The sequence below is a fragment of the Hermetia illucens genome, chromosome 4 (assembly GCF_905115235.1).
Source record: "Hermetia illucens chromosome 4, iHerIll2.2.curated.20191125, whole genome shotgun sequence".
NCBI classification, from domain to species: Eukaryota; Metazoa; Arthropoda; class Insecta; order Diptera; family Stratiomyidae; genus Hermetia; species Hermetia illucens.
The window spans coordinates 26,480,070-26,768,427 of record NC_051852.1 but is presented as its reverse complement, the minus strand read 5'-3'; the positions used below and the strand labels follow the sequence as shown (position 1 = coordinate 26,768,427).

The 288,358-nt window shown below is 42.6% G+C and overlaps 2 protein-coding genes across 2 annotated transcripts; one reads left to right on the top strand and one right to left on the bottom strand.

Moving 5' to 3' along the window:
• The first annotated feature begins 61,489 nt into the window (after positions 1–61,489).
• Positions 61,490–278,700, top strand: LOC119655718 (LIM/homeobox protein Lhx1). The gene is made up of 7 exons (XM_038061750.1): positions 61,490–62,251; positions 141,061–141,256; positions 150,846–151,066; positions 208,586–208,770; positions 212,368–212,589; positions 277,169–277,436; positions 277,578–278,700. Exons 1-7 carry the CDS (start codon positions 62,209–62,211, stop codon positions 277,808–277,810), a joined length of 1,368 nt encoding a protein of 455 aa, XP_037917678.1. The 5' UTR covers positions 61,490–62,208; the 3' UTR covers positions 277,811–278,700.
• LOC119655716 (cytochrome P450 6a9-like) lies at positions 244,248–246,177 on the bottom strand. Its single transcript, XM_038061749.1, has 2 exons — positions 245,040–246,177; positions 244,248–244,884 (listed from the first exon to the last, which is right to left on the bottom strand). Exons 1-2 carry the CDS (start codon positions 246,127–246,129, stop codon positions 244,469–244,471), a joined length of 1,506 nt encoding a protein of 501 aa, XP_037917677.1. The 5' UTR covers positions 246,130–246,177; the 3' UTR covers positions 244,248–244,468.
• Positions 278,701–288,358: the final 9,658 nt, after the last annotated feature.

Here is a 288,358-nt window from a genome sequence, read left to right as displayed (position 1 = left end):
TATAATACCATGGTGGAACTGGCAAAACCGAGGGGAACGACAAGGATGATCCTCAATCGTGCTCTGAAATGTGATTCAGACGCTACCTGGAATCGCTAAAAAAGCACAGAAGGCTCTAAAGAAGAGCATAAGATCAGCTAAACGATCATTATGGAGACGCTTTTGCGAAAAGACTAACTCTCTTAAGGCAACCTCAAAACTGGATTCTGGTTAAAGAACGTGGCCGGAAACTGGGTTATTTATGTTTACAGAACGGAAGGTACACAGAAAGCGATGAAGAAACGGCGAACCATTTGCTTGAAGGGCACTTCCCAGGCATGATCCAAAATCTAACCTCGGGGCCAACAGGTGCATACAGCCCTCAACCGAAAGACTGGAATGCAAAGTAGTATCACTGGAGCGAGTAAAATGGTCATTTATACTCGATTGGGCCATTTCCGACAGTCGGGCGGTATTATCAGCACTAAACAGCAACAACATACCAAGCCAGTTGGTGTGGAGTTGTCACCAGGTGCTACTGAAACTTGGCCGACTGAACGAAACATTCCTGATGTGGATTCCGGGCACTCTAACATCGCTGGTAATGAGAAGGCTGACAGACTGGCTCGCTGAGGGTCTGGATCCACAATGATGCGGTCAAGTCTACTCTGAAAGTAGTGGAGAAATTTGGACTCTTGCCGGCAGGTGGAAATTCTTGTGAAAGAGCCTAGGGTCACTAAAGCGGTATTTTTGTTGTCCCTTAAGAAGTGGGACATGAAAATCCTAGTAAGGCTTTTAACGGAACACTGCCCCTTAAATTACCATATGGAAAAGATTGGGGTTGTGGTTAGTGAGGAGGAGGAGGCCCTGCACTTTTTATGCAGCTGCTCGGCCTCCTCAGATCTTAGACGAAGACACTTTGGCAAGGTTTTCTTCAATGAAGAATCTGCTAAAGCCTGCGAACGCCGTAGGCGGGAAGCGGGATAGTACAATGGGCCTAACAGTGGCCTGAGTGCTCGGAGCTGCGGGTCCCCCCAGTAAACTAAACTAGCTAACTAACTAAAAGGTTGGCTTATTTTTAAGAACGGCACCAAAAGTTAATCGAGCTGTGGAAGCTGTTCGAACAAGGCGATAGCAAAATACGGAAGCAGTACGGGGAAGACCAAACCCATTCGCACTTTACCCAGCGATACTACCACTTTATGAGGGAGGGCTTTCAGAAATATTCAGCAGAGTTTACAGAAAACATTCAAAAGCTTGAGTGTCAGCCGGAGTTGAACAGCAGTCAACGGGAATCCCTCGCGAGGAAACTGGGCTGCAAAAACAGTTTAGACGACAACAGTCAGTGATTGGTGCATTAAAGTAGTACTTCGAAATGCTCTTCGGCAGGAGCAATCCCGGCAATATTACGAATTGCAGGGCGCAACCAACCATTCAGTGCTATTCGAATCAGGTCGAAGATATCCATAACAACATCTGGGAGGCAGCAGAGGATCCAGCAGGAACTGGATACGATTTTGAGGGCTATATTCAACTAGCTCGAATAACAATACCACCTAGAATCCCCTCGGATAATCAGGTGAGAGTAAACACTGAAGCCATCCACAACACAACCCTCCGCGACACCTATAAGAGGGAAATGGATGCCGCAATAGCCACACTCAATAAAGGACCTGGAGATGAAGCATCAACAAATGATCTTCACAATCACCTGAAGAACGTTATCATAAATACGGCCACAAACATACTTGGCCCCAGCCGCAAAAAAGAGTCGGGCCGGCTGGTTTGACGATGAATGTAAGCTAGCTACGGAACGGAAGAATGCTGTATACCGAGTAATGCTGCATTCTCAAAGTACGTGGGCACGCGCGGAGACTTGTCACGAACTCCGGCAAGCGGAGAAGCGACTTCACAGATGGAAAAAGGAGGACTGGGAGAACCAACAAGTCTGTGAACTCGTAAAATACAGGGAGCCAGTTTTACCAACAAGTCAGCAGGATGAAGCGTTATACACCTCGATATTCATCTTGCCGAGACAAAGAGGGAAACCTGATTTCCGACAGAATACTTTGATGAACTACTGAACAACCAGAGCATCGGCGAATTTGAGGTCCCGCCAACTGAAGGCGACGGACAAATACTGCCACCACCAAGTATAGAAGAAACAGTCCGTGCATTTCATCGGTTTGAAAACCATAAGTCGCCAGGAGCCGATGGAATTACAGCCGAATTGGTTAAATACAGAGGCGACCAATTACACCAAGTGGTTCATCAACTTGTGCTCAAGGTGTGGGATAGCGAATCAATGCCGAACGATTGGCAAAGAGACATTGTCTGTCTCATACATAAAAAGAGAGTTATCACGCAGGGCAGCAATTACAGAGAAATCAGGCTGAGGCTGAGTACCATCTATAAGATATTCACCTCTATCTTGCTAGACCGGATAGCCCCATACGCCCAGAACATCATTGATCCATACCGAAGAGGCTTCACTCTAGGCAAATCAGCAACAGATCAGATTTTCTCTCTGCGGCAAGCGATGGAAAAACTGTTGGAAAATGGGCATCAGTTGCACCATCATCATCATCGACTTAAAAGCTGCCTATGATAGCATAGCCAGGGTAAAACTGTACAAGGGCCATAAGAGAATTCGGTATCCCGACGAAATTGATAGTACTGACTAGGCTGACCCTGACCAATGTGCCAGGCCAGATAAAAGCAGCAGGATCATTCTGAAGACTTACGACAAGGGGATGCCCTATCATGCGTCCTCTTCAACCTGGCCCTGGAGAAAGTTATCCGTGATGCTGAGGTAAATGCAAGAGGAACGATCCTCTTTGAGCCCACCCAACTACTGGCCTATGCTGACGATATCGACATCCAGATCGAGCAGGCGGCGCAAGATCTTGGGCTGCACATCAATGAAGGCAAGTCAAAGTATATGGTGGCAACGTCGGCACCAAAGACCAACCAACGAACAACATTAAACCGCACTGGTCAAACGGAAAGAATAAAGACAGAAGACTACAATTTTGAACCGTGCTAAGTACCTCATCATACTTTCAAAGTAGAGTTAAAGAGTTATCGACAAAGCTGAGAAAGTGAGGAAACCACCCTATCTACACTTTCGCAGTTTCTATAGCACAGAAGGATTCTGGCTAAGGACCATAAGCATGTCTGCAAAATTCTGGTCCAGGTTAAAAAGCATTACAATTGTAGAGTGCTATGCATATAATAAGGAAGCGTGCTTTTTATGAGCAAATGCACACAGTTCAGGAGTCTTTCTGAAGGTGATGGATGATCTGAATGCCAAGGTGAACTCGGACATCTGATTGGGAGGCATGAATTTGGTGATCATAAAACCAACAATGAATGACTTGTAGACTTCCCATCATTGGCGGCACACTGTTCGAGTACAGTGCCAGCAATAAGGTCAGTTGAATTTCGACTGACCTGCCTAATTAAAGCGACCGTGCCTTTGTCGCTGACGCAGATGATGTTGCCGGTCACTTCCCAAAAGTACGCAACCATCTTGAGTGTGAAGAAGGGCAACAGATTTGAGTGACGTGCTTCTTTCTATCTTATAGATATTAGATAAAATTATCCTCGAATACATCAAGGAACACCTCGAAAGCTTGACTGACGGAGAACAGCTTGGTTTCTGTCCTGGATTGTCATCTACTGACCGCATTAACAGCCTCCGAATCATTATGGAACATTGTAGAGTTTAGATCGCCACCTGTTCTTCAGCGATTTCAAGAAAATATTCGATAGCGTAAAGAAGGAGTGTATCTGAAAGACCTTAGGCAGGAAGTGTCTTCTGGAGAAATTGATACTCATTATCAGAACGACATTTGGGCGCAAAATGCCACGTGCTGCATCGTAGTAAAACCTCAGAGGAACACCGATGCTTTTCCTTTTCGGTAGTGATCTTCACGTTGTCTTGGCTAGAAGACGTGGAGAGGTTCAATGTCTTTCCTCAAAAACTTTAACTATGCTGATGACATCTGCTTCTTTTTTTACCGCTTTGAATTTGGAAAAACAGGTAAGCAGTCAGCACGAACAAGACCAAGGCTTTTAGTCTGACTGGTCTGGCGCTCTTCCTATTTACCGCAGAGCATCAAATAGTTCAATAATATCTATACCTGTCGACAGGAGCATTGATATCGTATTAACAGCGCTAAATTCGCCTTCGCTATTTTCTCCAAAATCTGAAAATAAAACTACCTCAACATAAACACAATGTTGAGGCCTGTCACGTGCTAATGTTCTCTCTGTGCTGCTATATGAGAGCAGTATATGGTAAGTGACTTTCACTGGTACTCGGCAACTTCAGGCTTTTCTCAGTTCATATCCGCGTCGTAAAAGCTAGGTATTCTGCCCTGAGACATTCACAAATATGGAGCTTTGACGGGGTACAGGCCAGATGCTCATAGACGTGTTGATGATCCGCAAGAAGTGCTAGCAAATTGGTCACAGATTTAGAAAGGGTGACAGGCACCTTGCGAGTTATAAAGTGTGTTAAAGCACTTCATTTAGGACCGTAACGATACACTACAAAAACATTGTAGGAGGCAATGTGGTCAGCATTGCGTTCGCCCGAGATTATTACCCTGATTTGACTCAGGTACTCATTTACAGCTGATTCGACTGGTATCCAACGTTAAATCACGATACAAATCCCACTGCCCCCAGTGAGGTTTGAACCGCGACCTTCCGTACGACCGCCTTGTGCTCTAACCACTCAGCTATCCGGACACGAAAGACTGCGCATGGGGCATGGAGTAATCTAATCTACACATTTTTGCGCCGAGAGGATTTCCAAAAATATGATGAACAAATTCAGACAGTTAAACCAAGTATATCGTAAAGTCGGAGCTAAATTTGTCAAAAGACTAGAAATGCACAACTCTAGATAGTGTTGGCAGTTCAAAATGCAACTTTTCCCCATTGAGAAGGGCTAAATATAGCCGAGACCACCATTCCGATTTTCACTTTGTATTATTTTTTTAAAGAAGTGTCTGGCTAAAAGTTTAAAAGGTTTTCATACGTCCCTCCTTAAAGGGCATTAAAAATATTGATTTAGTAACCTCCGGATCACTGACAAAGATTTTTAGCTGTCAAAACGAATCTAAATTTTTTCTTTCCACTTTGAAAACCTTTTCGAATCTAGCCTTCAGAGCAGTGTTTCAGAGGACGCGTTAACGCCGAAAGCCTGTGGCGCAGCAGGGTTAACAACATTCGAAATTTATTTCGAACCCCCTCAGCAGGTGCAATTACCTACTGGTGCGGAGGTTTCGGTTTTTCCTGTATTCCGGCACCATCGGCAATTTCCTCAACCATTGAAACTTGCGGCAGCAAATTCCTCCCGAATTAACACCTACGGATACAGGCAAGTGGACGTGAGTCTTGGCTTGCGTAGGACGTTTTCGTGGCGATTCATCCTGGCGGATGTCAGCTTCCCCATACTAGGCGCAGACTTCTTGTGCCACTGTGGGTTGCTGGTGGACTTGCGAAACAAGTCACTTATAGATCCCACGACCAACCTTAATTCGCCGGGCCAAATCGCATCTCACCCAAATAACAATCACTCCTCCAAAAGTTCAGTCAGATTACTACCGAATGTATTCTCTCAAAACCAGTGAAGCACAATGTGCAGCATCATATTAACATTACCGGTTCCTCGATTTTCTCGAAGGTGCGTCCTCCACCACTCTAGAAGCTGGCTATTGCGCGGAAAGAATTTGAGCAAGTTGTTCAATAGGGTATCTGCAGACCTTCAAACAGCTGTTGGTCTTCCCCACTAGATATGGTCTCTAAGTCAAACAGCGAATGGCGCCCCTGTGGGGATTATAGGAGGCTAAATGCACAGACTGTTCCAGACCGATATCCAATTCCGCTCATCCACGACTTTGCGCATCATCTCGCAAACTGTCGCAATCCCTGTAGCTCCAGAAGACATTCCAAAGACGGCAATATGCACACCCTTGGACTCTTCGAGTTCACCCGAATGACTTTCGGGTTGTGCAACGTGGCGCAAACCTTTCAAAGGTTCATTCACTCGGTCCTGCGAAAACTCGACTTCTATTTCGTGTATTTGGACGATGTTCTGGTCGCTTCTTCCACTGAGTCTGACCACCTAGCCCACCTAGAGTGCATTTTTTGAAGTTTCCTTCAGGCCGGCTTAATACCAAACGTTGAGAAATTGCAGTTTTCTTCAAAAACAGGTGAGATTCCTCGGCGTCAGAACACCGTGAGGAGGTTCTTGGGTATGCTAAACTTTTATCGTCGTTTCCTGCCCAAGGCCGTCCAACATCAGTCTGTTTTGAACGCGAACTTGTCTGGCCTCAAAATAAAGGACACACGAGAGATCATGTGGTCTGAAGAGGATGTCCGCGCTTTTGATAAATCCCGACAGCAACTGGCTGATGCTATACTCTTGGCATTTCCTCGACAAGATGCACCCCTAGCCGTTTTTGTTGATGGCTCTGACATCGCAGTAGGTGCTGCTCTTCACCAAAAGGTGAATCAAGTCTGGCAGCCGTTGAGCTTCTTCTCTAAACAGTTGAACCCCGCTCAACGGAACTACAGCACTTACGATCGAGAACTGCTCGCCGCGTTCTTGAGCATTAAATACTTATGCTTCTCCTATAAGGCAGGGCCGTTCACAGTATTCACGGACTATAAGCGTCTCACGTATAAACAAAAGCCCGTCAAAGCGTCCCGTCGTCAGCTTCGATACCTGAGCTTTATAAGCCAGTTCACGTCCGACATACAGCCCGTGTCCGGCAAGGACAACATAGTTGCTGACGCTTTGTTACGTGTCTTCGAGGTAAATATCCCCGTCTCACTCGACTTCTTGGCTATCGCCAAGGCGCAGGAGGATCACGCAGTGCTTCAGAGCCTCAAATCCAACCCCAAATACAAATTTCGGGAGTTGCCCATGTTCGGCTCGAACCTCTCTCTCTCTGCGAAGACTCGGAAAAGGGACCCCGGGCATACATTCTGGGCAAGGAAGTGTTCCACGCGGTTCACGACTTAGTGCATCCAGGCATCAGGATGACAAATCGGTTAGTCACTGAAAAATACTTCTGGCCCTCCATGAATAAGGATGTCAACTCCTGGGCCAGAGAGTGCATCGCATGCCAGAAGTGCAAAGTCACCAGGCATGTAAGGGAAGAAGTGGGCTCATTCCCCCGCACTACCAAGCGGTTCCACACCATACACCTCGACATAGTAGGACCTTTGCGAGACTCGCACGGTTACAATTATTGCCTTACAATCATCGACAGGTTTACGCGGTGGCCTGAGGCAATACCTCTGAAGGACACTACGGCGCAATCTCTGTCGAGAATGGATCCTTCGCTTTGCTGTCCCTGCAGGGAATGCAATTTGAGTCCACCCTTTCCTCGGAGTTAGGCAAACTCCTTGGATTCAATCGCCAGCGGACTACTGTATACCATCCGCAATCGAATGGGATGGTAAAGTGTTGGGACCGGACATTGAAAGTCGCCATTATGGCTCGCGATGATCCGTCCTGGACTAAAGTCTTGCCTCTCGTCCTACTTGGCCTCCGAACAACCCGCCGAGAGGAATTTGCTGCCAGCCCCACGGATGTAGTATACGGGGAGAACTCAAGACTCCTAAGTGATCCGGCCTTCCACAAGAGATCGGGTCTCACAGGTTTGGGATTGTTGCGCCTGCTGAGAGACAATCTCCACCTCCCACCCGACACACATCCGCTACTGCCTGCGCTCCCAAGGAGCTGGACACGTGCACGCACGTCCTCGTCAGGATGGATGCTGTCGGGAAGCCGCTGCAGCCTCCATACGAAGGCCCGTACACACGGTACGAGCAGGGAGAACATTTCTTCCAGCTTGAGATCGGGGGATACAAAAAGGCTGTCTCCTTATCCAGGCTGAAGCCCGATTGCGTCCCAAAACAACGTCGCGTTCGCTTCGCCGAATGAATGAAAACACAGTTCCGGGTTCAATCGCTGAAGCCCCTAGGTTTCATCTAGGGGCGGAATGATGTGGCGCAACAGAGTTAACAACAGCAAAACGGATGTATCCTCATGCTGCTGATGCTAAATGACACTGTTAGCTGTAATGGACAAACCCTGGCAATAGTCATGATTAGGTTTCTAAGCAAATAATAATCCTATTGAAGGTTCGATCAACGTGAACTTGGAATGAGGTTTGGCTTACTAGCCTTTCCATTCCTTCGACATAGATCAATCTAGAACTTCTGCTTGCTTGCTAACTAGCACTAGTCGCAGGAACTTACCATTCCAGCTCCTGTTTTTATTCAGAACTTTTATAAAATTGCGTAATATCGAGGCACATATACATGTTCAAATATTCTAGCTGTGCCTTCGGAAAAATCTACAGCTCCTAGATAATATTTGGTGGACAAATAGGAAGCTTCTAGTCAACAAGCAACACATCACGGCCGAAAGGATAAATCCCTGCCAATACACTTGTCGTCAACTAGTAGAATATCAAATCCATCCCTTATCATTTCACATGAGACCATCATCGCAACCAACCAGAACCCCATGTTATAGTAGTCCCGAATGAACACTTACGTGTATGTCGGATGTGGATATGTAATGTTTCGTGTTTGCATTAATCCTACGGCTTTATCACATCGTCGGAATTGCCGGGTGAACTAATCGACTCAACGACGAACCATCAAAATACTTGATGTTTTTGGGTTCGCAGCAGGCAAGAGTCAAACAAGTGGAAATGACAACCAACATTCATCCATCCCTGATCCTTTATTCCTGCACAGTACGTGCTGAAGTTTCAAATGCCAGTTGTAACGAAGGTGAAGGCGAAGTTCATGAAAATAAATGCGAGAAATTGGAGTTGCCACATGAGTTTGTACATCAAGAGTTGACGTGGGACTCAAATTCTCCGAGATGTCTTTTCTTTTCACAATTTCATGTAGGTAGGCATGTACATGGCACACTTTTGAGCGACTCCTTATAGTGTCGTAAATGCTGGTTATGAAAAGTCTTAGACTTTCGACAGGTCTAACAGAAGGAGGTCCTAGAGTTAAGAAGACTGCAACCTATTTACAGTGAGTATCGGTATACGTTGTTCAAGTAAACCTAGATCACGGGAAGGAGTTAGTAGTTCCGTAAAGTCCCTTTCCTTTCGATGAATTCAAGTAGATCGAGCGTTCTTTGCAGAATAAAATTGGCAGCCCAGCTTCCTCAAGCCACGAAAAAACAAGCATTTTTCGCAACCTGTTATGTTTTAGTGCATCCAGTTGAAATCACGAGTGAAGAAACTTCATCTGGGAAAAGTTTTGATCTAGAGCCTACATTACTTGTCGTTAGGTGAAAATTTATGTCCTTACGTTAGTGCGTTGCGAGCTTACCATGGAAGGGAAGAGGCTCAAGGGAACATTTCCACTCGTCATAAATGTCGTCATAAACACGGAACATTACTAGCTACTCGCTGCCTCATTTAAGTGTACTGTACTGGAGTCATCCAGGGGGTTAGTCTTTCCATCTTATGAATTGCTCTTGGTGTTCTTCTTGCAAATAAAGGACTACAGCTAACTTATAAATTCTTTTAACTTCACGTTAGAGGTATCCATGGAGTATGGAAACAGGTGAGATCACTACCACATTCGGGGAGATTTATGGAGACCCTCCATCATCGTACGTACAAAATTGGTTACATTCTGTACACATTTCCATATTAGAAAAGTGGATCTGCTTCTTTGATGAAAATTATTGAATAAGATAAAATTTTCAGAACAGTCCGTACAAGGATACGACGTCTAATACGAAAAACTTCGCGATTCTCAGCATGAAGTTCAGGGTAGGCAAATGAGAGGAATGCATTTAACTCAAGACATATTTTCAAGGAATTGAAAGCCCTTGTGCTACTATTGACTGCTTCAATGACCTGTCCCACGTCTAGCAGCCTCACAAGACGACTCGAAAATAAAGGTTTGGAATTCCCCAAAGGAAGCTAGGATTGGGGCTGAGGATGGCTGGGTTTTGAAAATTGGGATGAGGAGTAGTTACCGGTGTAAAAGATTACCGTAGGGGTCGAAAAGGAAATTTCGGGTCTAGAGAGATAGGAAGATTTGAGGGAATAGATGAGTTCGTAGACGATCTCAATCTGGGATGGGATCAACATTTAGTGAGGAATTTAAGGACATGATGAACTCGGACGGCGTCGACGCGAGGCGTTTGACCGAAGTCGTAGAGGATCTGGTTGGAGATGTATTTGGAGCGATCTTCGTTTTTGTAGGTGTTGGAAAAGTGACGTAGGATTCTGCGTTCTTTGAGACGGAGTCGTTTGATTTGGTTAGGGGAACTGTCGGACCACAAGATGAAACCGAAAATGAGGAGGGGACGGATAAGCTGCTTGTAGCAAAACAGCTTGACTTTCGGAGGTGTTGAGCTGCTGTATTTCAGGATTGGGTAAAGGGATTTGAAAGCACCAGTTGCCTGACTTAGTGCCTTCGTGATATGTGACAGGTGGAATAATCGGGAATTCATAGTCATCCCAAGGTAGGTGACTTCCTTTACGGGTGGGATTCCGGCGTAGTACATTTTCAAGGATAGGCTTGATATGTCGCTCCGTATTTTCGGCATCATCTTTGCGCTGCCGCAGAATACGATAGTCTCGCATTTCTGCGGAGTCAAGAATAGTTCCCAGCGAGTGAAGTACTGGTAGAGCTCTCTCTCTAGTCTAAATAGGCATTCAGGCGGGCTTCACTGGCCGGGATGTTTCTGTTGGAGGTGTAGAGGTGTATTGGAGAATTCGGATTGAATTTGAATATGAGGTTAGTTTGGGTAGGTCTGTGGTGAACAGGAAGAAGAAAGGAGGGGAGAGAACTGATCCCTGAGGGATGCCAGCCGGACTTGAATAGGGGGAAGAGAGGTGATCTTGCAATTGGACTTGCAATCAACGCTCGTCGAGAAAGCTAATAATTAGCTTGCAGAGGTGCGGATGGAAATGGAGGACTTCGGAAAATTTATAAGCGAGTCCGCGTTGCCATACGGAGTCGAAAGTCTTCTTTATGTCAAAGCGACATTTTATAGTCGGTGTGTTCCCGTTGAGGACATCCGATTTGAACACGAGAAGTACAAGGTCAACCGAGCGTTTGGGTCGCTTTCTGAGGATTCTGATTCTTTTTTGAAATAGGAACTATTCGAGCACTCTTCCAATCTGTTGTTCTGTTTAATATATTTGTGCATTCCTTTGTGTCCAGTTTCAGACTGAGCATGAAGACTAATACTAAATCGAATGGTTTGATTTGGCTAATAGTTAGTTGGTGACATCTAGCATTCGTTTTAATCCATTAAAATCGTTTTGAGAGCATTTCTGAATGTTCCAGAAACGCTGTCAATTTTCCAGAGATGATGCAGTGATTGTCGTAGCACACGCTGGCTCGTAGTTCACCTCTATTATGCTAAGGTGATTAATAAGCTGCTCTGTTTCGTCACACACTGATTTCCGGGCATACTGAATTTTTTTAACTGGGTTGAGGCTAGTGTTCTCATGGACCATGCTTTTGAAGAGATCCCAAAAGGCAAACCAAGGGATGTAGGTCGCATTAAATGACGGAATCATAATTCTCTCCAGCTTTAATGACTCCTTTGAACTGCTAGCGCCTCTCAAAACTGCTTCTGACCGGAGGATGTTCATCTTTTCACGGAATATCGTAGAATAGTCGACCACCATACTTTTCAATGTCTCATACTCCTCCATATACTTCATGAGCGATTGCGTGCTTTTGCCAATCCCTTATGTGTTGTAGGATGTTGGTCTTCGCACTTGACCCAAACTTCCTTCAATTTCTCAAACCTAGTCTCGGAGTACGTCAAGCTATGGTGTGACTCGCTGTCCTTCCTGTAATTTGTTAGGATGCGTTGTACCGCCTTGAAGTTGAGTTCTTGTAGTTCCAACATTATCCTTCCTACTTAAAGAAGAGGAATTAGTACTTGTTCTCTTGTATCTAATTGCCTATCCGACTCGAAGGATCAATATTCCGACGTGAAAATGGGAACATCTTGCAGCCTCACAAGACAGCACGAAAATAAAGGCTTGAAATGTTGCTTATAACGCTAACTACATTTTCTAAAAGTTTCACGTCCGCCCCAGCTCTGCTACCCAACCGCCAGAGCTATAGCAGGCGAGTGTGGAATTCGCACCCACTAAAAGCACCTCCGTTCTCTCCAGCCCCAGTCCCTCGTGACCACCATTAAGGTATTATTTCGCGGGGTAGGTTTGCCCTTAGGCACTTGTCCTTCTTCTGCTTGCGCCTTTCCTCCTTCTCTGCTCCTTCAGCAACTCCTCCTGCATTTGCATGACTGCGGAGCAAACCGTAAGCCATTTCTCCTCGGACTCCAGCATCTCCGCAACGAAGCTCTCCGGAGTCACGCTTCTGCCTAGCCCCTCGTCTCCATTGCAAATCTCGGGCAATGAAACATCACATGTTCAGGATCATGCGGTATGCCATCGCATCTGGGACAATTCGGAGAATCATTCAATTCAAAGCGTCCCATCTGCATTGCCAGAGATCATGCGACTCTGACCTTCCCGCATTTATTCACTGCGCTTGCCCCTCCATATGTTTTGCATGGTACAGCAGACTCATTTTTTTAGTCAGAATGTCAACAGGGATCATGCCTCCTACCACCAATACTGCCACACCTGATGTGGTTCAAAAAGCGCTACAAACCCTCAAAGCCATCAGCCGGTAAACCGAGTTCACTTGCTTCCAAGCACCTCTGCCCACCCAGGTGACGAATAGAGCAGGATGGAACGCTCTGAACCACTCCGGCTACCACCAACCTCCGGCAGTGTTTGGGCCCACCAATATTTGGCAACATTTTTGCAAGTGCCGTGGTGGCACTGGCTGCCTTTTGGCATGCATACTCTAGGTGTTTCCTAAAACTCAATTTGGTGCCGATCTTTTTAGGTCGAACATGCGAACTCTGTGTTCTTCGAATCCTGACAGTTCCGCTCAAATTTTTTGAGTATCTTCGCGCACGACAGTTGGCTTTCGTGGAGGTAACAATCATCTGTGAGCGTGGGATTTCGCTTTCTTGTTGGTAACCTTGCCCCATCTATTGTCTTCGCTCCACTTGGGTTTCACTAGACTAGCCGACGTTTGCACTTTTAGGCATATGTGGGGCCCCTTTTGAATTTTTAGTTGTTTTTTTCTCTCTTTCTTCCTTCTGCAATCTTTTAGAGAGGACTCTAATAGCTCTTGCCATATTCTTTTTGGCTTGTTGCAAGTTACTATATGCAACTGTGGCTAAGTTATGCACCACCGAGGTACTGCAGTCGAGGGGTATCGGCCACCAGGAGCTCGCTTGTTCACTCGCAAAAGCCACCGGTATTAAAGTCCGAGACGTTGCGCCGTAAATTTCCTCCTTTTCTCGTTTTCCATTTGTGGGTATCTTCCCTCCCCTCCCACGCACCAGAGATGATTAAACAATTGAAAATGTATGAAAGCACATCAGTAGGCAGTAGCCCCTGTCCACGAAACCTTTGATATTTAAAGCGGTTAGCTTCCTGTTTCCCGACTTTATTATCTATGGAACAGATAATGCCTTATTGCCAGTCATTAGGCATTGATGCTCTCCTCAAAACCTTCAGCAAAATTAATAAACCACTTGGTGTAGTTGCCCGCCTCCATATTTAGCCATGTAATTCCATTGGGCTCGGGCGACTTAAGACTCTTAAGCCGATCATTTCGCCCATGCTTAATGTTTACGCGTGCCGGGGTTCTTTCAGATTTCTGAATTGCCAGTATGCAGCATTTCCCTGTTCTGTTGCCAGCGTTTGAGAGATTTTATAAGGACGCATATTAATATGTGGTATACGGAAACCAAGCGCATGCGGAAATTATTATGGTGTATAAACGCATAATACTTCCACGGTATTGTCTACATCCCCTAAACCACGGATCATTTCAACCATGTTTGTCTAAGGAGAGATCACTAAATCCCGCCAGCTGGATTTCCAGTCTACCTCGACATCCGGACCTGGTTGAGATGAACCAGGCAAGAAAAACACTTTTCAGAACTAAGTCTGCGCACCCTACGCGATTCGATAGTCCCAATCCGTAATTTCATGACGACAGGTGGCAGCCATCCGATGGGATCATATAGAGAAGCCGCTATGACGCCCTTTATGTAATTCCCTAGGGATTAAAATGTACCCGTGGGAACCGTCATGCGTCCTTCTTTTGTATACTTGGGTGCAATGCCGCAAACGAGGGGACCGTAGACCAAAAAACGTGAGAGTAAGTTGCTCTCCATTTGATCTGATCAAACATAAAGTAGATGTGGACCTAAGATCCCTCATATCCTAAACAGAAATCTAGCTTTGGCCCAGCTTATGCTCGAACTATTGTCGGTTTAAACTTGGATATATTTCGCACCCTTGTCGTGTTTTTCGATTATATAAAAAGGAACGTTTCAACCTGTTGCCACTTTCAGTGACGATACTACCAGGGCAGAGATAAGGCAGCATCTGATGGGTTGCCTCTGCCCTGGACAAACCCGTTAGTTGTCTTTCTTTTGTTATATCCCAAAAGAGGGGTCCATGGACCATAGAACGTGAGAGTAAGTTCCTCTTCATTTGGTCGGGTCCAACATCAAATAGATGTGGACTTCAGATCCCTCATATCCCGAACAAAAAAAAATGTCGACTCAAGACCTTTAAGTCTTCCCCCACGTTCTCCAGGTGAATGAATTCATTCCGCTTTTGCGCATTGTCCACGTCTTTCAGTACCTCTTTACGATTGGCAGTCCATTCCGTCAAGGGCGGCTTGTCGTTTTGTAAAGTTTCAGATACCGTTTTAATAACTTCTTGGGTGTCTTTCGCAGCGGAAACACCATACCAAAGATCGTCAATATAGGATACATTCTTAAAATCCATTAGTCTCTTCGTCGGGTCGGTTGTCTGCAGCCACCTAATTAAGTGTCCTAATCGCCTGCCAAGGGGCACAGTCCACCCCACAGGTGATGCTCTTTAGAAAGTATTCTGTTATTGACTCCATGGGGCTGCTCCTCCACAAAATACGATCCTCCGGAAGCAACAACATTTGCAGAAACATCTTGATTATGCCACGAGAAGAATCATACTTAAACTTTTGAATGCGGGTGACAATCACGAAGATGTAAGATTGGAGTTTCAGACTGGAAAGGATGATCTGGTTACGGAGCTTAAACTCGAGGCATTAAAGACATTTCTGAGTTTCGTTGTAGTTGCATCCTTACGAATGAGGTAAAGGATACAGAACACTTTTCCACCAGTATCCTCTCTAAGCATTCTTGGAACTTCTTCCATATGGTCAACATCGTGACATTTCTTCATGAACTTGTCAGATTTTTTTTTTGAGCTCGAGGTTTTAAAGCTACTGTCTCTACTGCTTATGAAAATGTTGAACCCCATTATGGAAAGAGTTCTCCATTTCAATTTTTTCCGAATGCCAAGGATTAGGCATGAAATAGCGTCCATCCTGTTCCCAGTCATGCTTGGCCTGAAATAATTTCTCGCATCCTTCCTCGTCCAGGTCATTTTCATCTTCCTTGCTGATCGGCAGGTCCCAGAAATTCATTCACTTCTGTTCAAATTCCTCTGGCGCTAAGTGAGTGCTAGTCATCTTAGAGGTGGATAACTCTGAAAGCACGAACACTATCCATCCAAGGCGGGTATTTTGGGCAAGGAAGTGTTTCTTTCCTGCAAATCCTCCTAGGAGCAGTTGCGGCAAAATATTCGATCCTAACAACCCTGGAACGTGTGAGCAATTGACAGACTCTTTACCGCAAGCAAGGAAGTCCCCCTTTGTAACACGTTTTACGATAAGCGCCTCAATGTTGATTTCTGCATCGTCCTTTAATTGCAGCATGAGGTCAACAACTGAGGACACTTTTCCAGCTGAAACTCCTGCCACCCGCAAATTTCCAAACCAGTACTCTTCTTGCGAAGCCGTAACTTCTGAACCAGGTATTCTGCTCAAAACCGCAACAAGCCCAACAGAGTTTGCTCTCAGAAACAAAAGATTCTTTCAAAAAGATTTGGCTTACGCGAATTAGTTACGCTTTATAATGCAACCACTATGAAAAATAAAAGGGCCTCGAAAACCGTCCTGTATTCGCCTTCTTGACTAGCTGCCACACAGAATAAACTCCTCCAAATTTTGCATATAACACGTGCTTACATAACTTGCTTCTTCTCGAACATTTTCACTACACCAAAAGTACAGTCTAGTGCAGAAATCAATAAAGTCAGCTAATCACAAAGTTGATCGTTACGTACATGCACTCGCTTTTAAGGAAACTTTTCATTGCACCCTTTTATTACAACGAGAAAACCACGCGACTGTCTGAGGTGAAGCCTGGAGCAGAAGAGACCGGTTGTTCTCTATGCGGTTCCTCTGCCTCCAGCCAACGACACTTTTTCACCGCTGGCTCTCCACTCCTGTGGCGAGTTCTAAAATGCGTGGACAGCGCCAGTGGCGTCATCTAACCGCTCGCATTCGCACCATTCGAAATAAATTTCGAATGCTGCCAATCCTGCTACGCCTCATCTCTCCGCCCCCAGATGAAACCTAGGGTTTTCAACGACCGAATCCAGAACTGCGTTTCCCATTAATCTGTGAAGCGAACGCGACGTTGTTTTGGGGCGCACACGGGCTTAAGCCTGGACAGGGAGCCCTCCTTTTTGTGTCCACTGATCTCGAGCTAGAAGAAATGTTCGCCCCGCTCGAGAACACGGTACGGGCCTTCATAAGGAGGCTGCAGCGGCTTCCGGACTGCATCCGTCCTAACCAGGACGTGCGTACACGTGTTCAGTTCGCTGGGCGCACAAACAGGTAAGGACGAGTACCGGGTGAGAGGTGTGGCTTTGATGCGTCGGAAATTGTCCCTCAGCAGACGCACCAACCCCGACTCTGTGAGACCCGATCTCTTGTCGAAGATCGGATCACTTGGGAGTCTTGGGCTCTCCCCATATTCCAGCTCCGCGGGGCTGACAGCAAACTCCTCTCGGCCACCTGGAATGCGGGTGGTATGCAGTAGTCCGCTGACGTTAAAATCCCAGGAGTTTGCCTAATTCCGAGAAAAGGGTGGACTCAAATTGCATTCCCTGGTCAGTGATGACCACTGCAGGGACGCCAAAGCGAGGGATCTACTCTCGACACAGGGCTTCGGCACAAGATTGCGCCGTAATGTCTTTCAGAGGTATTGTCTCAGGCCATCGCGTAAACCTGTCGATGATTGTGAGGCAATACTTGTAACCGTACGAGTCTCGCAAAGGTCCTACGATGTCGAGGTGTATTGTGTGGAACCGCTTGGTAGTGCGGGGGCTGAGCCCACTTGTTTCCTTACATGCCTGGCGACTTTACACCTATAGCATGCGATGCACTCTCTGGCCCAGGAGTTGACATCTCTATTGATGGAGGGCCAGAAGTATTTCTCGGTGACTAACCGATTTGTTGCCCTGATGCCTCGATGTGCTAAGTCGTGAACCGCGTAGAACACTTCCTTGCGAAAGGTGGCCGGAATGTATGGCCGAGATCCCTTTTCCGAGTTTTCGAGGCAGAGAGAGAGATTTGAGCCGAAATTTGTATTTGGGGTTGGATTTGAAGCTCTGAAGTACTGCGTCATTCTCCTGCGCCTTGGCAATAGCCGAGAAGTCGAGGGAGGCGGGGATGTTAGCCTCTGAGACACGCGACAAAGCGTCAGCAACTATGTTGCCCTTGCCGGACACGTGCTGTATGTCGGACGTGAACTGGTTTATAAAGCTCAGGTTTCGAAGGTGACGAAGGAAGCTTTGTCGGGCTTTTGTTTCAAAGCATGCGTGAAAGGTTTATGGTCCGTGAACACTGTGAACGGCCTGCCTTTAAGGGAGAAGCGGAAGTACTTAATGCTCAAGTACGCGGCGAGCAGCTCTCGATCGTACGTGCTGTACTTCCGTTGAGCGGGGTTTAACTGTCTCGAGAAGAAACTCAACGGCTGCCAGACTTGGTTCACCTTTTGGTGAAGAGCAGCACCTACTGCGATGTCAGAGGCATCTACAAAAACATCTTGTCGAGGGAATGCCAAGAGTGTAGCGTCACCCAGTTGCTGTCGGGATTTATCGGACGCGCGGACAGCCTCTTCAGAGCACACAATCTCTCGTGTGTCCTTTGTTTTGGGGCCAGATAAGTACGCGTTCAAATTGCGCTGGTGTTGGGCGGCCTTGGGCAGGAAACAACGATAGAACTTTAACATGCCCAAGAAACTCCTCAACTCCTTCACTGTCAAGTCATCTGGGTGAACTCGAAGAGTCTAAAGGGCGCGCATATTGCCGTCTTTGGTATGCTTTCTGGAGCTACAGGGATTTGATGATAAGCCTTGGCTAAGTCCAAGGTCGAAAAGATGCGACAATTCTCGAGGTGATGTGCAAAGTCGTGGATGAGTGGAATTGGATAGGTTAGGAACAGTCTGTGCATTTAGCCTTCTGTAATCTCCACGTTTGAGTTAGGGACCATATGCAGTAGGGAAGACCAACAGCTGTTTGAAGGTCTACAGATACCCTGTTGAACAATTTGTTCAAATTCTTTCCACGCAATAGCCAGTTTCTGGGGTGGTAGGGGCCACAGCTTCGAGAAGATAGGGGAACCAGTAGTGTTAATTTGGTGCTGCACATTGTGCTTCACTGGTTTTGAGAGACTATACTCGGTAGTAATTTGGCTGAACTTTTGGAGAAGTGCCCGAACACGAGAGTCGGTAATGTCTTCTAAAAGTACGGAAAGATTGTTACTTGGGTGAGATGTCATTTGGCCTGACGAATTAAGGTTGGTCGTGGGATCTATAGGAGACTTGTTCTGCAAGTCCACCAGCAACCCATAGTGACACAAGAAGTGCGCGCCTAGTATGGGGAAGCTAACATTCGTAAGGATGAAACGCCACGAAAACGTCCTAAGCAAGCCAAGACTCACGTCCACTTGCCTACAACCGTAGGTGTTGATACGGGAGGAATTTGCTGCCGCCAGTTTTAGTGGTTGTGGAAATAGTCGATGGTACCGGGTAACGGGAAGAACCGAAACCTCCGCACCAGTATCCACGAGGTAGTTGCACCTGCTGAGAGTGCCAAAAATCGTTAGGCAACGTGGCGTTGCGTTCTGGGGGGCCGTCGCCAGGACCCCCCGCGGACCTAGTTTTTTGCGGTAGGGGCGAATTTACGCGGGAACGTACATCTGGTCGCTTTATTGCCGAATCTACGATGATACACGCAAATGCCTCGGTCAGTAGGCTGTCCTGATGACCTTCTACCCGATCGCCTCTTTCGAGCGGCAGACCGCGAGCGAGCTCGTGACCTGGTGCCCGAACGCTGAACGTCCAGCGTCGCCCGCATTTCGGTCACACTGGCTGTTAAGGCAGCTATCTCGCGCCTTAAGTCACCCACCTCGTCCGACGACTGTTGAACGGCCCGTGCACCTTGTCGGCCGCAGCTGCCAGTGCCTCCAACGCGAGGACCGCCTGGGTGCCCTCCGGGGTCATCGTCGATCTGGCTCCCACCCAATTTCCTCATTTCGCGCAGCAATTGGCTGGGAGTTCGATCACTCAATGTTAAACCCGCCAGTAGGTGATTCCCTATTTTCATGACACCAAGTAACCACCAATTAGGCTTCAAAATTTAGACCATTTCAAAGTGCTGAAATAGGTATAGGTGTCAATTAAATGTTTTAGTGAAATCAACCTAATATACGCGAAAAAGATTCAACATTTTTTAAACCACTTGATTAAAGAAAATGGAAAAAACTTGTTTTCCCTTTATCACTTGAACAAATGTCTTCCCCATTCCTTCAAGCTATCGTCATTATCTTTTACAAGTACCAGCGCTTGATAAAAACATAAATCGTTATGGCAAAACGATATGATAGCAAGATGCAATCCTATGAAGATGAAATCCGACCAAGATAAAACCTCGTAGAAAATGAAGAGCCCAGGTAGATGATGATGAAGAGAAATTGTAATTTTCCTTTTGTGCCAATCTAAATATAAATACAATTTTCTTCGGTGGATATTATCACGAAAACCATTCAACAAATAATCTCGAAAAAATATCTATTTTGGTCGTAAATAATGAATCCAATTTCTCGCAAACTCACATTAAGACTACCGAGACTATTTTGCTGCCACTGTGACTCTATGGCCTGGTTGGAGTTTCAAATCCACGTAGTATCTTTTGCATGCATTGGTGAATGGTTGGGACAGAATATCTTTGAGTCGATACTGTCTTGTGCTGGGAGTTCGGAGGTATTGCAGTGCTAGATAGCTGACTCTGGTAACAAGTAGCTTCCTTAAATTCTAGCTATCCTTTCCTCGTGTTACAGAAGCTCTAATGGCATATTTATAGCTTCAGATGGGTGTATCTGCAGGAGATCATGATGAACTAAGGAGAGTTGGAGGGGTCTTATTTAGTGGTTAAAATTCACTGAACTGCAATGCCTCAGCACGCTCTGCGGTTACTCCAAAACATCGAAAGCTCGATATTTTGGAGCCTCCAGCGTATTCCTTCACTCATTTCCATACGACGTGCTTACTATCTGCTACTGATACCTTTGCCTTGTTGGCTAATACCTGAACGAATTGTTCGTACTCGCTATACAGCATAGCGACGCTCCGAGTTAGTATATTGGACACTTGAAATTTTCTCTTGTAATATTCTCAATGGAGCCTTTTTTCATTCGTTTCACTTCAATTTTTCCCCTTCTCGAATTACCCAATCCGCCACGTTACATCGTCATGTGTATGGCGAAAAATATCTCGGCCCCGAGAAGGAATCAGTCGGGCCATGAAGAAATGAAAAAAGTTCACTACTCCCAGCACTCGAGAGTGTTATTATTATGATTATTATGATTACACTTTGGTTCCTTTGCCCTTCTTCATCTCGGGACTAGAGTGGGTCCAGCATCGGCATTGGCTTCCACTTCCATTTTCATGGTATCCTCTGAGATTCTAACATTTTCATGTAGACTTGGACTATAGGACGCCTCTGAATTGGCGGCGACGATGGAAAAGCCTGGACCTGAGGAACAAATCCACGACGAGGATAAAACGTGTAGTGGAGTTACCTTGGCTTAGCTGGCTCGCTGGCTGGCTGGGTGGATGGACTGACACAATCATATCAATCCGGCCTTTGGTGTTCACGTATCACGTACCGTACAATTTGCCGAGGAGCTTGATGCTATCTACCAGGAGCAGTGGATACAAGACCGAAAGTATCTCTTTGGGAGCTTCATCGTCATTACCTTGTCGTATAATTTTCCATCGCGTTTTATCCCGATCTTTCGCTATCTTGTTCCAACGAAGCCTTTTGTATCCACTTCTGTTCGGTAAATACGTGAACAGCGAATACGTAGTTCGGCGAGCATCATGTAGAATTATGGAAAATGAAGAGCAGTTGGGAAAATATCATATTTGTTCCCGGGCGGAACTAGCGAGGTTGAGTCCTCAATGCTTCAGAATAAATGCAATCCCTTTTCTAGGAAATATTCGTGTGTTTACCATTTTTTAATGAGAAATTTTGGAACTGATTATTCGCTGAATTCAAGAATGCTTTCTGATAGAGAGGTTCGCATCTTTTCATGATATATTGGATTGAAATTCAAGGTTCCTATTATTCTCTCAGCTTTCAACCAAAAAGCATTGCCTGACTTTCAATGTATTTACCAAGCATCAGCTTTGATCTTATATCTGACATTAAGCCGTTGGCTTCGACCTGAACAAATTTTTGGAAACGGTGGCATATACGCTTTGAAAATATAATTTGAATCAATCGAAATTTGAAATTCAGAAAATGGTCTATCAGGTTCCGCCAGTCCTGCTATTGGCTATGTATTCAGTAACGACATCCTCCAACTGGTGGGAGACGCACTGAACAGTCTGCGCATCACCGTCACGGTTACCCCCCTCAGGGGTCGTCAGAAACCTTTAAAGGGTTGCTTACGATACGGGGTGTGACGTCCCCTAGGTGCCCGAGTTAGTAGTTCTGATCCCCTAGCTGGCAGTATACCTGCGTCCTAGGTAGTAGCCTCGAGATGAAGACTGAACCGCGAATGACCGGTACACGTCCCCGGAGCCGTCGACAGCTCTCTGTCGACGTCGATGGGATGATGTGAACCTAGTTCTGTCCAAGTGGTAGTTGTGACGTGTATCAGGAGCCAGCTCCTTTGGGACCCTGGTCGGGTAGTGTGGATTGAACCGGTGTTAGTAGACCGCGTTGCCCCGAGCGAGCGCTGATTCCTCCGTGAATTCTGGGATCAGCTAAGCGTAGGTCAGGTCACAGGGAACTGGGATAGGGGCTGTGCCCCGAGGGTATACCCGTTGCTGACTATTGCGACTCCCTTGCACACGATACGCGGGTGAGTTTTCCATGGAGAATACCCATAAACCAATAAAAAATTCGACGAAACAACAGGGAAGGAGGAAAAGCTGAGTGCGTTTGGGAGTAGCACAAAAAAGCGTTGTTCAGCGCAGCGATCAGGGAAAGAGGCAGCGAGAGCTGAAATACCCGATGTGACACCGGGGCTCCCAAATAAAGAGGAAACCTTATCAAGTGACGCGACTAACCGTGCGGAGATAGCAATTCCAATACCTTGTAGTGCCTCTGCTCCGAAAAAAAAGTCCAGTCAGAATCGCTAGGCTTGAGCAGATCGATTCGGACACAAACCGAGTGGAAGTGCAGGCGACCGTCTTAGCTAGAGCCGAAGAGGAAAGGCTCATCAGGAAATGCGCGGCAGTGCTGGGCGGAAGACGGTTGGAGACCAGAAACAGCCGCACTCCCCGCGGAGAACCCTGCTTGCGTCAAATTGAGTTCCGATAGCCCACTATAAAGCAAACTGGGGAAAAGGTGGAAAGAGGACGACATTCCTGAAGAAGAATTTATCAAAGTCCAGGGTCCAAAAAAGAAGGCGAAGAAGGAAAAAAGGAAACAACTGACTACGCCGCCAGAGGCCCGTCTGTTAAAAGAGGTTGCAAACCAAAAGCGAGAAGCAAAAGAGAGGCTCATTAAGCCGACCGAAGCCGCAAATATCTTGCGGAAGTCCTTAGTGAAATCCACTACAGGATGAAACCCCAAGACAACGAAGCAGAGGTGTCTTCTATACGGAAAACGAGGAGTTGCGGGGTCCTCGTCGAACTAGGCCCGAGGACGACTAGCAAGAGTACGTTCTGCCAAGCGGTCGAGGGGTTATTGGTTATTGGAAATCCGGGATCTTGCCTGCCTTACAGAAAAGGTCGAAGTGTAGGAGGCGATGAAGCGTGAGTGTCGACAGGTAACCAATGTCCGGACAGGTATGACCTCTGTAAATGCTCGAGGCCAAAAACTCGCCGTGGTGGAACTCCCCGAGGAATATGTGAGGAAACTCCTTAGCAACGACAGAATCAAAATTAGATGGGTAATATGCAGGGTACGAATGCGAACTGTCCCCACCAAGTGCTACAGATATCTGGACTATGTACACACGTCATCAGCTTGCAAGAGACCGGATAGTAGGTCAGCATGCCAGAGATGCGGTCAAGTAGGTCATCAAGCGGAGACCTGCAATGAAGGCGAAACTTACGTTCTCTGCAGGGATCGTGCCGTGTCTGGTAAGAGCGTCACACACACTGCAGGTTCGGGATGGTGCCCAATGATCAGGGTGGAATTGGAAAGGGCTAGGGTGCGAATGGCATGGTCTGCATTTTACAAATTAACATACACCCGAGTCCAACCGCTCACCAGTTGCTAGCACAGTTCGCTGCCGAAGTAAATGCTAATCTAGTGCTAATTAGCGAGCAATACAAAAACAGGGACCCGGCCTCATGGCATCTCGACTTATCGGGCGTCACTGCCATCTGGGTTCGGGACAACGTTCGACTTCGTGTTCTTGCCGAAGGCCGAGGAAACAGGTTTGTCTGGATCCGGTGTTTAGGGATAACTTTTTTTAGCGTGTAACTGATACCGGACTTTCGTCGCCGGCTTGATTCTCTCGAGGACGCCGTTTCGAGCACGAAGGGACGAATCCTGGTAGGGGGTGATTTTAATGCTAAGCCCCTTGAATGGAGCATGCCTCAGTCAGACTCCAGAGAGAAACGAATTCTAGAAATGGCGGCGAGAACCAGACTCGTAGTTTTAAACACAGGATCTCCGCCGACGTTTTAGCGCCCAGGTTGTGAAGGAAGTATTCTTGATATCACTTTTCCGTCGGAATCAGGCATCATCGGTGGACGGGGGACGAGTCCTAGAAGATTTCTCGGCAAGTGACCACTAGTACATCGCGTTAGAAATGGTTGACGCTACTTGCCGGCGCGCACCAACGCGACGCTCCCGCTGCCTGTGGAATGTTGTGAACATCGGTGAACATCGGGAAGTTCGTCGAAGCTATTGAAGCAGACAGGCCCCCCCTGGAGGATGCTCCGAGGGTGGTAGCGTTACAGCTGACACCGTCGTAAATTCAGTGATAAACCTGATAACAACGGCGTGCGAGGCTTCCATGCCCGGAAGGGGCCCCAGCCGTGACAAGTCTTCTATGTACTGGTGGATGGCAGAAATTGCCAGCCTACGGAGGGAGTGTCATAAGCTCCGCCGTTTGGCACAACGTTTGCACGCCAACGAGGAGGGATGTGCCATAAATCCACAGTATAGATCGGCAAAAAGGGGGCTCTATAAATAAAAGCAGCAATAAAACCTCGCGGCTAGCAGAACCTTGTCAACGAGGAGAATGAGGACCTGTGGGGACTGGTCCTGATGGCATCCCGGCGGAAGCTTACAAACTGGTGTTCCGCCAACGGCCAGACTTGCTGCTTGAGGCGTTCAACGCTTAGCGGGCATTTTCCTTGTCGTTGGAAAAGGAGACCCGGAGCTCCCGTCTGCATATCGACCGCTGTGTATACTTGACATGGCCGGGAAAGTGCTCGAGAAGTTCATCAGGAGTAGACTTGCTGAAGAGACTTATCCCCAAGGCAGTTCGGATTCAGAACAGGGAGATCCACAGTGGCTATTATGTAGGCCACAGGCACACAGCCGCCGATCTCGACGCATAGTGCTCCTCATAACGCTTGATGTCAGAAATGCCTTCAATTCTGGAACGGTTCCTATGATAGTCTGCTGAGACTCGACATGCACGAAGAGTCGCGCCTGATCAGTTATGCAGACTGTGGAACAGGCGCCTCATATCTACTAGGAGACGATTCCTTATGGGAGCAACGCAGTCGTTTCTGCTCTATGGCGCGGAGACATGGGCTGATGCCCTTGACAAGGAGGTGCATTGTAAGCGCCTTGCTCAAGTACAGAGACGAGGAGCTTTGCGAGTGGCGTCTGTTTATCGCACTGTCTCCGTACCGGCCATGATGGTGATCGCGGGAGTGATCCCCGTTGCCTTTCTTGCCAAGGAGCGCAAAACTATCTACCCCCGTAAGAGCGAACATTTAAGAGAACCACCTCTCTTTCTCCGTGAAGAACGTCAACGCACCCTTACCGAGTGGCAACTCTTTCAACAAAATAAGCCAAGGGGCAGATGAACTGGGCGGCTCATCGCCATATCACATCCGCTGAATCTCCTACTCTTGTGGCTGAACTGGCTAGTCACCGTAATACACTGGTAGGGACTATTCTTCCAAGCGGAGTCCGCAGGGTAGTATCGTGTCACCGATATTATTTCTTCTTCTTATCGGTGATGAGCATCGTAATGCGTGTGCAGAGGCATGGAGGAATTCAATGGACCATGATGTCTTTCTTCAAACACCTCAACTACCCGTTTATTCTCTCACAAGGTCATGGAACTTGGCCGAATGGCTCAGGATTTGGAAAAAGGAAGACGGAATCGCGGATTCAAAGCGAAAAAAACGGGCTTAAAGAGTTCCCTAGAAAGATGCCACGCCTGGTATCTCCTGGTGCCTCTTCTGATGTTTGTGAGGATACCGATAGCTCCATGCTTCCTCACTGTTCTCAGAAGAGGAGCAAAATTCGAGTCGATTTTGTACAAGCGTGATACTTATAGTAACCATGAATGTGATATTGACTCAAAGGCTGATTTATAATTGATGTGGGCTGTCGAAATATTGCGTTTTTGGTGGATAGCGTACTATACAGCTATGGTATCAATTATAAGCTGTTCTTTCCAGCCACGGGAGCCTTTTGCACATGCTCCTCAGCTATCAACTTATGAACATCAAAATGTTTTCAGATGTTCGCGCGGAACCTTGCAGGAAGACAAGTAACTTACACTGACATAATCGACATTTTGAAGGGCAAGAGGCACCCTGTTCCTTGGGGATGAGAAAAGTTAAATGAAAAATTGTGGAACTAATGCCAAATCGAACATCATCTGATTAAAATGGTTTGTTGACACCCTGTGAATGTTCTCCAACCGCTTTAACCAGAATCTGTGTATCTTATCACCTCCTGGCCCCTTCCAATTACCTTCCTTTTCAAGTGCTGTTTCAATGTAAACTTCAGTTATATCAGGCATGGTCATTTCGGGGAGGGCCTCACATGAGCCCATATAGTGTAGAAACTTCGCTGCCCAGAAGTTTTCTGCCTAATCCAGATCGAGATTACTTTTATAAAATACAAAAACTTTTTATAAAATATAGTTCTGGAAGAACAAGGTCTTTCCTTCACTGAAAATTCTTTTGATAAAAAAAGGCAAAAAGTTGACTGACGGTTTCGTCCAGGGCAGAGGCAACTCATCAGACACTGCCTCACCTCTGCCCTGGGAGCAGCGTGACCGAAAGTGACGATCGATGGAAAATGCTCCACTTAAATATAATCGCAAACAAGTAATGAGCAGCGTCTGATGAGTTGCCTCTGCCCTGGACGAAACCGTCAGTCAACTTTTTGTCTCTTTTGTAAACTTGGGTTTTACTCAAAAAAGAGAAGTCCGAGAACTACAAAAGAGGGAGTAAGTTGCTCCTCAAGTGGTTCGGTCCGTCATTAAGTGGGTGCGGACTTAGGACTCCCAGCATCCTCAACAAAAAATATTATTTCTTTTGATACCTACGGATGCGATTGGAACATACCGAAAGTTTCAGCACCTCGGGAATTTCTTCGACTGGCATGTTATATATATATAGAGAAGTGATAGTTTCCAATGATGTGCACAACGCATCTGTGCACTCTTGAAGTGCTTGCGTAACACGGTCAATCTCCTTTCTCAACTTTTCGAATCTGTTGTTGAATCGAAACAACCAGAACGGTAAAGTCCTCCTGCGTATACCTCCGCTATTCGCTCCAAGATGTTGTTTGTGAAGACGAATAATCGTGGCAGCCGCAAAGTAGACCAGGTTATGAACCTCTGTAGCAGTAATCTCGCTAGCCAAACGATCAACCCAAATTCTGTCAATGACATCAATGATGTTGGTATTTGTCGAAGTAAACTTTAGTTTTAAGATATTTGGCCCAACGTCTGGGAGAATTTCAGCATATTCGGTGAATGCGGCCTTGAAGGCGCCTGATTATAAATTGTGTCGATATCTCCAGTTACTCAGCTTCTCCTGACCACTGGGTCTATGGAATGCCGTATAGGAGTACTTGAGTTGCTCCTTTAACTAGTCCTATAAATTGCGAACTCTTGGCCGCGTTCGAGAGAAGAATCCTCCGAAGAAATTTTGGCCCCCTATATGAGGATGGACGATTCCGTAGCCTACACAATGACGAAATCTATGAGCGATACCATGACCGTCCGGTTGTGTATAAAATTCGGCTCAATAGGATACGGTGGGTGGGTCACTTAATCCGTATGGATGAAGATAACCCAGCCCGGAAAGTCTATAAGGACAATATCTATGCTAGAAAAAGAAGACGAGGCAGACCCTGCCTAAGATGGAGCGATGGTGTAGGCCAGGACGCCAGACAGCTTTTAGGGATATCGAATTGGTGGACCACGGCGCAAAACCGGGATGTCTGGAGTTCCTTATTAAGGCAGGCCTAGACCGGATACCGGTTGTTGCCGTTGATGATGATAAGTAATAGGCGAGGACAATAAATTCATTAAAGTGGTTCGTGCAAACCATACGACGCCTAGGTCTCCCGTTTCTGGTGGTTGACGCCATACCCGCCAAAACGTCCAACGACCAACAGCCGCTGTGATGTTGTCGAGCGACTCTCAACCGTGTTGGGTACTGCCCTCATGTCCTTGGGGTCTTATTTATAGAATTCAAATTAATATCCTCCATTAGATCCCATGAGTATTGGGGAAACAGTCAACCCTCCAACAGAGCCCCAATAAGGTAGGGAAGACATTTGGAGGTACTGAAATACCCTCCGATTTTGGGATTTTTTAAAGAGGTTTAGTCCCCCAGAAAGAAGCAAAGGGTTTAGGAAAACGAACACAAATGCAAGCGTTGCAACTTAGGTCGGGATTAACCTGGAACAATAGGGGTATATAATGTACAAATCCAGGATGCGTTTCAAGATTTGCAATATAAACGAGGTGAGGCTTTTAGGTTTGAAGTCCTTGGCAGTTAAAGAGGGAAGACGTCCAATCAAATATGAAGTTTGGTATTGCCTTTAGCTACGAGACTGCTCTCCGCATTTACCAGGCAATATCTTGTCAAAATTACGCGATTTGTATAGCGAGAATCTGTTGATAACCCACTTTATCCCTTCTTTCATAAGAACTGATCCAATATTTAAGTAGAATCATCTTGGTCAGCATTGCTCCTCCTGATAAGGGGCTTAGACTAGAGAGAAAATGGGGAAAGAATATCGGCAGACAGCTACGTCCAAGCCCCACCCGATCTTCCCCGAAAAGACCACATTCTACTAATTATCCAGATTCACAATCGTAACTGCAGCCCCAACCACTTTTTGATCTGTAACACCATTTGAATATGGCGGAAATTTTGGTGCCACCTCGGATCACCTACTCTTTGAGAACATGTTATTAATAGACAGCATTAGAATCGGAACATACTATATTCCTTTTGAACCAGGTGCTATCTGCACTGAGGATGTATCCACAACCTTTTTATCTGCACAACCGCTGAGTATTGGATCTTGGTTATTTCATCTTCCATTCATAGCCAACTGAGCTGTATCATCGAATTGGCGAATGGATATAGTCGGCTGTATACCTTGGCTATTGTTTTGAGGGTTAATTGACTTCAATTTTATTGAAGTTTCATTGCCACCCTCATTCAATTACCCAAGCTTCGAAAAAACCAAATTGCTGCATTACGATGCAGTCGATAATGCAAGTTGTTAACTTCTTCATCCATGCATTGTGGTAGACAAACGGATTACTATTTGCAGTACTGGCTTCCACGACGAATGCACTTTATTTGCAGCGCGACCTACTGCTTTACGATAGTCATAACTCAAAATGTTTATACTTTTTTCCATAAATAAATCATTTCACCCCCTCCCTGCCCTTCCCGACGATGGTTAAATGTGGCGATTCCCATCGATGATAGTAATTTGCTACACGCGAATGAGCGAATGAGTGCAGTTGATTTACGATTAGGCGAAATGGCGAACAATATCCATAATGGCTTTGAATGACAAGAGGAGTTGACGACAAATGGCCAGCCAGCTAGCGGCATCGCACCGGGGGCTAGAGTGCATGGAAGACGGGCAACAGTCGGCCTGAAGAGCCACTGAACTGCGAAGTGAGTTGTCGAAACAAAGTATAACTGCCAACGGTATGAAAGATAATCATCATTATTGCAGGCAAATCTACAACTGTGGTGCTGGCGTACGGTACTGGTATTCGTGGTGAGTGGTAAGTCGACGGGTACCTTGGACAAGACGGATGGCAAGAAACTGCCCATTGTATCCACCTACTGCTCGCCGATCACCATTAAAACGTGTTGCAGATAGCATTGACAGAAGCCATTCAAGTAAGGTAGCCATTTTTGAGGTTCGCTTTGGCTCTGGGTATCTATCCACGGATATCTGCTTACTGTTCGCTACGGAATGCATAACATTTACCATTGGAGCGGATAAGAACTTCGTTTTTGAATAATGTTAGGTAATGGTCTCGGAAAGTGGATGGGATGTTCTTATACTTCTTTAACACTATCGAACTATTGATCCATTTGCGCAAACATGTTAGATGGAGGTAGCAACTTTGTTAATTTTACGCCCATTGGAATACTGTCGTCTTTAAAATAACTTCCCAGAAAATGCGGGGCTATAGCCAATGGAACTATTAGAATATAATATAAAGATCAAAGAAGCAGCCCAAAAGAGTAATTCCCTGAACGGGAACAGCGCAAACTGGATATGATATGACGGATGGTGTCATAGGTCCTCAATTTAATCCAAACCGATATTAATTTCAACCATTGTCGCAAAAGTACTTTCTTCGTTTTTGAACGTGCACAAAAGTCTTTAGAATAATAATGATAATATGCATTAAAGCCCTTCTTTCTCAATAGTTCGACAAACCCAATCCACCCTTGGCTTCAAGTATTCATCTATATAGAAGCAAAATTGATGTTATAATGGACAGGCTGAGACCAAGGCGACCCCTTCAACTTCGTCAGGAGGAGGAAACAATTTTTTTTGGAGTGGGCTAGGTGAATGCATTTACGCACAGAGTGTTGGACTCCCACAACGGTACGTCATTGGACTGCCAACTAAAACCCTCCCGATCGTCAGAGAGCTAGCCTGCAACCGTTTGTCATATTACTTGGGGCTAGTTCCCGAGCTCTCTCGCCTTGTAAAGCCTTCAAACCAGGGAATTCCTTTCAACAACGGGAATAGAGAGGAGGAAGGGACATATCAGTTCAAGAAACCTCCTGCCATCCGGCTCTTCCACCGGTCTAGCTCTATCTTCTTAGCAACGAGAAGGACCCGAACGTAATGGGCGACACTGCTCCAGCTGTCAGCGCTCCTCAGCATCTCCTCGACAATGATGAGAGATCCCCTGTGTTTAAGTAGAGCTGTGACGAATCCCATCTCACCTTCCACAAGAAAAAAAGGTGTAATGGGCGTCGTCAACAACTCCATTACAAAACACACAATCCGAAGATCGTGCCTTGCCAATCTTGTACATGTAAGACTGAAAATTTCCATGGCCACTTAACAACTGGGCAAGGAAATAGTCAGTTGCACCATGCTTCCCATTTAGCCAGGCACCTAAGCCGCGCAGTTCATCTGCCTCTATATAGCTTCACGCTCTTTAGCAAGAAGGACAACGGGGATCACTTTAGCGGTCACCGTTTCAGAGATATTGCGGTACACAGACGCCACCCGCAAAGCTACCCGTTTCTGTACTTGGGCGAGACGCTTTCGATATACCTCCTTCTCAAGAGCATCAGCCCATATCTCTGTACCGCACAGCAGGACAGACTGCATTGAACTCACGTCGCATGTTAGACGTAGGACCTCCAATATTTGCCATTAGCCTACTTAACGTCAAAACTCCAGTTGCAGCCTTCTTCGCTGCTGCTTTGATTTGCTCATCTTTGAGTCAAGAGTCAGCCCAAGGTACTTCACCCCTGCTTTTCACTCAATTATCGACTCCTCGAAAGATATGGGACGCAGGGTTGGAATTATCTTTTTAGTCAGAATGACTACTTCGGTTTTCTGCAGTTCTAGGTTGAAACTATGAACAGTCCATTTGTCCATCCATTCGCTTACCCGTCGCATCAATATACCGTCTGCTTTGCGCCGGTTCGACAGTACGTCCAGCAGCAAATGCCGCGACATCATCTGCGTAACTGATCGCAACTTTTCTGGCATGTCGACTTTCAGTAGACTATTATAGGTACCGTTCCAGAGGTCCGGCCCTAGGATGGATTCCTGCGCTATCCCCGACGAGACCTTCATCTCCCTCTGACCCTCTAACGTTTCATAGAGTAGGGAGCGGTTCCTCAGATAGTCCCTCAATATCCATAAGAGATAGTTCGGCACATGGTAAGTATTGTCCACTGTGCTTAGAATGTCTTTCCATCTTACCGAATTAAAGGCGTTTCTGACGTTAAGCGTTACGAGGAGCACTACACGTTGAGTTCGGCGGCTAAGTGCCTCCGCCCGTGGAACGACATCCACGACTTGCATGACATCATCAATTGTGGATCTCCCTGGTCCAAAACCGAACTGCCGTGGAGATAAGCCTCCGGCAGCGCGTATCACTTCAGCGACTCTACTTTTGATGAGCTTTTCGAGCACTTTTCCAGCAGTGTCAAGCACACAAGTGGGCGATATGAAGACGGTAACTCAGGGACACCTTTCCCTTTACTGATCAGCGCAAACCCGCACCTTCCAACGAGAAGGGAGAATGCTCTCTTTCAGTCAAGCGTTGAATGTGCCGAGCAGTAGGTCTGGCTGATGTTGGTATACCAGTTTGTATACCTCCGCTAGAGTACTACCTGGTCCAAGCACCTTCTTGCTTTTCATAGAGAGGACTGCTTTTTTTCAACTCTTTTATAGAGAAAACTGGACAGTTCTCGACGCTCTCTTCGCCGACGTTATCATCCCATACGGGGTCCGCAGGGAATAGTGCCATACAATACGTCTTAAGTAAACCGGGTTTCGGCAGAGCCCCAATTTTTCGGGTTACCACTTTGTAACCGAGTCCCCACGAGTCCCTATTCACCTCGTCGACCAGATGCTGCCAGCAACGAGCTTTGCTCCTGTTTATTGCGCTATGAAGGCTCCTTTTGCCTGATCTGTACTCTGTAATTATGATACATGCCCCCCCCCCCCCGCCCCCCCCAGGTCGTTTAGACGTTGTGTTAAGCGGCGGAGTCTGTGACACTCCTTCCCGAGCTCTACAATTTCCGCTCTCCACCAATACATACGAAGAGTTCACTTTCGCAACGTTCTATTCACAGAAAGAGCGTCGAGAATTCGTGTCCACCACTTCGAAGGCAATGTATTGATGGTCGTTTGCTGAGAAGTCTTCCGGAACTCACAACCCGTCCATCAGCGACACCAATTACATCTGGAATGCTTCCCCCACAGATCCGCGCAATAACTGGGTACAATTTGAACGTACCAAACATTTTAAAAATGATAATGACCAAGGGACTAAAAGCGTCCCTTAAAAACATACTGATGGATAGGACCTTCATATTCACGAAGACAACGGAAAAACGCGTCAAGGTATTTGGGCTCATGAAGAGCAACTGAAAACGGTTCCGAATCTGATCACGCGCAGATATAAAGCTCTGCACTGTGAAACTCCAACCCTTCCGATGAAATCGCAATCCGGACTATTCATAGCCACTTTCGAACCACCCCAAGATATCAGTGGGGTGATGAAGGTAATATATCCTTCATTAAAATGTAGCGAACCCGACAACGACAACGGATTAACGATTTGAGAATTTTCTCATGGAACGTGTACAGACCGAACGCTGTTCAGCAGCTAGCCGATAGCCTGTCCCAATATAAGGCTGATATAACAGCGTTGCAAGAGACGCGATGGACAGGGATCCGTTTCCTGGAGAAGAGCCACTACACCATATATTATAGCGGCATCCAGTAAACCATGTTCTCCGAGTCAGTTTCTTAGTCAGCCAAGAAATGAAACCTGCTCTTATCAGCTTTGAAAATATAAACGAAAGGCTACGCACTCTGCGTTTGCGAGGCAAGTTTAGAAATACAACCCTCATCAACGTTCACGCCCATACAGAGGAGACTGCAGAGTCGGAGAAGAATACCTTCTACCAGGCAGTTGAGCGGACTCTCGAAGCCTGTCCCAAGTATGATATCAAAATCATACTTGGAGATTTCAACAGTCAAGTAGGGACGGAGCCCGTATTCAGACGATACGTCGGCTCCCATAACTTATATAGGGATACCAATGATAATGGATTGTAGATTAATCAGTTAGCAGTATCGCACGAAATAGTTGCTGGAAGTACCTGGTTTGCCCGGAAAGCGGTCCGCAAACATACGTGGACCTTTCCAGACGGGACCACTTTCAACCAAATTGACCACGTGTTGATCGAGCGCCGCCACCTCCGCTTTAATGAATATAAGAACTTTTAGGGAGGCCAATATAGACTCGGACCACTATCTCGTTGGCATAGTGGTCCGAGCTCGAATTACGACACCACTTACAATCCCCTCTGACAATCAGGTGAGAGTGAATACTGAAGGCATCCACAACACAGCCCTCCGCAAAACCTATAATAGGGAAATGAATGCCGCAATAACCGCAGTCAACAGAGATCCTGGAGATGAAGCATTAACAGATGATCTGCACAACCACCTAAAGAACGTTATGATTGATATGGCCACAAAGATACTTGGCCCTAGCCGCAAGAAAAGTCGTAACGGCTGGTTTGAAGATGAATATAAGCTAGCTACGGAACGAAAGAATGCTGCATACCGAGTAATGTTGCATTCCCAAAGGACGCTGGCACGCACAGAGACTTATCTCGAGCTCTGTCGAGCGGAGAAGGGACTTCACAGACGAAAAAAGGAAGCCTAGGAGAACCAACAAGTCTGTCAACTCGAAAAGTACAGGGAGAAACCGCACCAGGGGCGGAAATTTTACCAACAAGTCAGCAGGGTGAAACCTTATACACCTCGATGCTCATCCTGCCGAGACAAAGAGGGAAATCTGATTTCCGACAAAATGGACATATTGGAGCGATGGGTTGAGTATTTTGATGAACTACTGAACAACCAGATCGGCGAGTAGGGGGTTCCGCCAACTGAAGACGGCGGACAAATGCTCCTATCACCAAGCATAGAAGACACAGTCCGTCCAATTCATCGACTTAAAAACCATAAGTCGCCAGGAGCCGATGGAATTATAGGTGAAATGGTTAGATATGGAGGCGACCAATTACACCAAGTGGTTCATCAACTGATGCTCAAAGTTTGGGGCAGCGAATCAATGCCTGACGACTGGCAACGAGGCATTATTTGTCTCATACATAAAAAGGGGGTTATCACGCAGTACAGCAATTATAGAAGTATCACGTTGCTGAGTACCATCTATAAGATATTCTCCGCTATCTTGCTAGATTGGATAGCCCCATATGCTCAGAACATCATGGGCCCATGCCAAAGAAGCTTCGCTCCAGGCAAATTAGCAACAGATCAGATTTTCTCTCTACGGCAAGTGATGGAAAAACTGTTGAAATATGGACACCAGTTGGACCATCTTTTCATCGCCGCGTATGATAGCATAGCCAGGGTAAAATTGTACACGGCCATTAGAGAATTCGGTATCTCGACGAAACTTGTAAGACTGATTTGGCTAAAGGGAGGAGGCGATGCGGAGGTAAATGGAAGGTACGATCCTCTTTAAGTCCACCCAACTACTGGCCTATGCTGACGATATTAACATCATAGGAAGAATGACTCGAGACGTACAAACTGGCTTCATCCAGATCGAGCAGGCGGCAATCGGCGCGAGATCTTGGGCTGCACATCAATGAAGGCAAGACAAAATATATGGTGACAACGTCAGCACTAAAAACTAACCAACAACATCAAACTGCACTGGTCAAACGAGAAGAATAAAGATAGGAGACTACAACTTTGAGACCGTTGATAATTTCTCCTATCTAGGGTCAAAAATCAGAACCGATAACAGATTGTTGACAGCCAACAGAGCTTTTTTCAGCTTACAAAAACTGTTCCGCTCAAAACGTCTCACCGTAGGGTCAAAGCTCTTACTGTACAAGACACTGATCCTGCCAGTCCTTATGTATTCCTCGGAAACGAACTCTTGGCCGTATTCGAAAGAAGAATCCTCCGAAGGATTTTTGGCCCCCTACATGAGGATGGACGATTCCGTAGCCTACATAACGACGAAATCTATGAGTGATACCATGACCGTCAAGTTGCTGATAAAATCCGACTCAATAGTTTAAGGTAGGCGGGTCACCTACTCCGAATGAATGAGGATGATCCAGCTCGGAAAGTCTATAAGGGCAATATCTATGGTAGAAAAAGAAGGCGAGGCCTGAGAGGAAGCGATGGCGTAGGTCGGCGTCCTGACAGCTTTTAGGGATATCGAATTGGTGGACCTCGGTGGAAAACCGGGGTGTCTGGAGTTCCTTATTAAGGCAGGCCTGGACCGGATGCCGGTTGATGATGAATACCCTTAAATACCCCTATTTGCAATTCAGTAGATATTTTATTATCTAAAATAAGAAATTATCACAAAATTGCCAAGCAAGGCAATTTAAAAGACCATGTCCAATGACAAAATCACATTTATTACTAATTCCAATAATTATTCAAACTCAACGAGCCAAAATAAAGCTCCAAGTCAGCTTTATAAATATTTGTAAACAACTCAACGGATTCAGGTTTGATTAAATTACATTTCCATTAACTACCAAATCGTTTTGAATGAACTTTTGCACTTGTTGGCTCCAATGAAAAGGTGGAAGCCGGTTCATATTCGCATATGCTTGGAACCTACATAGAAATGTTGTCCTAGTACGAAACGTCGATAGCATTTGAATAACCAGAACTAATTCTCTGTTGAAGTGTGGAATTATAGCAGGTATTATTAAAAAATCAATGGTTAATTGGAAAAAGTGTTGCACGTATTATTTATAGTAATAACATAATGCTTTATTTATTTTTATCTTCAACCCGTGGTTTGTCATTCTCCCATGGCATGGTTTGCACTAATTAGCCAATCTAGCTACCAAATTGACAGTCCCCTAATGCCAGGCGGGCCACAACCCTGTTTTGTTTTTCATAAAATCAGGAATAACGTGTGAAAAACCCTTAATGAAAAACTTTGATAAATTTGACAGGGTTTTCCTAGTTTGGGAATGAATATCACATCACTCTAGACAAAAGAATATAAGGATGTGTATTTCGAATAACTAGACCCAGTGCATGCCCCTATTACTGGAGTAAGGGTGATGTCTCCTGGGATCACAGGAAGTGACAATATTTTGTATGCCAAAGTCCAGCCCCAGAGTTGAGGGCTACAGGTGGCTATCAGCCCTAAGCTGGGATTTTGGGTGCTGCCTGATTTTAAGCTGCTGCTACATTCACTGACAGGGACCTACTTCAACCTCGAAGTCATCTCAAGCGAGTTAGACTCTTCCCAAAATTGTCTCCATGATGAGGGTTTAGTCGACCTTATACACTTCTTCAGAGTTTTCTTAGCCTGTGAACTGAAATCGTGATCCCCGGCAATGGTCGCCATGCCAGAGGATGCTACTTTTTTTAACATCCAGTTTGGGAACTGCTATTGGCTCTATTACTTATTTTGTTGCCTAGCTACATCCAGGTGATGCTGTTGAAGCTATCCTGGAGATCCAGTTGTTCTAGAACTTCAGCGGCATCACAATCTCGTACTGATAATTACAGATCAATTCATGTCATAATCATGTTTCGCGTGTCACATTTTTCTTCCCGACAACCATGATCCATGCTTCCCCGGTTTCTTTTTGGAGCTTTACTTCCCTTGACTTTATTGAAGTACACGTCGCCATTTCCACAATTTTGGTTATTTTGTTGGACTTTCTCTTCTCTGATGAGGAGCCTTTTTGCCTTTTAGAGTCTTGCGATTGTCCAAGAGAATGGTTAGCACCCGCTCTGCTCCTCTTTTCGAGCTAACCGCCCTTTGCTTTCTTCGTGGTTCTTCTGGAGTGACCCAGAATTTCCTCTCTAACACGATTTAGGGGGAAAATATCAATGTGGCGCCTAGGTGAGACACCAAATAAGTCATGCAACAGCATGGACGTGCGGTGAAAAGGCCATTCACGAGGCAATGGAGCACTCTGAAGCTAAATTGAAAAGGGAAAATACTAGGAATACATATTTATTGCTATTTTTTCCTTCTAAAATTCCACTCCCTGAATATGCGGGGGAGGGGGAGACTGGTCATAAAAAATAGGGCCAAAAATTATAGTCGGCGTTTTTGAATGCAGCAACCAAACGGGAATGAGTCCTATTTAAAATATTTACGGAGCTCGACATGATACTTGAGAATATCGGGAACATGACTGCTTTACCAGGATATCATGTAAGGTCAATAAGGTGTCTCAAAATCGTGACACTTAGCCTGTTAGCGACCCAAGCAATCTATAAGCAGATCGCAAGCCAGTCAAGGTATTTAACAAGTGCTTGAACACACGTTTTCCGAGGATAGAACTGGCTATTAAATTATGCGATGCCATCATACCCAGAACGTGAGTGCTTCTCTATAAACGACAAAACAACCGGTGGAATTGTGATACTGTTCCATTACGGGATGCATGCCAACAAGCAAGGCGACAATATCTTCAATTCAGATCCCATTACTGAACAAGAGGACGCTTAGGAACGCCTGTGAGATAACCTCAAAGAAGCTATTTGGAAGAGTAATGGTTTATTGAAAAGTCTGTGAATGTAAAAACTGCTAAGAAAAATACGTTTGAAGATTGGCAACAATGAAGCTGTAGGTTGAAGTGGTTTCACAGAGTCGTGAAGTGAAATCTAGGCTCACATGAAAACTTTAGTAAAGTAAAAACGAAATGTTCTTCGCTCAAGGAATTTGGCACTGTTACCCTAGCATCGTATCACCTTGTCTGTCTACTAGGCACAGTGGGAAGATAATAGAAAGGGTTCTGCACAATGAAAACGACAATGACCTGTTGGTAATGTCGTTTTCGGTGCACCCACTCAAAGGTAAAAGCTGTAGGTACGATAGGGAACTAAAGAGGGATAAGTAATGTATATCATATCACCGTCAACGAATGCGATACAAACATCACCAAATATTACAACATCACTTAAAATTGCAATATCACCTAAAATTACAACATCACAACATCACCACACAGTACAGAATTGATGATTTCACTCTTGTTATAAGTGTTGTTTTGTAATATCCCTGCCAAGGTGATATTCCAGGGGTCGTCAACCATTCTTAACGGGTGGCTAACTATACGGGGAGTGGCGTTCTCGAGGTGCGCGAGCAAGTAGTTCTGACCCCCTAGCTGGCATAATACCTACGTCGTAGGTAATGGCCTCGAGAAAGTTTCTTAATGAAGAGCGAACTGCTAATGACCGATACACGCCGGGACACACTGAGAGTCCCCGGAGCCGTCGACGACGGGGTGATGTAAGCCTAGCTCTGCCAAGGAGGATATACCTGGGCTGAAATAACCGAAGAGACATCGGGATATGCAAAATGATGCGTCACCCGCAACGGAGACGGCAACCCAGACAATCACGCAGTGCTATAGTTGTCGAAAAAGGCACAGTGGAAACTGCTGAAACTAACCAAATGGTTTCGAATATAAGCCGAGTGGGAACGCTGGTGACTACACTGGCAAAAGCGGAAAAGGAAAGGCTTATTAAGAAATGCGCGGCAGTTGTGAAGCGCATGCGATCTGCGACGTTCCTTCAGAAAAACGTAAGCAAAGGGGTGAAAAACGGGCTGATAGAGCTGGAGGAGCTCCTGGACAGAATTTCGTATTATAGGCGGACATAGAGAGTAAGAGAAAATCCGCAGAAAGCAAAAACAACCGCGCCTCCCGATGAGAATACCGTAAGCACTAAACGGATCATAAACGGCCCGTTGCAGAGCGTACTGGAGAAAAAACGAAAGGAGGAATTGGCGTCTGGAAAAGACTTCCCTGAGGTACTCTCCAGGGCTCAAAGGAAGAAGGCGAAGAGGAACAAGAGACAAAAACACGCCTCATCATCAGAGAAACCTCTGCTTAAAATTAAGACGGACAGAAAGGATGGAACACCAAAACGAAGGAGGACTAGATTCCAGGTCTGCTTATGAAGTCGACAGAAAGCCAGTGCAAGGAACCTTCTAAATAGCTGGAAAATCGGTATTGGTTGGGGAGTGTGTAGGATACGGATCCAACCAAATGTTACAGATGTTTTAATTATGGCCACACGTTTGCAACCTGTCGGGGACCTGACAGAAGCACAACATGCCGTAAATGCAGTCAGGCAGGCGATAAAGTGAACACCTCCAACGAAAAGGAGAGCTGCGTCCTATGTAGGAAACGTAGCGCGTCTGATGCGAACGTTGTGCACACTACAGGCTCGGTGGGTGTCCTGTCTTCAGAGTAGAACTGAAAAGAGCTAGGACGCGATCACCATGATTCGCATCGAACAAATCAATGTACACCGGAGTACAACCGCTCACGAATTGCTAGTGCAGTTCGCTGCGGAGACGCCAGCTGATTTAGTATTTATCAGTGAGTAGTACCGAAACAAGAACCAACTTTATGGCAATTTGAAATATCAGATACCGCTGCTATCTGGGTTCGGGACGGCACCCTTCTTAGGGTTCTTGCCCAAGGTCGAGGGGACGACTTTGTCTGTCGGTGTTTAGGGATAACATTTTTCAGTGTCTAGCTAACGCTGAATAAGACGATGCCCGACTTTCCACGCAGGCTTGATGTCTGGGGCACAGTAGGGCGGATCGTGGTCGAGGGTGATTTGAGTGCCAGGACTCTTGAATGGGGCATGCCTCACCAAGATTCCAGAGGAAACGAAAACGAATTCTGGATATGGCGGCGAGAATAGGATTGGTAGTTTTAAATACCGGATCCAACCCAACGTTCCGATGCCTGGGCTGCGAGATAAGCATTCCAGATGTAACTTTCGCGTCGGAGTAAGTGGTGTCGCTGTTGAGGCCGCGCTGAAAGGTATTCCTGGGGATAATGGCGCTGCAGCTGACGTTGTCGTAAATTCAGTTATGAACCTGATACCGACAACCTGCGAACGGTGAGTAAGCTCGGATGCCACCTTCTCCAGATCTTCTAGTAAAGACCACTTCATCGCGGGACAGCATACAGATATGCTCTACACAAGAGAGGCATCTCGCATAAACTAATAGTCACGACGTATGTCATATTAGAAGAATTCTGGACGTTGTATTCGGTTACACAAACTTTTTTAGGAGACGTTCGTCATGCTACCTTGGCCAGAGGCCGTGGAGAAGTTGCCCTAACATCTACTTAGACTTTCACCTAGTTAGAAGATAAATGCTAGCAAAACCGCGTCTCTCCTATATCCGTTAGGTAAAAAAAAACATCGTTGTGACCATAATTAGTGAGCCATATTGAAAGCACGGTGGTGCCATTTAGGTCACAAACCATACGGACCAAACAGTGCTATGGGCTTGCAGAGACCAGGCCTTCCCGGAATTTATAGAGCACCTGGAATATGGATTCGTCAGTGAAAGGAATCCACATATGTAGTTATGCACCACTCAGCGCTATATTTGCCAAGTACAAGCAAATGCTGCAAATCCCGGAATTTATAGAGCACCTGGAATATGGATTCGTCAGTGAAAGGAATCCACATATGTAGTTATGCATCACTCAGCGCTATATTTACCAAGTACAAGAAATGCTGAGCACTCTGGTTCTGAATGCAAGAGGACGTTGGCCGAAAATCATAGTGAGGAAGATAAATGCTAGTAAAACCGCGTCACTCCTATATCCGTTAATGGGCGGAACATAGTAGACGTTCATCTTCCATTCTCACAAGCAAATGAGTGCCACTGAAGTTAAAGAGACAATAAAAGGCATGAAATCAGGGAAAGCAATAGGACCCGACTATCTGAGTTCTAGAAAGCGAAAATCTGGGACCCAACACTGCGGCTCGGTGAGTTCTTCAACTGGGTTATTCAAGAAGGTATAACACCATCTGACCGGCAAGGAAACACTACGGTTCCAAAATGGAAAAAGAAAAGTAATCCAGCAGAGTGTCTAAATTACGATCCGATCCGGTTCCTGTCCCATTCCATGAAGATTTATGAACGCACTCTTGACAATCGTATTCGCAACATCGTTCAAATAACCGCGAATCAAGCCGAGTCTGTTAAGAACTGAGGAACTGCGGAACTACTGACGCAATACACGCTGCACGGATACTCAGGGAGAAACACCGTGAGAAGCATTGCTCTCTTTACATTGCATTTCAGAATCTAGAGAAGCCATTTGACTGTATGCCACTCGAATTGATCTTGTATGCTCTACGACAACACCTAGTACCAGAAGAATTCGATGGGTTAAATTGCTCTACCACGATCCGAAAAGTAAAGTTCGAAATGTGGTGGAGATATCAAAAACGCTTCGTCTCTCTGTCAGTGTTCATCAATGAAGCGCCTTCTTCCTGTCCCACTTTGTTCTTGTTATGGACATTGTCATACGGGACATCCAACATCCAACGCCTTATACGTTGATTTATGCAGATGATGATTTCCTTGCGCCTCATAGCAAAGCTGTGTATGGCCCTCAATAGATCTGAATGTTGGCCGACTACAAAAACACTGAACGACGCTTCACAATAATGGAGACGAAGATTTTGCAGCCTGCCTCTGCGCACTTATACCTTAGTGGTCTATTGTACTCGGTGCCCCTGTTTAATGGAATATCCCCGATTCATACACCAGATTATAAAAGGATTCTAAGGTATTTATTCTGAAATGTATTTTACTCGATTTCAATTCGACGGTTAATCCCCATTTTTACGATCAACAGACGACCTACATTTTATTTCGCTATATTTTTCCAAGAATGACAGAATTTGACACATATCTAAAATATTTCAAAACCGAATGCATCTCTGCGATATACGCTTGCATCTACACTAGCAACAGCAAAGAATATTGAATTATTCGAAGCGTAACATTTCTTGAAAAAAGCTTCTCCGAACCATTCTTTTCTCGCAACTGGTACATGTGTAATGTCAGTCAAACTGTCTACCCTGAAGGCTCAAACTGAATTTGATATCAGAGCAACGAGCATACCAGAACGAGCCACCAAACGAAACGATTTTTCGTATTTCACATTTCATTTTCGAATTGGATAAATGTTGGCCTGAGGGTGAGCAATTGTGGTTTCCAGGATCACAACGACAACGATGACAGAGAAAATCTATTTTGTGTTCTGATTTGCATGGTATGTCTCTGGGTTGCTCGGTTTGCGTTTTATATTTAATCCTTTTTTTTGTTGTTTTTTATCCGGGCCAAGGAAGAGAAGGAAACGACATTGCAATTGGATGTGCAAGCTTTTAATTCAATGTCAAATAAATTTTTGCAGAGAAAATAGAAATAATAAATTATGGGGGTGGAAGATACGTTACTGCATGTGTACAATGCACGTACGGGCTCTGTATGAACACTTGGAAATTTTAGTTACCAATCGTAAAATTTTCCCAGTTGTGTAAGCAATATTATGTACATAGTAGTATATGGTTATAGATTTTAGGAATACTTACAGATGTGCTCTTGCCGCTTTTTTAACCTATCTAGGGGTTACGTGGTCCTCCCCTTAATTGTGCTGGCAACATTTATGAGTTTAGCGCTCAATTAGAGGCTTAATCTGCGGTCCATACATATTCGGTTAATGCATATGAGGCATTCGAAACACTGTCAAAGAGATTCGGAAGATTCCAAACTAGATATTTTCCTTTGGGGGATGAACCACTTGAAGTTCCCCAAAATCATTCACAGATGAATCTAACCTGCCCCAATTAAAGCTAAAATAGACCAAAGTCCGAGATTATCTAATGAAATGACTGCTAATGTACTGGGGTTGAATGCGATGGCTGTGCCACAAATATTTAATAATCATCTGGCATACACCCAAAATTCCCGAGAGCATTTTTAAATCGCGCTAAGAAAGAGTCACCAAGATATTCATCCAGACTCCTCCTGATCTAGGACCCTTTGATTACTGCTTATTACCCGAATAAAAAGAAAAACTAAAGAAGACTCTAATGAGGAGATTATAAATGCAACGCAATCTCACCCTCTATGTCACTGCGTGTTGGCCGACTATAAAACACAATAAGCGGTGCCTCGCGATAAAGGAAACGAAGATGTTATTTAGGACCAGTCACGTCACACGCTATGATCACATCTGAAATGAGGACATCCGGGATCGATATGAAGTTGCACGAGTTGTGGAAATGGCATCTTCGATGGTATGGGCATGTACTTTGCACTGACGATAACTTACTTGGCAAGATTGGTCTGAACATGGAAGTCGATGGGTAACAAACAAAAGATCGGTTAACATAACGACGGCATAATAGATGAATGGTGATTTAAGAGCCCAGCTACTCCGGCCAGATCAGGTATTTGATCGACGAAAATGGTGCAGCCGATCAAGACGAGCCGACCCCGCTTATAAATGGGGCAAAGGATGAAGAGGAACAATAAAAAATTTGTAATAACGCTATAAAAGAAACGTCTACTAAATTATTCTGCTCTTTCTCATGAAAAGTTATCAAGGAAATGAGAAGTGTTACATTAGAAGCAATCAAACAGTAGTACATGTCCTAGGACAATACCGTAGATAGGTGCCCACCAAGCAAAAAACCTGGGGAACGCCTCCTGTACGAACTCAAACAGTTCTACTACCAGACCTTCCCTGCATCGTAGTAATCGTGGGAGTTATTTCTTTTGAAACTCTAGAAAGAGAAGAGTGAAGGCCAATCTCCTGCGCCTTAAAACGAGACAAACTTCCAAAAGGGTTCTCCAAGTGGAATACTGGATACTGGATTGACTTTATAACGACGAAGCCAGGAAATAAAAGGGACAAACAATCTGCGCAGTTTTTCATGTAACTTGCATTCCACGTAAACCTCGAAAGCTACTCAGCAGTAGCCAAACCGCCTTTTTTCCTTAAATTGAGAAAACACGTATATTTTAAAAAAATTGTTGAATTCGAATGGAGTGTTGGACATCGCTGGCTACACAATTTCGCCATTTTTTTGCCAATTTATGGGTGCCTTGTCGTAGAAACGTTGGTCTTTTGAAACGAACCATGTACCGAGAAATTTTTGACTTCTTAAGAACCGAACTGCTGCTCAGCAAGCGCGTGCCCAATTGATGCAAACAAGTGGTAGTCAAAAGGCACCAAGTCTAGTGAGTAGGGCGGATGAGATAGAACATTCCAGCAAAGTGCAGCAATTGTGATTTCTAGCGTTGAACTTTTTGGTTGTCCAGTGTTTCAACTAGAAGAAAAGATTTTTTTTTGACTGAAACAACCCTATTGTTTTTATTAGCGGAAGCTCCTGAATGGAGCAGCCGAAGGAGATTATGTGTTTTCGTCGAAGTATTCGCGGAGCTAGACGCGAATGTCGGGACCTCATACACTCCTAGGAGAAAGGACTTGGGGTCTATAGTGGACCTGACATATATTAGCATCGCTTTAGCCAGTAGAATCGCTTGGCCTGTCAGTGACAGCTATACTCACAGTGACCACCAGGCTATCTGTATGGAAATGAAGAACGAATCGATTTTGAAAAAGAGCTTTCGTAAAATGGCCGGGGTTTGTTCGACTAGACGGAGCAAGCTTTTGAGGGGACACGTTTTACACGGCGATCAAGCCTATCATATCTCTGGATGGTACGATCAGAGCAAAAGTCACCGAAATTACTCATTCGATGATGTAAGCAGATGATGCTACCATGTCCAAGAGGCGGGAACCTACAGGGCGATAAGGAAAAAACTGCGAAGATAGCCACAGGTGACTTGCCCGCGCCTCCTGGAAGAGATTGTTTCTATTAAGTTTTCGCACCACGAAAACCACGGAAGGCAAACGGTGATCCAGGTCAACGAATGCAGTATGCTCTAGTAACTGAGAAGGAGCTGCGGCAATGTGTGGTAGGGTCGATGACAACAAAGCCCCAGGTTTGAATGATATCCTTTACAGAGCCTTGAAGTGGGCAGTGAAGACTAGGCCGGGCTTTTCGCTAATACCCTCAAGACGTGCTTAACAGAAGGAATATCCCTTCTCTGTGGAAAAACCAAAAATTGATGTTGCTTCTCGAACCCAACAAACCAGCTGGAAATCCATTGGCCTGTTGAATACAATACCGGATATGATGGGGAGAGTTGCCTACAACAAACTCCTAGCCATTGTCGATGTAATAAGCATGGGGGCGAATTTGGTGGAAGGTACGCTCGTTTCTGGTGGCTGCTGTGCCGTATTGGCGTTGGGTGTCAAAAACACAGTCAACTCCACCAACTGGAACCGAATTAAAGGGTCGCTAGCTGACAAAAGTATTATCGGATATTAAGCGAGTCTGGTCGAAAATTACCTCTCAGAGGGGACCCTCTAGCAGCAATGCGGCAAAATCAGAGTCGAATGATCTCTGACAGAGATGGAACGAGTCTAGGAAAGGTTGCTGGACGCATAGACTCATTTGTTAGAGTGTTGCTTGAGCGGAAACATGAGGCGAATAAGTACCACATTATTCATTTCCTCACGAGACGCAGTGGTGGTTACAGGCACTGTGTGCATCGCTCTGGGTTAGACGATTCACCAAATTGTCCTAGATGCACAAGGAAGGATGCAGAGCCTGTGATATTTCACTACACAAGGTTCGCAATGGAGAGAAGGAATCTCAGTCAAAGGCTGTGTATGAGCGTGAGCCGGAGAAATAATTGCGGAAATGTAAAGATCGAAGGAGAACTCAAATCATAAAAATTTTGTAGGAGATGCCGAGAAATGAAGGAAGGGGAAAAGCAGATAGGATCAGAAGAAAGAATGCCAAAAAGAAACCCAACCCTCGAAATAATATCTAAATGGTGCTCCCGCCGGGCTAGACCTGGAAAGACCTTGGATTGTTTTTACTGGGTGTGAATCGCAAACACGCCCGCTGTAGCTCAACAGTTCCACGCAGGTAACCAGGAGGCCGTCTCCAGCTTGAGAAGATACTGCAGTATTTCCTCGTTGCTCGAGTTCCTGTCACCTGCCGCAATTTTACTATCGTTTTCCTCATCAAAAGGTGGAGATACCGATATACCCGAATAAACCTCTATTAGAATTTCTTCCGATCTGTTTGTTAAAAGTTTAGCCTGTGGATGCCGCTGTCCATCGGCAGAAGGCGGACTCTTCGTCCATCAAACAGAACCTAGTTGTGTTCTGTGTAGTTTCCGTTGAAGATTTCTAAAATTAAAGTTTAGGCGCGCGTTAGCAATGCACAGATCCAGATAGTATTTTTTCTTGGACCAGGTTGGACTATCTGACCCGTATAATTCACATTTATTTATATCTGGTATTGCTGCATCCAAGATTTGAAAAATACCACTCTGAGATTGTTTGTGCCGTTATAGGTATGCTTAGCATTCAAAAGGCCGGCTATAATATAATAATTAGCCTGTTTAGTTCGAGTATCGTAAACAGAGAATGGAATTCCTCGACTCAATTGTTTCCCACTGCATAGACTGACAGAATTTATAAATTGTCTCCTTTAGGCAGTGAAAGTAGAATACAAGAGACTTCCATACATTCAAAGATTTCAAATCCAGGCCATTAATATGCCAGGAATGATAGTTGCGACCTACAAGTATTCCGGTACCACCACCCCCCTCACAATTTCGTCTATCATTCCTCACGAATTCAAAATGCTTCAATGTTATCGAATGCCTCGGACTGAGGTTTGTTTTGAAGTCAAGGCAATGTCAGGCTGTTGCGTGACAGTGAAATCAGGGAGTTCCGCTCTTCGGTGGATTCCTACGATGGAATCCACATTAATCGCGATGATCCGGAGACCATCCAGTGGTACCGCTGTGACTGCAAACCTAGCGGCAGGCATGTTGTTTGTGTGAATATTCTGTTATACTGTTTATTTTTGTATTGTATACGTGTACCGTATGCTGCATGTTTTCACACATGGTTAATATTTTATTGAGGATGGTGGTCATCCCGCCACTTGCATCTTGTTGGGGCTACTTAGTTCTCCCTTGTTGGACTACCTCTACAAACGGGATCCCCGACACAATTGGTGCCGAAGAGACGGTACCGTTCAACGCGGCTGACACCTTCTGCCTTTGGGCTGATCTTGGCACCTACTTGGTTGTGACCTTAACATTGAGGATGCCCTCCGCTCCTGCATTTGACACAGAAGGTTTTTCCCTTGCCATCTGTTTCAGGCAGCGAACATTGGGCTGCGACATGGCCTTTCCCGCACTTTACACATCACAAGGTCATTTGGCAGTTCACTGCCGAGTGACCATAGCGCTTACATCTTCGGAAATCCTCTTAATAAAACGCGACACTGAAAGGAACTTGACCTCAGTTGCCGTTTCCCAGAGAATGTTTAGCAACTTATCGGGCTCTTCCTCCGCATCCAACCCTTTCAGAAGCAAAGTTTGCACCTTCTCTTCATTTGGGGTGAAGGTAAAGTGAGGAGTCTTCACTCGCTCGAGGACCTCCCGTGCTTTCTTGTAATCCGCTATTTTTAAGGTTTTGTCTAAAACAAAACCTTATTAAAATCGGTTTACTGTAAAACAAAACCTTATTAAAATCGGTTTACTGTCTGTCTGTCCGTCACACGCATTTTCCTCGGAAATGGTCGTAGCGATTCACAACCAAATTTGGTGGAAAGGTGGGGAGTATGAACTGAACTGTGAAGTGAGGTGTACATTTTTTTCCACCAAATATAGTTATGTGGGGTACCAAATGAAAGATCCTAATTAGTACTTTCTGAAGCCGGTCCTGGTTTTGACATTTGTTGGAAAGGTAGTGAGTACGGGGGCTCGAAAGTGGTAATTTCTTTAACGGAGCCATTCTCGGAAACTATTCAACTATTCAAAAATCACGAGGCTGCCACTATATGGTGCCTAGGCTCAGAAATATCCTAGATGGAATTACGAATTTCATCTTAAAAAATTTTCCAGTTCCTGCTTGCTCTTTTTAATAACTGTATTAATAATGGCTACTTCCCATCCACCTGGAAAATAGCCAAAATTATAGCCATTCGGAAAGGAGGTGTCTCCAGTGGACCTGGTAACTTCAGATCCGTTTCACTTCAATCTAACCTGAGGCAGCTTTTTGAGAGAGCATGGACCGTAGGGCTGGTCCAACTCTGCAATCTTAACAACATTATTCCAGACCATCAGTTCAGTTTCCGTGCTAAACATGGAACACAGCACGCCCTGAGCTACCTCCAGATTTGACGTCAATAATAAACCCACGGTAGCTTGCGCTCTGGAATTAGAAAAAGCCTTTGATTCCGTCTGGATAAACAGGCTAATTTATAAACTGATCAAATACGAATTCCCAATCCCGACGATCAGACTTGCCATCAGTTTCTGCGAGGATAGACATTTTTACGGCAGTGTCGAAAATGAGATTTCCAATCTCTTGCCCGTTACTTCTGGGGTACCGCAGGGATCCATTTCTGGTCCTACTTTATACAACACTTTCACTGGTGATGTCTCCTCCCCTGAGGTCGGTACAGAACTTATGCAGTATGCCGACGACACACTCGTCTACTCCCCCAATTTTCGGCCAGACAAGGCAGTTAGGGATATAGAGGATTACTTGGTTGATCTTTGCTACTACTACCAGAGCTGGGGTATTAAAATTAACTCAACCAAGACACAAGTCTGCATCTTCAGGAGGAGATCTAGATACTTGGGATCTAGACCCATCCACAGGAAGGCTAAACACCTGAAACTGGAAATCGGGAATACAATAGTAAGAGGGTCGAAATCGATCAAATATCTAGGAATCAATTTCAACGAAATCCTAAGATTTAACGATCATGTTAAACTCGCCATTGCAAAGCAAATGGTGCATTGCGCAAGATCTACTTTCTTCTTCGAAGTGGGTCCAAGCACCAAAACTAAGCTGATCCTATATAAGACTCTCATCAGGCCCATCATATGGTAGGGAGCCCCTTCGTGGATCACTTGCTCTTCAAAAGCCATGGATGAATGCATGTCTTTCGAACGCCGTATATTAAGACATTGCACTGGATTGTCTTACAATTAGAGGACTAAGAAGTGCGGCAGGAACGCCATAGTATACCGGCGAACAAATATAGACCCCATTAGAGAATATATTCTCAACATTACGGAGCGGTTTTTCAATAAACTTGAAAACCATCCAAACCCAAAAATTAGAAGACTGCATGAGCTGTGCAAAACAATCCCACTAGCGACTTTCCTTAGACCGTGCCAGATACTGAACCCTGACCTAAAATCAATAATCCTGTCCCTCTTCGACGCACCTTGCCTGGTAGGAGTGCAAAAAGGTTAGGCCACCGTTGTCACTGTTTCTCGTACAGTCAGCTTGATGGTTTTCTATGCCCTCCATACGGACAGATTCGCCCTCAAGGCTGCCCAGCTTCTCCATTACTGCAGAAGTATTCGAACAAAACTTCAATTTTTTCCTGGTTAGCTTTGGAGACAGCGGGCCGCCTCCCCAGTCATTAACTGCTCCGTAAACTTTCCATTTTTCTTTACCCATATTGACATTTAATTTTTAAGGTCTTCAAGTGTCTTCGCCAGCTCGCCATTTCTTCTGTCAGGGTTGACTATCTTTACTTTGGCTCTTTTGAGGTCTGAATACCCCTCTGGGATTGTTTATGGCGTTAGTTATTCAAAAATCAAGTCCTTCCTATGTAGACTTAATCTACCGTCATTTGTATTAGTTTCCACATTGCAGTTTGAGCTTTTTTGAACTTCTTATGACCAGTGTGAAGTCAAATGACCTACCATTAACCCTTCTATATTTGTTTGCCGATTTCACTCTCAATCTAATTTGGCGTGCTTACTTGCTAATAGTTAAATACACATAGAGTCTAAAGTCTGCCACATCCTTGGAACTAAGCGCTAATATCCTAGACTAAACTACTTCCTCCACAGTCATTATTCTCATTTGGATTAGAAACAATGCAAAATTGATAAATTGGCGACCCCTTTACACACACTTTCCCTGTACAACTAATGCAGCAACCAGAATACTCCATGAATCGAGAACACCCAAATCTGGGTGTTCAGAATGCGGTCATAATTCCTGAATTCCTACTCCTGATAGTTCCACGACGAATGTCTCCCAAAACATACGCACGAACTAATTATGTATCTCAAAAACAACAAAAATTCAAGATGAGCACCATTTCACCAACATCTACTTTCTCACTTGATAGCCTAAGGTATGTACTTTCCAAAATTGCATTTTCTCCCGCAAACGGCTAAAAAGCGTCAAAAAACCTGAAAAACTTTCTCCCCCTTCCCTCCTTCCTCATATTTTAATCGACGACAAAGATATCGTCGTATCTTCTTCTGCCATCTTTTCCGACGCACAAGAAACCCCTTCTTCGCTTCTGGCCTTCCTCAAAGACCAACTCATCCCCTTCAGTTCAGAGAAAACTTTCTCATAAAGACAAAACTTCTTCACACGCAAAAACACCCCAAAAAACTTTTTGCTACCTATCAAAAGTTGGCGTGTTTTTGTATATATATGTATGTGGGATACAGATGGCAAAATTCGGGACCTAGAACTCATCCGTTCTTATTAAATGCCTTAAAGCATCCTTCCTAGGTAATCGATATCTTTACGTGTACAAAGTACAAACGCATATACATAGTCGGAGTCAAAGCGGGCAGACTAGGAGTGCGGAAAGAGCCAGGCACCGAAAAGGACTAAAGATGTGAATTGAAGTCGTCCTCAAACCCGGCGACAGTTTGGGTCGATCTTTTCAAGATATTTTTTGACACCTCCTCTTTACGACCGGTGGGAGAGATACATTATGAGTGGAGGGACTGGGAAGTCCCACTCTGCTCCTCCCCGTCCCACACTCAAACCAAATTCCAAACCAAACAACTTTTTTTGGTTGTCGGCGCTCAGTTTGTTATTTTTTTTCACTGCTCGTTTGCATCTATCGTTTGACACGGACCACAATGATACAAACATGATGCCCCTCCCTCGTTGCGTCTGATGAGAATGGTACTATCGGTGGGAGTTTTGTTGGGGTTGGGTGGCAGCTGATTACAGAGCCGACTTTGGGACGCATTTGTGGGGAATGATTTCTGTTGAATGAATTGCTTTTGAAAAGATACTTTAATTAATTACATGTGGACAAACGATTTTAGGTAGCAATTTTAATTGGCGAGTTATCTTTAAAATAGGAAAATTTATTGATATTGGAGATATAATTAAATGTTAACGAGTCAAGGACTCACCTCATTCATGAATAATATTTTATTAAATTATGCCTTCTTAGACTAAAGATGACAATTTAAACGTTAATATGGAAGTTTATTATTTTAAGTATAAAGAGAACTACGGAAAAGAGCTCTTCCCGCGGCTTGATAAATTGGAACCTGAGAATGTTTAACCCAATTATTTGAATAGATAATAAACATAACAGATTACATATGAGCATAAACACTATCAATAAAAGAGGTTTTAAAAAATATCACTGGTCGAGTTGGAAATTACGCCTAGGGTTTTGTTTTGAGAAATGCCATAGGAAATACAGTTTTCTGTTATTACCCAAAGTAGTAGACTCATCGTGAAACTACAATCATTCGCGCACTAGGGCCTACCTCCGCGCATCGCGCGATTAAGACCGGTGTGCGGGGAGGTGATCAAATCAGCGAGAGAAATCTCAACGAAGCTGGTCCCCCCATAGGAATACGAACACGAATGCGTGAAGGAAGAGGTCGAATGCGCAAGCTGCAGCCTCATTTCTCACTGGTGCTTTGAGAATTTCCTCCAAGGATAGCGAAATGTCAGAAGGATAATTTACCATCCTCCGGGAATGACTGCGGGAAAAAATGCTGGAGGCTGGAACGAAACCAAGATTTAATCAAATTTGCACTGATGAGGCTGCCTTAAAGTGGCTCCAGCAGGTAATCCCGATTTTGAGTTCTGGCGGTCCGCCCAAGTTCAATATTGTGAACACTGAGCTCCGTAGGAGAGAACATGTCGGATGTTGGTTACCGGGCCTTCGCAGGAAGGCAGGGAACATCACCTGCATTTTGGGTGAACAGAAACCGGGCGTGGACTTCGGACACAGGTGGGCAAAGTTCATGAATGCCACAAAAATGCAAAGTTTCAGCTTGGTATTCGAACTTCTCAGTCTTGATAAATGTCAGAACATATAGGGGGGCCAATATAGATTCGGATCACTATCTCGTTGTCATGGTGCTCCGAGCTTGAATAACAACACCACCTACAATCCCCTCTGACAATCAGGTGAGAGTTAACACTGAAGCCATCCATGACACAGCCCTCCGCAACACCTATAAGAGGGAAATGGATGCCGCAGTAACAGGAGTCAACAGAGATCCCGGAGATCAAGCATCAACAAATGATCTTCACAATCACCTGAAGAGCGTTATCATAAATACGGCCACAAACATACTTGACCCCAGCCGTAAAAAGAGTCGGAACGGCTGGTTTGACGATGAATGTAAGCTAGCAACGGAACGGAAGAAAGCTGCATACTCAAAGAACGCGGGCACGCGTGGAGACCTATCACGAACTCTGGCGAGGGGAGAAGCGACTTCACAGACAGAAAAAGGAAGCCTGGGAGAACCAAGAGGTCTGTGAACTAGAAAAGTACAGGGAGCAATCGCACCAGGCGCGGAGGATTTACCAACAAGTCAGCAGGATGAAGCCTTATACACCTTGATGTCCATCCTGCCGAGACAAAGAGGGGCATCTGATTTTCAACAGAATGGGCATATTAGAGCGATGGGTTGAGTACTTTGATGAGCTACGGAACAACCAGAATATCGGCGAGTTGAGGGTCCCGCCAACTGAAGACGACGGACAAATACTGCCACCACTATGCATAGGAGAAACGGTCCGTATAGTTCGTCGGCTTAAAAATCACAAGTCGCCAAGAGCCGATGGAATTACAGCCGAATTGGTTAAATATGGAGGCGACCAATTACACCAAGTGGTTCATCAACTGGTGCTCAAGCTATGGGATAACGAATCAATGCCTGACAACTGGCAAAGAGGCATTATTTGCCTCATACATAAAAAAGGAGATGTCACACAGTGCAGCAATTATAGAGGTATCACGTTGCTGAGTACCATCTAGGCTTGTTAGGCCGGATAGCCCCATACGCTCAGAACATCATTGACTCATACGAAAAAGAGGCTTCACTCCAGGCAAATCAGCAACATCAGATTTTCTCTCTGCGGCAAGCGATGGAAAAACTGTTGGAATATGGACAACAGTTGCACCATCTATTTATCGATTTTAAAGCCGCCTATAGCATAGCTAGGGTAAAACTGTACACGGCTATGAGATAATTTGGTATCCCGACGAAATTGATAAAACTGACTAGGCTGACCCTGACCAATGTGCGAGGCCATATAAAAGCAGCAGGATCACTCTCAAGACCATTCGACATCAACAAAGGTTTACGACAAGGGGATGCCCTATCATGCGGCCTCTTTAACCTGGCCCTGGTACGATCCTGTTTAAGTCCACCCAACTACTGGCCTATGCTGACGATATCGACATCATACGAAGAACGACCCGAAACGTACAAACTGCCTTCATCCAAATCGAGCAGGCGGCGCGAGATCTTGGGCTGCACATCAATGAAGGCAAGACAAAGTATACGGCGGCAACGTCAGCACCAAAAACCAACCAACCAACAACATCAAACCGCACTGGTCAAACGCGAAAAATAAAGATAGGAGACTACAACTTTGAGACCGTTGACAATTTCTCCTATCTAGGGTCGAAAATCACAACCGATAACAACTACGATGTTGCTACGGTTGTTGGCAGCCAACAGAGCCTATTTCAACTGTTCCGCTCGAAACGTCTCACCATAGGGTCAAAGCTCTTACTGTACAAGACTATGATCTTGCCAGTCCTCATGTATTCCTCGAAGACTAGGGTTCTTAGCAAGAAGAATTGCGAACTCTTGGCCGCGTTCGAGAGAAGAATCCTCCGAAGACTTTTTGGCCCCCTACATGAGGATGGACGATTCTGTAGCCTACATAACGACGAAATCTATGAGCGATACCATGACCGTCAGGTTGTGGATAAAATCCGGCTCAATAGGTTACGGTGGGCGGGTCACTTAATCCGTATGGATGAGGATGATCCAGCCCGGAAACTTTATAAGGGCAATATCTATGGTAGAAAAAGAAGACGAAGCAGACCCTGCCTGAGATGGAACGATGGCGTAGGTCAGGACGCCAGACAGCTTTTAGGGATATCGAATTGGTGGACCTCGGCGCAAAACCGGGATGCCTGGAGTTCCTTATTAAGGCAGGCCTAGACCGGATACCGGTTGTTGCGCCGTTAATGATGATGATTCGAACAGGACCAAAAGAGTATGAATGTTCTTAGGGAAAGCCACGATGTGGTGCTCCACTTTTCCTGCACAGACTGAAATTCAATAATATGAGGAAATTTTAGAGAATCATCTCCATTTTGAGAACAACGATGGTCTTCGACTCACATAATATAGAGCAAATTGCAGCATCTTCGGTGCGCTTTCCCACAATGGAGCTGCCCGCGGACGATAGTGCAAACAGTGGTGGAAACCCTGTATGGGGGTTCTTACTTCCCCTACAGTATTTAAGCAACAGGCGGAAGAAAAGAGAGCCAGAGACGTGAACGCAACTGACTGATGCCAGTTCGAACGATCAAATCTATGAAAACCGATCGCTGGAAACCAGTGAAGATGTTAAGTGGAAAACAGAGGAAAACTCTGCGGGATGAGATAAGACCTTTCATGGATGAGGACATAGGAACTTTAGTACCTTCAAGGGCAACTATTTTCAGAGAAATCAAACACGAGGGAATCGAGGCTCTGGTGGTACGGTGTGGGGGAAACTGCGTCACACGCCGACCGCGGCATACGCTTCTAACAGTTTTCCATTACACATTAGAATAAGTTTATTTCGAAAAACATAAGGATTGCTCAAATTAACCTGCAGCATGCCAAAGCCCTCTCCTATCTGCTGGCAGCGAGGCTGACAAAGCTACCGGGCTGTCCCTACATTTTTCTGGTGCAAGAGCCATGGGTTCGATTTAATAGAATCTGTGGCATTGGATCAGTAAAGGGGGCTAGGATCTTTTACGATGAAAAATCCATAACACCAAGAGCTATGTCCTGATGTCAAGACAGTTAGAGGCAACTACGCTGAGTTAGTTCTGTTCCCAGGACTTAGTTACGATCATCGTACAATACCAGATTAATGGCGAGAGGAAATACGTCATAGTTGCCTCCGCCTATTTACCCTATAATTTTTTGTATCCTTCACCGATGCAAGAACTAAGGGACCTGGTACCGTATGCAAAATCAAGTGGTCGCGAATTCCTAATAGGTTGCGATCCGAACGTTTCCTTGGTGCTTTATTATCGCGGACGTCTCTCCTCTTATGATGTATGACCCATCTTAGACGCGGATTTCCTGTGCCACTATGGTCTGCTAGCGGATATACATAATAGGTCCCTCATTGACCCCACCGCTTCCCTTAGGTCATCAGGAAAAATCTCATCCTCCTCATCCACCACTCTTTCCACCGTTTTTGAAGACGTTGTACGATGCACGTATTCGAGCATTTCCTCAAAAATTGTGCAACATCACTACCGTACGTAGTCTCTCTCAGCCTGTTAAGCATGATGTTCAGCACCACATCAACACTACTGGCGCCCCGATCTTTTCTAAGGTGCATCTTTTCTGTCACTGCATTATTTCAGTTTATATTTGTATTAACATTATTTGTATTTTTATCACAATCGCCTTAAAAAAGTTATTAGCAAAAGTAACTAAAAATTTTCTAACTTGTAACGAATTAAATGAATCAGTCCTTCTTAGTGACGTCACGTGTGTATCCCGCCGCGGTTTGGAACATAAGAGACCGACTTATTTCCATGCGGTCCTTACTGTCCCAAACAACGGCATTTTTCCGCCGCTAATTCTCCACTCCCCGGGTGCGTTCCGAAAATGAGCGAGTGGAGAGTTTCGCACCATCTACCCGTCCGCATCCGCAACATTCGAAATAAATTTCGAATGCTGCAGATCCTGCCGCGCCACACATCCATTACCATCGCAGAAGCTCGCAGTTGTGCGAAAAGAGTTCGCAGACCTTTAGAGAGTTGTTGATCTTCGCTATTTTACATATTTCTTAAATTCATTGGCAAATGAAGACCTTGTGGCGACTACAGACGTTCAGATGCTCAGACGATTCCGACTGTTACCCCATTCCACCCTTCCACGATTTTCCGCACTCTACTGCAAACTACCATATTTTCTCGACCTTGGACTTAGTTAAGGTATATCATCAGATCCCTGTAGTTCACGATGACATTCCGAAAACCTTTCGGATTCTTCGACGAGGTCCTCGAAGCTGTGGAAAAAATAGTTGGAAATAAAGCACCTGGCTTGGATAGTATTCGCAATAAAGCCTTCAAGTTAGCAGTGAACATAGTTCTAAGCCAAACAAACCTTTAGGGGAAACTTCGTCCTATAAGCCGATATGCCTTCCAAATAATACTGGCAAACTATTCGAACGAGTAATATATAACAGATTACTTCCAATTGGCGGTTTCTCTGGAAATCCGTTCGGTTTTCGAAAGGGGAGGTCGACAATTGATGCAGTTGTCCTAGTAGCTAACAGAGCTAAGACCGCACTTGACAAGGACAAATATTGTGCAGTAGTCACACTCGATGTGAAGAATGCCTTCAATTCCGCTAGATGGACCAAGATATTTGATTCCCTAATCAACTTAGGCGTGGCAAAGTACCTGGTGCGTATCGTTGACGACTTTCTAATCGATTGGCTTCTGTGCTGCGAATCAGATGAAGGAATAAAATTATACCAAACGACATGCGGAGTTACACAAGGGTCCATCCTAGGGCCACTCTTGTGGATTATTATGTATGACAGAGTTCTGACGCTAGACCTTCCTACTGGTGTGGCTTCCATTGGTTTCGCAGACGATATTGGTGTGACGGTTGTTTCACGCCTTCTCAAAGAAGTCGAGCTTTATGCAAATGGAGCAGTCTATGAGATTAAATCCTGGTTAGAGGATGCTGGTCTACAGCTCGCAGAACATAAGACGGAAATAGTACTTATTACCAAGCGGAGAAAGTGCACTTCCATGAAAATCAAAGTTGGGGCGCAAACTGAATTGTTTGCCTGCGCTTAAGTACTTAGGCATATTGACTGACCAGAGGTTAAACTTCAGATTGCATGTGGAGGGTGCAGCAACCAAGGCATATAACATCGGAGCGTTGGTTGCGAGAATGCTACCAATTATAGGTGGCCCAAGGCCGAGCCGTCGACTCCTTATTTCGAAGATGGCCAGTTCGATCCTACTGTATGCAGCCCCATTATGGGCAGATGTACTGAAAAATACAGCAAATAAGAGGGAGATTGGAGCTGCGTATCGCATAAGTGTACTCCGAACATGTTGTACTTACAGAACAATATCCAATGAAGCAGCCTGCGTGATAGCAGGAATGGTCCCGATCGAGATTCTGGCGAAAGAAAGACAACGACTTTACGATCGAGCGTATCCCACTGGAGAATCTCCTGCCCGTCGGCAAAAGATCGCATGAACTGAAACTGTCGCGGAATGGAAGAAGAAGTGGGACGAGTCAGAAAAAAGCCACTGGACCCACAGAATCATATGAGATATCCGGAAATGGATCGAGCGACCCCACGGCGAGGTAGGTTTCGACCTAACTTAATTCTTGAGCGGACACGGAGGCTATCGAGCATATTTGTATCGATTTGGGTGTGATTATTTGCCATATTGCCCAAAAATTGCGGAGAACGCAGAACACGTTTTTTTTTTTCATTTCCCGAGATTCGCATTGGAGATTGCGTTGGAAGCTACAACCGGAGAGTACTTTACACCCGGAAATATAATGGTACATATGCGGAAAGCAAAGGGGATATGGATCGAAGTCGAAGAAGCGATTGCAGCCATCGGTAAGAAGCTTAGGCAGGAAGAAGTCAGCTGAAAGAATGAATGCGAGAGAAACATGATGTTAACACGAGCGCATAATAATTTCTGATCAAGCCCCGCGACCTAATACCAAACGGGAGTCCCGCGGGAAGAGTGAAAGGAGAAGGAGGTGGTTTTGGTGGGTAAGACTCCCACATAACCGTCTGGCAGGAGCCTGCGGTAGCTTTTGAGGCTTCCCACCTTCCATCGAAAAAAAAAAGACAGACTGACAGATAGAAAACCAATTTGAATAAGGTTTTCTTTTACACAAAGCCTTAGAAAACGGATAAGAAAAGATTCGAATACTATTCTTTTATAGGCACTTGATTTCATATCAGTCGGCAGTTTCCATTTTGTACCACTAATACATCCATAACCACCAGGAATTTGACCCCGGGGCGACGAGATTGAGAACTTTACGCTCAATCAACTTGACTATTGGATCGACGCTCCTTTTATGATGTATAACAATTCGATTTCGTACAGAACTTATTCCTAAAGCCCTATTTCACCGTTTGGAAATATTCAACGTCACTTTTCAACTGATCTCAATGTTTTTACTTCTAAAGGGCCATGCATGAAAGGTAAAGAAGGGTGGTTGTGCTGGATCACTAGTGTTCATTAATAACGAAATAATTTGCTACTGGGACCGACCTGGGACCTAAGTGCATATCTATGCACTGAAATCCACCGTGGAAATGGACCCCGGGCTACAGCTTCACGAAGCCGGGCACATTGATCACACCGGATGTCTGCTTCAAGTAACTAGGCGAAATGATACGGAATTTTGAATTTAAACAACCGAGATTGATCAATCGATCACCTCCTCATCCTCTTGCATAATGACACCTGTCCATATTCCGTCAAAGTGATAGTGGTAAAGCTACAGGAATTGGGAGTAGGACATTTTTCGTCATCATTCGACGGACCCTGCACTCACTGGTCTCCACTTTTCCAAGACTTTTTCACGGCGTAAATAATTCGATTTCGCAGATTCTTTTAAAATTGTCCTTTAGCAGTCTATCTTCTCCGGAAGCCATGCTTCTACGACAAAGGGATAAATGAACTACGAATAAGATTGATAACCATTTTTGTTTATAGGAAATAACCTAATATGTGCAATATTAGTGTTTAGACCACCATAAATAAAAATTAAGACGAATTAACTCCAAATACGCACTTTCCAGGCTTATTTAAAATGGCGCCCAATGTGGGCCAAAACCCGAATGTGCCAGACTTGAAAAATTTTACTTTTGTTAATGATTGATTAACGATATGAGAACAGCTGAAGTACCAATTATTCGTCCCACCTTTCAGAATTGGTTAACAGAGCGACCACAAGGCACGTTTGCAGTTTTGAACGGGAAAAATTTACATTCGAGTTGAATATGATGCGAGGAGCCAAAACCATATTCCAATAATTTGCCTTCGTGCTGCTCTAAGGACAGAGGTGAGATAGCACCTGATGAGTTTGTCCTGGACGAAACCATCAGCCACTTTTTTTAATACAGAAAAGGCCCCAGGCCCGGGAAAATAGCAACTATTTCCCCTTTGTTTCCAGATCTCTAATAGAAAAACGGACAATTCTTAGCAATAAGTCTTTGTGAAAAAGCTGCAAATATGAATATCGTAGTTCATATTTTTTCCAGTTAAAAATTACGGAAATTTAGCGCCATTTCATGAAAAAAACCCAGGAAATCAGAAATCGTACGTAACTTATATAACTCAAGTAAAATAAGATAAAGACTTGACCTTAACTTCCAACCGGCCCTGTTCGAATTTATTCTCTAACTTCCTAAGGCAAAAGTATCCCCGATATCAGTACGAGGACAAACGAAGAGCAAAACACACACAACCCATGCAAAGTCTCCGTATCCATTTTTCGCAATGCTCTATTATTACTTTGCCTGTGAATCCAGTTCGGCTGGCACGTATCAGTCCCATTTCCACCAAATTATTCGCAGAAGGCTCACTATTTCCCCCATCTCTTCTTCCGCTTCCAACTAACCCACAATCGACTCACTCATCCCACCGTCGACACACCTACGAAAGATATTGATATCCTGGGCAAATTCATCCACCGAACGACGGACGGGTGGAATTTAACTCCCAACACCGCACTGACCACCCGCTACTCGCTCCAAGCACGACTATATCTTCCTCGTGGTGAAATCGCATGGGACCCGGTTCAAGCCCAAGCGGAAACAAAAACAAAAACATAACACAAGCTGCCACTCCGGTGGAGCCTGTGGAGCTCCAAGCCTGAAATCAAAGTGGAACTGTCTCGTGCATTCGACAAACACGCTCGAATGGAGGACGAAGAACAAAACATGAAAAAACCACTTGACAGAGCTGAGAACAGGAAAAACACGACATCGATGACCCTATTGCCGGTCCCTCTGCAATTCAGCAACGGCAGCAGCTTTTTCGGCTCCGAATCAAGCTTCCGCGGGGGCAGCCGGGAGGCGGTAGTCATTTCACAGAGTCACACCTCGCAGTGACGTAGCCCCACACACACCAAACATTCTCGGGGCGGGCATGTTTACAAATCAACGAGCTGCGCGATTGGCTGCAGAACCGGCACAACCAGTTGCACGTTGCCAGGCAACGCCTCCCTCAATACTAGTGTCTACTCTTTCAGACGAGAAATGGCAGCCGCACGACCAACAGCAATACATGCGTCGAGGGTGACCGAAATCCGGAAAAACGAGCCCACACACGGGTAGGGGAAACCATTCCTACTCGTCTGTATGAAGAATGGTTGCGACGAGGAGGGCGGGTCTTGCGTAGTTTTAGAGCAATGGAAGGAACCAGGGCGGTCGGTGTGAGGTCGGGAGGAGTGTTGCATTGTCGGGGACAGTGGCGGTCGAGGATTGAGCCAGTCGGTGTTCGGCAGTTGTTTAGATTTGTTGGTGTCGTTCGTGATTCGCGGTGTATCCAGTGTGTGTCACGTGTCAGTGTTACCAACCATTAAGCTACGAGAGCCACTTGTTCGTCGTTATCGCAATTGGAGTTGTTTTCCCTTATCATCGGAATCACAAAAAAGGAGCTTACAGATCGCGAACTATCGTGCGGGAAATAGTTTGTTCTGATTTTTCTGCGGCCAATAGATGGTATCTCCGCAGAAGTTTCCCTATGTAAATTTTTTGTTCTCCGTAAGAAAAAGATAATGCACTGATAACAGCCTCTTATCCTTGTGCTTAGGCTGGCCAAGTGCTAATTGTTCTGTTTATAGCTAGCCTGGAGACGACCTGTTGGATTAAAATAAATTTTTGTGAGCGCGCAGTGATAATTAATCAAGTGACCCCCGGTTTAAATCATCGTATTCAAAGCGTACATAGTACAGAGTGCATTTGATTTCTTCCAGGAAAGAAAGTCTTATCAGTTCGCGAAGATTTTTCGACAGTTAGGCCCCGTCGCGAGAGAGAGAGAGTTGTCTGCGGTGATTGAAATTTTCCAATTGTACAAAATTCAGGAAGAAAATTACAATAGTGTCCTTTGATTACTCAAAATTTTGACCGAAGGTTCAAAAGCGCCCGCTAGGGCTGTCGCACTGGCGTCCTATCTGGGGGACGGGTTTTCCGCCCTCGGTGCACGGGCACCACCGGCCAAGGATCTTATGGCTTTTGGTTCCGTATTGCAACATAATCAACACAACATAGGTAGGTGATCACTGAATTATTTTTTTCCTTTTTCCGGGAAATCAAGCAAGGATTCTTGTTTCGAATAATATTTCAGGAGAGCAAGGACTCTCCTTTTTGAACAACATAAAAATAAGGTGGCAAAAAATGTATCTTTTTATGGTTATTGTTACTATCTGGAAGTTACTCACGTATCAGCAATATTCTGGCTTACAAAATTGGTCATTTCACCACTATTTTAGCAATAGATACATAGATTGTTTACACAGATTGAAAACATCGTAATTATCTTTTGGTAATTTTCATTCCCATTAATGTTCACACAGGTGGATGGTTATTTCACTCATCAATTGTTTGCCAATTATTAAGTTCAATGTGTTGTGAAGACCATTTGTTAATGTTTCGCTCTGGATTAAGATATAATTGAAGTGAATAAAAGGATTAGGCAAAAATTTGCTTACTGGCGCATATTCCACGGGTAATTTGAAGCAGTTAAGTCTCTATTCTCGCAAAAATGTGGGGCTACATTCCTCTATGTATTTCTGAAGTATGTGCGGTGATGCAAAATGAAGAATCCGAATTTGACAACACACATGTGTGTTGAAAAACTATCTTTTTTTTTCTGTATGAAGATTATAAAAATTCATCCTGGGGAGGGAAAAACTGATTCCCGAAATGTGGTAGTCTGATATTAATATAAAAATGAATTCCGTTTTCTCTCCACCGCAAAAGTGAAGGGTGAGGATACACATAGTTTCAAGGTTTCCAGTATGGTCCCCTTCCTGCTGCTTCCTGAAGTAACCAACTGTAGTGGTAAATAACTTTTAAAGTAGTTTTCGGCAGTAGGACTGCGAATCCTTTGCCAAACATGCAAATCTCTGATAAGTTAGTTTGGAGTAAACTTTTTGTCAAAATGCATATCTAAATACCTTACTTCAGTTGCATACGGAACTGTCATAATGTTGGCTACCTTGCATATCTTCTATCTGGCTTCATCCAGCTTAATTTTCTATTTTCATCTGCCTTTTGATCAATAATAAATGTAGTATTTACAAATGGCGCCCAACGTGGGCTGCTGAGAATAAAGCAAAGGCTCAAATCCACAGTTCTGAGAAATGCTTAAAAGCTAACACCGTTTTATTTGACAGTATCTACGATTTGCATGGGAAGCTCCTGTTTGGCACATCCCTGTGGATACCCACTAATTATTCCTGGGGCATAGCGCGCCAACCACGCCAAACTCAGATATCAGGAAATTATGGTCAGCTACAATTTTGAACCTTTTCATAGCCGATGACGTTTCTGCAAAGGTGGACAAGCATTCTTCCTATTTTTTCATCTGGATTCGAGGTAGAAGCAATTATTTCGTGAATCTGTAACATCGAATTAGACTCATGACGGATTGGTTCGCTACCACCGGATTCTCGTGTCGTAATGACAAACACCTCTAACTACGTATTATTGACTAACTAGGGGCAGTTTTTGAAAAAAAATGATCCGATGAGATACATCTAGTCACCGCAAATCTAGCTCTAACTCCTCCAATAAGTGGTTACATTTGATCCTCAATAATTATTCGTGAATTTTCTGAGCTCCATTCGACAATTTTCAGGCTTAAAGGAGCCACCAAGATGAAAATAAGCCTCCGTTGAAAATGGCTTTATTTAAAAAATCAGTACCCATTTGTTGCTATGCCGTAATCCCTTCTTAGAGCTCTTTTCACTGTGCTCGATTAGTAAGCTTCAAAACTTCAATCCACAGCATTTCGCATATATATACGGCGCTGAAATCCTTCGTTAAGAGAGGTTCACCAAGTGTCCAGTTCTTGACCACAATGATAAATCGATATTTCTGGACTCTGAACAATGCTCATCTAAACTGCAGTGATGTTTCGTGTTGAACAATTTATTAAAAAACATATAGAGTGTCTAAGATCACTACTCAGTCGAGTCTCCCCAATTTTTTTAAGTTATTCTTTGACAATTGACAGAGTTACATCATTATTTCGACCACGAAAAAATATTACGAACTAGGCTTCGCAAAAAATCTAATTTTTTTGAAAATATTTCCCAACAATGAAAATACATTGTTCATTATCTCCATTTTTTAAAAACCCTGAATTGTCAACTGTCAACCTGTCTTTTTTTGGCAACACTTTACCATACACATGCCTCCAAATTGAAATTTTGAATCAATTTCATCACACTATTGACTATTTTTCAAAATGATGTCTTCTAAGTAAAAAAAACTACTCTTCACTTGTAAGTTTCCTATCAGAGCTTGAATATTTGCTAATCAATCTACCAGATACAGGATATCGGTTGATTTTTTTGAATTATAGTAGTTTTTATAAAGAAATACATCAACCTTTAATAGGATTCACTCACACTTGCATCCTCAGGAAATAAATTGCAGGAAATTGATATTGGAAATCAAGATGACCTGATGTTAATACCGAACTAGATTGCTACCAGCAGAGGCTCTGGATTCTTTTTTTGAAAATCAGTTAAGTTGCTCAGGGATCGACGGAGGTTATGCCTGCATTTCAATTTTTCAACCTGAACTTCTCTACTTACTACAATATGCAGAAGAATCCAAGTGTTTAGTCACTATCCGTAGAAACTCACTTTAGATTATACTCCAGCTAGTAGTTGAGTTTCTTCTGTCAAACGCACTTCTCAGAAACTGCCTGTAGTAATGAATTTAAGGAGCCTTCCACACCGATGGCTCAAAGACAAAAGAAGGTTCTATAACAGGCTCTCTCGAGAAGTGGACTTCTCCTTTGAACAATATACAACACTTTCTCAGGCTGAAGTAGACGTGACCCTAAAAGCGATAAACCGGGTGATTGGGGCGAGCGATTGAAGGACAAGCGCAGGCGTGATCTGCAACGACAGCCAAACGACTCTGAGGGAGTGAAGTATTAGCTTTAGCGCCTCAAAAATCCTTCAGGCTATATTGTAGATGAAGTTTGGAAGAGATTTGTTAACCAGAGTTAATTTAGTTCTTGGTTCAATCTCCGTCTCCGAGAAGAGAACACACTGAGGAAGGAGATAGTTGGTTCCCGACGTAGGGATTAACTTACAAAAAAAAGGAAATTTAACCAAGATCAGAAATTTGTCCATTTTTTCCTCATTTGGTTAAATAATGTTAGTGATTTCTCGTATTTAATTCATATTGTGGCTTTTCCAGGTGAGGCTTATTCAAGCCAATACGATACGCGATAATATTAATGTTTCCTAATATTGGCCTGGGTCCTGAAAGCACAAGGCTGTCGTACGGGAGGTCGTGGCTGAAATCTCACTGGAATTTGTATCGTGTTTTGACGTCGGATACCAGTCAACTCAGCTGTGAATGAGTGCTTGAGTCAAAGCAGGGTAATAATCTCGAGCGAGCGTAATGCTGACCACATTGCCTCCTATAGGGTACTGAATCCTGTAGTGTACGGTTGCGGTGTTGAATGAAGTGCTCTAACACACTTCAAGACCCTGATCCAATTGGACTGTTACGCCAACAATTATTATTATTATTAATATTTGCCGTAAAACGCCATCTCTACCTGACAAGCAAATAGGCCAAAAATCCTGTGACATCAAAGCCCTAACAAATCGTCGTCAAAAATGTCTGCAGAGTTTGAAATTATTTATGACTGATTCACATAAAGGTACCTTGATATGATCCCGAAAGAAAAATTTCCAAAGTTGTCAAATACTACGAACCTGTTGGTCGCTGTAAAGCCTTGCTGTTATTAACAGTTATCTTAGAAGTTCGTTCTGTATTAGTAGTAGCTGTTGGGCTATCCTCACTTTCAAAGAATTATGCCTAATGATGACCATCGCCAACCCATAAACTACCACCAAACGCAACGTTTTGTAGATGCATTAGAATCAGCAAAATTAGATGCTCGGTGGCGAATGAATCTCAGATAACTCTTAGAGCAGTCACATTTTTGGCCAATCATGCTAAACGAGGTCGTCTAAGCTTTGACAAGTCATGAACAGTCTAGATTGATATCATCATCATCATCAACGGCGCAACAACTGGTATCCGTTCGAGACCTGATTGGTATCCACGTCGTTTATCAAATTTTTTAAAGCAGTATTCTTTGAAACGACTGTCAATTTCCCTAATTTCTTTTAAAAATTCCTTTAATTTTTTGAATCGCTGCCCTAACACTCTTTGAACTTTGAATATAACATTCAATAATTCGGGTACATTTCTGCACCATTCAAATTCCCATGATTAAAGTCTATAACCTTTTCTTGACTTATCTCAGACTTTGACAGATATCCGTCGGTAACTGCAGAACTGCAGATCCTCTTTCCAAAGAATGTAATTTTGGAACACCCAATATTATAGATCCCTGAGAGTAAATGTGTGAAGCATGAAAAATAATGCATAAACTATGTTGGTGTGCCCTGCGTAATTATTTAAAAAACAGAAAAAAGGTGATACCATGTATTTTGAAATCCTGAAATTGTTGGATTAACTAATTCGAGAAGTGATGCCAGAGGAATGAAGGTTTTGGTTGTTTAACGTGAGTACCTGCCGGGTAGGCATAATCCCACTGCTCTCTTAGAAAATGGATTGATTTGGGGACCACAATGAGAGCTCCGCCGCGACTGAGTGAGGCCCAGCATTCATACCAGTAAATCCTAGGCCTATCTAGCACCACTGCCTCCATTAAGAGGTATCAACTTCACGATTGAGCCCAGAAGAAGCTCTGCTCGCGTTATGTGCGCAGTCGCAACCACAATGAAACCTCCCACAGGGGACAAATAAAAAAAACGAGGCGAGAACACATCCCCCAGGAATCACCTGGAGCATATGCTCTCATAGGACAATCTCGGTTCTTGTGGTACCAGATAACCTCCGGTGAGATTTCATGGCAAGAATCACTTATGATGAGTCGCACTGCAGACTCGGGTCTTATCACCCTCCTCCAGTACGTGGAGATAATACCGTCCAACAGGTTGACTGGCGACATCAGAGGGATAGTCCATGTAATTTTTTAGGTTACCAGTTGGATCAACTTTTTCGAGAATTCAAGTCTAAAGTTGGCCCCTAAAGGACAAAGGGCCATATTGGTTTGGAAGTTCCCATTTACGTCGGATATGGAACGATACTGCGATAAATTGTTGCTGATGTGGTTGCAGCTAATTTCTTAGTGTGTAGCCGATCATTGTCACTTTATCCTACCCTTCCTTCAAAGTTGAGGCAACTGATTAATTCATTTTTAACTTTTTTCTTGCATAATCGTCCTTAATGTCCTTTAAAAACTAGGCTAGTTGCAATGAGATCGCTCCATGAGTGGCTGGCAGCACTAGTTGCTTCCCTTTCATTTTGAACAGAATGGAACAAAGAAAAGAAATTGGAACCGCCAGTGAAAGAAGCATCACCATCTCCTTCCATGCCAAGGTAAAAATCTTAGCCTAAAAGACATTATGTTACTCAGAAGAGGAATTAATAATAATGGAGGAATCTTTTAGGCGAAAAAGGACGAAGGTGTGGAAATACATCATATTAGCGAATGTTTTATGAATGGAAACTATTACGCCACTAGAAGGATATATATTATGAGAATATATCAGAGGCGGCTAAGAGAAACGTTCTTTTATGAGGTGATTATGTCCGGATTGAAATGCTATTTGAAGAAAAAGACACCTCCCAAAATTGATGCGTTATATATATGGAGTTCTCTCTGGAGATATTGTGGTTAAAACATAAAAGGACAACGTTCACCTTGAAAGGAAATCGTGATAAAAAGCTCCGAGTCGTAAATCTTCATATTCAATAGGGAAGTGTCTTTAGAATTTGACATATAGAAAACCTATACACTCCAGGAAAACTATCTTAAATGACACTATCTGTAGCTTCGCTTACAAATTGGCAACATACCACTCTATATTAAGGAGAATGCTTTCTATTCCACCAAAGTAACGATATGACCAGGACCTTCGATGATCAATTTTAAGAAGGAAATTGAAGGGTGTACAAATAGCTGGTAGCCCTACTTTGTATTACTGAAACAGAAATTCAGTAACTCTACACTACGCAAAAACAATACATAACAAAGGAATTTAAGTTCTCCTAAGCAACTCCAAAACAAATAGGCTTGATCAATAGACAAGGAGGATTTTTGACAGAAACGCGGTATTTATCTTATATCCCGCCCAATATGCAAATTGTCAAATGTAGAACAAACAAAGAGCCCTATAGGTATGAAGTTGAAAGGATGTCAAAGGAAAGCAGGTGTAGCATATAAGAAAAGGAAAAACGGAAACAGCGCAGATCCGCAAGAGTAAAACACTTTGTGAACGAAAGCGACAGCATCGCCAAAGATGACTAAAGAGATGCTTAAAGCAGTAAGAAACTACACAAGTCCCTCCCCAATTGGGCGCATATGGCAACCTAGAAATTTCCAAAGTAGCCACAAGCAAAAAGATATATGCAGTCCCTGGCAACGGATTCAGTAGCCTTTTAAGGTTGTTATGATTTGTACCGTTGTTTCTTTTCCCAATGTAAAAAAATTGAAAAATCCCCTTAAATACTGCTAGAAAGGCTTATCAAGGTAAACCCAAATTATTTCCCAACTAACTACAGTTGTCGCACGTTAAACAAGTCGGGAAACCGGAAGCTGTACGCTTCAGGTATGAAAGGTTTTGTGTATTTCTTTTATAAAGACATTTGAGTGTGCATTTGTTCCATTTATACGTAGCACATAATATATGCGGATATTATGTGCGAAGATCCACATTTAGTATTGAATTGACCAAGAAGCAACAACTTTGACCTATTATAACTTTGTTAGTAATGGTTTGATTTGCACCAAATTTGCTAGGATCATGCTCTATGTTATACTCTACATTGTTCCATTGTTTTTCGTGGTCTCCTGGAATGAGCTTAAGGGGGGTTTTAAAGCCAATTACTAAAAATTATAGTAATATACTATTATTAACTCTATTTGAATAGATATCTGTATGGAGGGTATTTCGGAGCCTAGGCACCATATAGTGGCAGCCTCTTTATTTTTTCGGTTTGGTAATGATTACTTTCGACCCCCGCACTTCCCACCTTTCCAACAAATGTCAAAACTAAGACCGGCTTCGGAAAGTACTAATTAAAACCTTTCATTTCTTAGCCCACATGACTACTACTGTGATCAAAAAGGTGAAATTGTCATTTATAACTCCCGGGAATAAGGAGGCAAGTAATTTTTTTTTTCTTAGGTTGGCAGGACTGTCTATAACCTTTGCCAGGCGTTTGTTTGTAAAAAGGTTTAGTTATCTCCGAGTTACACGTGTTTTTGTAAACAACCAAAAGTGATTTTTTCGACTTTTACAATGGGTGATTTTGCTGAGCAAAGATCTTGCATCAAATTTTGTTTGCGGAACGAATATTCTTGTGCGGCTCCATCCGACTTCTGGCTATTCAGCAAAGTCAAAGACCAATGCAGGGACGCCGTTTTGACACGATTGAGGAGATAGAAAACCAATCGAAGAAGGCCTTTACCGAAAAAACACTATTCCCAATGTTTCCAGGACTGGAAAAAGCGTTGGCAAAAGTGCGTTTCATCGGGCGGGCATTACTTTGAAGGGGATGAAATTGATTTGGAAGAATAGAGAAAGAATTTTTTTTTATAAACAAATTCACCTTACTTTTTGATCACAGTAGTATATTTGATGAAAAAACATTACTCACCCTTTCCATGTATGGGGGGGGGGTGTTGATTTAGAATTATATAACTCACTGTATGCGTGAGCGTTCACAGTTCCCACCTTTCCACCAAATTTGGTGTGAATCGCTATAACCATCTCCGAAGAAAATGCGTGTGACAGACAGACAGACAGATAACAAACCGATTTTAATAAGGTTTTGTTTTATACAAAACCTTAAAAAGAGGCTTGGGATAAACTGCGGTCTTAAAAAAATTCACGTGAAAAAAATACTTCTCCCATGAATTTTTTTTTAAAAAAAAGGTAAAATTCCAGCAATGCCGAAATATCCAACTGAGTTGGAAGAAATCGTAGGTACGTGGCGTGAAGATAAAGTTCGACACGGACTTATACACTTAGCATAACATAAGCAGCGTATAAGTGACAGCTGTCACTTATACAAGTATATTGAACCGACGTAACCCTGAGCCGATTTCTACTTCAATTCATGGATAATATTTGTACTAAACTTTACTGGTAATTATAGTGGGATTCTGACCAAACTTTTAATATCATTGCTTATGTATTTTATGGCTTATGTTCCTAAAACTACTCCTTTATGCCAAGATGGTTCCAACAGAAGAATAGAAAGATTTTTATAGAAACAAAAATCTGTCTAGCTATTCGGTTGACCTTTCAGGCCTCCAAGGAATGTAGAATATAGGATTACTCTTAAAAGTTGTCTTTGAAGCATTCACAGTCTGGTAATATTCTACGTCATTCCTTTCAACTGCAACCATCTTGACATTACTTCTTCCTCAAGCTGCAAAATTTTTCTTATTAACTTCACTTTAAATTTCCAGCCCCTTTATTCCACATTCACATTCTAATTTAGTAAAAATATGAGCAACATTTTCTCCTAAATGTAATTGGTAGTGTTGATCCCCGTGACTATTCCCATAAACTCCTTACTACTCCACTGACCAAGAAAATATTTCATCTCACTTTTGATTACTTGACATTATTGTGAGCTATTGCCATCATGAAGATCAGCTGAAGGTATAGTTCCGGAATTGCAAGTAAAAATGTAATTTTGAAAAAGAACAGTCTATTATCCAAGTGGACTCATTATTGCAGTAGTGCTTCAAAAGTATTCTCTTTTGAGAGGTTCATATCACCTTGAAAGGTGCCTAATTTTGCTGGAATGCATTCATACAGTGGGAGAGGGGTTTACATTTCCGGTAAATCCTTGAAATGATCGGCGTTAGATCACAATCAAAGGAAATATTGTAGTTACAAGAGGATTGACGATGTTCTCCCAATTTAATGTTAAAGGATACCTTAGTCGGCACCGACTTGTGCCAGATAGAGTCAAAATTTACAAATTATTGGTTGCTTCGACCATTTTAGGGAGGTTTGTTCAGTCCATATTTTTCATACATCCTAACCGCGAAGTTCGGATCAAAATAGTTTTATCTGGTTTGGTATTCATTCACTAAGCTTCCATTTTTACAAAAAGCCAAAAAAAACGTAAATTCAAGTAGAGTACCCTTGTTCACATACTCGTAGTTTGCCAAAAAAAAAATCCCCGTCAACTTTCCATTCACACAATATTCCACCTATCAAACTTATCGATAAAGGAACAAGTTTGAATCTAGTGAATCCATAGCATGGACTTCAACTAGCCACAAGAATACACTTCGAATATCTGAGTCTAGACGATGAATAGTTTTATGAGGCCGTTGTTGCGCTCGATGAATATATGTTTTATTGCAAGATTAAAGGTTGCTTATGTGATCATAAATTATTTATTGCTATTACTTTATTATATAACAAAAATCTCTTGTTCATATTCAATAGTTTGAATGCTATAAAGACTTTGAAGTGATTTCATGGTGACTCAAGTGGATGCCATTAGGCTTAGAAAATTATTATTTTGGTTAGGTCAAAAGCGTGAAAATGAGGGATAATTTTTTGCGAGAAAAAAGCTGGAAGCGGGTGTTTAGATAGATGTTTTTAGTTCTAGCAGTTACTAATGTGCATCGAACCGAATCCGGTCTTGAATAAGCAAAAGGCTAAAAGAAGAAAAAAATAGCCATGTGCGCTACGAATGTCTTTCCAACACTTTAGCTTAACTAGGCACCTTGGACTAAACCGAGATTTCAAGTTCGTTCTTCTATTGAATTTATGTAACACCAAAGATAAAACTAGCGTCAGACAAGTAAAGTAATTTACGTGAGATTAAACTAACACTTGACTTTCAGGTTGAGTTTCTAGATGCTCCAGCATAACACTAGTCGTAGTCAGCCATGCAGTTCAGTTGCATCCAAATGCAGCTTCATAACAAAAATAAGGAGTAAAATACTAAGCCACTCCCGTTGCCTTAGGTTCGAATTCTGCTTACGTCACGGATGTTTCTGTTCGTTTTTGTGCTCGCCCCGCTGCTATTGGCTTCTCATTTCCATAGCATTAATTGTGTTGATAAAGAAGATAAAGGACAAGGAAAAATAACCTGAGGAGAAATTAGATGGAAATGCACTACAACAGGGTGAACTGGAGACATACTACACATAAGCCTTAAGGAAGGCCAGACAGCCCTTGGCCATCCACTACCATCATCATCATTAGCAGCCTAATAACCGGTATCCGGTATAGGTCTGCCTTAATAAGGAACTCCAGGCATCCCGGTTTTGCGCCGAGGTCCATCAATTCGATATCTCTAAAAGCTGTCTGGCGTCCTGACCTACGCCATCGCTCCATCTCAGGCAGGGTCTCCTTCATCTTCTTTTTCTTTTTCTACCATAATCCTCATCGATACGGATTAAGTGACCCGCCCACCGTAAACTATTGAGCCGAATTTTATCCACAACCTGACGATCATGGTATGGCTTATAGATTTCGTCGTTATGTAGGCTACGGAATTGTCCATCCTCAAGTACGGGGCTTAAAATTCTTCGGAGGATTCTCTCGAACGCAGCCAAGAGTTCGCAATTCTTCTTGCTAAGAACCCAAGTCTCCGAGGAATACATGAGGACTGGCAAGATCGTTGTTTTGTACAGTAAGAGCTTTGACCCTATGGTGAGACGTTTCGAGCGGAACAGTTTTTGTAAGCTGAAACAGGCTCTGTTGGCTGACAACAACCGTGCGCGGATTTCATCATCGTAGCTGTTATCGGTTGTGATTTTCGACCCTAGATAGGAGAGAGGCCATCCACTATAGATACCCGAAAAAGTGATGTGAATCGGTTGGAAGAAGGTTTTGCCAGTACAAATCTGCTTTAAGGAGTGCTTAACTGTGACTTAGATTTCATTAGTTTACTTTTATATGCTTTTCCTCCATTCGCCTCCAGTTCTGCGGTCTACCATAATAAGAACAAACACGTCATTTTGAATCATATGAGAATGAACCCTATCTACTTTTTGAGGTGGCTAGCATAGCGTAGTGCGTTTTGATAGTATACATATAATGGAATGATCGCCTCATGCAACACGGTCACAGATTGAATCTGAATAAAACTGAATTTTTGACGACCGATCCCATGAAACAGGTACAATCACTGACAGCGGCAGTGACCTGCCCACAACTGAGCGATTCAAATGCCTCGGGTTAATGCTATCATTTCAAACGTCTAATTCTTCTCTAAACCAATGATCACGAATAAAGCTTCTTTTCTCGAAATTCTCAATATTAACAAAGCCATGAGAAAGATTTTTCCACTTTCCCGCCATTTTCCCGGCACCCAGACCCCTCAATCTAAATACCATTTGAAAGGTCTTATTCTGCTTCAAATTAGTGATCACGAATTAGAAACTGTGAGCCATTGATCCGTGAATATCATCAATAAAACTATAGATGAGTATGTTACGATGGAAATAAGGCGTCATCACCTTGGCACCACACAGTCACCAAGCCCAACCAAACTTCCTTAACAGGTCTGCCAGTCGTGAACACCGACTGCACGAGATAATATATGGAAGCGGACAGCATAAGCTAACCTGAATGCTTGCAGTTCGACGAGATAACTGCCGGGGATCTTGGTTCACAAATGTTATCTCTCCCCCTCTCCAAAACAAAACCACTAAACCCACCTATGGTAAATTACTCTAATAAAGACGTGTAATCTCACGACGGGTTGATACTACCGACAATTTTTTCACAAAAGGAACTTAACTGCCAAACGGCTTAATAAGGGAGGGGACAAAATCACAAAGAAAACTAAAGAGCGGGATGCACGGGGAAGGACTAGCAATGAGCTGAGTCTGGCACCTACACGCGACGAGTAGCCCCCGTCTTCCTTCCCTCCTCATGGAGAGCCAGACGATATAGTGTTCCCAAGCTAAACGTTTACCCCCTGCCGCTTCAAACAAGGGACAAAATCACAAAGAAAACTAAAGAGCGGGATGCACGGGGAAGGTCTAGCCTTGAGCTAAGTCTGGCACCTGCACGCGACGAATGGCCCCCGTCTTTCTTTCCTCCTCATGGAGAGCCAGATGATATAGTGGTCCCAAGCTAAACGTTTACCCCCTGCCGCTTCAAACATAATTGAGGGAGCCCTGAAACCTGGAAGGACTGACTCCTTCCTGGGGAAGGCTAGAGCAAAAACAACATCGATTTAACGCATAACTACTACTTATATATTTTCTTTGAATTATTCTGACCGACGGGTGGGTCGCCTCAAAAGCATTTGACGCAGAACAGTAGAGAAAGAGTGTAAGCATCTCAAGGGATCGTGGGGAAAACTGAAGTGCATTTCAGGTAACCGCGAACGATGGCATGTACGTTTTGTTGTTGCGCTCTGCCCCCAAAATGTGAAAATGGCAACCATTGTTGCTAGGGAAACTTTTTAAAAGAGTATATTTTTCTCGACTAGAATTGTTAGTTCAACTTGCTTCCTAATTCATCACAATCATGCAATAATCGATACCAGATTACCATGCACTGATTGAAATCGTTCATGGTTTACCGAAAAAAGGGCAGCATTCGAAATGTCAATATACTACCTAATTTTGACCATCGTCTAATATGACTAAATACAATGCTATCAGACAATGCAGAATTGCGTTATGAAATTATTTCACACATTAACGTCCCACAACTGGTGTTCTTTGTGATCGACGTTTTGAGTGTTAGCCGACTATAAAAGACAACGAACGGCGTCTTGCGGTAATGGGGACGAAGATATTGCGTTGGGCTAGTGGCGTGACACGTTTTCATCACATCTGAATTGAGGATATCCGCGACCAATGTGGAGTTGCACCAATGGTAGTGGTGTGGTCACGTAATTCGCGCTAAGAGAATTCACTTGCCAAGATTGGTCTGAACATCGAAGTCGAAGGTAACCGACCAACAGGTCGGCCGAAATAACGGTGACTTGATATGCTGGATCAGGATTTAAAAACTTCGAGATTGCATCCAGGTCAGGCATTTGATAAGGCCCAATGGCGAATTCGATTAAGACGAGTCGACCCCGCTTGTGAACGGCACAAAGGCTGAAGGAAAAGAAGAAGACCGGCCTGTTCTTAGATACCGATTTGAACTACATAGTCATATAGATATATGCCATCCCCTAATTCATTTTAAACATCCAATTGCATGCTCGTGGACAGTAGCAATGAGAAACATTGATCCTTAAGGCTATATTCATTACTTCTACCAAACTGCATTGATTTGTTGTAAAGAGCAAATGAGTACTTTAAGTGCCGACTATACACAAATTGAGTAAAAGATAAATTCTTTCCCGAGGGATTTGTACAAGTTTGTAACAGTTCGTACAGCCCGACACTGATTGGAAGCCTACATTGTAACGTTTGCCTATAATCACATTAATCGTACTACTAAAGAGGACAATTAAGACTAATTCAAACTAAAGATACTCAAACAATTTCAAGTTTAAAGATCGATAGAAATTAAACTACGTCTATTCCAGATTCTAAGCATTTTCTTCAAGTGCCATATTCAAGAATTAATAATACCCTTTCCCAACCACTCTACAGCCTGTCATTTATGAAGTAATTGCTACCTTTAGCTATCATCATCTTGACCACTGGAGATTCATATATACTCGTGTACAATCAACAAATTTCCATTGCGTTAGATAAATGATTTCTTCTAGATCTTCAATGGTTGGTAATTAATTTAACTGTTTTTGCCTTTTATTCTTTTTTATGAGTTCTTTGTGGATGGACCAGCGGGTTATTATGGATAAGTATTCGAAACATAAGGGTGTTGGAATGTGGCAGAAAAAAACCTTTTTTTTGCAAATGTAAAATGCGTAATTGATTAGTTTTTCTTAGGTTGATTAATAAGTGTAAAAAAATTTTGGATGTAGATTATGTACGAAAAAAAATTTTAGATTAGACTGGAAAACAAAACGAAAAGATTTAGATTTGTTTACTAAAGGTAGGAGGGGTTTTCTTCGTAATTAGACCATGATAGCTTCAAAGGAAAATCTGAAGATTCTTTTTGTTGAAGAAATGTCTATAAAGGAAAAATGTACTCTAAATGCATAGGTTAAGGGTTTATCACTGGAATCATTAAAAGAAGGTTAAGATAAAAATTATTTGATTTTTCCTAAACAAATATTGATTTCTATTCGTGATCTTAAGGTACACAAAGTATGGATTGTGTTTTTCTTAAATGTGAAATGGTTAAAACGATAAATTGGGGGCAGTTTTCCCTCATCAATGATACCCTATGAAAAAATTTCCGATGTTTGCAGATGTACCCGGCCTAAAATAATATTCGGACGGTTGACTGGTTAAAGCGCTAACCTTTCACAGTGACTGAACGGAGTTTAAATCTAACTGATTGATAACAAATTTGCATGTTAAGCTGGATGTCAGGTGCCAGTCGATCCAGCTGTAATTGAGTACCTGAGTGAAATCAATTTAATAATCCCAAGCGGGCAGAACGCTAACAATATTACATAAGCGTACCTTTACGGCAAGAAGAGTAGTAGTCACATAGGGAATTCACCTCCCGGCGCATTATTTGAAATTGTATGGTGGAAACAAATCATTGCGCATGTTCGACCTTCCACGGTATGTGCGCGAGAAAAAAATCCGTCCATTTGATTTGGTGCTAGTACCTTCTATGTAAAGCCGTGCATTGTGGTCGCAACCACGTGGCCGCACATCAATGCACTGCTGCGAACATGCGGCATTGGCTCGTCACATGGGATGGGGAAACACAAGAAAACCATCTAGGCACCATCAACACACCAATATGCCAATTCATGAACAACAAGGTCCATAGGCTAGTTAGCTACCTCTCCCTACCCCACGAATACGCAATGACATTCATTTCCTCCTCCTGTGTTTAGTGTTCTTGCCTTATGGCCTCAAAATCAAGTGCTCTAACATCCTTCAAAGCTTACGCTGAAGTTAGACTGCTGCCTCAGTGATTATTATTACAAAAAGACGGGAAAATCCCTAAATGATCATATGTGTTTAACTAAAACAAAATTTTAAGGAAACCTTTGAAGGCAAACCTTCTCTAAAATGGAAATTTACTCCTTCTCTTTGACCCTACCAAACTAAGGTGCTGCCGGGAAGTTTGATTAAGCCATTCAAGGATTTTCAGAGAATGGAGCGAATGTTTTACTTAACCGGGAACTAATAATCTTACTCGTACTTTAAGTGGTCAAAATTTCTTAAGGTCAAAATTCAATTCAATTTTAATTTTGACATAGCCCCTCTTAAGCTGCTTTAGCCACTGCAACTAGAACAATGAATACAATTGAGAGAACATAGGGTATGATAAGGTTTCAAAGTAACAAAAACTCACCTAACTACCTTAAGTTGTCAAGCTTGTCAAAAACATGTCGATAATAAAAAAATATTTTGAGGTCAAACGTTACGTCAGAGAGCTAGTAAGTTTAAACGGTATTTCAGATGAGATCACTAAAGAACAGATTTTTGGTGGATGTGCGTTCACCATATTTTGAAAAAAAATGAGTTTTCGAGTCAGCTAATATAGTAGATGACGGCGCGATAATTGAGACGGTAGAGCCTTAACCTCTCAATCTCATTGCTCTAGGTTCGAATCTCAGTCATCATGGGTATCTGTATTTGTCTAGCTACTGTGAGCAACGTTAAGTGCAATGATAATGAAATTTAAGCACAACCTCATTGGAAATTGAAGGGAAAACAATAATTGCAACCAAAAGACTATGTGGATGCCCTATACCCCACGAAGAAGTGAGCAGGAAACGCTACACTAAGGTGGTTGATATCGGTGTAATCTTACGTGCCCGTAGTGGCAGTAAATCTCACACCAGCAAACCAATTTCGACATTTCTTGGATAATGATTCCCATGAAGAATATCAGTTGGACCACTAGACGGTTTGAGTTAGGAAACAAAAACCTTGAAAAAAATTCCCCAAGATTGCAGTGAAGATAAAAACCTTCGAACTTCACATTTTCGTATTTCTTCGTAAAACTTGTGTGAGAACTCATTCAGTAAGGTTTTACGAAATTTTCATGGACAAGTTTGCAAACTAGAGCCAAAAATCGATCAGCCCTATTTATGCCTTCTACCCTTTGTTTTCGAGGCAACATATGAGTCAAACACCACTAGAAAAACATCAGGACAAGTGACTTAGCAGGACCTTTTGAACGATATCGACTGTTATGGTTTCATGTTTGGAAAGTGTTCCAAAGAGCACCCGAGATGTACAGGCTACCTTCATCCAGATCGAGCAAGCAGCATGAGAGCTTGGGTTGAATGTTAATAAAGGCATGCCAAGTTGCATTGTAGCAATACCTGGACTAAAAACCAAAGAATTAACAGCATCAAATGGCACTGGTGCAATGAAAACAATAAAGATAGGGGAAGAAAGCTTTGAGACTGTTGATAATTTCTCCTGTCTGTTGCCCTTGATATTGCATTGAAAATGGGACTACGGCGGTAGACCCAGTCATTGCTTTTATCAGCATGTAGAAAATAGACAACTACGCTCAAATACCAAAGATTATGGCCAAGGTGAGAAACTGTCAAAGCAAACCCCGAAGTTTCAACCCTACCAATCCGTCACTGTTCTCGGCTTCTGTCTTCGCAGCAAAAAAACAAATGGTATCAACAAGATAGCACGCATTGCAAGCATTGTCAAATGATTAAAATCGGACTGTAGTAGGCAATACTATACCATGACCTTTGGAAACACCCTCTCGCTTGCAGGAAAGAAGGCTCTAGTTGCGACTCAATGGAAGTAGAAGTGAAGATAGGCTTCAATTCTAATAGAAATGATCCGGAAAATGCCTTTTCCAAGCAAAAGGAAAACTTCGGTAAATTCCTACCTAACGGACTAAACTTCATTGCTCATGAAAGGACCAAAAACAGAAAAACAGCCCTTGCCACTTCAAGATGAAAGCACCCGTCTATTCCAAGTGCATCTCTGACATCCATTCCCATGGTCGAGAGGCTTATTTGACATGAAAAATGGAAATTCCATACCAAACACGAAACCCACACAAGGAAGTCAACTGCAAAGAACGAAAAAGCAGGAGTTTCGAAAAATTCGCTTTGATAGAGCTATCTAGGTCTCCCAAGCCTATCGGATCAAACCCCTTCCAATGGAGTAGTGATTGACCCTAAGCGATTCGTTACTGGGGACCAGCTATTGGGTAAACTTTTCAGACGGTGACAACTTACAGAACAGAACACCCATAGAGGGTATGGGAAACCTATTATTATTTCTACGATGTAAGCACCCCCGCAAATGACAAGTTTGACCTATTGTAACTTTGTTAGTAATAGGTGATTTTTACCAAACTTGGTAGAATCATGCCCTATATTATAGCTAATCGCTATAACCGTCTCTGAGAAAAATACGTGTGACAGACAGACAGACAGAGAGAAATACAGCCAGTTTTACACAAAAACCTTAAAAAGGTGTAGGAGGCAATGTCCTGAAGGCAAAATAAAGGTTTCTCTCCCACAAAAGTCATGAACATGCATTGAATCATGAACGGGAGTACTATAAGGTTGCAGTTTTGGCAAGTAACTTTACCACAGTTCTAAGGGTACCCGTTGAACTGCTTTACGCAAATAGTACGTAACTTTCATCAGTATTCTTTACTGAGAGTATGACCAAAAGGCAGGCACTCATGATACAGGATGGTATTGCAATTGAGAAAAAACACTGAAAGTTCTAGCGTTCACTTTTGATAAAGCTTGTTCATTTCTCTTGACTTTCTGTTCTTCAGGCAACGTCATAACAGAGTTTGATGAAGGGGGCTTCATTGTTTTGTTCAAAATCTAGAAATGTAGATACCTTAGCGTTACCAACGGCCAATATCCATCCTGCTATATGAAGGCAGCACATGCGAAGTGAGGACCACTGTTACACTCAACCACTCCAAAACGTCATCAACACTTTTCTCAGTCATGTTAATTAGGTACTATGGTCCGACTTAGTCACGAATGAATTATCATTGCAGCGCACTTGCCAGTTATCTGTAGACGTATCGATTAGAAGGCAGTAGTGGTATTCGTTGGGTTACATAGGAAAGGACTGTGTCACACAGTGGAATCCACTCTCTCAGGATGGAAACAAATGGACGCCCTGGAGAACAGTAGAGTTCAGACGAAAGCTAATTATCTTGCACCATAATGCTTCATCATCATTTAGTCCATTTTGCGACGGGTCCAACTGAGCAGCCGAAAGACCATTATGAACCTTGCTGCATCCATCAAAAACTCCATCACGGCAACCAATACCCTTGCTATGTGAGTAAACTCGAAACCGCCGTCCTCGAGGCAACTCCTTAAAACAAACCAACATTAGGAAGTCGCTGAGGATCGGGTCTAGAGACCGCGAAAAATGCTGGAGCAGTTCAAAGCCAAGTTGGCAAATAATATTCAACAAAATGTCGACTTAGCGGGCACGTTCATTATCCTGGTGAAAAAGGATCCCAACTTGTAGTTTAACTTGGCTTCTAATAATTTTCTTATTCCCTCTGCGTAGTAAGTGTAAATTGTAGTAGGACCTTTTCTAGATAATAAAAAGCATGACGATTCCTTGAACACCCCGGAAATGCATGCCCAGGTCCAGTCATCGATGTTCGATCGATCGAGTCGGGGGGTGGTGGATGGTATTCACATAGAAAATGTTCTGTGGATTCCGCTTCCTCTTCACAGGATGGACACGTAGGATCGTATACACTTCAGCCCGAAAGACCATTGTGTATTGCCCCTAAGGAAAAGCCACTTCTCGTTTTTATTCGAGAGGTAGACTCCTGCTCCAGAACCATTTTCAGTCTTTGAGCCATCGGTGTAGAAGACGTGAGTGTATCCTGACACGCATTCTTCTGGTTCGTCCCAGTTTCTCTCCGTTTCAAGGTAACATCATATTTTCTACCTAACAGATGAATGGGGATCTGAGAATCGGAAGACATTGTGAAAACTAGATTCACTTCTCCCAATGACTCTTCCATACTCCACAGAAGTGGCGATAGCACACATCCTTGAGGGCAGCCTTTCGTCGCTTCCGTTGTTAAGTAGCGATCAACACCCACTTCAGCACACAACAATCTCTGCGTTAGCATAGCGCAGATCCACTTTATTAGAGTTTCGTCAACACCATGCTCTCTGGCAGTATCACAGAGCTTTTGGAAGAGCCCCCAGTTAAAAACCCCTTCAATGTCCACGAACACCTCCATCGCGTACTGATCTTCAAATTTGCATCCTCTATCTTTGAGACCAAAGAATGAAGAGCAGACTCACAGAACTTTCCACGTTGGTAAGCATGTCGGTTTTCATTTAGGGGGTGCGACTTTAGCACCTTCTCGCGAATGTGACGCTCAACCAGTCTCTCCAGATATTTCAGCGAAAATGATGTTAGGCTGATTTGCCTGAAGTTTTTTTGGATTAGAAAGCTTTGGTATGAAGACTATCTTCACGTTCTGCCAAGAGGAAGGCACGTAGCCCAGAGCAAGACATCCTCGAAAAATTTTTCTTAGAAGTTGCTTTAAGTTCTCTATACCCTCCTTTAGTATCGCTGGGTAGATGCCATCCATACCAGCTGCTTTGAAGTGTTCAAATGATAGCATAGCAACTCTCGCTTTTTCATTGGTAACAATTCCCCTTGCAAAACCTTCGTGTTGAAAGGTCTGCAGAAACTTCCAATTCTCTTCCTCCCACTTCTGGGACCTGTTCTCCCGGGTGGTGTACTTCCAGGAGAGTCTGTATAGACTCAACTCTGAAGTTCGTAACAGTACCATCCGGTTTTCTAAGAAAGTCCAACTTGGCCGACTCATCCTTATTAAGGACTCTGTACAACTTGGAAGTCTCCCTTTCACCTTCCAGTTCCTCACAGTATGCTCTGAAAGAGTCTCGTTTCGAACGTTTTACGAGCATCTTATATTCACGCTGTGAGTTCCGGAAGTTTAGCCAGTCTTCATCTTTATTGCTTTTGCAAGCACGATTTAGAAGTCATTTGGTTGATTTCCTGAGTCTCTGCATTTCTCGATTCGACCACGGAACCGTTTTACCACGTTGACCTCGGGAAGTAGGACAAACCTCTTCAAAGCACTCTAAACGTGTGCGATTCAGAGAGAGTTTTCAATTGATTATCTATCGCTAAAAGAGTCCTTAGTCGCCTAAGGAGCTCAACTTTGTTGCCAAGAAGTTCATTGAACTTTATCCAATCCGTTTTCCTAGAATTCCGTTTGTGTATTACAGGCTGCTCGCCGGCAACAGTTAGACTGAATTCTAAGTAACGGTGATCTGAAAGTGGGACTTCATCTAGCACCCGCCAGTTTCAAATCAACTCTAACAACTTTGAAGTGCAGATTGTTAGGTCAATTACTTCACTTCTGAAGGCAAACCTGTAGTCCCTTCTCCTTTGCGTCCGAATTTTCCTTCTGACGGTCCTTCCACCCCCGTATTTTAGAAGAGTTAGGCAACAGTGTCACCGACCGACCGGCTGCAGTCAGATTTCCAGTTCCTCTCATGAAAGGAGTTGCTGTACTATCTGTTTTGGCTGACCACGCCGCGGGTGTAGGTTTTCCACTGAAATAGAGAGTCTGCCTTCCACAGATTTCTCGGCGGAGGAACATGAATTGGGCGAGACCTCCAAAATCTGTACCTCGGCCACGATCTGATTTCTCAGAGTCGCGGGTGGATTCGAAATCTGTGACTTTTTACCACTTGGAGAATTACAATCCTTTGTTTCCATATTCATGTGTTTTTGGACACTCTTAGTGTAGTAGTAAACTACCAAAAGTTCCCCCACCACGACAAGGTGGAGCCTATTACTAGACTGTACAATGAACGTCTCTCACGACATGAAGAGGATCGCTACCTCTTCGTACACCATGCTCCCTAACAATGATCCTGTTGTGAAACTTAAGGAAAATCCAACCTATTCAATGCGAATTTCAGCCTCTGGTTTATTTCACACCAAAGACGCTCTTCTACAAAAAGGTTTTGCTCCGACAATTTATCAAAAACACCAAGGATTTTCCATTTTCAATATTATTACCTACCAGAACGGATTCAGGCAAATCCATCTTGTAATCCTTGAAAAATTAAAAATCACAGCTCCTTTTCTGCTGCTTTTTCCCAAGCCAATATCTATCGATTCGCTCTCATCGGGGACAAATTCTGTCAAGTTCCTCAAGAGCTATGGATAATACTTTTCTAAAAGCATCAAATTCCTAATTGATACATTGTTCCCGCTAATTTGATTGTCTACTGGATATCAACCTTAAGAATCCGACTGTGTTGTCATGCAAATATTGAAATCAATTTTCCTGATACCAACGCGACTTTTGACTCGTCCAGCAAAGCATCTTGAAGAAAGCGTCCGTGACTCGTTGAGTCAAACCGTATCATAATTATCATTCGCTTGACTCCACACTCATGCACATATGTAAATATATTAGCATCCAATCAATCACTTATTAATTTGCCTTTCAAATTAATTTAAGCTCCGCTCAGTGCTAATTAGCATCATTATTCTGCAGACAGCTAGACGTATGGGAGTAGTAGATTACAAATGGCGGTAAAGCAAATACACAATGGACTCATTCTAAATTATTATATAATAAATTAAGGGAAAAGAGGGCAAAAACATATTTATTCAGGCATTTGTAGCACCAACGCGACAAATAGTAATTTAGCTTTAAATCCATGGGTTTGTTGACACATCCGCCACCATTGAATTTATTGTTTGCCAAGAGAGAAAAAAGGATTCGGTGATTCGGTCGCCGATTTCCCATGTTCACAGCTTATGTATGGCTAATCAAATTAATGCAAACATATATTTCGGAATCTGAATCCACATCCAAAATCAACTGGATATCAATTTTTCAGTATTTTCTCCACCGCGTGACAAGTTGAATTGTTCTCTTGGACTCCCAACTGTCTCCGTGTTCATTGTTCGCCAGGACTTTAAGATTCACCATAATTATCGATTGGTTGAACACTTGAAATTGACTAATATCCACATGATTGGTGTTTCGCTACCATTGAAACATTTATATGCTTGATGAGAACTTTATTTCCGATTTTTCACACACACACTTGGCAATTTTTCACCCCATTGTGATCCGATATCGTTTTCATTTATTAGATGAATTCAAAATGTTGGGATTGTTAAATAGAAACTTTTTTCATTGCTAAACGTGTGAATAATGTCATTGTCAAGGCTAATAAAATGAATGTGTGTATTTTATTGCCTTGCAAAACCAATTTCAAATAATTTCTCTGCATTAGATGTGACATGAATTTCAATTAGATTTACATAGTGGAACTATGTCGTTTCGAAATTGATTTCTATGCATATCAGTTGGAACAAATTGTTTATTGAAACAATATTTGTTGATCAGACTGTGAAAATGTTCAATGTAAGCATTGGAATTAGAATGGCGGGAAAACAAGGCTATTTTACTTTATGCGCAGGTTCTTCTTCGCAGATACTACAGGATAGGCCATTTAATGTTGACCCATCTGGCAACCCTGAAACTTTTGACAGGAATGTCAGATTGACTAATGACATACCGCGTTTGAAGCGTCAGTCCGAGACACTTATAGCCTGCAGAGATACACTCCAAAAGAACGCGCTGAAATAATTCAGCTTTACATTCAAAATAAGCTCTCAATTGCGTCAACTCAACGTGCATTTCGTAAAAAAAACTAAAGTGAAAAGTGCTCCATCTAAAAGCACTTTGCAGCGTTTATACGCAAAATTTATTAATCACGGTAGTCTCAGCAATACCAGTCACGCATCCAGACAACTTACAAGACGTTCTGATGAAAATATTAAAGCCGTATGTGCCAGTATTGAGGAGACTCTGTGAACATCGAGTTATCGCCGTTCACAGGAGATAGGCATTCCAAGAATCAAACTCAGGCGCATATTTCGTATCGATTTAAGCATGTTTCGGTACAAAATTCAATTGGCACAAAAATTAAACCTAGCTGATTATCCGAAACGCCTTGATTATGCCAAATGAGCCGTCGAAATTGTTCGCAATGAACCAATGACTTTTGGCGAAAAATCATCATGTCAGACGAAGCCCATTTTCAGTTAAATGGAGGCGTAAATAAACAAAACTGTCGCTTCAACGCTACTGAAAATCCTCAATTAATTGAAGAACAGCCTCTCTTCGTTTAAAAGTGACTGTGTGGTGCGGTGATTATGCGGAAAAGGTCATCGTATCGTTCTTTTTCGAAAATGACGAAGGAGCCTCTGTTATCATCAATGGCGAGCGTTATCGGGCCATGATTCGTAATTTTGTCATGCCAATCATCGAAGAAAATGACATGAAAGGCTTCTGGTTTCAGCAGGACGGAGCAACTTGCCACACTTCACGCGCTACAATCGATTTGTTGAAACCATTGTTCCCCCGAAAGGTTGATATCCAAAAATGGTGATTTTCCATGGCCATGGTGATCACCAGACCACCGCCATCAGACTTTTTTCTGTGGAGCTACCTCAAATCTAAGGTATACATTAACAACCCAAGGACTCTAGCTCAACTCAAAAGCACATTCGATGCGAAATAGCCGACATATCGGCCGAAATATTGGCCAAAACGATAGAAGACGCTAAAAAAAGAGCACATTTGGCCATCAAGGCCAAAGGCAAACATTTGAAAGATATCATTTTCAAAAAATAGCTGGAACAAATCTTCATAAGCTAAGATAAATGATTTCTAATATGAACAACAAAAAAAGATGTTTTTTTTCATGTTTTTGCTAGAAACGAATGGGCCCACATTAAATAGCGTACCCTGTACCTCCTCCTTTTAGCATTAGCCCCCCAAACTTGCTGCTCTCAACATACATTTATTTCTCTGCTCTACGTTCCAATGTTGGGTATGGTATGGTGGATCCCTCTTCCCCGCTATGCCATTTTCTTCCACAGTTCTTTTGAAAATGTCCCCGCTTCCCTTTAGCAATCCCTGTCATTTAATTTTTAGACGGACTGACCCCCTCCTCTTAGTGTAACTGGAAAGTAAGTTCCATGGCACAACATAGTCCTCAACAGAATAATTATTACTTCCTTTTTGGAAATTAACCAGTGAGTCTGCAATCCCACTCTTAACACAACACGCCTACAAACATTAAATTTGATTTCTTTGTTAGGTACAAAACTGGTGCTTCGACCTTACCATTCTGTCAGGTGGAAAGAGTTAGATGATTCAGCAGATTTGGATGTCGTTAATCTATGTTTTCAGCCCTTCGTTCGGCCATATGGTTAGGACCGGCGACCGATAAATAGAAGCGGATATTTTGCGTGTATCGAAAGGATTGCCGGCATACAACTGCCAGGTGATGCATGAGAGGGGCATGTATCATACCGTCTTACAACATGTAAATGCAGAGGTACTATTTTTTCATAAGCTGGGTTAAAGGAGAATTATCTTTACTTTCGATGCAGACATCGAGAAACGTATGCCCTTTTCATAGGCTATTTTTAGTGCTTATATAAAGATTAGAAAGAACAATGTGACTGTAATCCTCGACGGAAGCATAACTGCCGTTGCATTACCAATCAAGTTTCATAGACTTATAAATTATTCACCCCCAAATGTCTAGTCGCTTTAAATAATTTTATCCACAGGCCTGACATACACACATCCATAACTTCATACTCTACAACTCGCAGGAAGTCATTACCTAAAAGCGGAACCCTTAAAAATGCTTAGATATTACTTAGCAATAGAGGGGAGGGTACCACGGCCGATTTGGTTGAACGTCTGAGTCTCGATCTTGTTCCCGGGGTTCGAATCCAGGTTAATCTTTGTGGTGTCCCGGTGTTGCAAGCTTGTCACTTGCTGTTTTTTGTTACTTCCATCTTCCTTCCCAAGGAAACTTGAAAACATTTTTGATTCGCATGTCATTTTGTCAAATTGTGACATTTTGGTCGTTCGGTCCTATTTTTTTCAGAACTATGCGGTAGCGTTACATTATCCTACTATAATGACTGAAGGATCCTTCTAAGAGTATTCCTCTGAAAAATGCTTAGTACTTTTTAGGGGCCCTAGTTTTTCTCCTTTTTAAGTGTTTTACCATTCGGTAACAGGGCCAGTTCGAATGGATTCGATTGGCGACTTCTCTCGGTCATAGGTTTAATGTGATAGGTGTTCAAAAGCTTCTGGGCCAGACAGTGCATCGCGTGCCAGAATTGTAAAGTCACCAAGCACACTCAGAAAGAGGTAGGTTCATTTCTTCGGTCTATAAAGCGTTTTCACATGATCCACATCGACATTATTGGCCTCTTGCGAGATTCGCATGGCTTCAAGTATTGCCTTATAATCATCGATAGGTTCACGTGATGGCCTCAAGAACCTCTGGCCGACATTTCCGCAGAATCGTGCGGTGACGCGCTTTGTCGTGAATGGATCCCACGCTATGCAGTTCCGGCCGAAGTTATTACTGCAGTTCCAGTCTACCCTGTTCTCGGAGTTGGGCAAACTCCTGGGCTTAAAACGTTACTGAACGCATTCCAATGGGAACGCTGGCATAGGAAACTGAAGGCCGCTATAATTGCACACGATGACTCCTTTACTCTTTTACTTCACCTGCGTACTGCTCATCACAAGGAGTTTGCCACAGTTGCGCCGAGTTGGTATATGGGGAGAATTTGATCTCCACCACTGGGTTTTTTGTTTGCTCCGGGACACCGTTGCAAGATTAAAATCACTCCCGCCATCCCGTCATTCTTCAACGACTGCTGAAATCCCTAGGGACCTAGATGTCTGCACACACGTCTTGTTTCGCATGGATGCTTCCCGGAAGCCCTTGCAGCCACCATATGTGGGCCCTTATGAAGTGCTGAACAGAGGGGAACACTTCTTTAGGCTTGACGTCGGCAGCAGGGCCAAGAACATCTACGTCTCCAGGTTAAAGCTTTTTGTCTACGGAGCTGAGTTTTCGGCGAGAAGGGGTGCACGACGCGTGAGATTTGATCTTGCCCCTACGGTTGGCGGGTCAGAAGTCGAGTTTGTCGCTGAAGCACAGTATCAGCTGGGGGTGGGGTAGTGTTAAGGCACAGGCCAATTGACACGGATCCGTCCGGGCTGCACACAGGAACGATGTAATTCACCACGAAGTGAAAATCACCCGCTTCATTGGCACGCCTACCTAGGTAATCCTATTTTCTTACAATCAGCTTGTTAAGGAGCTAATATTTAGTCTTGATGTATCATTATGAAGTAAAATTGAGGCTCTAGGCGAACGAAAATTTATTGCCTTTTCCCACAACTATTTTTTATATTCAACCCATTTTGAAAAAAACGTTTAGTGAAATAGTGAGAGCGGTGAATAATACCTTGATAAGCGATAAGGGTCAAAATATTATTTATCTGTTTTTCTAGTAGAATGTCGGTGATATAATCCTGGGGGGTTGGAGGGCTCTGAACCTTCACGTGTCATTATACAAAATTCATGTGTCTATACCAGTGCGTGGGTCTGCACCGGATCTTGAAAATAACGCGCAAACAGAGGGATTCGCGTAAGCCTAACGAGTTAAACGAAAACGCGAGCTAAAACCTGAAAAATGAAAATGAATAATAAGGTTTTGTTTAACATAAAGCCTTAAAAAAACGACGGCTCCACGGCGCGCGTGGAGCCGTAAATCTCCAAACTCGATTGTCGCGATCGAGGGAGGGAAGAGCCACGACGAATAACAGTCTCGATCCCTGTTCCTTCTGCCTCAGATTTTTGTTGAGGCTCGGCCTCTGAAGTTCCCTCCCTTCCATGACATTTTCAGGGCATTATTGTGGAGAATGTCCACAAGCTAAAGTTTTGCGGGGTTCAGGAGAAGGAGAAAAGAAGGAAGTCCTCAAACTGACAACAGAGTTAATTCATTAATTTATTGCGAGGGACCTCCTCCGGGAACGAGTGATCAACTATGACGTAAATCTGTCCCTTATGAGAAAGTACCTATAAACATATCAACTGGTTATCTTTGGACAATTGTGAACTGAGGCCCACATTGGGCGCCGTTTGGGAAGTGGGGTTGAAACACTCAGGAATTACTGTGGTGACGCGCTGCAAGGAGTGACTACCAAAGCGCCATATAAGCACCTAATGGTGGACACTCCTAAAAAGTTGCATATAATTTCTAGAAACTCTACATAATCAATAATTCAATAATCATCATTGGTGAAGTATATTTTTGAATAAACACTCAATTTCTTTGGTGTCTACAATTCACAAATCTTATCCAAAAAATTCAAGAACACCACCAAAGTTGTTTTCCAAATTTTCCAAATTTTCCCACAAGGGAGGGTAGGTTGCCTCGATTTACATTTATTGTCTATCCTTTGACAAAGTCCTGGCGCGAGTCCTTTCTTGTCAAAAGTAGCATCTTCCAAAAGTGAGCTCCCTAATGTACATATTTCATTACCACCGTGGAATCAATTTCATAAAATAATCGGAAAAAATTCCTTATCAAACATATACAGTATTTCGGGAATGAATTTTCCCTTGAGCAGTGTTTTATCCCTTCTTTTTCTTGTCACGTAAAACACTGGTTGCCAAACTCACTCCAAAAATGGCTAATATGATGATAAAATATTTTACACTAAGCGGAACACAATTCCAATGTAACCAAAGATAACATGAATAAAGGGGAATCTGAAATGAAATCCTTCGAACTTCGGGACTTCTGGGGCCCTGCCGACTATTATTTTCGGTTTAGGGGAGAGCAGACACTAACTTTTCATATTTCGACTGATCGGAAAATTTACTATGATTTTCCCTAACGCTTCCATTGCTGGTCTGCTTGGGGAAATCATGGTCGGGGATCATTTCCGTTATTGTATTTACACTTTTTTTGAAGGTATGGCCGGCAATAAAGGGAGGCATCAAGGACAAACCAATATCGCTGAACGACAAAACAGAAGCAGATATGTCATCAGTGAATTTAACCAGGCCCAATTTGGTATAAACCAATGATATCTCGAAGGATGATGACTGGAAAGCCAATAAAACCTAGTAAAGTCTCACTGTAGGAAATCGGAAATAGGATTCAAGCAAATATTTACCAGAATAGAGTTCAAGAAATTTAAATCGCAGGCGATAAAATGCAAATGTTATTGCTGCTTCTACAGTTGCATCTTCCGACATACTACCTCATTCAAAAATTTGACACTGAGAACGCTAAGGAATCAGTTATGTTTTCCATCAATAGAGACCACTCTAAGGAGTCATGTTTACTGTTTGGACTGAAGTTTACCTTAGGGGGTTGCCAAATCTTCTATAAGACGTGCGAGTTTGCACGAACAAGGGGATGCTCGACGTATGTCTAGCAGCATAAATAGATGGAAGTCTGATTTGTGTTTAAAAGGGAACTCTTGTTTTTTTTAAGAATATCATGCCGGCTTTCTTTCAATTAACTTGTACTTTCCCTGCTTTGATCGTGGATAAATATCATGTCCATAAAATTTTCTCTGACGAGGATGTAAAATTTTGGTCAAATGGTTGGTCCTCGGTGAAACTCGAGGATAAAATTCCTTCTACCTCATTTCCATCTAAGAATTGAGAGATGACTTTTGACTAAATCTGCACCCACTTTTCGCATGTATAGGAGGATTCACAGACTACACGTTCTCACCAAATTTCGTGACAATCGGTCTAACCATTTCCGATTTAGTTTGACAGACGGACAGTGAGACATCAATTGTTTCACAATTCGAATCGATTCTAATATGGTTTTGTTTCACCGGTTGAACCGGTTTTAATAAGGTTTTGTGTAGGACATCAATAGCGGCATGTTTGGCGAACCTAGACTTTAGGCTATTTGCCAGTTCAATGAGTTTATTTCGCCTAAATTTCTTCTGAGACGTTTGAAATTCAGCATCTGAAACATTGGGACGACAATGGTTTCGGTACATCTATGAAATCACCAAGGATTTTGCTTGATTTTTACCCCTGAGCCGTGTGTACGGATACAACTTCTTTCGTCAGTATTCAGTCCTATATCACAAACATTAACATTGAAAGGCCTTTTTGATAAACTTGGAAGGAGCATCGATGATTTTGTCAAATCTAGTGCCTTTACCAGCGATCGGCGATCAAGCTCCTTTTGCTGAAATTTATCCCAGTAAAAAATATCGTCACTCCCCAAATTTGCGCATAATAATGGAAATATCTGCATGATTTTTTTCATTGAAGAGTTTCAAATACGTAGATCTGGTGGTTATCGTTGTTCACTATCAAATATTGAATCTTTTTGCCCAAATGATACCCATTAAAAGGAATTTCGACCAATGAAATACTTTTAAGTTTGACATTGCCTAGATCTCGACATTCTAAAGCTTCTTATCGGTATACCAGCCTGATTCTCACCCAACAGTATTGCTGGAGGTTGCCCTTCCATCGTAACAACAGGAATGCGAAGATAGTTCGTCTTTTTTCGGAAGTCTTTTCTTTCGATTACTTTCGGTTTCGTTAGTAGTTCCTTAATATATTGGTCATATGATAACTTTCTTGATCAGATACGAACAACAAAGACATCCTCATTTGAAGTTTTTCATCTAAAATTGTAAATTTGTTGAACTTTGAGGTCTGACCGAATTGGAGTTATCCACGAAATTAGATTGATTTGACACTTCTAGAGGTCCTTAACAATCATCCGTAATAAAGCTCCCTCGAGTCAGCCGATCTTTCACCGCAACTCAGTTCGTCATGGATTTGGTGTTCATACATAGCATAGCATTGAGTGTAATAATAATGAAATGGAAGGACAGTCACTATGAAAACTAGGACTACGTAAATGCTTTATGTTCCATAAAGAAGTGAACAGAAGGTATATATATTTGCTGATTTGATCCGCCTACAATTTTTCCTTGACTGAGGAAGACGATCTCCGGAACGGAGGGGAATATAAAGTTTCAAGATGGTGTTATCAAAGGGTTTAGGTACCTCACTATTAGATAATATGGATGATAGATTATCCAGCAGTTAAAAGAGGATGTAGAGGTTGATGTTTTCGACTCAATTCAATCTTATATTACACATTATTTCTTCAAAAAATGAGAAACTAAAGGTCGCCTGATAAGAAAAAAATTACTTACACTTCATTCATGAACACTTTCGGAAATGATGCAAACGTGTTTTACCAAAATATAGTGAACTTTTAACTCAGAACCATCAAGCATAACGTTCACACCCCTCATTTCCATAGTGTTCAGAAAGTGTGACAACCATCAAACCTTATCAGAAACAATTCCACTGATCCATACTGGTGTTAACTATTCAATCACTTTCCACATTTAGAAGCATTTTCAAGTGAATTCTGCCCATAATAAATCCTCAATAAATTTACTTTAATTGATGTGATAAGCGCATAAACAGACTCGTAACTGTCAACCTCGTGTTTAATATTTATTGTAAATTGTTTCACAATTCTCGGAAAATTCTTCTTACTAACGTCTATTATTTTTATTATTTATTGTATTTGAATATCAGACGCGCATAGCCCTCGGCCATGGTAAGTCTTGGGGACTGTACACTTGTAGCTGGGTAGAGAGAGCAATGATCTTAGGATGGAAAATATAAATATTATGAAAAAAATAGACAGCTGGAATGGAGGTCTGCCATTTCTAATAAATCTTAGGATCCAAATGTATGTTAGAATGCCATTGCATTCAAGTATTTTGTAATATGCACATGAGTACTGTATTTATTTGTTATCTAGCTTTGACCCTGACTGCTGGAGATTTAGAATTTTGATATTTTTCTATGAACGACACGTGCTGAAAATAAGTATGGAGATGCAGTAGCTTTTGGCCTTTTCCAAATAAGAGAAAAATTAGAAAACACTAATTTTCATGCATTAGAACCTTATCTACTTTTGGACGAAGCGGGGGCCGAAAACCAGGCGCTCCGGATGTAGGAGTTCTTGTGCTTCTTTAGATGTTCAGATAAGTTGCTTTCCATAAGACTTGTAGATGCGCATACCTTAACTTCAGAACAAAAGATCAAAGACTCATTTTTTCATGAATATAAAAAATGTAGTTGTGCAAGATATTGTTCGACTCTCTGCACGAGCCAGGACCATGGTTGCGGCAACAATTGTGCCATTATATTATCTACCTATACCACTAGCCTTACCTAGAAGCCCGCTTGTCCGAAAGGTTAGTTCTGTAGGAGTAGGTTAGTTCTGTAGTCAATATTCAAGTTCAGAAGGACTCCGATATCCACCAGTCTAGAGTGAAGAAAGCCAACAGACCTTTTGAAAATGTTAAAGACTAGTCGTGCTGTTTCGTTTATACCCGTTGCTATTAGTGTTCCAATCTCATGTTGATACCGTAATTACTCCTGTGCCGGAATATGGCATAACCTCGACGAAATTATTGTTATTAGTGGCACTGTTAGCAGTACCTTCCTACGCAGATTTTCTTGTATAATACTTATGGAAGAAAGTCCGACTATTGCCAAATTGCCAATAGAATGGCCAAACTGTGGAAATTGGGCCGCCGTTGCCCAACTCTATATAATTAGTCAAAGTAAACTTTTTGGCCAAAATAGGAAGTAGACAAACTGGGCTGGACGGAAAAATCATTTCGTTGCGAATTAAATAATTAAAGTTCTGGGAAAAAGGTTCCCATTGGCAGATGATGATGCTGATATCATTCCCCGCAAACAAAATTATCTGAAACGCAACAGCAAGAACTACATGTCAGGGTCCCCTCCAAAGTACTCTGCCCGACGCAGACACTCACACCAACGATAGCACTCAGGCCTAAATGCAATTCTTCCACATTTCTAACGTTTGCAGCAGATGGTTTCACTCAGACGTTCTCAAATTGCAAAGTAGTATGTCTGACTTACTGTGGAGCCCTCGGGAAGGTACTCTTGGTGAACATCGAAGAAGAAGAAAACTGCATCATCTTAATATTAGACTTGGGTTTTAGGGAAGCTTCATTCTGCCGCTGAGACGACTGTACCTTCTTTTCATAACACATAATTCATCGTCTGTTCTAATCTTGACAAGTTTTTTTTTATTTTAGGACTAAGTCCGCATCCACTTGATGCTGGACCGGACCACGGGACTGGTACGAAACCGTAGACGTCTTCGTCCCTCTTTTACTTTTTGAACCCTGAATTTTAAACAAAAAAAGAGGAGTCCGTGGACCATAAAGAGTGACAGCAAGTTGCTCTTCACTTGGTCCAGTCCGGCATCAAGTGGATGCGGACTTAGGACTCCCCTATTCCTAAAATAAAAAAAGTGTCTAGCTCCGGCCAAGCTTTGGTCCGAACTGTGGGCGGATTTACGTTGAATATAATTCGCATCCTTCTCTTTTTGCGAATTATAAAAGGGAGCGTTTAATATCTGCGAGCCGATTCGGTAACGCTGCTTCCAGGAGCAGAGGTGAGGCAACGCCTGGTGAGTTGCCTCTGCTCTAGTACGAAACCGCAGCCGTCTTCGTCCCTCGTTTACTTCTTGACAAGTTGTTTTCATCTTCTTCTGAATAATCAAATAGTTCCTGACAAAGTTGAAGGCGATTGACTTTTTGGTCGTCCGTCATCAGATATGCAAATATCGCTTCGACATAATACAATCAAAATTAACGTAACGTAACACAGTCAAAATTAACGTAACGAAACCTAACTGATATTCCACACAAAGTCCCTAATGGTCAGTGGTTGTTTTGTTCGCACCCAGGTACATATTCTGAATCTGATTCGGAAGGAGAGAGGTGCTTGTCAGCTCGAATCGCTCAGGCCTTTTATTAGGCTCATGGTACTATCTTCTGAAGTCGCCTATTCAACGAATCTGAGAATGTCTATCAAAATCAGAGAGAACGCAGATTCTTTTTTGCGCAAGACATTTCCAAGGTATTCTCGTCTGAAGTTTGAGGAGGCTGGGCCACATTGGCCGAATTTCTTCCAATCGTCGGATTACTCTTGCGTCCACATACTTTTTTCAGCATTTTTCTCAGGTATCTTACCCTATCACGGTAGGCTAGATCATCTTGACACCGTGGAACATTTTGGAGAGAACAAGTCGAGACTTTTAGGAACTAGGTTCCTGACTTGTATTTCACTGGAAGTGCATTGTCGAAAAGGGCAATGATATTTTTTTAACTCTTGCACGCTTTTATTTAAGTGCATCCTCAGATAAGCAATTGCTTCTATGCCCAAAAGGCCGACCGCTCCCCAGTAGGCAACCCAATTACTGGTGGAACAACGAAATCGCAAGTTTGCGTGCCACATATGTCCGAGCAAGTAGGCTTTACCAGAGGCTTGGGAAAAAGCCTGGTAGCGACGGTCAAGATGAGACACACAACCAACTGTGTGGCCGCTTAAAAGAAGCCATTCGAAGGAGTAAAAAGAATGCTTCAAACAGTTGTGCGACTATGCCGATATAAACTATTGGGGTGGGGCCTGTAGGGTAGGCTGCGAAGATCTTCCCAGGTGATCTGTTCGTACCCCCTAAAAGCGATTGTTTCCTCTCTGGTTCTTCACCACGAAAACACCTGAAGGCAAACAATAATCCGACTCAACGAGTGCGTAATACCTCCAGTGAGTGATGAGGAGCTGCAGGAAATATGTGGTAAGATCGGTAACAACAAGGCGCCAAGTTTGGATGGCATCCCTAACAGAGCTTTGAAGTCGGCAGTGAAGACTAAGGCTGAACTTTTTACAAGAAAATAAAAGAAGGAATATTCCCTGCTCAGTAGCAAAAGCAAAACTTGGTATTGCTTCTCAATCCTAATAAGTCACCTTGAGATCCAGTATGATATCGCCCCATCTCCCTGTTGTATAGAATGGAGAAGATGATAAAAAGAGTCACCTACAACAGACTCCTCCCATCGTCGCAAGCAACAATGGCTTGTTAGAGTGCTAGTATGATTTTCGTCGCGAACACTCCACGACGGCTACAATAAGCATGATGGAATCTGGTAAAAGTGTCGCTGGTTTCTGACGGCTGCTATGCTGCGTTGGCATTGGAAGGCAAATATGTATTCAACGCCAGTAATCGGAATTGAACTAAGAATACGTTACCTGTGACATAAGTGCTCCCGCATATTTAGCAACTCTAGTTCAAAATTATCTCTCAGAGATACGGAACAAAAGAGGGCCCTAAAAAGTGCATAGTCACAGTGGCAGTTCCACATTCCTCAAGGCTAGGTACACTGCTTTGAAATGTCATTTAGAATGGGGTGTTTGCTCCTTCCGTCCTAAAGCAAGATATAATTGTCGGCTTTACGGATGATCTGGCCATAGTTGTTGCAGCAAACCACTCAGAAGATATGGAGATCTAAACGACGAAAACAATCAGAGCGGTAAAGTCCTGACTAGAAATTGCTGGGTGGACCTTGGCGGAGAAGAAAACGGAAGCGGACTTAATAACGAACCGTACAAAGAAAAAAAAAACAGTGAAAGTGGAAATCGACGGAAATACGGTCGTCAAATAGCTGGCTGTCAAATACCTGGGGATAATGATACATGAAAAACTGAGCTCTAGAGAACACCTAGAGTATGTATGTCAAAGGGCAGCGAATGCCATCACGTCACTTGCAAAAATCCTGCCGAATATTGGCGGGCCGAAACACTGTCGGAGGATGCTTCTATCTGGGATGATGCGACCCATTCTGGTTTACTTATGTCCTGTGTACTCAGAGCTTGCAAACTCTCCGAAACGGAAGCAGGGAATTCGCTTTACTAGGTGATGGGTCCGAAGGTTTCCAGCGCTTTTAAAACCACGTCAGATAAGGCAGTAATGACGCAGGAAATATAGTTTAAGAGATGCTGAGGTCGAAGGCGCACTGACTTACGCAATTGTGAAAATAGAGAAGGAGTTATTAAAGTAAGAGAAAGAAGGAAAATAGATAGGAGCAGAAGCACGAGTGCTTAAAGGCAAACCAAACCCGCGAAGTAAAACCAAAATGGTGTTTCCGAGAAGCTCGAGCCGGAAAGAACGGGAGTGTTTTTAGTGGGTGCGAGTTCCACGCAAGCCCGTCTTGATGTTCACATGGCTGAACTGGAGCAGATGCATCTTCTCCACCTCTACGTATTAACAAAAACAAGGTATGCCATTCGATACTCTGGTACTCTGGCGTTTTATTCCTGGTGGAGCTCAAGTACCCATATTTCGGTCTCAATAATGATCTTGTCGAAAAACTACGCGTAATTCGAGCAAGTTCAAATGGCGATGGCCACACGGTCGGGGTTTCGAGACCAACTTAGAGCCTATTTTTTGTATGTTAAGACTGTTGGTTATGTGGTACGCATAGCGATTTTTTGCAGTCATTCCATGTCACGGTAAGTGTTCAGAAATCCATGGATAAGAGTCACATTTTTTCGGGGATAGCTTATTGATAGACATCCAGAACGAGGAACATTATCTCTTCCCTTCCCTTCCTAAACAAAGTCCAGTTGCTTTGCATGCGTGCAACTTTTGCGAAGTTTGGTGTAAATCTTGATTTTATATTCTTACTTGAGTTTGTTCCACGACATCGTTGGACGAAAAATCAATGATACTGCTCAGTAACCTCAGTAACTAATCTGCATTCGTTGACGGTAGACATATAGCTTGTTTTCTGGTCGGCCGATGCTGTTTCGGTTTTGCATACATTAATAGGAAAGGCGAAGGAAATTTTTGATGACCATGAGCATATATTGTAAGCTCAGATATGGCGCTATCAGAGAGTACCCGAGTTCGTCCGGATTTTCGGGGCTATATCTCTACGCTCGACAAACCGTCTTGAGGATGCCTATATAGCCCGACATAAGCCTAGTTTGGTTATCAGAAAGACGCCTCCCGAAATTTTTGATCAAGGTGATATATTTCGGGGCATCAACACAATACAGCTCTGCAACTGGACGAAGGATAGGTTACCATAAAACCAGGATATTGTTTTTCCACAGGTTAGTTAACTTCTGTATCGCATTCCGAGAGCAACTTTAGGACCAGTATTACCTAATTTGAAATTGATGCTTTCGAAATGCCTCTTTCCCAGTGGAAACGCGAAGAAAAGACCCCTGAATTCCTAAGTTGTGACCTGCTACACTTTAATTCCCATTTTTGAACATCGCTATGGTGCTATGATTGTGCGGGCACCATGTAAGAGTTTTCTGCTCCTAAAATCTAGAAGAGCTGCAACGATGAATTGCCATGAGCGGAATTTATCACTGCCTATGGTTGGGAGTAAGGGTCCTCCCCCTCCTTCGAGGTTTCACTTCGATAAGAAGTTTGAAACACGTTGGAGTAACAAGGTAAACTGGTAGAACATGGCTGGGACATACGGCTTAAACCAGCAACTGATTACTTGGTACACTGACGGATCCCTCACAGCAGAGGGAACGGCTGCCGGTGTCATTGGTCCAAGGAAAATGTACGTCGAGCCAATGGGCAAGAACACTAGCATATTCCAGGCGGAAATATACGTCATAAACTGATGTGCCTCCTTTAATCTCCAAAGGAACTATAGGGGGCAGAACATTGCTACTCTCACCGATAGCCAAGCAGCAATCAAGGCACTTAGGTTCAACTAGGTGAACTCTAAACTGGTATGGAAATGCCTTGAGAGACTGAATACAATCGGCTCTTCCAACAAGGTCTGCATATTTTGGATTCCAGGCCATGCTGGATTGGAAGGCAACGAGGCAGCGGACGAACTAGTCAACAAGGGAGCAGGGACGCCTTTACACGGGCCAGAACCCTTCTGTGGAATCGGTTTCATGGCTATGACACTGAAAATGAACAAGAACCGTTATTAGGCGGGCCTACGGATGGAGCAGCCCAAGGTGTTTATTGGCGGATACGAACCCATGCGCACAAAGGATTGCTTAAAGCTCACCAAAAAGAACCTCCGAATCATAGTATACTAGATTATAGATAGTATAGATACTATGATTAAGAGGTACACTGTAACCAGTAAACGGGGCACAATAGTTCTTTAAGGACGCGGTGCGACTTTCCCTTAACAGAATAATAAGGGCTACCCCTTGGTACGGCTAGAATTCGTTTTGCCGGTGAAGCTACCGGGAAAGAAATATGTTGGACCCTGAAAAACCAAAGGTTATACTTCCTGAAGAATTCCATAAAATCATTGAGAAAATAAAGTGATGTCAATTATTTCATGTTCGGACCGTAAACTTGAGCTCCTGCGTGATTATAGACAATTAGAACACAGAATTTCTTAAAGCTCTGCAGTTACTTAGTTAAAAGATACTCCGACCTCAAAACCCTGTACTTCCTTTCAAAATTGGCCATACTACGTCAATCCATTCCTAACCCAAGAAACTCTTAATCTCAACCTAACTCATCACATTTGTGTTTTTCCATCCATCAATATGTGAAAACATACCGAAAATCCCGTTAAGTAATTTTGCAATGTCATGAATTGAGATTACCACAAGCAGATCTTTAAGCTATAAAAAATGCCCGATCAACCTGCAGTAGTTAAACTTAACAACGGATTTCATACCACCATTCTATCCCAGCTATCCGTGTTATCCGTCTATTCTACATCTGTTTCAGATACAAACCAAACCGAAAAAAAACCTCTCCCGTAGCAGCCAGAGATAATACAAATAATAGATGCGAAGAAAAATTATCTGTATTTACTTGTACATGATCATCGGGGCATTGATACATAAAACTCTGCAAGATAGAGATTTAACGAGCATAAATTTATCATAACGCTATTGATGAAAACTTTTAAAAACGTTTAACTATGATCATCGGCGATTATCTTTTCGCAAACGATCTATAAATCCGCATTCTTGTCCGTGAATGGGGCACCAATAGGGCAGTGCAGCTTAATGCTGACTTATAGGCACCTCTTTTCGAGTATCTTGCGAACATACGTACTAAAGATACTCGATTTGTTGGGTATGAATGCTCCACTGTGGATATTATGCGGTTTTCTAAGTGGCTAGCCTAATTCCAAGATTGATTACGCGTAGCAATGTAGATCCAGCTTAATTAATTTGATCCCATAAGCAAGGTCGTTATCTCGTCGAAGCACTATAATAGGAAGGTATCTCTGCTTGCCCTATGGGTAGTTAAATAGATAAATGACGGATATTTGGCAGAGCGTTCATACATTTCGGATATTATTTCTCAGTTTCTGTGAGTGATTGCCCGCGTGCGGTTTGGAAATATTCTCCTAGAATGCGTTCAAGGAAGATTTTGGAATTGTCTTCATGACCTTTCGCATTGCAAGGGACTGAACACCGGCCGAAACACCTACATAAATGGTTAGTAAGTGCTAGTAAAGTCAACCGCTTAAGCAAATTATTGTAGTGTTAGGGGGAATCTTAATTAACATTTTTAGTTAATTTTGAGCAAAACAAAAACTGTTTTGATCCTTTGCCGTGTACTATAGAAAACAACACACAACATCCCCCTATTTCCTGGAATTCGAGGGTCAACTTTGTGTTTACATATACTTGGTCGAACATTTTTATTACAAAGACGGTAGTGAAAAGTATCTTTAGAATGGACATAAAAATTAGCAATAAATGTCTTTCAGGATCTATAAATTTTAAGATTATTATTTACAGCTCATAAAATTGCATTTATAATAATAATTTCTATAGATAAACTTTCAAAAGTGGCCGCAAATATGTGACTATCTTTTCTAATGTGAATGAACACATAAAAATATCTAAATTATACAAAAGGCATCGTTTTGGTAGAATCCGCTACTTATGCCTTAAATAGTACGTAGATTTGTTATACATAGAACAGAGTTTTTATTGTGCAATTTTGCCTTCAGATACGCACACGGGGATTTCCGTAAAATAGCTTCACCTGGAGTGATCAGATCGTAACTATCAGATGCGAGAAGTTGATGGTGGCACGAGGATGAAAATATTATGAAAACTTAGTGTTAGCGCTCATCAAATATTTTAATAGCTTCAATAATGAAAATAAAAAAACTGGAGTAGACTATCACAAAAAATGGACCTGGAGTGGGTAGTAGGTTTGGTACATCACAGGACCACCAACTAAACACCTCCTCATCGTCAGAGAGCTAGCCCAGAACCGTTTGTCACATCACTTCGGGCTAGTCCCCGAACTCTCTCGCCTTGCGGAGCCTTCAAATCAGGGAATTCCTTTCACCAACGGAAGGGGAGAAGAGGAAGGGAACTATCAGTTCAAGGAACCCCTTGCCAACCCGCTCCTCCATCGGTCGTGCCCTATCTTCTTAGCAACGAGAGGGGCCCGAACGTAATGGGCGACATGGCCCTACCTGTCAGCACTCCTCAGCATCTCCTCGACAACGTTGTCTCGAGAGAGATCCCTTGTGTTAAAATAGAGCTTCTGACGAACCCCATCCCACCTTCCAGAAAAAAAAGTGTGATGGGCGCCGTCCACAATTCCATTGCAAAACACACAATCCGGAGATCGCACCTTTCCAATCCTGTGCAGGTAAGACTGAAAACCTCCATGCCCACTTAAGAACTGGGTAAGAAAATAGTCAGTCCTACCATGCTTCTCACTCCGGCACGCACCTAAGCCGCGCAGTCCATCTGCCTCTAGTATCATTTTGCCAAGAGAGTTGTCACTCATGCCATTCTTCACGAGCAACCACCTTATTGCGCTTCTATATGGCTTGACGCTCCTTAGCAAAAAGGGCAACGAGGACCACCCTAGCGATCACCATCCTGGCCGGTTCAGAGACAGCGCAGTATGCAGACGCCACCCGCCTCTGTACTTGCGCGAGACGTTTACGATATACCTCCTTGCCAAGAGCGTCAGCCCATATCTCTGCGCCGATGAGCAGGACAAACTGCGTTGAACTCATCAGGAGGCGTCGCCTACTAGATGCAGGACCCCCAATGTTTGCCATTAACCTACTTAACGCCAAAACTCCAGCTGCGGATTATCGACTCGCCGAACGATATGGGACGCAGGGTCGGAAACACTTTTTTTTGTCAGGATGACTACTTCAGTTTTTCCAGTGCAAGATTGAAACCATGAGTAGTCATCCATCCGTTTACCCGTCGCATCAATATGCCGATTTTGCTTTGCGCCGCAGATAGTCCCTCAATATCCATAAGAGATAGTTCGGCACGTGGAAAGTTTTGTAATGTAACAACGATGACACATTAAATATTGGCAAACTGCTCAAATCAAACCCAATCTTTCCGACAAAAGCTCAGCGGAGTAATGTTCAAATGAGAAGCCAAAAATAAGCTAGTTTATAGTATACCTACAAGCGCCCTTAAAATTGCCATGTAAAAGCAAAAGGGGTTCCTGGCGAATTCATAGCAAAGCGCCTAACTTCAGCGCCCATGAAACAACGGCGAGACTTCCAACACCATTCTCTCCTTTACGATCGAAATACCGGTTTATGCCTAGTAGATACTTGACATTCATACTAATAGGTAAAGGGCTTATCTAATACCTCTACCTCCTTTGGATGCCGACACATGGTTGGAAGCAAACGCAACTCAACGCCAAGCACAAAGGTCTACACGTCTCCCGTAATTTCGGGTAACAACCATAGTCACCTCGAAATTTAAACAAGTGGACTAACCGAAAACAGCCGGGCTGAAAGTCGAGAAAATCCACATTTAGGGGGTTACCAGATTAAACCTCTGGACAGGTGCCAATTTAGTTCCGTGCCACTCGGTATTGGCAACCGCTTATGGTGCACGTGGGGTAGACAACCCCCAGGGTCATGGCTGGCATTTGTCGGTCACCCCGAAATGCAGAGCTTATCACCCGTGAGAGCAACATTTCCCTTCATCAATTTCCTTGTCCAGCAGAAACAGATAAACACTCTTTTAGTGCAAAATTCAAACACCAGTCCAATACCTAAGAACTGATCAAATTGTTCACCTCCTCACAGCAGAATCTTTCATCTTCAAAAGTGGTATCCCCCCTTGTCATCTCATTGTGGCGCAGCAGGATTCACGGTATTCGAAGAAATGTTCTCCCCGCTCGAGATCATCAAGTCTTAGCCGAAACAAAGCCATTGCCTTCGTTTTATATTCAAAAAATTCAATATTAAACGGACACTATTAAATGGGAGGTAATACCAGAAATTTTAGCAAAGGTCAAACGCCAGCAGATATCTTTTCCAGAACGCAGTTTCAAATTATTAACAATGGCAGATCCGCCTAATATCATTTCGTCGCCTCCTTCGATAGCGGGCACACTTTGGTGATGGGACTTTTAATGAAATTGTGAGTCGTCTTGATGGTTACGACTCTAACTAAGCCATCGCTTCCAGGATGCAACGCTGTGATTCTGCCCAGTGACCAATGCATTGATGGACAATTTTCAGTTCGGATGAGCATCAAGTCTCCTTCATGTATCTCTTGGTTTGCCGTAAACCATGTTACCCTCTGCTGCAGCCGCGTCAAGTACTCCAGATTCCATCGTTGCCAAAATTGTTGCTTTAATTTCTACACCAACTGCCACTTATGCGTGAGACGACCCTCAGTGTTATCATCTGGTACTTCAAACAAACATTGTCCGGTTAAGAAATGAGCTAGAGTTAATGCTGTGAAATCGTTATGGTCACTGCTAGCCGGTGTTAAAGGTCTTGAATTCATGCAAGCTTCAATTTGCGCTAACACCGTGTACTAAACTCTACGGCTACCGATTGTTTTGAATAGATGAAGCTTCATAAATTTCACCGCGGCTTCCCAGATACCGCAGAAATGAGGGCTGGTGGGATGAATTTCCAATTTATATTGCTTCCCGCCAATGTTACCTACGCTTCAGCGACCGTACTCTTGAATTTCTTCAGCAATATTTTATTTTCTCCAATGAAATTAGTTCCATTATCACTGAGCAGGGTATGAACCATCCCTCTGCGTGCCACGAAGCGTCTAATGGCCGCAATGCATGTCTTTGCTGTCAAAACACTAGCTAATTCGAGATGTACTGCTTTCGTAGCCAAACAGACGAAGACGACGATGTATCATTTCAGTGGTTTAGTTCCCCTTCCACTGCTTCATTTGATGGATATAGGACCAGCATAGTCAACACCGCTTCGGGCAAAAGATTTATGATACCTGGGCGAACCCGCTCGACAGGCATCAATTGTTGGGTCGGTCTCGCATGTACCTTAAAACATATCAAGTATTTCCTTATTAAAGACTTTACCGCATCCAAGCCGTTTATGACACAATAATTCTCTCGTATGGTACTAAGGACCAGCTGTGCTCCTAGCGAAATATCCTCTTGGCAGTAGAATGGGATGCCTTTTGTTCTCGCCAACCGAACTCTGTCGTATCCTTCCCCCGACCCTGAGCAAATGCTGTGAATCTACAAATGGGTTTGATCTTATCAGCGGGCTGGATTTTGGAAGTGGTTTCTTGCCTTCGAGCAGCTTAATTTCCTCGGGAAACGCGTCACGTTGTACTGCTCGCACACATACCTTTTCAGCTTCCGGCAATTCATCTGTACTTAAGAAGGTAACCCACCATCTGCACCAAGAAATTACTCTGACTGCTTCGGAAGAAAGCAAATACAATATCTGGACCTTATGCTCATGAGGTCGATAACTCATGGTGGAGAAGTTCTCACAGTCCTTCATGGAAAAAAAATGAAACAACAGACTAAACTTTGCCAATCGAGGTCCCACTGCTTATCACCGACATAGAGGCGCAAATCAACGCATATTTCCCAACATTTCTGATTACTACAGAAGAAAAAGAACACATCAGGACTCAACAGCAGATGCAAACAAGAAACATAACATTGGCAAGATCAAGGCTACTAACAACCAACAGGGAAAAAAAATAACTCAAAAACTGCAAGAAAACTTAGTTCACTATCTTGAAGCACAGGTTGTATTGGGACGCACTGATTGCACTGGGAAGAGCAGGACCAAGAACAAGCTCCAGAATGCCAGCCAATCCTACTAAACTACGGACTCAAAGCCACTAATCTAGTAGTACCTAGGATCAAAGGGCTTCCCAAAATCCGTAAGCAAAGCAAGAGGATGAGGGAAACCATTTCCGCCAAAACGGAATGGTTGGAAGAGTGATTCCATAATATGGAGGAACAGTTTAATCGGTTGAAAACATCAGAGATTTAGACCAGGCTCTTCAGTTGTTTGGGGATTTCCAGGAGGACTAGTTCTGGTATCGTTTAACGTCAAGGCTCTTTTTTCCAATATTCCGGATAAAGAAAGACAGAAAGAAATTGGTAGGCAATGGAAAGTTAAGGTGAAACTATACATGTACATCCGCGTCCTTGGAGGGCTTTGTGGAAGAGACCGAAAATATTCTGAAAGTCGCCAGACTCAACGAATGCACCTATGGGACTGTCAGGAAACGTTAGAGGGTCCTTCAACGACAAACGCTCACCAAGCTTTATCCAAATGGACAGCCCATAAGGAGAATAACATTTGAAGCGAAACGGAAGCTGTAGAAACACAATTTTCGAATATCCTTAAACAAAAACTCTTCTGCGGTTAACTAAAGGCTTAATCGACCAAATCGAGTACACAAAACTCAAACTTGCACTTGCCCAAAATGTACAACAAATGAATTCAATTGTAGACTTCGTTTCGGTCGCTAGTAAAGTTTTTTATTGCACTGAGAAAAGGGACAAGTTGTTCCCGAAATACTACCATTTGCGGAATAAAAAACAGAAACAGAATCTACTATTGTACAGATTTACCAAGGATATGGATCTACAACAACCACAGAGATTTTTTTTCAAATCTGAATTCTTCCGATCGAATTCGCTACGCAATGTCTACTTCACTACTATCCTACCTACTCTACTGTATCCATATATCATAAAACACCCTGAGAATCTAACCATCTTTCAGATACATTTATAACATGTACTCCCTAAGTGCATACAGTGAATTCTACGATACCTGTTCATCTTAATTCTCCAACATGATACTCATCAATTCGTTCTTCCGATCCTAAATGAGACGTAACGAAGAGAATCTATATCTAAACATGAAGAAATGATTGCATCAAATGTCAAATTATCTGATTTGTAAGTAATAAGCCAAGACGAATCGACCATTTTCAAACCATCATAATAATAGGCACATAGACCGGATGAAATGATGGATAAATAGGTGAATCGGTAAAAACACATAATGTGTGTTAGTATGATGTGTATCTAATTATTTTTAGATTATAATGCATACAAAAATAGACGTAGCTACTGAGGAAGGCAAAAAAAAATTAGCGGGGTTTTTCTTAGTCTGATAGAGTCTCGTTTTTTTAACGAAATAACTGGAACAGTGCTTTAACAGTTAATAAATCTTTTAGGATCAAAAAAAGATCCAAGAGCACTGATTCCCATGAAAAATCGGTGTATTTCTTATAGATTTTGTTTGGGCAATGGCAAGTACTGAAGCCTGAATCTCCCCAAAAAAGTGATCCCTTACTTACTCTAGCTTTAGAGGCATACATTTGAAAGAGTTTTGGGAGCAGACAAAGAGCGACTACTTTCCCTTTATTACTGGATCTCGATAACGTTCTTATTACGGGAGCTAATTCAAGCTAACCTTGTTGTCAAAGAAAAACGCAATCGAATTGGCTAAGGAATCCAGATCTGTTCTGTAACTAGCGAATCCTTTTTAAAGAAGAATAGAAGCATTTAAAAAATCTTAGTGAATATTTTGTTAGGATACAGATATATTGGTAGGAGGTCCGGCTCGTCTAAATTGGTTTCAACACTTTGCCTGGTCATAAGCTTGTTATGGATGAAGTTAAGATACTTTCAAATCCATCATTCAACTCATCAAACCATCACTGCTTCGGTGGGCATTTGAATCGTTTCCCATCATATTGAATATTCAGACCTATCTTAGCGTATCCTTATCAGGGTAGACTACGTGACCGTTGAGGACGCAAATTCTCCATGATGAGTGCAACCCCATAACGAACACGAATGCTTTCATTTTGGACCTGATCATAGCATGTTGTGCTACTGATCCAATCTTCATCTCTATTACCGAGAGGTAGCATTTATTGTCTTTGTTGGCCGGACACCACTCAGAAGCGCAGAGAGCAATAGAGCGAACAACACTGTTTTGGATTTGAGAGCATTGTCCACGCTTGGATGAGTTGCTCGAGATCAGACTTGCTATGAGGCGCTAGGAAAACACCACCTTCATTGAGCAGTGTGCAAAGCATATGACGTTGCATGCCCACAACAAGAAAGAAGAAAAATGGCGAAAGAATACCGACAGAGACAAAAAGCCATTTTGATATACCTGCCACACTTTGAAATCTGGTCAACTCATGGCGGTAGAACACCCCAACTCGGCGCACGAGTTCCTCTTCTACTAGATGTTGTTCATAACTGACAATTAGATACAAATCTCCTACTCTATACTGGAAATAGTAATACCAACGCCATCTTTTGGACATGAACTGCCAAAGTAAAGGAGTTTATAGTCATTGATACTGCGTTCACTTTCTATGTCGCAGCTCTTGAAAGACACCATCGAGTTCGTTGAAAATATCGATACATCTTTTCGGGTATCAATATTCAACGTTCAGATATGGGTTTGTGTGACTCGAGCAATAGTCCTAAGGCCCCTCGCTCAATAGGACCAAAGTGCGTCCTCACACGTAGAGTCGACTGCCGTGGACACACTAAGATTTTCCCGGCCTTATTGGGTGGCTTTCTTATTTTTGTTGTCCGGATAGCTGAGTGGTTAGAGCGCAAGGCTGTCGTACGGAAGGTCGCGGTTCAAATCTCACTGGTGGCAGTGGAATTTGTATCGTGACTTGACGTCGGATACCAGTCGACTCAGCTGTGAATGAGTACCTGAGTGAAATCAGGGTAATAATCTCGGGCGAGCGCAATGCTGACCACATTGCCTCCTAGTGTACCGTTACGGTCTTGAATGAAGTGCTCTAACACACTTCAAGGCCCTGATCCAACATGGATTGTTGCGCCAACGATTATTATTATTATTATTTCTTATTTTTGTTAGGGACATTCAGTACATTTTCCTGGTCTAGTTATAGCGGACAGATCACCAAAAAAGACCAAGTAGGATATCATTGTATGCATTTTAAACCAGAAACGATCATTGAATCCCTTTTCTAATAGTTAACATCACTATACTATGCTATGCAAGTCACGTGTGTGAAGCTGACGAAGGATGGCTCTCCCAACCGAGATATAGCTTCCTTCAAAGTGACATATCCCCACGACTTTAGCGGTATCGTCAAATCTTCCATCCATACGCAAGGGATTATCATCAAGCGTTATCAGAGGACCAAGCTTCGAAAAAATGTCCGGTCCACCCTCATACCTCATCAATCTTAAGGCTTTTTTACTAAAATGCAAGGAGTCTAAGGACCAAGCTGTCTAGTTTCAAGTTATCTGCTCTAAAGTTTCGACATCACGTCATCTATTTTACTGAAACCGAGTTGGATGGCAGGATTTTAGATTCTGGGCAGCTTACACTGTCTTTCATTGCAACAGAGGCTACGCTGCACTTGGTAAGTCAAACGACGGGGCTGCCCTAATAGTTCTGAAACCCTCTGTACATGCCGAAACCATCTTTTCCTCTCTGTCACCTTACGAGTCATTCCATCAGACTCCTTTCCTGTACGAAGATATCTTCGACAGATTGTCTGACGTTCTAACAGTGTTGTCCCCCTTTCTTTCATCCTCTGTGGCGACTTTAGCCTTCCTATGCTCTCTGGGCCTACTTCTCCTGGCCTTCCTTCCCTCCTCAATAACTACTCCCACACTTCCCTGCCTCTATCCACTTCCATGAATATCTGCGCCGCGCTCCAATTTAGCGCTTCCAGAAATCATTTAAATCGCACTCTTAATCCTATCCTCACTAATTTTCCTCTGCGTTACTTTTGCCAATCCCCTCATGACCCCTCTTACGAATTTCAAACTGCGAAGGTCTGAAATCAAACCTGGGGACAATCAGCTGGGCCCCCTTTTCACTCCTTTAACGTGCGAACAAGCACTCATTACCTTCTTTACCATTCTATCAGATCTTCTTCCTGGTTACGTCCCCTGCTCTCCCGAGTCTATGCGCCCCTACCCAGTCTGGTTCACCACTGAAGTCTACAAAAAAGTTTGTCAAAAACTGTGTTTCTCTCTTGAGAAACCTTTGCTAAATTGGTTTTCTTCGAAACTTTGCGTTCCCCGGTCAAAGCTTTAATAGCTAAGTCCAGAAAGGAATAGCTAACCATTTTAGTCCCATATTCGCAGCTGCCGCCATCCCATCCAGCTATCTCCTCCTTTTATTAAATTATTTAAATCTTTTGCAAACTACCCTCAACTATCTTGTGATTTATTCTGCCGTTACTTTTCCTCAGTGTATGTTCCCTCTCCGCCTTCTTCTTCTCTCCCACTAGTGAATGTAGCCTGGCTCGTATCTCCTATCACCCCCCTTCTTACGCACCTCTTTTTCGAATACCCCATTGGCAGCCTTGGCGCTAATGTTGGTCCTGGTCACGACGGTTTTCCTAACCCCTTTTTGATTGAAACTAGTCAGTCCATTTCCCTTCCCATCTCTCTTATTTTCAACAAAAGCCTCCAAAAGAACCAATTTCGGAACCAATGGGGAAGAGGCTCTCATCATCCTCATTCACAAAAGTGGCGGTCACACCCTTGTTGAGAATTACCGTCCCATTTCGCTCCTCGCCTTCTATTCCAAAATCTGGTGCCAGGGACTGGTTGCCCACCCACTTTTGTCACCTCATAGTGAAGGAGCAATACGGCTTTGTTAAACGTAAGTCCACTGCCTCCAATCTACTCGGTTTCAATAATATTCTAGCCAAACGTCTAAATTCACGGCAGGAAGTGCATACTATCTGCAATGATTGCTAAAGCTTTCGACACTGTAAATCGCAAGATACTTTTGTCTAAACTCGTCTTTCTAGCATTACCACACCGATATTGCCGCGTTTCTTTTCATGGCTGCACATTCCGTTTTCTCCCCACCTCTGGCGCCCCAAAAGGGCCCTCTGTTATTCTTATTCTTTAAAAGCGAACCCCTCCCCCCTCCTTTCTTGTCCCTGTTTGTTTCATGCGAGCAACCTTAAACTCTTTTCCGTTATATCATCGCCTATGCACTGCATCTTCCTTCAATCAAACTTAGATACTCTGATTCTCTAGTGCTCAGGTAATGGTTTAGTCCTAAACGTCAGAAAGTATGCTACTTACTCAAACCGCCACCCACATGCTTTTCCTACGCGCTGGACGGATATTCCTCATCAAATCAAAATTACACTCAAGACCTCGGAGTCATCTTCGACAAAAAGTTCCGCCCCCACATCCACTGCCTCGAAGTCACCGACAAGGCTGCAAAAATTTCGGGCCTAATTCTTCACTCCTTTTCTGATTTTGACTTCATTCCAATCCTCCTTAACTCTCTTTCACTCCCGTGTGAGAACTATCCTCGAGTACTACAGCTCCGTGGTCTAGTCACCAACCCGTAATAGTTTTCAATTTTCCAATAGCTTGAAGCATAGGTCAAGGTTCTTACTTTCTCCGTCTTCTGAGAGACAATAAATAATCAGAGTTTACTCTGTTTATTGTCAGTTAATAAAAGTGCATACCCAAGCCACCGTGCAATTAGATGCATTTTGCGTAACGGGGTACTTATTGGTTATATAATGCTGTGAGAAGCAATATTTGCAATTTTTTTGTTTCACATCATCGGATGATGACCGGCGGCTGATAATGCCAAAAAACCTTACGAGTGTCGCTTTGCCATGGGCAACCGGACAATGACCTGACCGTTGGAGGTGTAGTCGAGAAGGAAAATCACATATTGAAATGGGTATTTGATTTTGAATTGCAAATACGCAAAAGAGGGATTCAATTTGATATAAAAAATCATCATTTCCGGCTACTTAATATTGATGTTTCTATAGAACAACGTGCTGTTTATTTATGGAATATCAACGCAGAGTATTCTAGGAAATTGTGAAGGTTGGGACAGCAACTATTGGCAGCGCAAGCAGGATGGAAGGTTAACGATACAACTCAGTTAACACCAAACCTTAATTCGAATATCAACTTAGGTGGATGGGAAGTTATCAAGTAAAATATATTGGTTTAGGTCAGCGTTTATGCCTCTGTTGAGGACAGTCTTATGCACTGAAAAATCAGGTAATACTAAGTACCTTTCAAGGACCTTCTGTGAAATATGACCGAAAACAAAATATCTGTTTATGGTATCCCATTTTCAGCCTGTGATCATTTCTTGAGTTGTCACAATCTCGGGAGATCCCAGATTTTATCTAATACTAGCACTAAGTGCCAAGCATTTAGGCTCTACTTAAAATATAAAGGGGCGCTTGTGGCGGCGGTCGATGGAAGGTTAATGGGAGAATCCGTCGAGAACCCCTCGCAACATCGATTTCTGCATGGTTTGAACTAGACTGTGTGAGAGTCCCAGGACATCAAGGGAAGCCGTGAGGGATTTGGGTACAATAACTGTACTTGACAATATTATGGGAACTACGCCCATCAACTCGAGACTCCAAATTTCTTTGATTTCCCGAGCCAGTGGCTCATAGCTCACCTGCTTCTCCACGTATTTCCGTTTAATGTTGCTATTATGGGGGAAAGCAACATCAATAATATAGGCGGAGCAACCGGTGTTGTCAACTAACACTACGTCAAACTTGTTGCGTGGAGCATGGCGATCAGTCAGAACTTGCCGTTCTCAATACATGCGGTAGCAGAACTATCAAGTACTGCTTACGGCTCATATCGGTAAACCGGACATGTTCCCGTGATCAGCTCATGCTTCTATGCAAGGTTTTGAACGATGACGACCTTACATACAGCATTATGTCTCTTCGTTTATTGCAACGATGCCATAACGATGTCATAACAGTCCCAAAACCAAAGAGGACTCAACAAATCTTAGGTATTAGCAGCCTCAGATGCACGGACTGATAAGGTGGTGTGCCACTCTTCCATAACTCTCGCCAAAAACTTTATTAATTTGGGATCAATGCGATACAGACGTAGAACGTCGATTAGCCAGGTATGTGGGATGCTGTCGAAAGCCTTGGCATAATCGATATAACAAGTAAAGAGGTTTCCTTGCCTCGATAATGAGTTGGTCTTTGCAACTCTTAACCCAAATCGGCAGCCTTTCTGCTCCCTGGACGGAATGTTATTGGTCCCGAGGTGCGCATTTACCCTTCCACTAATAATGATTTTGTAGAGGGTAAGTAACCGTTCTTGTGTCTGCAGGGTCCTGCACTGTGTGCTTTTTAGGGATAAGGTAGGTAACTCCCGCAGTGAGGAAGTCCCCCCCCTCCTGCTCCACAGCTTGAGCCTGGCTAATACAGAGACGCGCACGCGAATGTCGACGGAACATTTCAGTGCAGAGGTACTTAGGAGGTGGCAGACTTGCACAGATAACTTCACCACTTGTCTTTATGTTTTTGGGATATTTCGCTCTAGTCAACCTGAGCGGTCGTTCAGACCATCCCTAACTCCAGTGAATCATTACAACTCATTGGTAAAGAGTAGAAGCAATGCTTCACGAAGTTTCCTATGAGCAGTAAAGGAGAGTCAGAATAGGGTTTGCTCCATACAATTTTTAAAAAAGTCGAGGTCAAGGACTAATTTAGACCCCTAAATACTAGAAAGGCAAGAAACACCATTAAACACAATATGCCAAATACAATGAGCTAGTTATCCTCTGAACATTCTGACATATATCTGGCGACTTTCCTCGTCATATTTTCCACTATTTTTCTGAAACAAGAAAACTTGAATTGCATCACAAGCGCCCTGAAATATCTGCTCCTTGAAAATGTCATTACCTTATTGCAATTACGAATTGACACAATTTCTGAGATTCCTTTAAAAATAATTCGTCTTTGTTTAAACTCAACCCATCAAGTCACTGCATCCACTTGCTCTCCCTGATACCACTTCTATCTTCAAGCTGAAGCTATGGCTGCCTGACTGCAAGTTCCTCCCTGACTAGCCACCGCAAAACATGACATGATTGCATGGCACAGCTTCTATCGTAACTCGCCATTCCCTCCATATTCCAAATGCTTCATATCTCTAAAATATCGCAAGCATGATTGTTTTTCCAGCTATGTATAGATAAGTAGATAATGGAATAGAATTTCAGAACGCCTCCTTCTTCAGCTTCTTCCGCCATCCATAAATTTCACTCTGAAGTATTTGTATTCATTCAAGCGAGACAAGATACGATGCTCAAGAGGGAAGTACGCCAAGATGGTGCCTGACCTTCTCTCTGTCTGCCTATGGTGATGTGCAAGATACCATTATCTATTTAAGTCACGTTTGTGAATTTCATTGAATTCACCTGGACAGAGCTGGAAAATTGACAGCATGAAAGGATGGAGGCTGACTGGTTATTTGTAGACTTTTTGCTTCTCTCTATTTTCTGCGCCCAAGTTCTTGGCAGTAATAATGAAACATCAACAATGGAATATTATAAGACAAAGATCATGAACTCCCGAAGACGTTCAATACCAACGGTCCCAGCCACAATTCCAAGGAGTTCGTGGCATATTCTATCTGTTGCCTGCCTACTTCAGATACAGCATGTCTGCATTCTAACTCCGGGGCGCGCGATGACTCGATAAAGATAAATGAAGAAGTTGGAGCTCAGTAGGTTCAAACATTAATTATACTACTTGTGAAGAGAGTCCCGCGAACGAGGCAGTTCAAGCATGGCAAGCATGTAGATTGGCGTAGCATAGATGAAAAATCAAAAGATACGATAATGTCCGTAAAACCTGAATAAAAGCGTCATCACCATCACACTGCTCGCCGCTCTAGGCTAGAGATAGATATGGCTGCCGAAAGGTAGGTATCATCTAATGATGCAAACCGCTGAGCAGCAGTTCCATGATGAAGGCTCATCTGGTGCTGATCAACGTGTATCCGGGGTTAGTCTTGCCGATTTAGGCGTGACAATTATCTCTGCTTCTTAATTCAATTTCATCCAGAAAAATAATTGACCAAACATTTAGGCTTTCAGATGTGATTTGGAAGCAAAGCGAAACGTAAATTCCAGTGCAAACTAGTAGTTGGTCGGATCAGACAGAGACTCGTAAAATACTTTGATTCAATATCTAAGATTTTTCGAGTTGTTCCGAAATTGAACCTTAAGATCAGATACGAGACTCATCAGCAATGAGCCGTAATGCGACCCAAAACATCAACTGGCTACACTGACTTTCCATACCTCACGATACCATGTTGTGTGAATATTTTCAAAAAGACTTTTTCCTCACGATTCGGACGAATATCGATTCGAAACGGTCATCTGTATAATACCGGTTGAAACGACGGCGTTCTGATGACCGGCTCAACGCTCATTAGGAGTCCAACTGAATTTGACCCGAATCCAACCTATCTACCTTATACTCCAGAATATTTAAGGAAACAGGTCGTACAGTGTCTGCCTTTGATAAACCAAAACTCTACAATTACGAGTCGATCAAAAGCCCATACGAATGATGTAATTAATTAGCCAACATTCATTCGAATGTCGATGTTGTGTCGGCCCCCAAAAAACCTGAAAAAGAGAAATATTATGAAAAATTAAGACAAGATCAACGGGGAGTACTCCTTCTTGACCGGAGCTCTGTATGCATAGTCATAAAAACGAATGCAATATGCGGCATCACCTTTTAGATACTTTCGATTGTCAGGAACGTAAGAAAAAAAGATACAAACCGAGATGAGAACAATCCAACCCGGTAAGCAATTTGTTATAGTTTGTCATCGTGTTATTAATTACATATCTGGGATAATTACTGGGGTCCCAGTACTAATCTGTTTGGGATTAAATGGGCGCTAACGATCATTACGGGAGGAATGTCTTTTTAATGATCAGAGGCTTGACTATGGTACACGGTTGTAATCTATCATCTAGGCCATATGGTAAGATGGCACTGTTAGCTGAAGGAGACAAGGTGTTTACGGACCGTTTGGGACTGTTGGATGGAACAACTCAATTTCAAAACATTGAAAATGATAAGAGCGACATTGTACCTGATTAACAAGTGCAGTAACGCTTCAATAACGGCGATAATAGTGCAATTTTTTATTCAGTACTAAAAAGGTTCCTTGGAAGCGTGAAATAAATTCAGCAACTGAAAAAATGAAACTTGTGAAACAATACTCTTCAAATTCCCAATAAAATGTATTTTCAGCCCCGACTTTAAGCTCAATAAAAAACTAAAATTGATACTTGGCATCTCTGGATTCTGCTTTTTGGGAACTCTGGATTCTGCTTTTTGGGAACATAACTAAGTTTCTGTTGTTTTAAAAGCACGACTCTATCAGACAACAAAAAGTGGTTAGGAATGTAATGTTTGAATTCCTTACCACTACTTTTTCAATCCTTCAGGATGCCGGATCTAAAAAAACAGCTTCAAGGATGATCGACAAATCGGCCTACTTTATGAAGCCTTGATTAGAAGTGAGCTGGTACTTAGGAAGGCCATGACGAGGTTATCAGTATGTGGCCCGGCATTATACCGCTGTAAAATCTCTCCTTTGTGTCATTTATTGTATCCTCTTTTCTTCATACAAGGTTCAAATGCATTAGATGAGGTTGGTAATACCCGTCTAAAATCGGTAAAAACTATACTAACTGGCCCTCCAGGTTGAGGTTTCGTGTGAGACCAACAGTAATACCCGGAAATATTAACTGTCACTATGACGGACCCGGCAACGAAATATACTTAACGACACTTACTAACATCCAGTCAAAACCGTGTCCCCAAGGACTAATATAACTGGGTTACAAGGAATGCGCTAAATAGTATGTATGTGCTTAGAGTAGGTTTTTCAGTCAACTAAAGAATTAAGCTATGTGAAACAGCTCCATATTCCCAGTATGTCATTGCTCCATAGCAAAGGAGACTGGTCGATGGTTTTGGGGGTTGGGATATACAAAATTTGCGTAGTTTCAAGCAACTCTACCTTTCTTTGTCGTACACGTCCCAAGCTATTTCTGTATTGGCTATTGTTATATCGTCCTACGAATATTTTGGCTACAGCAAACTTCACTGTTGAGGATCCCTGTCCAAAATACTTTGTAAGCAGGTTTCTGACTTGGAACCATATACTTACCGAATTTTTGAATTTTTCTTTCACTTCCCTACTAGTTTTTTCCTTTCCAATTTTCCGATTATTTTTCTTTTTACTCTGATAATCTTATCTTTCATCTTATCTGGTTACCATTTTTAAGGTTTTATGTAAAACAAATCTTCCTAGAAGAAATGCAACAACGATGCGTGCAATGCACTTCGGAGCATGTAGTTTGGTTAGAGCCTCTACGATTTTCGTCCACTTTGCAGTGTTGAATGCATTTTTTACATCGAGTGTCACCGCTGCGCAGCATTTGTCATTTTGTATTGCAGCGCGAGCAAGGCCAGTCAGCATGTTGATTGCAGCGACGGTGGATTTCCCCTTATGAAACCCTAATTGCTTGTCGGATAGGCCTCCTTTCTTTTCCGCAACAGCGAGCAGCTTGTTGTATAATACTCGTTTAAATAGTTTACCAATGGTATTGACCAAACCGATATCGACCGAAATGGTCGATATGACGAGGGGTCACCCAATGGTTCACCTGGCTTCGGAATAAGTATCAAATTTTGCAACTTCCATTGCTCGGGGAATTCTCTTTCTTTAAGGCATGCCGTAAAAACTTGGGCAAACATACCTGGTGCTGTCCTGGCTGCCACTTTCAGGGCGATATTCGGGATTCCATCTGGCCCTGAGATCTTATTTTCAGCTAATTTTCCTTCCAGCATCCAGAATTTCCTCTTATACCGCTACAGGAATTTCATCGGCGTTTACATGGGCTTTAGGCAGATTTGTGTAGTTCACATCCTCTGGGAAGAGAATGTCACTCACCTTTCCCCTTAGCGGGCGCGGCATTCATTACCAAAACGCCTATCTGTTACAGCTTAAATCGAAATCTCCTCTCAATGAGAATGAGAAGGCCTTTAGCATACCTAACCATCCGTCATTGTCACTAAATGTTTAACAAAAATCTGTTCACTATGTAGTCTCACATGAAGTGATCTGGTATCGATTTCAAGACCAAGTTCTCAAATTTTCTAAATAGCAACTTCTTTAATTTCTATTCAGAAGCGCTCTGAATACCAATTCCCATGATGACTCGTGTCAACAAACGCGTGACCTGTCTGCCTGCGTAGACAATCACTGAGATAATTCGGGGCAACTGCAACTTTCAACGGAGATAACGGTTTGTAACTGCCACCCATAATACAATAATAACAACGATGAGACAACCGGCAATAGCCAAATTTTAGGAATGGCAATACCCCTCGTTCACCGCTTCTTGAAGCTAAACTGGAGAATCCTACTATAAGTCCCTTTGGCATAAGGACAAAACTACGATGGTCACCTACTGAAAAAGTAAAAAGACCCACTGTCCCAGCGGAGAAGGGGATTAGTCGTGAGAAAGGGAGTAGCACCAGAAAATGTCAAAAGAAGAGAAGAAAGGCCACAAGAAAAGATGTCAAGCACCAAACTGCGTGACACTCCCTCACGGGAAGAAAAAATTGCAAACTCGCCAATCAGGTTGGATCACAATTCATCTTACTGGAGAGGATGGACCTCATCCGAAAGAACAGAGAAAGAAAGGTTACTCAAGAAATGCAGGACGGTCTTACGGAAAACAGAAACACCACTACCATCGCCGTCCAGCGAAATATCTCTATAGATGTCAAAAGAAAAGTTACCATCAAGCCCGAGATCAGAATAAGTACCACGAGGAAAGATTGCAAACTCCGAACTGCGTGACACTCTCTTGTCGGGAAAGAAGATTGACGAGTTTGCTCAGCAGGCGGGACCCAAGCCATCTCACTCGCAAGGATGGATCTCATCTAAAAGATAAAAGCGGAGCAAGAAGCACTTCTCAAAAAATTCGAGGCAGTCTTATGGAAACGGGAATGCTACTACCATCCTCCAGCAAAAAATCGCTATGGTTGTCAAATATGACATCATGAAGATGTAGGAACTCCGCGACTTCATCACACATCAGTGGAAGTCCTGGGAGAGGAGCTAAGGTAAATTGTTAGTTCATCCCCTAGCTGCGCAAAGCATGGTGTTCTTCAGCTCGCCAAAGGAGTATATGAAAAGCAAAGTGAAAATCAACATAGATCTGTCGCCAATGACGTGGCAAAACGAGTCCTTAAAAGTGGTAACCAAATGGACCGCTCACCGCTGAATGAAAGTAAGAATACGGCAACAACAACATAAATTGGATATCGCCGGCAGCGGAATTAGTGATTTCACCGCCAGCGGAATTAGTGATTTCACCGCCAAAGAAAAAGGGAAGGGAAAAACTACAGGTCACAGGTCCTTCCCAGCAAACCAAACGAAAAGAGATCTTTCGAGGAAGTTGTCTAAGAAATCCATAACAACACAAAACCAGAAGACGCTGTAATAGACGTCCAAGACTAACAAGAAGAATACGTTTCGTGAGACAGTCCAAAGCATTCCAGGCACAAAAACAGCAGTTTCCTACCAAGAACCCCTATCCACCCTCGAAATAAGGAGTCGGGACTGCCTCGCAAACAGAAAAGAGGTGGATGAAGCGAAAAAAAAGAGATTACCCAGATGTGAGCAACCTAAAGGTGTTACATCTGTAAAGCCCAAAGGACATAAATTGGATATTGGCACTGCTTCTGAGAAGAGAACGAGCCAACTTCGTTATTGCGTTATCTTCCCTGTCGAGCGAATAATCCGCAAGAGAAGACGAAGAGCAGTTCCTACTAGTTTAAGTGTTACGGACAAATAGTTGGGGTTTGCAAAAGGCAGGAAAGTAGTACTTTCTATTAAAAATGTGTCGAACCCGGAAACACAGCGAAAATTTACGTACAGATGTAATTCATCGCCGAACTACTTCCCGATCACGGCATTCGGATCACGAATTTTCCGGGTCAATGGGCGCGGTGAGCCTTTTTTTGTCTCTCTCTTTTCAAATTTGCATTCGTCTACGTATTTCAGCTGCTGGTACAGTCCCACGCATCGGATACAACCACGTGAAATTTATGATAATGACCTACTCCTTGTCGCGTGTCAAAGTGGCACTTCAGTAGCGGGTGCACTCAAGTGCCGGCGGATCTTTTGGGGCAATTTCGCTATTTTCTTCAGACTTTAGGATAGCTCAGATAGTGTTTTTTTACAAATTTTTGTGCATCATAAGCACTATTACCAGTAAATAATCAGCACTATCTCTGCAAAACACAGCCAGCCAGTTTCGCTACGCATTAGCGAATGAAAATCTTCTCCAGGGCCTCGGAAGAGATATGCCCCTATACGATCACAGGTTAATTCTAATCTTATTAGGGTAATAACTATTGATGCAAACCTGGAGACGTTGGCCGAGTAGTATTCATTACAGCAATCGATCATTGATAATATAGCTTGCCAAAGGTTCCTATCGGTCAATCTGATGTGGGCATAGAGAAGATTTTTACGGTTCATTCACCTTCGAGCTCCTAATCATTCTGTTAGCCATCCACTCTCTCGAAAAATTCCCTGAAAAGACAGAGGTTACAAGCTGATTATATTGATTCGTGAACGTGGTAGGAAATTGAGTTAAAACGAGCGGCGATACCATTAGATTTCGGCTTTAGCTGGCCTAAGACTAGACAAATATTTTGTGAGATGAGTTGGATCTCAGTCCTCATCTGCTTGATGGCGGTTGAACCAACCTTAAGAAGCAACTGATTCCCATATTTTGGTACACCGACCACTCATTTTGAGCTGATGCCCACTTCTTTTAAAGATCAAAAATAGGCCCCGATTGCGTCCCAGGACAGATACAACTGTTCAGAAGTTGCCCCACCTCTGCCCTCCGCATCAGCGTGATGGGGACTTGAAACCAACTCTCTAATCTGTATTCATATGTAGAGCGTTCCATACTCGTATTTTCATTTAATCTAACTCTCTAAACGCCTTCTTTACATTGCGTTTCTGGATTTAGAGAAAGCGTTTGACCGTGTGCCACACGAACTCATCTGGTATGCTCTTCACATTTAGTGCCAGAAGAACTCGTGCGCTGAGGACAATTGCTCTACCATGATCCGAAAAGTAAAATTCGAAGTATGGTGGGTGTATCAAAACCGCTTCGTGCCTCTGTTGGCGTTCATCAAGGAAGCGCTCTCTCACCACTCCTTTTTCTTCTTGTTATGGACACTGTCACACGAGACACGTCCAGCGCCCTATACACTCTTTTATGAAGATGATGTTTTCCTTGCATGCAATGTCGTCCGTCCTGTCGCTCTCTATGATTCTGAGTGTTGGCCGACTATAAGAGACAATGAACGGCGTCTTGCGGTAATGGAGACGAAGATATTGCGTTGGACTAGTGGCGTGGCACGTTTTGATCACATCCAAAATGAAGATATCTGCGATCGACATGGAGTGCACTGATCGTGGAAAAGGTGCGAGGGAGGCGTCTTCGATGGTATGGTCACGTAATTCGCGGTAACAAAAATTCACTTGCCAAGATTGGTCTGAACATCGAAGTCAAAGGTAAACGACCAAAAGGCCGGCCGAAACAACGGTGGCTTGATACGCTGGATGGGAATTTAAAAGCCTCGAGATTGCATCCAGATCAAGGCCAAATGGCGAGGCCGATCACAGACGGCCGACCCCGTTTGTGAACGGGACAAAGGCTGAAGAAAAAGAAAAAGAACTTACCTCCATTTGCACGGAAAAAATAGTTAGTAGTTCCCCTATCCTCCATATTTAGGAATCTCCGTTTAGATCTACTAGACTTCACCCAACTATCCACGCAAATTGCAACCTGGGAATCAACTGCCGGTTGTGGGAATTCATCTCCTCTCTCCCTTCATTGAACGGCTTTGCTATATGGCTTCGTGCTGTAACCAAAGTGACTATGATAAAAGATTTAACAATTAGATTGAAATCTTATCTAGAAACGTGCAGCGCAACTCATAAAACTACTGTGATAAGGCTGTTGTCAACCCCCGTCGTCTTTGGACTCGTCTCCCTGCAAGCGCCTCCAATCCTCGCAGTCAACCATCTCCTTATTGTTCCAATGTTCACTGGTAACACTTCCAAAGGGGGAAACACTATTATACCATTGCAGGCATATGCATCTAACAGCAGCGCCGTTTTCACGTCTTACCGAGAAATTTTTTTATGGCTTATGCAAAAGAAGTGAAAAATGCATATCAAACTGGGCATGTTGCTGTCGTCGTCGATAATATTTGCAATGAAGCGATTTGTTTTCTTTATAATAGCGTAAAATGCAACCGTGTGAATCCGAGTAACATAAACGTTTGTCATGCGACAATTATTATTGTTATTTTGAGGGCGGTCAGGCAGGCAAGCAGTCAGACAGGCAAGCAAGCAAAGCGGTCAAGGTAGCCGATATAACAATACCGTTGGTAGGTAGTGGCAGTAGTGCATGAATAAAATATGAATATTAATGTTTACGGAGTTTCGCTTTGATTATAAATATTATATTGCCTCCATGCATACAAGCAGAGGGACTGGTAACTAGGCACGGCACTGTGGAGATAAAATTGATTGGGGCTCGTAATTGAGACGAGAAAGCGTAGTTGCAGATGGAAGGGATCACTTTGTTGCTATTCAGATCATCTTTTATGGGGCTGAAGATGCATCCATGATTAGTGGTAGAATATACTTCCACATGTTGCAGGCATTCCTAAGTAATCGCGACCTCTGTGTCGCGTAAACCAAAGCTCTCTCCTTTCATGGGCTCTAAAAGAAATCAACCCTGAAAGCACTTCTCAAAATCTTATGTAAATTTCGAGCAATTACAGAATAAATCATTGGCACATCATTTGCATAACAGAAGCCAATATCTCCAGACCAATTATCCGCTCCACTTACCATATATCATATTTACTTTTCGATTAAGATATCCACGCAAGATTCAAATGCAAAAAGACTTCTATCGACGCGTGTAATTAACAGTCGAATGAAACGCCAAGACTTAATCAACAAAACCATGTACTTTCCTAGCTGCGCCAACAAGACTAAGTAAGATGTTCTGTATTTAGATACGATTCTATTCCTGCTTCCTATGAGCAGGAAATTAGCATATTCAAAACGCGACGACGTATTTAATATTCACGAAAAATTCAAAATTGCTACAAGGATCCTGGTGTATAGTACGTTCGGTCGAGTGGAAGTTAGAAGTCTGTTATGGCTGATGGTATCTTACCATATATCAAAGTATCTGTCGTTCTTCTCCTCCCACAAATATCTGAATATTAGCTCGGATAATAAATTTCTGTCAATGTTGTCATCAATCATTCACTGTTAACGTTCAAAATAGCATTTTTTTCAAAATGCCCGCCCAGTTTTTAACAGAAAAAAAAAACATTGGAAGTTGCGGTTGTTTCACTTTTGATTAGCCTTAATACATTACTGGCCATTGGAGCCAAGATGCTGGCTTTTAACTTAATACGCATAAACCGATTTTGGGGTCATTTTGGAATAAAGATTTCATAGGAGAATATGAGATGCAGATCAGGTAGGTTCAAGGCAGGGTAGTTTTTTTGAAGTGAGCAGAAGCTTTTCGACCTTCGTTGAACTTCTTTGTGGAATTCACCACTGAACCTCATTTAATGTATCTTCTCAGTTGCTTCACATGGAAGATCACGTACTGGGCTCCGAATTTTGAGAATTGACATGAGCGAGGAAGGGTTCACCCTGTCTTCGCCTACCAACTATTAATTAATTAGGATTAAGGAATATACAAACAACCCCAAGTACACCACTACCTACTTCCTACTGTTCAGTAATCCTCATCACCACCAGTGAAAGTCTTTCAATTACCACAAAATACAAAACATCATTTACAATTCCTCTCAACCGCAGCCACCTTTGAAGTGTTAGCACTTGTCTGAAACAATGATTCCAGCGACTTAAACATCGACACCATGTCTGGCTCAGATTTGCAAATCTTAAAGATTTAATAGCCCCAAGAAACTCCACCATGTCCAAAACTTGGCTAATCGATTCCCACATGCGACGGACGAAGAGGCGAAAAACCGGGAAATTTACATTGCGAAATTGCTTCTACCCCGCAGGCTAGCATATAGTATTTCCACTAAGTGGATGATTTTCGCTAAAGAGCGCACATTATATTGTTTAAATATACACACCCCAACCCTGAGGTATTCTAACAAACTATTATTATCCAGTTGCAAATTTCGGCACAAGTGGGTAGCTATTAACGCACAATTCATATGAATCGTGGCCTCGATTTCGTTGCGGGCATTAGGAGGTCCATCTACTCAGGAAAAGATATGTTTATGGAATGAGTACTTCTTCTGTGGAGAGGAGATGTAAATCGTGGTATTTGGTGTACAGAACAAGATAAATCACACCAAGTTCCGTGTGAGAGTTGCGTGTTAATGACTGGCAGAAAAATTGAGGGAGAGAGGTGTCACTTCGTATGAAAAATGAGCATCTTTTTTTAGGAAATCGGACAAAAACTTTGAGATATTTTTGAAACAAATCGGACTTTTTTGGAAATAGTCTATACTCCTTGAGAGTGACTTATCAGTTGGAAGACATTTCTTCGGTTTGGTGGCAGTTTTCCGTTAAAATATAAATGAGTCCTAGGGATTTTACGTGAGTATCTGTCATGGAGACTTAATCCCATGGTCTTCTTAAGACACGGATTGATTTTGTGACCACAATCAGAGCCCCACTGTGACAAGCAACAACGATACCAGTCTATACCAAGTGCATGGCTCAGAATTCATACTGGTGGATGCAAGACATACCTAAATCTCTACCGAAATAAGGAGTACGACACCCGTGTTGAAACGCAACACCACGCTGAGACCCGAAGGTCTCTGTTCGCTTGAACGCAACCACAACCCCAATGAAGCTCCGACTAGGGGGCCAACCAAAAACAACCGAGCTGGACGCACATATCATACAACAGGAATTCTCCTGAAGTATGTGAATCCAGAGTCTATCCCGGTTCCCAAGGTACCAGTATACCCCTGGTAAGATTTCGTGACCAATTTGCCATTTCAGATGAGTCCCCGTGCAGACTCGGGTCTGATCGCCCTGATTAGGCCTTTGGAGCATTTGCCTACTGCATCACGGCCGCCAAAGCGATACAGCGTTTCCCGGTGCCACCACTATGGAGGGTCTCCTCTGCCACTTGGTTTTGGTTCAGCCGACACGTCATCCTCACCGCCACCTGTGAGCACCCAGCTAAAATATAAGGAAATATATTAGCCTGAGAAGTACGAGGCACGTCAATTGCTTTACCTAAACTTCATTTTTGGATGTCTCCTGAAAAAAGTCTCCCGCACGCCCTTTTCCAATTCCCCCTTAACTTGTGCTTCCTCTTCCCATGAAGTGAAAATATGGTAATCTGAAGAGACCAAATTAAGAAGGAATTCGGGGGATGGTTCAAAAGATTCCTTTTAAATGAATCCCGGAGTTGCCTCTTAGAATTGACCATGTGAGGTATGGAATTGTCGTGCAGGAGGCAAATTCTCTAGTCATGTCTAGCACGCCCCTTCTTTTATTCTAAATCGTTCTTTTCAATTTTTTAGGGTCTCAAGGCACCTTCCCGCGTCGATAGTATCCTCCTGAGCCAGATATTCATTCAAAATTATGCCTTAAAGACCTCTCGGATGCCATGGTTTTTTTCGAAATTGAATTTGAATTTTTTGGTGGAGCGTGAAAAGGTGAGACATCAATGCTGGAACTGTTTTTAGTTTCAGACACCAGGGTAAACAGCTTCAACCTTATTAAGAGCCTAAACTGGGGTGTTTACCTTCGTAACTAGGTAACGAATAACGGCGTGGCTTTCGCACCTAGCGGAAAATTTAATAGTCCTTTTCCACAAGAGATGATCCTGTGGCAACAGTTTTTAACATCCTAACCTGGTCAAATTCAGCAAGGGAGGAGTCAGGCTACACGCAATACTGCCACGCTACCGACGAGCGCCTCATCAACAGAGCTGTAGAAAGAAAATCCAGTCCCCGAGTGAATACTGGAGCCCATTCATCACCTCCTCCTCTCTCTCTTTCCTCAGGCCTCTCTTTCTTTTCCTTCAGGCAATCGCGAGACTTTGAAATCCTCATCCAGCGTACCAAGCCACCTGGTCGTTTATCATCGGTCTTTTGGTCGTTTACCATCCACTTCGATGTTCAGACCAATCTTGACAAGTGAATTCTCGTTAGCGCGTATTACATGACTATACCATCCAAGACGCCTGTCTCGCTGTTTTTCCACGATCGGTGTACCCCGATATCAATCGCGGATATGCTCATTTCAGATTTGATCAAAACGTGTCACGCTACAAGCCCAATGCAACATCTTCGTCTCCATTATCGCAAGACGCCGTTCATTGTCTTTTATAGTCAGCCAACACTCAAAACCATAGATAGAGGCAGGATGGACGGCATTGCCGTAAATTTTAGATTTGAAGACAAAAAAATGCGAAAAAGGCAAAAAAAGAAAATTATCCAAATGTGGGCAACATCGAGATAATAATAATAATAATAACTTCTGTTAACGGAAGTTGCACTGTGTCCTAGAAGAATTATTATGCCTCCACAGAACCTGCAGGCAGTGTACACTATTTCTATATTTCCCAGGTGATAGTCTTGTCGGTAGTGACCAGTGAGTATTCCCACTATGATTCATAGGGTCTTTTTGGTTTGGTTCAAACAATCCTTTGAGGGTCTGGGTTCGCATCCCCCCATGAGCAACCTGGGCTGTTCTATCCCTGGCAGATTCGCCCAGTGGAGTTGCCTTAGTCATTCCTCTTCATTTTTCAAAGTTAGAAACAAACTCGTTACCGATTCCACAACAGGATTCTGATCCATTCTTGCCTAGTTCGTCCACTGCTTCATTGCCATTCATCCAATATGGCCTGGAACCCAGAGTATCCAAACCCCATTGTGTGAGTCAATCGTGTTCAGTCTCGTAAAGCATTCCCATGCCAGTTTGGAGTTCACCTGGTTGAACCTAAGTGCCTATCGGTCAGAACGGCAATGTTCTGCTCCCTATAGTTCTTTTCGAGGATATAATAGGCACATCTATCTATGGAGTAAATTTCCACCTGGACTATGCTTACTTATTGGTTCAAAGTACGTTTTCCTTGGACCAATAACCCTGCAGTCCGCTCCTTCTGCCAAAAGGAATCTGTCAAGATACCAAGTACTCAGTTGCTTGTTTAAACCGTAGCTCACTGTCACGCTCTCTCAGTTTACCCTGTTACCCCAACGTGTTTTAAAATTCTTACCAAAAAGAAACCTCGCTGTCATGTTTTGGTTTAGTATTCGAAATTCGGAATACCGCCTAGAAAAAAGATCAATTTTCCCCCTAAACATCTCTCCGCCCTACCGATACTCCCGGCCATTCTGAAAACCGCGCTCATTGCGGACATCTCTATATGAAGATGGAGAGGAGCTAATTGCAAAAGGGCTTACAGGGATGTCGTTACACATGACCTCATTGCTCCTCACTGATAATTACGCAGGCTAGTCTCTGACATTCATCTAACTCCCCAGCTGTTCCGCTGAGATAAATGTAACACATTTGTTAACTGTAAAAAACATAAATCGGCGCTAAATCGAGCAATTCCTCAGACACAACTACCAAAATTCAGAAAGATTGTTCAGAAGCAAGTCCATCAGGAGGGGAAGAAGGAGTGATTCTAACAATGCGTTGGGTTTTTTTTAGGAGGCCGAATTGAAGAGATACTAAAAAAATTGCGGGACGAATAATTTTTCGGGACCGCATCCTCTGCCTCCAACCCTGGCCGAAAAACACAAGTGCTTAGCGAAATGACTTCGTCTGTTTTGCGAGGTAGGACTTGTGCTCTGGAATATAAAGCTTAACGTACCGAATTAGACGCCCTTTTGAGAAGTCATTTCAAAGATTAAATCCTCAAAAGAAACATACTTCACCGGAATCTCTTAACAGTCAGGTATGTGTTGAACGTCCACAACGTTCCAACATTTCCACGATTGTACTGTATCTGTCCTGGATCTTTGCGTCGGAATTCTAAGTGGCATATAGGGGCAAAGTAGCCAGCGGCCATCCGCGGTAATCAGAAATTCGTCCAGCGTTTCAGCATTAACGTAGGTAGATTTGTCGAAGTTTCTCTTAAGAACGGGACGCAGATAAAAAAACAGGACCGTCGAAAGAGAGGTCCGGTCCGTCATCAAGTGGATGCGGACTCAGGACTCCCAGCATCCCAAACAAAAAAATTCACTTTTGCCTGGTCTAGGTCTGAACTTAGGACAGATTTCACTTCAATATAATTCGCAACACGACATGCGTATTTGCGATTATATATAAATAAAGCGATTACCACCTATCGTTAGTTTCGGCCACGCTGCTCCCAGGCTAGATATGAGGCAGCGTCTGATGAGTTGCCTCTGCCATAGACGAAACCATCAGTCAAGTTTTTTGAAAAATGTCGTTTTCACTCATACGCCCATACAATGTCTTCGGCTGATTTCAGAGTGCATAGGCCATCCCTCCTTTGTTATAGTCTCTCAAAATCCCAGGAAAAGCGCTGCACTCTTTAGTATATTTTAAGCATAAAAGGTCCAATGAGAGTGGTCAAGAATAGCAAATTGAATGTCACAAGGGATAATAAAAGGGTCCGTATATTTTTACACCCCAACCTCGGTTTTCCCCTCTACAGCCCTGGAACTTGTGCCATGCTGAAGAAATTACTGACGCCGTAGACTAAATTTATATGAAACCGAGCTCCCTATTAACGTAGCAACTGTCAGCTATGTAGCAGTCATACTTTGAACTTTTTATTGCTGAAATGTCTGCTTTTTTGAAACTTCATTAAGTTAAGTTTGTTCAGCTTTTTGACAATAATATGGGTACGCTAATACCTCAATGTCACTGTCCATTTTTCACATACTTTAATGGTAGTTCTTTTGCATGTTTCAAATATGCGAAATTTCGGCGGACATAGGTATTGGCAAGCTCCTCGAAATATTTCATTAGATAAAGGACCATTTGTTTTGGCACATTGACCAAGCGAATAATCTTGGCTTAACGCCTTGTTTACTGGTACTATAATCGAGGAGCTATCAAGATATCCTTTGATACATTCCAGCATTATTTTTCTTCTTGTTTATGGAACAGTAAACACTCTTCCAATTCCCTTTTTGAGATTTTGCCAATTAAGCCTTCCTCGACTCTCTCTAAATGGCCCGTCATTCCCAGCATTTTGAAATGAGTGAATGTATCAGTTCGCCAGAAACTGCAGGCAATCGTTAAGAGGGAAGACCGTCGGCTTTACCTCACCCGAGTACCTGACGTACCATGATTTCCAATCTTGTCAGAAAAGGAGTCCCTTTCCACGTATTACAGTGACTAGCCACTTCATTCATTGAATGTTCAACGTATGATAAAATGTTATTATGCAGTACTCTTTTCACTCATCGCCATAAATAAGATTACCGCTAACTTCCTTGACCACACCACTGACCTACGACCACCTTTCTATCATGTTCTTTCAGTTTCTGGTTGGAGGTAATGGAATGGTAAATTCCTTGCCAGTATGGGACTTGCTACGCTACTCTTCATAGATGCCCCTCTCGGAGATCCAGGAAGAAACATTTATCCTCGCTGTCAACGATGATTAGAGTTCTCAACTCCTTAGGTGTGGCAATCTGTTCTCGGCGGGCGCCAATGCTACTACCAGGCATATTCTCAAGAAGAGGGCACAGCCAAATTTAAGTCTACAGCATTTGAATATGTGGACTCGGGGGTTGGGGATGCACATAATAATCATCCAACTTAGCTTTTGTAAACCATAAGAGCAAAACTACTCCACGCATCGCCCTCTTTCTATGGGGATACCCTTATTAAGGTATGCTAATCCTAGCTGTCAACAGAGTACTTACTATAAGGAAACAACATTGGCGGACCAGGTAACACCACTGGAATCTTGAGAATAGTAACACCAGCCTATCTAAAATTTGTTCTGCAAGTTATTTCAGGTATCGATCGATAATTATTTATTTACAAGTCCACATTAATTATGGTTTCCAAGAAGTTCTAAAATTCGAAAGAACACCCAAATGACACCGAACTCTCCAAAAACATGCCCACATATGATTTCAAAAGTCCATCCATACCAAACAGAAGTGCCGATTGACCATGTTCAGAATCAGCACGATGACGATCTGAAGCCCGGAGGGAAAGCTACTGTTCAACCAGCACGAGATAATCTGCATGGGAAGACGAGTAGTATTAAGAAAAAAGGAGTCTCATCCAGTCCAGTTTGAATCACTTAATTTTAACCGATCCTGTCGATAATGTTAAGAACTAATGAGACATTGCAGACCACAAGCATTTGATGAGACAACAATCAGCACTTTCCCAATCCGAGAATCCACTACGAGCGCTCTGAGTTTCACTAAAAGGGATTAACTGCGCTTATCTAGCCACACATGTGTGGAAACTATGCTTTGACTTTCCTTATCTCAACTCTCACGCAACATTTAATGCGACATTTGACTGACTGCCTGTGTCTGATAGGGAGTTGGAAGGATGTGTACCATGCGAACACACAGGAGAGCACGAGAGGGCTGCAACCCCATTTCGCGATGGTATCGCCCAAGTGCAATGTGGAACAGGCACAAAAATCGGAAAAAGAGCAGGAGCAAATCCCTGCAAATATCTATGGACTTTCATTCAACCAAAATATGTAGGGAAAGGGGTTGCTTTTTATGATCAGGATAGCATTCACATTGAATTGAACTGAATGGTAAATGTCCTGCTTATCTCGAACGAAGCAAAGGAATTGGCAAACGGAACCGGCTGAGGTTTCTTTGTTCCTGTTACCACCGTCAACGTCTGTTCTTGTCTGAGGAGACTGCAGAGGGAGTGGGTCGTGTTTGTACGGACAGCTTGCCGATAAATATGGACCGAATAAGATCAATGGCTACTGATAAGATTTAACGACAATTTCTTGCCTAGGGAGATGGCATGGTTTACTTTAATTTATTCAAAATGATTCTGATGGGTAGATATGGTGAAATTTATGCATATTTTGATGTGTTATGGGTGGGTGGGTGGATGAATGGTGAAGCGCAAGGACTATGACACGGTTATTTAGGAACTCTAGTTGGAAGTGGATGAATTGAAGACGCTAGTAACATCATATTCAGCAATTTATTTTCATCTAGTAAACATTTGCAGAGTATCTGATGGTGGTTTATTATGCTCCCATTGGAAAGCTTGGATATATACCGAGTATAAACCTTATTTGCCTCCGTAGTAACAAGTTTTGGATAACGAATAGTAGTGAATTAAAATCAGTCGTAATAGGAACCCATTCTTCGGACATTACATATTACCTCATGGTTTTTAACGGAGTCGACAAAAGTGCGATACAGAGGACAGCCTGCCCCCTAGCTACGATTAAGGACAGAATCTATTTTTTTTCTACAGCTAGCGCGCTTTTCGGCTAGACTGTCTTCTTTGTACTGCTCCACTCTGAGCGGACTATTAGCATGCCATTTACGCTCTTGGAGCAGGTCCTCGAATCAACTTTCAACAATTAATCTTTTCCTGACGATACAAGTATTCGTTTTGAGTTGTAAATTTCTTGAAAGTTCTGCTGCAACCGTCCATTGGTATCCGCTTTAAGTAGCTTTGCTAGGGTTCCGTCTATGGGTTATACGGTATCCAATTAGTCGAGGGTGTTGATCGTCTACGTGTGTGTTGGCTGGTCTTGCTCTATATGGCTGCGGTTTCTGTTGACTTCAATGTCTTCTCATAGATTATCACCGTATATATATACTATGTCGTCCACTCTTTTTTATTCAATGTACTTTTACATATAGCGCCCTTAGCTTCTTCTTCTTTAACCTTTATCCCATACAACAGCGAAGCCGGCTCGTTTACAGCAAATCCGGCCTGAGTGAAGTCGAGAGGTTCGCAAATGCCCATCTAGTGTCTCGAGACATAGCAGTTTCAGTCGACTTTTGGCCAGTTACCATCAATTTTAATGCTCAGGACAATCTTAGCTAATGTGCTTTCATCAGCAATGACGCTTCTTTCACACCATTTTTCCACGGTAGGTATATCCACGCAGAGGCTCCCGCTTCGGACGAGAGTATGTTACACCTCCTACAAAACCCATGGCTTTTTGGTGCAGAAATGATAGATCTAAATTTCCGACATGCTGACCTGTTATATGTCAACGGAAGCGTTAAACCCCGCTCCTTCATGACGGATTCAAAGGGTCTTCAGGCTATCTTTATTAACGACCTACATGATGGTTACGGTTAAATGAACCGTAAATACTCAAAGAAATGGTAGGGAAGTTCTTTGGTGCTCTGCTTGGTTTCCCTATGGAGAATGGCGAAATACCCTTTGTGTCAAGGGTAAGGACATCGAGATAATAGCAGGATGCAATGTTACCGCGCACCATACTTCCTGGAAAAGTTCTATTAGTTCAGATCCTGAACTTAAGGAATTAACCCATTTTTTTCAATGCAATACGCCGAGTAGTCTTCGATCTCACGATGACATTCCCTGCAGTGGTTGCTACTTTCAGCGAATAGAGCCTATCGGACGATCTTAGATCACAGGTGCGATTAATTCGTAGTTTGTATGGATCGTATCGGAATCCGCAGAGAAGAGATTGGGCAACGTGCAAACAAGAGCTGAGCGCCCGAGCCATAATCCTTGGGAGGTGCATCAAATTGTCAGATATAGAAGGCAGACTAGATGATAACGGCCGATATGAGAGAAGCTTTCCGAGAGAGTTGTTCACTCAGCACGCCAAGGAAAGGTAAACACCATAATGGATTTGGCAAGAGAAGAGGGCAATTTTCAATCGAGCTCTGAAGTCTGATTCAGCTTTTGGGCTAGAATCGACATGAAGACGTCATAAGCTCGGCTAACCGAGACTAACTCACTTGAGGCAACCTCTTAGTTAAAGCGAATTCCTGTCAAAGAACGCAGCCAACAACCGGAAGATCTACGCTTCACAGGAAAACCAACTCGAACAGCATCCAAAATCCCATCCCAAGGCCGACAACCTTATACAGCTACGACTAGAGTTTGGTATGCAAAGTAAATGTCACTTGAACGAGTAAAAGGGACATTTAACTCGTTCCATAAGTCCATAAATATGTGGACGTAGATGCAATAGAAGATGTAAATAACCTGGATCTACTTACTGGGATTATACATCGCGAATGCTTGGCACACATTTATATTCCATTTACCTCACGTAGGCAGAAGGTGATATTTATTCCCAAATTAGGAAAACTCGCCTACAAGGAACCAATCATTTTCCGATTGATCAGTGAAACTTCCGATTAGACTGGAGAACAAGGATTAGTTGCATTCCTAGGTGGCCGCTTCACTGCAGGCAAAATGTCAGAAAAACAAGTCGATGAAAACGACACTCCATGAGTTCACAGCAAAAACTGACAAGGTCATATCCGAAAAACAATATGCTATAGGCGCTATCTTGAGCATTCAGAGTGCCTTCAAATAAGCCTCATTCGTAGCTATTTTTAGCGCAGCAAGACAGCACGGAATCGGTCCGATCTTAAGGCAGAATGTCTTAACTGCTGCCCCTAGGAAGGAGTGATGGGCACCTTGGTATACCTCCTGGAAGACAAAAATGCCTTTGCATAAACATTTGCGAATGACCTAGCGGAAATAATCAGCAAATTTGCGGACAACCTCCGACAAACTCCAATCTAGCTGGTATAAACATTCAAGTATTTAGGACTCCAAGCTACCATGTGGAAACAATATCAGAAATTTGGCAGATGGTCCTGTTGCTCTATGATTGCGATAGCTACCACCTGGGGACTTTCACCATAATATATGAGACATATTCATAAGAAACCTTCAATTGCAAACCTACTATTGCCGAATGGAAAGGTGACCAATCATGTGATCATTGCTTCCATCTGAAAATCCGTGGCCAAGCATCAGGTAAATCCGACGTCTGGCGATCATATGGTTTCCACGTTTGACTTTGAGCAAACATTCTCAGCCGCAGTCATAAAAAAAAGAAGAATGATCGAGTCTTTTAAGTTTACAGACTTATCGGCGGTCAGTCATAGAAGACGATCGGTGTCAAGTGTGTTCGCGGAAAAATAGACTATAGAACTGACCGTACCTTTCAATTAAATAACACCTTCGAACTCCGCAGCTGTTAATTTGAGGAACCTTACAAAATGTCTGAGTGCTTGGAGGTGCGCTTCCCCCTGCCAAGCCAACCGAGACTAACCTACGCCACTGATCTAAAGCAGCATTTCGTCCCCATCACTGCAAGACGACGTTCATTAACTTTAGTAGGCGGCCAATAATCAGAGCCTTAGAGGACGACAGGGTGAACAACGACATATTGGTAGGTTTTGAATTTGAGACATTCAATGATGCGTCGATCGCAAAAAACGCCAGTAGTGGAAGTTGCGCATTGCATTGCGAAATACACCGTTAGCCAAGAGCACTGTTCCAACATACTTATATATACTGTTTTATTAGGGTCGGTTACCAAAAACTCTGTTTTATTTAGGTTTAGTCAAAGAACGTGCTGCATGAGGCACTCAATCCACTTTGTAGCAAATTTCTCAGGATTAGTTTTGTTGTAAGACCCTAGCAACACGTTGCCTGCATAGTGTGCAGGATACTGAACATTGAAACTCATGTGTGCCAACGTCCATGACAAGAACAAAGAGGAGTGAAGAGAGGGCGCTTCCTTGATTAACACCGAGAGAGACACGCTTAAATCGCCTTTAATATTTAGAGTTTCACAAAACGGAGCGTAATTCGTGATCACTGCTATCGGGGGAGGGTCTGAGTACCAAGAAAATTGCTGATTTTTGGAGGAACCTTGGGAAAAACTTTAAACATTTATATCTCCGTTGACATTTCTATTCGCCTTCCTTGTTGGTGCACCTTATTCGTTGTTGTTTTAGCGAAATTGCTCCTTTCGAAATTGGAAAGATTATTAGAAACATTATAAAGTACATCTAGAAGAGTAGACATGAAAAGTTTCGCTGTTTGACATAAACCATGGGGCCCAGGGCGGTTCCTGTACTGGTAAAGTGACATATCTAACCGGTCTGATAAATCCTAGAATGATAAGCTTAAGATTTTTTTAAAATACTGACAGATTCAGGTCTACTGTAAAAGTTGTAGATCAACTAAATTATTGTAGATTATCCTGTAGGAGCAACACTCTAAGCCCCAGATCCGACTGAATCCCGTGAGCATTAAAGGGATATGGAAGTGAAAAACCTCTACAACGTTTTGTCAGTTTTGGGCCTCATAATTTACTTTAGTACAATATCTGACATAGGAAGAAAAGTAATTTTAGATGATGCATTTAGCTTTTCTTTTTAAAAGAGAGTCTTGTCTATCAGCAGGACATGTTGCAAAGGCTTTACCCAAGGGTTAAGCAACTAATTACATTTTTATCTAGACCGTAGAAAAATATCTAACTATACCATAGAAGAGAAAAAATTAGTCCAAAGAATTCGAATTTTCCTTATTGAAGTCTAAGATCACAGTCGAACTGTGAATAGATAGGAAAGCAAATCCCTAGGAAAATCGGCTCAATGTGTTTGTTCATGGGTCGGTCCAATGTGTCTCATTATCTATAGTTCTTTTTTCATCATTAAAAGGAGGAAAAGTTCACAATCTAACATTAGCTAGCGTAGTTAAATGGGACTCTTGCTTTTATCAAGCATCCTTGGTAGGGTGGGCTTAATTGTTGTACCTCTCTCACCTATTTTCTTTTTTCTTCTGAGCTCTTCCTGCCTTAACTTCTTGCAAATAGTTCAAATTATCTTTTCGACTTTATTCTTTCTCTACAACCAGCATGAACTATCTGCAACAGCTTCCAATCTTGCTCACCTACCTCTGACAGTATGACGAATCCGAATCTTCGTCACCGAATCCCTCTAAAACCGTGTCTCGTAGCTCATTTTGCCGTGGCTTCATCCAATCTATCTTCACGTATTCAGACTGATGCGGTGTGTTCATTTTAGGATAGATTGCCAAAGCGTTAATTACTGTCAAAGGGGGGGGGGGGGGGGGGGGGGGGGGGGGGGGGGGCGTTGGAGCCTTCCTTCATTAGGATGATTATGAAGAGAAACCCTGTTAACAAGAATGCTGCTTCCCCTGATACTGTCCGGTAAGCACTGATCATCAGGAGTGCACTTAGCCGATATCCCACTCCCAGTTTTGTCTCATTTTCCAGCGCCGCTAGGTAGAATAGAACAGGACTGACCACCCTTAGCGCAAGGAGACGTCGGCTATGCTAATTTTCTGCTTAATGATAGTATATTACTACATTATGAAAATAGAGTGGAAATCCCCAGCGAAGTTCATCCTAGAAGTACAGAGGCAGTAATGTAAGATACAAGAGATCTAATACCCTCTGAGGATCAGTATCACAAACAGTATCCCAAAGGTAGAAACTTCAGTTTCCCATCTGAACTTAAAAGCCATTGTATGCAAAGTGTGGGTTTTGTTCAGTAAAAGGCCATTCAATTTTATAAACATTGTGGGATCTTTCCAGAAATAAGCAAATCCTAAAAAATGACATTTATAACAATCTCATTATAACCACATATGAGGGCGTCAATCGTTTAATCCGCACTCAGCAGCACTTGCATTGAACTTCATTAACATTTTAATTTCCTACTAGAAAACGAGCCACAGCCCATAGCTTATCCCCCCAAGTATCTACATAATAGCATGAAAATCTGAACAAATCTTTACATATGTTCGTAATTTCAAGAGATGCCAGTAATAATGTGGTAATTTTTCTTACTTATAGTGAATTTTATAAAAACAAACTGCCAACGAGGAGCTATTTCATACACAGTAGCCAGAGCCCAAGCCCGAGCTTGAGAACGACCATTTTCAACTAAATTGGCCGGAACGTATCTAACAATATTTATAAAAGTGTAACATGCAATGCCCTCGCTGCAGATAAATTCATGGAAACTATTGTGTCGTTACAAAAAGACAACGTGCAAATGAAGTTGTTGTAGACTTTGTGTTGAGTATGATTAATGTTCCTTTTAATTCGTTCAGTTTTTTTTGTTGGCCAGGACAGAGGCATTTTCACATGGTTCTGTCACGTTTTTGGTTCAGGTGATAACTTAATGAATGATTCCTTCAAGATCAAATGAGACTTTCCCAGATAAGACTCCAAATTTTGGGGAAATTTTCCTGTGCTGGAAATAAATTTGAACAGCTTAATTGAGATTTGATCATTATTCATACAGCAGAAGACAATAGAAAATTAAAATGACTTTATTTGTAGAAAGGGACTTTCATTGTTCACAAAAAGTTTCGGTTTATCTTATTTTTATCCTCCATAATATCTTCCACTTCATTAAAGATAAGGATCCAAATCAAATACATTACCTACCAATGTTTAGTTTTCAAACGATGTCAAGGTTGAAGTAAGGAGATGACCTGGCCCTTGCCTATTCAACCTACCATTGGATTATGTCATCAGGAAAATACCAGAAGATGTCAAAAATAGGAAACCATAACTATAGTCATCAGTGAAAGACGTTCGACTAATTCGCTATTGTCCCCCTTCGCCCATCACCTCCTCCATGCTCCTGCTTATGGTAGCCTGTTTTGATCACCTGGGTTCAAACTCGCCCCTAATGCATGATGAAGCAACCATACCAAGAAATTAGCCATTATACAATACCAACTCGCCACTTGCAGGCTCCCACTCTCTTTCCTGAGAAGTAGCACCACTGGTGCTTCCAGGAGCTCTCGAATTATTCGATGATTGGCTCCGTGATCAAGAAACTTATCAAACTCAGCTCTCAAAACTTCTTTCTTTATACAAGCTATCCTGAACGGTGGTAAAACTATAGGAAGATGTTTGCTTATCTCAATCCAGTGCAACGGTGCCAGGTCTCTCACCAGACTGAAGATATCCTCGTTTTTATAAAAAGTACTTTAGATAGTTCGCGAAGATGAAGGATCAATGCTGATTGGTCCTTGATTTTTGCGAAGCGTATCTGAACCAAAGAAAAATCCAACTGACACTGGGATTTAGCAAATTTTAATTGATTTTCTTTGTCCACATTTTCTCCGTAAAACCATTTTCGATTCGAAATGTTAATTGCAACAGTAACGATGAAGGCTACACTTAACAGCGAAAGGGGAAAACAAGAAAGCCGTGCCCAAAAACCCACAAAAGCCGGAATATTTATCCAAGGATGTGGTCTGGGCCATGGCACAATCAAGGATCTAAGAAGGAAAAGATCAAGAGTGTAGTACCTGCTGGAAGAGAGTTTTTTCAGGTCTGCTTTTTAGTAACATAGACGTCGCTATAGCCCTGCTGTCGATCGCTAAGTTTCCATTTACTTGGGTCGTTGAAAAAAATAATTTAATTGCCTACAGGTTTCGGCACATCTTGTTGAAACGTCAGACAATCTTCAATCTGTTTTTTTTTTTAATTTTGGAAACTTCAGGTTATTCAAGGATCTCTTCCAAAAACCGTGACATTTTCAAAGGATCGTCAAACTTTCTTATTAAGTCGCGGCTCACTTTTCCACAAATTCGAATGTTTAAAAAATCGTGGAACCTCCTTTCACAGAGTGTGACTTAGCAGCTGAGCTAGAGCAACTCTGACCTTGCACATAAAAATGTCGGGAAATTCCACTTCGTCCGATTTACTGGTCATAGGCTTCTGCTGGGTAGAGCCTGGGTAAGGCTCTCAAATCACCACCTAGCGTGTTTCGGTTTGCTTTAGGGTCGTTTGCACCGAGTTGAATGTTCAGGCCGATATATGTAAGCTAGTAAATTCTAATTAACGCAGATTACATGATCAAACCTCCACTTTGTCTCCCTCGGTATTTCCATATGACCTAAATGACGGAAAAGGATTAGTCGTAATTCAAATTACTCATTACCTCGTGGCTCCCAATCTCGCATTACCATCCTTATTAGATTAGACAAACAAAGCTGTCAAGATTTTGCTTCTCGACTGGTCGGGAAAACTTTTGAATGCTGCCCCCATTGTTTGGAACACTAGCGTCATCATATTGCCAATTATTAACCTATTGATGTCTAGGTGAGACTGAAGTTGGAAACACTAAAGCGATGGCAGCTGCTTTGGTACAATGGAAACTAATAACACTGAAGCAAAAAAACTGGCGCTCCTGAGTAACAAGATTTTTTTTCGACAGACAGACATCCTAACAAAATGGAGACAATTGCTCAATAGCTTTACACGGACTTTGAAATGCGTTTTCTTAGTCAATATTACAAAACAGCTGCGATTGATAGTTCCCGTGGACGGAGGTTATGACCTAAAAAGCAAAAGCATTATTGCTTCAACTTAAGTGACGCCTTGCAAAGCAGCCTAAGCCTGCTACTCTAACTTTATACAGGAGTATTAATCGCTTCGACATATCCATAACGTGTTCGAGACTGAGGCGAAATCTTCCCCTGTTTGTCCTTTACCTCACCATGTTGGATTGAAGAATAGTCAACCCTGAAAAATTCTTGACATATTCAACGCATCACAAAAATATAAAAGCTGATAATATCCCAATTTGATTTTGCTCCTGCAAGATATCAATATCCTTCTAACGTATTGTTACTTCCGCCCGCGTTAAGATATTCCAACAGTTCCTGAGTGACAAGCAAGAAACGAATTTTTCAGAAAATTCCCTGGTACAGATCAGTTAGTCTTCGTTTATACACTTTCAACCGTTACCTATGGTACTACAAATGCACCTTTCCTTGTCAATGCTTGACTACTCCAACTAGCTCATCGGTTCCCCGTAGTGAATCAAAAAAATGTCATGCCGACGATGTTTATTCAGATGGTGAGACTCTATCGACAATATCGAAAAGCGAAATTGACAAGCCACCGTCAATTTCTACCTCCTCATTTTCTCATCCTACAAACCAGTAAACATTTTATCTACAGCTGGAATTCTATGTCCATCTAAGGAAGACATATTGCCATGCATTTTGCTTATTTAGGAGGTCAGAGTGTTCCTGATCCCTTAACACATTTCCACGTGATATTTGTTACGGAAATCACCTAACGCCTCTTGGATATCACGTTATGCATCTGTCAACTGATACAAGACTGTGCCCATGTTAACATGGATGTAAGGTATTATTATTCTGACGCTGTTGTCCTGGGAATTCTTTCTTTCTTTGGCCTGAAAAATTTAAACTGTAAAGGATCCAGTTTACCCGTTCTCGCTTCGCTTGCCCACATACCCTTGGTATATATGCCAGAGCTATACTCACCTAGAAACCGAGTCCCAGGTCAATAAAGCGCGCTTGCGGTAGCCGTTAGAAGCAGCCCGACAAAAGCTTTGCGTCTGTTACTACTTGGGTTTACACAGTACAAAAGTACATTGCCGCAAGAGGGAGAGTGAGCATTCTGAGGACTCTCGCTACCGTTGTCGAGGAGCGTGCGAACATTCCAGAAACCAATCATAGTCCGTTTTCGATAGCCAAAGGTCGTTGCCGTCCCTATTCGAGGCGTTGTTGACCTTTCGATAGCAATAAAGTTTCAAAACTTTCAGGTTGCTAGTCCACAGATTTCTGTCCCTTTTAGTCGCCTCTTACGACAAGTAGGAAAGGCCCTGAGTGTATTCTTAAGCCGAGATCAAGTTGAGACTGTATTGGAGACAATAGAGACCCATGATTTAGAGATAAGAAAGTGATCTATGCGGAGTTGTCAATGATCTTCAGGGAAAATTCCCTTCTTTCTGATGGCTATCTATCAGCAGTATTGCAGCCAATCCAATTCGTCTCCTGGATTGTAGCACTTTCAGAATAGAGGAAAATTGAAAGATGTCAGCTCTGATGAGAGGTCTACCGTCCCAGGATACATTCTTACGAGCTTTTACGACTAATGAGTCTGTTGGAGAGTTCGAGTTCATACTAGCCCATCGAACCAACAGACAGAACTTAAAGAATTTGTTTAATTGTCGTTTACCATTCGATGAGGACTTGGCTTTTATATTTATCCATATTGAAGGTGGGAGAACTGCCAGCGGACACCAAACGGAAATTAAGATCTGGAAGGAAAGCAGCCACTTGATGACGGACCGGACCACCTCAAAAGCAACTTGCTTCCTCTCTATTGGTCCACGGACTCCACTTTTTTGGGTTTAACGCCGAGTAAATACCACCTGTCAATACTTTCGGTCACCCTGCTCCTTGGGCAGAGGTAAGGCAGGGTCTAATGAGTTGCCTCTGTCCTGATCGAATCCGTCGGTTAACTTTTTTGAAAGCAGCTAATTGGTAACAGGGACACTAAACCTAGAAGAACTAACAAATCAATGAAGGCTTAGGAAGGAATGCTTTAATTTTTTTTTTTTCATCCGTACTGGCCTAGCATTTCAAGCTGTTCACTTATTCGTATATGTACAGATCTAAGGACCAGATGGAATCATTGAATATCATCGTATAGTCCGTTGAATGTGATTTTGGATCACATCCTTACACTACATAAAACAGGACTAAGCGAATAAATTTTGTGCATATGGAGGGTACAAGGTACTAGTGTTACCTATCCATCATTTTTCGGATTAAATTACGCAATAGAAAATTATTTTTATACTGAATAAATTGAGTATATACATATTTGAGGAGGGAGATACCTCCCCCCTCCCCCACCCCCAAAATTATTTAAACTTTCAATTTAAAAATCCAAGAATCTTAAAACTTCATATTATTCACAGTCGTTTTTTTTCTATTTCCATTTCAGGTCGAGGCGAGCCACCAGTGGGTTTGGGTGACCCATGTGCGGGTTGTAACAAACCCATCTTAGATAAATTTTTATTAAATGTATTAGAACGTGGATGGCATGCGTCATGTGTGCGGTGTTGTGAATGTTTACAACTTCTAACAGATAAATGTTTTAGTCGTGAAGCCAAGCTTTACTGTAGAAATGATTTTTTTAGGTAAGTAAAAGATATTTCATGAACAATTTTATTTTTAATAAATTTTTAATAAAAAAAAAGATATTTCATGAATAATTTTATTTTTAATAATTCTTTAATAAAAAAAAATAGGTTACTTTGGTACGACATGATGACTTGATCAATCAGATTGTAGATTGTCAAAATAACGATTCCCAAATAATTATTACCCAATGATGCAAAAAAGATTACTAACTAAACATAGATCGAATCATGGTCTAATAAGCCCCAGCCCCAAAATTCGTCCACTTGATACAATCAAATCACTTACTATGCAAGGCCATGATCTTACCGATCCTCATGTCTTCCTCCGAAGCATGCGTCATGAGTAAACTTAATTCTGAACTCTTAACCGTCCCTGGGAGGAAAATTGTCGGGAAAATTCTCGGCCCCCTGGCGACGTTCATTCAACACATGGTCAATTTGGTTGAAAGCGGTCCCGTCTTGAGAGGCTTATGTTTATTTGTAGACTGCTTTCCACGCAAACCAAGTACTTCCAACAACCATTTCATACGACACTGCTAAGTGAATAATCCGAACTCCGTTATCATTCCTTATGTAAGCTATGGCAGCCAACGTATCGTCTGAGCATGGGCTTTGGCCCTACTGTCTCCAAATATGATTTTGATATCATACCTGGGGCAGACTTCGACGGTTCGTTCTATTGTCTCGTAGAAGGTATCATTCTCGGACTCTACAGTCCCCCTGTAGGAGCTTGAAAGTTAATGGGGGGTTAATCTAAGCCGAGGCTCCTTTTGTGGCTTAATAACTTCGGTTTTCCGTGTAGAGTTGTCAGCCCTACCCAACACCCAACCCGGAGGATCAGTTGACACAATTTGTCCTTTTTTTTAGGCGCGTGAGACTCGCCTTTATCCTTCTCCATCTGCAGCTTTTCATTAAAAGAGAACTCCCAATGGCCACCACGTGGAGCTGGAGATAGGGTTTAGTAGTAGAGCTGTTGGTGTTCAGCAGGCGATTCCCAGGTTTTATGCTCCATCGTGAGTACCAATTCACGTTTCACCCTGAAACCTACACTACCCTTTGACGGCATCTGTTGAATATTCTTCATACGATATGGTCTGGTTCCAAATTCCAAGTGGTGATGTTAGAGAAATTACATTGCCGGAAGATACTGCAATCTAGGCATACCAATTATTAAAATGAAATAAGGAGAGTCGATAGAGGGATTCCAGGTAAAATCTAGTCTTCTATCCAACGAGCTCTTTCTCCCATTAACTATATGAACAAAATGTTGAATGGATGGTTATTTCTCTTCACGGTGGAATCTAGCTCGATGCTCACTACCGCATGAGGAGCGCTGTAGATTCTGTAAATGAAGATCCACAATAAAACGGAATTCTTGACGATCGATTTCATTGGGAACAGGCGCTACCTCTGTCGATGGCAGCCACCTGCCGAAAACCAAGGCACTTAAATATATTTCATCAATTTTATCAGCCAATGGTGAACTGTGTTATGAAATTACTTCACGCAACAGCGCAACTTGGCTGAAGTGGCATTCATGAACTGGTTTTCTTTGTGATCCACGCATTAATGAACGTCTAAAATCCAAAATTTATCGCAGAATCGTCGCCCTCTATGATTCTGAGTGCTGACCGCCTATCAAAGATAATGAACGGCGCTTCGTGGAAATTAAGGCAAAGATGTTGGATTGGACCATGAGCGTAACACGACCTAATCACATCCGAAATTAAGGCAGCCGGGATTGATATGGGATGCAGCGATCCGATTGCGAGAGAGGCGTTTTCGATGGCATGGACATGTAATGCACGTTAATCAGATTTCACTTGCTAAGAAGATTGGTCTGCACATCGAAGTTGAAGGGAAATGACCAAACGATGGCTTGATACGATAGATGGTGATATATTATAAAAGCCTCTAGACTCTATCCAAATGAGGTCTAAAGCTGAGCAAAATTTGTGCAAACGATCAAGACGACCTTCTGAACGGGACAAAGGCGATGGAAAGAGAAGGGAGGAAGATCCACAATATAAAAATCTAGTTAATGCTTTTATTCCTCTTCTTCCAGTGATGCGATGGGGAATAGCATTTGGAAGTTGCAGTTACTTGGAAGTACTGAATCGGTCCAATTGTGTTTTTCTTGTGTGACATAATTTTGAGTAAAAGACCATTTTGCAGTATCATTACTAAGTACTTCCGGAAGAGCAGATAAGATGGAGGAAGGCAGTACATAAGTCTGACATAAGGCAAAGCTATGTTACAATGAAAGTCCAGCGTTGCATTACCTTGGCACCAACACGATCACGAAGACCGTCAACTAACTAAATTCCCCTAACAGGTTTGCTAGTCGTGAAAATCCAGGGCCAGGCTTCTTGGTTCACAAACAATATCTCCCTGTCGAGCCCCCCACGAAGAAGAAAGGTAGACAGGGGCCACTCGACGCGTAGGTACAAGAATCAACTCGAGGCTAGTCCTTCCCTGTTAATCACTTGCACGTTATTTTTGTTTTTGTGATTTTGTTCCCTTCTTTATTAGGCCGTCAAGCAGTTTAGCTCCCTTGGTGAAGAAATTGTCGGTGGTATTATCCTCGAAACTTTATGTCTTTGCTATAGTAGTTTACCCCGGGTAGGTTTAGTTGCATTAAGATGCATGGTTCCAACGCAAGTATAATGACGAAATTCTCGAGCGTTTTCTTGACTTGACTGTCAAGGTAAAATCACACTTAACAAAATAGCGTGGGGAGGCGACTTGATCTTAATCGACAAGGCAGAAGCAGCCAGGAAAATCTATCAAGGCAACATCTATGGTAAGAAGCTACTAGATAAGAGCGACAGACGCCATGAATTTGTTGGGAATAATGAACTGGATGACATGGACGCCAGACCAAAGTGGCTGGAATTTTCAATTGTGGTAGGCCCAAATCATGTACCGACTATTACGTCATTGTTAATAAATACTCCGCACTCAACAAAGGAAAAACTGGTTCCCGAACTACTGCATACGCAGTAATTCAATAACCAACTAAAAATAAGATTTATTTTCTGATTTACATTTTAAATCTTTTTTTAACAAGTTCAAGCCATACATAGCATCTATAAACCGCATATACAACGTCCAATTGAAGTGGTGATTATAATAGCATCCACAATCTGTGGCGCATTGCTGAGAATTTTTTACATATATGTTATGCTTGGAACAATCTTCAATTATTAGAAAAACTTGACACTTATCTATTGTGTTTGTCTAGTTCGGAGAAATCAGTATCAATCACTTTCTTCTCAATAACTGATAATGTTCATGAGAAATGATAATGGCAGATGAAAAATTTTAATCTGGATTTTTTTTAATTCAAATCAAGAGGGAGTTCTTATGAATACAATCAAAGTAGGGCAAAACTCAAGGCTGTCACAATGGTATCAAACTTTGCGAAGCATCCGCATTGCTTCGAAGCTATTTTGAGTTGCCTGTTGATCGCCAGGGTCGAGTCGCATGAGACTCAATTAGTACCCGAGCTAGACACTCTATCTAGGTGAACCAGAATTGGTGACACTCTTTGGAAATTGAGTTTTCCAAAAGTCCCCTTTCGATGTAGTTATTTACGATTGATTGTCCTCTTGTGTCAGTTTCGTCCTGGCTGTGGTAAATTCACAAAAACTCCGAGATAGTTCTTTGATCCCGGCCTGGAGCTGATCTTTCATTTATCTGAGCTTCGATACTCAAGGGCGCCACAAGTATTAGACAAGCTTTGCTTTCATTGGTCTGAACGACAAGTATTTTCATCTTAAGATACATATAAGGGCGTTGGTGAATCTGGAACTAGGCCTGTTGAACGGAAACTAATTCGATCAAGTCCATTTCTGTTTCTCTGTTGAAAGATTATAGAAAAAATATACCTTAGTCATCTACCACTGGATATGGCTGACAAAGGGCATATTGAAGGGCGAAATCCAAACAGTTTGACTTAATAGATAAACAAAAACAAAGTAATCAACTTTATGATCTCTTTCTGCAATTTCCTGGAAAGCTTCCCACATTTTCTTAAAACACCCTTAAAAATCAGAACATCTCACACCATTCTACAATAGAATTGGTTCGCAATTATTTCCGCAAATTCCATTTCATGTAAGACTGTAACTCATCTGAACCAACCACCATGATTTCCCTGCTTTTATATTCTTTTTAAAATAAAGACCAAAAAACTGTAGTTAACTCAAACAGCAAATTAAACATCCATTCTTCGGCGGAGCTTCAATTTGATAACAATTTCCATTACCATCATTGTCACCATGGCATTGATAGCTAGAAAGCTTCTAGAAAAAATCAAGATAGATACTTTCTGGACCACCGTTCGAGGTAGATTTTTTTCTGCGTTAGAGTCCTTTTTAGTCACTGTTTAATGATTGAAAAATACAGTTGTTTAATTAGTTTTAGCTTTTAATGGTTTTTCGTTATCGGAGCTCGCTGGTTCCAATTTTCTGTACAAATATCTTTGTTTCCAATGGAGGACGGACATGAATTGAAAGTTATTGATGTCGCATTTAATTTGTAATTAATGTGATTGAGAGTCAGGAACTGGGATTTTTTGAACAAATGATTCGTTATGTAAAAAAGATATTCCTGGGAACGTAAGAGACTAGAAAGGTTGACAATTTTGTGTGGGGGACGAATTCAGAATTCCACATATGTGGAAAATGTTCAGATATCTTCAATGCACAGGATTAGATTGCTATTTCACCCCTAGCGATATTACAAATATAGTAATTTAAAAATATTCATAATTCAGCAACAGGTGAAAAGTCCATCTTTGGCACACAAATCCAATGGCGGGTACAGAAATATGAAGCAGGTCAGTTTAGATTAATTCCTAATCTCCAAAAGCAAGTCATTTTCCAGAAACCGCATACACTTCACAGAAGCCACTGCGCTGAGGGTGTGATCTAATAAGTGGCCCAACAAGATCAATTATGCAAGCATCCCTAAAAGTTTCTGCAAGAAACCACTAGTTGACATTCAACAGAAGAACCGATAAGATTTTTTGCCAAAACATTTTCGGGCCATGACTTCCTAATGATTTTAAATCTGCCCTAATTCAACAACAATGTATCCATCAATTTCTATCTAATCAATATCCTAACAGCTAGTTTAGGCTTAGTTTGCTCAATCTGAGCGTAAGTACACTCGTCTCACTGACGAATTCCAAGATTGTCCACCTTGTTTGGAGGAAACTTAACTTGATATGCATTAAAGATCTAGAAACCTTAAATGGTGTTTGAAGTTCGAGTGATCTCAAGTCTTCTCCAGCAAAAATGAAAAGGTAAAACAAAATCGAAAACAATGACCTGCTGGTAACAGTTGAAACGGTTTTGCTTTGCCTGCAAGAATATTTTTTTAACAGCTCTAACAAAACTAAGAGATCAGGAGTAGAGCTAAATTCCACCCCATAAAAATAAAATTCACTAATTGTTCACCTATCACGTCGAGGTACTCATCGGCATACCCTTGTGAGGCGGTTTGCTGGCTAGATACTAGAAGCAGATAATGCCCTTGATACTCAGTTAAATAATAACCAAAATCGTGATTCAGAACCGTCCATACAGTTGTCCATAGTGAAAGCAATAGCATAACAACCATAGCAAACTAGATGAATTATAAATAAGTATCTATTTACCCAGCTGAGCATTCATGGATTTAGAAGGACAGTCAAATTTTTAAAAAGAAATGTTTAAAAAAAGAGCAAATTTGGCTAATTTAAGATTCTCCTAGTTCACTAGGGATCTGAAAAAAAATTCTGTGCTGTAGGAAAGATTAAGGTGAAGACAATTGTAAGCTCTTTCCCAACGACGAATGCTGCAACATCTAAAATGGTCTCAATGTCTGTTTTTCATTTTTTTTTTGCATTACGTTTCCTATGTTATGCCCTCCCCCAAATAGAATAAGATCGATTTTGCTGCCTTGGCTATAAAGCACTATGGCACTATGGTATATGGCGATCTCCTACGTCTAGTGTTATATACATACATATTATATACTCAGAGTAACGTTCGCATTTGCAACTTTGTCGGATACATTTTGCATTTCTTGGAGATGATTATGCCATTCTTAGAGGGAATGATATGATTCCCAATTTCAATACGATTATTATTCCCGAAGACAATGCCTTGTGATGAAGACAACTTTCATTTGTTTTCTCCGGAAATGTCAAAGAAAAAGAAAGTATGTGAGGATACAACAGGGTGGAAACCGGGCGATTCCCCCAGGCCTGGAGTATTCTGGGAGTCCCGGAATAGAAATTTCAATGAAAAAAAGGAATAATAGACGGGTCCGTATAATTTTTCCCGGAGAACCGTGTAATTGTCCCACGGACCCCATTTTCCGCATAATTTTCACTCTGGGCTCGGATTTCCTCTCTACAGCCCTGGTCGGGTAACATAGAGTTCGTTATCTCCATCACAAGACTAACGAGGTAGAAAAATTAGTCCTTGCCTTCAATACTCTGCCCATTAATAGAAATAGGGAAATCGATGATCTGTCAAACTGAGAACCTTGGGGTGTTTCTTTAGTCCAGCGGCTTATTTAGACAGTCAACCGATGCCATCACCATAATAGGGGTGTTTAGGGAAAGATGTCCACTAACTAGTTGTTTTCGGACGCTCGGGGGAATTGGAAATCAATTCCAAGGAACTTCTCTCCAAGGACATCATCCCTACACAGAGGAAATATAATTCACATAAAGTGGTGATCGAATAATCACCACCCCTGAATTTTTGTCAGCCAAGCGGACAAAGCTTGCAAAGTAGCGAATGCTGACCTATCAATTCCGCACCTCTTTAATCCAGCTCCACAGACCGTTGATCCACGCTCTTATACCATTGTACTAGCAAGTTTGTTAAAGCCAGCGGTGTCTTTTGCACTGCTTTTTCTTACACACCATTTAACTCTCTGCTACTCGACTTAAGCTTTGAAATCCAACCATCAACCCACAAATCTGGATTTTGTAAAGATGCACCAGTGTGATTTTTTTTCAGATTTTTCGGTTGGATAAGTTCTGCGAACGAGATCTATTACACTATTCAGGGCATACATTTTGAGCCTTCAATCCTTTATGTTTCACCCAGGAAGGAGTTTCATCAGTATCAGAAAGGAATACTAATCAAGCCCTTACATTTGATAAGCCACATGACCATATTCTGTTAAAAAGATTGCACCCCTCTTTCGCATGTATGGGGAGTCTCTTCAAACTCAGCAAAAAATGATACCACTTACTACTATGTTTTAATCAAATTTCGTAATAATAGGCTCAGTCGTGCCCCCCATTTTAAGCAAAATACCCGTTCAGGGATTGATATAATATAATTTAGATATTCTGTCAAGAAGATAATTCGCAGTTATGTTGTGCTCACGAATTAATCAAAATGGAGCTACCAACACCTCGCTCCTACTTGCAGTCACAGGAAGTACATAAGTACAAAGCTCCCATCCTCTCAGCACCAGAAAATTCGCTGCCTAGACCTGAAGCACCTGGCCGAAATCCTGATCAAAATTGGTGGCAGACCTGGGAAAAGAGGCCCTTTAGACAATGGCAATGTCGTTACGATAAATTTAGCTACCAACATACCGTCATATGAGGTTGGATAGGTCACTTCTCACCGAATGCGGCCTCTTTGCTTCAACTGTCATGAAGGTGGAACCTAGAAAGCTCCCATCCAGCTGATCTGACTGTCTGGAGATTGCCCTTTTCAGTTTTACTGGAAGTCAGAAAAATCTGACAATTTCACTTTCTCCTACTTCTAACAACTCTAGTGATCACAATCTTAATCCGCCTCTATCAGTCGTTAACTTACAGGCACTATTCCATATCGGCTAGACACAAATATTGCCACATCCCTGGAATTACTAAACCTATCTCAAATGGACGTACTCAGCTTTGCCATTCGCGTACTCCGCTCGAAAGTAGCATTCATATAAAGGTGCAACAACGTTCTTCCTTCCCAAAAAGGCACACCACTACCGTTCTCCGCTGATTTTTCATTGTGTAATGGTTTATGAGATTGTGCGGTAGCCAAAACCATCGGAGTTGACCTAGAAAAGTACGAAAGTCGAGCTATCACACAATCTCACAAATCATTACAAATGGCGCCCAACGTGGGGCCTAACATTTGTTCGGCTTTATTACGATAAACCTTTTCCGGTTCCCAGCTTCGTTGTAGTGTGTCGGATTGCAAGACAACAGTTTTCCAACTCTGTCCCCGGCTACGCTCTACATGCACTTAGCAAAGTCTTTTTTAAACGTTAGCTTAAAGTGTATCCTTTCCTTGGTAGCATACTTTAAGAGGTTGTGGTTCCTTATGTTCGCCTTGGGACTTAAGGTCTCATAGGTGATTGCCTTTGAGGGCTGCATGATAAAAGGTATTGTCAACCGAATGTGCTTGGGGGGAGTGCCTTTCAAGACTTTCCTTCAATTATTTGAAAACTATAATATGAGTTTTCGCCGTCAGGATAAACCGATGAAAGTAAAGAAACTTTGATGGAATACGGAAGCTGTGCCTATTCCGACCATTATCCTCTTCAGGGATTCCAGACGAGGAAGATTGAATTCTTCTTCTGCCGTTTCCGTCATGAAAAAGAGGAGAAACCTTCATTAACGCACTGTGCGCGAAAATTTTGCATAACATAGGTTGTACAGAAAGTACAAATTTAGGAAAAAAGATCACCACCCATTTTTATGGCCTGAGGATGCCAAGAAAAGGTGAGAACTTCAAAAGCTATTCCCCACGAAAATCTAAGGCAGAGGAGACGTCAATTGAAGATGTCATCCGCTGGTAATCCCCCTTTCCGGGTCTTGAGTTTTCCGGTTCCACGCGCGTGGTATTATTTCTATTTTTCCACTTTCAAGTGACACGTCCGTTGCATGTGAACTTCACACGATATTTGTTAGTTTACATTTCAGTTTCTGGCACGGTCTCGAAAAAACTCTTCAATAACATGAGAAGAGCTGCAGTATCTAAGAGAATCCATCACCCTACATTTCGGACAGACGTCTCAGTAATTACGGGCGAATTTTCACGGTCAATTCTACCATTTCTTTAGATTTCTACTTTCTTAGCTGAACTTAATAAATTTGAATGGTCTTTACCCATCGCAATGCACGTAGGTCATTATAATTGCTTGCAGGCAATCTGGCTATCGCAACCTCAGACAGACAAATGCTGTTCCATTGCTGGCATCAATACCATGCAATTTTACACTACTCTTAGGTGGGAATATGTAGTGAAGAATTACTCTCAGTAACTTAGACAACTCGATAACTAGAAATAATGCCATAATCGTCCTATAAAGCTCCCAGAAGCCTTCAGAAAAAAAGAACTACTGCTAGTTATTACTACCCATAGAAGCAAAATGTTCTTCCGCTTGCAATATCAGAACTTTACATCCATTTGCACCCCAGTGATCGCAATAGCATAGATATCATGTTTGGCTTTGTGGGATGGTCTCACACTACTCCAAACGAGTAAAACCTCATCCTTACGTTCAAAATTTTAAAAAATTATCCATTACATCCTGTAATTTAAATTTCTATCCCATCTTACAGGCGATATGGAACAAAATGTAGCGGATGCGGACAAGGAATAGCACCATCAGATCTCGTACGAAAACCGCGCGATAAAGTCTTTCATCTCAACTGTTTTACATGTTGTATATGTCGAAAGCAGTTAAGTACGGGAGAACAGCTTTACGTTTTAGATGACAATAAATTCATTTGCAAAGATGATTATCTGCTTGGCAAAGCCCCTGGACAGCAATCTCTGAGCGGTAAGTAAATCACAGACCAATATACCAGCATCCTCTATTCGGTTGTATAGTATTTACCATAACAGCACGTGTGTATCATCCAGTTCAGACCTACATACATTCAGCATACGCAGAGGCAAAATGAATATTTTATATCGTTCGTTCGCCTCCGTGTATCCTTTAACCGATATAGCATGCTCACAAGTGCAACTGGAGTTTGGATACACACCAAGTTCTCCCGGTGAATTTGATCCTTTTGCGTGTGTATTTATATTATGTGCTACGACGACTGGACATAAATTATCGGCACCTGTAAATCCTCAGCATATGTAAACACCGGCGTTAACACATGAAATGTGGTGCATGAAGCACACAGAGCAAAACAGTTTTGTTTGTGCGGTCATCTAGGTCCATTACTGCTAGACGGTAGCTCGCCATTCCATCATCCCAAAACGAGAAGCGGCTAAACAACATTTTCAAAACAGTCCCACAAAAAGAAATAACAATGGCAATGTAACATAATACCATATACCATTTCCGACCCTATATCATTTCCCTGGTTCTCCACTCCCTTTCCAAAACTCGCTAACGGCGCACCCCCGCCCCGGGCTGGGTAATTTCATTTCATTCATTTGCATACATTCGGCATTAGTGTCGTTATCGCCGGATCGGGTTTTATTTTACCAATTTTCAAAGTCAACATAGAGTCCACGAGCAGCCAGCATAAGGACAACTAAGGAAGAACGATCGGAAAGACTAAGTGTTGAGCTCTTTTTTTATGTCCTCTGGAATTTTATCTACTCCATAGGGTCATCTTTATCACGTGCAGCGTGTAATGCTCTATAGCATCCCTTTCTGTTCAACCTTATACGTAGTTCAGCCAGGATATACGAATTTATCCTTTGGTTTATATATTTTTTTTTGGTCTTTGGATAGCTATATCGCATCCACCTCAGGAATCTCTACGATATCTATAGTAAGCCATTCGTTTCTCATGCTTTCATTGCTTCTCTGTGTTCCTTTTTGAAAAAGTTCTGACATCTTTTCTGCTCCTTTCTACGCCAGACATTCACTTTCCACCCTGCCTGCTGGTTTCATCCCACTGTTTCCCTCGATAAACATAAATATATGATGCGACAACTTTATAGTACACCACCATGCAATATAGAAAACCTACCTAAGCTTCGACAAGGGACAAACATCGAAAGGACGACTTTGAGGGGGAGTATCCCCCATATTTCATGCGGTGGAAGAATATGGAAAAATAACGAGGGGTTCAATGCAGCCAATAGCAAAGATCTCGAACTGAGATAACCAAAAGGCTCCAAAAATATTTCGTCTCAACTCAACTTCAAAGAATCCTGCGACGTAAGGAGAAATCTTTTCATCTTCTTCTGTCACATCCGAATCCTAGTGTGGTATTCTTTCTTCCGCTCCAGATTGTTTAGAAGAGCGAACTCCACTTCAAACCATCGCCTCGTGCTGGGTAGGTTGTCACAACCAAAACGTGTTTCCGGGGGAGGTGAGGCAAGCGAGATAGGGGGAGGCATCGGTGAATGAACGAATGTCAATATCTGTTCAGCACAGTCAAATTTCTGTCCATTTATATGCGACACTGTTTGAAATCAAGCTCCTTCACTTCCAACACCATTTTGCCGGGAAACGAGGTAGAGATGTATCGTATATATAGTTGGAGTGTATGCAAGGGGATGGCGGACATGTCCTTTGCTGACAAGGACTTAGATTTCAGGGCGCATGTCACCATTAACTGTGTATTGGGGCTTCGCTCGCTGCTCGTATTAGTTATAGCTATATCGGATTGTGCTTGCGGACATAATCATTTCTGTTTCATAACGAAGGGAAAGACATAACCTAGGTACATTGCTACCCTCCATGCTGCTTTCCAGGTATATAGTAGAAAAGATAACTGCCTAGAGCCGAGAGATATAGCTAGGCGAACAGGTATACCAAGTCCAAGAGTCTATCCTCGGTATATCAACATATACACAACTGGAAACACGGACATGCCTTAATACGAGCACACTTTCCGCTACGTTTCTATCTAGCAAACAACTGCAACTACCACTCAACCAGGATGTGTATAGCATTAATCTTTAATAACATTTCCTTTCCTTCAATGGTTTCTCCCTTAAAGCTGGAAAATTGTGAGCATTTTCAGCGCATTGCTACTTTAAAATTGCTGGGGAGGTCACCTTTAATTTTCAAGGAAATTGCTTTTTCTTCCTCGGTGGTTGGTAGCTGGGGGGATGAGTTTCGCTATACGCATCGGTAACACACACAAGTATTGAAACAGGTGAGGAGGCGGGCAAGTAGTCTGGCACATGACACGTAGACTTTTATAGAGTCTTGCACAACATTTCGTCGAGAATTTTCCAGGAGGCATAAACTTTATCGCAAGTTACGACGCTCATAATAATTTATCTGCAAAAATCACATGTACGTATGTAGAGCAACGTTTATAGCTACTTGCGCTAAATGCTCTCGTATTTGAAGGTTTCCAATTTAATGACCTTGGAAAGTTTTGGTTGATATAAGTATGTATGGGGTTGTATGGAGAAAGTCATTCAGGAGAAAAGAAACAATGCTAAAAATGTTAATGCTTTCTATGTTTAGGTCATTAACACGTCATTATGCATAAAAGTTTTGAAGTGGGAGCTTCTACATATTTACATGCTTCCGGCATATCTGGATATTTTGAAGAACGGGCGACAGTTTTGAACCTAGTTCAGGCAAACATACAATTCTACTCTCTTCAAAGTACATAATCCAAATGAAAAGTTGACGGTTTTCATTCGCTTTACTGTCGTATTGACAAATAGCAATTCAAAATGCCGTCGTGCTCAACATAATATTGAGAGATTCGATTCAAATATACAAGCTGATGCTAATCTTCATGAAAAAATTGTAACAGAAGTTGTGCGCTTCAGGTATGAAAGGTTTTGTATTTCGTTTCGCATATGCCATTTTTCGGAAGAAAAGCTTTTTAATATAAACATCACAGAGAGAATGCTTTTGAACACTGAAGTTAGCTGTCAAAGCAGATTTGCTATTTAGCACTAATTGAGATGTCGCCATTTGTAATTTGATTGGTATTGCCATTCTGTTATGGTTCAGAGTGAAGTGATTTGTCAATTAAAGTACATTCTTGGACCAAAGTTCAAATTTATGAATTTGAATTAGGAAGATTTTTGTGCACTACGATCTTCAGTTTCAAATTTAGAGACGTTAAAAGTGTTCTGCTAGAAATTAACCATGAATGCAACTGCCTTTGAAAATTTTGAGAAAATACTCTAAATAAATTCTCTTTAAATGGGAAGACTTTAAATCGAGAACCGCCCCATACACTACGCTTTGGCGTTTCAGTAGGAATCAAACTTTGTGTAGCTCAAAGTAATTATTTTGGAGTATTGTGTGCATGCTCAAAGTAGTTGTTTTCAGTTCATCGTACTTACGTTTAGACTTGGCTTTGGTGACATTAGATTTGCTCATAGAATACCTGTAACAAGAGATCTCATTGAAAAAAAGTCAGTTTTTCAGTATTTAGATAAATTATTTTCTAATAAAAATCGATAAGAGGACGGAGTTTTTATGCTTTATGTATCCTCTCTTCTTAGTACCAAGTTACGCCTCGAAACAGCTTCAGCAAAGCCTCTCATGAGTCGAATTGCTAAGTGGCATCACCTGATAACCATGAGTATGGCCTTTGCTGTACCTGTGTATGACTGTCAGTAGTGCATTCGAGAAATGATACCAATTGGTCGATTCTCACGAGCAAGATACGGCTGTTCTCTTGTTTTTTTTATTTAAAAAGAATGCAACCTGGCAGAAACTCTCGTAATGATAGAAGCAGTTTTACCGGAACATGCATTTAATAGAGTTCGAGGGTGCCAGTAATGGTCTCGGTTCAAAAAAGGGTACCATTAAAAATAAGCCTTATTTCTGTCGTCTTTTAAATGTTCGAACCAAAAGTCGAAATCTAATCAAAAAAGGATTGACCCAAGAGAATCCACAAACTCGAATACTTACTCAGGTTATTCTGGGGATCAAATCACTGATAATTTAGAAATTCGAAAAGGAGCAGCAAAGTTTCTGCCCAAAAATTTTTACCGATGCGTCTTACCGGTGCGATTGTCGCACTAGAAGGTGATGCAAAGTTCTTTCAAAAATTCATCAAAAGCGATGGATGGCTACGATCTAGAAACTCAACAGTGGTTAAGTCAATGGAACCCACCTGATCCACTTTCTCAAAAAAAAACAAAAAAAAAAAAAATTGTAAGTTAAATAAAGTCTAAAAACCATGCTGACCTGCATGTTGACATCATAGGAATCATGCAGTCTTAACTCGCTCCTCAGAAGCATACACTAAAAGTATGTAAAAGATTGGCGTGAAAATATCCGACTTTGTGGAATCCAAACGCAATCCAAGCTCCAACTCCTAAGACCATGACAGCTATTATGAGAGCAAGGAGGCAGAATCCAGCCGGCTCAGATTTTCAGAGCCAGCCCGTAACATTCATGAAGGAAAGCAGCCCTCTCACCTTGAAGTTGAAGATCTCTCTGAAGTCCTCAAAGAATGGTTTACCTAGTGTCCGTATCTTGATTCTAACTAGAGCCAGTCAATCGCAAATGAAGTAGCTTCCCCCCATAGCTTCGCTAATGCAAATTATAAGGTACGCCGAGGCTGGCCAGAAGCCCGTGCGGACCGGCATAATCTTGTATACATTTGCACGCGTCGGGCACAAGAACTCCCGCGATCGGGTTTTGTTATGAACGGGCCAAAGCCGAAGGACTGCCAAGAGCAGGGCCCCACTTGGGCAGTGCATCTGCCTGGTCATTCCCCTCTATGTTCCAGTGACCGGGTATCCAGAGGAGTTTCCCTACTGCCCCAGCAGCCTAAAAAATATCGCGGCTGAGTAAAACACCTAATAGCCGCTTGGCTGTCGGTCAGAATGGCTATATTACGCTTGGGGCATGACTCAACCATCGACAGGCTCCCATCAGCGCCAGTATTTTCGCTTGGAATACATTGTCGAAACCTGGGACACCGTACGACTCGGATACACTGTGTACATTCGAGAAAACTCCCGCACTGACTGACTCCACAGACCATCTTTGATCCATCGGTGAAAAATACTGATCTGACGCAGAGCTGTCAAATAAGTCGAAAATATCGGGAATTGTAACTACTCAGGTGCGCTCATATTTAAGCGCTGTAACAACGAAGCACCCGTCCACGCGTCTTTACGCGCAACTTTATTAGCCAATTCGGGAAGGTGGCTAATATTAAAGCTCACGTGTTTCATTTGGGGCTTGTACCAGGATGGAACTTAAAATCCAATTATTCAGTGATATCAAGACCTAAGTGTCACGATCAGATCTAAGGTAAAATGAAAAGAAACAAACAGCTCGACCTGAATGTTGTGTGGAAAAACCTAAGATGGATTACATCATCAACTAATACCCTTTTGCCACGGAGTTCGTTGGGTCTCCTTTGTTATAAACACATCCTCAACCTTCATTCCAATGAAAAATTGCTCATTGTTCAATTTATCAGCCCAAACTTCTATTGTCAACCCACATGCCAAGGCAGACTAAACGGAAACAACATGAGTAGTCAACGAGGAACTTTTTAGGATCCCACATTGGGCGCTATTTACAAAAAAAAAACAAAGTCTACTTTATCACCATTTAAGTACCTTCTTTGCACCTTTATTTCCATTATAATTCCTCATGATATTCCATATTAGGTCCTTATGCTGACTTGACTTTTGTCAAATATTCAAATGTCTGCCTACTTTGTGTAAAAATTATGTTTAGAATAGTTAAAAACCCATGGCAATGCTCACTGACGAATAGGCACCGGGTAAGTTTCATCAGAGACATCCTGGCAAATATATCCCTGATTAGAAACTGTTTCCAAGGTTATACCAGCATCCATTGGATGGAAGTTAGACAGAGAAATAAGGTTGGACACCACCCTCATTCATTAGGATTAAAGGAAAATGTACCTACTTCATACATTCCATGATAAATCTAAAATGACCTCAAAACAGTTAGAAGCAACATGAACGGAGGTGTACCCAAAACAGCTGGCAGCGGTGACGAAGTGGCCCAATGGCCTGTGGCTAGAATCTTGCATAAAAGCCATATCGGCTAATCCCTACCTAAAAAGGCCGGTCTGCCAAAAGCTGTTTACTCAAAACAAATCCACCTATTGCATACCTTGATTCTAGGAAGGCACGATGGCTTTATATACGTATATGCATCCTTTTTAATAAGTTATTTCAAAGCATGTTGGATACTTGACTAATCGGGATCAATATAGCTTACCAACTACATTTCTCGATCCTAACTGCCTATTTTTTTGAACACGTCAAAATAAAAAAAATCAGAGAGGCATGTTTTAGCCAAAAAGCCCTTTGCAGATTGAATTGCGGTCAAAAAGGATCAGAAAGGTCACGAACCTATAAAATACTTCCCGGCATCAGGCGCAAATAATAAGACCGCATTCGTTTCGGTAAAAATATAAACGTAAATTACTTTCAGCTGCAATCAATTTCCAAAAGCTGGCTATTGACACTGATTCACGCTAGTTACGGTGCAGGTTAAAGAGTATCACAGTTACGCAGTGCTACCAACAGAGATTTCCGATATAGAAGAGAGGAGGCTTGCCATGAACGACTACACGGAGTTCAGGAGAGGATTCCTGAAGATAATAGTGTGATTATGGTGGAAATTTCAACGAAAAAAAGGGATAATAGGGGGAACCGCATAATTTTCACCTCAGATCTGTATAACTCTCACCCCAGGCTCCCTTTTCCCGCATAATTTTCACTCCGGTCGCAGATTTTCTCTCTACGGCCCTGCTGACGCGGCCAACGTACAATAAAACTGCCCACTTCCCACTTTTTTTGGGTAAGGAGGTGCAATGCATTTCTGCAAAAAGTGCTGGACTCCTGCCTCAGACAAACTGCCCGCTAAGCCAGCGTCTAAAACTCTGACCCGAAACCGTTTGACATGATACCTCCAGCCAGGGCTATTCAGTATCAGGGCATCATCCACCACATCCTTGCAATAAATACAGTCGGGCGATCGTGATTCCCCGATTTTATGAAAGTAAGATCCAAAATACCTATCTCTCCTAAGCAGCTGGGTTAGGTAGTAGTCAACCAACGGCCGCACGTGTTTTATGAGATACGTAATCCATCGACCCTTCGATTCTCTTTCCCAAGATTACTGCCATCCGCAGAGAGTACGGGCTCTCTCTTCACAAGCCACAGCTTCCTTATTTCCCTCGCCTTTACTGAGATATATAAACCTCCGCCCGCTAGGCTAGGTACTTGCGGCACATCTTCTTACTGAGGGAGTCAACCCATACTTCGAAACCAAAGAGAAGGATGAACTGAACCACGCTTATCAGCAAGCGGCGCCTGTTGGATTGAACATCAGCCGGCAAATAATTCTAGTCGCAGCGTTGTCTGCGGTGTTGTGAATCTGCTCGAAGATCATGATGCCCAGGTATTTGACCGTTGGCTTTGACAAGACCATGGTTTCATCAACGTTAATAAAGAAGAACTGTAAGAAGCCTCTTCCAGGTCAGGACAACAACTTCAGTTTTCGGTGTTTAGCCATCCATTTGCTTACTTCAAGCATGCATCAATATCGTGCGTCGTAGAAGACTATGCAAAGGTCCAGACAAAGGATAGTCCCCAAGTCGCCTCCGATGTGACCTTCATTCCGAGTCGTCTTTCGTCCTAGTAGAGAAGAATACGATCCTTTAAATAGTCCTTCAGTATCTGTGATAGGTAGCCTGAAATATGGAAACGATTTTCCAGGGCCTCAACCATGTTGCACAAACTAGCAAAATTGAAAGTGTTTCTTACCTCTAGCATCGGAGCACCACTCACCGACAGTGCGACTGTGTGCCTCAACCAGTGTCAGCGCTTGAACTACCTCTTCAATGGCATCAATTGTGGATCCCTCCACTCTAAACCCGCAGCACATATTGCGTCAACTAGGCTTAGGCTAAGCGGGCGATACGCTGACGGCGGCTCAAGGTCGCCTTGGCCGTTGCTTGTCAGCACAAGTCTCACAGCGGGAGGGAAAAACACCCGCTAGCAAACAAGTGTTGAATGCGCTGAGTAGCAAGTTCGGCTTGCATTTGCATACGAGTTTCAACAATTCCCTAGGAATACTATCCAATCTTGGTGTTTTTTTGTCCCGGCCGCCTCCTCTAGTTCCTTTCCATGAAGAGTGGGCATTCCCCAATACTCATTTCTTCATAGATAGTGTCAGCTCGGATGATCTGGACAGCAAAAAGGGCTTGCACGATTTTTTCAATATTCACTGCTTCCATGAAACAGAGTGACCGATGGGCACCGATTTTTTTGGAAACCGGCTTACATCCGAGGCCCCATGGCTCTCTGTTAACGTCGTTGATTAACTCTTGCCAGCAAAGTACCTTCTGCTCGTTGATTTCGTGGCGGAGTTCATTTTTTCCACTATTATATTCTACGAATCTAAGGCCTGAGGCAGTTCCGTTGTAAGCAAACGGAACCATCTGTTCACTTTGCCGACTCACAAGCCTTCGCTTTGTGCCCAGGTTTGCCACACTTGTAACACAAGTCTCATGGCCTTTGCAGGCCCCTGCTATATGTCCGTATACCCCGGACTTAAAACAACGAGTTGGAACTGCCCTTCGCTTTATTCTGCAAATAATCCACCCCGAGCAGTGACAATGGCCAATGGCCGACAGACATAACTCCCACCTTAAGGTTTCTCACATCTGGATAATCCCTTTTTACCGCTTACTCCTCTTCACCTCTTGCGTGTTATTGAGACAATCCAGATCCCTTATTTCAAGGGTGCACATGGATTCTAGGCTGAAAATCATTGCTTTCGTGCCTAGGCTGCTCTGGATTGTTTCGCAGAACGTACTCTTCTTATCAGTATTCGACCCAAGCTCGACGAATATATAGCCGGCTAAAGTCCACCGGATAAATTTAACGTCTACCCCAAAGTTTTCAGGACTTTCCGAAGAATTTCCGAGAAAGATCTCCCTTCTTTCGGCCGTGGTTTGCCCCTTCTCTTTTTCCTTAGCGCTAATGTTGCCGTCATAGTCGACTTCGGCTTTGCTACAATGGAGCCACCTCCGTCGTAAGTTGTTGCTGTTGAGTTTTTTTCCTCTTATCGACGCTGCTTCGTCCGCTTGAGTTCCCACCTCGCGGGACTTTTTTCGCTTATTTGTCGATTGTTTGTTTCCTTTCTGACGAGCTGAGGGCACTGCGATTTGTGCAACTAGGGGTCGCACTAACGATGTGAGCTTGGGCAGTGAGCCTTTTTGTTGTGTCAGTAGGTGACCGTCGTGACTTCGAATCTTCCATTTTAGCTTCCAGAATGGTTGAGCGTTGTATATTGTTGCTCCTTCTAAAAACAATGCAATTGCTTCTGGGCCTTGACGAGTTAAAGCCCTTCATTCAAGACCGTAACGATACGCTACAGGACTACGGTACCCTGTACATAGGAGGCAATGTGCGTTTGCCCATAGTTATGACTCTGATTTGACTCAGATACTCATTCAGCGCTGAGTTGACTGGTATTCGACATCCAGTGAGGATACAAATTCCACTGCCACCAGCGAAATTTGAACCAGGACCTTGCGTACGACAGCCTAGCGCTCTAACCACTGAGCCACCCAGACACACTGCCAAGATTGAAATTCTTCAATAACAATACAGAAAATCGACATAGGGGAGTCCTTATTCCTGCCTCGATCCTTTGTCGTTTGGTATGATTTCCCTTCGAATAACTCAAGTGTAAAACCGCTGATTATTGCTTCCATATTTATGTGACCCAATGTTCCTAAATTATTGAAAATGTAATAATTTGAATGATTATATCTATAACTGCCAACCTCCCAGCCGAACCCCTTTCCTACTATAAAGAAGTCAACATAAATTCCGACAAAATGGCCTCGAGGAAAACGGTACCTGTGTGTACACATTACCCATGCACACTTTCCTGAATTTATAATATTTTTCGGGAAAAAAGGGATAAAGAAAACCTTCATAGGCGTTTTATTTTCCTCATCGTCATCGTAGTCGTTGTGTTGTCGTTGCTTCATTGCCGATTTTTCATATTTTCCATGATGCCTTTCAAGTACATAATGGCCAGAAAGAATTTATTGTTCGGTCGACAATAAAACTTGTCAAATAAACATTAACAGGGCCTCCATATCGTTTCGCGAACGGCCGTTATAGGAGTCTCTGTAAGGTTTCCCTCAATGCTACAAACGCTGCTCCTTTCACTTTGTCCATGATAGGAATGGAAGTGAATCGTAAAATAGCGAGAACGACCCATGATATACAACTTTATATAGTATTGTTGAAGGAAGGAGTGTGTATAGTGTATGGAGCCATATATAGCTGCTTAGGAGCATGGAAATATAACACAAGCCGAAACCTTACTCCCCTCTGTATACCGAGAAATTGCTTTGTGCTTTGAGCTCCTTCTTTTTGTGCACGTTCATTTTGAGAAATGATTCTGCAGAGTGGCTGCTCCTGCTTCAAAGGCCAAGCTCTTTTGCAAAATCATTTTTTCTGGTGGGCCAATAATTTATGGATGTCTTACAATAAAAAGAGGATCCCTTTTGCCGTCGCTTTCCAAGTGGCCTATAAAGATGCCAGGGTCTCATTGTTTTTCCTTCCTTCGCAGGCCCTTCGTTGAGTCATTGGAGGGATCCAAAATGGATGGAACAACTTGAGAAAGTAACACATTGTTACGGTCATCATGGTGCACTTTGTACGCAGAGTTTCGTGCTGATATCAAAGTTATTTATAAAATGGAAATGGGCTTGCGGTTGTCACTGAAAGTTGTTCACTTGACGATGGTTTCAGTTACGATAAAGTACCGGGGACAAGTCTGAAGTGCGAGGAGATAAGAAAAGATACTGCGGCTTTCGGGTGGGACAAACTATTGCCGAAAACGCTCGCGAACTTCACATTTATTTTCATTAGTCTCCATGGACAAGGAGACATACCACGAAGTTAATTCCGCTGTAAAAGTAAATGACTGGAATTTACGTGTAGATTTCAGCCCGATCAAATGCCTTCGAGATAGTAGTGCGTCACGGATTTTCCTAATAAGAAAGTTTATTTGTTTGTCGACTTGTCCATCCTAGTAAGCTTTTTTCGCTCCTTCCCGAACGTGACTTGCATGTACTCTCCTTTATTGCGAACCGCTCAAATATCTTATCGATTTCTATCGGTTTATGGCGTATATCTTCTGCCGATTACTAGGTTACAGTCTTCCCCAATGCCAGGTACACTGCCAGGGAGTACGCATAATCTCTAAATCGTGACTATCCCCGAAAGCAAGCTGCGGGTATGTTCTCGTGTGCAGCTCCAAACTCATTGACTCATCGACCTATCAAAATCATGTCAATATTATGATATAGAGTCTCACTCATTGAGACCCATCGTAAAAAAGGAACTTGTGCTGATGCCACCATCATCTCAAATCAATCGAGAGGTGACAGAAATTCGATTTTTGACCCAAATAGGGAAGAGCAGCATCATCAATTGGCCGGGACCGAGCTCGTGCTTAGACAGCACACTTCTGATTGAAGATAAGATACTTTTTCAAAGATCTTGTTCTTTTGAGGAAAGTTTTCGACATGTGGATGGCATGGCGCCATACTTCGACTTCATTTCGGACTAGAAAAACATGAAGGAATGGAGCACGAACGCGGACCAGAAGAACGTGGAAAGTGTGTAAAACTGGTCAGAAGATTTTGATATTCAAAGACAATGAACAAGCGGGATTTTCCTTTATTTTAGTCAATTCATAGAACTGATGAAACTAAAGACTGATGTAGGTATCCCACTGTGAGCTTTCATTAATCAGCTATCACCTTTCGACGGACACAAGCCGGCCTTTTGCAGTCAGTGTCGGTGCTCTTTGACCCTCGACGGGTATGCAACATAATTTCCGGGCGCTGTCAACAACTACTGCATATTGTTAATCATTCAATGTTTATTAAGTCACGATTAATTGTTGAGAAATCAAAGGTTTTATCGACAGGGTTTGTATGTAAGGTGTGTAAATTCATTTGAAGGTTGTGAGTCAGTGAATTGCTTTGAGGATTCCTGGTTTACATAACATAGATAGAATTTAAGAATGCGGATAACATTTAAAGATTCGAATGATGAAAACAAGCATCCATCTGAAGCATGATATCATTTTAATGACGAAGTCCTTGTTTGCTGAAATAACTTCTTATTACGATGTTATAATCACCTGTCTAGAGACATATCCTAAATAGATTCGCCTTTTACTAGTACAAATCTCTGTAGACCTACTCCGGCGTAATCACCGAGTGGGAAGTATGGTCAACAAATCGGCTCAAATCTTCTAGGATTACAGATATGGTGTTTGCAACCATATCGCAGGCGAAAACAACATACATGCTATTATGTTGGCTGCAGAAAAATGACTTCAGGGAAAATGGTACACGGTGTTACGATTCGATTCTTTTGCGACAGTTAAGCGGCGTTGACAACTAGCATTGAATTACCACAATATACTGGTTCAACTCAGTCAACTGATGGAAGCAATCCTGAACTGAGTACCGAGAGTTCTAGGGATTTTACGTGAGTACCTGTCTCGTGGACTTAATTCCACGGTTTTCTTATACACGGATTGATTTTGTGACCACAATTAGAGCTGCTGTGACAAGCAACAACGGTACCAGTCTATACCGAGAGCATGGCTCAGCATTCATACTGGGGGATGCAAGACCTACCTAAATCTCTACCGAACTAAGGAGTACGGCACCTGTGTTGAAACGCAACACCACGCTGAGACCCGAAGATCTCTGTTCGCTTGAATGCAACCACAACCCCCATGAAGCTCCCACTAGGGGGCCAACCGCAAACACCCGAGCTGAACGCACATACAACAGCAATTCTCCTGAAGTATGTGAGTCCCGGGGTCATCCCGGTTCCCATGGTACCAGGATACCCCTGGTAAGGTTTCGTGCCACTTCAGATGAGTCCCCGTGCAGACTTCGGTCTGATCGCCCTAATTAGGCCTTCGGAGCATTCGTCTTTTGCATCACGGCTGCCAAGCCAATGCGATACAGCGTCTCCCGGTGACACCACTATGGAGGTTCTCCTCGGCCACTTGGTTTTGGTTCAACCGACAGGATTGCCGACCCGTCTTCCTTTCCGCCACGTCTGAGCACCAACATGATTTGAGTGCTATGGCACTTTAGAATTATTTGTAACCAAGAAGATGGCCGGATGTGTCCGGATAGCTGAGTGGTTAGAGCGCAAGGCTGTCGTACGGAAGATTGCGGTTCAAATCTCGCTGGCCGCAGTGGGATTTGTATCGTGATTTGACGTCGGATACCAGTCGACTCAGCTCTGAATGAGTACCTGAGTCAGGGTAATAATCTCGGGCAAGCGTAATGCTGACCACATTGCCTCCTACAGTGTTCTGTAGTGTACCGTTACGGTCTTGAATGAAGTGCTCTAACACACTTCAAGGCCCTGATCCAATATGGATTGTTGTGCCAACGATTATTATTTCCGAGTTACCACAATCTCGGCAGATACCGGATTTTACCTAATGCTAGCACTAAGTGCCAAGCATTTAGGACGATCCTACCTACTTAAAAACTAAAAGGGGCACTGGTGGTGGTGGCCGGTGGTAGGTCAGTGGGAGAATCCGTCGAGTACTCCCCGCAATATCGAGCACGTATGCAGAATGGTGTACTTCTGCATGGTTTGAACCAGACTGTGCGAAAGTCCCAGGACATCAAGGGAATCCGTCAGGGATTTAGGTACAATACCTGTAACTGACAATATTATGGGAACTACAACCACCCGCTCGAGACGCCAAATTTCTTTGATTTCCCGAGCCAATGGCTCATAGTTCACCTTCTTCTCCACGTATTTCCGTTCAATGTTGCTATTATGGGGGTCTTGTCAACTAGCAGTACGTCAGGCTTGTGTGCGGTATGGCGATCAGTCAGAACTTGCCGGCCCCAATACATGCTGCAAGCAAAACTATCAAGTACTGCTTGCGGCTCATATCGGTAAACCGGACATGTTCCCGTGATCAGCCCATGCTTATATGCAAGGTTTTGATGGATAACCTTACATACAGCATTATGCCTGGTGATGTATTGCACCGGTGCCATAACAGTACAGCCAGAAATGAGATGGTCCAACGTCTCTAACGCCGAACCACACATTCTGCACTGGTCGTTCTCCACCCGTTCTTTCATGATGAGCTTTTTATAAGCTAGGGTGGCGACCACACCATCCTGAATGGCACACATAAACCCCTCCGTCTCAGCAAAGAGCTCCCCAGCACACAGCCATCTGTTCGACAGATGCAAATCGACAAATGGCTGCCAAAGACAATTCACGTGTTTACCATGCATTCCCTTCGACTTCCATTCATCGATCCGCTCTTGGTCCGACTTCACCCCACTCAGAGGATTGAAGGATCGATCCTTCAAGTTAAGTGGAGTCAGTCCACAGTCTGCCTTACAGACAGCCGCATGCAAGGGACTCGCCTGCTCTTTGCTGTAAAAATAAGCGCGCAGCGAGTCGACTTGGCGATGATGTTGTGCCGCCACGTCAACCACGCCTCTACCTCCGATGTCACGAGGCAGGTTCATCCGCTCCACGGCAGACTTTGGGTGATGCATTCGGAATTTGGACATAGTTGTCCGTATCCGCCGCTGAACGTTTTCCAGATCGGTCTTCGTCCACGGCAATATTCCGAATGCATAAGCCAGTGAGGGGATAGCGAATGCATTCAACGCGCTTATTTTATTCTTCCCCGAGAGATGCGATTTCAGCACCAGCTTTACACGTCGCAGGAATTCGGACAGCAGAGCTTCTTTCAGGTCACCAACTCGAGCATGGGTTCCTTGCAGAATTCCCAGGTACTTGTAGAAGTCTGTCTCGGTCATAGCTTCAATGTGGAGGTCACCAATGCTATGTCCGGCATGTGGCTCGTGATGACCTTTGCGGATGGCTTGGATTCGACATTTGTCTAATCCAAACTCCATCCGAATATCACGGCTGAACATGTCTATTATTCGCAACAGACTTCTAAGATGGTCGTCAGTACCAGCATACAGCTTGATGTCATCTAAGTACATCAAGTGTGTCAGTTCGCACTTAGCACGTAGGCCATACTTTATTGCAAAACCATGCCCTCTAGCATCATTCAGTAGCCATGAAAGGGGGTTCAGTGCCATACAAAACCAAAGGGGACTCAATGAATCCCCCTGGAAGATGCCCCGCCGTATACGGATGGGCTATTAGCACCTTCAGATGTACGCACTGATAAGGTGGTATGCCACCCTTCCATGACTGTCGCCAAAAACTTTATTAGTTTCGGATCAATGCGATACAGATGTAGGATGTCGATTAGCCAGGTGTGCGGAACGCTATCAAAAGCCTTGGCATAATCGATATAGCAACTGAAGAGGTTTCTTTGGCCTCTAGTTGCTTTTCCTACAATTACCGAGTCGATAATGAGTTGCTCTTTGCAACCCCTTGACCCAACTCGGCAGCCCTTCTGGTCCTCGGACAGAATGTTGTTGGTCTCGAGGTGCGCATTGATCCTCCCACTAATAATGGACGTGATGAATTTGTAGAGGGTTGGTAAGCAAGTGATCGGTCTTGTGTCTGCGGGGTCCTGCACCGTGTCCTTCTTAGGGATAAGGTAGGTAATCCCCGCAGTGAGGAAAGGTGGAAATTCCTCCGGCCGACTCATGACCTCATTTATACTGCGTGCCAACCGACTGTGTACGCTGGTAAATTTCTTATACCAGAAATTCTGCACCCGATCCAGACCTGGACCCCTCCAGTTCTTCGAGGTGTTTATGGCTCGTCGAACTTCCTCTTCGGCAACATCCGCGAAATTCATGCCAGGTGTATTGGCATGGCGGGTGCCTTCGGCGGTGATCCACTCAGCATGCTGGGCAGGTAACCCCCAAAGTCCACCCCAATACTCTTTCGCTTCCGTCACCGAGAACTGTATTGTCTGGGCGCTCTGTTGGGATTCGTTGAGAGATCTGAAAAAACTCCGCTGGTTCCTCGCGTATGTTGCATTCTGGACACGTCTGGAATAACTTTCGCCATACCGTCGTAACCGACTGCATATGACAGAAAGTTTCTGTTTTAGTGTGTCCAGAATTTCAACAACGGGTGTCTCACAGGGGATGACATAGTTCCGGTAAACCCTCTGCACTGTATTTCTCACCCGTCGGCTGGCAATGCCAGTGCTGATCTGAATCAGTCTAGCAATGTCCTGCCTTAGTGAGTCCCGCCGACGTTCCAGACGAATTTTCCATGGTGGATCTCTTTTGTCACTCAAACCAATAACGCGAAAGCGAATCTTCTGACCGTGCAATCTAACAGCCGCAACTGCACCACAATACACAAGTGATTGTAGTTGCAGCAGCGACATATCAGCACACAGTCGAGATGCAATCTCATCATTGATTTGAGATAGAATTCCCGGAGTTGCTGGAGATGCATAGAGCCTGGGAATACCTGGTCTATGCAAAGGATCCATATCCGAGAATTCCATACACGCTCTTTGGAATTCGTCCCGAACCTCAGCGGAAACCTCAGCTGGACGGTGGAGAAGAGTGCTTCGGCGAGTACTGAACCTGTTGCCTGCAGTGCGGTGTGGTGTTGTTGATGCCGCCGCCTCTGCCCCCATCGACACTCGGTCACCAGTTTCCCCGATGACCTCAAGTCGAACACGCTCCCTGATGGTGGCTGGGATTGTGTCGCTGCGAGTAATAAAGCGGTACTGGTCTGCGACTCGCTGCACAGTCACGTGCCCGAATTGCGGGAAACGCTCGACGAATCTCTGATGCAACAAGGGGCGGTAAGATGTTGTACCTGCCCCCGCCGTTATTTCGTAGTAGGAGCGGATGATGAAGAGGTTCATTTCTTCAGTCCATTTCATCCGCTTCCTACGCGAACCTGCTGAAGTGGTCGCTACAGATTGTGGCGAAACAGCTGCAGCAGGCGGAGCTGTGCTCCTGGTCGTCGTGGCGCCTAGACGTCGAACCGCCCCACGACTAGCGGTTTCGACGCCGTGCTGTCCATTACGAGAGCCCGACCCAGTCACCAAGTCAGACAACTCCCGCCGGTTATTCGTACCGGACCTCAAATTTCTCCTTCTTCTCATTGTTGGTGGTGCATTTTATCCCTAGCTGCCAGGTGTTGAGATAGCTTCCTTAGTGAGTAATCTGCAAGACTGCAAAGTTCCTGCACTTTCCTCACCTACCCCCTGAGACGCTGCGGTGGCGTACAGTCATTCAGACTGAAGCTATCTATCCCTCCTCCTTTCACAACCGGGCTTGGGACCGGCTTATAAGAAGATGGTTGAATGGCTAACAAAAAATCTAGATCCGCAATGATGGGTCTACAAGCGCCGTTTAGTACCATGTCAAGACTCACGTAAAGAACGAGGTCACAAAAAATTAAGTTGCCCAATGGGGTGATTTAAAATCCGACCGACACAACAAATTTAACCGCGCTAGAATTGCATTCTTACTATCCCTTAAGAAAATTCTAGGATTTCTAACAGGGTCCTACTTTTCAAACTAGAAACTAGAGGAAATCCAGCTGGTAAGCTTAGCTGCCGTAACCATTATGTATGAAACTACCCCTTTTCCATTCTACCTTTAAAAGATTTTTTTGATTTCTATGAAAGGTTTGCATCTCTGCAGTTGCCGTAAGCACATTGTTTACCATTTCTGGTTATGCCATCTCCCTATCATCCCCATCATCTACCATTTATTTTAATATCAGTATGATTTGCACCAAACTTTCCAGTTTCGCTATGCATGTGATGCTTTATATCAGAGAAAAATATGGGTTAATAAAACGAGGTTAAGAAAATTTTAGCTTATATCAAAAATATAATAAAAAAAACCCTAAACCTTGGCTTTGTTTGGTTTCCTGACGTATAGCATCGTTCCATCTAAGTGTAGGTCTGCCACGTTTTCTTTTTCTACCCTAGATATTACCCCTACAGACCTCCCGGGCTGTATTATTTTCATCAACGCATACAGGATATCAAACACATTTGTTCTGTTGATGATAGGAGCGGTATTTCGCTACTGATTGACAATGACGGACAGATACGGCGAGAATACTTCGAGGCGATTTCTACCGAAAAAATATGGTCTTTCACTACCTTAACAAGCACTGCGCCACCTGTCAGCGCCTCAGAAGTTAAATAGTCAATCAAACAAATGAAACACGGCAGAAAAGATCATTATTGCTGAAGTTAATGACGAATTGAGAAACACTTATTCAACGGGTATGTTACACCAAACTTCAGAACATTAAAAGGGCCAAGGGAAGCGAGCCAATGGTGAGCTTATATAAAACCCCCAAAAATACTAAAGAAATGAGCATCTAGGAAAGTTTCCCAGAAGTATAGGAAAGGAAGCACACAAATTTCGAGAATCCCATGAAGACATATAAATGCGCATAAGGGACATGTCACGGTGGTAATGTAAAACAGCGAATACACATCCAAAGTGCAAGCTCTTGGATGACAAAGCAACCTACAAAAGCATAAGAGGCAATCCAACAGGCCAACTGCAAACCAAAATCAATCTCTATATAAAATCCTCAGCACTCACACAAGATATTGAAAGGAAGGACAGACTAAACCTTGTGCCATACACAGCTGAGATGCCGAACCTTTATGCATTTCTAAAATGTCATTGAGACTAATTCTGTCAAGCGTACGCAGTCCCGCTTATGTGGCGGATTCGAAAAACCTCTTGAAATTTGGAGGAAACTCAAGAACTGAACCATCACGGCTGAAGAGCTCTTCAATCTAAAAACATCCCCATCAGATCAACTTTGAACAACAAAAGCAGACTGTTTGGGATTCTAGTGAAGAATAGTTTTCCGAAAAAATCAAAACCAACTCAAACAATTCTTGACGATTTTGTCACTCAACTACCCCACCATCACCAACGTCACTGCATTTTTTAAATAGTTACGATCGTTCGGACCTAACTGCTTGGAACAGTGCTGCTAGTGCTTTTTAAAATGCGGTATCAACCGAGATTGTGATAACTCGGAAATAATGAAGGTTAATATGATGAAAGTATCCCACCTATTCGAATCCAGGACGAATCCAGCTTGTCAAAACGTTGAGAAAATAATATGGATATTTTTCTGAAAAATTTTGATCTCAATTCGCCCAAGTAAACGGTCAGTTCCTGTCACCTGGCGTAGTGAGTGACCTCCATATTCAGCCAATTCGACTGTAATTCCTTTGTCTTCCAGTGATTCGTGATTCTTAAATCGATTGTTCACACGGATCGTCTCTTCCATGCTTGATGGCTGCAGCATTTGCACCAATGGCATTTGCATCGGCTTCAGTGGGCGGAACCTCCAACCTATCGATATTCTGATTCAGCAACTCACCACTCCAAGCATCTTTGCATCTTTGTCTCGGTAGGGATGGTACCAAGGTATATATCCATAAGGAATCCAATTGATTTTCCATTTCTCAAGTTCACAAACTTATTGGCTCTCTTAAGCCCTTTCCTTCTTTCTATGGAAGCGCCCCTCCGCTCGACGAAGTTTGAAATGCCTCCGTCCTTTCAGATTGGTGCTTTCCCCCCTATGCGTAATTCTTCTGTTCTGTAGCTAGCTTTAAATTATCATAAAGCCAGTCAGTCGGGCTTTTCTTGTGACTGAGGTTAAATTCCTTTTTCGACTATACTGTCTTTTGAAGACGGGCTCCCCGGCTGTTGAAATCTCCTTGTAAGAGTTTTTTTTTGTTATTTTGAGGTTCGACCGGTGAAGCCTTCGAGAGTTTATTCCACTTCTCCGTAGAAGATGTCTTTCTGTCTGCTGTCTGTAGAGCCACGCACGTTAATGAGGTTGATGTTCCGCAATTTGACCCTGTTCGCTTCTATTTTAAAAGCTGAAAACAACAACTATTTTAAAAGCTGAAAGTTCTATTTTTTTGCCTGATTTTTTGGTATACTGGGTGACAACTACGATAAATATAGTCTTTTTCCCCCAGCATTTTCTTATCCAACAATTTTTTTGCAACACAGCTATATCAGCCCTATATTGAGAAAGGGCATCGGCTAACAGCTGCGCAGCTTCTATTCTGTACAGGTGGCGCCGTTGTGTTTCCAACTCAGTCCAAAGCTCCTTTCGTGGCTTCGTTATTGGAAGTTTCCCTAGCAGATTTGTCAACCCTATACTACCCCCAAGCTGGAAGGCCAGTCAACACAATGTTTTTCAATTCAAGGCTTACGAGACCCATCTTCATCCGTTTTCTCTCTGGAATTATCCATTAAAAAAAAGAAACCCCAGCGATCGCGACATGGAAGTAGAAGTAGGAAGTAAAGCATGGCTGCTGGTGTTGGCTCAGCAACCGTTTCCCAGATGTTGTGCTCCATCGTCCATCACCAATCCATGGTTTCGCTTTAGGACTTTTACTGACTTTTGACTAGATTAGATTGCTGAAAATACTATGTCGTTTCCCTTCTTATACTAATTTAGGGTGTTTCGTGTTGCTGACACAATTTTCGGAAACCCTGGATGGCTTCATCTTGCAATGAATTTCGGCTCAAAAGTCATCCCATTTTTCTACTTGCATTTTTTCTGTGATTAATGTCTCGAAAAAGACAAATTAAAAGTCCACCAATAAACTGCAGCGAAAGCCTAGTTTTATCTACTAGGTCAACGTGGCCGCTGGTCTCATAACTCACAGTAAATCTCCACCTTTTCCTTGGTTTGCCCGGAGTCACACGGCAAAGGGCAGCTAATTGTCCACAACCTCTTCTATCATGGTAGCATAACTTTATTTTGATTTTACAATTTCATTTGTCCTGAATTTCTAGTTCCTTTACCCCCCTCCTTTCCTCGTTCTGCTTACTCATAATTAGACCCAAAAAATCAAACCAAGCCAGGAAACCGGAACCTAGATGCTTCAAGTATAAAAGGTGTTGGGTTTCCCTGTATGACAAAGGATGAGTGCATGACAGTTTTGTGTGTACATACAGCATCTTATTTGCATGGCTCAAGATGCAGTAAATTCACGTGAAATTGATAAATTTGAATAGCTATAACTGTGACACTAATAGCCGCGTGACTAGATGAACTTAAGGGGGGTTTCTCAGTCGATCTCAAAAAATTGGTAACACACTATTAGTAAGTCTATTTGAGCAGATATCGGAATGGGACATATTTTGAGACCAAGACTTCATATAAGATTTCAGATTTTTGTGTTGGACAGTTTCGGAAAATGAGTCCTGTCTCACTTTAAGTGTGCACCTTTCGACTCCTTTCTTGTGCACCCTACGATTGACGTCAAAACTAATGTAAGTTTCGGAAAACACTAACCGAGATCTCTCGTTTGATGCCCCACATGACTACATTCAATGAAAAAACAAATTTTAGATTCCCCCTTGCATGTATGGAGGAGAGCTCCCCTTTAAACTCCACAAAAATTTAAGTCACTCACTGTATCCGTGGGACTTCATAATTGCCATATGTCCACCAAATTTCTTTCGGGTCGGTTTAGCGGTTTTGGAGAAAAATGCGTGTGACAGAAAAACAGCCAGTGAATCGATTTTAATAAGTTTTTACATAAAACCTTAAAAAAGCGTCTCACAGTAAAGAGGCCATGTGATATTAAGGGGAGATGAGGACCACCCAGACTTGTTCCCTTGCTCAATTACGATACCTGTATCTGCGGGGTGTTCAAAACACAAGAGAACATTACCGCCTGCCTATACAAAAATGGACACCAACGGACCTGACCGGCCAAAATTAGCCACTGGTTCGGTTTCGTTGTTGAACTCTACCCTCGTGGGTGGGAGTACTCCACTTTGATGGTGTTATGACCATACCCAACTGTCTAGTTCTTTACAGGTTTCTGCACATAATATCGCTTAGGAGTTCCCCCGAATCGGCCATCTCTGTTCTGATAAAAAAAGATACAGATTTTGCAAGATTTCATCTGGTCGCCTACACTCTCGCAGGGAAAAACCAAGGGCCTTCACTGAGAGTCTAAATTTTTTAAGATTTGACAATTTTCAACCCCGGAGCGGATTCAAACATTCCAGCATGACTGTCAATCTATCACTGTGTAGAGGAGGGGCTCCTTCTTGTTCTCACCTTGATTTGGAGTGGGCGAATTTCCAGTTACCGATAAATGCGGTTTATTCAATCATTAATCTCCCTATGTATCTCCTATTCCCTGGGTCGGAATACTTCTATCTGGGGCTGAACATTTAGGGAGCACCATGTAAAGAATAAAGTCATGATACCCAGGCAAACGAAACTCAACACATTTTCAAAAAAATTCCACCAGCCCATTTGCATGTGACAAAAAGTATGCAAATTTCAAAGTGATGCCGAATACAAAGAAGCTCCAGATTGGTCATCAATTGTTATCCTAAACTGACCTAGAGTGAATCAAACATTCAACTCATATTTTTCACAATGCTCTTTTGAAATTTCAACAAAAATTGGGATTAGACCCAAGATCACGGTTAACAATGAAATTTCTTTGCTCGTTTTCTAATCCTTGGTCTTACAATAATTCCAAACCGTCGTAAAACCACGATTTAATCCTGTTCCCAAAGTCGTAAAGGTAAAGAGATCAGAAAGGATGAGGACATACAATGAGTATATGCGTGTACATATCGTAGTGTCCGCGAGGACTCGTGTGTGCGGTCTGCACATTTAAAACAGAAACATACAAATATTCTAATCCTCTGTGGCTTTATCTCATTGAAAAAAGATACTAATCTACCGCTTGCTTGTTCTATGCTTACTAATATTTGAGAAGTAATTCCGTTAAAAATTAACAACAGTTAACTGTCTTAACTGCTAGTGATTTCCTCGGTAAGGATTATCTGAACGTTTGGAAAACTATATCTTAAGATGGTGATGATATTTTGTTTATTGTGTGGTCAAAGATACTTTGGTTAAGTAGCGAATATTTAGAAAAGGATCAATTATCACATCCTGGACTGGTTTAGTTTTAGATAGTACACGAAGTCTAAGAAAGTTAAAAGCGACAGAAGAACAAGTTTGTGTCTGTATGTCTTACTAAAGGGTTATGGTACATACATAGATACCTGTATCTTCTATACATTTAAGATACCAGTCATTCGCCGCTAAAGTTACCTCGAAGTTCGGTTCTCCTTTGGTGATATGTACATTCCGCTTTCCGATGTGTGTATATCCCGCAGTGCACTGAGGGTCACCGTAGGGGTCCAGGTGATTAGTTCAGGTTGTAGAAAATAACGAAATAAAAAGAAATTTATGTGCGGTAACCCGAAAACATGCTGTATCTTTCGTGAGATTGTCTGAATAAAACTGCGAATATATTGAAATGTATAGTATTTGCTGTGGGACGAGAGGTGTATACATTCGGGAGTGAAATGATCGCGCAAGTTGCACTTTCTAGGTTGGGACCAGGGGGGATCTTTTTGTTATACTTTCATCTCATCTGTAATCTATTTCTTATAGTAGAAAACATTTCCATTAAGCGCTAAAAAAATATTTAATTAGCGCATATGCAGTATTTCCAGAACCATCTTTCCTTTGGTTCAGTGTGAGAAGGAGCAAATTTCGTACTGAAGAAGGGAACAACTGGTTCCAGAAATACAGTAATTCGATAAAAAAGTAAACATCTTAGATAAATCAGAAATATCTTTTAGTTGAATGTAATTGCGCGGAATTTCTAGCGATTATTTATTTGAAATAACAAAACATCGAGCCTCCGATCCTGCCTCGCTCTATCGCGCCTACAACGGGACAATATCCGCAGCCTCCTCGGCAAATCATGAATCGGAACGTAGCCGCCCCACTTATTGACATCGTTCCTGTCGCCAACGAAGCTCCACTTCCCGCCGCTGCCGTATATCCTGGCACTTCATCCATCCATACCAGTGGCCCCAAGCTAAGGGGGGCGTCCTCACCTACACAGCTCTTTATCTCCAGGCTAGCGTTCACAACTTCTACGGATGATGTTCTGGAGTATCTAAAGAGCAAAGTTAGTTTACTTTCTCCTCTATCCTGCATTAAACTGACAAAAGACATCAACACTGACCGGGTGATTGCATCTTTCAAGGTTACTTATCCACACGAAGTTGACGTCCTCGGCAACCCTTCTTTCTGGCCTGAAGGTGTATTCATCAAGCCATACAAGCACCCCAATTCGCGGGTAAATTTCAAGGCGCCTGCCTCGCCGAGCTATATAACTGGATTCATGCTAACTGTCCGTCCATTTTATCAGAACGTTAAGGGCTTGAGAACCAAGCTGGAGGCCTTCAATTTATCCACGCTGGCTCGGCAACACGATGCCATCTGCATCTCCGAAACCTTCCTGGACGATGCCATATTAAACTCCGAGCTCCCCGAAGGGTACTTCACTTACCGCTGTGACAGAGACCGGGATGCATCTCGTAAGTCCACCGATGGTGGAGTCCTGATTACAATAAAAGATACACTCCCCGCCGAACTCGTGTTCTCTTCCTCTGACTTTCCTTTTGAATCTGTTGTTCTTCGTGTCTCCCCGCCCAACTTTCTCCCGTTCATTGGATCTTGTGTATATGTCTCCAATGCTAACCCTTCTCACCTATATGAAGAATTGTTTGACAGTTTGTCTGAACTCCTTATCATCAGATTCCCTTCCCTCCCTTTCTTCCTTTGCGGAGATTTCAACCTCCCCCTGCTCCACTTCCAATTCCTTCCAACAACCTCTCCCATTCTTCCCTCCCACTTTCTTCCTTTATGAATACTTGCTCTGCCCTGAATTTCAATACCACCAAAAACTCCTTGGGCCGCACTCTCAATCTCTTTCTTTTTAACCTCCCCGAGCGCCACCTCTCTTTATTTCCTTGCACATCCCCGTATGTCAAAACTGACGTTCACCAACCCGCGATTGAATTTGAAGCGGAGCTCAAAACCCAAAACCAAGCGTAAATCCACTAAGTTCGACTTCCGCAAAGCCAATTTTGACGGTTTGAACTCAGCTTTAGCGTCTTTCAACTGGGTATATATATTAAGCAACTGATTGTGTGATCAAGCTCCAAACGCCTTTTACAATATCTTGTCCAATCTCCTCTCTTGTTAAGTCCCTTCTTCCTCTCCCTGCCTACGTTCGTACCCAACTTGGTTCACAACGGAAATTCCTATTAACATTCGCTTGAAAGATACATTGCGGAAAAAGTTTCGGGCTTCTAAGAATGACGCCGACCTTGCTCACTTTAAGGCTATACGCTCTACTGTGAAGTCAATGGTCAGAAAAGTGCGTAAAAGGTACTTATTGAGCGTCGAAGCCGCCCTTGCCCGCGGTAACTTAAATCCTTTTCGTCTCACGCTCGCAATTCTCGTAATCCCGCTCAATCTCTCCCTTGTTCTATTAGCTTCGCTGACTCCACTGAAAACTCCCCACAACAATCCCGCGACCTTCTCTGCATCTACTTGCCTTCAGTGTTTTGTCCCTCGAGCCTCCCACCCTCTACAACTCTCATAACTGCAGACTCCTGTGAATCTCTACCCGTTCCTCTCCTTACGCTTTCCTTAGTTGAATTCCTCATTGGTAATCTTGACCCCAATGTCGGACCTGACCCCGATGGGCTTCCTAATCTCTTCCTCATTAACTGTAGAAAACACATTTCCCTCCCTCTGAGTATAATCCACAACAAAAGTCTAGATGAATGCTACTTTCCCCGTCACTGGAAAGAGGCCCTTATCATCCCTAACGTCCAAAGCAGAGGCCCTTCCCTTGCTGTGAACTACCGTCCCATTTCTCTTCTCTCCTCTTACTCCAAAATCCTGGAAAGACGACTTTACCTCAATCCAGCCCTTCTTAACACTCTTCACTTCCCTTGTCAGAAACATCCTTGTGTAATCTGGTCCCCCTTCCGCATCCGTGACTGCCGCACTCTTGAAGTTGTACAACGCAAATTCACCCAGACCCTCTTTTACAAAATCTTTTTGTAAAAGAAGGTCAAGGTGAATTTGTGTTGCCTTTCACGGGTTGATTATGCGTCAAGACTTCGCAACCTCAATCTCCCCTCCCTACAGCAACGCCGAATCTTCCTTGATATGTGTGCTCTTTTCAAACCGTATCACCTCGTCTCATAACATACGTAGTGCGGATATTTTGGGCACTGTCGCGGAGCTCGAGATTTACTTCCACTCTCCGATCCCGAGGCTATGCCGGTCCCACAATGCCCTACAGCTTGGTTCCTTTGACTCTATTTCCCTCTCTAGCTTTAAGCGTAAAATAAGCCATTCACTCGCTCCTCCCTCTGAGGACAATATGTAATAAGGAATTTGTTTTCTGTGTATTGTCTTCATTAATTAAATAAATAAATAAGTACTTTAAGGAGCAAGCTTCGAAAAACTGGGATGAAATTTTCTCCCAGGACTATATATCTAAAAGCTGAAGGGACTCTCGGTCCTATGTATCTTGCGGCGTGGCAGGATTCGCGGCATTCGAAATTTATTTCGAATGTTGCGAATATCAGCGCACAGATGACGCCACCGGCGTTCTCCACTCAGTTCAGACCTCGCCACAAGAGTAGAGAGCAGAGTGCCATGACGAGACGGTAGAATGTCATTTTAAAAAAATAATTACTGAACTTCTACTTCAATTGACAACGACCGTGAGAAAAAAAGAAGGAATCGACATCTGCAATCCGCTTACATTTTGAGATATAAAAAGTTTTTATGAATTGTGTTAGTTTATGACATTAATTTTGTTTTTTAAATAAAATTAAGTTTAACAGTATATAATTAATTTCATAAACTAACACAATTCATAAAAACTTTTTATATCTCAAGATCTTCAGCTCGGACCTCTCTCTCTGCTGCGACTCGGAAAAGGGACCTCGGCCATACATTCTGGCCACCTTTCGCAAGGAAGTGTTTCACGCGGTTCACGACTTAGCGCATTCAGGCATCAGGTTAACAAATCGGTTAGTCACCGATAAATACTTCTGGCCCTCCATGAACAAGGATGTCAATTCCTGGGCCAGAGAGTGCATCGCATGCAAAAAGTGTAAAGTTACCATGCATGTAAGAAAAGAAGTGGGCTCATTCCCCTGCACTACCAAGCGGTTCCACACAATACACCTCAACATAGAAGGGCCTTTGCGAGACTCGCACGGTTACAAGTATTGCCTTACAATCATCGACAGGTTTACGCGGTGGCCTGAGGCAATACCTCTGAAAGACATTACGGCGCAATCTTGTGCCAAAGCCCTCTGTCGAGAGTAAATACCTCGCTTTGGCGTCCCTGCAGTGGTCATCACTGACCAGGGAATGCAATTTGAGTCCACCCTTTTCTCGGAGTTAGGGAAACTCCTGGGGTTTAAACGCCAGCGGACTACTGCATACCACGCGCAATCCAATGGGAGGCTAGAATGTTGGCACCGGACGCTGAAAGCCGCCATTATGGCACGCGACGATCCATCCTGGACCCAAGTCTTGCCTCTCGTCCTACTCGGCCTACGTACAACCCACTGAGAAGAATTTGCTGCCAGCCCCGCGGAGCTGGTATACGAGGAGAACCCGAGACTCCCAAGTGATCTGGTCTTCGACAAGAGATCGGGTCTCATAGAGTCGGGGTTGGTGCGTCTGCTGAGAGACAATCTCCGACGCATCAAGGCCACTCCTCCCACCCAACACTCATCCGCACCTGTCCGTGCGCTCAAGGAACTGGATACGTGTACGCACGTCCTGGTCAGCACGGATGCCGTCCGGAAGCCGCTGCAGCCTCCTTATGAAGGCCCGTGCCGCGTTCTCGAGCGGGGAGATAATTTCTTCCAGCTTGAGATCGGTGGACACAAAAAGGCGGTCTCCCTGTCCAGGCTGAAGCCCGTGTGCACCCCTAAACAACGGCGCGTTCGCTTCAAGGACTGATGGGGAACACAATTTCAGATTCGGTCGCTGAAACCCCTCGGTTTCATATTTTTTGGATCCATAAATCGCTAAGCCTTTCCACTTTCAGGCTTAATGCAAACCACGTCCACAACAAGCACAACTATTTTCCAGCCCCAAATAGATTGTGCCATTTTTTCGACCTCGAGTCAATCGCCTGCAAAAACCTCCGATCTGACGTAAATGAACGACCGAAACAACTAACGATCATTGCATGATTCATTAATAACTTTTTTATATTCAACTAAATATTGGCTGTCAGTAGAACAAGGCATTTTCGCACTTAAGTTTCAAGCTTGGTGCTGCCGTGCAATGGATGCTCGATGACTGATCGACTTGCTCGACATGAAACTCAGCAAAATGGGAAACTTAGTAATGAGAAAACTACAGCAAAGTCAGAACACCGAGCACCACATATCAGAAGAATAAGAAGCACCAAAATCAACTTTTCGAACATTATCCACGTCCCGGGGTTGGACTGTTAACAAATGCCGGTCATTATCACTACTTCTCCCACTAATCCTGTATTTAGACTTCAGCGCAGCATCCGTAGATAATAAATTGCTCATATTACGGATAGTGAATGATCGCCTGGGATGTGTTAAGATCTTGTATGTTACCTTGGTGCGCCCCATTTCGATTTCAGGTGTAAGACCCTCTTGGCATGAGACCGTGTACGACTGCCGGTCTGCGATTACCAACAAAAGGTCCAGATGATGGTCATCATATCTTAATGGTGGACGATTAGCATTAACATTAAGGTTGCTCGGTTTTATGATAGTCTATCATTTCGACGAGAAATATCGTTGATATTCGAAAATTTCTAAAATTATCTTGAATTTCTCAGACCAAATTTCCATAATCACTGTGAATACTCCAACTTGAATTGTGGTTAACCCCAAAGCGCTGCTTCATGGTAACATACTTGTTTCACATATTCCCCGTCTCCAAATCGATCTATAATGCGAAATTTAGGAAACTTTCCTCTTTCAATAGGAGCCCCATTCAGCCAAAATAAAACACGAAGTTATCAGCAGAAGTCCCTTTTCTTAACACATTACAGCAGCCAACCCTGCCTACCTAAAAAATATATCAAAGGGTTAGAAGCAACCACAGAGGTAAAAGTCAAGGAAAAATCTTGAATCGATCGCCGATAACCCAAAGACTAGTGATCACTGATCACACCCGCAATAACCATAAAGCAATTATCGGGCACTAACCCTTAGCCGGTGTCATTTTATGGGTTTCGTGTAGAACATGGTCATCATCATCTTGAATGCTTGTCCACTACGGGAAAATCTACATAAACGGTTTTATGATTATATGGCATCTGTTACTGAATCTGAGCAGTAAAGGTATCCAGAAGCTAATAGCTGCAATTATTGTGGGGAGGTTTACACAGGCGTGGTAACCGTAGTGAAGGAATATCAACTCTACCTGTGATTCCAGGAAGTTGTTGTTGATTGCAAAAGGGAGATCTATGGTAAATATTTAGCATAGATTCCTAACGAATTCGTTAATGCTAAGTACGAGGGCGGTCCGATAAGTACTTAGCCTCTCCGCCCGATGGCGCTACTATCGCAAGAAGTATTTACTGTCGTGTAGAACATTCTCGTAGACGGCTACTGTCAAAATTTTAGTCGAATAGGACTTGTAGTTTTGTTTTTAGCGCGTGTAGAAGCGGGCGTGCGGGCGAATTTTAGAAAAATGGAAAAAGAACAATATCGGTCGGTGATTCGATTCTTGTTTTTGGAAGGGAAATCGCGCAGCGAAATCAAAGAACGCTTGGATGCTGTGTACGGTGACGCTTCTTCTTCGATGGCGACCGTCAAAAATTGGCTTAATGAATTTCAACGTGGTCGCACGTCAGTTTTTGATGAGCCACGCCCCGATGCCCCGAAAACGGCTACTGCGGAGAAGAACGTTACAAACATCCATGACCTTGTATTGGCAGACCGGCGATTGAAGGTACGCGAGATAGCCGAGACAGTAGGCATCTCAAAAGACCGCGTGGGTCATATCCTGCACGAAATTTTGGGCATGAGAAAGCTGTCGGCGAGATGGGTGCCGCGTTTGCTCACTCCGGACAACAAGCGCAACCGTGAAACCACTTCAGAGCAGTGTTTGACGCTGTTTAAGCGCAATTCGAAGGAGTTTCTTCGTCGTTTCGTGACCGTCGACGAAACATGGATCCACTGGTATACTCCAGAGACCAAGGAACAGTCGAAACAGTGGACTTTACCCGGCGAACGTGCTCCCAAGAAGGCAAAGACTGTGCAATCGGCAGGAAAGGTGATGGCCGCCGTTTTCTGGGATTCACAAGGTGTGATCTACATCGACTACCTGGAGAAGGGCAAAACGATCACAGGGCTGTACTATGCCGAATTATTGAGCCGATTTGACGCCGAATTGCGGAAAAAACGGCCGCATTTGGTGAAGAAAAAAGTGCTCTTCCACCACGATAACGCACCGGCTCACACTTCCGCCGTCGCCACGGCCAAATTGGTCGAATTGGGCTACGAACTGCTGCCCCATCCACCGTATTCCCCAGATTTGGCCCCGTGCGACTATTATTTATTTCCTAACTTGAAAAAGTCACTCGCCGGGCAGAAATTTGAGTCGAATGAGGAGGTTATAGCCGCCACGGAAGCCCACTTTGCAGACCTCGAGAAAACGTATTTTTCAGACGGGTTAAAGAAGTTGGAGCATCGCTGGGAGAAGTGTATCGAGTTAAAAGGAGACTATGTCGAGAAATAAATCGCCACTTTTCAAAAATTTTCGTTTTTCTTTGGTAGGCTAAGTACTTATCGGACCGCCCTCGTAACTTCCACTCAAAGTCAACATCTTGATGTTAAATATTCATAACCCGCTTGTGGAGACGAAAATTTATGTGTGCGAATCCGCTGTAAACCGAAACAAGTGGAAACATAAATTAGGAGGGAAGACAATTTCTGTAAGGCAAAGCTGATAATGCAAATTTTCTTGCATGACTACTCTGCCACTGCACATTTGCCATTAGTAGATTGTTACTATCTGATCTCATACGATGGCTCCATGTGGCCAGACCACCTATCACGAAAAGGTCATAGTTTAGCCTTCGTCCAACACTGCCGCCGAATTTTGCTACAGTAAATCCCAGGGTTTCCAAGCAAACAATATTTAATATTTATTTATTTAATATTTCCCTCAATTTAAGTTGGATGGACCCAGTTAAGGAATTCATGCCATCCCAATCCTCTTGGCATACTAGCATTCTCAGCGGTAGATATTCGGATATCAACAATACATCAAGAGCTTTCCCAAGGTTTTTTCTTTCGGTCACAAATCCCTGACAGGGAAAGAATATCTCCGTGATTCCATCGTAGGTTGAGCAATCTGGAGAGGTATCCAACTGGAACTTGTGTAAGCATTCGCGCAATTCTCTACGTCCTTTGAAGGATGAGCAATCTGGGGAGGTATCCAACTGGAACCTGCCAAAGTACTCGCCCAATTCTCTACGTCCTTTGCAAAAGTTATAATTGCGAATTACAATTTATCTCCCGATTCTTTTTTTCCTGCACTCAATTCTTGATGACAAAAATCAACCTGTTAGTCCACCGGTAATTCTGTCTTAGCATTCCCACCTATCTCTCCCTCTCAGCTCTCTTTCCTTCTCTGCAGTGATGGTGGGTTCGTTATATACGTATGCTCATCATTTCTCTGAGAATATGTCAGTCGGAATTATTCGTCCTTAGGACTGGCCCTCTGTGGACCGTACTCACCTCAAGTGCTATGAAATGGCTTTCCCCACACTGACATAACAAGAGCAAGAAAAAGACTCACCACCTTGACTATAAGCAAGAGACCTCCTACTTTCAGCATTATTCTTGGTGGCAAACATGCAGCCAGGTAGACGTTGTTGTTACCAATTATGTTCGAATTCATGAAATTAATTCCTCCAGCACTGTCTAATCATGACTGCCCCCCAATACTCCTATGTCGTCAGTGTAACTTACAATGTTGGCTTCTCCAGCGCCGAAAAATTAAACCGTAGGTCCAGTGTAGAACCCTGTGCGGAACACCTGGGGACAGCATCTCAGGATCTCTCATCAATGTCATATTAAATTCTTCTTTTTTTCAAAGAGCAGTGGGATAGTTGGCAATAACAATCTTCAAAAGAGAACTCCTGATTAGGCTCCAGTCCGTCGAATCGAATACATTTCCTAGATCTATGCTAACCACTGTGGTCCATCAGTTAAAACCATTCTGTTTATCATTTCTTATGTATAGTTTCCCAGTGTTCGCTCCCCCTACGAAAATGAGGACTTGTTTGATTGGTCTGATTGATTTGGACTAAAATTAAAACTACTAAACGCTCCCCTCCTTGCCCTTGTTTTTCTGCAGCGACTTCAACCTCTCCTGCTCAACTGCCCTAATTATTCTCGATCGCGTGCCCACTTTGTTTCTTTCAAAGCTCCGCACTTATCTGTGAAATCCAACAATGCTTGATGGACATCCAAGCAGTGAATTCAAGTTGTTCCAGTGGTAATTTCTTCAACTCAGAAGAGTCTCACTTTGCTCTCACTCCTCATACTCTTTCTTTTGATTGCAATATCGGACTTGAACTCCCTGGGCTTCCTGTCCTCTTCGTAATAGCAAAGAATCGGCACATTTCCTTACTTTTAGGAATAATCGCTTTTTAGCATTGTAAGGCTCCTTATAGGGAATTGGTAACCCTGCAGTTATTGAAGGTTTTCTAAGGTCTGTGTATTTGGCATTTCCAGCGATATGTCTATAATCCCGATCGTCCTTTTCTTCGCACAATGTACGTTTTGGCCAGACAAATTAATGGCTTTGCGTTGTGTTCAAACCTGTTGCATTTGAAGGACTTCTTTAGTGAGGATGACTGGATAGTTTAGTAGTGAAGGCACTGAGCTGTCAATGTAAAGTCACAGTTGTCACAGTACTGGTGCAATATGGATTTCGATCGTAGAGCGAATGTTTGACAACAGTTAGTTCAGGTACGACTGAGTAATTCAGGCAAATTCCAAGGGAACACGAAACTGACCACATAACCTTCGGCGGTTAAGGTCCCGAAAGGAAACGCCATCAAACGCTTCAATACCTGAGTTCATTCAAGACTTTTCCACCTTCCAATATTATTTTAGTCAGGGATGTTCTTTCAGAGAGCAAACAAAAGGAACCCTTATGCCCCTCAACATAATTTCTACGCTGTCTTCGTTGGTAGTCGTAATCTGTCCATTTGAGTAGAGCTATAAGCATTTCTGAAACGGATAATGGATTTTTCCTCAAGTTTCAGCAGCTTGAATTATCCTTCTTCCTTTACAAGCAATGCGAATTTTTCTAGACGTAACTTCATCCAGATCCTTGTACTCTATATGCTTTGCTCACGCTGGAACTTTTCAGATCGAACATGAGATTTTCTGATCCTAGCGACATTTTTGTTAAGTCTTTCAGTTTGGAATCAGCTTTGAGCTATTTGAATATGGTAAATAAGCCTTCAAAATCCCCCCTCTCCCCTCCCCAAAATTCTCTCTTTTTTCACCACGTGATTATTTCCTTTGATCTTCATTTAGTTTGGCGCCACTTATACATGCACCTGCTTACTATCTTCCGAACCCTTAATTCAGTTTCTAAAAACCATTAAATTTTTTTTTCATTTAGCCACAGGTTAGTTCCCGAAAGGATGTGCTCCTTTTCCCCGCATTGGTTTACTTGCCCATTTGATTAGATGTCAGGTTTCGAATTATCATTTGCAAAGGACCCCCCGCTGGAAACATCTCACCATAGGGTCAAAGCTCTTTCTGTACAAGACAATAATCTTGCCAGTCCTCATGTATTCCTTGGAGACTTTGATCCTTAGCAAGAAAAATTGCGGACTCTTGGCTGCGTTCGAGAGAAGAATCCTCCGAAGAATTTCTGGCCCCCTACATGAGGATGGACGCTTTCGTAGCCTACATAACGACGAAATCTCTGAGCGATACCATGACCGTCAGGTTGTGGATAAAATCCGGCTCAATAGGTTACGGTGGGTGGGTCACTTAATCCGTATGGAAGAGGATCATCCAGCCCCAAAAGTCTATAAGGGTAATATCTATGGTAGAAAAATAAGACAAGGCAGACCATGCCTGAGGTGGAGCGATGGTGTAGGTCAGGACGCCAAATAGCTTTGAGGGATATCGAATTGGTGGACCTCGGCGCAAAACCGGGATGTCTGGAGTTCCTTATTAAGGCAGCCCTAGACCGGATAACGGTGTTGCGCTGTCGATGATGATGATGACTAAAGGACCCTAATGACTCCTACTATGTTTAAATTGCGTAGTGCACGTTGTGTTTGTCCTTTCTAGCTGAGTTATTTTTCCTTCACGCCAAGTAGGGCAATTCCTCTGAATCAAGGCTATTTGCTTACTTCCTCAAATTTCAACAATTACAGAGAACTCCTCTCAACCTTACTTTTCGGCGCTTTTGATGTCAGAGGAGGTCTTAGACTTGGTAAGGTCTTGAGTGGGCCCATTTCCTAGTCCTAGAGTGCCTACCGGTTTGAAAATGTCTGTAGACTAGTAACCTCGTTTCGACATATCCTTCTTTGCCATTGGCATAGGTATTCGTAGTAACGTTTTACTTCGCTTGAATATCTCTTTAGTTAGATTGGGCTCTATGACAGCCAATCTGCCACAGAATGCAAGCAAACATGTCCTGGCCCATCATTATTTCCCTGATTCCATTTTCTCTAACCACCATGCCATTTGAACATCCTTCATATTTCGGCTCAATTGGCGTTATGTTTTCCATTCGCAACGGCCCGATAGGACTTTAGCATTTATAGCTTCTTTTTGTTATTCGGAGGACCCATGCGTGCCAATTTGTATAGAATATAACATCATTCAAATGTCTGACACGTCTTTGCACGGTAGTATGGATCCAAGAAGTTCCATTAGCAATGACTGTACCCCATAGATCCGGCTAAATTTTAGCAATAGCGTGGGTTATTTTCACTTTGAGGCATCACTCGGTTGCGGCTTATTAGCATAGATCCGTGACTTCAAAAAACTCTACAAGAAAAAGTCTGGTGAGATCAAATCGCACTCTCCTAGTGGTTAATTCACGTCACCTCCTCGAGAGATAACCATACCTCAATTGTCCATATAGAGTTCCCATCGCAAAGGTACCTGTATAGTTCAAGCTGACAGGCCAACCGGATTCCGGCTAGTTTTGGCCGTCGGTTAACTGCGGACTGGTCGACGTAACTGACAAGCCGGCTAGATCGTGCTAACATTCGCTGTTTGGCACTGAGCGTCGTCCAGCCGGAGTCATATGTCATCCACGTCCATATCGTTCACTTTGGGCCAAAACGAAATTGACTTTCATTGATCTGCAGCACTTGCTGCTGACGACTTTGGTGAAGCCATACCAATGTATTAGTTTCTGAGAAGTAACACTAGAAAAGAAAGCTGAAGGTAATATTTGTTTTTGAGGATTGAGGGATGCTAAACCCGCATCTACTTGATGTCAGATCGAACCAAATGGGGAGCAACTTACTACCACTTTTTTGGCCCACGAACCCCTTGTTTGGGCTTAGCAACCCAAGCTTTAAAAATAAAAAGCGAAGACGGCTTAACGATATCGTACCATCTCGTCAGACGCTACCTCACCGCTGCGAAGTGGATCCCTCAATCCTCAAACAAAAATATTTTCAGCTCTGGCCAACCTTTGGCCCAAATATTGACGGATTTATGCTCAATATAACTCGTTGTCATGTCATGTTCTGCGAATTATATCCAATGAGCATTTAGCACTTGTGAACCGCTTCGGTCACGCTGCTCCCAGGGCAGAGGTGAGGCAGCGTCTGACGACTTGTCTCTGCCCTGGTACGAAACCGTGAAGTCGTTTTCGCTTTTTATTTCTGAAACTAATGTTCTATGAGCTAAAACTACAGAAAAATTTCGAATCTATCATTTCTACATGTGGGCTTGCAAAAGAATATCGAATAGAACTAAGCCCAAAATGACAGTTCTCCAAATAGGTTTCACTGATTAGTGAGCTTTCTGTCGATTAACCCTGACTATCTATCCATAAAAATGAAGATTACCACGAAATGGATCCAAAGTGCATCTACAATATTCTTGGTAATTTACTGAAATTTTCCTATCAACTTCTTTTATAAATATTAATGCGTGCACCAGAAATATACTTTTTATTCTTAGAAACCCATTTAACCATATCTAACATTTTTTTGCCAATAAATCGCCGACAAAGAAATTTAACCGAAATATAAGTCATGGAAATTATTTCAATTTTTTCTGACAACCCTCACTAGGTTTTTTTTTAATTTTGCTTCCACTATATTTGACTGGCATACTGATCCCTTTCTTGACCTCTTCGATGACATCCTATATCAAATTATAGATGCAATTTTTTTGTTTTTGATTCCGGGATTGAAGGTGATGATTTTGCATGTGAAATTAAAAAATTTGTTGAAATTATTCAATTTAATCTAGTAGAAGATTTATTAGAGTTGCAATCACATTCGTGAAGGTTAAAACAAGAATTTTGTGCCCCGACTAAAGTCCATAAACATACAATGTCCGCTGTCGAAACGCAAATTTATTATATTAATATTTTTAATATTAAAAAAAAAAACTCGAAAGAAATTGATTTTCAGAAGAATTTATATTCAAAGAAAGTCGCTGTGATAGCTATAACCTTGCTTTTAACCGGAGATGAGATTGAAAACCTGACAAAGTTTGACCCTGTAACGCTACCACGAGTTCTTAGAGAAAGATATTTTTTATACATTTTAATAATGTTCACTTGCAAAATACAAAATGCAAATGTGAATCAAATACAAAAAATATTTCCTTCTGCACCGACCACATTACCACCCTTCCGAGAATTATAGAGTAATGTGCCGAGTTGCAAACCTACTCCGCTTGCTCTTCATTGGTTTCGAGAGTTCGAGTTTCAATAGTGTCAACAGAGAGTTGAGCGCTCTATGCAAGAGGAGCATTCCAAAAAACTAAGGGCGATATATGTATACCATGTACGGAAATGTCACGCATTACATCGAGGTAACATTTTGGAGTCCAAACTGGAGGCCCACAAGTCTACTAACAGCATTATTTTTCCTTGGCATTGATGGCACCGATATAGTTTTAGTGGACCATGAGGTCTTTCCTCAAATACCTCGACCACGCTGATGACATCCGACTTCTTTCACATGATATCATGGAACTTAGTCAGATGGCTACTGATTTGAAGAAAGGAGCACGAGGAGAGTCGGACTGAAGATAAATACCATCAAAACAAAGGTTCTAAGTCTGACAAGTAACTACACTCTCCTATCTGCAACAATCGATATATCATTTAATGATAGCCCCAATCCCGGTATCATTCGACGTATTAGGAGCGCTTTCGCTTTTTGTTAGAAATCTGGAAAAGTAGCCTTAACATCAGTTCGGGGTGCTCTGCACTACTGCCCTCTCTGTGTTGTTCCAGGAAGCGCGTAAACGTGGTTAGCACACTAGAGGGAGAGTATTTTATGTTAAGTTATTCCCTCCTTTTCTCCCTCATTATGTATTACATGCTGATTTATGCAAATCATTTTCTCTATTTACAAAGAAACTAATCTCGATAAACTTGTTCACACAGCTTTCGGAGACGAAGTAGTTGGTATTTCGGAGCCTAGGCACCATATGGTGGCAGCGTCTTGATTTTCTTCAGATTTTTCGGTTGGGTAGTTTCTGACAATAGGTCCGTGAAAGAAATTATCACATTCGACCCCGCACTTCCTATCTTTCCAACAAATGTCAAAATTAAGACCGTACTAATCGAGACCTTCAATTTGATAACCCACATGACTATATTTAGTGAAAAACATGTACACCCCCTTTTGCAAGTATGAGAACCCCGCATCCCCCTTAAATTCGACATACAATGATGTAACTCACTGTATGCGTGAGGGTCCACAGTTCCCACCTTTCCACCAAATTCGGTGTCAATCGCGAGAAAAATGGGTGCGACAGACAGACAGACAATAAATCGATTTTAATAAGGTTTTATTTTACACAAAACCTTAAAAACCATTTTTTTCTGAGCCTTGAACATTTATTTCAACTAGAAAATATCCAACTTTATCAAACAAAGTATTTGCCTCCCCTAGCTATAACCTTTCTCCATCTGTAAACAGTATTCTCTGTCAAAGATCGAGAATATTATGGAACGGAAAATTATCAATCGGCAGCGATGCCACAACACCTGTCAATTTCAAGCCCCAATCCGAGTAAGACAAAGTAGATGGTCGGGATATGAAGTTAAGAGAAAATGAAGATGGTGCCTAGTTAAGGCTTTCAGCTGTCATGTTGAAATCTCGTAAAGTTAACGAATGCTGCTTCCCGTCAAATACTTTCGATGAATGTTTGTACACGAGACATGAGAGGTACCTCCAAATGTGACATGATCAAAATATAAGGGAATGTGTCAGCTAGTTGAAGCTTGACTGTCCTATATATTAGATCTTCTCAAAACCGCCTTCTGTATTTGAGTAAGCCGATATGTGGAGCGCCTCCGGTCCAATAAGTCCACAAATGCGGCTCCGACATTCTCATCGTTCTCAACTTCACTAGCTGCTCCTGTACCTACCATCATTTCCCGATTAGAGCCAAAAAATACCTGATCATTATATTAGAATCGAGACAGGTAGACTCTCTTAGGGGATATCCAGAGACCGAACAATGATCAAATCATGGAATTAGAGAAGGATTTTCCTTTTTTGGCTGCAAAGCCATCTATTAAGTAAACACCATATTTCGGAAATCAATTTCTTCAATTCTAACGCTGATGAAGGGAAAAACTGATTTTCGAAACAGACAGACCAGTTTGTAGCCAAAAAAGACGAATCTGATTTATGGCGGACGAGTAAGCACAGCACTATCCATGTGTTTCCGTATTCTCAACCAGAATTCACATACATCATCAACGGCGCAACAACCGCTATCCGATCTAGGGCTGCCTTAATAAGGAACTCCAGACATTCCGGTTTTGCGCCGAAGTCCACAAATTCGATATCCCCAAAAGCTGTCTGCCGTCCGAACCTACGCCATCGCTCCATCTTAGGCAGGGTCTGCTCGTCTTCTTTTCCTACCATAGATATTGCCCTTATAGACTTTCCGGGCTGGATCATCATCATCCATACGGATTAAGTGACCCCCTCACCGTAACCTATTGAGCCGGATTTTATCCACAACCTGACGGTCATGGTATGGCTCATAGATTTCGTCGTTATGTAGGCTACGGATTCGTCCATCCTCATGTAGGAGGCCAAAAATTCTTCGGAGGATTCTTCTCTCGAACGCGGTCAAAAGTTCGCAATTCTTCTTGCTAAGAACCCAAGTCTCCGAGGAATACATGAGGACTGGCATGATCATTGTCTTGTACAGTAAGAGCTTTTGACCCTATGGTGAGACGTCTCGAACAGCTTTTGTAAGCTGAAATAGGCTCTGTTGGCTGAAAACAACCGTGCGCGGATTTCATCATCGTAGCTGTTATCGGTTGTGATTTTTGGCCCTAGATAGGAGAAGTTATCAACGGTCTCAAAGTTGTATTCTCCAATCTTCATTCTTCCCCTTGGACCAGTGCGGTTTGATGTTGTTGGTTGGTTGGTTTTCGGTGCTGACGTTGCCACCATATACTTTGTCTTGCCTTAATTGATGTGCAGCCCAGGATCTCGCGCTGCCTGCTCGATCTGGATGAAGGCAATTTGTACGTCTCGGGTTATTCTGGGTGGACTTAAAGAGGATCGTACCACTTGCATTTACCTCAGCATCACGGATCACATTCTCGAAGGCCAAGTTAAAGAGGACGCATGATAAGCCATCCCGTTCTGGTAGACCGTTACTGATGTCGAATGGTCTTCAAAGTGATCCTGATTTGACTCAGGTACTCATTCACAGCTGAGTCGACTAGTATCACGATACAAATCACAATGCCACCAGTGAGATCCGAACCGCGACCTTCCGTGCGACAGCTTTGCGCTCTAACCACGCAGCTACCCGAACACTGTGTCCTTATGATTTAGGATAATCACCAGCGGTACTGTATGTATATTTCCTTGTATTGAGAAGGATATGGTCGCAGATTAGAAGAGTTTAGGTTTAGATCATAGATTCATAGATCGCCAATGACGCTGTTGGTTAAGCCTTACGATCTAACTGCCCAAGCTTGAACACTTGTTCGCCCTGTATATTTGTCACTTCCACAGCGTTATGTGTAAAACTGAACCTTTAAAAAAATAAAAAGGGGGAGATGTATTTGCTACCCCTTTGACTGTGCCTTATTTACACTTCCTTATTGAAAATGAAGAGCAGCTACCGCTTAATTGTTGACTCTATGTAGGTCTGCATAATCGGCTTCAACAGTTCAGATATTAGATATATTACTCTAACCCCCCAAGCAACTTAACTAGCCCATTTCTGAAGATAACCTCTATCTTGATTATACATCTCTAGATACTGAATCAGTTGTTCGTTGCTGTAGAAAATATGGCGACACTTTGAAGCACTATGCAATCAAAATTAAAATAATTTGTAATAAATTTCTTCTTATTCTTATATATTTTAACCAATAGAAAAACGCACTTCTATACAAAGCTAATTATATAAAATATCCAATTAGCAGCAACGCAAAAACACATGCGGCGACACATAATATTTTAACGTGATTTTACGATTCACGATTTCAAATAAATTATTTTCAAAAGCACTCATTAGTTTCTACCAGAATATATCGCAAATGATTAGAACTCCTTCAGAACAACATGGTGTTATGCGTAGTTTATGGCATGGCCCACGTTATGGATGTTAACACAACAAGAAGCAAATTTGTAGCCTTTATACTTTGAAAAACGAAACTCCTCAAGTGGAAAATAAATTCGTCCCTAATTTAAATTTTAAAATCTCCTCTTGATATTCTTATGTGAGTTGATCTATATAAGTAACAACAAGCCTACGTACTTATATGCATAATAATATTATTGAAATGAGCCTCTTTATATACATATCCTTATCTGCACGAATATGATCCATTTCATTACCAATAATTCAAAGATCAAAAAGGACCGAATCTTACAAGAAAAACCGAAAATCCCTGGATCAATACTATCATCACCCTTCCATAATTTTCACATACATAAATAGGTAGATCCTATTCCTTTCAACAAGCAAGGATTTGGTATTTCTCCTGCCGTTGGGCTGTCCTCGTCGTTGTCTGCTGTATCTGCACCCTTCTGTGTACCACCTTTGTCAAGGCATTCGACCGTAAGTTGAAAGGTTATCAGCTCATCACAAGACGAGTGTCATTTCAAGATAAGCTCCTTATATACGACACGTTGTGCATTTTACCGTTTGTATTTTTTCACCAGGCAGCAACATCAACAGCCATAGCACACTTCCCATGCCGTCGGCGAATGATGATGGGAGGTGATGATTAGTCGGAAGGCTAATCCTGTCCTAGTTTCCCTTTGTTGGTTCCTAGTTTCCAGAGTAAGAGCAAAAGGGATGATAATACCTTTTCAGTCACGTGAAGAAAATCAACCGTTTTCCAGTACAGCAACTTACCTCTGAGGAGGATATAAGGCATGCAGACAATAAGCCTAGCCCATGGAATCTTGTTTATCTATTACGACCACAGATTTGCGGCGGTTCCAGACGATTTGAATGGCGAGAGGACATTTAAAATTTGTGGATACTACAACTAAAAAAACTATTGGCTCCTACCAATTACAAGGACATCTTCCTGGTCGAAGCAGCTTTTGGGACATCATTGCAAGTATCGTAATTTACCCCTAAATTATGCATGTGATGTGATTTCCATACTATCAAGCCTTATAGGTTAGACCGACTTAACATCCTTCTCCAACCTCACAAACTTCACATACACATGGAAACAAAAACCGGCAGGATCCCAGTCATACTCGGTCTTGTGAAAAAAAGATTGGAAACCACATCGTTCACCATTATTCGTCCTTGTTATTTCAGCCATAGGCAGTTGTACTTTCTGGGAGCGTTTGTTTTGGATAAACAAACGATAGCTATGAAAGAAAAATAAAAAGGGCGTTGTAGTGTAATGGAAACCCATTGAAAGGATATCATTTTCAACGCAGTCCAATCATATCGACGTTAATCCCCTGTATAAGTACGTAAGGCACAACAGAGGCATAGCGTTTGTTACGTGTAAAAATTAGGTAGGTGCACTTATGCGTATCCTGAATTTATGCTTATGGGGAAGTAATCAGTATAATTTCGGATTTCCTTTGAGATCTTGGTAACCGCTAAGTGAAGTTTCGATGCGGAAAATTACTATTGTTGTTATGAATAACTGCAATGGGCACTATAGGTGCGAAAAAGTGTCAAATTTCGTTCACAGATGGAAGGTTCAAGATACTCGACTGTTATTTTTAAGGGTCAATAAATAGGAAAAATGATTAGATGCAATACATTCGGAGTACATGTGAGGGAATACCACCACATCATCTTGCTCTTTTCACTGTGAAAATTCCGGAAAGTTCGGATGCCTACGGTCTAACCAACAGTTCCCGTTTGTTGCTATGCGAAGGTAGAAAACAGTGGCCGCTCCGAGGAGCGCTGTGATGCGCCGGTTTAATGCCAGAAACTTCTAAGACCATTACTGCAGTGGTAAGAGGAAGGGGGCAGAGTCCAACCGGCACAGATCTTCAGAGCCAGCCCGTATTACTCACGAAGGAAAGCAGCTCTCCGACCCTGCATTTAGAGATCTCTCAGAGGTGCTCAAAGAATAATTTACCTAGTGTCCATAGCTTTGCTCTAGCTAAAGCTGGACAACCGCAAATGAAATGCCGGAAAGTTTCTCCCTCTTGTGGTCTATCCAGTATAACACGGCTCCACCCACTACACCCGCTTAATATACTATAACATCATATGACATTCTTCGTTGTTGAACAGGATCCTAGCTTCGTCTTAAATTTCATGTAGCGGATACCATTTGACTCTTTCTCGCCGCTCAACATTGGTAGCTACAATCGTCAGTGCAGAACAGGTGCTATGCATGGATTTTCTGCAGCCTTCGAATAGTCCGTGGATATCCTATAGACTCCAGGCTACAATTCAAAGCATTCTCTCGCAAGAGCCTCTTAACTGCCTCACGAAAAACATCCTCGTTGGCTATTTTCAGACATAGTTCAGCAAGGATTCCGACAACTGTAAAAGGCAGAACTTCTACAGAATCCATCAATGAAATACCACCTGCTACCTATTGAAATGATGTACATATTCCAAAATTCTAGAACCAGTTTGAAGTTTGTTGCGACTTATGATGATTTGGGGTACTGGCACCCCCTTTCATGTAAAAAGGTGATGCATAAGTTAGTACAACAAGAAAATCGCTGGCCATACCCAGGCCTTATATCCAACGTCCTTCATACAAAACCTGAAGCTTCAGTTCTCCCTGTTCATAATCGAACTAATAACTCAAAATCCTTTCAATTTCATTAGGATTATGATAATGGTGATGCCATACGTGAACCCCTTGATGTCACATGTTGCATTCCTAAACCACGCTGAACAATAATTGAACAGAAATTCGGCGAAATACTGATTTTAAATGACTTCAGCAGACCAACCTGGAAGAAAGGAAGAGGTCCAAATTCCCCAATCAAGATAAAAAAAATTGAAGCAAGCAGACTTGTTAGCACTGATGAAGGGAACAAGTGGTTCCCGAAATATCGGTATTTGCAAGAATAAATATCTACACCAGCGAAAAAAAAAACAAGCTTTTTATTATTTCAAAGCAAGGAATTTGAAAAGCTAAATATAGTTGTCAGTCCGGATTTTCCCTCCCTGGTCCTGGTGTTGTACTGCCCCCCTTTTCATACTATTAACATCCAGTTTTGCACTCTATATAACAAGGATGGGCTGGCGCTCTTAACAAGGAGGTATATCGTAGACGCCTCGCGCAAGTACAGAGACGGGGAGCTTTACGGGTGGCGTCTGCGTACCGCACAGTCTCTGAACCGGCCGTGATGGTGATCGCGGGAGTTATCCCCGTTGCCCTTCTTGCTAGGGAGCGTCAAGCCATATACAAGCGAAAGGGAGATGAGCCAAGGGAGGTGGTTGCTCGCGAAGAACGGCAACACACTCTAGACGAGTGGCAGCTCTCTTGGCAAAATGAAATTAGAGGCAGATGGACTGCGCGGCTCATCGGCAACTTAGGGGCGTGGCTGAATCGGAAGCATGGTGAGACTGACTATTTCCTTACCCAATTTTTAAGTGGGCATGGAAGTTTTCAGTCTTACCTGCACAAGATTGGAAAGGCGCGTTCTCCGGATTGTGTGTTTTGCAATGGAGTTGTGGACGATGCCCACCACACTTTTTTTTTCTTGTGGAAGGTGGGATGGGGTTCGTCAGCAGCTCTATTTAAACACAGGGGATCTCTCTCCAGACAACATTGTGGAAGAGATGCTGAGGACTGCTGACAGCTGGAACCGTGTTGCCCATTACGTTCGGGCCCTTCTCGTTGCTAAGAAGATAGAACTCGATCGGGGGAGGAGGCGGATGGCAAGGGGTTCCTTGAACTGACAGTTCCCTTCCTCCTCTCCCCTCCCGTTGGTGAAAGGAATTTGAAGGCTCCGCAAGGCGGAAGAGTTCGGGAGCTGGCCCGAAGTAATGTGACAAACGGTTCCAGGCTAGCTCTCTGACGATGGGGAGGTGTTTAGTTGGTAGTCCGACGACATACCGAATCGAGAGTCCAACACTGTGTGCGTAAATGCATTCACCTACCCTACCCCAAAAAAAAAAAAACACGCTGAACAATAATTGAACAGAAATTCGGCGAAATACTGATTTTAAATGACTTCAGCAGACCAACCTGGAAGAAGGGAAGAAGTCCAAAGTCCGGGAGTGCTGAATCTGTATCGACTGGATGACGGACTGGACGACGGACTGGACCACTTGAGAAGCAACTTACTTCCTCTCTTATAGTCCACGGACTTAAATGGCTCAAACGCCAAAGATCTTCAAAAAATTTGACTGACGATTTTTTGGACAAAACTGTCAGTCAAATTTATCCATCAATTTGTTCAGAGTAGGGCTTTTTATAACTGGAAATAGGAGTACCTAGATAGTTCTTCCACCAATCTGCCTACGATCATCTTTCCCAAAATTTCAAATAAATGTCTCCCAACAGTAAAATTCTCTTCCACCTGGAAATTTGTATTTGCAATACTAGAAAGAACCACTAGATGTGGTATCTTGCCAGTTGTCAAAAGTATATAGATTTTAACTCGCTCTCAAAACCTTGCAGCCAGAAAAAGATATTTGTCGCTAGGTGGGGGTTGAGTTTGCTGAATAGTAGATTCGGTCGATAAAGTTTAGCTTCAGTACCAAACCGGAACATGGGAATATGATTTCTTGTCCTTTATGAATATGCCTTCTATGGTAATTCATACGCAAGATGACAACAAGTCCCTTAGAGAGAAAATTCGGATCCGGGGTGAAAATTATGCATCCCCACCCTCCCCGGTCGATTTTACAAAATCAATCTAACTCTTGGGAAAACTCTGGGCTAGATGGGAATCGCCTCTTTCTCTGGGCGCAGCTTTGCCTGTTCATCGTTGAGGAAAAGAGTGAGATATCAATGAATATTTCGCGGCACTCCTTTGATCTACAGCTTATGAAAAGCTTCGACAAATTTGCGTACGTTGACTTTTCCAATTTTTCAGGTATTCACAAAATATCGGCAGGCTGGAAATTTTTAGCTATATCACAAGACAGTGTGCTGATAAACACTGACTGTTTTACAAGGACTTCTCGTTCTTATTTGATGGTCACTAAAAATTCAGAAGTTTGTTCGCAATCAATTCACAGACATACCTTTCTTTTATGACAACCACCCTGAGGCATACGATGACAAGGATCCATTCTTGGCCATTTATTATTTTAATTCTTTATCAACGACTTTTCCCACTGCGCCTCCTTACTTGTCACTGTTTGCGCAATCCCGATGACCTTAAGCTATTTTCCGGTACCAGATGGGCTGGAAAAGCTAATACACAGATGGCGCTATTAGTGTTGAATCCATATGACTTTTAGTTAACCCTAACCTTCAAAAGACACGTGCACAAATTTGCACAGTTGTCGGACTATTAGTTTGTGGGATAGAGCATTTTAAGTGAACCAACCTTTGTTAGTTTGAAAAAAATGCATAAACAGGAATTTCGTGTGTTAATCAAGCATTGTTTTTGGCGACAAAAAATACTGTTAAAGTCAAGTCAAGGCTTAATAAACATTATCCGAATTTTGGACCAAGAAAATCAACCGTTGAGAAGGGGTTCGTTAAGTTTCAAAAAGGCGAAATGAACACCGAGCACGATACACGGAGTGACTTTCCCAAAGAGGCTGTTACCGACGAAAACATCAAAAAAGTTCACAAAACAATTTTGGATGACTGCAAAGTGAGCCGAGATAGTTGAGGCTCTAAAGATATTAAAGGAATGGTTGCACATATCGTGCAGGAATGTTTCGTTATGCGAAGACTGTATTCAAAGTGGATGTATTGACGACTTCATATCTCGCTCCCCTCTCTGATTTTCTCCATCAAACCGTCCTTAACTCTCATCAAAACCCTCATCAGACGTATCCTCTGTGATCCGGTCACCCTGGGGTAATTGTAATTGTCTTGTCGTTGAAAAGCTCCGAAGTAAATTCGCCCGTTTCCATTTAAAAAAAAACACTTTCCTCGTGTAGGTATTTTATTCAAGTCTCTATTCGGCCCTGATAAAACTTCGGACCCGGAGACCACCCGTTTGTGAATAAAACAGATGCATCCTTTACTCGAGGGCTCATGCTTTGAAGCATGTTTTTACCAGAACTAAAAATTGACCGTGGATGGACTCATTTCTTCTTTTTCCTCAGCCTTTGTCCCGTTCACAAGTGGGGTCGGCTCGTCGTGATCGGTTTCGCGATTTGGCTCTATCAAATCTCTGATCTGGATGCAATCTCGAGGCTTTTAAATCCCCATCCAGCGTATCAAGTCACCCGGCCTTTTGGTCGTTTACCATCGACTTCGATGTTCAGACCAATCTTGGCAAGTGAATTCTCGTTAGCGCGAATTACGTGACCATACCATGGAAGACGCCTCTCTCGCAATTTTTCCAGGATCAGTACAACCCCATAACGATCGCGGATATCCTCATTTCGGATGTGATCTAAACGTGTCACGCCACTAGTCCAACGCAACATCACCGCAAGACGTCGTTCATTGTCTTTTATAGTCGACCAACACTCAGAACCACAGAGAGCGGCAGGACAGACGACACTGCGGTAAATTTGATACGTCGATCACAAAGAGCAGCAGTTGTGGAACGCCACTTAATCCAGGTTGCGTTAATACGTGAAGCAATTTCATAACGCAGTTCTCCATTGGCTGCTAGCGTTGACCCGAAGTATTTAAGTCACTCAGTTCTCGGCAGATCACTGCCGCTGACAGTGATTGTGTCTGTTTCATCGGGATCGGTTGTCAAAAATCCAGTTTTATTCAGATTCAGTCTGAGACCCTGTTGCTTGATCCTTCCATTTTTGGATAAGTTGCTCGAGATCATTTTTGCTATTAGATGCTAGGAAAACATCATCTGCATAAAGCAGTGTATAGGGCGCTGAACGTTGGATGTCCCGTGTGAGGGTGTCCATAACAAGAACAAAGAGGAGTGGTGAGAGGGCGCTTCCTTGATGAACACCAATAGAGACCCGAAGCGGTTTTGATACACCCGCCATTCTTCTTTACTTTACTCTACTTTACTTTTCGGATCGTGGTAAAGCAATTGAACCGCGCACGAGTTCTTCTGGCAATAAATGTTGTCGTAGAGCATACCAGATGAGTTCGTGTGGCACATGGTCAAACGCTTTCCAGAACGCTGATCCAGAAATGCAATGTAAAGAGGGCGATGCTTTCACGGTGTTTCTCCATGAGTAACCGGGCAGCGTGTATTGCGTCAGTAGTTCCGCAGTTTTTGACAAAACCGGCTTGATTCACGGTTATATCAACGATTTTGCGAATACGGTTGTGAAGAATGCGTTCAAAAATCTTCATGACATGGGAAAGTAACCGGACCGGATGGAAATTTGAACAGATTGATGGACTACCTTTCTTTTTCCATATTGGAGCAATGGTATTTTCTTGCCAGTCAGATTGTTTCATTCCATACTGAATAACCCGATTAAAGAATTCACTGAGCTACAGTGTTGGGTCCCAGTTCTTCGCTTTCCAGAGCCCAGATGGCATGCAATAATAATAAACCCAAATTGTTTGCATATTCGCCTGCAGGATAATGCTTCATTTATTGTTTGCATTTAGAAGCGCTTTTGTAAGACTTGAGATTGGCATGAAGTAGAGAACTGAGCACAGTATTCGAAGGTTGGCTGGGTTTCATACCTAAACTTACAGGTCAACATCTGCTAAGAACTGCTTCTGACAGGATACTGGGTCGCAGGGAGCAAATCTAAGCCCGCGCTGAAAGTCATGAGCTCCTCGGACTAAAGTTGAACAAACAATCCAATTTTGCTAACGTATAAATTGAAAGTTCAGCAACCGGTGTCCTGTTAAGGCCTTAATAAAGAAATCCTTCAATTCGATATCCCCCCCCCCACCTCCTGGTACATTTTTGTGTTGGGGCAAAAAACCCAAACTTTCTATTTTAAGAATGCAAGTCGACTAGAGATCCATATCACAATTTTTACGTCCAGGAGTCTAAGGGAAACGAACTCGAAAAGAGGAAGAGGAGTCTGGAATGTTGTAAGAATTTTGGAATAGATAATCTATTGAGATGGGGAAATAAGAGGGGATCCACATAATTTTATCCCTGGATTCGGGATTTCTTCAACAGTTTTCATAACGGAATCCACCCCTAAGGGGTAACTACTAGGTATTTGATTACTAAAAGAGTATACGGACGAGGGACAACGTGAATCTCCAACCAACCAGACCGCTGACACGGTTCCCCCGGAAAACAACATTTTCCAGCAACCCTACAAGGCAGCCTTTTATTAGATAGACAACGAGAATTGAACCCCTTTTTTAGATCGCGTCACGTGTAGTCCCTTTAACGAACGGGTACACCATGGAGGCATCCCGTAAGAACTGGGCTTTGTTTGCTTAGGAGGTGCACAATGTGATTAGGTCCCTTCGGCTCCCACCTGACTTTATTTGATCTCTATGAACGTCCTTACAATTGTTCGAATGGCTTAGTGGTTAAGTTAAGCTGCAACGGAGGGTTACGGTTCCAATGTCACGGGTGACTATCGTGACTTAAAGTCGGATACCAATCCACTCAGCTGTAAATAAGTTCCTGAGTCAAATCAGGATAACAATAATTGAAATAAATTTTGGGGTATCTCACCACGCTTCCATTTTCCACTAGCTCCTTGGCTAGTTGTGCCATTTGGTAAAATTATATCATCAAATTCAACTAATATCGCACCTATACATATATTGTATGTTTTAATGCTTGCAAATTACTACATATTATAGAAAAAAGCTAGTTCTGGACCACCATGAATACATTTTATCGTTCATCTATAAATGATAATGACATGGTGTGAATTTCATTTATGAATACAAACACTGCAAACATGCATTACATGCACCACTCTGCATCAGTATGTAATTACGGAACCGTGACCTCACATTATTCATAAAATTATAATAACTGCAGTAACATAAAACGGAAAACAATAATTGAGTCGCGTTTTGCTGGAGGCGTTAGAATGCATTTATGCAACCGCCTGGACATTATATATTCAGTGCATGTGATTTCATGTTTGTTTTTGTTTGCATTTCTAATAGGGGGTGTGATCTATGACATTGAATTGACGTAACACTTTAGAAGAAATGCTAATCTTGTCCCTTCGGTCAAGAATATTAAAAGTTAGAATCATGATAGGAAATGAGCATCGTTATAGAGTGTGGTTCTTCAGACTCTCCTATGCCCTGCACCCCTTACCCATTTAACAAACTTGCTTTTTGTTGAGCCGAATCCTTATTACTAATATTTAGAGTGGTAAGCCTACAAGAACAATATAAGCACAAAGACGAACATCTGTGACGCCACGAGGACTCGAACCCGGAGCACGAGATCGAGCAACTCACATTCAAACAACTTGACCATTGCACCATCGTCGATATATATTATTGCATGATAATCTAGAAGTAATCCGAAATCAAAATGATTCGTCGTCGCTGCAACTTCTCTCTATGATAATAAAACTGCAGTCCTTTTTTATAATTTTTTTAAAAGCTTTAAAAGCCCATGCATCCTTTGCCCTTTTGAAAGGGTTCGTTATAGCTTAGGCTTCTTCCTTCGATAAGGAATTTCTTTTGCATCAACAATGCCTTCAGTATATTCGGCAAAATCGGCCGTCCCACCACATCAAATTTCACTTTTTCATAAATTGCTTATGGAATCCCCAACAGGCTACCTCTAGAAATCCCTCCTCAACTGCGCACGTGGAACCGAATTACCCCCAGAAACCGGGAGAACATGATGTCCTGCCAACGATGCGGAGGAAGGAAAAACTATATTAAAAACCTTGAAATGAACCTAGCTTCAGGAGATAATTCAAAATATCACCAACATGCGCAGAAATACAAGTCTAGTTTTCCAGACTACACAACTATGGGGAACTGCGAAAATCAGCCCTGCTCACTTATGAATCTCAGCTGTTTGCTGGTGTTTTCAATATTTCCAAAAGACTATAGATTTTGTGCGAAGTTCAACTTGCAGAGTTGACACCTGTGCTACCTTTCTACCAGGCCACTCGAAGTAAAATGATGGGTACGGGTTATCTGCTTATCCGATTATCCAGATCTTTATCATCATCATCATCAGACGGTCGTGGTATCGCTCATAGATTTCGTCGTTATGTAAGCTACGGATCCAGATCTTCCTGGAGATAAACCAGCACCTCGAAAATAAGAGCCTCATACTGGGAGCCTTTGTCAGTTGCCAGGCTTGTTGATATATCCAAACGAATGATCCAGGTCCTGCTGAAATTATTGTCAAGAGGAATATTTTCAGCGAAAATAGACCTATTAGTTCAATTTTTGCCTGAAAGTAAAAGCATCCAGCTTATGGCTAATATATACGATAAAGAAACGACCCTTGAACATGAATTGGTAATATCTTATAGCCTAAAAGATGGCTAACAATTCATATCGTAGCAAGCAAGAAAAAGCTAGGCACGTATATAATACTCTTCCGATAGTCGATAACTTGTTGGAGTGGAAGTAGTAATTGATTGAGCTGCTCCTTGCAGAGGGCGAAAGCCCTTTCAGAATCTGAGGTCAGTGGAGTCTAGGATTTGCCACTTCTTCTTCGCAGCTTCGTCCTGAGGAGGGTCCAATTTAGCTGTCCTGTGCAGGTTGTCGGAATTAGCAACTTTCTGAGTTCAAAAACGATTTCCGAATTCCTCCCATCTCACACCTATCTACAAGAATGACGATAGAAGGTCTGTCGGAAATTATTGAGGAATCGCTATTTTGACAGCAATCCCTAAACTCTTGGAGAAGTTTGTCTTTGATAAACTCACTCCTGTGATCGATCCGCTTCTAAACGAGCAACAACATGGGTTTAGAAAAGGGAAGGGAATCTAACTATCCTAGTTTCTGATGTTCTCTGCGAGTTGGAAAAAGGAAACCAAATTGACGCGGTCTATACGGACTTCAGTAAGGCCTTCGACCGGATCGATCATCATGTTCTATTGGGTAAATTACGCGATTTTGGTATATCGGGCTTCTTACTCGGCTGGCTCCAATCCTATCCTCACGATCGAACTCAGTTTGTCAAATTTCAAGGGTGTCTATCCAAAAGGGTTCTTGTGCTTCTGGAGTTATGCAAGGTAGTCACTTGGGTTCTCTACTCTTTAACATCTTCATTTCGGATTTATCTCGCGTGTTATCCAATAAAATGAAAATGTATCATACTATTAACAGTCAATCCGATGCAGACTTTTTTCAACCCAAGCTACAACCTTTTTGAGATGCTAAGAAATGCAATTTAATAAGTTTCTTACGCGATCCATTTTTTTTTTTTGAGGGGGTAGGTGAATGCATTTACGCACACAGTATTGGACTCCCGTTTCGGTACGCCATTGGACTACCAACTAAACACCTCCCCATCGTCAGAGAGCTCGCCCGCAACCGTTTATCACATTACTTCGGGCTAGTTCCTGAGCTCTCCTGCCTTACGGAACCTTCAAATCAGGGAACTCCTTTTACGAACGGCAGGGGAGAGGAGAAAGGGGACTGTCAGTTCAAGGAACCCTCTGCCATCTGGCTCCTCCACCGGTCGAGCTCTATCTTCTTGGCAACGAGGACCCGAAAGTAACGATTCCATCTGTCAGCACTCCTCAGCATCTCTTCGACAATGTTGTCTGGAGAGAGATCCCTGTGTGTAAATAGAGCTGCTGAGGAACCTCATTCCACCTCCCTCAACTCCATTGCAAAACACACACACTGTGGATCTCCCTGCTCTAAAACCAAACTGCCATCGGTCCTGGCGCCTTCTTGCTTTTCATAGAGGGGACTGCCTATTTCAACTCTTTTATAGAGGAAAGTGGACAGTCTTCTGCGCTCTCCGCGCCGACGTCATCATCCCATACGGGGTGCGCAGGGAATAGGTGATCTGTTCGGCCTCACATGAACAGGGCTCCGCAGAGTCCCCGGCTGCAGCGCCACCGCCAGAAGTACCCTCCAGCGCAGCCCCACCTGTTCCAAAAGTTTCGACAAACCTTCCGGTGTTCACTTTCGCGACGTTCCACGCACAGAAAGAGCGCCGAGGTAGGGCGCACCAAGAGTTTGTATCCACCACATCGTATTGATGGTCGCTTGCCGAGAAGTCTTTCAGAACTCGCCACCCGCCCACCAGCGACACCAGTGATTCCGACGCGAAGGTTACGTCTGGAATGCTTCCCTTGCAACCCGGGTGCCGGAACGTTGGAGTGGATCCGGTGTTTAGAACTACCAGTCCTGTTCTCCCCACCATTTCCAAAATTCGTTTCTGCTCGGTAAATTCCACCACAGCAAGTTTTTGGTCCCGGGAGTTCGGAGAGGTGATACCAATCCGGGCATTAGTTACCTCCGGATATTCGCTTTTGATGACCTCTTCTACCTCATTCTTTTCTGTGAGGCAGTCAAAATCACGGATTTCCAGAAAACACGAGGGTTCCAGGCTAGAAACCAAAGCTTTTTCTCTCAGAAGCCCCTTAACTGCTTCACAGAACGTAACTTTATTTATTGTCTTCGGGTCTAGTTCGACAAGGACTCCACCACCCTCCGTTTAACGAATGCTCCATTAGTTTCAGGTTTAATCTTGCAACAGATCTGATTGAGGACTTCTGCAAAAGTCTTCCCTTCCGTCGGCTTAATAAGCAAAGTTGGCGGTCTAGTCCTCCTTCGTTTCCCCACCTTTTCTTTTAATGCTCCGTCCTTCGTGTCAGCTTAATTTTAGGCAGAGGGTTTTCTGGTGACGCGACGTGGTGAGATATTAGCTACAACTCACCCTTACTTTATAAGCAACGAGAAACTGAACAGGGTGGATCATATCATTGCGCTCGGCGTAGTTCTAAATAGCAAAATGCGCTTCAACATGCAGTATGACAGAATCCTATCCACGACCAATACACAACTTGGTTTCATCAAAAGACGTGCGAAAGAGTTCGAAAACATTTGGGTCACCAAGTCATTATATATGACATTTGTACGCTGTCCATCCTTTTACCCTGAATCTCATTCTTATCGGAAGCGACGAGAGATGCGTCAAACTCTACACGAGGCCGAGAATAGCAAAGCTATCTTTTAACTGGCGATAGTTGTCGATACACCGGATATCTCTTTCAAGTTGAGGTTAAGGTGCATCGCGGCATGATTTAATTAGATTTTCCGATAAAAACTTTCTTCGATTGAATACGAAACATAGAAAAAGCCCCCACTCTATTGAGGTATACCTCAACAGTTTTCATTTCGCAAAAATCAAAAGTTCATTGCCAGGTTTTTTGGGGGTTTTCGAGTCATTGTCGTTGGGATCACCTATTGTGAGTACGGCTCCCTTCGAAGTTTTCTTTCCAAGAATTCATCGCAATAATCTACATGACAAAATACTGAACGAAATTTATATTCAGAAAGGATATGGCGTCCATATGACTCGAAATCCGGATTGACTCAACTGAAGATAGTTGTATCAGACATTCTGCTGTAATCAAATTGTTGTTTCTCTAGTAAATTATTTACAGACTCATTTCTATCTACGACCCCCGGATAAATTCTCTTAAAAAAAAAAAAAAAATCCTTAAACCTTGAAACTGAATACTCCTCATACTGGGGCTAAATAAGTGAGCTCTAACGATTAACCGTCAAAAACAGAATGACTGTGACTGAACTGTTCATATAAAATGAATTTCAGGAAATTTCCTCTAAGGGAAGGTTGAAAACATGCCATCCTCACTGTCGTCACTGCCAAATTCGTCCTTGGTTTCCAAATCGGATCCCTTATTTCCCAACTCTACGTCTCCCTTTGCAAATCATTTTCCTGAACCCAATTCACCCGTCTAATGTTTTGCGGCTGAAGGGAAACACTCCATTATAAGGTTCTACAATGACGAAATGGATCGGTGCATGTCCTGCAAGCAACACGCATATCCTTCAACTCCACTAAACACTCGGAATGTTAGGTATTTCGATGAACTGCCTTCATTGCACTCTACAGAGATCCTGCAAGTGTATTTTGTTTGTTCCGCACCTTGATATAAGAAGCCTAGCCTGGATTTTCTATTGATAGTACCAATTCCATACGATGATTGTACAACATACCATATCCAAGCTGTGGCTGCTCCTTCTGCGAGAGTTAGTCAAGCGTGAAATTCAGTACAGAAGTTCGACGTCAGTCATCGGTAGTATGGAACGGCAGAGAATCAGCCAACACGGGAAATGTTTCAAGAGCGAACAATGAAATGATTTGGAAACAATTAACTTTATTTATAGCCAAATGGAGTGTTGAACGTTGTTTTGTGAAATGTGGAAAGTATGCTGTCGAATGGTTTGACCATGATGAGTTGCAGCGTTCTGCCTGGTCTTGATCCGAAATGTTACCGTGACCAACCGTAAATGTCTCAACATATTCCAGCAGTAGTAGATTTGTAGGGAAATCACGATGTTCCCAGTGCTACGGTAGTGCCACAAGACCAGGTACAGTTTGTAGGACTATTCAGAAGATCATATGGAAAGTTAGCGAAAGGTCTAAAATCATTAAGAGGTGAAACCTTAAAAACGTTATCAAGTTCATTTGGAACTAGCACCAGCTATCTGTGAGCTGAAACAAATTCGTGGTCAAGGTGTTAACCGAGGTCTTGGCATCGCATTACTGCGAAAAACTTCCTTGAGAAGTTTATGCGAACAATCGCTGCCTCGCCTTATCCGCATCGAACTCATCTGACTCCACCATCTTTCTACAGACTGTTTACATCTAGCAACAACAGCCTCACTAAACCAGCAACAATACAACAAATTCTTCAACCTAAAAAACTACCAGCAAATGTTGCATGCTCAGCAGCATTTAATCTTTTTTTTATGCTTCCACTTCTTCACTTCTGCATTTTACGGTTTCGGTGAATTTTTACGGTCGCGTTTCCGCATCATGTATCATATGATGCAAAACTAATTCGAAATTAATGTTCCTCGATGGTGTACTCTTATACTGCGAAAATATTTATGTAGCGCATACACACGGCACCGTGCAAGAATCAATCTAACCCCGACAGGCAAGAGAAACCCCTTGGCGGACGAGTATTCATGGACGAAAACAAACACACTCGGATGCATCTCAGCAATCTTGAACAACAATATGAATAACAACCCTCGAGTACCAGTAGACGAGTCCTTCGACATTTCCCCAATTGTTTAACCTCTAATATCATTCACTTAAATAATTTCCTAAACAAAACAAGTGTTTTATTTGGAGAGAATGGCAAGTACAGTGAGGAGATGAAAAAGGACTACAAGGAGCACTTGTATCACGGCACCACTGAGGGTCACAGGACATATCTTCGGCTTCGAAACGAGGGTGGCATGATTGTTGTGCGAATATGAAATGGGGTGATATAGCCTTAAACGTTTCTCAAAAGTGATTCCCATCCCTGAAGCCAATCTGTTTCAGAACCGTTTGCCACATAAAACATCGAGAAGCCTACATGTACCAACTGGCTTCTTCCTTCCTTCCTTTCAGGTTCAGAACATTCATCATTATGTTACCATTGCGAGTGAACTTTCGAATGAGATGTAAAGCATGAAAGGAATGACAAAACCACTTGGTGCACCCTATGAACACCCGTGGTGTGCCTGTATGTGTGTTTATCCTTCGTGTATACCAAGCGACACCGATCAAGTGCCTTTGGTCGGTTGCCTTTGAGTGAATTTCCTCTTGATGTCCTCACAAAAGTTCCTTTACTTTGTTTGGACAAACGCCCGAGATGCTTCGTTCCCGATGCAATGAATAACATATGATACAATGGGGTTTTGTCACAATTCAGAGAGTTGTTTGACTCTCCGGTCGAAGGACTAACTTGAACTGCTTCCTTTAGCTGTGAAACCAAACAAAGTTGATGTTGTATACGAATTCTTTCAGAAGGGTTTCCACTTCTTCAATGGAATCCTAGAAAAGAAATTTCATTCGATGTAATCAGACGCATCTGTATTGCTCCCCAGCAGATAGCATGTCCTTTCACTGCACTAAGCTAACTCAAATGCAAATGACGATTTCGTGGAACAATTGGACGTAAAGCAAACACCAATATACATCCGAAATTCCCAGAAGATTCCTCGCGTATTGACAAAATTTCTACTTGATCCTTGAACGTTGGTCGTTGACATCTACATAACGACTGACTATCTGAAATACAATCCTTCTCCTTTCTCAGATTAAAGTGAGAATTTATGCAAATGCCAACTTCACTACTAGAGCCCCTCTAAGCCTACTTCAACTGGTACATTGGAAGGCATTAAACTGGTCGTGTGGCAGTTTAAAATGCGATTAATTTTCTCTCCACCGTGGTTACAAAGTGAAATCGTTGCATAGATTTTCCACCGGAAAATCTACGGCTCGTGTTTCACATTTGCTATGCCATACGTTCATGCCAATCTTGTCTTGGTGGAAAGCTATGAAGAATTGCAAGTGGAGAATAGACCCTTCTCGAGAAAATCATGCGTTTCAACAAACCCTACTCAATACGAAACGGAATGAATGAAACTAATCTAATACAATTCATTTGTAGATGTATTTCTCACCCTTTTTTTATCCGGACCAGGATTGGTGTGTAACTGAATTACAGGATTTTTTACAGAATACCCAACACGCGTGTTGTCTCCCTTTTCGTTCTTAAATTTGTTCTTAACAAAAAATTAATTGGTTAATCTGATGCTGAATGTCGTGTTTGAATTGATTTGTCAATTACAGATTCATTGATGGGTTCTGGAAGTGAGGACGAGGACGACGATGAACCGCATGTGAGAGGACCTTCACTGGGATTAGGTGCACTCGGTCCAAATGGGCCTGATTCAACAGGACCTTTGGGGGCATCAGATTTATCAGTACAAAGTATGAGCACGGACAGTAAAAACACACATGATGACTCAGATCAGGTGAGTAGGGATGATGATCCTTGATCCTTATAATTTAGATTGATTATATTACATGCAATATATTGCTCCAAATCGACAATGCTTTTGCAATGCCCATGAACACATCGGAACCGGTTTTTCACGCTCCAGAAATAGCATTCAGAATCCTTAGATCAAGGAGTGGTTACAGTTGGTGGGACTTAGATTTTTAAATCCTTCAAAAAGCTTTTTTTAGTATAAAAAAATGTTATAAACAATCATATATTGACATACAAAATACAAACAACCGTCTTTATCGTTCGAACCAAAATAATTGAAAAAGGGCATTCCAATACAGAACAGAGGGCGATAATTTAAAAATTAAGTTTGCATTTTTAAAGCTTTTTTCAAAATATTTACTAAATACGTCAGACGCCAGTTGTTGGACGCTTCTTATTTTCTTAAGCAATCATTATAATTATCTTGCCAACAATACTACGGTACCTAAGTGATCCTTTTTAAAAATAAAAATAAATTGATTTAAACTGAAAAACCGAAACTGAACCCAGCGCGGTCTCCATCTAAATATTGTACATTCGCAACAATGCTTAACTTTGGTTATTGATCGAGATCAAATTTCTGGTACAACTTCTCTCTAATTTAGCAAAATGTGAAAAATTTGAGTTCAAGAATCCAAGCTCCTCTCAAAGCAACTTATATTCAACTCTTCGGTTGAGCCTTTGGCACCGGCACAAAAATCCAAGCGCATTTTCCTCTCAAGCCAAACCAATCTCTGATCGTATCATCAATTTAACTGTCTGCCAATAGACACTGAATGACAAGCTTCACCATCTTGCCAATAGGCCACTCTCTCTACAATCGAGTCATCAGAATGGGCCGCTCCCATTGCTATTATATACCGAATCAAAGGCCTCTGTGCAAACTTCCTAAGTGGGCGTTGCAAGGTGCTAACTGCCGACATGGAGCAATTGATGACGAAATTCAGCCTTCATTCAACTCGACTATATGGAAACATATCACTACTAACTGTTGAACAAGGACAGCAAACCACTTACAACGATCACAACACACCGCGCCTTCCTTCACTACATACAACTGGATTGAAGTCCGCACCAGCAATCTTGCAGTACACAATCGAAACCGGCCACACTGGAATCAAAGACCTCAACGTCTATATGTGCTTAACATGACTGATAGATCAGAGTATCACCGGTATCTACAAAGTATTTCAAAGTCTACATAGATGGCATTTCTGCCTGAAACATCGATAAATGCCAACGTTGCACCTCATCAGCCCCCTGCTTGGACCACGTAGATCATGCCAAAGTCGTTAGTACTAATTCAGCGCACAAGAAAGCCATTGACTTCTTCGTGGTTGTCGTAATCTAATAAAACTCTTTGAAGAGTTTATTAATCACGTGCATCAGCTGAAGGCACCATTAGCATAACTACTAGACAAGAAAACGTAGTTCCAATAGATACCGCAATTTACAGCATGTGGCTTCTGTCTGGCCTCCTAGCTCTCCATCAGAAGAAGGATCGGCTATAACTCCTTTATCTGCCGTCCTAATAAGAGTCCCAACAAAATTCGGTATTGGGTCATTTATAGAGCGGGGTACGTGAGGTTTTAATCCTAACATTTGACGAAGTTCGGGGCCAAGAAAACTAAACACAGGAGATTCAACTCCCAACACATTGTTCGAAATTGTATGATAGGGAAAAATCATTGCACATTTTCGACCGTTTACGGTAGCTGTTCATGACTTACCACATGCATTGGGGAAACACACACAGGAGAACCATCTAGGCACCATCGACACACTAACACACCAGTACATTAACCACAAGGGCCACGGGCCAGTTAGCTACCTCGTTCCTATCCTACGAATACGCAATGGCATTCCTTGCCCCCCAGACACTAGATTTGCTACAGCATATATCAGCACCGTTTCGGATTTGTGGATTCACCCTATTGCTCAAATGTGATGACATATCTGCAGACCCCAATCCAATTCAGAAAGGATGAGGAATGCGTTTTGATTACTAGCATAATGCTCCAAAATATATTCCAGGCGATGCAAAGTTAAAACAGAATTCAGTTCGGTAAACTCCGCAATAGCGAGGATATATCGCGCAATCCTACAGGTAAAGAAGAAGGATAGACTAGGCTTTATAATTATAAGAAAAAAGTAAATAGACAAACATACAAGCAGACAGGCAAACAAACGAATTTTAGTAAGATGCTGCTAACTCGCGGGACGAACGAAATTTCAAGCACCATTTTCATAAAGTTGTGCTTTCCTAGACTGTAACGCGAGTTTAGTCGTGATGCTTTTCTAGGTCAATTTCATGAATCCTTTCAGTATTCTTCTGTGACCACGCACTTTGGAATTATTCAATGAAGGTTCGTCCGATCCGCTTTCTCGACCTACTCCTTCTAAAGCTTTCTCATTTGCTTTCTACAATTTCTAATCTTTGACATCAATAATAGACGAAGAAAACCTGAACAAATCATGAAATGAAGGCTCTACTTTTTGGTAGTTCAGTCCGATTTTCATCCTTATAGCTCGATAATATTCCTTATCAATCGCCTGGATTCACCGGCTACAGCCATTCCTATGATGTTGAGTCCTTCTTTCTGCTCCAATGTTTTCCAGATCGGAGGGTCTGCGATTGCTTCATAATAATAATAATAATCGTTGGCGAGTCCTTCATAGGTTCTCTTTTTCCGTTCATTAGTTCTAATGTCCTGTTCAACATTCTCGAAGCTCTGAACTTTGATAAGTGAAGTCTAGAAGACTGGACAGGAAGAATTCGGTCACTTTTGCACCTGATCCCGCTGATTGGGGAAACTTCATGTTCGATGTCGATCTTAACCTGAGATGATTTTTTTTTCTCTCTAATCACCTCTGGGAGATCGAATTCATGATCCATGGTCATGATCTCATTTAGGACAAAATATTCTACTCTGTCAAATTCCTGAACAACCAAATCCTTTCTGGCTGCTACTAGAATGCTCATCTTGCTCTCAATTTTAGCGTGGTAAAACATTCGCTTTTTGCTCCTAAGGTTACAGTCGAGGTTTGTCCTTTATAACCACTATTTCGCCAATGGTCCGAAATGGGCTTCTATAAGGTAGCACACTTCAGGCATATTACGTTATTTAAACGATTAAAATTAAACGCCCATCCGGTCAGAATAGGGTTTGAAGGGTTTCAGTCAATACCCAGTGTCTACCAAACTTAGTATATCCTTCGTCGCAGAATTATCATAAGCTTCAAAAAAATTTCTATTATGTTGTTGGTTAGCCAAAAAATTATTGGCGACACTCCTTGCATTTCACACTGTCATCATTCATCTGCTCGAACCTCTATTTCAAGTAGTAATTTGCAGCCATCCTAAGCAGAATAGAACCAACCACGGAATTTGCATAGAAGAATGTATCTTAGGCTCTAGCCCTAGTCTAAACCACGGGCGGAGTTGCCTTTGGTTCGTGCATCTGTGCTTAACCTCTTAAATAATTAAATATGTTACAATCCCTGAAGAACATTCGCAACTTTAGTAATGTAATCGTTGTAATTAGTCCGTGAGGTAATTATAAAGTATTTTCATTTTCAGGGTTCATTAGATGGTGATGCAGAAGGACGAGGAGATTCGCAAGCCGAAAACAAAAGTCCGGATGATAGTGCCAATGGTTCAAAACGTCGCGGACCTCGTACAACAATTAAAGCCAAACAACTAGAAGTATTAAAAACAGCATTTAGTCAAACGCCGAAACCAACGAGGCATATTAGGGAACAATTAGCTAAGGAAACTGGACTACCTATGCGAGTGATACAGGTGAGTACAATTATAAGTTACTGATATAAATAGATTGACTGAAAGAAGACCAAACCAAACCAAGCAATCCTACAGGTTACTGAATAATTGTAACTTTAGGAAGAAACTGGGTATTTGGTGGGGGTGACGAAATACCGTCGTTGATGAAAAACAAAAACATTCTTAATTTGAACCATTTTGTGGTATAGTACTCCTCGAAATGGACGGCAATCCCACTTCGAGCTTTGGTCACTTGCCTTTCCGATTTTTAGAAATTCAAAGAAGGTAAATCAGCCATGCCAGTAGCTGTCCTCCCTGATTACTCTTTTGTAATTCAGCGCCAAATGTTTTTTTAAAGGAACGCTCAGTAGTAAATAACGAAGTGGTTAAACATCAACCTCTTAGAATCCTGGTTAGATCAAGGGTGTCCCTGTGTTTGTCCCACTGTTGCAGGCTGATCACCTACATAACACATATTTGGATGGTAATGAGACGGTAGTTTTGTAACATTAAAAACGAATAAAAAAGCACACAAAAAAAGGACTATGTCGATGACCTATGACAAAGGAAATGACAGAGGTCAAAACAGCCAGCGAAGGATTAATGCGCTAGATGCTAATTTAAGGGTCTGTCATATTCCCCCGAAGAATCCCATGCAATCACTCCGATAGAATCACTTCTTCAACAAGAGTACCCATTGTGGCAATATTTTTCAAGGTAATCTGTTGAATTTCGACAGCCCTTTTAATCAACCGGTCTAAAGTGAGGAACCAGCTTGAAAGCTATTTTTGGAATTCCTTCTTAATAACCGCAGTTTAGATGATCATTTGCAGGAAGGAAGGTACATAGCTTTTTTTGATCATAAAGCGCATACTTCCTCATTTCTTTCTTTTCATTTCCAGGTAAAGATTCTCTTTTGCTACTTCATATTATATTACTTGGGATGACATGACTGATGATGGCTTCAATAAGCTAATTTTTCTGTTCCATTATTAATTTTTTCGGCAATGCGAGTGACGGGATGGTTATCATACTCCAAGTTCAAATCCTGACCTCAGTCATAACTGCTTGAACTTCCGTTTGCTTTTATCCTGTTGCTGAAAGCTTATAATTTACACACCATCCAATGTGATGAAAATATAACAGTAGATCGTCTCCTTGAAAAGGAAAAAGGAAAAAATAATAATAATATTATATACTTTACAAAGAAACAAAATATTTTGTTAGGTGTCCTATTTTCTCCAATATCATTACTCTTAAAATATGCTGTTCTGTGAGAGATACTAGGAAGAGTATAGCCATCAAGGATACAGACGTCAAGACGGACCCATTGACTTTATTGATAGATTCGAACACGAGAAACGCATGTTCATAATGGCATTTGTTATGTTAGATCCACTAACGTAAATGCATCTGACAAAGACCCTCCTCCCTTCTCGAAAATTGAAAAGATAAAGGAGGCAACTCCAGTTGGCAAAATTATTGGTCCGAAAAATTGTCGGCATTGTGTTACAAACATACACAGATCTGGCGACAATTCTAGTATTGTATACTGTTGAGGAAGCTTCCAGAATCATCCTGGATTTATCCTTATTGTTAGTTCGCTATCCAGCTTGGAGAGTTGAGACCGTTAGAAGAAGATTACGACAGAGCACCATGCAAACAGGCCAACCGTGTAACTCCCTTAAAATTGCCACAGAAATTAAATCTGGTATCAATTCAACACGCCCCCTTTCTGACAGTTTCCACAAATTTCATCTCTAGCGGAGGAATTTAGAGGCGGGACATGATTTTCAAAGTCGGTTGATGATGGTGGTCGACTGATTCTCGTTCTTATTGCGTGCAATTTTGTTCCAAATGAAAGCCAGGCAACTAATATTGGCATCGATTGTCATAGTGAGATCTAGACAATTATTTTCTCCTGTGAATGGGCGTAGTCCCGGGATCTAATCCATCCAAAAATGAGATGTGCGCATTCCTGCCTTGCAGGGAGATAGAGCTTCTCCGTCCCAGTAAACTCCAATTTCCACGAAAGTAAATGCTATAAAACTTGTACCACACGATGAGGTCCAAGGGAAGGTCTGGCGAGGTAGTAGGTAGTAGGGGGTGCCGGAGACAATCCATGATTCAGTACCAATTGCGGCCCAACCGAAAAATTGACATTCGATCTGAAAGCTTCCTGGAACGTGGGAGGACGCGGAGAATTTATCTCGTCAGGTATGCGTCCGTGGGAGAGATTTGAAAAGCAGCTGCAGATGCGAATTCTTCCGCAAACTTTCAAACCTTAATGCAATGTTTAGTTGCCTCATCTGTACTAGAATAGACCTAGTCCTCCTGCGGTCGTACCTCTTTAAAATCAGGTCCTGTAGTCGCTCGGAAATCTCTTTCCCCGAAACGCTTTTTTTCATTTCATTAAAAAATATCAGTTTTCGAAAAGAATCCGCTCATCACAATGTCGGAAGTAGAACCACCCGATATGGTTTGAACAGTTCGCTGCTGACATACGACTCAACACATATTTTTAATTTCGAGTTTTAAATAAGTGAATGGGATGAAAATGAACACTAGTTATACTAAAGCAAAGCGGTTGGGGACTACCTTCGTATTTTTTACTTCTGAAAAGTTTGAACAGCAAATACCTTTTGGAGAATAGCCCCAGGTACTCATATTTTCAAAGGCACTCAAGAAAAATAGTGTCGAGACAAATATCACAAGTCGGAAGCCGGAAGTTCGGCACATCTTATTGCAAAATTTTACGGACCTAGAATGACCTTAAAGGGGGTTCGCAGTAAATTTTCAATATATAGAAATATACTATTATTAGCTTTATTCGAGCAGATATGATAACGGAGAGTATTTTGAGGCCTAGATACCATATGCCCAGACCACCATAATTTTTTTCTAGATTTTTCGGTTGGGTAGTTTCTGAGAATGGGTTACTGAAGCAATTGGCCCTTTTCAAACCCCCGCACTCCTCCCCTTTACAACCAGTATCAAAACTAATATCTGAATCGAAAAGTAATAATCGGAATCTTTAATTTGGTATCCCACATGATTATATTTTGTGAAAAAAAATGTTACACCCCTCTTTTAAGTATATGAGGACCCCTCTTAAGTTGCACATGCAGAAATGTAATTCACCGCAAGCGTGGGAGTTACCAGCTCCCACCTTCTCACTAAATTTCGTATTAATCGGTACAGTCGTTTCTAAGAAAAGTGTGTGTGACAGACAGACAGATGGAGAGACAGACAGTGAATCGATTTTAATAAGATTTTGTTTTAAACAAAATGAATTATACGTGAAGCCTGGCCGGGTAACACAGACAGACTGATGCCATCCCCATCCGTGCAATCAAAATCAAAAATTTAGAACTGTAGTAGACATAATGCTGCTCCTGTAAACCTTACCGACTTAAGGGCCCCACGTAAGGCGCCATTTGTGTAAAAAACTGTAGACAATGAAAATGTTTGGCATTACAGATGTGGTAGCAATGTTGATTTCAGACCTATTAATACCTTTTGGTAATGCGGAGAATAATCACAACTTCTGACGGGTAAGCCTTTTATAGGAGGTGTTTCTATAATAAAAGAAGTGAACCCTGCTTACATGGGGCATGAAGATCCTGAGGGCTTAACATGAATATCTGCTGTGTAAGCATCATCACATGGTCCTTTTCGGAAATGGATTGATTTGCAGACCACAATCAGAGCCTCGCTGGGACTAGCACTGGTACTGGTTTATACTGAGTGCAGACTCAGCAATCATAGCAGTGAATGTGAGGTGTTAGATAACCTCCACCACAATTAAGGGATATGGCCCCCGAGTTGTAATGCACAACTCTCCGATTTGAGCCCACAAGCAACTCTACCGCGATATGGCCACAACCAACATGAAATTCTCATAAGAAGGCCATTTGCAAATAACCGGGCCGAGTGCACATCCTCAAGGAATTTTCCTTGAACATATGTTCTCAGAAGGCCATTCGCTGTTCCCATGGTACCGGGTAACCTCGAGTGAGACTTCGAGCGAAGAACAAGTTCAGATGAGTCCCTCGCAGACTCCAATCTGATTGATCCCCTCGAGTACGTCAAGACGGCACACCCCAACGGGTGGACCCATAACGGAGCAGGTCAACTTCACGCTACAGAGCCATTATGATCGTTGGATATTGAAGGCTGAAAGTCATCTCAATTTCCCGGGCTTCCCATAGGCATGTCCATACAGAAAAACTGCCGGATGCGCACATGTCCGTCTACATAATATCGAAACAGTAAACCCTGATATCTTGAATAATGTAATTTAAAGTAGCAAACAGACATGCTGCTTCTATCAGCAATATGAAAAGTGAAATATCTAAACTAAGAAAATTTCCAGACAATGAATCGAATCAGCGAAATGACTCTCAAAAAATCCATACAAACCAGAAAATCCCCAAAGAATTTCTTCACAGACTTCAAAAATTCTCTTCATTTTTCATTATTTCACACTTCATGCGGTTCTACTTGAAACTAGAAATTGTATTTCACGTCCGGTTACTGCATTAGATACCGCCCCAAAAGGAGCCCGCAACCAATATTTCTAAACCACAAATATTTTCCGGTTCATGCGCGAGAAACATTTATCATCAATGAAATAGATCAATTCCTAGATTAAGAATGTAACCGCCAAAAACTAGATTGATTGATTGCTACGGGAGTATGAATTCACGTAGATTTCAAAATTTCAGATATTTTGATAGAATTTTTGCTGGTAATCCTCCTATTCAAGTGAAGGTCATTTGCAGAAACTTAGGCATTCTTGCAGACTATCTGGGATTAATCAAAGTCAGAATCAAACACATGGACTCCTAGAAATTTACAATACTCACAATATTTTCTCTGAATCTTGCATATCGGTCTTTAGTGGATCTGAATCTATGAATGACAACTCAAATCAAGTTTTTTTCCCCGTCGAATAAGAGAAGGGGCGGCTAAGAAGTGAGAGGCATGAAACGCAATGAACCGACTACTGGAGAGCGGAATACACAAGGTATGGCTAAGGAATATAATCAACCTTTGGATCAAGACAAGGCCCTGACAAGCATATGCAGCTCCGTACCTGCCGACTAACCTCCCGCATATTCAAAATTTTACATGCAAAACATAGCAAAAAATAAAGATATTTATCCATCCCAGACACAGCCCCATAATGCAGTCAATTTCCTTCATGGAAGCTAATGCCCCAGCCACTAGCGATGGTAGTAACGTTAAGCCCAAGGTGCTAGTTACTACCATCACTAGTGGCTACAACCTGACGCTAGTCCTCTCACCGCCTTCGTCGCTATTTCACCATTGTTTGTGCAGACATACAAAAACAGTAATTATCTAATGCACAGGAGGTGGCCGGTCCAACCTCGGGATCAATTCGTTCCACCATATGTTGTTACGCCGAGAGTCTACTCTCAACGTGGAAATCGACTGGAAAACAAAACAACCGCAGGTTCCACACAAAACCTTCAAGAAAAAACTCTTGGCGAATCATTGGTACGTAGTTGCTTAGTTATCTTCATCGACAAAAGAGCTGCTGATACACCTTGAACACTGGCTGCGGAAAATCGACGATGAATGGCGGATCATCTATGGATAAAGATTGACTATCTCGTCGGCTCAATCTTCCAATAGATCAGGATAGGATTCAGATGCCATATTGGGAACATACATAACTTACTCATGATGGTACCATAGCCGGCTGCAAAGAAAGTGGCTGATGGCGTCGACAAGAATAGTTCCCCTGTAGGTACCGTGCATTTTGAATGTTCTGTTGTTACCTCTGTTTGGATATAAACCTACAATCATCAATAAATAGATACATAGTAACAACAATCGATCGAACAATCGACCGTAACGTGACATGGCAAAATTTCAGACGATATGCGTGGAAGTAGTTACCTTCGCAGGCTCAGTCGACCCAGCCCATGGCCCAACTTCAGATATAGTCAACAAGTCAACCAACGCTGCTATGATAAATCTTTTGGCAGACCATTCAGTGTGCACTCCCGTATAATGTGAGGCTATTTGCCATCGTAACTGTTCATAAATTGGTTTCATTGTCGAAGAAAATTAGCTTCGAGATGTTTTTGTTCATGTATCACGTATCTGTGTCTATCAGAGCGCCTAGTAGCAACAGTCTGCGTCTGGAGGAGGACACAGGTCACGGTAAAGGAATTAGTCTTGTAGGAGGCAGAGAAGTGATCGAAAACTCAGAGATACAGACCTTTACGGCCAACTGAACCAAGCATTCTCACAGAACACACTATGCACCCACGCAATTAGGGTCCCTTCTTCACCTCAACCCATGCCCAAACCCACTGAACGTGTGTATAATTTTTCAACCCTCTTCCTTTTCTACCTCTAATCCGACGAAGTTGTTGAAACTGTAATTGTCTGTTCGACTTGAGTTAATTTGTTGACTATGACTTTCGGTTTCCAGAGATACAATATAATCGGGCCATCGATTTGATCAATTTTCGAAAGGGATCAATCGGCCAAGTCTTCTTTTGATCCGTTGATACATGCATAATACAATTCGATAGTAGTGCTATCACACGACCTGGGAAAATAATGATAAATGGGAATTGTTGTGGAGAACGATCGCGATCTTTTACGGTTTAATGGTTTCAACAGGGCGTTTCCGAAATAAGACAATATAGTGAAATTTTCTGTGTAAGGAATGAGATCTCATGGTATGAGGGTGAGGTAGCACCCGAAAACAAAAGTTACATTTAAGAGACTGCAAATTAGGTACATGTAAGCTGCTATCTATCGCATGCAAAATTAATCCGTCGAATCTGGAAGCCTTGGCCCAGCCCTCAAATCAAAGTTGATCAGTGATCATACTATAAATTAAGGGGGAGGGGCGGCTGGGATAAGGACAATCAATTCAATTCTGTGTTGGTAACCGCGGAACTGCATTATCTCATAGGTCTCAACTTATCCTTTTTTAGTCGCCATCCTCGATTATTACTTAAGGAGATGACGGTTACTAGGCCGTTATGCTGTTACTTCAGTTAATTCGCTACTTTTCTGGTAACCTTCGTGGAGTATCGGAAACCCACACAGACTCAGTTTGAAATGAGACTCTGCTTCGACTTTAATGTCATCGAACTTAATGTTGTCCAAGGGATAAGTCGTCAGCAAGATAGCACAGCACATGAACCGGAACATCCCTGCCGACCAGGATTGGAACCTGGCACAACTATCACAAAGTCAACCATTTACGACTAGACTCTACGTTCTCGGAATACAATTTTTTGGCAATTAAAGGTTGAGTGTCGTCATAGTTTCCTTGGTGACATCGCGTTTATGATCAGAAGGGAGATAGCTCATTTATTAAGGAGGGGTGATAATTGCATTGCTGGCTAAACTAGGTAGTGGAATCCACTCTCCCAAGATGGTCAATAAGTGGGTCGCCCCAAGGGCACTTGGCACAGAGGAGTGAAGGAGAAGTGCGGGCATCTCGGGAAGTTCTGAGGGGAGCTGAAGCGCATTTCTGCGCACCGCAAACAATGGAACGTAGGTGTGGTTGACGCAATATACGCCACTAAGGGGTAACTGTCAACCATTTAAACCTCAGTGAATACTCTGCAAGTCTATCAAATTCTCACACTCCCTTTACCTACCCCTTGAGGTGCTCATATAGCCTTCAGCCATTCAAGCCGAGGCTGTCCATTCCTCCTCCTTCGTCTCGGTGTACGGCGATATTTTTCAATTAACTTTTTCATTAAGAAGATCCAGCCTCCATTCCTAGATTCAATTTTCAAATAAAAAGTAACTAAAGGGAAACTGATAGTACTAACCCCACGCTGGACGCCAATCGCAATAATCTCTCTCTTAAACGACATGTCATGCACATCTAATTTCAAAACACAAACGATGAACAAACTTTCAATGTGAAGGCTCTGATAAGCGACCAAAAGGCCGGCCGAAACAACTTTGGTTTGACACGTTGGATGGGGATCTAAAAGCCTCGCGATTGCATCCAGATCAGGCATTTGATAGAACCAAATGACCTACGAGCCGACCCCACTTGTGAACGGGACAACGGCTGAAGAAAAAGAAGAAAAAGCAATACTTCCTTACTCACTGAGCCACGCCATTACTCAGATGATTCTGACTCACTACAAATGCGTCTTAGTTAAGGAGAACACTATTCGATTTTTCACAAGACCACCGACTTTCCTCGAACGCTGATGTGTGCATTAGTTAAACAGCAAAAACGGCCAACTTCGTTCGGCAAACTCGTTATCTTTTCAGGTCCAAGACAACTCTTCATAGGCAGCTCGAGTACCCAAATCAATCAATAGATATTCTTCGATGTTAGTCTAAATAGCAAATCAGGTTGGCGTACGGCAATACGTAGAACGAAAAAGGCGTAAAGGCCAAAAACGAAAGAGGCATAAAGGCTAAAAACGTAAGCCAAGCAAAACAAGGGATACCCATTGAAAACAATCAATTCGAGAAACCAAAGAATGCGCTGCGCCAATTTTTGAACGCATCATTAGTACACTAAACTCCCTAGAAGAAAAATAATTCTACTCCCAAAAAAAAGAAACTGGTGAGACGAGCGGCTTAAATTCCTGGCGAAACGCATTTAGCCGCAATCATTGAGAACAGAATTGGACAAAGCTACCATCAAAAAAAGTGAGGAAGATACAATCGAAAGTGAACAACATCTCTACACGTGGTGAATGGTCATAGGTCGACATTCTCACAAAAATAAAAGCAAATCCGGTTCAAACGTTCCAAAAAAAACTTAATTAGGACTCCAAGAAATCCAAAGATATAACTGCGGACAAACTGTCGAACCAGATTGAACAGTTCCTAAGACAGGAAGCGCGATATGAGGTTGTCGGCCCTACAATATAAATAGAATGCAAAGGCATAGATGAGATCACAATTAAGGAAGAAGTTCGCGGGACCTTGGAAAAAAGAGTTCGACCTTATTGGACAGCAGGAATCAGCGGGAAAACGTTACAAAAAGCCTACAGTGGCATATAAATAGCTATTGTCAGCCCTCCATTTGTTGGCAACAGAAAAAGCTGTATTTTATGTCCGCTTAGAGGCAATGCTTTAGAAGCTTTGAGGTCGACCATATAGCGAAGGGCCATATCAGTAACAATCGCAGAGTCGCCCGAAACTGTTCGGTGCCTTAAGACAAATTGCACGTAGCAACCAGTGTTCGGAATACAAGAAAAACCTCAACAGCAAATTAGCTTGATGGAAATTAACCTCAGCCACTGCAGCCGATGTAAGACCTACTCCTGCAGACCAACCACGAAAAAGACTGCGTTCTGTTCATAATTAGTGAACTATGTCGGCATTTCGGCGGTGGCATTTGAGGCAGAAACCAAGCAGGCCAAGCAGCGCTATCGGAGGCCAAATCTTTGAAAACGCAATTGAACCACCAGAAATACAATTTGCAGATACAAAAGTTACTCTACTTAGCATTACATTTCCCGAATATGAGCAGATGCTGAGCGCACGAGCGTTGAACGCGCAAGGCCGTATGCTGAAAGTTACAGCAAGGGAGGGCTCGTTTCCTGATTAAAACCTTCGCGAACGTGATACCGGCAATTGTTGGTACGTCATACACTTCCACGCTTCTGAGTGAGTCACATGGTATGTTAGTGAGGACTATATTTGCACTGACCACATTCGATGTGCATGGAGATCATGGGGAAATCTGACTCCAGAAAGGCCTCTTGCAGAATGCCGCGTGAATTGCTCGGTTGTACAGCGAAGACACTTTATGAGGACACGCCGCTCGAAATTGATTTATTTCTGAACAATACAGGTCATAGAAAAAGACATTTCGAATTCCAAATCGGTCATGAAAACTTGTGATTCTACTATCGCCAGTAGACAATTCCTCAGTAGTCAAGCTAAACACAAAAAAAATTCCTGGAAAAGTCGATAGACCCAGAAGCCCATTGCTATGTGTAGGAGTGAAAACATAGCTCGGTTAAAATACTATGAATCACTCTCTCACTCATCTTTCGATTTCAACAATTAAAGACGCAAAAACTCCAGGCATCCCGGTTTTACGCGGAGGTCCACCAATGCAATGTCCCTCAAAGCTGTCTGGCATCCTGTCTCACGCCATCACTCCATCTGAAGCAGGGTCTATCTCATCTTCTTCTTCTACTGTACTTTCTATTTTTCCGGGCTCATCCTCATCCAAACGAATGATGTTACCCGCTCAACGCAACCTATTGAGCCAAAAGGTAGTATAAATCCCAGGGCGAAACGTGGATCGGTATACACGATGGAGCACAAAACCTGAGAAATAACTGCTGAACCAACACCAACAGCTCTACTATGAAACCCTATCTCAACTCCACGTGGTGACCGCTGCGAGTTTTTTCTTAACGAAAAGCTACAGACGGAGAAAGATGAAGGCGAGTCTCCCGCGCCTAAAAACAGGACAAATTGGGCCAACTGATCCTCCAGGCTGGGGGTTTGGTGGGACTGACAACCCTTCACAGAAAATCGATGTTGCGAAGCCTCACAACGACAAACATGCATGGTGCTTAAACATAAAAGAGCCTATGGTTAATTAGCATAAACCCTGATCTCTAGCTATTCCTGAAGACTATTTATTAGAAGAAAGGTACCTTGTGTTTGCTAACACTATAATGGATACTCACCCATTTCCCACACGATCCAAACAGTTCGCTAACTTCTACTGATGGAACCCACCGCAATTCCGGCTTTTCACGACCTACACCAACCTACCTAGCACTTCAGCCCTATTATAGATTCACACCCAACCAGTACCCAGGATGATAGCAGCTGCGATACCTCATCAAACTATCCAGCAATCTTGGTTGCATGAGCCTTATGCAATTAAGTTTAAAAATGCTGAGAACAAGCAGATGTCAATTAGCTTGGACGAAAAAAAATTTGATCAATAGATCAGCTAGCTAAGACTCAAACGTTCTCCAAACTAGAGTGGGAGAAAATTGGCAATCGTTTCTAATTTTCAATTTTCGACACTTGGGGTGCGTGCTTAATAACGGAGACCTATGTGGGTAGGATATGTAGCAATATGTATTTAGGGCAATTAAAGTTGGCCACTCTACTGAATCCTATGCAGTAGTCCTGGGAAAAGTTTCTTTTGAAGTTCCTGATTAATCCAACTTTAAAGACGTTCATCAAAGGAGATCTCCATGTGACTAGACCAAGATAGAAAGGGGCGCTAAGAAGACATGGCTCAGTAACAACCGAAAGAGAAACAGGTATCAGATGAGACCTCGTTTCAATTTTCCCGAACTGGCTGGAAGAAAATGATCGCCAACAAGCTTTGACTAACACTTCATTGGAACTGCTCTTTGGTGCTAACGAACCAGCTTGCTAAATCTCGGCGTTTAGCGTGTAACTAGTACTGCAGCCGACAGGGTGAAGGCAATATAAGGCTAATTATAATAGCTCCCATAAACGGCAATTATACTACTCCATGATCCGCAACAAAGGATAAACATTTCGACAAAGCTTACTAGCTAAGATCCTAAGAGTCCAACGGCTATACCTATCTAGCTTCACCGAATCTAAGTAGCACAAACCAAACTTTCTAGAGTCAAGACATATGTTGGGGTTATGACTGAAAACCGATCACGACATAAAACCTGAAAAATGAATTCAATTGAAACGAATCCTTGTTCAAAAATTGTCAACCCCATTGGACTATGGGGACCTAATCAACTTGGGATCGTTCCTATTGGCGCCATACCTCCATAATCAATATACTGTCAATAATAGATTCCGACTACAGCCAATCGCAACAATACCCTAGACGAGGGGGACAATTTTATTGGAATAAATCTGCATACCAATTGCCATTCACATCATCACCCTCCGCATTTCCAAACTTTGATCCGATATTAAGCCTAATTTCTCTGCGAACCTCTAAAATCCACTAATTGAAGCTATAGGAGAATCTCAACTCATCTTTAGATAATAATAATATCCAAAGGGTATAGGGCAAATCTTATTTGAATCTTTAATAGATTCTGATGTGTTAATCCATAAATTTTCCGTTATAGGTATGGCCCTTGAATATTAGATTCGTTTCTGTTTTTCTTCTTTACTGAAAAAATATGATTAATTAATAGCGGTCGAATGAGCACTGTAATCAACCATGGAAACGAAACGAATCAATTGAGAAAGATGTTGTGGATGCTGCTCTCATCTACCGAAACGAAGATTCCCACACCTAATTACGTGAATGTATCTTGAATTTACCGCCTTTAAGTCTAAATCCAAATTTTTGTCTATCATAGCATAACTGCAGATATTAAGAGTACCTACGAAGGTGGCCCCAAATAATTATTTTCAGCCATAGCTTGACAGAGGGTTGAGAGCTTTTAATGAGCAATTTCCTAACCACTTTTTATAAAAACTGTAAAATTCAAATAATGGAGTAATTTTCTCCCATTTCAGTTGCCACTTCCTTTAAAAAAATTAATAACATACCAAGAAGATTGCAAACACCACCTGCAAGATCAATCTTCAACAGTATAAATGGTGTCGTTACCCAGAAATTAGTTTAATAAGAAAACTGAGCATTCTGCAAAATTGCGTGCTCACTGGTCGGAATTCCAATTCAAAGCTTCCATTGAAAATGTTTGTTGGTTTAATGATCCGCTTCGCATAAACAATCTTTTTTATAAGCGGAGAAAATCTAGTTAGATACTGTCCTCAGAAGGTGGAGAAAGAAGAAACCTTAGCCTGAGGGTCTAGCGGCTCAAGCTATAATGCGTTATAGCCTCAAAATGGGGGAATGGGAATAAAGTAGGACTTCCACAAAATCATCATCAACGGCGCAACAACCGATATCCGGTCTAGGCCTGCCTTAATAAGGAACTCCAGACAACCCGGTTTTGTGCCGAGGTCCTCCAATTCGTGTCTGGCGTCCTAACCTACGCCATCGCGCATAGTTTTTAGTAAGGGAAGCTAAGAGAATGGAGTCGGGTAGGATAGTCCGCACGGGGAAGTTCTTTTTAAAGAAGAGGGATTGGATGAAATTGAAGGAGGAATTCGAAAGACAGATGACAGATGCAAAGTCAGTGGAGGTACGCAATAAGCCAAACATTCCGGAAGCACGATTACTTCATCATCGATAGTTACACCGACGTTTTAGACGAAACTTCTGCATGGTAGAGGATTACCCCCAAGAGAATAGAAAACAGAGGATTTGAGACATACTTATGAAGCACCAGCGAGCCAAAGTGTCAAAAACTTGACTGAAGGGACATAGGATGTAATGAGAAATATACAGAAAAAAACAACTAAAGATCATCGACGTAAAGCAAAAAAGGGACAGTAAGAAGAAAAGAAAGGTCGTGAATGAAGTATGGAAACAGTACTGGACACTGACTGGACCCTTACGGTACACCAGAGAAGGGGGAATAGGCGTAGGATTTGCAACCATCAACCATCATAGTCGAGTTTCAGAAAAGGGTTGGAAATGATGTATCAAAATAATAAGAGCGTATTTCCACAGGCTACGAAAAAAACAACCTTTGAGATTTCTGTTAAAAATTATGTAGAGAGGGAGGGCAATGCAATGATTGTTTTCTTTTATAAAAAAAGATTAGGAAGACTGTCAGGCCCGGGACTAACATTGGCGTCAAGGTTGCAAATAAGGTGCCTGGCTAAGGACTGTATTTCAAAAAATGCAGGCTATGCCCAGTCGGAAGAAGGAGGAGACTACTCATTAGAGGAGCTTAAAAGATGTATGGAGCAGTAAAAGGATCGCTCGCCTGAAGGTGTACTAACTTTAGACACGCACATAAGCATCTGCCACCTTCTTAATTCTGGGAAAACCTCCTCTACAATTCATGCTCCGTATTTTTTCTTTTGTTTTTAATTAATAATAATAATTTTTGCATGTTCCTACTACATAGGAAATAGCAAAAAGTTATCAAATCTTAAGTTTAAAAAAACAATCTTCATCCCTCATCAACGTTCGAAAATATAGAGTTAGCAGCCAATTATTTTTAAATTCATCTCTCCACCCGATGGTGTACACATTTGCGTGTAGATTCCCGACCAAACTTACTTGGATGTATACCAAGTTTATCAAAATATGCTCGCTTCAGCTGATTGATGTTGTCTTTTATGGGCAAGATCTTCAAGTCACGATGAACATTGAAGTTTCTGATGAATCACGGTACATGCTCCGTATAGCTTCGTAAATGTGTCAGGCGTTGTCCTTACCACAAGCTTGAAGGCATTATAGGTTGGTTTTCCCAATCCGAAACTTCATTTTGCCATATCCTACCGCAAATTTCAGAATTTCTTGAAAGCACTCTATTCGCCTTTGAGTGGAGTGTTTCCTTCATAGGCTTGCTCTTTCCAGCTTAATAAGTCTTACCTAATTCCGTCTAGGCATAGCTGCTATACGTTTCCTACTAAATAAATGGATCATCTCAACATTGAGTCGCGTTTTGTTGGATAAAAATTTCTCTGTATTCGAGAACATGGTAGGTAGGTAAGTATTAGTGGCCGCTCCGAGGAGCCCAATTAGTGCGCGAGTTTTGATGCCACAATTTCAGAGTCCAACCAGCTGGGATCTTCAGTAGTAACTCTCTCACCCTATAACTAGAGATCTCTACGAAGTCTGGCTTTAGCTAGGACTGGACAATCGCCAAGGGACTGCCAGAGGGTTTCTCGTTCTTGCAGTGTATGCCAGATCTGGCGGCATGCTCCCCTATAGACCAATACCCTTTGCAGACCGGCATACTCTTGTAAGTATTTTCCTACGTATGGCCCAAAAGCTCTTATGATGGGATCTTGTAATAGGCGGATAAAATCCACGTTGACTTGGTGAAGGTGGTGAACCTCCGCCATGTGAAGTCAGCGGCTGTCAAATAGTGGGAAATGCTCCTGACATTCGCCAGCCGAGGGACCGTCAAGAGTAGATCCCCGTCTGGCCTGTCTTTCAGCCATCTCATTCCCCTGTATGTTCCTATGACCGGGAATCCCAAGGAAGGTGACTTCGAGCGTGCCGCCCAGACTGTTCTTCCCGTCCCTGCACTGCCCCATCAGTCTGGAGGATGTCTCCACTGAGTACAAAGCTTTAATGGATGCTTGACTGTCGGTCAGAATGACTAGGTTGCGCTTGGGTCTCAGATCATGCCCTAGCCGTCGACAGGCGTCCAGTATCACCAGTAATTCCGCCTAATACAGTGGTGCGTCATCGGAAACCGTCCAACTCAGCCACGTAATGTGTATCCGAGAAAACCCAAGCACTTTACAGACCATCTTCGATCCGAGAATTCTGTGTCATAGTCTTGAAACATGTCTCCGGTCTTCCACTCTGTCTTGGGTAGAAAGTTCACAGCAAAATTGTTTGCGAAGCTCATCTTTCGTGTGGCGTAGTCCGATGAAGATCCCCAAATTTCCCGAAGTACTTCGACGAGGATGTTGTCATGGCCGTGGAGTTGCGTTGTCCAATATCTGGACTCACATAGTCTGACAATATTGCACGTTACGGCGTATTTACTATGAAGGTCCAGGGGGAGCAGATGCAACAACCTAACTAAACCACAGCTCTAGAAAAGTTTGTTGGTCCATCGGTTTCAAGGACAGTATCATGTCTTACCGAAAACCCACAAACGAAGTGAGCTCATTTGGGTTTGCGCTAGTCGTCAACAATCACGGATGTCGGGGAGCAGATTTTCGAAGCATATTCTCGAATTTCCTCAAAACAAGATTTGGAGAAAGGTAACAGCTATACACGTATACGCCCTCTACTATATCTAAAGTAAAGCTACCTCATACAATTCCATGTGCTTTGGCCGGCGAACACTCACATTGCTTATTCATTAATCAAATAGCTGATCCTTACATCACTGGAAAGATTCCTGCCGGATTCACTTCGGAAGGGTATTAAGTGACTCTTCCCTGCTTTATTTTATTTTTGCGTTCTAATTAACGCAGTTGTAAATATTGGATGATAGCACATACAACATGGGTTTCAGGTCGTGTCGTGCTCCTTGCCAATATGCCCTTTATCTCGAAACCTTCTAAGGTTGAAAAGTCATGTCAATGCCCTTTCCATGTCTTCACGAAGCATTTCTAGGTATACATGAGCAAGATCGTGAAAGAAAATCAGGGCTTAAAGTTAATAAAGTTTCCTCTATGTTCCCAAAGTATCTATCTAATCTATTAACGTCTGTGCCCGGAGAGAATCTCCTCATTGCGTCCCACCTCTCGTCAGGCTTGCGCTTTGTTAGCTATCTCGGAAAATGAGCAAGATTATGTTATATCCCTGTTCCTGCTAACGAAGATTCGTTCTTTAGCTTTTTATATAGTCACAGTCTTATGTGATTTCTTCTGAAATAGTAGAGGTTCAAATCCGAATTGAATAGGACCAAAAAAGAGGACCATTTTAATACAGCCTCACCGAATCTGATGGTGAGTGTGCATTTACTGGTTTGATAGATATCGTGTCTGCTAAACTGGGTCTTTTGGCATCCCAAAAGGTAGTGTACCCTAGCTTTTTGGCAGAGCAGAGTATACGAAATTCGGATTTGAGGAATTTGAGTGCTACACACCTGTAACAGAAAAGTGGCACTTTATAGCAGTCTCCCCAACGATGCCCAGCTTTGACGCAATTCTACTAATTATGGTGAAAACAGTTTCAATACTCCCGTTCAGTTTCCAATTGCTTGAAAAGTTATTGTAGGAAGAGTGATCCAATACTTCAAGGTGACATTGCAGAGTTCTAGAAGATACATGGTATGATCCCGACACCCTCCCTTCAAAGCTTTCCAATCATTGCCGCGTTAGGAGCCGTAACTGGGAAACGAAGAACCGCCCGTTGAATAGTCTGAAGTAATCCCCACTTGCAGATTTTGATGAGTTAAGACTTCAGATGAGAGTACTTCAGTCATTACATAACCTCTAAAAAAACTATAATACTTGAAGTTATCTGAAGGCTCCTGCACTCGGGGGGTCTTTGAAATATCGTCAAAGTGCCGATTTCACCAAATCTCGATAGATATTTCCTGCGACTAATGAACATACACCCATGCTGACACAGAGCCACCTGCTCGGTTTCAGAAGAGGCAATTGGGCCGTCGTTTCACTACTTAAGAGAACCAGCAATAGAAGAAATTTAACTTTGCACTATGGGGTCAATATTCGCTAGTATAGCTTCACCAGACGAGCGAGAGCGACGAGACCAAAGCGTCTCTTCCTGAGAACCCGTAATTTTACTGGGGACAATCAACGCTCTGCACAAGGCGATGAAAAACATCTTCCACCGTCTACAAACTTTGATTATGTTGAAGACCTGACGGCTCTAACCTTAGGTTTGGCACCCCCCGTAATATCAAGCCGAGACAAAACCCTGTGGAATTATCCACGCAGTCATTAAAAGGGCACCATCGCCTCGCAAAAGTCGTCAAGCCATTGTTTCGCAAAGGTCTTATGCGGCATCTGCAAGGACGAAGACGTAGACGACAACAAGAGACATCTAAAACAGGGTATGATAACAACTGTATCAAAAAGATCATAAGAACTCGCTATTCCAGGATTTCAACTATGGAAAAAGTTGTATTTGAAAAAAAACCCTAAATTAGGTAGCATCTTATAACCTAACGTGCTTCAAATTAACCATTTTTTTCCAAAATTGTCACTAAATTCGATTCGCAGAACCGCGTCGTTCAGCTCCATACTGACGTTTTGTATCACTAACAATTCCTCCCAGTATCCTTCACTTATCCCTCGAAAATTACAGCAATTTCTTCGACATGAACACTACTCATCCGTTCTGAAACCTCAACTGAAACATAAACATCTAAAATATCATGTAACTTTGCTATTGCCTCCGTTTACCTTAATTAGACATAATTCAAGAAAATGATCCTGTACGTTCGTCCAACATTGATTTAACGTATAATTTCGATAAATGTCTCGTCCGCTTGTTGTTTCACTGAAATCCGCACAAACTCACTGCGGATCGCTTGCACCGAAATCTATCTCAAATAAGCGCTGCTTATCATCTGAACGCGGCATTCCGGCCAAGAACAGGACGGATCAATTTCCTTTCGGTCCCCTTCGGATGGGATAAAAAAAAGTTATTTTGATCCATATCATAATTGTGATTATCACGTCGATACGGCAATTATTTTAAATAGGGAGTCGCGTCTGCAAGGAGGGTAGTTAGAACAATCGCAATCATTAGGATGGGATGACGAAGGATTATTATTATAATAAGGCCTGGCTAGTGGCTAGTGACCGCTGGCTGACTGCTTGATTTGATTTCAGCTATTTGGGGCAATTGCTTCCAGAAATTTTTGGAAATTGGAAAAGTTTATGGCCAATTGTAGTTGGGTTTTGTTCTGTTTTTGTGGGGAGCCAAAGGGTCGACAGATTATCCTTGCCGCGAGTGAGAGAATGTACATAATTGGAGAAGTTTGATAGTGGAAATTGTTGAACTAATTTTTGTTAAGCAACATTCAAAAATTTATATTAATGGGGAGAACTAAAATGATCCTTCAGAAACATTTTCAATTTTTATAATGAGAATTAACAATATGGGAGGGGTCCTCCTCCTTTTCAGAAATGAACCCTATATTTTCTCGCCAATTGCAATTCGGTAGTTGACTCCCTTGTGTGATGGCTAAGTTGGTTGAATGCCAGCCTCTCGACATCATTACCCGGATTCGAATCACGTTCCGTCATGGATATTTGTGTTCGTCTTTGTGTTGTTCATATACTCCATGAGCGGAATGAATAGGAACCATACCTTTTCTTGGCCAAGTGGTTTTGATTCCAAAGAGCTAACCAAGAGTAACCGAATTAAAGCAAAATGCCGGTAAAACAAAAGTGGTCAATTCGACAAATCCTTCAGCAATTGGTCTATACTGATTGCGTTGTTTTAATATAAGTGATCGACAGCTCTAGCAACCTCGAAGCAACGGCTCCTTCCTTAAGGTAGTCTCAAATACTTTTGACTAGAGTAGAGTACAAACTTTTCAAAGAAGGCAGAGAACTCGTTGAGGACAATGAGCGTTTTGGTGGTCATTCCACATCTACCAATGTGAAGCACGTTAACCAGATCAAGAATTTAGTGCTCAAAAATCGTCACTTGTCAATTAAAGACCTTGTTGGCATCACCAACGTATCATTTGACGCAATTCAATCGATTTTGAAGGGCCAATTAGACGTCAGACGCATCTCATTTCGTTTGGTACCGAAAAACAATAATGCACCTTCGTGCACAGCATTGATTCTCCGTGACTTTTTCATCAAAAATTCAACGCATATCATACCGCAGCCGCCCTAATCACCTGGACCTGACGGAGCTAATCGTCTGATTTGGGACTGTTCCCTAAACTGAAATTTCCACTTCTGGACATCGTTTCAGGAAATTCAAACAGCGTCGAACAAGGCCCTAAAGGCTATTCAGGAAATCGATTTTAACCAGTGTTTCGAGGACTGGAAAAAACGTTGACATAAGTGCTTTGCATCCGGCGAAGACGACCAAAAAATTTGGAAGAACAAATAAACCGTTTTTGTTTGATTTAAAAAGTGTGACTATTTTTTATCACAGTAGCTATCTCGGCCGTACAGTAGTTTATCACGGAAACTAACCGCTTCCATTTTCTTTTCCGTCAATCCTTAATAAGACCGGCGCCACCAACCCCTTCGCATAGACTTCGATAACTTTGACCGGAATTGGTTCGGGTGCATCTTCAAAAACCAAAAGTAGTAACTGTTAGCTGAAGGCGAATAAACGATCACAGGTCTTGAGCAACGGCTGATTCCTTTTCAGTATTTCGTCTTTCCCAGTTGCCCTCCCCTACGACTCGAACTAAATTGGCCTATTGACTTTCTCCTTCGATTTCCGGAATATTACGAGAGATCAAAACATTTTTAGTGGGCATCCACACAATCTCTGATGAGACTGCTGGTAAGGTGACAGCATCATGACAAATACAAACGTCCATGACGACCGGAATTCGAGCCCAGAGCAACAAGGCGGAGAGGCTGACGCTCTACCCAACCAATGCCGCCAAATAGTAGCATAGTCTACATAGGCTTTTTTTACATTTCTCATTTGTGTCAAAGTACACTACTCGTTAACATGTCAAATCTGCAGGTGCGACAACTCGGAGTTCATTGACCGCAGGTGTTATTAGTCTAGAAAATCCAGTACTTGAGTTTACCAGTAAATCTTTTCTCAAGCGTTTTGAGGGTTTCAAGGGGCATAGAAAATGATGTAGGATCTCCCAACTCTACTGTATTGCTGTGTAAGCCATATTTACATCAAGTCCTCAGCCAAATTGCATATAACGTGCTTTATATACTTTTTAATAAGAATTCAAGAGCGTTCATCACCCTTGCTATGCGGAAGTTTCGAGTCATAAATGTACATAGATAGGCAGATGTCGATTCCGCTGCTGGTAAGGAGTGTTTGTAATTCTTTTTGGTATTGGCTAATATTACTCCCATTAGACCATTTTAAATGCAGTTAGATGCAGGTTTAGCACACTGTATTCGTTTGAAGCTCTTGAGTTTCACACATGACATACTACACTGAATATTGAAAGTCACAAGCTTATCAACAGCGTTGGCAATAGCGGTATGGCTTGGGTTTTCTATAAAAATTCTTCTAGTTGGTAGTCATTTTTGGCTGCCTTCAATGTACATCTGACATTTCCCGTAGTTGTCAGTATGGGTGCTACCGTAATTGTCACATTTTTTCCAAAAAGGTCTCTCTTGCCCAAAGGGTGAGACACAAGTCACGATCAATAATGTGACACATACGCTTAGAACTGTATAGTACAATGGGTCTTCAGAAAGGCCAGACGGCTTCGACCAGGGCAGAGGTAACTTACCAAGCGCTGCCACACCTCTGACCTATGAGCAGTATCGGCCGGCTTAGAGCTGATTTTACTAGGCGGCTTTCATCTTGAATATAACTCATACCCATGTCGTGTCATGAATATATAAAGAAGCAAAAGACACCTAGTAACTTCTTCGGCTCCCAGAGCACAGGTGAGGCAGCGTCTGATGAGTTACCTCTGTCCTGGACGAAACCGTCTTCTATTTTTGTATAAACTTTGGTTCTGGCCCCAGAGGAGTCAATGGTTCAGAAACAGAGAAATAAAATTTCAATTTCCAATTTGCCCGGTTCCTAACAAGTGGATGGCGACACCAGGACCCCTCATATTCCTAAACCCTAACAATAGAAATTAATGAAATTATAAGGCAAACTTACGAGCTCTTTTCTTATCTTATTGGTAAGTTTGCCAATGATTAAAGTATTTACGAACGATCGGGAAGAGTTGGGCGACGAAACACGCTTTGAATGGCCGTCGACATGATTAACCAACAACAATCTGCATCCCAATAGTAAACTAACGTGAGAAAAGGCCATGCCAAGTTGGTCACCAAAGGGAACCACAAACTTTCTGAAAATCAACCTTCTTTGGACAAACTAATTCCCATGATAAACTATCTGCCGAAAGCCGAACACAAAAGTACTGACAGGCACGTCGCACGATCACCAAACCGAAAAAAAATAAGCAAATCAGACTCCATTGTTGCCAGCGTAGTAGATATAAAATACCAAAACAGCTCTTCGTCTCTAGCGCGCTCCATTCTCATCAAAAGCTCTGCCATGCAGGACATCCAGGGCACAGTGCCGTATAATATTATAATAATAATTATCATCATTGGCGTGACAGCCGAATTTGATCTGAGCCCTGAAACGTATTAAAACACTTCATTCAACTCCTCCGTGATTATTACCCTGATTTGAACCAGGTACTCATTTACAGCTGGTCGACTGGTATGTGACATTCAGTCCCGATACTAATTCGTCTGTTGCCAGTGAGAGTTGAACCACGGCCCTCCGCTGCGAAAGTCTAGCACTCTAACAACTAAACCATCCGGAGATAGTGCCCTGTACTTTATTTTAAGCAGATGATGTTTGCCTAGATACTCACAATAAAGCTGATCTCAAGATACTGATTTCGAGGAGAGGTGCTAGCTCCATTTCTTTCTTCCATACTTCTCTAGTTGAGTTTGTGATGAACAACAAACATTAGGCTCGATTTCTTTGCCTTTACCATCTTCCTGAATAACACTCAGAAGGGTATCTGTAGGGGAAATAGTTGGTCCCTTTTAACTTAAATGTTTGACTTGCTCAATTTTCTAATCAAAAGTCCTAGTACGTAGCATCAAGTCAATGTCATCTACGCTGAAGTTTTAACATACACTTGATGCTACAGACCAAAATCTACTATCTATGCTGAGATTTTAGAGACATATACTGTAGTTCAGTAAGTTACAGGATACTACCTTTTGATTTGCCAGCGAGTTACTTTCCTCCATTCATTCTCATCTGGCTCACCTGGTATCTATCTAATTGTTCTTACCGGCTCTCGTCCATTAACAGCCTATTTGAAAAGATAAACCTTGATTTTGCTAAACACCGCTAACTGGCTAAAGAACCTAAGTAAATGCTACCATCACGATCAAAAAATCGCTTTCAAAATATATAAACCTCTTAAGCTTGTTAAAGTCCTTCACTGCTATTGGCAGTAATTTTTGCGAGCATATATACACAGTCGAATTCCCAATCACTAACTCAGAGGTATGATAATAAGAAAAGTACCTGATGCAAATAGTGCAGGCGCCAGAGCTAACAATAACCTATTATCTCTAAAATAACAAACAAGTCGGAAACCGGAAGCTCGGCACTTCAGGTGTAAAAGAAATTGCTGATCTAATGTGTAAGAATTTTCAGGTACATGATGGTTCCATTTATATATAACTCGTAGTGTATATACATTGAATATACCCACTGAATCCAATGCGGGGTAGTATTTTGACGAAAAAGGGGGCAACTTTAACCTACCATAATTGTGTTATTAACAGTAGAATTTCCACCAAACTTTCCAGTATGATGCTAAATGAAGCGGAGCTGGGATGAACTTAACAAGGATTCGCAGACAATTTTCAAACTACAATTATATACGATTATTGGGACACCATGTATATACATGGATTTTTCGGTTGGCTAGTTTCCGAGAACTGGTTCTTGAAGTAATTGACCGCTTTCGGACCCACTTATTTCTTCTCTTTACAACCAATGTCAAATGAATACCTGCTTTCGAAAGTACTCTCCAAGACCTTTCATTTGATATCCCACATGGCTATATTCGGTGAAAAACATTTTGCACCCCCCTTTTAGGTGTATGGACCTTAAGTTCAACGTGCACCAATGTAACTCACCATATCCGTAAGGGTTGATAGTCTAACCTTTCTACCAAATCTGGTGTCAATAGATGTAACCATTTCTGAGAAAATTGCGTGTAACAGACGAACAGACAGACCGTTTTCAACAGAACCTTAAAAAGAGCTACATATATGGTAGAAATAAAACGGGTTTTAAGGATATTGTAACATAACTTCGCACAGTAGGAAGAAAAGACGCAAATCAAAGACCTCCTATCTTAAAGTAGACGTCCTGGCTTATGCCAAGTACACGCTTAACATTCATAACAACAACCGTAAACAACTTTATCATAAGATTAGATCCCTAATTAGGTACCAATTAAGTTTCATACGACTCAGCATTGACTACTTCCTATCGAGGTATAAGGAGTAGCCACACCCCAAAAGCATGCACTCCGTATACTGATTCTACGAAAAATGAGCTCATTTGTCAGATTAATAAGCCCGAACGTCCCAATGTCCCAGGGAAGGAACTGCTTCGTGGGGCCTTAAAAAAGCCTTGGAGTCAAGTTTTACTGATTGTCCTATATTTTCTAGTGCAGAGAACTCTTTGCTATATCCGTTATACACCAGTCCGGTTGCAATTCTACATTTTCACTGAGAAGCTAATAAGCATTTATCTAGCTATTACACGTAAATCTTTGCTATTTCAGCTAGATCTTCCTCTTGGCCCAAACCATTTTCAAAGAATTCCTAGGATGACCCATTTTGTCAAAAAAACTTAGCTTCGAAGCATCAAAGTCAAATTTTGTACTAAGGACTTAAAATGTGTAACAAGGCAAATCCTAATTAACTTTCAGTGCTAAAATGCTCATATATGAACAGGAGCTCAACAAACATCAATAAATGAATTTTGCCAGCAACTTGTACTTCCCGATTATTTCTATATATTCCTTGACATTTATAATATCCATAACAATCCCCAAAGTGTTAGCAATTTTATTGATTTTATGTCCAGCCACGGAAGCATATTGGATAGCACTCTCACCTGTTCAATTGCCAAACATAAAATACCTGAAGTTATTAAAGATCTAGCCACAACGGCACTTTATCAAGCATCTTCGGAGAATATTAAGCTTCTGTTATCCTATCCGGTCCGAATGAAAACGACCACCAGACTCACATAAAATCGGGCCTAATCGACATAAAATGACCATAAACGTTTGTAATTAGTAGGTTGAGTACGCAAAGATATCCCAAGTGCAAAAGGCACGGGAATGAGGCGGCACCACGAGGGTTGTAAAACGGTGGGCGCGATTCCTATATGAAGCTTACGAAAAAAGATAGTCCCGTTCGATATGAGATACTCTACGAGGCGGTATATTCGCAGATCTATCTATAGCACGTAGTGGTAGGCAAAGATAAAAATGAAGTTGTTTTTATATGGCGACATCGGCTACAAACAACACTGACGACCACTATCCAGCCGAGTTACCACGTTTAATGTGCGTGTTATACCATAAATCTTCTAATTTATTGCTAATGGGTTCCAATTAGGTAGCTGTTGACATAAAGCACTGGGATCGCGATCTCGTGATAAGAAGTAATTGTTGGTATATCGCCACACCATCACTTATAACCGCTCTTTTAGCTGGTCTCCGACTGAATGGAAGCACCTGTTTGGTTATCACCTGTCCAGTGTCTACAACTATCTTTGTAAGGAAAGGTATGAGGAGCCAATTAGTCTGAAGTAAGGCGAATCTTCTTAATGATTGAACAATAGTTCAGAAGAATATATTGTCAGCGTAGGTGAGACCGGTTTCGGAATTCCAGGAGTTGAAATGGACGTGAGCTTGATTAGCAGAAATGTATGGTCTTCTTCATTCCACCGTAGGAATTTTACGTAATAAACAGAACAGATTTAATTTCATTTCTTTATTTTGATAGTTTATTTCTTGTATTAGCTTAAAATTTAACTATTTCTAACTTTTCACTTAAAAACAGGTAGATATTTCGATTATTTGGCCAATCTTACCTTGCCGATAATTTTTTTATTGTCCCTTCTTTATTGATATGCCAAACATTAACCTTAACCCTTAACTAATTAAAGCTATAACAAACTTAACCAAACTCACTCTATCTTTATGCTACAATGTACAGTTGCAATTACAATATCCATCCTTAGCCTTAATGTACCCCAATCATCCCAGGCCTGCCAAAAATGCAAAGGATAGTGACTTTTAAGCTCTTATTCACCATTTGACAAGCCCTTAGAAATGTGCCCAATGGAGTTACTTTCCTGGTTCGTAGAGTTGCGAATTTGTAAATTCTTACAAATGGCACTTTGCATTATTTGGACATGTGATTCAGATAGATATTCCCCAGGTAATAAGACCCATTTTGTTGGAACTTTATATAGAAGTCAATTTGACTTTGGGGTTGAGGCCTACTTTCCTGAAAAAAGACAGCAAATGCTATTAACTGCACCGCGTGCTTTACTGATAGTGAGCTCCAAGCTCAACTTAAGGACTTTACTCCTAAGTATCTGATCGTTTATGATCTACTCACTGTATTTGCGATCCTCACACTTAGAAGTGTTTAGGTTTTTTATTTTAATTGAGTTAAATTCAGAAAATGCAGCCAATCCGAGACAAAGGCTTTGACTGTTAATTTAAGATATGACTGAGTTGTCTTGAGGTGGAAGAATGTTAAGCTGAGCCTCAGAGAGTTCTCCAAGAACGTACACTTTTCTAGCCTTACTACAGATATTTCTGGGTCCTTAATGAGAACAATGTTGCGAGATTTGTTTTTCCCCATTTGCCTGTTTATGTATCGGAACATATCTGGCCCTGCTTTAATATTTGCTGATTTTCGGGTAGGTTTTGTGTTACGAAAATTCGCCAAGACTTCGCGAATAATTTTACTGAAGAAACTATGTAATCCAAAAGAACAATGCATTACCGACTGCGTCAAATCATTTTTCCAAGTTAAGTCTTGGACGTGACTTGAATTTATCTTAGTCTGTCTGACCTAAAGATCTGATAGTGGTTGTTATTCAGTTATAAGCTTAATGTGCCAACATCATTGTCACTGCCTCGTTGACTCGCACACTGTAATAATTACAGGTTCCGACCACCATTTCTTAGCATTTTTTTTTCCCGGCCATTATCGATAGCTTGCAGGATTCCAGTTTTTTTCCACTTGACACAACTGATCTTAGAACGATCACATTCTTATCTCCCTGGCAAGATAACATTCTTCTCCATAGATTTGCCGTTTCCGATATTTTCCTATTTTCGACCGCCAATTTAAAAATAAGTGGTGAAGTATCCAATTTCAACATGTAAAAGTACTGTCAGTATCCTCTATGAACTTTGAGAAACTAGGTGAAATTATAAATCATATTCCCCTACTCTCCATCCAATCACTCCTTGGTGGGAGGGATCAGCCTGTGAGGAGCCTGAGGGATCAGTGTCCCCATCGCTATCTCCACTTATTTTTAGATCACCCCTTCTGGACTTTATGTTATCCCCGTCATCCCATCTTCCAACATGTCAATCAGCATCGTTTCCGAGAAGGCGAAGCATACTATTAGGGCTGTCATCTTGTAGGCCGTACGTAGAAGTTTATGTGTCTTACATCGTCGAGAAGGTGTGGGAAGGTGATTCCGTCTGGATCCAGAGCTTTCTTGGGGGCCGTTAAAATAGAGTCTTTAACAAAATTATGTCGATTTTGTAATTTCTGGGAGGGATTGCTTGATTTTCATCTTGGCCCTGGATTTTCGCCCTCCCCTGGTTACATAATATATGCAGTTCTCGTTCCCCGACTGATGCCCAATCAAAATAAAACAGAGGGTGCTAATCTTTCTGGCTATAAGCAATGATGTACTTGCAGCTTCCCTAGGTTCGTTATCATCCATCCATCATTGTCGTAGTCATACTAGCATTTGATGCTTTTTTACAAGCGCACTGTATTAGCTCCTTAAAATTAAGCTTTGTGATGTAACTGGAAGTACAACTCGTGGCCAGGGGCTTCCATATAAGACTCCAATTGGCTTAATTAATTAGACTCAGGGGATCAACCCACACAATATTATTTGCATGAGTCGCAATTTCAGACATCCAGTAACCAAATTGATAGCATCTATGATTTATCTGGCTTTATCGATACTACTGACACGACAGACCGGTAGACGTCATTTGGTATGCCAACCAAACCCGGAAGTCGATCTGTCAATACATCTCTTTTACTGAGGAAATAACTCATGAATAATTTTTACCGAGAGAATACGGCGCTTGATTTGTGAATATGAATACCCTCTGAATCGCCTCGTCACAATTATATAAGTGCTCCCCACAGTGTTTACGTTTGCCTCTAGATGGAATTCCCTAAAGCTTTCTTTCTTGCTTTATTCGATAGCCTGCTTGTAGTTTTTGTGGGCTTCCTTATATACACGCCTTTTTCCCCTAATTGGTCCTACCTACCGCCCTCTTAGTCACTCGTCAGGCTCCGTGGTTAGACTTTTCGCTATTCGACCAATAGTTGGATCTTCTGTTGGGGAACGAGAATCCTCTTGACATAAACGCGTCGCGATACGTTATATGGAGCGTAATGCGTTATATGGAGCGCTCTCTTTGGAGACGGGAATATCTCGTTAGACTAGTCTGACCGTAACCGTAACCGTAACTAAGTATATTTGCTTATCTACTGATTTCAGACCAACCTTTATCCACCGGTTTTGCGGGCCAACTTGGCGCACTTCATCTTGGTTTTGACTTTGGCCATATGAGCTTCCTGTCCTGTGGCTGTCTCCATAGTTGAAATATGACTACTTGGAGGCCAATGCGTGTATAATCTTCGCGACCGTACCAGGATAGTTTACAACCAGTGTAGTGCTGAGAAAAGGAAAGGGTGAAGCAAACCCTTATTTCCGATGGATGTTTAGATTACCTTCGAAGTCCAGCAATAAATCTAACTGCGCAAAAACCTCTACCAAACTGCCCCCCTTCACTCGTTAATTTCTTCGCTCCCCAATTGAATCTATCAGAAATTATCTTTATACGTCATTCCCCTGTGACGAAAATAAAACTGTTAAGTACGTCCTCGGATTCAAACAAAATGAGGTTTGGTGGGACGTAGCCGCTGCATTCACCACTTATCACCTACATAAAGCTACTACGCCTCCCATTCATTCCTTTGTAAGGTTTAAGGCTCTCATATAACCTCTTTTCCTCTTTACTTTTCTATATAATTTTTGATAACAGTGCGCTCTAGTTTTATTATCAGTACACTCAACGCTATGCAAGAGATAAGCTTACAGCGGCGGGCCAGTATAAAGACAATTGCTCATCCAAGCAAATCTTAAGCGACAGTGCCACGTTTGGAGTTTATCTGGATTAACTTCATTTTCTCATTGCAGTTTCTAAATTTCAGGTACTCGCCATCTGACAATATGTCTGTTCTCTTGCACCTTCTTTATTTCTTACAGTATACACTCGGTTTCGTAATATACCATTTGCCCCACACTTGCACCGATCAGACTACCTTTGCAAAATGTCCAACCAGAAAGCGGCAAATCTTTAATTGAGATTTGTTCTCTTAGGCCACAGACAACCAATCCAATTTGAACTTTCCCGGCGGCCACCACATCTGCACTGCTTCCATTGGTAGCAGTATTGGCGCCGTTTGAAAACCACCATAGATTTTTCTTAAACTCATATAGATTCTTTTGTTCTTACAACTTGAAACTTATATAACCCCTTGAACGCAGTGGGAATTTCTCATCTGGATATCACTTCATCAGTATTCTTACATTGTATCTCATTTTTCGGAGCAGTCAAATTTTGAACTTCGGACACTTTCAGCTCGAACACGAGATCCTCTTTCTGCGTTCCGCGGATCCCGCTGACTTTTTCGCGTAGGTCTTTTAAGTCAGAATTGGCTCTAACTTTTCCATATCTCCACATATGAAAGATTGACATCGCTAAGCCAAAGGTAACAACCGCCTCTGAGCGAATTCGCATGTTTAGTTGGTCTTTTTGACAACAACTCTGATCTCTCCACCGTTTGTCTTAGGATTCGCCTCCTCTCCCCCCTTTGAAACCTTAGCTCCGTTTCTTGGAAAGAAGAGTCCATCTTCTTTTAAGCACTCCCCGATTTCCTAGAAGATCCTCCTCTCTTTCCCGATTGGAGGTAAGCCGGTGGTTGTGCGCTTGGGTGTCACTTGTGTTGATTGGTGGCACTGTTGGGACAGCAGGGTTCATTAGGACATCGTACTTCCTCCTGCTACTTGTGATAAAAGTGCCTAATTGCACTCACCATATTTTGCTGTTCTGCTCTCCCCTAATAAACTCGGACAGCTTAAATATTCTCATGTAAGTTTTGGTCAGAATATTCTTTTTGAAACCTCCTTCACCTCTCGAGAAATTCATAGAAGTTCCTCAGCTGTATCTTCTGCTGCAATTGTAACATCAGATACAGATACTACCCATTCAATCCGAAAGAAATCATCTTACGTACAGACTACAAAACACCATATCCTGGTACCTGCTCAAATACAATTAATAATAGCGTATTATTGTATTTTATAGATTTATTGCAAACTCCCCTCGTGCTCATTCCAGAAGTACAAAATCTCGCAGCAACGTAGAGCGTGAAACTGAAAAGTTTGGTGAAAATCCCACTATGTTCCCTCATTTGTGTAAAATTTTTGCACATAAAGCATCATATACAAAATGTCAGTACCATATTGAAACGAATAGTCTGACTTACTGAATGAGTACGAATAATATAATATATAAATCGAATTGTTTTTACATAAGAGGGCTTCCGATATTTGACTTGCTGATTTTTGCGGATCTTGCGGCGCGCAAAGTTGAACTTATCTTTATCCAATTCGTCATTGTCAATGGACTTCTCTTGCATTACTTTCTCGATCCCGGTTAATGTCTTCACTGGTATTTTGCAGTCCCGTAAGCCCTCTCTCTCTTTTGAGCCCACGCAACTCCTTTTACAATTGCACAATGAGTGCCTGTTAGCACTCCTACTGCTAAGTTGCGAGTGCTGTAGCTCTTTAGCTATATTTAGATGCTCGAACTCCACTCCTTCTTAAAAGACATACCATCCCCCAAGCCAATGGAGATAAATGTTATCTCTGGTAAACACAGCTGCCTATATTGTCCACGCACAGCATGAATTTCAAAATTTCTGGGCATAATAATCGGAATGTGTGAAAAATAGATAAGACCCCTAAGCGAGATAATGAAAATAGAAACAAAAGATAACGGAATATTGACCTTATAGTATTACTATATCAATATTTAATTAAACCTCTATTGTTGTTTGCTACATTACATACTCTTACTCAACAACTATTATCTACATTTTCATGAAAGTTCGCCCCGGAATCTGGCGATTGCAGTCTCCAGCCAACTGTCTAATTGACTATTACCAATAGTTTTCTAAACCTTCAAAAAAAGTTACGATATCTTTCACAAGAAAATACCATTTTGCTTCCTTGCGATACGTACTTGAAAGTCCTGGGGGGTTTAACGTGAGTACCTGCCGTAAAGGCATAATCCCACGGTCTTCTTCGGACAAGAATTGATTTTGGGACCACAATCAGAGCCCCGCCATGCAAGCACAGCGGTACTGGTTTATACTGAATGCAGGCTCAGTATTCATACCAGTGGATGCGAGGCCTATCTAACACCTCTGCCGCAACTAAGGAGTACGGCACCCGAGTTGTACAGCGCAACTCCACGCTTGAGCTCCGAGGAGCTCTGCCCGCGATGTAGGCCTAACCACAACCACCATGAAACTCCCACTCCGGGGGCCAACCGCAAATAACCGGGCCGAGAAGACATCCTCCAGGAATTCTCCTGGAGCATATGCTTTCTGAGGGCCATCCCGGTTCCCATGGTACCAGATAGCCTCCGCTGAGGCTTCGTGGCAGAGCCACTTCAGATTTGTCCCTTGCAGACTCGGGTCTGATCGCCCTCCTCGAGTACGTGGGGACGGAACTCCCCAACGGGTTAACTGGAATCAACCCGAGGCGGAGAACCGCAATGCGGTACGTACAAATGGATTCACCTGTAGAAGAATGGACGAATCACCATCTCTTGAGATATTTATCTTTCTGGCAAGTTTACTTTTTCCCAGGATTGCCATTTTCAGAAGTAATATCTTCAGTTCAGTAAGCTAACTCAGATCGGTTGTTAAATTTGATAAGGCATTGCAGATCCTCCACTATACTTGCCGCAGAAGGTTGGCTTTGAAATGAACGTTTTGGTATGCCTTTGAATGAGTACCTATAGGACCTGATAGCACTGGTGTTACTTACTTAGCCAGTGATCCTAATCAACGTTGCCACAGGACTGTAAAGTGAATGGTAAGGAAAAACTATGTCAGCGAGGTGAGGTTACAAATCAGCAATAACAGGTTTATTGGGCAGCGTAAATAACAATACAAACAACCTTGCTCGAAGCTTCGGTGCTAATACATAGTGAGATTTTGTATATATTTAACATAGTAAATTGGAATAACAATGTGGCGGTAAATATACAACTTAGGAAGTTATTGCCATCCTAAGTTCCACCAAAGCAATGAGTTGAAACTGACGTTTATCCTTATATTAAACTGCAGCCAACATGATCCCATGAATTCAAATTTTAACAATTTTCAAATGCAAATCCTCGGCAGGTGACAAAACCGCAGCTTTTGTTGAAAATTCCATTGGAATTGGTGTTTTGTCCGATATTTCAAACCGATAGTTCTTCAACAGCATAACGAGGCCCACTTTCGTTTGCATCCTACCGAATCTCATCCCTATACAATTTCTGGGTCCATCACCAAAGCCCAAGAATGCCATTGGATGCCTGGCCTTCCAAGCTTCCGGTAGGAAACGATCAGGATCGAACTTCTCTGGATTTGGATAATAGCGTTCATCGCGTTGAATCTCAAAAGCGGGGATTATGACAGGTGTCCCTTTCTCTATAATCACTTTCGTCTTCGCAACTTTGTAATTGTTTTCAGCTTTACGCTGGAGAGCAACTACCGGGGGATATTTTCGCAAAGTTTCTGAAAGGAAGGTGAGGATTAATTTTCATTGCAGTCAGCGCTTTGGGAGTGGATAAGTAATTCCACTGGCTCCACAATGGACCTCTCCCTTTTTATATTAACCAAGGTCACAACAAACACCTCATCGCGGGTGAAAATTTTGGGTTGAAACTTACCATTGATAACTTGGTCCAAATACACCATTTCCTTCATAGTTTCATACGTCAACCGACCTTCATGTTTCGCATAAACAGCATTTATTTCAGCCCGTAACTTCTCCTGAATGTCTGGATTCACCGCTAGTTCATACAAGGCAAATAACATCGTCGTGGATGAAGTTTCAAATCCAGCGATAAAGAAAACGAACGCCTGGGCCGTTACTTCTTCCAAAGTGAGCTTGTCCAACTTGATTTTCTTTTCTTCGTCCATGGTAACATTGTTTTTCAAATCAATCAACAGATCCATGAAGTCGTTTCGTCTTATGTTATTTTTCTCGCGGTGTTCAATGGTTTGACGCACAATACCCAAGAAGAAATCATTCACCTCCTTTCCAAATGTCACGAAATGCAGTTTGGCAGCTAATTTTGGAAATCGTACAAAAATCCGTCTTATAAAGCGTAGTCTCGATGTTATGAAAACCATGCGACCATATTTACGGAACTCTGTGTTCGGATCTTTCAGACTGTTGCATTCTATTCCAAAAGCGCACGTCCCGATAACGTCAGTTGTAAAACGAGCCAGTAGTTCCTTCAGCTCAAAATCAGTACCTTTGTCCAATATTTCACCCAAAATTTCATTGAACCGCTCTGAAACCTCCACTATGGTCGGGAACATGAATTTCATCTTGCCAGAAGTGAATGTCGGTGACAGTTTCATCCGAAGTGATCTCCACTTTGGTCCATCCAAAGAGAACAAATGCGCTGAGATGGGATCATCTTTCTCATTTGTGTAAATGCCGCGTCCATGGAAGTTGTTGAAGTCTTTCACTAATACGTCTTTCACAAAATCCAAATCAGTTGCTACCACCATCGGATTGATGGAAAAATATCCTCCGACAAAAGGAGTCCCTCTTCTCGCGTTATACAATTTGTGAAACAGCTCCTTAAAGCTACCATCACCTTTCCAAGAAAAATTACCCATTGGAAACGTTGGCTCAAGGTAAGGAATACCACGATCTTTCCAGTAGGAAAACTTCCTTTGGAAATAAAGATAAACTACAGCAAGCAAGGTCACGATCAACCAAATTGCAGACGAACTCAACTCCATGGTTTCTGCGAAACAAACTAACCACGATGTAGGTGTTGCTGACACGGATAATAGTTATCTAATGAACTATCTTAAATCGCACCATTTATATATGATAAAAAGATAAGTGTTATCTCCAGTAAACTCAGTCTGCCTGTCGTACATGATCACCATGAGTATCAGAATTTAGAAGCCGCAATAATCACTGCCAAGTTATCTAACGCATTTTACGCGATGACTCAAAATTAGATGAGAACGGAATACTTTCGCGAATTCATCTGATTTTGACTCATCACTTACGGTGCGCGAAATAACATAAAAAATAATACACTACACTACCAGAAAATAATCTTAAGTGAACGCCAAGAACTCGCTAGCATTACGTAAAGTTCCAGGACCCAGAGCCCCAGTTATGTAACCATTAGACTTCTGTAATAGATAGCATATGTTAGCGGATAAAAACAAAAGCATAATTAACGCTGTGGTACACCCTCTTGACGGTAAAACTTCCAAGGACATTTAGATAACAATTCTCTTTATTGTTATTCGGTTAAGGGAAAGTCGCACCGCGTCCTTGAAGAACTATTGTGCCCCTTTTACTGGTTATAGTGTACCTATTAATCATAGTATCTCAAGTAGGCCTATAACCGTCAGGAACTTTAGTAAGTTCCCTACTTCCAGATCTTTCAGCTTTGCATCTGGTATTAAGTGTTCTCCCAGATGCCTCGACCTACTTTGCACAAGTGCCGGACACCGTTCCAGAACGTGTATAGAGGTTTCGTCATACTCCTCACAAAACCTGCAGGCAGTGTCCGTAGATATCCCTAGCCTCCCTAGGTGATAGTTCAGCCGACAATGAGCAGTAAGAATTCCCACTATGATTCGGAGGTTCTTTTGGTGAGGTTTAATCAATCCTTTGTGCGTATGGGTTCGTATCCCCCAATAAGCACCCTGGACTGCTCCATCCCTGGTAGGCCCGCCCAGTATAGCCATGAATCCGTTTCCGATTCCACAGAAGGGTTCTGGTCCGTGTAGAGGCGTCGTTGCTACCAACCCAGCATGGCTTGCAACCCAGAGTATCCAGACCTTGTTAGACGAGCCGAGTGTATTCAGTCTCCAAGGCATTCCCATACCAGTTTAGAGTTCACCTGATTGGACCTAAGTGCCTTGATCGCTGCTTGACTATCGGTGAGAATAGCTATGTTCTGCCCCCTATAGTTCCTTTGCAGATTAAAGGAGGCACATTTGTCTATGGCATATATTTCCGCCTAGAATATGCTAGTGTACCTGCCCATTGGCTCAAAGTACATTTTCCGTCGACCAATAACACCGACACCCGCTACCTCTGTTGTGAGGGATCCGTCAGTGTAACAAGTAATCAGTTGTCGGCTTAAGCCGTATGTCGCAGCCACGCTCTCCCAGTTTGCCTTGTTACTCCAACGTGTTTCAAACTTCTTATCAAAGTGAAACCTCGTTGTCATGTTATCCCTTGGTACCAATTCGGGATACCGCCTAAAAAGAACATCAATCTTCCTTCGATTTAGACAGCTCCCCGCCTCACTCACACTACCGGCCATCCTGAATATTGTCCATCTTGCCTGCATCTATATGTGCAGATGGAGAGGGGTTAATCCCAGAAGGACCTTCAGGGATGCCGTTGAGCATGTCCTCATTGCCCACTGATCCACACGCAAGCCAGCCTTTGGAGCTTATGTAATTCCCTGGCTTGTGTGCTGAGTTGGGTTCTTTCTGCCCAGATTACCGCTCCATAGGTAATCATTGGCCTTACTATTGCAGTACATATCCAAAGTAGTATCTTCGGGCTGCAATCCCATTTTTTTCCTACTATGAACCTACAAGTCATCAGGACCCTCGTGGATTTCCGACAAGTGTTTCCGACATGTGTCTACCAGAGTAATTTTTGGTCTAGCATAATTCCCAAATATTTTACCTCTGTTTCCCGTTTCACCTCCATATCATGTAATCTAATGGCTCTCAGGTGATCAAGGTTACGTCTCCTAGTGAACGGCACTATGGTGGTTTTGGTTGGGTTGATCCGCAGTCCCACCTTCCTGCACCAGGCACTAGTAACCCTTAGTCCATTTTGGATTCTATCACATAGGGTATCTTCATATTTCCTCCTACAGATTAAAACAATGTCGCCCGCGTAACCCTGGACTTGTATTCCAGTATTTATTAACACGTCCAGGAGTTCATCCACTACCATACTTCAGATCAACGGCGATAGTACCCCCACCCTGTGGACAGCCTTCAGTGGTGTTCATGATAATAGAATTTGTACCTGTCGGTGCTTCTATTTGCCTGCTTTCTAGCGTTTTGCCCATCCAGAATGCCAGGGTATTTCCCACTCCTTTGCGGCTCAGGGCATCTTGTATCTCTGTGTGCGATGTATTGTCGAATGCTCCTTCGATATCCAAAAATGCGCACAGTGCAATTTCTTTTGTTTCTATGGTATCCCGTAGTACCTCTGTCAGCTGATACAGAGCAGTTTCAGTTTACCGTCCTGCTCGGTAAGTGTGCTGACAGTGATGTAGAGGATTACGTTGGAGAACGTTAGTTCTAATATAGCTGTCTATGACCTTCTCCACCGTTTTGAGTACGAACGATGTTAGGCAAATTGGTCTGAGAGATTTAGGGTAAAAAGGATCTTTTTTACCCGCTTTCGGAATAAAGACCACTTTTCCCCGTCTCTATGCCCTTGGTATGTATCCCAGTGCTATGCTCCCCCTTACCACCCTCAGAAGAGACTAAGATAATTCCTAGGCCTCTCTGGATAAATGCTGGCAAAATGCCATCTACTCCGGGAGATTTCTTACTTTACAGTTAGGAATTTCTTCGAAGTCGCCGAAAAGTGGTTTACCTAATGTTCGCAAAGGAAGTGCATGTGGGCTTAGTCTTCCTCACGTATTATAGTGTCCCAAGTGTGACGGCTGTTAGCCAACTTAGCACTGGTGGTATGATGTATACCAACTGGAGTCTGCAAGTGAGAAATAGTACGAGTAGATTCCTTTCTTCGTTACAGCTAGCGGGATACAGGCTGCGGTCACTAGCGGGCATTCATCCCCCTATATTTCCCTGTTCGGGCACCCAGAAGAGCAACATTTTTCATCAGCATATCAGCGCTGGCTTGGAAGCGTTGATGATCACTTGACTGTCGGTCAAAATGGATATACTATATTTTACTTAGGACTCAGATCGCATAAGCTTCGCGAATCACCCATATCTCCAGCTAGAAGGCTGTCTGATTCGGATATGATGTGTGTATTCGAAAAAAATTTCCGCCTCCACACGATAGATCATTTTTAATCCGTCGGTAAAAGAATGCGGTGTCACATCCTTGCAATATACCGCCGGTCTTTCACTCTGGCCTGCAAAGTTTATCCTGAACCTCAGTCTACATGTTCTACAAGTTCTCTCGGTAGTAGTTCCTAGATGTTTCTATAGCCGTAACCTGGAGCCTGATACCAATGCATGATAAAATATATTTGATATAGAGGTCGAGGGGAAGGACACGCATAGTCCCAATAGTGCAGTTGTCCATTGAGTCGCGGGAAGTAGTAACCAGATTCTTTGTCTTAGTGCTGAATAACATCAAATCATTTTTTTTGGCCTTTATGACAACTCCACTTCCAATGACTCATTGGATTACTTTTGAAGTACTCCCCTAAAATCTCGTTGACAAGTTCAGGAAATACAAATATCACCACATCATTAGCATATAATACCTTCATTTCACCATCCTTATTCAAAAAAGAACGATAAAGTTGACTGACGGTTTCGTCCAGGGCAGAGGCAACTCATCAGACGCTGCCTCACCTCTGCCCTGGGAGCAGCGTGACCGAAACCGCCAGTCAACTTTTTCCTTCTTTTTTGAAAAACTTGGATATTTAACTCAAAAAAGAGGACTCCGTGGACTACAAAAGAGGAAGTAACTTGCTTCCCAAGTGGTCCACTCTGTCACTAAGTGGGTGCGGACTCAGGACTCCCAGCATCCTTAACAAAAAAAAGACATCCTTATTCACCATTCCTACTAGAGTACCGGAGAGATGATGCCGCCCAGGGGTGTCCTTCGGTTCTTGATCCTGGTTATGGCTGCTTCTCAAATGTAATTGATTTATCCTGCGTCTTAGCAAAGATAGGTACTATATCCAATGTGAAAGATACCTTTCCAACGATACTCTGATTAGAGCCCCCAGAATAGCTGATTTGTTGAATGCCGCTTGTATGTCCACGAGGATAATATGTCTTGGACGGATGTAAAGTAAAACTCAGTCGAAAATTCTTCGCGGACTCATGATCCCGTGTGCCTATCTTCCACGATCTCGCATATCAACCACGAAACAACCTTTTTATGGAAGGAGGTGTAAATTTAAAAAAAAAAGTTGCTGCAATGTGTGAAATTCTTAGCACTAAAGCCTCCCGCCCCCTTTCCGCCTATATCCCCGAGGGGTCATGGAACGGACGCATTTTTCGGACTCGTTCCAGTGACTGGAGCTTCTTTTGGGTCGTGGCTATTGTGGCGTTTACTGAAATCCAATTCTCTCTCTGGACTCAACATCTGCTTTACGAGGTTATAGGGTCCGTTGAAAACATCTCTCAACCTTATCTTCCAGACTATCCGCAACGGAATCACCCGCCTTCTTCGGGGAAGATATTGCCCCTCATTCGTTAAAATGTCCAAAGGGGACATTCCCGCGATAACACACACTGCGTCACCTGATGCCTGCCGGTACGTCGAACTCAGTCTCCTTCGGTTCGCACTCGATTTCCATTTTTTTTTCGCCAAATCCAGTTTAATCATTCGTGACCATGTTTTGATGAGACGAATGGTTTCACTTCGCTTCCATATAGTTTCGCGTCCTTAGGGTGTTTTGCAACTACAACTACAACCACCGCTAGGTCGTCTACTCTGGTACGCGAATTCCAAATACCCCACAATACCTGTTGGTTCACAGTAGAAACCTCAGCATGAGACTTTAGGGAACACCTACTATGAGAAAACATCCTTTCAGCACTAGAGATGCGCCTCTAAAAATTAACTCTTAATTAACCGAATTAAATGGCCAAGGACAGTAGAGCAGAATCCTTAAATGCAACCCCCTGGGACCGAGTTAACAACCCTAGCTAGTATTATTCCGCCTGGCCCAAGAGATTTATATAGTGAGAAAGTGTTTATTGTCCTGCCAAATATCTCTCTCTTTCTCTCGAATTAATGCGACATTTTCTGACAACCGCGACTGTATAACCTCAAACGGAGGAGGTGAGATCGCTCGCCAGAAAATATATCTACTAGAGTCCCAGAGTCCCAGGAGAATACCCCGCAGAAGAGCCATCGCTTTTTTTAAAATAGGATGGGTTGCTACATTCTTTGAGTTTAATCTTACTGCGTATAGAGGCGCGCCGGCGCTTTCGATATTTTAGAGAAGTCAGGTCAGGACCATCCCTAGTCTTCCTGAAGTTATATGAATATTCATTCCACTACAGTGATAAGAGTCATTTTGGTGCGTTTTATTGGATACGAGACTTTAACCATGACTTTCGTCGCCGCCTCTGGAATTTTGTCATTTGACGCCAGTTTGTTAATGATGGGAATGCTATAAATAAGAGTACTTCGAAGTTTAGCCCTAGTTCCTCCAGTCATTCTTTCTAAGGTGTCTGAATGGTTCAGGAATCTCTTGTACAAGGTTCAAGGTTCTTTGATTGAACGATCTTCAGTTTTCCATTTTTAAGGTCTCATTGTCGGTAAATAAGATACCAAGGACCTCTTCCCAATCTTGACAAAGCCTTGAACTTAGAAAGCAAAAAGTTGGCTTACAGACACCGATACGTTAGTACTAATACTAAAATGAAAAGAAACTCAACTTGTTCTTTGATTTCCGAGCTGCCGTACAACATATGCCTTGTGTTCGCATTGCAGTCTATCTACACAATGATAGATACTCAGTGCTGTAACTTCTCTCTTCTATGAATCATGTACCCCGAGGAAACACACATACAAGTGCTCAGCTTCCATCAATTCTAGTTCCAGCACAAGAAAATTTCTTAAATCTGCATAGCCCTCTTACTGTCATATAAGTCTACCCAAGGTTCATGTATTAAAGCGAAATCGGACTCCTCTCTACAGAAAACGGGTTACTCAAGACGCACTTCGCATACGGCAGGTCGATCTGACATGATCCTGAGCATTGCTTCCTTATATGGCAGTAGACGCCCTCATTGGAACGCCAGTGTTCATCTCGTCCAAAATTTAGTTAATGCTGTCTACGGGATCAAAGTCATCTAGTTCCAAAGATTTCGACAGTCAAATTTAACCGACAGATATCCTAGAAATTTTGTTGTACGGGATGTGCCTGAAGTTTACGCTCTCCTAGGTGTACGTCCACCCTGGTTCGACACACTATTATCTCAGACAGCTTGACCCCCACAACTCGGGGGACTACTTGTAGGTGGCACCTAGCCACCTCGCTATTGAACGGTCGTTATTGTTGCCTTGTTTTGTGTGGAGGTTGCCGGTTTGCGTAACCTTACAGACTTAACTCCTTTATCTAAGTACAATCTCGCCGCGTATCAAGCAATTAAATTATTTGAAGTAATTAAGACTTACCTTTTCTATTCGGTAGTAAATTTGGCTAGGCTTGCAAATACTACCATTTGTTCCCTCCATCAGTGCTAACAAATTTTAGCGCTGGTGAAGGGAACAAGTGGTTCCCGAAATATCGGTATTTGCAAGCTTAATAAATATCAATAGCGAACAGAAAAGGCAAGTCTAAATTATTTCAAATTAACTCCGTTGCTATTTCACAAAGTCCTTTTCCTTCCACTCCCCGTGAGAGTCTCTTCATTCTTAATAATCTGGGAATGGCTCTTGAGAGGGACTCCAACACACCTGGCGTCCTTTTCTGTGTTAATTTCAGAGCAGCCCCGACGTCGATGATTTCGACGCAAATGTATTATGGCTGGTACTCGCTTTGCCTACTTTCCAGGCTGACAATCGATAGTCCATCTTTTGCCTCACGAAGATCTTCATAGTCACCGGTCTAAGCACTCCCAAATTTGTATCTGTGTTTTTAAGATATGGAGTCCATGCTTATGTAGTCTCATGAGTATTGCGGGAAGAAGTCCACCCTGGTTAAGCGGGCCACTGAGGAAAAGGGTTTTAAATAAAGTCGAAAGTCCGAAAGGAGCCCCCATAATCAAGACCAAACTCCACCTTAACCACCCCTTTGGGAGCGAGCAGAGTTGACTCTCAAGCTAAGACTCGCTTACCTCGTATCACTCAGAATCGTTATACTACTCAAATATTCACCACTTGCTCCTTGTTCCAAAACGATGTCCTTTATTATCGCCTTCGGTACCACAATCAATTTTTGTGTTATTCTGCAACTTTGACCTTCATTTCATTGTGACCTGCAAATTTTCCTAAAAGATATGCAAATATTTGCAAATTGAGATAGATTCTGTCACTTTTGTTCTTACGAAAGGATCTAGTCATCAGTCTGAATGCCAAAAACGTCAGCAGCAATGATCACCCATCGCATGACCAAATCAATCTTAAACCGATCGAAAAAAGTGATCCCATTCTCACTCTCATATCGCAATCATTCATCTGGAAAATCTGACGACCCACGAAAAACACCTTGGCTACAAATAACGCCGAACGACATTTAGGATTTAATAGGTGTGACGACGATGGGAATCAGACATTCTCTGCATCGGATAATGCTCAATGTCGACCCGCGATCTTAAGCGTCTGATTGAGTGTGTGGTAAAAATGAGTCAACCGTGAGTCGCATCAGAATGGGGTCAGCTCAGCACTGCTTCTGACACTGACCAAAACGAAATAGTTGCGGACCCGGGACAGCATGGCATTCCAATAACTCCCAGATGATCCAATCTGATCTTCTGTGAAATCGAGATGACCGCAAAGATCAAAAGAACTCATGTCGTGTGTCGAAAATTCAAAAACCGTAGGGAAGATCAGTCTTCTCATGTGACCAGGCAAGCAGGCGCGTATGGGGCATGTTCACCCCGTATAGTGATAGCCGTTCGATTTGTTGCTTTTCTCGAATCTTTTCTTGGCTCGAATTCAATCTTATCGTTTTGTACTCTTTACACGAGGTCGATGATGTCGGACAGCGTATTAGCATGGCATTCATGGCGCGGAGCGGTCTATATCTTTTGACACTAGTCGAATGTGTGAAGATCATCAGATATCGTGCCTGTCACCTGCTACTTTACACAGTAACATGACACTTTTTGGTAACATACTCGACAGAAGAGTGTCAGTAGTCACTGTGTCGCCATGACTCGGACGATGTTCTCCTTGTAGTGAAGCGATGTCTTGCACGGGAGGGACCTTCTTCCAATGTCGGAATGAGGATGATCTGACATTGTGAAACTTTTAGGACATTCAGACATTCCGAATCGATGTCTTCAGAATGTAGATGTGTCCAAATCCTTTAGTAACGATTAAGATATCACACATAGGAATGCAAGGGGTGCACGTAAAAAAAATTTTCGGGATCATTTACGCTTTCCTTTCGCTCAATGTCAAGGTGAATTAGCCCGTAACCGAGAATGCGGTATTGAGAGTGAACAGTACATCTTCGTAGAATTTTATGCATAATTTTGAATTTTTCACACGTCTGAGGATGGTCATGATGTGTGAAGTTTCCCTTCAAGCGAAACTAACCAAATTGTTTCGCGTTTGACTGCGCGGCTTAGGAGGGTGTTTTAAAGGAGCAAAAGGATTCAGTAGGACTTTTGATTTGCAATCCCCTTTTTTAGCATTGTAAGATGATGGTGAATTTTGCAATACAGTCAACCATTCTAACAAAAGAGTAAAGAAATTAGATTAAAATTTTTCATACACCAAGTATCCTTGAACAGAATCTCACCTGAATGTATGCACCTGAAATCCACACTGAACATAACTCGGAAGTTAAAAAGTTGACAGTAAAGGAGGCTTCCAAATATAAACAAGTATCTTATTATTAAGCCTCATAAGGGAGTCGGAAACTCTAAGAATTTTTTGACAAATTTCGTCTAGGTTTCCTAATTCCACTATTACTACACTGCCAAGTTTAGTGTCCTTCCTTCGGTGAATCCATATACAGCGTTTGACAAGAAAAGGAGGAGGCTTCCGGAAATTTCATCGAATCCACTTCCGGGCTGAATATTTCTTGGGAGTACGCGTGTACGAATGGCACAAAATTTGTCTGAAGAGCTGGAAATAGTAGAAAAGATTTTTGTTTTGGAATTAAAGGGGGTCTGAGTTCCGCCATTCACTTGTTTTTGGTGGAAAAGGGTTGTTTGGAGTTATGCTCGAGTGGGAGCGTGTTAAATGTATCAAGTTTCTTATTGAACTTGGGTACCTATGAATCTATTTTTTCTTTGAACTGTGGTGGTAGTGGTCAGTCACGAACTTCGATGGGTTTAACACCTTTGTAGACAAAACTGATTGTGGTTCGTTACTCAGTCTGGCGGTGCATCTCCTTCTCATCCAGAGTTAGGGCAACTGAAATCATAATGACCAGGTTGGTCTTAAATTTCTTCTAGTGAAAGTGTCCAAACACGCCTGACAGTCCCTTTTTTGACATGAAGTTGCTTAGCTAGCAGTTACCACTTTATCTTGCAGAGACCGCAAAAGATGGTCGCCCGCGGCCAGGTTATTAGGGACAATCCCTGCGTTAGCTACTATCGCGGACACAGAGTAGGAGAAAAATCCCTCATGAAGACATGAAGGATGAGAAGGAGGAATCCACACGATAGTAAAATTCGATTACTTGAATTAGTTTGATGAATCCGACATGTCCGACCCCGCTTCTGAACGGGACAAAGGCTGATGAAGGAGAAAAAGTTTGATGAATCCGACATGTTCGAAAGTGCTGTGCGTTTGATCTCACTTTCAGTGGTTCTGATCTGCAGCTTTGAATGTTAAGATTTGGGTTTGATAGTTTTCATCCTACTTAGATTTGTAAAGCGTATTTACATCCCTTTGCTTTTGTGAGCGCCATGCGTCGATCTCTGATCCGTTAGACGAATTTAAACTACAAGAGTATACAAGGAAGGCGATTGGCAAGACAGCTTTATACCTAATCACATACAAGAGATAACTTACAGATCCATTGCTGATCACAAGGTGGCCTTGCCCTATTTATTTATTATTCGCTGTCGGTTCGCTGGACCCGAATGACTCAATGATAAATTATATATAATATTAAGAAGAAGTAGAGGCTTTGGTAAATCCCTATAAAGCGGGTCTAATTCCAGCGCTCATGAAAGGACAGAGGATGTCTATCAGCACCATCCTTTTTTGATGGTAGAAGTACCATACCAGAGACCAAAGATCAATCGGACATCACTTGAACTTCGTATAATTCACTATTGGCAAATTCCTACTTACACTCAGGACAGTATTCCGCCTTGATGAGGCACTGAAAATTCACAAGCCTTTCACGATTGTGATTATGGCCACCCGAACATCCGTCGCCGGTTGACATCTGAACGCTCAGATTCAGATTCTCATGTCACCAAAGGACCACCAAGGAAACTGGGACCTGATATCGTAACCAGGCCAGTCAGGACAGTCTGCACCTATTAATATTACGGAGCTTGAACCACCTAAACAAAGAACGTGACGTAACTGTCTAGTTTCTGCAAAATTCAGATATTTGCCTCAGTAACGTAAAGCACGAATCCGCCACAACAATATGATTATTCGGTGAAGCTAGATAAAACTACATTCCCAATGGTGACCGTAAGGGGTTCGGACCCCTCCAATTCAAGCATTAATTTTCTAATTTTTCTCAAAATTTATAAGTATCGCCATACTAACGGACCTGGACTGTCGATTTCCCTACTTTCCCGGTTTTTGGAATAGCCCTGTCCCGCTATACTGACAACGACAGATGGGTTGGGGTGACGATGCTTATTCCCCTCTGGACTCCATCAATGGTATGCATAGAGGTTACCAGTATGCCAAGTCTTACACGAACTCAGTCGCGGGTTTCAGAACGTTAGTGATTTTCCTCAAAAGAGCGGCTGCAAACGATGCAAACCGTGCACGACATTTCCGAACTACGACTCAAGGGCGGGTGCCAGAAATGAACGTGGACGGGAGCGCCTGGGATGTCGCTGTTTCATTATAAACCAGCAGCACAACAATAGCAAAACCCTAAACTTTCATTTGGAGGAGCTCCTCGACGCTGCTGCAGAGCGTAGAAAGGACTCTTTTTTGGATTGCACCAAGGCATTAATTGCAATTATACCAGTCTATTCCTTTCAATAAATTTTGAAGGACACCATGAACATTTTTAGTCTGCGGAGCAGCTGTACCATTTGTAATTCGATCCTTTTTTAGGAAAGGAAACAAAAAGTATATGGTCCCAACTGGCCGGATTTCTGAGCAAATTTCTTTTTTTACCCCGCAATTGAACAAAACAATTCCTGCCTTTCCTTACAAGCCAAATACATAAAATCAGAAACAAAGAGGCGAATCCTATTTTCGGTATTTTTTATATCGAAATGTCTGGAGAAGGAACTAGAAGTCAAATCCACGCAGCATCAGCAATAGGAATCCGTAATACCCAAAGGACTCGGGACACGTTACCAAACGTTTCTTCTCCAGTAGGTACCCTTTTCATGCGGATATCTCCCTGCTTGTCACGCTGCTAACCAGCATGTGGCCTGCTTGATCCGCCTAATCAGCTGGACGCGCCTGGCCTTCTTAATCAATTTTTTCAGATGACTTCAAGAAAAACCACCGGATGTTCGAAATCAATATTTTGCATCAGAATGAGTGAAGGGTAAACCGAACTCTCATGAAAAAGGAAACATCGGTGAAATACGGCAGCTACTGCTGATGAAATTTACCCCTTAATAGGTCTACGTCATGGAGGAGGGAGGAGTTCGTTACTGTACGCATTGAAAAATGTGAACACAGAACTTCGACTAAGATGTGAGGCTACACCAAGCCGGCCAAAATATTGTAAAATTCAAGGAAAGTGTTTATCACCCTGTTTTGGAATTCTAAAGGCATTTTTTGGTTGACTTCCTCCACGAACGCCATACAGTCAGACAGAGAAGCTGTTGACGTGGAGATTAGGCCGCGAGAAGGGTGTCCACGCTATGTACGACGAACGAATGTTGTATACCCTGTGGACGCATTCGTTGTAATCCTCTACGTCACCAAAAGCGACTAGTAACCACAACGGGTATATTTACGTGCAGTATCAATCACAATTACGCGAAGATCTTCAGCTGCCGAGGACAGGGGATGCATTAGCCATTTATTAGCTTTTCGACTGAAAGTGTGGTTACCACCCCACTAGCGTAATGGTCTGGTGAAGAGTTTTTTTTACCATGGATTTACCGATATTCACTTCTGTGAAGCTAGTATAAAAACGAATTCTAGAATATACCAAACCATGTTAGAAGAGGTTGTTAAACCCCTAAACGTTACCTTATTCGCCGGGCAGAATTGAGCCTTCCAACCAAATTAATTGCCGGGACACAAAGCCAAGCGAATCCAGCAATGGTTGACAGAGCATGTTCCCGATTTCATCTCCGCAAATAAATGGACTTCCAGCAATCCCGGTTCAAATCCAGTGGACTATCGACTGTGAAACAAGCTGAAGAAGGTTGCCTGCCCACGTCAAAATATAACTTTGAGAAATCAAGGCTGGGCGAGAAATGCCGCTCCATACTGTCCATGAAGCTATCGACGCTTGACCCCCGAGACTTCAAGCTTGTAGAGACGCAGGAGACGATCATTTTGAATAATTTTTTTAACGAAATGTCCCTCTACCCTGAATACATTGTGATCGAAGTGGCTACACGTTGGCATTTGCTCCCTTATAAAATTTCGAAAACACGGCGTGTACATTATATTCAGGACGACACCTCCGCATAAAAAATCAGGCCTAAAGCCGGCCAAGGCTGGAATTTGAGCTCAATTCCTATACACAATTTACAGGTAGAAGCAGAAAACCTTTATAAGAAATGAAAATAATTCCTGCATAAAACCTGAATGTCGTTAATCCTACATAAAACCCGCATAAAACGTAAATGTCATAATATCATTAACCCTCTACTGTGAAGATTAAGCACGTACTTCCCTTCCACTGCTGAACTCAGATCTCAGAAACGTTTTCCAATTTATCGACGATATAGTAGGTAGCATAGAGGATTCGTCCTGACAGTAAAAGCTTCTTCTAGACCACACTTTTAGAGCCTTAGATAACCGGCACTTTGGTACCAGGATCCAGGTCGTCTTCAAGAATGCCTATTTCATCCCCGGTAACAACGTCATCAAAAAAATCAGCCTGAATCTTACTTAACACGATCGGAAGGTTGAAAAGCGATTGTCCATCAGTACTTTGCCGGAGCACACATTCCACATATTGAGGTCGTATATCATGATGACAATTCCTTGCAATCATCCTAACAGTCATTCCACAGCCAGAACAAATTTCTTAGACAAGACACAGATCTCCCCATAGCCTTTCGAAGCAACATTTGTCCAAAATGTGAAGGATACTTCGTTAATGCCAACTTTCCACCTATGCCTTGTCTTATAATGTTCCCGAATGGTCCCCAGTATTTCTCCCTTCAAATCCAATCCAAATATTACAGTTTTTTGTAGAACATGGCCATTTGTGTGTCCCCAAATGTTTGAAGCAAAAAAGCCAACGAGCGCAACTAAATGTTTGATGGGCAAACTTTGGACAACTATGACAGGAAAGGAAGGAAAATTATCCAAACTGGATCCTTTTGATGGCAAAATCTAGGCATGAGTAAAAAGTCGGGCTCGCTGTTTGCAATTGGTCATAGCCTAAGTTGGGATGGCCTTACTATTTTTTGATGTTTCTATTCTAAGTCGTCGGCATAGGCTCCTATCCCATATACGTAAAATTTCGTCCATAACAATTAACCAAAGCACCGAAAAGATGACGTCGCTCTGGGGCATAAATCTGCTCACAGCTCTAGTGAAGTGGCTGCCTTCGAGATCAGGCTGAATTATCCTAGTTCTAGGATGAATCGGACAATTCCGATGCATAGGGTACCCCTCCAATCCAATACTAGTCAAGGCTTCCTTGATAGGATTAGCACTAACGTTGTTGAATGCTCCCTCTATATACAGAAAGCCAGCTAGAGTATACTGCTTCCATTATAGTGACCCCTCAACGTTGTCATTTATCTCGTGTGGATTTCCCTTTGAGGTGACGTGCTGGGGCTCAATCTGTCAATCTATAATCGTCCTTCAATGGATGTCCAGGACGCGTTCTAGGGTCCTCATCACGTAAGAGGTGAGGCTGATTGGTCAAATGTTCTTCGCCGACTCATGGTCGCACCTGCCCACTTTCGGTTCTTACCACGCGTGCGCGTCTCCAAGACTGTTCTACGAATCCCAAAAAAATGTAGCTGCGGTAAAACTTGACAAGTCACGGCAAAACTCTCTCTTCCTACTTTTGTAACATGACTGGCATTATGCCACCTAAACCCGGATATTTATATGCGGGGAAGCGCTTTATAGTCCACCTGATTTTATACCGATTTGATAGTCTCACACGACTGGAGCTGCATATCCTCAGAGCAAGGCTCAGCTTGCAGTCCTTCTCGCTCGCTGGGAAGTATGCCTGTATCAGTAGCTCCAAGCTCCAAATTTTTAAGAAAAGATTGGTCCCTATGTTCTCCACTCCTTCCGACTTTTTAAGAAAAGATGGGCCTCTATGTTCCTTAGACAGTATCTTACTAAGCTTCGCAGACTCGCTGGTAGTTCCAATGTTTTGACAATAGTCCAACCAGGACCGACGGAGAGTTTGGTCTTGAAAACTGAACTAAACTTCCTCCAATCTATCCTCCTGGGGCCTCTGAAAAGGTTGGTGACTTCTATGGTGAAATCTAGACTGAAAAGTATCCAACTATACTCTAATAAGAACTTCTAGTCAAACATTCTCCAGACTAATCTCGCTAAGCCGAAGCGAAATTATTTTAAGGATCGAGGGAGTCCTTGGTCGCATCCAGTTGATGTCGGACCAGACCAAGTAGCAAGCAACTTTCTTCCACATTTGTGGTGCATGGATCCCTCTTTTTAGAGCTAAATACCCAAAGTTTTCAAAAAGTAACCGACGGTTTATTCCAGGGCTTGGTCTGGTCCGACATCAACTGGATGCGGACTGAGGACTCCCTCAATCCTCAAACTGAATAATATTATACTTCACTGCAGGAGCTTTGTCCAGAACCACGTGCTCTTTAATTCACATGGCCCAACATCATAGAGGCCAAGTTTAGAAATAATGAAGCGATTACAATATGGAAGCAACTGTCTGTTGTCCGTTTGTTTACATTCAAACTCTGGCCCCCGTTAAAACCTTCAGATATAAAGGCATTCCAAGCTGCTCTTTCGCGTCAAATATTTTTCTCAAGCATCTGTCCCACGAGAACCCAGTACCTCACCAATTATATAACTCAAGAATGAAAAGAGTTAAACAAATATAAAAAACATGATGTCAACTAAATCGGACAAATTTTTATCGCCACCATTCTCTCATGCAGGTATTCTGTGACCATTGACATACTATATGTATCTGTAATTAGCATAATAAAGCTTACATACTGATTAAGTATTCAAATTCAAATAAAACCGGTAATAAATCGAGAGAAAAAGCCTAGGAATATGGAATGAATGAATTCATTAAAATGCAATAAATTTTAACTGAAGTAATATAGTTGCCATAGATTCATGTCCAATGGCTTTGGTAGGCTGTTTCCAGCAGATTCGGAACTAGATCAAAGCATTTTAAGCATGAAAATCAGAAGAGGATTTATAGAATATGAGATTTTATATCCAAACGCTTGTATTTATACATTCATTCATAAATCATGAAACTGATGGATTATTTTTGATAGACCGAAAATAGCCTATTGGTAGTTTTATCAGAAATTTGTTAGGCTAGAATGAATTCTGAACCAACTAAAAAGTTAGATGAATGATATTTTATTCATTGGAAACCAAAAGGTATCAATGGTTTTATTGATTGCAATTCCTAATGATAGCAGCACCACCACCGGTGAAGGGATGTGATCCTTGCACGAGCGTTTGCTAGGAAAATCTAGCCAAGGTCTGACTAATTTAGTAATGCTTCGGATAGCGTGGGACTTGCTAGGCATCCTTAAAAAGGCTCTACCTAATGCCAAGCCAGGTCCCAGCTAGTGCCAAGTTTAGCGGTAGATATAAAAGACTTTATAGAGGCAACTAGAACCAGGTTCACGCTATTGTCAACCAAGGCTTATCTATGTTTCCACAAATTTAACAAGGGCCACCTTAACCGATTAGACTTTTCTAAATATTATTCTCCCCGAGAATTAATATCTACTCAAAACATTTATTCGAAATAGTGCGCTAAAGAAATACGATAGCTAGTTAGTTTAGTTTACTGGGGGGACCCGCAGCTCCGAGCATTCAGGCCATTGTTAGGCCCATTGTATTATCCTCGTGAATCGCTTATCCAATGGCTTCCCGCCAACGGCGTTCGCAGGCTTTACCGAATCTGCAAACATTCTCCAGAGGCAGAGAGAGTACAGATTCTTCATTGAAGAAAACCTTGCCAAGGCGTCGTCTGAGATCTGAGGAAGCCGGGCAGCTGCATGAAACGTACAGGGCCGTGTCCTCCTCCTAATGTTGGCTGCACATAGCCGAAACCATCACCCCAATCTTTTCCATATGATAGTTTAAGGAGCAGTGTCCCGTTAAAAGCCCTACTAGGGTTTTCATGTCCCACTTAAGGGACAACAAAAATGCCGCTCTGACGACCCCAGGTTCTTTCACAAGGATTTTCGCCTGCCGGCCAAAGTTCAAATTTCTCCACTCGGCTGCGTGAATCCTTGCAATTTCACCCTTCAGAGTAGACTTGACAGTAGATGGTCGGATTCCAAGAGCTGGTTCTGGCCCTACCATTGTGGATCCAGACCCTTGACGAGCCAGTCTGTCAGCCTCCTCATCACCAGCAATTTTAAAATGCCCCGGCACCCACATCAGGAATGTTTCGTTCAGTCGGCCAAGTTTCAGCAGCACCTGATGACAACTCCACACCAACTGGCTTGATATGTTGTTGCCATTTAGTGCTGATAATGTCGCCCGACTATCGAAACAGATTCGAATCGTGAATTTGACGCAGACATTCTTCTGCTAACAATAAAATGGCGTATATCTTCGCCTGGAACATGGTCGTCATTTTTCCGAGGGGTCGGGCCAGTTCTATAATCGGATTCCCTGAGACCTGCCGGTGAAGATTATTAAGCTGTAATCTGAAAAGATTCATGGCCAAAATGAAAAACTGTAGTATTAACAGGCTCATATTTATTGCAAAGCGTATTTCAAGTATAATAAAACAAGTTTTTCTGCTATTTTGATCTCATATGGGAAGATTTCCCGACCTCTGATGGAATCGTCGCTAGCCTCGAAGTTGATTCTCTGTCCACTTGTCCGGAAACCTTCATCAATTTATTCTTCTGAAGTTTGCTTAATTTACCTACGAAGCCTTGTTATGGACACCGTCACACGGGATATCCAACGTCCAGCGCCCGACACACTGTTTTATGCAGATGATCTTTTCCTAGCATCTGATAGCAAAAATGATCACGAGCCTGTCCAAAAATGGAATGATCGCCTCATGCAACACAGTCTCAGATTGAATCTAAACAAAACTGAATTTTTGACAACCGATCCGCATGAAACACGCACAATTACTGTCAGCGGCAGTGACTTGCCGAGAACTGAGCCATTTAAATACATCGGGTCAACGCTATCAGCCAATGGAGAACTGCGCTATAAAATTGTTTCACGCATTATCGCAGCCTGGATAAAGTGGCGTTCCAACAACTGGTATTCTTTGTGGTCAACGCATCAACGAACGTCTCAAATCTAGAATTTACCGCAATGTCGTCCGTTCTGTCGCCCCCTATGTTTCTGGGTGTTGGCCGACTATAAAAGACAATGGACAGCGTGTTGCAGTAATGATGGCGAAGATGTTGCGTTGGACTAGTGGCGTGACACGATTTGATCACACCCGAAATGAGAATTTCCGCGATCGATATGAAGCTGCACCGATCGTGGAAAAATTGCGAGAAAGGCGTCTTCGATGATATCGTCACGTAATTCGCGCCAACGAGAATTCACTTGCCAAGATTGGTTTGAACATCAAAGTCGATAGTAAACGGTCAAAGGGCCGGCCAAAACAACGATGGCTTGATACATTGGATGGGGATTTAAAAGCCTCGCATTTGATAGGCTCAAATGCTAGTAACAGTACGATTCATACCAAACTTGGTACGATCATGCTCTATATTATAGCCTATATTGCTTCATGCTTTTATGGTTAAAGGATGAACTTAAGGGGAGTCTAGCAGTCAATTACTGATAATTATAGTATTATTAACTTTATTTGAGCAAATATCGGTACGAAGGATATTTCGGAGCCCAGACACCATATAGTGACAGCCTCTGCAGTTTTTGGGAATGGGTTCGTTAAAGAAATGATCACTTTCGACCCCCGCACTCCCCGCGACCAAATATCGAAACTAAGACCGGCTGAGGAAAGTACTTACCGAGGCCTTTCATTTGACATCATCATCAACGGCGCAACAACCGGTATCCGGTCTAGGCCTGCCTTAATAAGGAACTCCAGACATCCCGGTTTTGCGCCGAGGTCCAGAGTCCATTTGACAGGTGACTGGAAAAGAAAATGTATACCCCTTTTGCTTGTACGGGGACTCCCTTTAAATTCGACGTAGAAGAATGTAACTCACTTTACGCGTGGACGTTCACAGTTTCCACCTTTCCTCCAAATTCGGTATCAATCGCTATAACCGTCTCCCAAAAAAATGCGCGTCACAGATAGGCAGACAAACAGGCAGGCAGACAGACAAACAGACAGACAGATTGCCGGAGAATTGGTGATAACAAAGCACCCGGTGTGGATGCTGTTCCCAATAGAACTCTCAAACTCGCTGTTAAGACCAGATCCGACTGGTTTATCAGCGTTCTTGAAACATGCATGGTGGAAGATGCAAAAGGTAGTTTTGCTCCCGAAGCCAAATAACCACCCGGGACACCTATCATCATTTCGACCGATTTGCCTCATCGACACGACAGGAAAGATGCTCGAAAGGGTCATCTACAATAGATTACTCCTTATCATTGAATATAAGGATGGCTCATCGGAGCGACAATTTGGATTTCGACAAGCCGATTCAACGATCGACGCCGTAGACGTTGTTTTCACGCCGGCTCGAGCGATGTCGTCTAAAAAATGCTGTGCCATGGTGACGTTGGACATCAAAATTGCGTCCAAACTTGCGGTAGTTGAGAGTGAATAAAAAGGTCACCGGCCAAAACGGGTGTCCCTAGTTATTTGACTAAGCTCTTCGACAGTTACCTTTCGGAGAGGACACTTTGGTACGACAAGAATGAGGGATCCAGGCAGTACACCGTCACCGCTGGAGTACCACTCTCCTCTGGAGCGTGATATACAATGGGGTCCTTGTCCTTCTCGTGCCAAAGGAGGTCACGATAATCGGTTTCAAAGATGATCTAGTTGTTGTCACGAAACAACCTGAAGATGTTGAAGTGTACGCTAACGAAACAATTAGCGCCATAAAAGCGTAGCTGGAGATGATCCTGCTTGATCTTGCGGAACAAAAGACGGAGGCGGCCTTGATTACCAACCGTAGGAAAAGGAATACGGTTAATATTCGTGTTGGTGGTCACGTCATTACTTCGAAACCGGTTATCAAATACCTAAGGGTGATGACTGACGCTAAAATCAATTTCAAGGGAGACCTGTACTATGCCTGTGAGAAAGCGGCAAATACCAGCGTATCATTAGCGGGGATGATGCCTAACATTGGAGGCCTAAGATACAGTCGCAGATAACTTGTGGCCGGAGTGGTTCGCTCCACACTATCATACGCGGCACCAGATTGGGAAGAGGCACTAGCTTGTGAGAGTAATGGGAGGAGGGTAAATATGACTTACCACTTAGTGGCCGTAAGGGTATGCAGCGCCTTCAGAACAATATCCGGCGAGACAGCGTGTATTATTGCGGGAATGATCCCGATAGACATTCTGGCAAGTGAGACACGCTGCCTGTACGAGAAAAGGAAAATGCATCCTCCTGAAAAGGATGCAGAATACCGAAAGGCGGCAAGGCGAGAATCGTTGGAGAACTGGCAACAACGGTGGGACGACTCGCGGAGGGGTCACTTGCCCCACACTTTGATTCCCCGTATTAAGGAGTGGATCTAGCTACGACACGGCGAGATTAACTACCATTGGACGCAATTTCTGTCAGAACATGGTGGTTACAGGGAGTATCTGCACCAATTCAGACTGGATAATTGAATGTGGTTGCATACCTGAGGACCAGAAGCATGTTATGTTCCACTGTCCACGATTTTTCTCAGAGAGGAGGAGTCTGGAAGACCCCCTGAAAACCAACCTAAGCCCGCAGAACATCGTCGGGGAAATGTTGAAGTCGGAGGGAAACTTGTGTACAGTGAACTCCGCAATGAAAAGAATACAGAAGGAACTTGGAAAAGCGAAGCGCGCAATGAGGACGCGAAGAACGGAAGGCTTGGTCGCTCAAAGCGTAGTCCACCCCGCGAAGTAATGCTTGGCGGCGGCTCCGCGGGGAAGGAAGAAGGAAAAAGTGGGGTGGTTTTAGTGGATGAGAATCCCACACGCTGCTGCATCCCGGCGCGGCAGTGTCTTGATTTCCAACTCCATCGATAAAAAAATGCAGACAGACAGACAGTGAACCAATTTTAATAATCGTGAAGAGTTTACGAGAATGTAGTTAAGGACATTCCTATTTGCAGCTTTTTTGAACATCGTACATTTTTGTGGTTTATAGATATGTAACAACCACAAAGGACAGGCAATTTGTACGGAGAGTTGGGCTGAGTTATGACAGATTTGGTGATATTTTGGCAAATGTAGGATAAGACAAAGCCAACAAACCAACGTGCTATCTTTCACTATGCTTCCATTATTTCCCTTGGTTGGATACAACTATGTCTGCATGCATATGTGATCTTTTTCGTAATTTTATTACCAACTAAACATTTTCTAGCTCGAAAGGCGCCACTAATTTAAATCCCATTATATTCCCACTACCAATAATACAGCATTAGCCCAAGTAGTCACAATCGCTGTGGTAGCCCCACAACTTAACACAAATTCTAATTATTTGCACTGCAGGTTACTACTTCTGTTCTGTGACTTCATTACCATAACATTCCTTCTTGGTCCAATCTGGAACTCTTAAAAATATAAAATTTCACATGACCAGTTCAGTTTTTCTGTCCAGCATTTCGTGCACCAAGAAAAAAAGGAGTAGACCCACAAAAATTTCAAACCGCTCGCTATAAATCACAAATCGGTGACTTTATGGGTGCCGGTCTTTTACGTTCGCCTCTACCGCACAATTCATTCTTCAAAATCTTGCATAGAAATGACTCTTAAAATATTCTCAAATACAAAAAAAATCGATATTATGTGGAAAAACAACCAGCCAACAACATTCTCCCCCTTTAGAAAACCTCAGCGAGTTGTAGCGACAGCCAGAAAGACATCCAGAAAAAAAAGGAATCAAAAAAATATGGACATTCATAATTGAGCCCCCCAACAACAAATTTTACAATAAACGGCGAACACAACATAAAATTTATAATCTTTGGATAATCATTAAAATTTCGAAGAGTCAATAAAAATCTTGAGGAAACCTATTCGGTCAATATTTATGACTCAAGAAGAGAAAAGACCGGGGTACGGTCTAACGACTTTTTCGAATTTGAAAAGTTCTGTGTATTGTGTGGACCGCTGCCTCGGCTGGCCTCTATCCATTAGTCAAAGTGCGCTCCCTCATGTGCATATTATTACTTTTGTTAGGTCATCTCTCAAATATCATTAATATACCACTCAAATGCATGTTTTTCACTTTGGATATGGATAATTTTCGTTGTTCCATGCCACGATTTCGGGAACTTCTCTTCTAGTGTTTATGGTGCCAGGCAATGGTTGTTGTTATTTTCTGTTGTTGCTTTCAACTAACAACAATCTCAGGAAGACCAAACAGAAATAAGGAAAACTACGATTTTTCAGATCATAAACACGTTCAGCTCAGATATTACATTGGCCATTTCACATATGAATCCACTGTTTCACCCTGACTACTACGCTTGTGGTGCTCCAAAGAAATTTGCAGATGTTGGCGCTCCCCCTTGCAATGGATTGTTTTTTTTCTCGCGTCATTAATGTTCAATAAGTTGATCATAAAAATTTTCGAACAGAACGAATAATAGTTTATATTTTCATATTTATTGCTGGTAAGGACTGCAGCCAATAAACCACAAGACTTTTATTACAAACGAATGAATTGGTCAATTATTTTTCTGATTTTTGCTCAAAGATGGATATGCAAATGTTGAAAATGAGGTTTATTGAACTATTCGGAGAGGCACATTTGCAGATTGATTGACGAGTTTTCTCTTGTGACTAGTTAGCAAGCTAACAATCCTGTGCTGCAACTATACATCTGTGAGGCTCTTTGTTCCAATGTGACGTCTGAGAGGCCTTAAAATGCCTTGATGCTTTGAGAGCTTTCATTTTTCGCTTTACAAAGTCGGTGATAACCAGACGTCAGATTTAGAAACAAGCGTGATACCCAGGCGGTAATATGATAAAAAGACCTCATGAATCCACTCGGTGCCAACCAGTCCTACATTGACAACCCCTCCTTTTTGGACTACCAACCTTGTCAGCTTCTGAATTAATTAGTGCATTTGCAAATCTGTGAAGAGGTGATCAACGAGCCAATCAACCTTTACTTTTTTAATCACCGCAATTAATAATGCAATGATTAAACCAAATGACACAAAAAAATCCTGGATTATTAAAAAACCATCAAGGTTCCTCTCCTTTCGAAGTAACTGGGCTACATTAGCCACGGACACTTTATTGTCAACTCATTCCCATTTCTCACCTTGACAAGGTAAAAATGTAAATCATAAACACATAAGACCGGAAAGAACGGCCACATCCAACCCATAGAAATCCAAGGAACCTGTTGTAAGAAAACTTCATGTGTGAACACACAACCCACGACATGACAGCATCCAGCACCATGCATCTATGCATCCCATCACGCAGTACCAACGCATGTAATTTTCTGTATGGTGACTCTGTGATGCTGGTCCTCATTCTCTTGAATGGTGAATGCATTGTTGTTGATGGGACACTCTGTGTCGGCTTCACATGGACTTTACAAAGGTTCACAGCAGGCGTTCCTGTACTTTTTCTGGTGACATGTGCTGGCGCCGCCCATCTTCATGGGATCCCATGCAATTTTTACTTTTATCCTGGCCCTCATGTATTCGCCTTGTTCTGGTTAATATGTTACAATTGTGCAAATGTCATAATTATTATGTTGTCTCTCAATGAATGGATGTTATATTGTGAGGGACAGACAGTTTTTGCCAATAGTGTAGGAAGTGTAGTAGAGGTGAATTTATGGGTGGCAGGAGTTTATGGTATTACGGCAACAATAGTAATTCTGAGCGGATTAGCTGGATCGGTGGTGGTTGAATATATCAATTATTATGGATAAATGCTAATTAGGGTTTGGAAGTCAATATTGTGAGTAGGGATGTAGTTCGATCTTGATACTATATGGAAGTCACGATATAGAGTCTAGAGAAAGACCTAGCCTGCCCTAAACATTCTACTCAATTTGCTGAGGGTCAAAATTCAGAGCTTTACATTCCATAATTAAAAACGAAACTGTCCTCCTAATATCAATGAAATCATACTTCAACCATATGCCCCGTTGCTTCATGGATCTAAATTACCGCCAGTAACTACACGCCCAGAGTGCGACTTAAAGTTACAATTTTAGATGAATGTCTTGTTTCTCCTTAAAAAAATGTTTCACACCTTGACCTTGACCCTTTTTCATATTTTTTTCTAAAATGATACCAGATCCCGACCCTGCTCCTATACTCCTATGCCCCTACCCAGCACTGACATACATGTATACAGTTGTTCTCCACTCACTCTTCCAAATCGTTCTACTTTGCTGGACCATCTTAACATAAGAATCATCCAGCCTTAAGCTGACAGCTCAGAATAATCAGTGTATGCCATATATTAATTGCCCCCTCTTCACTCCTTTGTGCAGCATAGGCTACCCACCTACTTCCTTCTTCTTTGCTGACTTTTCATCACCCATCATATACTACATTATTCAAATTTTTAGACCGTGATGGGTACTGTGGTGCGACCTTCAAACGCCAAATGTTTGGGTGTTCCCTCTGCGTTTATAGATATTCGCGTAAAATTTTCACCGAACGTTACCTATCGTTGTAACGCCTGCTACGGTACCACGCTATCTGACGCAATTCAGTTGCTGCATCAACACACGGCGACTTTGGCCTCGATTCAACAAGCAGTGTCAAAATCGCCGAAAATTCTGCCCCCACAAGCTGCTGTTTCATCGAGCACCAGCGTAGCCTCAACTCCTGAGATGCCGCTGACTGGGTGTGCTTATACCTTGCCGGCGACTGCGGCCAACAATACTGGCGCCATACCTAAGTCGCCCCCGTCGACGAATTCTCTGCCACGCAATATTCCAGTGTGTCTATAAAAGATTGTACCAACCCGACGACGTCTGCTAGCCAATTGAAAAATCGTCCTCCATCCGAGGGGCATGTTCCCTACTCAGCATCAGGTGCGCTACACACTTCTGGCGATTGTCCTGTGTATCATCGACGCTTCCTCCTGTGTATCATCGATGCCCGCCACCGCTGAACCACAGGCCTTTCCGACCCCCATGTCGCCCGAGCAGCCCCCAATTGAACGTCGCCCCGCCGCCAAAATAGCTGTTCGTGTCAAGGTTAGCGTACTCCACCACGTCCGACAAAATTCTGGCCTATATCAGAAGCAAAACGAACTCAACACAAGCTGTCGGATTTCAAACTGTCTGCCTTAGCTTTCCAACATCATGTCATTTGCATTTCTGAAACCTGACTGGATGACAGGATTTTAGATTCTGAGCCGCTCGAAGGTTACTCGGTCTTTCGTTGCGACAGAGACTGCGTTGCGCTTGGCAAGACAACTGGCGAAGGAACCCTAATAGCTGTTAAGTCCCCTCTCCGTGCCGAAATCGTCTTTTCCTCATCCTCCTCCTCCTACGATTCTGTCACCTTACGTATCTTTCCGCCAAACATACGTCCCTTTATCATATCACGTGTATATTTTCCCTGCCCCTTCCATTCTCTATACGAGGCTTTCTTCAACAGATTATCAGAGGTCCTAATCGTTTTGTTTCATTCACTTCTTTTCATCCTCTGTGGCGGGTTTAATCTTCCTATGCTCTCCTGGCCCATTTCTCCTGGCCTTCCCTCCTCCATAATAACTCGACCCACTCTTGCCTTCGTCTATCCACTTTCATATACACCTGTGGCGCCCTCCAGTTTAACCTTTCTAGCAATCACTTAGATCGCACTCTTGACCTTATCCTCTTTAACCTTCCTGTGCGTTGTCTTTCCCAATCCCTTCATACCCCGTCTTACGTTGCCCCTGACGCCCATCATCCTGCTCTCGAGCTCGATGCTCAGATGTCCCGACTCCACTCTCCTGTCGCTCGCAAACCTACCAAGTTCAACTTTCGTAAGGCGAACTTCCAAGGTCTGAACTCAGCCCTGGTGTCAACCAACTGGGTCCCCCACCTCTCTCCATTTACGTGATTATCTGATCTGATCTTCTTCCTTGTTACGTTCCCCCCTCTCCTAAGTGCTTACGCTCTTACCCCGTCTGGTTCACCACTGAAGTTCACAAAAAATTACGTCAAAAACAGACTACGAGGAAAAAGTTCCTGTCTTCTAGAAACGATGCTGACTTAGTTTTTTTCAAATCTCTACGTTCTCTCTCCATTCCCCTTCTTACCCCTATACTTATCGAGTACCTCATTGGCAAGCTTGATGCCAATGTCACACCTGGCTACGATGGTCTTCCAAACCTCTTTTTGCTGAAACTGGTAAGTCCATTTCACTTGCCCTATCTCTTATTTTCAACAAAAGCCTCGAAAAGAATCATTTTCCCGGTTTGTGGAAGGAGGCTCTCATCATCCCCATACACAAAAGCGGCGACCGTACGCTTGCCGAGAATTACCGTCCCATTTCCCTCCTCTCCTCTTGTTCCAAAATCCTGGAAAGATATGTCAGCGACTGGTTGTCCGCCCACTTTGGCCAACACATAGTGAAAGAGCAACACGGCTTCGTTCAACTTTGGTCCACTGCCTCCAACCTGCTTGACTTTACCAACTTTGTCGACAAATGTATAAATTCACAGCAAAAAGGTTTCAACCATAGATGCCATCAAATTGGTCACTGGCTTGGCAGAAGATGCAATCCACGGAAAGGGTAGTACCAGCAAACATTGCGTGGTAGTAACCCTGGAAATGACGTGCATTCAATTCGGCCAATTGGAATCTAATACGCAAATCCCTAGCGAAGGTTGGTATTCCCGCCTATCTCGCTGCAATCGTCGATAATTATTTAACTGAAAGAAGGCTCTGGTATGACACTGATGACGGACTTCAGGAGTACGTTGTTTCCACGGGTGCCCCGCAGTGTTCCGTATTGGGCCCACTACTGTGGAACATTATGCACCACGATGTACTTAATCTTCCCCTTCCGGAGAAAGCCACAGTGGTGGGTTACGATGAGGACATAGCGCTCGTTGTTGTCGCCAAGCATCTCGAAGATGCTGAGTTATACTCAAGCGAGGCAATCAGTGCTGTAAAAAGTTGGCTAGAGAGCTCTGGTCTGACACTTCCGGAGGAAAAAACGGAAGTGGTCCTCATCACCAAGACCCATAAATAGATGGTAAGAGCGGTGGGAACGCTCGGGAAAGGGTCGGTGGACTCACAGGCTCATTTCTGCCATCAAGGAGTGTTTGGAGAAACGACACGGACAGGGTTATAATCTCACCCAGTTTCTCACGGGGCACGGAGGATATCACCAATACCTGCACAGGTTTAAATTGGAGACCTGATCCAATTGTCCAAATTGCGATGGAGGACCCAGAGCATGTATTCTTCCACTGTCCGAGATTTGAAGGAGAAGAAGAAAGGAGGAATCTAGAGGAGACTCTAGGAGAGGTACTGGAAACGAAATCTGGTGCCGAAAATGGTAGCAAATTGAGGGAATTGGAATGCGGTCAACTTCATGATCGCATCTATCCAAACCAAACTGCGAAAGGCAGAGGAGAGGAGAAAAGCGTGGTCACGAGAGAATGAAGCTAGAATGAGCTGACTCCGCTCTGTGATGTAATACCCTATGGTGGTTCCGCGCGGAGAGGAGGAAGTCGTAAAGTTCTTCGGAGGATTCTTCTCTCAAACGCGGCCAAGAGTTCGCAATTTTTCTTGCTAAGAACTCAGGTCTCCGAGGAATACATGAGGACTGGCAAGATCATTGTCTTTTACAGTAAGAGCTTTGAACCTATGGTGAGACGTTTCGAGCGGAACAGTTTTTGTAAGCTGAAATAGGCTCTGTTGGCACAGATCGGATCGGATTTCGAATCAAAAAGACGGAGGAATTCTATCGTTGCGGACAGCAAATCTGGATGACGTAATATTCAATATTCATATTCTTCAATCGTGTTGTTGAGAAAGACAGCATACCCGTCATGATATGGACGAAAAAGGACAGTCTGACAAAATGTTCAAACTACCATCAATCACTGCCGTGATCCTTGTTCAGGACTGTGTTTACTTCAAAATCTTCACGACATCCTTCTATTTTTCTGCATCTTCTTGTTCTTCAGCTTTTGTTCCGTTCAGAAGCCGATTCGGTTCGACTTGAGGGTTTCAAATCACCATCCAGCATAGCAAAACACCGTTTTTTCGGCCGACCTTTTGGTCGACTTCGATGTTTAAACCACCCTTGGCAAGTGAATTCTCGGTAACGCGAATTACGTCCTTCGATTCTAAAGCACTCTAGTCTACCACTAAAATTACCTATCACTACCAGCAAGTCCATAGCGTCATTTAATTCTGAAGTCCATATTTCAGTCCATAGTTCTATAGCAGATTATGTTTTCCCATCTCACGACAAAGGCGGGCAATTCTTCCAAATTTGGAAAGACAGCACCACAGTTTGTGACCCAGCCTGAACGAAGCACAATTTTTAACACTGGTCGATAAAGTCGGGTTGGTCACTGTCAGCGCTGATCCTTGGCGTTAAATACCTAGGATCAGCGCGGTCAACCAATGATGAACTACGGCATGAAATTACTTACACGAATCACAAAAATCTGAATGAAATAGTGTTCCAAAACTGGGATCCTTTGAGATCAATGGATCGACGAATACCTCAAATAAATGTATCGCAGCGACTCAAGCCCCTATGTAGTCATGAAACCGGGCGGCTTCCAAGGATAGCGACTGGTATTTCGCTGCTATGGAGTCAAAGATATTGCACTTAGTTACCATAGAACCATGATTCGTTACAAATAAGTCCGAAATGGGAACTTGTATGGCATCAAGTCGATTAATTATGATGAAAACGTTTTAATGTCATACCATCTGCGCTGCCTGATTAAAACTGGTCTTAACATTCAAATCGACGGACAAGGACCGAAAAGCTGCTCAATAGAGTAATGACTTGATATGTTCCTGCCTGCCTGCCTGAAAACTGCCGAGTTTACCCGGACTTGGAAATGGTAAATACAATAAGGACTATCGGTCTACAGAACAGAAACTGAAAGAAAAGAACTCTTTCTATGGAGAAACGAAACATAAATTAGAAATCTTCTGAAAAAAATTGAGTAGCATTACAAAAACAAGTCCGGAAACCGGAAGCTGTACATCTCAAGTATGAAAGGTTGTGAGTATTTCCGGCTTCGAAAAGTACTAACCGAGACCTTTCATTTGATACCCCACATTGCACTATCTAGTGAAAAAAAATGTAAACCCCCTTTTCCATGTATGGGAACTCCCCCCCCCCCCACTCCGAAGCATAAATTAAAAATCTTTAAAAAAAAAATTGAATCACATTAATACTAACGCTTTTCCTCAAACATATACGGTTTAATGTCCATTGCATTTTTTTAAGCTATCTTTATATCAACAAACTACCTTGAAGCGTGTATGAATTAGATTTTGAAGCAAACTCTACCCCGCCGTCTCCCCCACAATCAGATAGAACCTATCTTATCTGACCCTATGTGACTGAGGCCAACCAAGCCATAAACCAAAACAAGTCGCGAAACCGGAAGCTTGAGGCTTCAGGTATAAAAGGTTTTGTGTTTCTCTATGTGAGGAGTATAACGCCGTTCTCCATTGGCTGATAGCATTGGCTCGAAATATTTAAATCGCTCAGTTCTAGCAAAGGCAGTAACTTGCCCAGAACTGAGCGATTTAAATAGCTCGGGTCAATGCTATCAGCCAATGGAGAACTGCGTAATGAAATTGTTCACGCATTAACGCAACCTGGATGACGTGGCATTCCACAACTGGTGTCCTTTGTGATCGACGTATCAGCGCATGTCTCAAATCTACCATTTACTGCAATGTGGTCCGTCTACCGATCTGTATAGTTCTGAGTGTTGGCCGACTATAAAAGGCAGTGAACGGCGTGGCGTGACACGTTTTGATCACGTCTGAAATGAGAATATCCGCGATCGATATGGGGTTGCACCGATCGTGGAAAAACTGCGAATGAGGCGTCTTCGATGGTGTGGTGACGTAATTCACGCCAACGAGAATAATATTGGTCTAAACATCGAACTCAATGGTAAGCAACCAAAAAGCCGGCAGAAACAACAGTGGCTTGATACACTGGATAAGGATTTAAAGGCTTCGCGATTACATCCTGATCATCAATTATTTTCTTTAATTATGACGTCCGCATCTTATTTGTATGGCTTAGGATGCTGTTAATTCGCAGGAAATTGATAAGTTTGAACTGCTATAACTTTGACACTAATAGTTGGATTTTCATGTGTATGCACGAGGCTATCCTCTATGTCGGTACAAAATTTAGTACTACTAAGATGAACATAAGAATTTTTCAGTAAATTTCTAAAAGTTGGTACTATACTATTAGTAAGTTTATTTGAGTAGATATCGGAATGGGACATATTTTGAGGCCTAGATTTCATCTAAATGCACTACCCTGATTTTTTTCGGATTTTTAGGTTGGGTAGTTTCCGAAAATGAGTCCTGTCTCACTTTAAGTGCATACATTTTGACTCCTCACTCGTGCACTTTGCAATTCACGCCAGTTTCACGTCAGTTTCGGGAAATACTAGTCGGGACCTTTCATTTGATACCCTACACGACTATATTCGGCGAAAAACTTTGTTGAATCCCTCCTTTGCATGTATGAGGAGCCCCCTTTAAATTCCGCGTGGGATTTCATAGTTCCCATCTGTCCACCAAATTTTGTTCGGATCGGTTTAGCCGTTTTGGAGAAAAGTGCTTGTGACAAACAGACAGACAGACAGTGAATCGATTTTAATAAGGTTTTGTTTTACACAAAACCTTAAAAACTAGAAACTGTCAAAAACCTTCAAGTCACATCTTATTTGATTTGTTCAGCCCCCGTATATGGCAAATCCATGATATTCTGTTTATTGCTATCGAAGGTGAATTACACCCCTGTCTGTTTCCGTTTTTAGCATGGACGATTTGTCAACCGGGTAATGACTTCATATTGGCTTTTAATTTATGTCAACTCACGTGTCAAATGGGGGTAGATGAAGCTCAGATAGACATATCGTCATACAGATAACGTATTTCAGGAACCATTTGTCCTTTTCATCAGAAGAAAAGTCTCCCACTGAAGGCAGAGAGTGGTTCCCGAAAGATGTCATAACCACTCCTACCTAATCTACCTAACAGTTCAAAGTCAATCTAAAATCAAACCCTTTATCAAAACCGTTAGATTTAATAAAAATCCATCTTTATTATTCCAGGTTTGGTTTCAAAACAAACGATCAAAAGAACGTCGACTTAAACAACTAACAAGTATGGGACGAGGTCCTTTCTTTGGCGGTGCGAGAAAAATGCGTGGTTTTCCAATGAATCTATCGCCGGGCGGTCTAGACGATGGTCCACCTGGTTTTCCATATTTTGCAGCCGACGGTAAATTCGAATTTGGCTATGGCGGACCACCTTTTCATCCGCATGACAGTCCATTCTTTCCGGGACATCCAGGCGGACCGATGCCTTTCAACGCTCCAGGTAATTTGTCTAAAGTCATCATTCATATTTTCCTTTATTTTCTAATTTTCTCAAGCCAAATCAGGCATTCTTTTTCACATATAATTACGTTTTGAGATTTTATAGTAAGAAAAATCCCTTTTTTCATCTTTTTCTTCTCAGGTGGACCCATGGATCATGCCGGCCCCATACCTATGGTTAATGAATTCAGTCTAACACCCGAATCGAATTTCATCAATCAAGCGGGCGGACAAACGGTTAATAATGCAAGTAATGGTCCACCACCTGATCATATAATGGGAGCGGGAGGACCACGAAGCGGATCACCTGAATTTATGAGTTCCGGTAATTTCTCCGAACCGCAAAATATGCAAAATGAGGGTCTAGTTTGGTAATGCGCAATGTATAATTTCAATATTTATCACCAACAATATAGCCATCGCTCATAATATTTATTATTTTCCGGGAGATGAGATTAGAAAATCTAAACTGAATGAAAATTTTGTAGATTATCCGCTTTACTAATGTAATGTACGCAGGTTGCACAGAAATCCTAGGGAAAAATTATGGAAAGAAATGGTGGAATGGTGTATAGAAAATGGAATAAGAGAGAATAAGGACATTAGTGCGATTTGAAAATTAATAGTAACCAGGTTGGGAGAAATGTGGGGAATGTATCTTTTTTCTAATGAAATGCATAGCTTCCTTGTCAGAAGATGTAATCTTACTCCAAACTATTGAAGTTTTGTGACGAAGTTATAAGAGATAAATGTTCCTGCATTGGAAAGAAGATAGTTCGCTTTGACATTTCAAAAGAAGATGGATGTATATTTTATCCGTTCGCTGGAGTCCTTGGAAGAAAAATAAACGATTTAATTGATCCAAACTGGCATAAAATGCCCGGAAAAATTATAATGGTTGCAAAATCATGAATTGTAAAAACTATTCCTATAAGCAGAATTAGAACCCTCAATTATCGCATTTTTCTAATTAACTTTTGTTACTAAGAAGAAAGGAAAGAATTGTATGCAATTGTCGAAAATTTGTATAAAAGTATTTTTAAGATTATGACATTGAACACGTTATTGCTGGAATATTTCTTTTCTTTTTCCCTTAATTCACTGTATCCAATGTAACCGGTTTAAAAGTGAACTTACTGCTATCGAATTACTGGGTTGGGGAAAAAGAAATGTCGTATTTATGATCGAAATTTGACGCTTTATTTAACATACTTAGAATTATCCGATTTAAATCAAATATGCGTCGTTTTGTTCGCAAAGTTGTTGCCATTTAGAAGGCAACTTATTATCCCCTCCTTATTTGTAAAAAACTCAGACAATCAGTTTTCGCAAGCCTCTTTTGAAGCCAACTTAGTAGTACCAAGAGCGTTTTGCATGGACCGGAAGAGATGGCAATCACTTGGTGCCAGGTCCGGACAATACGGTAGGTGCGATACGACATCCCATTCGAGCTCCCGTAGCTTCTGGGGGGTCATCAAAGATGTGTGAGGCCGAGCGTTGTCCTGGTGGAACACAACACCATTGCTATTGACCAATTCTGGCCGCTTCTGGTCAAACGCCTGCTTCAAATGGTCGAGTTGCTCACAGTAGAGGACTGAATTGAGGGTCTGGCCATAGATGAGCAGCTCATAGTGGATTATTCCCTTCCAACGCCACCAACAACACAGTAAAACCTTCCTGGCCCTCAATCCAGGTTTGACGATGGTTTGGGCCGGCTCGCCGCGCTTCAACCATGATCTTTTCTGCTTTGAAATTATCGTACGTGATCCACTTTTCATCACCAGTCACCATCCGCTTCGAAAATGGGTCGAATTCGTTCCGTTTCAGAGATTTTTTGCGTCAACTCTTATCGCACCCAAACACCCAGCTTTTTTTTGGAATTTAATCTTCTGCAAACGGTTCCAAATAGTCTTATGGTCAATACCCAGTTCCTGGCCAATCGAGCGAGTGTTCACATGCTGGTCTACTTAGATGATTTCGACAACTTTATCGGTTTCTACCTACCAGTACGGGGTGCATCCACTGCACCAGAACGAAATCGATCGAACCAACGCTGTGCTGTGCGAATCGTTTCAAGATCTGGCCCATAAACTTCACAAATTTTTCCGGCCGCTTTCGTTGCATTTTTACCTCTCAGGTAGTAAAAACGTAAAATATGACGAATTTCTTGCTTGGTGGACCCCATCTTTGACGCGATATAACTTGAGACTGAAACATACGATCACAACACTGTCAAAGAGTTAGTTAGTTTAGTTAACTGGGGGGAGCCGCAGCTCCGAGCACTCAGGCCATTGTTAGGCCCATTGTACTATCCCCGTAAGTTCCCTATTCAATGGCTTCCCGCATACGGTGTTCGCAGGCTTTAGCGAATCTTAGAACATTCTCCACAGGCAGAGAGTGTGCCAAGATGTCTTCGTCTGAGATCTGAGGATGCCGGGCAGCCGCATAAAAAGTGCAGGGCCGTCTCCTCCTCCTCCTCACATTGGTTGCACATAGCCGAAACCATCACCCCAATCTTTTCCATATGATAATTTAAGGGGCAGTGTCCCGTCAAAAGCCCTACTAGGGTTTTCATGTCCCACTTCTTAAGGGACAACAAAAATGCCGCTCTAGTGGCCCTAGGCTCTTTCATAAGGATTTTCACTTGCCGGCAAGAGTCTAAATTTCTCCACTCGGTTGCGTGAATCCTTGCAATTTCACCTTTCAGAGTAGACTTGACAGTAGATGGTCGGATTCCAAGAGCTGATTCTGGACCCACCATTGTGGATCCAGACCCTCGGCGAGCCAGTCTGTCAGCCTCCTCATTACCGGCGATGTTAGAGTGCCCTGGCATCCAGGGACACCCATCCACCCAAACATCAGGAATGTTTCGTTCAGTCGGCCAAGTTTCAGCAGCACCTGATGACAACTCCATACCAACTGGCTTGATATGTAGTTGCCATTTAGTGCTGATAATGCCGCCCGACTGTCGGAACAGATTCGAATGGTGCGATCCCTCCATTTTTGTCGCAGATATTCTTCTGCTGTCAATGAAATGGCATATATCTCCGCCTGGAATATGGTCGTCATTTTTCCGACGGGTCGGGCCAGTTCTATAATCGGATTCTCCGAGAACACCCCTGCGCCCGATCCATCCTCCATGACTGACCCCTATTAGCTCTGTAATCTGAAAAGACTCATGACCACTTGTCGACTATTCTTCTCTTTCGGTGATTACGACAGTGTATGTCTTTTTAAAGACGAATCTGGAAACCATATGATCGGTCGGCATCAGGGCTACCGGAATTTCCAGATAGACGCATGACCGTTTGATTCAAAGAGACACTTGTAGCGCAGATTGTCGTCTTCAAATCGCCGTATAGTATGACCCGATGCGATAAGTGCAACACAAGATATGTTTAAGTGCCACCATCTATTGACAAAATACGACATTTCTTTTTCCCCAACCCAATATTATTGTTGTTACGACTTTGTTCTCGCGTTTTGCACATTACGATATCTTGTCTGAATGAAATCGAAATGAAGCCGCGAATAGACACGTTTTTATACTAAACCTGTTTCTTTATTGGAATCTATTGAATCCATTGTAGAAAGTCCACTCTATTTAAAACTACTCTGGAATCTAACATGAGCTCAGAAAAGATACATCTATTTAACTGATATCGGAACTACTTAATCTTTTTTCGGTTCAAGATCTAAAATGTTTGTGTTATAACTTATTTATTTACGCCCTGCCCTGTCCTCCATCCCCGTCTATCTCATAAATATTAGTCTAGTGATAATTTATAGTAAAATAGAGCATCCATAGCACTAAGTGACTCGTTAAAGTACTATATAAATGAAAATTCAGATGAAACTGCATATGCATGGTATGTGTAAAAGAAATTTCATTATTCGTGTGGGGTGACACCCATCCCCACCATATTTGAAAGCATGGCATGTCGAAAACATTCAACTTCTATAAATCTATGAATGAATATCTGAATATGTTTAAGATAATATGGAAGAATCAGAGAGATACAGCCTTTAATGTAGATTTAATGTAAAAATATCTAATTATATTGTCAATGTACTGTAAATACTTAACAAAAGGAAAAGAACTACTAAAATATAAAAAAGCTATAAAACGAACTCTGCAACATTTGAACAGACAAAAACATCAGCATTAATTATGATGAAAATAAAAATTAATTTGTCGGCTAAATTTAGCGATTCATATATAAAATTGAGAGTTGTTTATTGATTCACCCCCATCCCTCAACCCTGTCATGTCCTTTCTTTTCTCCGAGGAATGTTCCTCTGGCTGTCTGATGGACAGCAATTTACGAGTTTCAAATTGAATTACCAACCATGCCACGAGCGAGGAGGGTCAAGGTGCCTGGACGGTACCCAGGTGGTAAGCGTTATCTCCGACTGTGGCGATTGTATTGAAAACCAGTGTTATGGAAACTTTTTTTCTCCAAGATACTGCATCCAGATCCGCTTCACTGCATCCTTACTTACATTAAAATTCTCATTATTTCTACTTAACAGTAGCAAAGAATTCTTGGGAGAACTGACTTTGACTCAATGTGATGCGCGAATAAAGGGCATGGATTATGGCCCAGTTGGATTTGAAATCTGGATAACAACAATTTAGTTTAATTAGTAAAAACAACAGCACATTGCTCATTTATAGCCTGGAGCCTAACATTCATCTATCCTTCATAACAGCGCCATCAAGCTTCCCCACCAATAAGATACCATGACTATTAGAACCGTCATCGCCCCAAAGGACATTCAGTCATTCTTTCAACTTCCCATCCTTTTTCATTAAACTTTTATTATTTTACTGTTCGTGCCTCCAGTTTTTGATTCTCTGTCCGAGTAACTAATCAAAATGTAAGCAATTTGTTGCTTGCGTGCTTACACGACTCCTCACTCTGGTTTGATGTCACCAGTTGGCGTGTCTGAAACATGATATGTGTGGCGTTATAGTGGCAGTAGCGACAGTATCGTGGATCCAACTGTTTTAAATCTGTGTTTCACAAATGAGCGCCTTTTTTCATGGTAAACACGTCCCTGACATGTTATTGTGACAAGATTTTAAAAGCTGTTAAACGGCAACAAAAGGGAGTTTTAGATGAATGGCAGATAATGACTAATAAGGACAATTAGATTCTTAAATTGGTGGTAAGTATGCATTTAGGGAAAGTTACGCCTTAAGATATAAATTCCAAAGCTATTGGCTTTGAATATGCTATTAGCAGAGCTAAAAGCTTGAACCACGATACCATCAGTATAAGACGTCTTCTCCTGTACCAAGTTTCTCATTATATCAGGTATTATAGTTTGGTGCTTCAGGGAAAGAGATGAATAGAGTATAGTTCGAGTTATTCCACTATGCTAAATCCTACCTGATCTCTTTGTGACAGCTCCCGAGACATGCCGACCAAGAAAATGCATGCAATGTCGTTACAAACATGATGATCGGATTGAGTCACAAGCCTCGGAGAAATGCTAGGGCGTCCACCTAAGTCGACGCGGCAGGGCGGGCCCCGGTCCTGTCGAGAAATGGACAAGGGTTCATGACGCATGGACGGCGTCAGGACGTAAGCAAATACGTGTCTGCACGCTAAATGTCGGTACCCTAACTGGAAAGACCGCGCAACTCGCAAGAGCCCTTCGGAAAAGGCGCATTGCGCTCTGCAAGAAACCCGATGGTCTGGTGCCAAAAGTTGCACATTAAACGCGAACGCGGTAAAAATGGCTATAAACTTCTCTATTTTGGTAACCCACACACTCAATATGGTGTTGGCATTGCCATCTCAGAGGGTTTCCGTGATATCATTAAAGAAGTTGAACAATTTGATGATCAGTTGATGAAGCTCACCATTATATCAGCTGATCGCACTATTCACTTCTTCACCGCGTACGCACCACAGACAGGTCGACCTAATGTCGAGAAAGATGCCTTCTGGCAACTTCTCGATGAAAAGACTTGTCACGTGCCTGCTGACGCCTATATTATCATTACCGGCGACCTTAATGGTCACGTGGTTGAAAAGGCAGGCGGTAACAGGTGCCATGCGGGAAAGAGGTTCGGAGCGCGCAATGAGGGTGGCGAGCGTATAATCGATTTTGCGGACACCCATGACCTTGTATATGGTTCGTCAACCGATTTCTCATCTTCCTATATTTTATAGTGGGAACAGTAAAACGCAAATCGACTATATTCTCATAAGACGCTGACATTTTACCACTGTCACTGATTGCAAAGCCGTTCCCTATGAGACCATCGCACCTCAACATCGGAAGTTGACTGCCGTCCTGTGAATTAAGCCAACGATAAAACAGCGTGAGGAACGCACTGGCACGCCGCGCATTAAATGGTGGCGATTTCGTGAGAAGAAAGAAGAAACGATCTCACTCATACGATTGCCGACCATTACGAATCTGGAAGAATCATGAAACCAAATGAAAGACACGATCCACAAAGCCGCCTCTGCAACCCTCGAGGTCACCAAGTCGGATAAGCGGTACATCAACCGAGATACTTGATGTTGAATGATGTTGAAATTAAGGTCCGTGAAAAGAAACGCGTCTACCATAAATTTATCGACCATAAAACGCCTGCTAATTGGCAAATTTATAAGAACGCCAACCGGGAAGCAAAGAAAGCAGTCACTGGCACCCGAGCGAACCATTCCAAAAGCTTTATGATAAACTGGACACTCGGGATGGCGAGAGAGATCTGTATCGGCTTGCTAAAAGCCGTTACGAAAGTACTCAGGATAGCGAACACATCTGTTGCGTTAATGACAAGAATGGTACTTTGCTTACCAACCGTCGAGCCGCAACGGATAGATGGCGAGAATAGTTCGAGCAGATTTCAACTGAAGAATTTGCTCACCCTTCACTTCGACAATCATTGCCGGCATTTGGACCAGTTCTACCTGTCAGCGCAGCTGATGCTCAGAGGTGGCAGTGAGAAATACGGGGCGGCAACCCTGTCGGCCAAACCAAAACCAAGTGGCCGAGAAGAACCTCCATAGTGGTGGCACCGGGAGACGCTGCACTCACTTTGGCTTGCCGGCCGTGATGCAGTAGGCGAATGCTCCAAAGGCCTAATCAGGGCGATCAGACCCGAGTCTGACGGGGACTCATCTGCAGTGGCAATTTGGTCACGAAACCGTACCAGGGGTATACTGGTACCATGGGAACCGGGATAGCCCCTGGACTCTCGGTTGTTTGCGGTTGGCCCCCTAGTAACAGTTTCATGGTGGTTGTGGTTATGCTCAAGCGAGGAGAGAGCTTCGGGCCTCGGCGTGGTATTGCGTTTCGGTGCCGTACTCCTTAGTTCGGTAGAGATTTAGGTATGTCTTGCATACACCAGTATGAATGCTAAGCCATGCACTTGATATAGACTGGTACCGTTCTTGCTTGTCACAGCGGGGCTCTGATTGTGGTCACAAAATCAAATCAGAAGAACTCGTGCAATAGGTTCAATTGATCTACCACGATCTGAAAAGTAAAGTTCAAAGTATAGCGGGTGTATTAAAATCGCTTCGTGTCTCTGTTGGTGTTCATCAAGGAAGCGCCCTCTCACCACCGACCGATCCCCATGAAACAGGCACAATCACTGTCAGCGGCAGTGATCAGCCCAGAACTGAGCGATTTAAATACCTCAGATCAACGCTATCAACCAATGAAGAACTGCATTATGAAATTGCTTCACGCATTAAAGCAACCTGGATGAAGTCGCGTTCCACAACTGGTGTTCTTTGTAATCAACGTATTAACGAACATATCAAATCTAAAATTTACCGCAATGTCGTCCGTCCAATCGCTCTCTATGGTTCTGAGTGCAAGGCGACTATAAAAGACAATGAATGGCGTCTTGCGGTAATGGAGACGAAAATGTTGCGTTGGACTAGTGGCGTGACACGTTTTGATCACATCCGAAATGAAATGAAAAGTTGCGAGAGAGGCGTCTTTGATGGTATGGTCACGTAATTCGCGCCAGCGAGAATTCACTTGCCAAGATTGGTCTGAACATCGAAGTCGATGGTAAACGACCAAAAGGCAAGCCGAAACGCAGATGCTCAATATCGTTCCCGAATTCAAAATTGATTAGAGTAGGTTAAAGACGCAGGTCAGCAACTTAGCGTCACAAGAGGATATTCTCATTCTAACGAACCTTTTGAAGACGGAAATTGCTGATACAACTAGACTAACCACACTAGTCAGCCAAAGATGTAGTGGACCCCAGAGGTTAAACCCTACTAGAAAATAAAACAAATCGGGTATAGGCGTTTTAGGACTAGGACCAACACTACAAATTTTCTGCTAAGGAAGCCAAACGACTGTGAAGTAATGGTGGTTGCGAGATTTTTGTAGAAAACGGACATTTTTTAAAATTAATATTATTAATATAAAGAATTTAAAATTTAAAATATAAAATATAAATTTTATCAATAGTATAAAAGGATATTTATATTTACTTAATTAATCCAATATAATTCAAAACTTAATTTAAATTAGCTTACTTTTGATTTGTTATTTAAGTTACTTTTTTCCCGAAAAAATTCGTTTTTTTGACTAGTGTGTTGTTGACGGGAAAGAGCGACAAGCCGCCGAAGGGTGGCAGGCTAGACCGGGAGTGGAGTCCATAACGAGGAGGATCCATACCTCAAAAGAGACAAAGTAAGGATAGCCAAACTTGAAAGAAGAAATGGCGAGCTGGCGAAGACACTCGAAGATCTTAGAAATCAAATGTCAATATTGATAAAGCTCATGTCAAGTCCATCACCTTCTTAGGCAGGGAAATAATGAGGACTTGTTCGATCAGAGATCATTTGAACTCTATTATCCCGAAAACCTTAATGCCGGCAGATTGATTAATTTTGCAACTGGTTTTTCTTAGGGCCTCACACTCCAGAAGGCCATCAATCTCTATAGGTCGATAGTAAGACCTATCTTAGAGTATACAGCTACGTCCACTATAAATCCGTGCAGATATTTGGAAAACAAGCTTAACTCTATATATACTTTTATTTTGAGAAGACGCCTGGGGCTAACCAGAACTACCCCCTTGCACCAGATTTCTGCTGTTTCAGAAGGCCCCTCTGGGCGGCCATAGAACTTCTTAAACTAAAGGAAAGGGATCCCAAAACCAATAATTTGGTGATACGAAACTCGAATACTGACAATGGTCTGTCCTCAATCTATAAGTCGTTCCGGAGCCTGTTTGACACTATAGTTCCCAATGAATTTCCCGTGATTTCAAATAAAGTTCAGGTCATCTTGCCTTATGATTTGGGAGCAACCTGTGGCAGGGCTCACGTGGCGACTGATTGTAGTAGGTTGGCCGATGACCTTAAATCTAAAGGTTTTCTGGTCCTGGCGTCGGATGCTGCCTTCAGGCGTAATGGTTCGGTCTGTGCGATGGTTGGTCCCGACATGACCCAGGTCTCATGCTTTTCCTTGAATGTTAGTTCGGTTTTGACGGTTGAACATTTTGCTGTCCTTCAGGCCATCAAGGTAGCTTTCAAGATGGGTGAGGAGAAAGTTGTCATCATTACAGACTCTCTCGAGATTTTTAAATTAATCAAACACACACCAGTAAGTATCGAAGATGAGAACGCCTTTTCTCTAAGAGAGGCTTTCCCAAAGGCCAAGAAGAAGGCGGATACCGATAGCGACGGGAAGAATAATGGGAAGGGGAATTATAAAAACCGTTAATGGCTATAATGGCATAACACGACAACCACACCTATGCCATTGCTTTTATTGCTTACACTCCTCCACTGTTCCACCATCTAGTTCCATGACAACCCACTTGCCGGCTATTCTGGGATAATGTGTCCCATCACATGGCATAACTCGCAATTGAGCTGGCACCCTTTCTCAATTCTCAATTCCAATTCTTATCAACGCATCCTCTGGGTATTTGGATCATACACGAAAGAAGATTTTCATTTGTTATTACCTCAGGTCAGAGCACCTTGCAGCTTACAGCTTCTGAGTAACAGTGGTGGTTATGTGATATTATATCCACACAGACAGGAAAAGTGTGATAACCTGGGCTTGTTTTGAGTTGTTTGAAGAAGCTCATTTTCAAGTCAAGCGTCAATCTAAGGTGCTTAACCGTTAGTTTTGATTCTATAGACAACTCGCGGATCGATATGAATCATAGGCTCGGGATTCACTATCTCGTCAAGATGAATACTTTAGGGGTTTCCCAGCGCAAGGCTGAAATCATGAGCAGTCATCCATCCACTTATCCACGGCATCAATATACCACAACAATATACCTTGCGCATGCTCAACGCTGCTTCCAGCAACAAGTGCCGCAACGTCATCTGCATAACCGACCAAGCGTGACTATTCTGGCATATCGAGTTCTTATTCGATTATCGTAGAAAGCGTTCCAGAGATCCAGCCCTAGGATGGATCCCTCTGCCTCCAGACGTTTCTGGCCCTCTAGTGTGTAATAAACCAAGGAGCCGTCTCTCAGTTAATCCCTTAATATCCGGAAGAGAAAGTTCGGCACGGGGGAATTTTCTAATGTACCTAGCATATGTGTCCATCTTCCATCATCAAATGTTATAAGGAGCACTATATGTCGATATGAGCGTTCAGTTCGATGAATAGTATCTACATCCATAATAGTATCCATCGTGCATCTCCATGCTTTGAATCTACAGCGAGTCTACTCCTGATCAGCTTTTCGAACACTTTTCCGGATGTGTCAAGCATACATAACGGTCGTTATGCAGTCTACTGTCTCCTTGCCGATCAGCAGGAACCTTGCCACCTTCCAGCGACAAGGAAAAATGATCTCCTTCAGACAGGCGTATGTTATGATTAACAAGTCTGGCTGTTTATGGAACACCAGTTTATATACTTCCGCCGGGATATCACCAGGACCTGGTGCCTTCT

Coding starts and splice junctions, on each gene's coding strand:
- LOC119655718 (XM_038061750.1), top strand. CDS start 62,209: ATGGCTTTTGGTTCCGTATTGCAACATAATCAACACAACATAG. Junction 141,257..150,845: donor TGTAGAAATGATTTTTTTAG/GTAAGTAAAAGA, acceptor CCCATCTTACAG/GCGATATGGAACAAAATGTA. Junction 277,437..277,577: donor GATGCCTTTCAACGCTCCAG/GTAATTTGTCTA, acceptor TTTTCTTCTCAG/GTGGACCCATGGATCATGCC.
- LOC119655716 (XM_038061749.1), bottom strand. CDS start 246,129: ATGGAGTTGAGTTCGTCTGCAATTTGGTTGATCGTGACCTTGCTTGCT. Junction 244,885..245,039: donor TTTGGACCAAGTTATCAATG/GTAAGTTTCAAC, acceptor CCTTCCTTTCAG/AAACTTTGCGAAAATATCCC.